We start from the raw sequence: 230,106 nt of genomic DNA, 5'->3' as shown, positions 1-230,106 counted from the left end.
ATATTAAAAGCTAATGTAAAACTACAATAATTAAAACAGTGTGGTACACTAAATGGAGTCCAGAGATAGAACTAAATATTTTTGAGTATTAAGATCTCCCGGAGAAGGGAATGGCAACCCACTCCGGTATTCTTGCCCCCCCAAAAAAAAGGGGGCTCAAAGAAATATTTTAGGGCTTCCCTGGTGGCTCAGAGGTTAAAGTATCTGCCTGCAATGCGGGAGACCTGGGTTTGATCCCTGGGTCGGGAAGATTCCCTGGAGAAGGAAATGGCAACCCACTCCAGTATTCTTCCCTGGAAAATCCCATGGATGGAGGAGCCTGGTGGGCTACAGTCCACAGGGTTGCAAAGAGTCGGACATGACTGAGCGACTTCACTTCACTTCGCTTCAAAAAAAGATGTGGGAAAAAAAGAAAGTAGATGATGAACCAGATCTGTCTCTCCCTGGGAGCACAGAGGAAAAGGCCATGTGAGGACATAGCCAGAAGTTAACCATCTGCAAGACAAGGAGAAAGGTCTCAGTAGAAATCTACCTTATTGGCACCTTGATCTTGGATTTCTTGCCTCCAGAAAATAAATTTCCATTGTTTAAGCCACCCAGTCTCTGCTATTTTGTTATGGCAGCCTGAGCTGACTAATCCACTAGTGTTCAATGCATTTCAATAAGTGGTATATACTGAGTACCCACTGTGTGCTCTATGCCTGAGGCACGATCCTTGCCTTTGGGCCTGTCCCTGTCCTTGAAGATCTCATGGTCAGGTTAGGGAAACACATTGACTAATAATTTGAATGTCATATGGTAAGAACCATGTTAGAGGTCAACCCAGGAGTAATGAGAGATTGAGGCAATATGTCAAGAGATGAAGGAAGGCTTCAGTCATGTCTGAACTGATTCTTGAAATGGTTAGCCCATTAAAGAGTGAAGGGGGTGTTTTCTCAGCTGAGGAAACAGAACGCTCAAAAGCATGGCGGTGAGACACATGATGGTGAGGGTGGATATCCGTGATGCCACAGCTCCTTCAGTGTGAAATGCAGAAAGCAGAAGACCTCCCTATCTCCCATTTTGGGACCAGTATAGTATTGGGGGAATTTCTTCTCTTAGTTTATGAAGCTGACAGGATAATGCAGCTTTCTAAAACAGGACCAGGACTGGTGCAGTCATAAGCAGAAAATGCATCCTAAGTCTGTCTGTTCCTTCCTGACTTTTGCCCTGGAGCATCAGTGTGGTGAGGCTGGGGGGTCTGTAGGTCGGCAGTTATGGATTAAAGCAGGACACTGCAAAAAATTTCTCTAAAGGCTCAGCTAATATTTCAGACTTTGAGAGCCATATGGTTTCTATTTGCAACTGTTTCCTTCTGCCAGTACAGCAGAATGCCAATCTACTGGCTGGGCTGTGGTGAAGGAAACTACAGCATTTACTGCAGAGCAACAAGCAAGGAGAATGGACAGCTCATGTCACAATACTCATATTCCCCAATGGCTTTCAGGGCAACATTATGGGTGAGGGTCCCAGAGTAATCGATCAGCTCCTGAAACTTCTTCTGATTGGTTCTTGGTGAGGTAACAGGGCAAAGTTACAGGAATCTCAATCATCAAAACTCTGGCTCTAGGCAGTCTATGGCCTAGTGTTTGTAGTCAGCGGTTTCCATCTGGTAAGATCCTGATTTTTGTAAAAACAATTTAAGAACGTGCATCAGAAGGTTACCTATATTCCTCAAGGAAAAAAAATCCCTGTAACTTTTTATAGCTGACCTATTATTTATTATTACTTTCTCTTTAACTCGGAAAGGCCTAGGTGGCGAAAGATTTTTTCACATGCAAGAAGTCAAGAATGCATTAGATCTGTCACTGAAACCGCTAACCCTGACCTGCTCCAGCTCGGTTTCCCTTGCCGCATACTACCTGTGTATCCCTGGGCCTCTACGGGCCTCAGGCTGTGTCACTTCCTAAGATTGCGACGCCTGTGGAAGTGTTTTGTAAATCGGACAAAAAGAGCACAGTCTTCGCCAAAGTTATGCTCACTACCCCCACACACTTCTGGTCCAGCATCCGATGCGCAGGCGCAAGCGGGACGGCGGCGAGAGCACGCTAAGAAGGGCGGGTCCCACGGCGCAGAGCGCGGGTCCGCTGCACGCAGGGTCAAAGGCGGCGCTGTCGCCCTGGAGACGGCTCACCAGCTGCCCGCGGCCACCGACTAAGCTTTGCGGAAAACGCGGCGCCAAGAAGCTGAGGCTATGTCGGTTGCCGCCTCCTTCCCTAAGCGCACGTCCTTCCCTAAGCGCACGTCCTTCGCTGCAGCTGACGGCTTGCCTGAGACTGAGAACAACGCTGGGGAGCCGGAGAATACCTATATTCTGCGGCCCATTTTCCAGCAAAGGCGGGTAGAAAACGGGCTATGGCGGAGGCGACCCGCGCGTCTACGGCCGGCCCCTGGCAGAGCTCGCCTAATAGCTGGGGTGTCAGGGAGGAGCGCAGTGGGGGGCGGGGCTATGGAAGAGGGGGCGGGGCTAGAGGCGGAGGGGCGGGCAGGGGAGGAGCCCGGGTGTAGGCGGAGGAACTTGAGAGGGAGGAAGGGGCGTGACCGGGGGCGGAAGGACTGGGCGGGAGAGGATGCGGTGCTGTTCTGCTTGGCTTTCCAGCTGCAGGGAACAGCAGAGGACCGGACCAGCGATTGCAGGGTTAGAGCGCTCGAAGGTAGTCCCTTAGAGTAGCACAGTGCGGGTAGTTGACTCTCGGAGTTTCAGAAAGTGGGCACAGAGGAGTTGAGATGGTTAGATGGCAAAAAACAAACGGCTTGCTTTGAATGCCATTCAGTTTTGAGGGTTCATGTGTGCATAAGTGTGCCCAGAATGCGCTTACTCCTCTGCACGAGACCTGTATGTGTTCATATTATAGTCTTACCCAAGTAGTATCCAGAGGCTTTTGGCCTGCCACCCTGATACCTTCCCAGAATTAAGGCACAAAGTCTTGTGTAGATTACGGTCAGGGTTGTAGGATCTATCAATAACTTCATTTTCCCAAGATTAAAAAAAAAAAAAAAGACTTTCCCAAGCCCCTCCTCTGTTACTTGAAATTAGATTCCCAAATCAAGTGCTTGGTGAATACTAGAAGCCAGGAACGTTAGTTATAGTGTGATAAAAAGATTTCATGTATCAATTTTCTGGTGGGTAGCGCCTGTGTGTAGTCACCTCAGTCGTGTCCGAGTCTATGCAACCCTATGGACTATAGTGTGCCAGGCTCCTCTATCCATGGGATTCTCCAGGCAAGAATATTTGAGTGGGTTGCCATGCCCTCCCCCAGGGGATCTTCCCAACCCAGGGATCCAACACAAGTCTCATGTATCCTGCGCTGGCAGGTGGATTCTTCACCACAAAAGCACCTGGGAAGCCCCTAGTGGCTTAGAAGGGACATTAAAAAAATATGCTGTTATCTTGGTTAAACATTCTAAATACATAGAATGCCCTTCACCTCTGTTTCTGTTGTGAAACAGAGCAAGATTAACAGCAAGTATATATTATGTAGAAATAACACTGTGAGATTATTTGTGACTTGCAGAATGCCTTTGACATTTCCTGAGAGTGGAAAGGACTTAAAGGAAAAGCCAGATATAGTATGCTCGTTGATAGGAAAACCACATTTTGAACAGACCAAATCCTGTAAATTTATCCATGATTCAAAATTTGCCTGTGAGAATAACCAGCCAAAAGACCAAAGAAAATACTATTAAAAAGTAGTATGGGGCTACTAGTACTACCAAATATTAAGCTGTATTATAAGCTCAAAACTTAAACATTCTGGTGACTTGGCACATGATAAATCAACTGAGAGACTATATAGCCCAGAAAAGGAACCTAGTGTTGTAATATGTAATAAATGCAACTAAAATGCTAATAGTATTGTTAGGGTGGCTAAATTAGGGAGACTTTTTTTCTCTGTCTTCATTTATTCAGTAATTCATTTCTAAAATATTTGTCTACTCTGTGCTGGATGTTGTTCTAGAAATGGGATATAACAATGAACAAAACATAAAAAATTCTGCCCTGTGGAGCTTGTGTTGTAGTTGGGTCAGACCATCGGACCACAAACAAGATAATTACATAAGTGAACCATATAGTGTATCAGATAGTAATAAGTACTTGGAAGGGAGATATATAAAGTGATATAGTAGGAGGGTGGTTTGAAGTTTTAGAAAGGGTGGCTAGGGAAAGAGACTTTTGAATAAAGACTTGAAAGAAGTGAGGGAGCTAGATATAAATATAAAGAGAGGAATTGAACCTCTTACAGAGGTTAACATCAAGTGCAGAAGCACTGAAGTCTGCATGTCTGGTGTGGTCCAAGAACATACGGAAGGCTGGTGTGGCCTGAGTGGAGAGAACTAGGGGCAAAGTAGTAGAAAATAAGGCCAGAAAGTTTGCTAGGGTAGATCAAATGGGACCTTGCAAGTCACAGAATGTTGCTTTTACTCTGAGTGAGGGGAAAAATATTTGGGTATTTTAAACAGAGGAGTGTCATGATCTGACACATATTTTAATAGCACCAATCTAGTTACTATGTTGCGGAGAAGGCAATGGCAAGCCACTCCAGTACTCTTGCCTGGAAAATCCCATGGATGGAGGAGCCTGGTAGGCTGCAGTCCGTGGGGTCGCTAAGGGTTGGACAGGACTGAGCTACTTCACTTTCACTTTTCACACATTGGAGAAGGAAATGGCAACCCACTCCATTGTTCTTGCCTGGAGAATCCCAGGGACAGGGGAGCTTTGGTGGGCTTCCGTCTATGGGGTCGCACAGAGTAGGACACGACTGAAGTGACTTAGCAGTAGCAGCAGCAATTACTATGTTGAGAACAGGGTTTGGGGGCAAAGGCAGACACGGAGACTTGTGAGGAGGTCATGGTAATCAGGAAAGAAGCAGTGGTAGCTTGAAGCAGGGTGGTGGTAGTTGACTGGTGAGTGATTGAATCTTAGGTTATTTTGAAGGTAGAATTGGTAAGATTTGCTCATGAATGGGATGAGGGCTCTGAGAAAGGCAACCACACTGATTCCAGGGTGTTTGACTTGAGCAACTGGAAGAATGGAGTTACCATTGACTGAGATAACCTAGTTTTGGTGAGAAATGATCAGAAGTTCAGTATCGGATGTACTAAATCTGAGTTGCCTCCTAGTCATCTGGAGTACTGATGGGAATATGTGGTCTGAAGTTTAGGGGAATGGTCCACCCTGGAGATACAACTTTGCAATATGACTTGTTTTCTTAATTTGTTTTTATTACTTTTATAATAAAAATATGAAAAAGAAGGATCAAATGATTGTAATGTAAAAAAACTAGAGGAAGGTGAGCTGTGAAGTTCAACTTTAAGTTTAGGATTTTGGAGTTACCAATTAGATGTTTTGAACTGATTCATTTAGGTTCAGACCCTCTGTGGTTAAAGACTGTATCCATGCTGTACTCAAGGAGGAACTGGCCAATGCTGAATACTCTCCAGAAGAAATGCCTCAGCTCACAAAACGTTTATCAGAAAATATTAAAGATAAATTAAAAGGTAATAGTGATGGTAATTGGAAACAACTTGTTCCCTTCAAAACCCAATTTTACCAATTTATCTCTTTTATTTTTAAACAAGGGACATAGCTTAGCTATGGATTCTGTTAAACACAAATTTTTCTTTGGGGTTGGTCTTCTCAATTATTTGGTAACTTTCACTCATGCAGGTTTTTGCATATGGTGGGAAAGAGCAAAGTTATGAAATAGCTAGTTGTACTGAACAACTATCCAAGATATCCCAGTATGCAGAAAGATCAGAAAGTACAGGGGCTCCTTTTCTCCATAACTTCTGATACCTGCTGAGATACCAAGTCCTCAGCTTCTTATCATATCCTCCCAGATGGACCTCAGTCCATCTCTCTGGCCAAATACTTAACCACTTGCCCTACTCAGCTCTCCACTCCTGCCTCACTCTACAGCTGCAGGGCTGATCTCATGCTTTTCCTCTTTGTTCTTTGTCTTTCTGTCTCTCTTACTCTCTTTTGTTAATAATGTCATGCCATCTGAAAAGTCCTTTCTGTCTACCCTTTAATAAAAAATATTTATTTTGGCTGCACCTCACGGTTGTGGAATCTTAGTTACCCAGCTGGGGATTGAACGCAGGCCATGTCAGTGAAAGCCTGGAATCATAACTAGGCCACCAGGAAACTCACTACCTACCCTTTTTAAAAAATTCTTTTGGAAGAAATGTCTTTGTAAGTGTAATACATTTTCATTGTAATAAACCTGGAAAATATATATAATTTGTTTTTAAAGTTATGTAAAATCCTGTTAACCATAGTTTCCATTTAATATTTTGATATATTTTCTTATTTTTAGTAACATCTTAATTTTTAGAAATATAAAAAAATACAAAGAATAAAATTGCAATTCTATTGCATCATTCAAATTAACTGTTAGTATATTAGCATTGTTTTCAGATTTTTAATGAAATTCTGTTAAAATTATTGTAAAAAATACATGTGTGCTATTAAAAAGTTAAAGTGTAGAAAGTTAATTAAAATTAGAATAATCACTTCAAATGCCTACACTCATGAAGAATTATTAGTATTACATGAGCATCATACCAGACCTCTTTTCTATGTATGCATGCGTATGCATGCTTAGTTGCTTCAGTCGTATCTGACTCTTTGAGACCCCATGAACTGTAGTCTGCCAGGCATCTCTATCCATGAGATTCTCCAGGCAAGAATACTGGAGTGGGTTGCTATTGTCTCCTCCAGGATATCTTCCTGACCCAGCTATTGAACCCTGGTCTCCTGCATTGTAGGCATATTCTTTACCCACTGAGCCACCTGGGAAGCCCCTTTTCTATGTATATATATGGATAAATACTTTTAAAACAATGATATACTATAGACTATTTCCCATAGCATTGTAGCATTTATTCTATATTTAAATAGTCACTTCACCATGCTATTTCCATTTCTGAGTTCTTTATTCTGGTTCATTTCTTACCTAATAAGATTTTGTTGTAAGGTTTTTCAGGAAAGGCTCAGAAATGCTTTATTCCCTAGATTATTTCATGTCTGAGAATGTCTTTAAACCAAAATACATTTTAGATGAATATAATATTTTGAGTTAATTTTTTTGAGAATCTTATAGATAATTGCTTCACTGTGTTCTTGCATTAAATGTTATCATGGAGAAATCCGAGGCCAGTCTGATGTTCTCCGCAGAAAGAATCCTATCCTTAACCTTGATGCCCAGTAGCTTTTCTAGAGTATGGTTTGATATTGAGCATTTTATGTCTGTTGATCTGTGGATTTTATTCTTTCCATATTGGAGAAATTTTCTTGTATTTTTTTTCTTGTACATTTCCAGCTCCATTTGTTATATTATCTTCTTCAGGACACCAGATATCAATGTGTTGAATCACCTTTGTCTACCACATTTATTATCTTTGCTGTAATCTCTTCCTTTTTCTTTGACATATACTTCTGATTATGTTAAGTCAGTAATTCAATTTTCATTTGTGTCTGTCCTGTCTCTTGCCATTTTTAAGTGATTAGTTCTGCACTGATAGATATGGGTATTCAGTTTATTTCCTAGGCCTATAGTCTCCCTTTTCATCTTTCTGTTGTTTTGTAATCTGATTGAGTTCTTATTTTATTGAATTTGTAATCTGATATTATGAATCAGCTGTGAGGAATTTCTCTTTGTTCCTTGATTTATGTTATCTCCTGGGTTGAGTTTTTTGGTCTTTACTGTACATGGAACAACAGACTGGTTCCAAATAGGAAAAGGAGTGCATCAAGGCTGTATATTGTCACCTTGCTTATTTAACTTATATGCAGAGTACATCATGAGGAACGCTGGGCTGGAAGAAGCACAAGCTGGAATCAAGATTGATGGGAGAAATATCAATAACCTCAGATATGCAGATGACACCACCCTTATGGCAGAAAGTGAAGAGGAACTCAAAAGCCTCTTGATGAAAGTGAAAGAGGAGAGTGAAAAGGTTGGCTTGAAGCTCAACATTCAGAAAACGAAGATCATGGCATCTGGTCCCATCACTTCATGGGAAATTGATGGAAAAACAGTGGAAACAGTGTCAGACTTTATTTTTTTGGGCTCCAAAATCATTGCAGATGCTGATTGCAGCCATGAAATTAAAAGACTCTTACTCCTTGGAAGGAAAGTTATGACCAACCTTGATAGTAAAAAGCAGAGACATTACTTTGCCAACAAAGGTCCATCTAGTCAAGGCTATGGTTTTTCCATTGGTCATGTATGGATGTGAGAGTTGGACTGTGAAGAAAGCTGATCGCCGAAGAACTGATGCTTTTGAAGTGTGGTGCTGGAGAAGACTCTTGAGAGTCCCTTGTACCGCAAGGAGATCCAACCAGTCCATTCTAAAGGAGATCAATCCTGGGTATTCATTGGGAGGACTGATGCTAAAGCTGAAACTGCAATACTTTGGCCACCTCATGCGACGAGTTGACTCACTGGAAAAGACTCTGATGCTGGGAAAGGTTGGGGGCGGGAGGAGAAGGGGACGACCGAGAATGAGATGGCTGGATGGCATCACCGACTCTGTGGACATGAATTTGAGTAAACTCCGGGAGTTGGTGATGGTCAGGGAGGCCTGGTGTGCTGTGATTCATGGGGTTGCGGAGAGTCGGACACGACTGAGCGACTGAACTGAACTGAACTGAAACAGTAAATTTCTTTTCTCGCTAGTTCTTTGGCTTGTTTTTGCTGTTTTCCTTCTCCTTATTACCATTCAGCTTCTTTTCATTTTTGCTCTGTTGTGGTATTGGTGATATTTTTTTTTACTTTTTACCTTTTTTTTTTTACCCTCCTCCTACTGTATCTAAGACTATATTATTTTTCCGTCAGAACTATGTTTTAAGCTCTGGGCATTTAATATTCTAGCCACATTTCTAAAGCATGGATATGAGAAAAGGAGGAAGAAGAATGGATAGAGAAGGAGGAAGCTCAGCTGAGCTGTGTGCAGTGTTTTTTAAAAAAACTTGGGCTCTGTTTCCTTCTGAGACTTTGTTAAGTATCCTGAATTCAAGTTCGTGTCCCTCAATGGAAGGGTACCTGTAAGTGTTCAGATTATTTGCCTAATTTACCATATGATCCTGGAGCTTTTACTTTCATAAAGAATTGGCTCTGTCTCAATTTTGCCTGTTTAACTTTTCCTTTTTTTAAAATTTTACTGTTTCCATTTTTCTTTGGTCAGAAAAGAGGGAAGATAAAGACGCCCGTTCAGTTTTCTGTCCCCAAAATTTGGTGTTGGAGAGAATTTTCAGGATTTTGCTGTTTTAGCAGTATAGTTTTGGGAGAGGTAGCCAAGTTGTCCTTGGCCATTCCATGTACTTCAGAATCTTTTGGTTTTTTTTTCTATCTTACTGAACAGCTTGTAGTTTTCTAAATATCCCATGCACTATGTCTTTGCATGTGCTATGCCCCTCCATAGAATGGAGAGACATTGTTTGTTTGATAAAATCTCACTCGTCTTTCAGGACCCAGCTCACTTAGCGCATCCTCCAAGAAGTCTTTTCTGGTCATTCCTTCCCCATTGCCTAGTCGAAGGGAGGAGCCCCCCAGCCCTGTGCTCCTAATGTACCTTGTACATGCCACTCTTTGAATTACTACTCTATGGCATTTTCATTTTATTTTCTGTGTTTGCCTTCCCAACTACTATGAGTTCTTTAAGGCAAGAAGGATGTCTTATTTACTTCTGTGTCTCCAGGGCCTAGCTCAATACCCAACTTAGAGCAAGAGAGAAAGGAAGGAAGCAAAGACCTATTGCGAGACTGCGGTGGAAAAGAAATGGGTAGAGACAGGAGGAAACTTGTCTCTTCTAACTTCACAACACTTCCAGGAGGAAGGTAGTGATACTCCCATTTAACAGTTGAGGGAGACTTAAACAGAAAAGTTAAATAACTTGTCTAAAGTTACACACTTGTTAAGCTTACTGTTAGAATTTGTCCTCAAATCTCTCTGACTCCCAGACTTGTAATCATACTCACTAAGTGTATAGACCAAATGCTTGTGTTCGTTATCAGGCAAATTTGTCTTCATTAAGTAATTTTGCCATATATTTGCTTATATATTACTTTCTTTTTTGTTTTTCTTTCCAGAAATGGGATTTGACCGATATAAAATGGTGGTACAAGTAGTGATTGGCGAACAAAGAGGAGAAGGTGTATTGTGAGTAGTTGGTTTTTCCTTTTGTTTTTATTTTTGTAAATTTCTTATTGGGTATTCATATTCTTGACAAATCAGTAAGATCCTGTCTTTGCAAGGGTGTGAGGAAAGGAGAGTGTAATAAAATGCATATGTGAACTGAAGAGATCCTGGTACTGAGCAGTGAGGTTGACAGTCTGTAGGCTAATAAACCTTTGAGAGTTTATGTATATATGCTCCTAAGATAGTGTAGGATTATATATATATGTTGCCTTGGTCTTACCATTCTCTTAAATTAATTTCTTTAAAATTGTCTGAGGGACAGTTCTCATAGCTATTGCTATTGGCCTGGGCTTCTGTTTCTTAAAGTTCACTTTTTTTTTTTTTTCCAGTCCTGATGTCAGTTACCTAACTTGTTTCTCTTATGTTTTTCTAACTGATTATTTTCTCCTTCACTGGTTCCTCTTTCCTGGCTACACCCCCAGCTCTGAACTTTCTTCCAAGGCTCAGGTTTTATTCCACTGCTCTTCTCTGTGCTTTTTCAATGAGGTCATTCATTTTCATGATATCAAGCTGTCATTCCCATACTGACAAGTTCAAAATCTGTACTTCTTGTTTTTTCCTGTGCCCAAGTATTAATCTCCTATTTTCCTTTATAAGCAGTGCCTGGTCTAGTATTTTGTAAGACAGTATGAAAATATTTGCTGGATGAATTTTAAAAAATACCCTATAGATACTATCCCTGAGAATTTTCACTGTAGATTGTTAGATTGGGAAAGGACTGCAGATTTTTTCCAGTGTCCAGTCCCCTTATTTTATGATGACACTTATGAGGTTCAGCATGATTTGCCCCAGATGCCTCATGAGACGAGTTGACTCACTGGAAAAGACTCTGATGCTGGGAAAGGTTGGGGGCGGGAGGAGAAGGGGACGACGGAGAATGAGATGGCTGGATGGCATCACCGACTCTGTGGACATGAGTTTGAGTGTACTCCGGGAGTTGGTGATGGACAGGGAGGCCTGGCGTGCTGTGATTCATGGGGTCGCGGAGAGTCGGACACGACTGAGCGACTGAACTGAACTGAACTGAACTGATGTATCTGGCTGGTGTCAGGGTCACTGTACTCTACAATGGTGTCCTCTTCCATTTGGTCAAAAGGCTTCAGGAGATTTCTTCACCACAGAGAAACTAGGAAATACTTTATTATTCTGTCACCTCAGGTTCAGTGTGTTCAAATAGAGTTCCATATTTCTCTTTCCTTCCTCTTCCTAAATCAGTCAGTCATTTTCATATCTCTGTCTCCCGCAGTATTACCCAGGTCCCTCTGCTTAAAGTGTGGAGTCCTCTTTTATGTAGCCCTGACTCTCTCATTGCACACATTGTAACCAGGATGCCAGGGTTGCTTAGCTTCCCCTTATCAACACTTCCAGACTCTGATCTCTATCCTCTGCAATTCACACACAAGACTAGTGTCCCTGAAGTATGCCCTTACTTTTCTTAAACTCTGTAGAGTTTATTTCAAACCTTGTAAAGCATAAATTCCTCAAACTTGTCCTGACTGACTGTTAAATGTGATCAGACCAAACTCTAGAGCATGGCATATAAGGCCTCCCTTCAGTTCAGTTCAGTCCAGTCGCTCAGTCGTGTCCGACTCTTTGTGACCCCAAGAATCACAGCACACCAGGCCTCCCTGTCCATCACCAACTCCCGGAGTTCACTCAAACTCATGTCCATCGAGTCGGTGATGCCATCCAGCCATCTCTTTCTCTGTCGTCCCCTTCTCCTCCTGCCCCCGATCCCTCCCACCTCCTGTTAAAACTTTCATCATCTAAAATTTCAGGCATATGCAAAACTGTAGACACTAAGGAACTTCCATGTGTCTGCTACTTAGCTTTAAGGTTATCAACCACACCCTCATGTTGTTTGATTTATACCTCCACCTATTCTCCCTGCCTCCACCAGATTATTTTGAAGGAAATTCTAGTCATCATATCATTTCATCTGTAAATACAACAATATTTATCTCTAAAATATAAGGGCCTTTTTTAACATAATAAAATAGCACACTTAAACATTGAAGGTCCTTAGTATTATAAAATATTCAGTTGGCTTTTTTTCTCTTCTTAAAACACACCGGGTAAGAGTCCGTGCCTGGTGAGATGGCTCACTGGTGTCGAGGCTCTCCTGTCTTGCACTGATATGTCCTCATCTGTATCATTGAAGGTGACTCAATACTACATTTATCCACATTCCTTAAGAGAAAGAGATAGAAGGAAAACATAAATGCCTTTCCATTTTCAACACTTTAAACTTATGATTACACTCTCTTCTGATTTCAGTTGTTTCTGTTGAGAAATCAGCTCATAGTCTTATTTTTGTTCCTTTAGAGGTGATGTGTCTTTTTTCCTAGCCACTTTAAAATGTTTTTCTCATTGCCTTTTTAGTATGATATATATGGTTTTCTTTGTATTTATTCTACTTGAGGTTCTTAGGACTTCTTGAATTTGCGGGCTCTTGAATCTTGTCGTATCAACTTGAGAAAAGTCTTAACCATTTTTTCTTTTTTTAAACAAGTCTTTTATCTTAGAATAGTTTGATTTGTAGAAAAGTTTCAGAGATAGTACAGAGAGTTCTTAAATATTTCACATCCAGTTTCTTCTGTTATTAACATCTTCTATTAGTTTGGTACATTTGCCACAATTAATGAACCAATATTGATGCATTATTATTAACTGAAGTGCATACATTATTCCAGTTTCTTTAGTTATTACCTAATGTCATTTTTCTGGTCTAGGATCCTATCTAGGGTACCATATTACATGTCTTTTCTTAGTCTTCTCTTGGCTATGACAGTTTCTCAGATATTCTTTGGTTTTGATGACCTTTGACAGTTTTGAGAGGTATGGGTTAAGTATTTTGTAGAATATCCCTCAAATAGGATTTGTCTACTCTTAATAAGCCTGGAATTATAAATTTTGGGGAGGAAAATCACAGAGGTAAAGTGCTGTTCTCATTATATTATTTCAGGGTACATGTTGTCAACATTTACATATTACTATTGATGTTAACTTTGATACCTATCTGAGTAGTATTTGTCAGATTGTCCACTGTAAAGTTACTCTTTCTTTCCTTTTCCATACTGTAGTCTTTACAAAGAAATCACTGTGCCACCCACACCTCAGGAGCAAGCAGTTATACTCCACCTCCTTGAAGGCAGAGTGTCTACACAATTATTTGGAATTTTTCAGCATAGAAGATTTGTTTCTTCTTTCCCATTTATTTGTTTATTATTTATTTATTTCAGTTTAGACTATGGAAATATATAATTTGGATTATAATCCAGTTCTACTTTATTTATTTCATTGCTCAAATTGTTCCAGCTTTGGCCATTGGGAATTCTTTCAGTTGACTCCTGGGTCCCTTTTACATACCCTGCCATTGTGAGGTTTTTGAGCACATCCTTATTTACTGGCACCATAAGATGTCTCACCTTATCCACTCCCTGCCCCAGCCCTAGAATCAGCCACTTCTCTAAGAAGCCTTGATTCATTTTATTGGATAATGGCGTTAGATATTAAGATCTGGGTGCTATATATGGCTATTATCCTTTAAAATATTGCCTCTGCTTCCTTGCTGTCTGCTGTCCTTTATGGACTTCAGTTACAAATATTTAGATCTTTTTACAGTAGTAGACATATCTCTTATGATGCTATTTTCTGATTTTTTTGTTCTCTGTACTTCAGTTTGGATATTTTTATATTGACTTGTCCCTCAGTTCACTAATCCTCTTTTCTATTCTGTCTAATCTGATATTAATAAACTCACCAGCTGAATTCCTAACTTGTTATTTTATTTTCCAAGTCTAGGATTTCCATTTAAAATCTTTTTTCATGGATTCTAATTGTCTAGTGAAATTATTTTTTAATCTGTGTTCTCCATCCTCCCTCTCTCCTCTCTTTTTACATTTTGGTCTTAGCAGTGCTTACCCTTCTCTGAATTGTGTGTTAGCCTATTTTCTTTGACTATTTTTTTGTCTTATTAATCTTTCATATGGTTCTGTCTCTTGGCATGCCTACTTTGAGTCCCAGATATTGTGTTAAAAAATTGTAAAACTTGCAGATAATATTATTTTCCTCCAGAAAAGGTTTATCTTCCCTTTGTTATTCAGGTAGAATATGGTCTACTTACCTTAATCCAGTCAGATACTGAGCTGAGTTGAGGTTGGGTTGTTGCTGTTTTGATAAGGCTTTCTCCATCTTTACCTCACCCTTCTTTCTTGAATGTAGCCCTCCAGATCTTTCAACCAAGAACTTGGAGTGTGCATTGGAACCCGATCTACTGACTTTTAGTCTTTCTGAGTGTTAAACTCCTCTTCATTCCAAAGGCTTCTTCAGTTTCCTAGAAAAGCAAAAATATGTTCTTTTATGGTTCTGGAGATCCTACATTCAGAATGAGTTTTGTTGAGCTAAAATCAAGATGTTGGCAGGGCTGTATTCCTCTTGCAGGCTCTGGGGGAGGGTTCACTCCCTTGCCTATTCCATCTTCTAGAGGCCACCTGCATTCCTCAGCTCAAAACCCTTCCTCCATCTTCAATGCCAGTAGCATTGTGTCTTCAAATGTCTCTGACCCTGATCCTCCTGCCTCCCTCTTTCTTTTATAAGGATTCATTATTTCATGGAACCCACCTGGATAATCTCCCCATCTTAATATCCTTAGTTATACATCTGTAAAACCATTTTTGCCATGTAATATCACATTCACAGGTTCTGGGGCTTAGGACATAGACATATTTGGCCATTATTTTGCCTACCACATTTAGCTTTTTAGGTTCCTTCATGCACAGTTTCAGAATTTAACACATGTCTTGAGGGGAAACCTACCACGTGACGGACTCAGTTCTATCTTTTCTTTTTCACAGGGATCTTGGTCCCTTCACGTCTCCAGTTTTATGCCACGCCCTACTCCCCAGCCCTGCAAGACTGCCAGCAGTCCTGCTGATTTTTTTTCCCCTCAGTAATTGGTCCTTTTCCTTGACAAAGCCCAGGCTTTCAACCTCTGGCTCTGTGCTTAGAGTTGGCAAGTGCCCCAGGGAGAACTTTGCTTCAGAGTTTCAGCTTACTCCATGTGGTTCACCTTTCTCTGGAGTTTTGGCTTTCCTAGTCTTTATTTCCTTCAGCAGCTCTCTGATTCATTTTATTTATTTTTTCCTAATTGACTTCGTGGGAGCATTTGGATACCTACAAACTGTTCCATCATATTTCTCCTAAGTCTTTTGACATAATTTTATAAATATATATAAATGTGTATATGTATATATATTTAAATGAATATGACATTCTTTTTTATATAGCCAAGGGATTTGAAATGACTCAAGTATCCCAGGTTTATCTTGTACATTTTCAGCCACAGTCTTAGAACTGGCCATTTTTCCAAGGAGCTCTGGTTCCTTTTTTTGGGAAATTGCGTAAAGAGAATGCAATTCAAATGTAAGAATTGAGTTTTGTGCATCTGTGTATCATTTACACCTAGCATTTTGCTTATATATAATACTCAACAAATACTGGTTAAATACATTTTTATATTCATGCTTTCACTTGTTTCTACTCAGCTTAAGTACTGCTTCCTTCACGAAATCTTCTATGGCTTTTTGTCCTCTAAATTCTCTAAAATTCTTTAGCACTTCTACAGATTTAATTCAACTATTGTGCAACTTGGACTTGGAGGCTTGGCCTAGATAGACAATATAATCCCTTTTAATCCTAAATAACCTATAAATCAGCAGCAAAAATACATTATCTTATTCTTTTGGTGAGTATTATTTTTTTTTCGCCGAATTAAGTTGAGAATTGTTTGAGGACAAAGCCAGGTTTTACTCATTCTGGACATATGATACTTGCTAAATAAATACTTGTTGAGTGATCTGTTAAGTATATTAATTTGATTTCATCCTGTTACAGTTTGGAAACAGGTAGAATGTTTTGGATTTAAGAATGTGTGAAATATTAGGCTGGGGGGAGCTATTTTATGTAAAACTCAGGGAAAAAAGGCTTTTAAAATTGAACGAATACAGTATGGTATGTGTATATCTTTCTCTATAGACTTGAAGCTGAACTGCCTAGGTTCAAAGCCAAGCTTTGTCACTTAATATATATTATAAATGACTTTAGACAAATTTATTAATTTCTCAGTTTCTCAGTTTCCCTATTTATTAAATGGGTATTTTAATAGTACCTATCTCACAGGATTAAGTTAATATAAAGCACTTAGACCAATGAGGCACAAAAGAAGTGAAAGTGAAGTCGCTCAGTTGTGTCCGAATCTTTGCGACCCCATGGACCGCAGCCTACCGTAGCCTACCAGGCTTCTCCGTCCATGGGATTCTCCAGGCAAGAATACTGGAGTGGGTTGCCATTAAGTTCTTTTTTTTTGTAAAAAATCTTTAATGGCTGCACAGAATTTCATTACTAAGAAATACCATAATTTCATTTAGTAATCTAAAACTTCTTCATATTTGTTTCCATTTTCAAATAGACTTTAGACTGACATTTGTTCTTATCCATTAACTGGGGAGAGGAAAATGGCTAATTTTAGAATTTAAAGGTAGCATAGCATCCTGTAGAGATAATACTGGATAGAATTAGTTAGAAGATTGAATTCTAGTTTAGAATTGTCCCTTTCTTCTCTAGGATCCTATACAGTGATCACTTCAGTCGCTCAGTCGTGTCTGACTCTTTGTGACCCCATGGACTGTAGCACGCTAGGCCTCCCTGTCCATCACCAACTCCCGGAGTTTACTCGAACTCATGCCCATTGAGTCGGTGATGTCATCCAACCATCTCACCCTCTATCGTCCCCTTCTTCTCCCGCCTTCAATCTTTGCCAGCATCAAGGTCTTTTCAAATGAGTCAGTTCTTCGCATCAGGGGGCTAAAAGTATTGGAGTTTCAGCTTCAGCATCAGTCCTTCCAATGAACACCCAGGATTGATCTCCTTTAGGATGGACTGGTTGGATCTCCTTGCAGTCCAAAGGACTCTCAAGAGTCCTCTCCAACACCACAGTTCAAAACCATCAATTCTTCAGCTCTCACTTTCTTTATAGTCCATCTCTCACATCCATACATGACTGCTGGAAAAACTATAGCCTTGACTAGATGAATCTTTGTTGGCAAAGTAATGTCTCTGCTTTTTAATATGCTGTCTAGGATGATCATAGCTTTTCTTCCAAGGAGCAAGCGTCTTTTAATTTCATGGCTGCAGTCACCATCTGCAGTGATTTTGGAGCCCAGAAAAATAAAGTCAGCCACTGTTTCCACTGTTTCCCCATCTATTTGCCATGAAGTGATGGGACCAGATGCCATGATCTTCGTTTTCTGAATGTTGAGCTTTAAGCCAACTTTTTCACTCTCCTCTTTTATTTTCATCAAGAGGCTCTTTAGTTCCTCTTCACTTTCTGCCATAAGGGTGGTGTCATCTGCATATCTGAGGTTATTGATATTTCTCCCAGCAATCTTGATTCCAGCTTGTGCTTCATCCAACCCAGCGTTCCTCATGATGTACTCTGCATATAAGTTAAATAAGCAGGGTGACAATATACAGCCTTGACGTACTCCTTTTCCTATTTGGAACCAATCTGTTGTTTCATGTCCAGTTCTAACTGTTGCTTCCTGACCTGCATACAGGTTTCTCAAGAGGCAGGTCAGGTGGTCTGATATTCCCATCTCTTTTAGAATTTTCCACCGTTTATTGTGATCCACACAGTCAAAGGCTTTGGCATAGTCAATAAAGCAGAAATGAATGTTTTTCTGGAGCTCTCTTGCTTTTTTGATCATCCAGTAGATGTTGGCAATTTGATCTCTGGTTCCTATAACAGGTTGGACTAAATAATTTGTTTGGTCCTTTTCAGACCTACTTTCTCATATTACTGTGCAGGAATTGAGCCCATTTTATTAGCCATAAGTCTGGGTATTATTTCCTCTAAAAGTCTGACCTGAAATAATCTTTAACAGAGCTTTCCACCCTGACTACCAAGACTTCAAGGTATCTACCTCTTCAGCCATCGGGCAGCTAGTCAGAGTCTGAGACTGCTAGACCCCAGTAACTGCTAGGCCTGTTACCTCCAGCTGCGAGCAGCCTCATCTGACTCCAGTCCCTTCTAGTGTACCCAGGATCTTGTGCTATACAAATATGATTTTCTATATGTCACCTCATTCTGTGAAAAGATTTGGAAGCACTGATATGTAAGAAGGTATCATGGAAAACTTTTGCTTATGGCAGATATATGTGGTTCAGATCCTTGTTATACTGTTGATAATTCTCTACTCTTTGACTTTTTAGCATGGCTGCTCGCTGTTTCTGGGATGCTGACACTGACAACTGTACTCATGATGTTTTCATGAATGTAAGTCTATTGGAAACCTTTTCTGCCTATCTTAAGGACACGTGGGCATTCCAGATCAAATCCCTTAATATTTGTTAAGATGTGGGGACACTTTATTTATTTATTTTGGCCTCACAGCATGTGGGATTTTAGTTCCCCAACCAGGGATTAAACCCATGCCTTCTGCATTGGCAGTGTGAAGTCTTAACCCCCGAACTGCCAGAGAAGTTCCTGAGGCCACTTTAGTTTTAGACATTTGTCTGAGACAACTTCTAGATAAGATGATTTTACTGTCCATTTGTGTTATTAAAGCAGAAGCCTAGTGTGCTGCTTATAGATAAGGACACTTTTATACCTACTGATGATGTAACTCTTCACAAATTTGAATGTCGAAATAGCATACTACTTATTTGGTGGTAACAGACAGCAGTTTGTTAAGCTGCAAAGAAATTTGGGTGGCAGGGATTCCATGAACAAAGGTGATTTTTCTTTCAGTAATAAAATTAATTACTTTATCTTAAAGCTATTTAGTAAAACTAAGCAAAAGTACAGAGGAATTTTTATAAAGAAGTTTCATTTAAACATTGGGACATTATTGGCATGAATGTTTCATATATTTTAAACATATGTTGTTATTTTATGGTTATTTCCAGAAAGGATCCTGTCTTCTATTCAAATGCTCTCACGTTGTGAGTTAGTAGAGTCAGACTTAAAGTAGAGTAGAGTAGTAGAGAAGAACTAGATTGAGTGAATTGGGAGAGAGGTTCCATTCTAGTGCTGTACCTTTCTAATTGAATGACTTTAGGTAAGTCATTGAGCTTTTCTCTGATTGTATCAGTAGTATTAGAAAGCTGTACTAGATATTCCTAAAGACTGGCTGTGGGTGACTAAGAATAATTTGAGGAACTTGTTTAAAATATAGGTGCCAGGGCTCTGCTCAATAAATTCTGATCAAATAAGCCAGGGGTTGGATCAGGGAATCTGAATCTTTAAAAAAGTTCTCCACATGATTATCTTACTGCCAGGTATAGAAGCTGCTGGTGCAGATGATCCTAAGGTACCTTTTAGCTCTAAAATTCTATGGTCCTACCAAAGTTTTACTTTATGCTCAACTAACCTGAAGATCATAGGATGGACAGTGGGAAAGGGTTAGTCGCTCAGTTGTGTCCGACTCATATGGACTGTAGCCCTCCAGGCTTCTCGTCCATGGAATTCTCCAGGCAAGAATACTGGAGTGGGTATCCATTCCCTTCTACAGGGGCTATTCCTGACCCAGGGATCAAACCCTGGAACCCAGGTCTCCGCATTGCAGGTAGATTCTTTACCCTCTGAGCCACCAGGGCAGTGGGAAATACTATGCAAATCTTCAAATATCAGCTGTCTGGGAGAAGGGTCAAACTCAGGTGGTGGTTTTCCCTGCTCTTTGAAAACTGCATATTTCCCTGAGTCCTTATATGATACAGTTCATTCATTCAACGAATAATCCTGAGCTCCTATTATGTGCCTTATATTTTAATGTTTTGATTTTGTTATAATCTGTTATTACATTTAGAAAGTAGAGAAGAAAGTAGGGGATAACCCATAACTCAATTCCATTATTGCTAGGAATAAAATGGTGAATAAGACAGTCATGATTTCAGCTGGTCAAGAGCTTATAAACCCATGGAGACCAGACACTACTCATATTAACCAATATGCAATTTAAAATTTTAGTTATTAATTATTACTTAGCAAAGGTGATCAGGATCTGCATTTAGAATATAGGATTAATCGGGCAAGTGTCTAAAAGTCATTTTTGAGAGCCTGGTCTAGGTTGCTGACAGTCTACTATATCTTTAGTTCAGTTTTTTGAGTGTTTATTTAGGCTTCATTTTTCAGTGCTTAAAGTATTTTGTTTATTTGGGAGAAAATCACAGGAAGGGCCAGTAGAAGTTGAGAAAATGAGAGAGGGGAGAGCAAAGCATGTTATTGAACTGATTACTGTGGATAGCCAGGGCTCAATTCCCGTGAAGAACTTTGGGTGGCACTGCAAGAACAGTGCCAATCAAAGGTGGGGTCTATAAGACCAATGCCAGTCTACAAATTGTTTGGTATAGGTCTTCAAAAAGATAAGTATGTAAATTATGTGTAAGGGTTTAGAAATTCTCATGGAATTTGACAGAGTAATTTTATGTTCATTGAATCCAATTAATAAGTTTAGGTTGTATTTGTATGTTTCTTTTTTAATTTCATTTTCTTAATTAATAATTTTTATTGTATTTTATGAAAATATCATTCATAAGGGATTAGAAATTAAAACAAACAAAAAATAGGTGCTCCTCACCACAGACAGTACTATTTTATTTCATTTTAGCAATACATATTTTATTGGAGTATGGTTGACTTACAGTGTTTCAGATGCATAGCAGGGTGATTCGGTTATCCATATACACATATATTATTTTTTAAATTATTTGACATTATAGGTTATTACAAGATATTGACTATAGTTCCCTGTGCTATGCAGTAAACCTTTGTTGCTTGTTGCATATCTATTTATTTAAATTAAGAATCTGACATTCTAAGTCAAACAAGTGGAATCAAAATGTCATAAATTTTTTAGTTAGGCAAAAATTCATGTTTTCTAATATATATATATTATACATATTATTTATATGTAAGTATACAAAAGCTTTTCTACTATGCTTGAGAAAGAACATCAAAAGAAAAAAGGAAACAGAGTAATTGGTAAACATAAACTAAATGAAACGGGAGCGCTGAATATGAAATAGAAGTGAAACAAACTAGATAGAAATAAAGATAATCATATAGTCCAGTTGTTTTTAAACATGACTGCTCATTAGAAACATATTTGGAGTTCTGGAGAAAGAAAAAGCAATACCTGGGCATTTGTATTTTTTAAAAAATTCCAAGATATTTCTAATATGCATCTGGATTTTAAAAAGTGATTACAGTATATAGAGTGCTATTATTTTCCTGTTGACCAGTCATGATACAATGGTATTAAGTGAATAATAGTTACATAAACTCGATAGTTAAAAGATGTTTATCAGTTTTTACAGTCAGTAGCCAGACAAAAAAATAAAAGCCAGCCATAATGGCAACATGATTAACCTAACAATATAAAATAATTACATACAATTTGGGGGGGTCAAGCAGAGTGATGTGGTAAGTAGAAGTACATCATCCATGCACATGTTTTCATCTGCCAAGCAAATCTATGTCTTTTGGTTAGTGCATTTAATCCTATTACCATTTTCTTAATTGTTTTAGGTTCATTTTCTGTAGGTCTTTGCCTTCTCTGTGTTTTCTGCCTAGAGAAGTTCCTTTAGCGTTTGTTGTAAAACTGGTTTGGTGGTGCTGAATTCTCTTAACTTTTACTGGAAAGCTTTTGGTTTCTCCATCAAATCTGGATGAGAGGCTTGCTGGGTAGAATCTTCTTGGTTGTAGGTTCTTCCCTTTCATCATTTTAAATATATCGTGCCATTCCCTTCTGACTTGTAGAGTTTTTGCTGAGAAATCAGCTGATAGCCTAATGGAGTTCCCTTGTATGTTATTTATCCTTTTTCCTTTGTTGCTTTTTAAATTTTATCTTTGTCTTTTTGTCAGTTTGATTACTGTGCGTCTTGGTGTGTTCCTCCTTGGGTTTATCCTGCCTGGGACTCTCTGTGCTTTGTGAATCTGGTTGACTATTTCCTTTCCCATGTTATGGACATTTTCAGCTATAATTTCTTCGAATGTTTTCTCAGGGCCTTTTTCTCTCTCTTCTCCTTCTGGGACCCCTTTAACGTGAATGTTGGTGAGTTTACTGTTGTCCCAGAGGCCTCTTAGACTGTCTTCATTTCTTTTCATTCTTTTTTCTATATTTTGTTCTATGGCAGTGATTTCCACCATTCTGTCCTCCCAGTCATTTATTTATTCTTCTGCCTCAGTTATTCTGCTGTTGGTTCCTTCTAGTATATTATTCACCTCTGTTTGTTTCTTCTGTAGTTCTTCTAGGTCTTTGGTAAACATTTCTTGCATTTTCTTCATTGTTTTCCTGAGATTCTGGGTCATCTTGCCTATCATTATTCTGAATTCTTTTTCTGGAATGTTGCCTATGTCCACTTCATTTAGTTGTTTTTCTGGGTTTTGATCTTGTCCCTTCATCTGCGACAAAACTTTCTGCTTTTTCATCCTGATTAACTTTATGTAATATGGTTTTTGTTTTAACTGCTGTGGGTCTGTGGTTCTTCTGTCTGCCCTCTGATGGAGGAGGCAAAGAGGTTTGTGTAAGCTTCCTGATGGGAGGGGCTGGCAGTGGGAAAAACTGGGTCTTGCACTGGTGAGACAGAGCCTTGCTGGTAAAGCTTTAATCCAATTATCTGCTGATGGGTGAGATTGCCCTCCCTCCCTAGTAGTTGTCTGGCCTGAGGCAACCCAGCCCTGGGGTCTGTGGGCTCTATGGCAGGGTTAATGGCGGACTCCAAGAGGGTTTATGCCAAGGGGGACCTTCCTGACCTGCTGCTTTCAGTGCCTCCATCCCTGTGGTGAGCTTCTTCCAACCCATGCCCCCACAGGAGACCCTCCAGCACTAGCAGTCTCCTGTGGGTTGTTTGTGCCTTCCAAAACTGGTGTCTCTGTTTCCCCCAGTCCTGTGGAAGTCCTATAATAAGATGCCACTGGCCTTCAGGTCAAATTCCCTGGGGATTGCTAGTTCCTTTTTCGGATCTGAAAGCTAGTAAGCCTGACAGGGGGTTCAGAACCTTGACAACAATGGGAGAACATTTTTGGTATTATTGTACTGCAGTTTGTGAGTCACCTACCTGGTGAGTATGGGATTTGATTTTATAATGATTGTGCCCTTCCTGCCATCTAGCTGAGGTAGCAATTGCTAGGCAGTGGGCGTAGGACTCTGAGAACTCAGTCTTGTTTTCATAAATATCTAGCTCTATTAGCCTAAAGTTATACCTTTTCTCCCAATTCCTGGGATGTGTGCTTGCTGTGCTGGGAAAGGTTGGGGGCGGGAGGAGAAGGGGACGACAGAGAATGAGATGGCTGGATGGCATCACCGACTCTGTGGACATGAGTTTGAGTGAACTCTGGGAGCTGGTGATGGACAGGGAGGCCTGGCGTGCTGTGATTCATGGGGTCGCGGAGAGTCGGACACGACTGAGCGACTGAACTGACTGACTGACTAACTCAGATCCGGGGAAGGGAAGTAACTAACTTCTGTTCCATATGCCTGAGGGAGAAACAACTGATGATCATTAGTCTTAAGCCCATACATCAAAGTCAGTTCAGTCGCTTAGTTGCTCAGTCCTGTCTGACCCTTTGCAACTCCATGGACTGCAGCACGCCAGGCCCCCTGTCCATTACCAACTCCCAGAGTTTACTCAAATTCATGTCCATTGAGTCAGTGATGCTGACCATCTCATCCTCTGTCATCCCCTTCTCCTCCTGCCTTCAATCTTTGCCAGCATCAAGGACTTTTCAAATGAGTCAGCTTTTTGCATCAGGTGGCCAAAGTATTGGAGTTTCAGCTTCAGCATCGGTCCTACCAGTGAATATTCAGGACTGATTTCCTTTAGGATGGACTTGTTGGATCTCCTTGCAGTCCAAGGGACTCTCAAGAGTTTTCTCCAACACCACAGTTCAAAAGCATCAATTCTTTGGCATTCAGCTTTCTTTATAGTCCAACTCTCACATCCATAAACATGACTACTGGAAAAACCATAATTTTGACTAGATGGACCTTTGTTGGCAAAGTAATGTCTCTGCTTTTTTTTTTTTTTTGTCTCTGCTTTTTTAATATGCTGTCTAGGATGGTCATAGCTTTTCTTCCAAGGAGCAAGCGTCTTTTAATTTCATGGCTGCAGTCACCATCTGCAGTGATTTTGGAGCCACTCAAAATAAAGTCTCACTGTTTCCATTGTTTCCCCATCTATGTGCCATGAAGTGATGGGACTGGATGCCATGATCTTAGTTTTCTGAATGTTGAGTTTTAAGCCGACTTTTTCACTTTCCTCTTTCACTTTCATCAAGAGGCTCTTTAGTTCTTCTTCACTTTCTGCCATACGCGTGGTGTCATCTGCATATCTGAGGTTACTGATATTTCTCCCAGCAATCTTGATTCCAGCTTGTGCTTCATTCAGCTCAGCGTTTCCCATGATATAACTTGCATATAAGTTAAATAATCGGGGTGACAATATACAGCCTTGATGTACTCCTTTTCCAGTTTGGAACCAGTTTGTTGTTCTATGTCCAGTTCTAACTGTTGCTTCTTGACCTGCATACAGATTTCTCAGCAGGAAGGTAAGGTGGTCTGGTATTCCCGTCTCTTTCAGAATTTTCCACAGTTTGTTGTGATCCACACAGTCAAAGGCTATGGCATAGTCAATAAAGCAGAAATAGATGTTTTTCTGGAATTCTCTTGCTTTTCCTATAATCCAGTTAATGTTAGCAATTTGATATCTGGTTCCTCTGCCTTTTCTAAACCCAGCTAGAACATCTGGAAGTTCACGGTTCATGAACTATTGAAGCCTGGCCTGGAAAATTTTGAGCATTACTTTGCTAGCGTGTGAGATGAGTGCCGTTGTGTGGTAGTTTGAACATTCCTTGGCATTGCCTTTCTTTCGGATTGGAATGAAAACTGACCTTTTCCAGTCCTGTGGCCACACTGAGTTTTCCAAATTTGCTGGCATATTGAGTGCAGCACTTTAACAGCATCATCTTTTAGGATTTGAAATAACTCAACTGGAATTCCATCACCTCCGCTAGCTTTGTTTGTTGTGAAACACAACTGATGATTATTAATCTTAAATTCATACATCTGTTCCATTGTAAAATGTCCAGGGGGCATGAAAAATGGTGGCAGATTAATCCAAGGATCAAGAGAAGCCATAAAGATGTTAAGTTAAGCATCTTGACCTTTAAACTTATTAGTTAAAAATGATGTATTTTAAGGACAGGAGCTAACCAAAAATGTACAGATTAAGGATATAAATACTGCGGTAAGTCCCACCTTTGGGTGACTCTCTACCCCCTCTCAGTGTCTGTGCTGAGAGCTTTGTACTTTCCTTCTCTTTAATATTGTTTGCTTGCTACCCTGAGTGTTTGCGTGTTTGTGAAGTTCATTCTTCAGCTCCAGAAACAAGAACTCGGATTCCCATTTCATCTCTACAGCTTCTTTGTTTTTGATGTGGGGTACCATTTTTGCGGTGGGTTCCAGTGTCTTCCTGTCTATGGTTATTCAGCAGTTAGGTGCCAGATAGCATTATTTTAGAACACAATAATCCCACCCAAGGAGTCAGGGAAGTGGGCTAACTGAAGAATTTGCTTTTGGTTAATAATCACGTACTTGAACTCATATTTTCTTGCATCATTGCCAGGCTGGAGGTGAGGTTGATGGGTTAGGAGGTACTGAGGCATTCAGAAAAGTAAGATCATGGCATCTGGTCCCATCACTTCATGGGAAATAGATGGGGAAACAGTGTCAGACTTTATTTTTGGGGGGCTCCAAAATCACTGCAGATGGTGATTGCAGCCAGGAAATTAAAAGACACTTACTCCTTGGAAGGAAAGTCATGACCAACCTAGATAACATATTAAAAAGCAGAGACATTACTTTGCCAACCAAGGTCCGTCTAGTCAAGGCTATGGTTTTTCCCGTGGTCATGTATGGATGTGAGAGTTGGACTATAAAGAAAGCTGATTGCTGAAGAATTGATGCTTTTGAATTGTGGTGTTGGAGAAGACTCTTGAGAGTCCCTTGGACTGCAAGGAGATCCAACCAGTCCATCCTAGAGGAGATCAGTCCTGGGTGTTCATTGGAAGGACTGATGCTGAAGCTGAAACTCCAATACTTTGGCCACCTCATGCGAAGAGTTGACTCATTTGAAAAGACCCTGATGCTGGGAGGGATTGGGGCTGGGAGGAGAAGGGGATGACAGAGGATGAGATCGCTGGATGGCATCACCGACTCGATGGACATGAGTTTGAGTGAACTCTGGGAGTTGGTGATGGTCAGGGAGGCCTGGCGTGCTACGATTCACGGGGTCGCAAAGAGTCGGACATGACTGAGCGACTGAACTGAACTGAACTGAAGCATGTTGAACACCTCTCAGTTCAGTTCAGTTCAGTCATTCAGTCGCTCAGTCGTGTCCGACTCTTTGCGACCCTGTGAATCACAGCACGCCAGGCCTCCCTGACCATCACCAACTCCTGGAGTTCACGCAAACTCATGTCTATCGAGTCGGTGATGCCATCCAGCCATCTCATTCTCTGTCGTCCCCTTCTCCTTCTGCCCCCAATCCCTCCCAGCATCAGAGACTTTTCCAGTGAGTCAACTCTTTGCATGAGGTGGCCAAAGTAAGTACCTAAAACATGTTTTAACAAATTTATTAGGATATGGAGCACATTTTTAGATTCTGAGTTAAAATGTGGACAAATATATTTTATCAATTAAGAACAAACAACCAGACATCATTTGTGCTTATCCAGAATTTATGACAAGGTGCTGTATTTTCATTATCTGTGATACTATAATATGCTTGGATTTGGTAATGCATATACTTTAAGAAACTCAAAGCATTTTAATTATATTATTTCTTTGATAAATCAGGAAAAATGGGAATACTTATTTTAAGAATAAACATTACCTAAAGTACATTAGCTTGCATTATGTTTCTTCATTCAGAAAGTCTGTTATTTAACCATCCTACCATTTTAGTTAGGAACTTTGTAGCTATCCTGAGGCAAGAAAATCTATAGCTATACTCTGGAAAACCTGTTTCTTGAAGAAAGGAAAGTCTTCATAATTGAAAACTGGTAAATATCTGAGATGATGTTAATTTCACATCTGTGCTGTCCTTTGGTACTAACTGAAATACTAACAATGGATTCGTGTTTGCTTTCTGTTTTTTTTTTTTTTAGGACAGTTTATTCTGTGTTGTAGCGGCATTTGGCTGTTTCTACTATTGAATCTTGAAAGCTGGAAAAAGATATGACTATGAAGAAATATGAACTTTTTTACATTGTTAAATATCTTGAAAAAATAAAGTGAACAGTTTGGCAACTGAGTCTGTTGAGTTTTAGGTCTTATTTTAATGTTTCAATTTCATTATAACATGTTACTACATTTAGAAGGTATAGAAAAAAGTAGGAACAATCCATAATGCAGTTGTTCAAACATAACCAGTGTTTTTTTTATTTACATGGTTAAAAACATCATATATACAGTTTTGTAACCTGATTTTTCACTTATAATGTCATGTACAATCTTTATATCATTTTATTTGATTATAATTTTCATCAGCCTACATTAATAGTTGCAATTCCATTAGGTTATACACCATTGGTTATTTTTGCCATGTCCTTATTGTGGGATTGATTATTTTTAATTTTTCACTATAACTAACTCCGAGATCAATTTCAGTTCAGTTCAGTTCAGTCGCTCAGTCGTGTCCGACTCTCCGCGACCCCATGAATCACAGCACACCAGGCCTCCCTGTCCATCACCAACTCCCAGAGTTCACTCAAACTCATGTCCACAGAGTCGGTGATGCCATCCAGCCATCTCATTCTCGGTCGTCCCCTTCTCCTCCCACCCCCAACCTTTCCCAGCATCAGAGTCTTTTCCAGGGAGTCAACTCGTCGCATGAGGTGGCCAAAGTATTGCAGTTTCAGCTTTAGCATCAGTCCTTCCAATGAACACCCAGGATCGATCTCCCTTAGAATGGACTGGTTGGATCTCCTTGCAGTCCAAGGGACTCTCAAGAGTCTTCTCCAACACCACAGTTCAAAAGCATCAATTCTTTGGCTATCAGCTTTCTTCACAGTCCAACTCTCACATCCATACATGACCACGGGAAAAACCATAGCCTTGACTAGGCGGACCTTTGTTGGCAAAGTAATGTCTCTGCTTTTTAATATATTGTCAAGGTTGGTCATAACTTTCCTTCCAAGGAGTAAGCGTCTTTTAATTTCATGGCTGCAATCAGTTTACTTGTGCATAAAGTTTTTTTTCTGCATTTTAAATGATTGCCTTTATCTTTCACCTAGTATTTTTACTCAGCTCTTGCGACTCTACATTATCCACAGCTTGTTAGTTTAAACCTGTATTTGTTTTATCCAGGGTTTGCCCAGTATCACAACTGGTGAGTTTCTAGGCTGTATATGAAATTAGCTTCCCTTAAGACTCTCAGAGGTTATGATGGTACTATCCCAACTTCCATTGTCTTTGAGGAATCTTCCCCTTAGATGTCTGCTCCAGCTAGCTGTCCTTATTTCAAGCACCTTAATCTATCTGCCTCAGACTGAAACTCCAATACTTTGGCTACCTCATGTGAAGAGTTGACTCATTGGAAAAGACCCTGATGCTGGGAGGGATTGGGAACAGGAGGAGAAGGGGATGACAGAGGATGAGATGGCTGGATGGCATCACTGACTCGATGGACATGAGTTTGGGTGAATTCCGGGAGTTGGTGATGGACAGGGAGGCCTGGTGTGCTGCGATTCATGGGGTAGCAAAGAGTTGGACACGACTGAGCGACTGAACTGAACTGAATCTATCTGCCCTGTTCAGATAACTGTTTGAAACTCAAAAGGGAAGGGTCACAATATAAATCCTTTATTTTCCCCTGGTAGCTCCTCAGCAGCTGCTTTCCCACCATATTTCTTCTCAGCCGCTTTCAAGATAAGCATGTAAACAAAAGTAAATACATGGAAGAGTCCTTTTACATACTTATTCTGTAACACTGGCTATTTACTTGACTTGTTGAAAGTGAAAGTGTTAGTCACTCAGACCTGTCCACTCTGCGATCCCATGGAGTGTAGCCAAGCAGGCTCCTCTGTCCATGGAATCGTCCAGGCAAGAGTACTGGAGTGGGTTGCCATTCCCTTCTCCAGGGGATCTTCCCCACCCATTGATGGAACCTGGGTCTCTTGCATTGCAGGCAGATTCTTTGTTGTCTCAGCCACCAGGGAAGCCCATCTACAAGGGACTCCTCCAAAGGGGTTTGCTAGTTTCTTTCTAGCAAAGGAAAGTATTTCTTTTCACCAGTCACGCTGCTGTGTGACTTCCTACCAGTGACCACCAATTCAAGAATTGTTCCTGCTCAGGCGGCCCCTAGTTAATACCTAGGGATCATCTCTTGGTGAGCCAACCTGGGTTAGAAACAACCGGAACACAGAGGGCTTTTCACAGGACTTGGTTGGCGGCCGTGCATCTCTTCACGTCACCCAGTAAGGAAAGGCTGGCGCTGTGTGAAGCAGTTGCGGACCATGGTGTGGAGGTAGGAGGTGTCAAGGTTGGAAGGTGTCGCGGCCATCTGCATTGTGAATGTGCTGGTATACCAGTGACTGGCACCGCGTCAGGCGCTGGGGTAGAGCAGGAAGCGCTAAAACGGACAGGTCCTCCCGGGAGGGACTGAACCCGGAGCTGGGCAAAAGGCGAGCCACCACGTTAACGCTTCTTGATGGTCTGCCAGAGAGCAAGAGTGAGAAGTCACAGCCGTGTCTTATTACAAGGTACATCCGTTTCTTCACCGCATAGTCCAGTTCCGCAAGGTAAGTGACCCTTTGCCATTTTATCTTCTCTCTTGGTGAGTTCTGCTCAGTCACTCCGCCCCCCGGGGCCTCTATGGAGGCGGAACTACTGTGTCAGAGGTGGTTTTCGAAGAGAAGTCGTGCTCGGAGTGATAAGAGGGCGGGCAATAGGCGGGATTTCCGGTCCGCGCTTCCGTCAGCTGCCTTTCCCGGGCGTCTCCCCGCAACCTCCTCGATTTCCCTTGTCTGTGACGCGGCGCTCTGGAGAAATTCGACGGGACAGTGGCCAGGGGCCAGGGAAACGTGAGCTGCACGTAAGGGCCGGGTGTGTGTATATCCTTGCGCTCTGTTTGAGAGGAGTAACTGTGGTCCTGGGACTGCCTGAAGGAGTGACTGAAAGAACAGTGGGTCAGTGACAGCGAGGGGAGTGTGAGGCTACGACTGCGAGGCTGCTGTGACCTAGGGGCGTTGACAACGAGGGGACTGTGGCTGAGACGTAGCTGCTTGCGAGGGGTCTGTGACCCAGCAGCAGTGAATACTAAGGGGCTCTGACCTCGGACAACACGAGGCAGAGGCTGCCTGGGGATTATGACCGAGGAAGTATGAAGCAGTGACAGCGGGGAACAGTGACCAAGGGCCAACGACTCGGAGGAGACTGGTCGATGGATAGTTACTATGAGGGGACTCTGACCTAAGGGAACATGAAGCGGCGGCTGCGAGGGGACTCTAACCAAGGAGCAGTAACTTTGAGGGGTCTGAGTTGGAGAAGACTGTGGGATCAGTGACTGGACAGGGTACTGTAGCGTTTTGTTTGAGTCGGGGTGTGGTGACTGGGTGGAGAAGGTTAGACAAGAAATAGACCTGAAATTTTCACATAATAATAGTATTATTTCATGAAACTTGTTTCAGTTATGTGTGTGTGAGGTTATGATGCAAAATGAATTTCGTGTATCTTAAAATGTAGTTAAAAAGTTGGAAAAACATTGTACCAGATTGTTTCTGAGTTTTCCTTCTGGTCTAAAATGCCATGATTCTACAGTGAGGTGACTATTTGGAAATATTAAGATGCAATTAGGATGATCTGGGGCTGGGGCACATCCTCTACCAGACTGACTTAACTGAAGAAGGCTTCCAAGTAAGATTGGAGTAGTTTTATCTGAAGACTGAAACTCAGGTCCTCGGTTGGGAGAACCAGTACTTATATATTGAAATAGGGACAGTGATATTTAGAAAGGCAGTGAGGATATCGGGGTTTGTGACGGGAAAAACTGTTAGGAATAGAAACTGAGTGAGGGGGAAGCTTTGAAGAGGGTAGAAACAAGGCTTAGAACGGGAACTGAAGGTAGAGACAGATTCTGCTGAGGGTAAAACGACCTTCAGGGTCCTTTTCAATCTTAATGTTTAATGTTTCTGTAAATACAGAGAATTGCTAGTGAAAAGGTACTGGTTGAGAATGAAATTTGGTGCAGTAATCTGTGGTGAACAGATGTTCATCATGGAGAAGGCGGGATGACCTGGAGAGGTCCACGTGACTAGAGTGCCACAAAGGATAAGCTTTAATGTAGTTAGCTGTCCAGCTCAATAGTTTTTGTACATTGGAGGCCAAGACTGGCCTACTGGGAATGATACCATACTGTGGATAATTCAACTGATGTTTTAGCTTGGGTTTATTTCCTACTGATTCCCTTTCATGAGGCCTGTTAGTGATGCAGATGAAATTGAAGTGAGTTTCACTACTTCCTCCTCTTTTACAGCCCTTTGTAGAAGGTGCTACTTGTTGATTGTGTCACTTAGTGTTTTTTAAAAAATATATCTAATAGAAGAAGCTTGAGACAGTTTTAACTTACCAGACACTGTATTTATCTGATAACCTGATAGTCACTCCCACCCTTTATACATATGTACACTGTGTCGTAGTGGAAGAGATTTCAGAAAGATACTTAAACGGAAATCAGTTGGGAATGGTGAGGGATAGCCTTTTTTTGGCGGCACCAGTCTTAGTTGTAGCACAAGGGATCTTCAGTCTTCCTTGTAGTATGTAGGATCTTTAGTTTTGGCTTTTGTGATCTAGTGCCCTGATCCAGCCCCCTGCATTGGGAGTGTGGAGTCTTAGCCACTGGACCACCAGGGAAGTCCCAGGGAGAGCCTTTGTTTAGCTAAAAAATGGCTGTTTCTAGAATATTATGTGTTTACTAGGCTTATGGATGGAGGAGCCTGGTAGGCTGCAGTCCGTGGGGTCGCTAAGGGTCGGACACGACTGAGCGACTTCACTTTCACTTTTCACTTTCACAGATTGGAGAAGGAAATGGCAACCCACTCCAGTGTTCTTGCCTGGAGAATCCCAGGGAAGGGGGAGCCTGGTGGGCTTCCATCTATGGGGTCACACAGAGTCGGACACGACTGAAGTGACTTAGCAGCAGGCTTACATTCTATGTAACTAAAAGGAACTACTCAAGAATTTGTTCCTAGAACAGAATATACTGCTGCTGCTGCTGCTGCTGCTAAGTCACTTCAGTCGTGTCCGACTCTGTGCGACCCCATGGACGGCAGCCCACTAGGCTCCACCATCCCTGGGATTCTCCAGGCAAGAACACTGGAGTGGGTTGCCATTTCCTTCTCCAACGTGTGAAAGTGAAAGTGAAGTTGCTCAGTCTTGTCCGACTAGTAGCGACCCCATGGACTGTAGCCCACCAGGCTCCTCTGTCCATGGGATTTTCTAGGCAAGAGTACTGGAGTGGCTTGCCATTGCCTTCTCCAACAGAATGTACTACTTAAAGCTTACTCATCACCAAAGGGAAGATTAGTCTTGGGGACTGCAGCACTGTCTCTGGGGTTATTTGTGTTTGCTGAATGAAATGATTCTTTTTGATTTGACCTGCTTTGTAAATTTCTTTTGGAAACCAATATAATGGCGTAATTGATTAAGAAAGAACATTATTCCTTCCTCAGCCTATGATGTCTTCTCTCATAAACAGGTGAGGTTTTATTTTTCTTGGGGATCTCCTCTTTGGATATGCAACTCCTTAAGGAGAATCTAGTCAGAGCCTTGGATTCCTGATGACTTTATCTGATGTTAACACTGACTTACTCTGTGACTATGGAAAGAATTATTGCTTTCTCTTGCTTTAGATTTCCTTACTGTGGCGGAGAAAGCTGTTCTTCAGGTTAAATAGCCCTTTAATAATCTGAAAAATATGCATACTAACCACATTTAGTATACAGTCTCATGGAGTTTGTTAACCATCTGCCCTCATTCATGATTTTCCTGTGGAGCTATCTAATCTGTAGGTTAGACATGATTCCCCTTGGGAGCTGAAAATCCTCTTCATGTTATAAACTCTAATTAATTTATGAAATATTCATAGAAAACCAAGCATAATAATGATTAAGGACAAAATATCTAATAATAATTGTAATTTTCTTATGTTTTTCTTTCACAGTATTTGCATAACTCTCATCTGAAGCCAGATCTTCTGACTTTGCTTATAGAGATAATTCCTCCTACTGAATCAAACAGAAGTTCTTACACTAACATTTATGTTCTCCTGAAATAGATTAGAAAGAATAAGTTTTTCTAAAATTCATAATTTAGGGGGAGTTTTTTCAGTTAGAGAAATCCTAAAGTCAGGCTACTTCCCAATCATCACTGGACTGTGAGAGCTCCTTTTTATTCAAGATTGTGGCTGATTCTGCATTTTTTACTTACATCTAAATAAGTCACATAAGAAAATAATAGGAAGAAGAGAGTGAGAACAGGGCTCAACTTTCTTGCTTATCTGCCTAGAGAGTAACTTCTAGCACTCTCTTTCCTAAGCTTAAACCTTTCTGTTTCTAGTCCTAAACTTCTCTTTTCACAATATTCCTGTCAAATGTGTATCTGAACACATGTATGACATATGATTTATTAATTATTTATGAATGGTTTGTGACAAAATTTAAATCCTAACTCCCTTCCTCTATAATTTAATCAGTAAATTCAGGGAATATACATTTTTACGTACTTTATTTTGCAGTATATGCGAGGGCATCATTCTAGAAGGGGGGAAAAAAACCAATAGTGAGTTTCTAGTATATATTTGGCACTGTTAGGTTTGTTTACATACTTTATTAATATAAATAAGTTAATTTCCTATATTTTCCTGTTTGCAGATCACTTAAGTAAATAGATATATAGCAGGATTGGAGGGAGATCTGTTTGTTTTTCTTTTTTTCCTCCCTTTCTGTTGGTAACTTTCTTGTTGAAAGTTTAGTTTGAAGCTTTCTGCATTTGGACTAGAATGTCTGTCAGGAGAATCCATGGATTTGCTAGGCTGTTATATCACATTCACAACTATTTGCAAACCAGTTTGAAGTGAAGGCTGCTAAAAATAGTGATTTATAATCTTTGCTCTATATTAGAGAACAGAATGAGCGTATGGCACTTAATAGAAACTGGGTGATTCTGATTTGTTTTTTTAATCTTTAAAAGATTAAAGTCTTAATCTTTTTTGTTCCATGGAACACTTTGGCATTATGGTGAAACCTTGTGGACTCCTTTTTTTGATTAATGTTTTTATATGCAAAAAAGTACATAAATTATGAATAAAACAAATTGTGTTGATATGTAGTTATCAAAATATTTTTTAAATGTGTGAAACAGAACATGTAGTTTTTATTAACCGTAAATAAAGCTTGCTGTCTATCAGTGGGTCTTATAACTATGATAATTTTTAAATGATCATGTGTTTAAGTAGTATTTTAAGATATTTGTAGCAAGTGTAATATTATATGAAAATATCTCTGGTTTCTATTGGTGACAAAGTCTATTTTACTAAGTCTACTGTTACTTTTGTGGCTTACATTCATAATTGAAGGATGGTGGATTTGCCAGAGGCTAGACTTTCACTTTTCCTTTCATGCATTGGAGAAGGAAATGGCAACCCACTCCAGTGTTCTTGCCTGGAGAATCCCAGGGACGGGGGAGCCTGGTGGGCTGCCGTCTACGGGGTCGCACAGAGTCGGACACGACTGAAGCGACTTAGCAGCAGCAGCAGCAGTGAAGATAAAGATATACTTTTTTAAGTCTAAATTCCGGATTCCCTGAATCTGTCATAGACCCTGCCTTAGAGATATAACCCAGTTTAGGGAGAACAAGATCAAAATACAAGGTTTACACACTGATTCTTCCAGTAGGATAGTGGCAGAGCACATTGTTCAACTGTAAGAACTGTTAGAAGTTTCTGGTTTTTAGGATAATCTCTATCCTGAAATCCAACCCTCTGTGGTCAGGCCCAAGCACTAACATTATTTTGGTCCATGACTAACCCAGAGTCTGACACAGAGTAAGTGCCCACTCAGTGTTTGTTGAATAAGTGTTTCTCTGGAAAAATTAGAGGGAAGAGATCAAGTTCTAGCTTAGATCTTAGATGTGACCATTTACTGATCCTAGATATTGAGGCGTAACATTGAGCCCTGACTTAAAACTAATCTGTCTGTGCAGATAATGTTGTGAAATCATCTTTACATTTAGAATTTCCCAAAGCAGGCATTCTTTTGACTTATTCTATATCGTGTAGTGATATGTACTGGTTAGTGACATCATTACTGTTGTAGTCGACGCTATCTAACCATCTCATCCACTCTTGCCCCCTTCTGCCCCTGCCTTCAGTCTTTCCCAGCATCAGGGTCTTTTTCAGTGAGTCAGCTCCTCACGTCAGGTGGCCAAAGTATTGGAGCTTCAGCTTCATCATCAGTCCTTCCAATGACTATTTAGGGTTGATTTCCTTTAGGATTGACTGGTTTGATCTCCCTTCAGTCTAAAGAGACTCTCAAGAGTCTTCTCCAGCACCACAATTCAGAAGCATGCGTTTTTCAGTGCTCAGCCTTCTTTATGATTCAATTCTCACATCCGTACAGGATTACTGGAAAAACCATAGCTTTGACTAAACAGACCTTTTTGACAAAGTGATGTCTCAGCCTTGTAATACTCTAAGTTAGCTTTTCTTCCAAGGAGCAAGCATCTTTTAATTTTTTGGTTAGTGATATAAATTGCAGTAATCCTGTATCAGAAAGTTATGGTACGCAAGGACTTCCTGGCTAAGACTCCAAGCTCCCTAATTCAGGGGTCCCAGGTTTGATCCCTTATCAGGGAACTAGATCCCACATGCTGCAACTAAGATCTGGTGTAGCAAAATAAATAGTTTGTTGGTTTTCTTTTTTTTAAAGAAAGTTATGGTACAGTTTCTTGAAATAATTCTATTTCTAGCACTGTCCTCCACATTAGAACTGTTTACATAATCTAGGTAGAGTTTGCTACCAAATTATTAATAAAACTGATCTTGTTTTCATTTAGAATAGAGTTGGCAAGCTTCTTAGGTAAAGGGCCTGATGTAAATATTCAGCTCTGCGGGTCATACAGTCTCTGTGCAACTACTCAACTCTGCAGTTGTAGCACAAAAATGGCCATAGGCAGTACATAAGTGAATGAGCATGGCTGTGTTTCAGTAAAACTTTAATTATAAAAACAGACTGTGGGCCATTTTTGACTTGTAAGCTGTAGTTTGCTGACCCTTGCTGTAGGAATTCTGCCAGTTCTTAAATCCAGCCCTTCCTCCCACTGTGGGCTAGATATATCCTCCCTCAGGCTTCAAAGATCTTTACATAAAAGGTGATGTGGCTGCACTGTTATCTGTGGGAATGCCTGAATGTGCAGCAAATGACATGATTAATGCCAGCAGTATTTGATTCACTTTAACCTAGAAGTTCATAGAGCTTGTCTCTTATAGCACTACTTTATTAAACTCCACAGTGGTAGAAGCAGATAAAGATAACAAGTATGAAGTATGCTTGCTCATTTAGCTTTGGAACTGGGCATTGCTATGCCAGTAGAAAATTCCTGTTATTGTTCAGTCACTCAGTTGTGTCTGACTCTTTGTGACCCCATGGGCTGCAGTGTGCCAGCCTTCCCTGTCCTTCACTATTTTCCAGAGTTTGCTCAAACTCATGTCCATTAAGTAGATGATGCCATCCAAACATCTCATCCTGAGTATAGGGTTGTATTGAGGGAAATTATTGTAGGCCCAGGGATGAGGGGAAGCAGGAATAGAAGGCAAAGGAAAAATTCTTGTCTCCTTTTTTTTTTTTTTTTTAACTCAGATAGTTCCTGTAGTACTCAGTCAAATTTGAGTTAGATTTTTGAAACTTGAAGAGTATATATGATTGCAGCTTCTACTATTCAGGTTGTTGCATAGCTTAAGAAGCAGTGTCCATCTCCTCTTTCACCCTGGGATGCTTAGTAAATCTACCAGCAATAAGGAAGTAGAATAGAAGGGGATTGAGTAGGAGTTTCTGAAACTGCACTTCTAGGACACTTTCATCTTTTAAACACTAGCACATGCATACTAGCACCTAGATATTGTCTCCTTCAAGACATTCATGTTGCAAAAACACTTGATTGGACTTATCCTCCATATCTCCGTCCTGCCACCCCTTCTTGCTGACACACATTTCCACTTCTTTTGTGTGCTTCCTTAATAGCAGAGTTGATCTGTCCAAGCAGGCATCTACTGGAACACTGAAGAACAAGGCTAGCAGTGTGTCCTGGGAGGTGAGTCAGCAGAAATGGAGCCAGATTTTGTGAATCTGGGTAAAAATCACAGGAGCAGATACTACATTCTGTACCTTGAAAGCAGTTTGGAGACACTAAGGCACTTACTAGCCAGGGTGGTGGTAGTGTGGGTATTTGTGTCCATATTTAGATTCTGTGTTTGGGGAATTTGAGTGACTAAGATGAAGTGACCTATCTAGGGACTGAATATGTAGCAGTGTTGGAAAAATTACAAATGCTGCGTTCTAAATGCCAGCTCTGTTTTCCTCTTTTTTGTTACAGCTTCTTTTGACATAGAAACTTTCAGGAAGGATAAACAGCTAAGGAAATAGGAGGTTTTGGCCTACCCTGATGGGCTCAAGAGGGAGGCTCACTGTATTTTATCTCCAGCTGTTTTCATTCTGACTTAGCTTAATTAATATGAGTGCTGTGGCTGGAAACCAGGATCTATCTGCAAATTATTAGGCGATCTGCTCCGCATCCTCATTTTGCTCTTGTACTGTATTGACTCTGAGGAGGTGCCATCTTTCCCCAGCCCTGCTACCCCATGTCAAGTAGATACTAAAGCAGCCACTCTGTGTGTGTGTATGTTTTCACTCTGGAATGTAGATATTTAAAGTCTCCTATTCCGGGGACATCACTCACTTTTACTTGAATAGCATTAGTTGATTACAAAGGGGCAGTTATCATAAACAGAGTTTGGGAAGTATTGTTCCTCATTGTTGGAGATATTCAGTGATTACTGGGCAGTTGTGAGTATAATAAAGGTGGTATAGTTTTAGGTAAAGCTAAGTTTCAGTATAATGAACTGAAAAGCCAGCATGTATTTGCTACCCTCAGTACACTGTCATCCTCTCACATACCTTTTCTCGATATGTTCTGGCAAATTCAATATGTTCTGGCAGCCATCTGTTGGAACTTTAGGGAAACTGGGGGTAATTTTTTTCATCAGTTTAGGCACTAGTTATTAAATTTTTCTCTATACTTTCAAGGTGTATAAGTTAGTAGATATGAGGAACATGGAGATGGTCTAAGAGAGCCAGTGAAAAATGAAAAACATGGCGACCTATAAAGTCAAAGTTTAAAAATAGTTTTAGTAATAGTTCTGGAGGAAAGGCATGAGAGTTAATCTCTTTATAATTTCTGAATTCTTTTAGGCTTATTGTTATGGAATGTCTGGGGTCTTGGTGTCCTCTACCTCCTAAAAAAGTAGAAAGATATAGAAGTATTTTATATTATAAAACAAAAAATATTAGTTGTATTTGTTCTAAATCCAAAGGATCTTTAGTCTTCAGTTTGTCTGATGCATAATCTTCAGGTTAAAGTATAGTGTAAAATACAGGATAGGACATACAAGTCATCTTTGGGAAATGAACTATATGTCAGCAGATAAGGAAAAATACTTTTGACAGGATGAGAGCTTTATTTTACCATCTTTGATACACTTCTAAATTGAAAAGTATTGACATATTTCCATCAAAACAAAATACTCAGATGTGTAGTGTTTTTCAAAATTTCAAAGGGGTTTTTTTTTAAATTTATTCAAATAGTTATTGAGCGTCTGCTGTGTGCTAGGGCTCATTGCCAGGTATTGGATGCATCAGTTATGATTTTGTGGTTCTAAGTGATAAGAAACCCAACTTACTTGAGTTTCAGCAAAAAGGGAAGTGCATTGGATGGCAGAATTAGGCAATTCAAGATCTGGCTTCTCTCCATCATCATCATTACTTTCTCTGTGTTGTCTACTTTGAGAAAGACTCTTCCTGGGTATAGGATAACTACTAGATTGTCATAGATGGTTCCTAGAGTCGTGTCTCCAGGTTTAAATTCATAAATCTTTGTCCAAGTGTTCCCATCTGACAAGTCCTGGGATTCACTCTGATTGGACTATCTTTGGTCACCTATCACTGCCTTTCCCAACCTCCTCTTCCCCAAGTCTGTGGCCTGAGAGGGTGATGTGCTAATTGGTTCAGGTTAGGCATATGGGCTTCCCTGGTGTCTGAGAGGTTAAAGCGTCTGCCACCAATGTGGGAGACCTGGGTTCGATCCCTGGGTCGGGAAGATCCCCTGGAGAAGGAAACGGTAACCCACTCCAGTATTCTTGCCTGGAGAATCCCATGGACAGAGAAGCTTGGTAGGCTACAGTCCACGGGGTCGCAAAGAGTTGGACACAACTGAGCGACGGAACGAAGCGGAGGCATGTGGTATCTGATGGCATGTGGTATGAAGGGTGAAGATCACACAGGCCAAATGATACTGACTCTCCAAATGAAAATAGTCCCTGTCCAGAGCAGGAGATTGCACAGTGGAAAGACAAACAACATTAGGGAGTTTGTTTTCTAATCTCTCATTTGATCCTTACCATAATTTAGAAATTAAGTATGTTTTGTTAGAAAGTTCCTTAATCTCATGAAGAATCTCTTAGGGTTAATGCATTCACCTTAACTTAGAGTTAAGGTACAAGGAGGAGCTAAAAATTTTTTTTTGGCTAAAGTTTGGTTTTTTATTTGGCCAGGCCACACAATTTGTGGGATATTAGTTCCCTGACCAGGGATTGAACTTGTGTCCCCTGCAGCAGAAGCATGAATCCTAACCACTGAACCGCCAGGAAGTCCCTGGGAGCAGCTAGAATTAACTCCCCTTCTTGCGTGGAGTTGACTCACTGGAAAAGAGTCTGATGCTGGAAAGGATTGGGGGTGGGAGGAGATGGGGACGACAGAGAATGAGATGGCTGGATGGCATCACCGACTCGATGGACATGAGTTTGAGTGAACTCCGGGAGTTGGTGATGGACAGGGAGGCCTGGCGTGCTGTGATTCATGGGGTCGCAAAGAGTTGGACGCGACTGAACTGAACTGAACTGATATGTGATATGATTCCTGGTCTAGTCACATCCTCTACTCTTCTACTCTAGCCTAAACCAAAACCCAAATAGTCGGTCAGTGATATGCCCAGTAAGAAGGAGTTCAGTCTTTATGAAAGATGAAATTAAATTCCTGCCTGGCACAGTGTAGTGCATGGCCAGGGTGGAAGAAGTGGTTTTGTTTAAATTCAGGTATGACCATTTCATACACTAGGTAACATAATGTTGTCATTAAATGCACACAGATCTAGAGCCAGAATGCTGCTGCTGCTAAGTCACTTCAGTCGTGTCCGACTCTGTGTGACCCCATAGACAGAAGCCCACCAGGCTCCCCCGTCACTGGGATTCTCCAGGCAAGAACACTGGAGTGGGTTGCCATTTCCTTCTCCAATGTGTGAAAGTGAAAAGTGAAAGTGAAGTCGCTCAGTCATGTCCGACCCTCAGCGACCCCACGGACTGCAGCCTACCAGGCTCCTCCATCCATGGGATTTTCTAGGCAATAGTACTGGAGTGGCTTGCCATTGCCTTCTCCGAGAGCCAGAATACTTTGGTTCAAATCCTGTTTATGCCCTGTCCCAGACGTGTCATCTCAGTCAAGTCATTTAACCCAGCTGTGCCTCAATTTATTCATCTGAAAAATAGAGTTAATAAATCTACCTCATAAGATTGTTGTTATTTAATATATACAAAATTATTTAATGTATACAAAAGGTTTAGGGACTTCCCTGGTGGTCCAGTGGCTTAGACTTCATGCTCCTAATGGAGGGGGCCCAGGTTTGATCCATGGTCAGGGAACTAGATCCCACATGCTACAACTAAGAGTTCATATGCCACGACTAAGAGATCCCACATGCTGCAGTAGAGATCAAAGATTCTATGTACTGCAACTAAATAAATAAAAAAATTTTAAAAATATATAATATATGCAAAAGGTTTATAACTTTCTGGCACATAGAAAGTACTCTGTGTTAGTTTTGAATGCATGCATGCTAAGTCGCTTCAGTCATATCCTACTCTTTGTGACCTATGGACCGTATCCCTCCAGGCTCCTCGGTCCATGGGATTCTCCAAGCAAGAATACTGGAGTGTGTTGCCATTCCCTTCTCCAGGAGACCTTCCCAAACCAGGGATCGAACCTGTGTGTCTTAGGTCTGCTGCATTGGCAGGCGAGTTCTTTACAACTAGCGCCACCTGGGAAGTCTGCATTAGCTATAATTTTTATCATCACTATCTTTGGGACAGTGATAGAGAAATGTGAATTGTGTGATAGTACAATGAAACAGGTTTACGTCTGATTGAATACTGTAATCATTAAGAATTCTAAATATATTTTTATTCTATTTTCTAAAGATAAATTCGTGTGTTTTATATTGTACTAATGTAGAGTATTACAAGTGGATCTCAATGAGGAGAAAGGGTTCTAGTGGTATGTTACATTGGTATATGGTGACATCTATTCTGATCAGTATTTTTGGATGGAGACATAAAAACCATGCTTTTCTATAGATTACATAAAATTGTGAATGCAAAGTGATAGATGGCAGTCACAATTTGAAATTATTTTAACAGATTAGAACAAACAGATCAATCAAGATGGACTTTTGTAAAGCAATTATCCTTCAATAAAAAAATTTTTTAAAAGACAGACTTTAACAGGATTATGACCAATAAAATGAATAAGTATATTTCTATACAATCTTTCCTTGAATGACCTGGTATGCTAAAATGAAATGCCTCCTAAGGTTACCTAGTCCCTTTTTGGATACTCTGATTCCTCAAAAGTATTTTATTATGTTTAGTTAAAATTTGTGTCTCTGCATCTTTCAACTTGTGATTCATTTTCTATTATCTAGAGTGTCACAGAGTAAGTGTCTGCCCTATCCAGCATGACAGGCATTCAGATATTTAGAGATAGGTATTAGGTACCTTCATGTATAGTAAGTACAGTGTCGTATTTTACCATATACTATAGTGGTTAAGAGTATGTAGTCTGCAGCCAGGCTGACTGGATTTGATTCCTAGCATCACTTACTAGTTGTGTGACTTTTATTTTCTGCACCTCAGTTTCAATAGTGATAAAAACAATACATGTATGTCAGAGGTTGTGAATGTTAAGAGAGTTTTAATATTTAAAAAAATTTTTGACATACAGGTGTTATATAAATGCTGACAGTAGTAGTAATAATATTTTTTTTCTTCATCATTGCTTTACATCAGACTCTAGAAGAGTTCTTGCTACAACAGTGATTCTTTAATGGGGTAGGGATAGGATGTGGAAGATGCATCAAGCATACCTCATGTTTTATCATAATTTTACATGAAAAGTACACTTTTCACAGTTGTAAAAATGGAGGAAAACTTGACAAAATCTTTTGGCTATAGAGGATACATAGGAAATAGACAGAGGCAGATGATGGCAACTACTACTACTACTATGAAATAATAATAGTAGCTGATGTTTACAAAGTAATGCTCAAAATTCTCCAAGCCAGGCTTCAGCAATATGTGAACCATGAAATTCCAAATGTTCAAGCTGGTTTTAGAAAAGGCAGAGGAACCAGAGATCAAATTGCCAACATCCACTGGATCATCGAAAAAGCAAGAGAGTTCCAGAAAAACATCTATTTCTGCTTTATTGACTATGCCAAAGCCTTTGACTGTGTGGATCACAATAAACTGAGGAAAACCCTGAAAGAAATGGGACTACCAGACCAGCTGACCTGCCTCTTGAGAAACCTGTATGCAGGTCAGGAAGCAACAGTTAGAACTGGACATGGAACAATAGACTGGTTCCAAATAGGAAAAGGAGTACGTCAAGGCTGTATGTTGTCACCCTGCTAATTTAACTTATATGCAGAGTACATCACTAGAAACGCTAGACTGGAGGAACCGCAAGCTGGAATCAAGATTGCCGAGAGAAATATCATTAACCTTAGATACGCAGATGACAGCCCCCTCACGGCAGAAAGTGAGGAAGAACTAAAGAGCCTCTTGATGAAAGTGAAAGAGGAGAGTGAAAAAATTGGCTTAAAAGCTCAACATTCAGAAAACTAAGATCATGGCATCCAGTCCTATCACTTCATGGCAAATGGATGGGGAAACAGTGGCTGACTTTATTTTTCTGGGCTCCAGAATCACTGCAGATGGTGATTGCAGCCATGAAATTAAAAGACGCTTACTCCTTGGAAGGAAAGTTATGACCAAGCTAGATAGCATATTAAAAAGCAGAGACATTACTTTGTCAACAAAGGGCCATCTAGTCAAGGCTATGGTTTTTCCAGTGGTCATGGATGGATGTGAGAGTTGGACTATAAAGAAAGCTGAGCGCTGAAGAATTGATGCTTTTGAACTGTGGTGTTGGAGAAGACTCTTGAGAGTCCCTTGGACTGCAAGGAGATCCAACCAGTCCATCCTAAAGGAGATCAGTCCTGGGTGTTTATTGGATGGACTGGTGCTAAAGCTGAAACTCCAATAATTTGGCCACCTGATGTGAAGAGCTGACTCATTTGAAAAGACACTGATAGATTGAAGGTAGGAGGAGAAGGGGACGCCAGAAGATGAGATGGTTGGATGTCATCACCGACTCAATGGACGTGAGTTTGAGTGAACTCCGGGAGTTGGTGATTTACAGGGAGGCCTGGCGTGCTGCGGTTCATAGGGTCACAAAGAGTCGGACACGACTGAGCGACTGAACTGAACTGATGTTTACAAGCACATACTGTGTACACAGACATTGTGCTAAAGCTTTACATAGATTATTCCTTTTAAACCTAATTTGTTGGATGATGAAACTAAGACTTGGAGAGATAAAGAATTTGCCCAAATTTTCATGGCTAGTAAGTGGTAGAAATGGACTTCATACTTACAGAATATGATTTTAGGGTCTCTTTTTAATCACTACAGTATGCAAACAGTGTAAGGTTAAAGATTTTTACTTTTCTCAAAATGGAACATGAATAAAAAAAGCTATTGAGAAACACTGCCTTAGACATTTGGTTAGAGATGTTTATATAAGGCAGATTTTATTGAAGAATGTATTTGCTCAACTGAAATACAGGTAAAATATGTTAGTATTACTATTATTTACCAATGGGCTTTGTAATGTGTCAATACTAATACTAATGGTTGCCTTGATTCTTACTTTGTTCATAAATTTTACATTAGCTTTAAATAGCTAGTCAGATATTCTTTCTCCTGCCTCAGGTTCTCTCTCTGATATTTTATGTGTGATTTTTTTAATATAGTGGAATAGATTCAGTGTCACAGTATGTAGTGACTGCAGATATCAGTTTGACTTTAAAATATCTTTAGAACTTCCCTTGTGGTCCATTGGTTATGAATCCATCTGCCAATGCAGGGGACATGGGTTCGATCCCTGGTCCGGGAAGATTCCACGTGCCGCTCTCAGGACAACTAAGCCTGTGTGCTACAACCACTGAGCCCACGCACTCTAGAGCCCTTGCTCTGCAACAAGAGAAGCCACCACAATGAGAAGCCTGTGTACCACAACTAGAGAAAGCCCTTTCACAGCAACAAAAACCCAGCACAATCAAAAGGAAACCAAAAAAAAGACTGGATGTCTTAAACAACAGAAATTTTTTAAAACTTTAAAATCACAATGGCAGTATTTACCTCCTTTGCTTCTTTCTAATATGATGATGTCTACCATGTGTTTGGCTGGTTGAGTCATACAAGATGGTTCAGGACTTCAAGAATTAAGCAGTTAAAAGCAAAGCAGAATTTATGTTATGTATATTTTACCACAATGAAAATAAACAAACAAAAAGCAAAGCAAAATCAGAGTGGGGAGGGAGAGATGGATGAGTGGTATGAGGGAACGAGTGAATGATATGTTTATCTTAATTTTGATGATTTCACAAGGGTATAATGTTCAGTTCAGTTCAGTTCAGTCGCTCAGTCGTGTCCGACTCTCCGCGACCCCATGAATCACAGCACGCCAGGCCTCCCTATCCATCACCAGCTCCCGGAGTTCACTCAAACTCATGTCCACAGAGTCGGTGATGCCATCCAGCCATCTCATTCTTGGTATAATGTTAAAACTCATTAAATTATACACTCTTAAAACTGAAGTATACATTTATTTTATGTCAATTATACATCATTCAGTAAAGCTGAAAAAATATAGCCCACATATCCCCTCCGCCCCCAACCCCTGCACACACAGAGCAAAGACTTCTGAGAAATTCCTATAAACTTGTCTTTGGATGTGTTAAGTATTATTCTGTTAAACTTTTAGAAATTTTAACTTGAAGTCATGGAAAGTAACTGGTGAGAATATGGCATGACATTTATCCCGTTGATTTATTATGGCATCCTTAAAACTCTATATCATGAAGGAAAAGTACAGGTGACTTAAATGCCACCTATTTGTAATGTCAGAAGAGAGAGGAACAGAGAAATAAAGAATTTTTTTTATTGCTTAAGTTGGAAGCTTGTCAGGAAATCCTAGTAAAACTTTTCCGACAGGAAAGATCTGTACAGCTGTCAAATCAGGCAACTTTGGAATCAGGCCACTAACCATATCAGTTGTATTTGATTGGTTCTTGGACCTTGCTACTTTCGGTATCTGACCTTTTTATTTCACTGTTCATTTAGGCTGGTCTGACTTAAGCTTGCAAAAACTTAAGGAACCTATGATATGGAAAGAATGTTCTTAATTAAAGGAAGAAGCAGCAGTAATGATGAGACAGCTTCTTTTACTAAAAATTTGTGGATTTCTGGGAGACAGCATTCTGGTTTTCCAACTTACTAGCTGTGTGACCTCTGAATAGGTTGCTTAACCTCCCTGATCCTTAGTTTTCTCACTTGTATATTGGAACTAAAAATACCTGCTTCTCAGGTTATGTGGGCTAAATGAGAATAATGTATATAAAGTACCCAGCACAGTGTCTGTCACTGGTAATACTGAAGAAAAATAGTCATCATTATGATTGTTGCTGTTACTGTCTTACCTCTTTGCAACACATTTAGATTGCTAACACACACTTCTTAGAATATATGTTTCATCTACACTGATTCAGAGTTAGGAAGGAGAGAGAATCTATTTTTAGGGATCCCAAAAGATCCCTTTGATGAGGGCCTGTCTGTGTAGAAAATGATTATTGGACATTTAAAAAAAATACATTTATTAGGCTTGTATTAGGTCTTAGTTGTGGCATGCAGGGTCTTCATTGCTGTCCGTGGGCTTCTCTTGTTCAGGCCCTTGGGCTTAGTAGTTGGCTGCTCCAGCTCAGTTGCCCCATGGCATGTGCGATCTTAGTTCCCCAACCAGGGATCAAACCCTCTTCCCCTCCATTGGAAGGTGGATTTTTAAGCACTGGACCACCAGGCAAGTCCCCAAACATGTTTAAAAGTAAACTTTTTACCTTGAAAAAAAAAAGTAAAACTTTCAAAAAAGGAATATTAAAATGAAGCCCTTTATGACCCACTCATTTTCATTTGGGCTTCCCTGGTGGCTCAGTGGTAAAAGAATCCACCTGCAGTGCAGGAGACGCGGGAGACATGGGGAAGATCACTGGGTGGGGAAGATCCCCTGCAGGAGGGCATGGTAACCCACTCCAGTATTCTTGCATGGAGAATCCCATGGACAGAGGAGGCAGGTGGGCTACAGTCCATAGGATTGCAAAGAGTCGGACACAACTGAAGCGACTGAGCACATGTTCACCCAGCTTCATACATTGATGAAATTATGCCATATTTGCTTTACCTTTTTGTATGTAATATAAATTTTTTTTCTTTTCTTTTTTTGTTAAGGATAAGTTGCAGTGATAAGAGATCATAACCCTTTGTCCCTAGATACTTCAGCATTAAAAAAAAAGGACATTCTTTTATGTAACAGTGTAATTATCAACTTCAGGAAGTTTATTTTAACATTGATACATATATTATCTGATACAACCCATATTTTAATTTTACTGGTTGTCCTAATAACTATCTTTTATAACGATTTTTCCCCCAATCTAGAATTATGCATTACATTTAGTTGTCATTTCTTTGGTCTTTTAACCTGGAACAGTCCTTCAGCCTTTCATTGTTTTTCATGATTGACATTTTTTTTGAAGAATACAGGCTTGTTTTGGAGAATGTCTTTTAGTTGAGGTTTGTCTAATTGTTCCTCATAAACACATAGGTTATGTGTTTTTGGCAGATAATATGACCCCAATGCCTTGTATCAGGAAGCATTATTGGTGATGTTAATTAGCTTTAATTATTTAGGTAAGAGTTTTTTTTTTTTTCACTCTAAAGGTAACTTGCTTTACTTTGTAATTAATAAGTCATTGATGGAGAGAGAGTTTGAAACTGTGTGAACTCCTGTTCCCAAACAAAATATCCCCCAGTGGTTTTAGAATCTTAAGGAGCATTTTTATATCATGAATGTGGTTTCCTCACATTGATTGAAGAAGTCTTCTTGAGAAAATAGCTTTTAATGTAAAAATTGTAATACTTTGTACACAATACATACTCAGTATTTTTGACTGTCTGATCTTTGAGCTACCTGACACCATTTGCTGATTATATTTCTCGTAATGGATTTTGTCTGCCTACTCTGAGAATTTAACAGATATTTGCAGCAAAATCTTGTTGTTTGCAAATTAGAAATGGTCATTAACTGGACTGATTAGGCGTTCTTAGCAGGCCACTCAGATCAGTGAGATGAGAGTAGTAAATTCTCGGTATTTCAAAAGAATAATAACAATCATGAAAATCACTCATCATCATCACTGGAAAAACTTACTAAATATATGATTCTCTCCTTCCTTTTTATTTTAATTTGTGATGAAAGGACATTTGAATTTGAATATGTGATGAAAGGAAGTTTCTGGGTGGTATTCATCTTTCACTTTAGACTCTGACATTTTTTTCAAATCAGGCTAATACTTAGCCATGACTCATGAGGTGTCTCCTTAAGAATTAGGTCAGGTTTCTTGTAGATCTTGTCACATTGTGCTTTGGAATTTAGCCATAGGAAAGAAAGTAAGGCACAATTGCAATTGTTTAAATAAATATCTTATTCAGGAGGGCTTATTAGAGGCAGAGAGAATAGAAAGTCCTCATTCTGTCTAGTATTTTGTTTTGTTTACCATTTGTGTTCTGAGGATCTTTTTTCCATCTGTCATTGTGTCTTGGACAGAGGTGGCAGTTGATCATTGAAGTTCCTCTCTCTCCAATTCCTAGCTGATAACCTAAAATTTTATCATTATCAAGAAATCAATTTATTTGTGAAAATTATGTCACCTAAACATAAAACATCAAATATTCAGAACTTTTCTGTAATAGTGGCTAAATGTTTTATTCTAAATGAGACAACAGTAAATGAATTTTCCTTGGGGGAAGAAGCCTGGGTGGAGTTTTAGTAGTTGGGGATTGTGAACAAGTTTAAGGTGCTAAGACTCTGAAAGAGGAAGGGGAAATGAGTATTGGAAAAGGAAAAGACATTTAAAAGATACAAGTATGTTTGTTGTTTAGTTTCTAAGTTGTGTCTGACTCTGGGCTGCAACAGCTTGCCAGTCTCCATTATCTGTGGGATTTCCCAGTCAGGAATACTGGGGTGGGTTGCCATTTCCTTCTCTAGGCATCTTCCCAAACCAAGGATCAAACCTGAGTCTCCTGCATTAGCAGGCAGATTATTTACTGCTGAGCTACCAGAGAAGCTCACAAGTATGCATATTCTACAATTTTCATAACTCTAACTCTGGATTCAGTTCAGTTCAGTCGCTCAGTCGTGTCCGACTCTCCGCGACCCCATGAATCACAGCACGCCAGGCCTCCCTGTCCATCACCAACTCCCGGAGTACACTCAAACTCATGTCCACAGAGTCGGTGATGCCATCCAGCCATCTCATTCTCCGTCGTCCCCTTCTCCTCCCGCCCCCAACCTTTCCCAGCATCAGAGTCTTTTCCAGTGAGTCAACTCGTCGCATGAGGTGGCCAAAGTATTGGAGTTTCAGCTTTAGCATCAGTCCCTCCAATGAACATCCAGGATTGATCTCCTTTAGAATGGACTGGTTGGATCTCCTTGCAGTATAAGGGACTCTCAAGAGTCTTCTCCAACACCACAGTTCAAAAGCATCGATTCTTCGGCGATCAGCTTTCTTCACAGTCCAACTCTCACATCCATACATGACCACGGGAAAAACCATTGCCTTGACTAGACGGACCTTGGTCGGCAAAGTAATGTCTCTGCTAGTAGACTTTGAAATATACAGAGCATTTAGAGTTAAGAAATCCAGACTTTGTTAACCAGTAACTGCTGATGGCCATCTTTTTTTCTTTTTTAAAAAAGAGTCTTCTCCATCTGTACCAAAGACATACATTTCACATTTCCTTGCACCTGTCAGACCTCTAGGTGTCCTAGGGATGTGATGTAAGGGTAGTGAAAGTCTGTATAACTAACTTTCTCAGCCAAGTTCTTCCAGTGTTTTGCATGCAGTTAGGGTATGGAATAAATAGTATTTTTTGTGCAGTAATTTCCAAGGTCCAGGTGATTAATTGTGGCCATTGTTCCACAGAGAGGCATTTCAGTGTTTCTACTAGAGCCTTGTTTTTGTGACGCTTTGCTCTTTTTTATCAGATGCATTTGGTTCATCTTTGTGAAGTGTGTGCTTTTCCCTGTCGTTGGGAAATTTTCTCCCCAGTGAGAAAAAAATTCTTTTCACTTTCTATGACCAGTTAAAAGAAGATGGATGCACAGAATTCAGCCAAAGTCAACACAAGGAAGAGGAGGAAAGAGACACCTGGACCCAATGGGGCAACGGAAGAAGATGGAATTCCTTCGAAAATGCCACGCTGTGCAATTGTAAGTAAGAAAGAGATTTCTTTGTTGTACTCTTATCCTTGCAGGGGAAAGGTAGAAAGTGATATAACACTGATGATATCAACATTACTTCTTATCAGTTCAGTTCACTTCAGTCGTTCAGTCGTGTCCGACTCTTTGCAACCCCATGAATCGCAGCATGCCAGGCCTCCCTGTCCATCACCAACTCCCGGAGTTCACTCAGACTCATGTCCATCGAGTCGGTGATGCCATCCAGCCATCTCATTCTCTGCCGTCCCCTTCTCCTCCTGACCCCAATCCCTCCCAGCATCAGAGTCTTTTTCCAGTGAGTCAACTCTTCGCATGAGGTGGCCAAAGTATTGGAGTTTCAGCTTTAGCATCAGTCCTTCCAATAAACACCCAGGCCTGATCTCCTCTAGGATGGACTGGTTGGATCTCCTTGCAGTCCAAGGGACTCTCAAGAGTTTTCTCCAACACCACAGTTCAAAAGCATCAATTCTTCGGCACTCAGCTTTCTTCACAGTCCAACTCTCACATCCATACATGACCACGGGAAAAACCATAGCCTTGACTAGACGGACCTTTGTTGGCAAAGTAATGTCTCTGCTTTTTAATATGCTATCTAGGTTGGTCATAACTTTCCTTCCAAGGAGTAAGTGTCTTTTAATTTCATGGCTGCAATCAGCATCTGCAGTGATTTCGGAGCCCCAAAAAATAAAGTCTGACACTGTTTCTACTCTTTCCCCATCTATTTCCCATGAAGTGATGGGACCAGCCATGACCTTAATTTTCTGAATTTTGAGCTTTAAGCCAACTTTTTCACTCTCCTCTTTCACTTTCATCAAGAGGCTTTTTAGTTCCTTTTCACTTTCTGCCATAGAGTGGTATCATCTGCATATCTGAGGTTATTGATATTTCTCCTGGCAATCTTCATTCCAGCTTGTGCTTCTTCCAGCCCAGCGTTCCTCATGATGTATTCTGCATATAAGTTAAATAAACAGTGTGACAATATACAGCCTTGACGTACTCCTTTTCCTATTTGGAACCAGTCTGTTGTTCTATGTCCAGTTCTAACTGTGGCTTCCTGACCTGCATAGATCAGTTCAGTTCAGTCGCTCAGTTGTGTCTGACTCTTAGCAAGTCTTCTTAAATAATGGAAAAAATGAATAGTAAGTGTGAATAGTGACTTTTCGACAGTTGTTGGAAATCTTATGCAGATTATAATTCACAGCTTCAGTTGTAAGAACTTTACACTGGAATTGAAAAAAGAATGTTAGGAAAACTTGGAGTTTGTATGTATATTAGGCAAAAAATGATAAAATTCAAACTAATGAAATAGAGAAATTGTAGCTCCAGGCAGTGATCTGATCTTGGTATCATCTCTTGTTTAGTTTTCTGTGTCTTACTGTCTTTTCTGTTCTATCACTGCTCCACTCCATTACAAATTATATCGTAGATGAGAACTTTTTTCTACTACTGCCTATTTTATGTTCCTTTATCTCTGAAGGGTTATCTTTGTATTTCCTAACCACTTACAAACATTTGATGAAAGACTGCTTTCTAAACTCTTCATCCTGTCTCAGGTTGGTACCCTTCCTGAAGCTTCCCCTGGAAAGCATATCAAAGAATATTTATAAATAATTGGAGTTATTATTGGTACACAGTGTTATTATGAAATCCATGTTTTAAAATCCCAGTAACAGAATTACATGTTTCTGTATTTTTTGTACCTATATTAACCACTAGCCATTGATCAAACTGCAGTTTCCACTGGTTACTTTTGGAGCTTCATAACCCAGAAGGAAAAACATTTCTACTCTGACATAAGTAACAGTTGTTCCTAGCCAATATACTATCTTGAGCAGTAAAAGCAACTGGACTTCACAAATGGGAGGTTTATGCTCCAGGACTGATGTTAATGATAATGCTGAGGGCAAGTGTATTCATTTCCTGTTTCTCTGTAACAAATTACCACAAATTTAGTGAATGGTCTAAAACAATACAGATATATTATCTTATTTCTAGTTTTGGGGATTAGAAGTCTGTAATGGGTCTCAGAAAGCCAAAGTCAAGTGTTGGTAGGGCTGGAGGTTCTAGGGGAAAACTGTTTCCTTATATTTTCCAGCTTCTAGAGGTTGCCCATCCTACTCCAGTGTTCTTGCCTGGAGAATCCCAGGGACGGGAGAGCCCGGTGGGCTGCAGTCTGTGGGGTCGCACAGAGTCAGTCATGACTGGAGTAACTTAGCAGCAGCAGCAGCAGAGGTTGCCCATATTACTTTGCTCAGGGGACCAGCTGGCAGTCACAATACTCTGACCACTGCTTCTGTCATCACATCTCCTTCTGAATCTCCTGCCTCTTTCTTTCACTTGTAAAGACTTGTGATTGCATTGGATGGATGTACTTAGCTATTCCAGGACAATCTATCTCAAAATCCTTTAATCACATTTGCAAAGCCCATGTTGCCATGTAAGATAGCGTAGTCACAGGTTCAAGAACATAAGATGTACACATCCTTAGGAGAACGTTATTCTTTATACCACAGCACGTAAACTCAGAAAATGACTCAGCAGTCAACAAAACAGGGCATTGTTAATTTCTGAATGTTTCTTAGAGAATTCAGGTTAAGGAGATGGTGGTAGGCACAAATTCAGCTTTCTCACTTGTAGTAGGGACAAGCTGTAACCAAGAAGGTAATACTCTGAGCTGATCACTGTAGCCAGGAATAGACCTAAGAAGATGAATCTTAGTGGAATGGGCTCTGAGAAGAGTTAAATCTCTTGGTTTTTAGAAACTGAGGAATCTATGTTTTTAGTTACTCTGCTTCATATCGTCATGTCACAAATCAGTAATGGCTTGCTGCCTATTTCACGTTCCTCTCTGGTATACACTGGCTATTTATCAAAGGCTAATGAGCAAAGATTCACTCACCGAACAGGCTGGACTGACTCTAATGAGTGTCTGCTAAATAAACTTGTGTGTAATCTCTGCTGTACACATATGCTTTCTATCTCTGAATCTCTTTCAACTCTGTATAAAAAACAAGATTTTTTTCTTTTTTCTTTACTGAGATTATAAATCTACCCTATCTACAGTTTAATGTACATTAAACTGTGCAACTCAATGGTTTTTACTATATTCATAGAGTTGTGCTACCATCACCACAACCAATTTTAGAATATTCTTATCCTTAAAATGACTGAGCGACTGAACTGAACTGATCCTTAAAATAAGCCCCATACCCGTTAACAGTCACTCCCCATTTCCTCCCAAGCTCTCACCTCTAGAAACCACTAATCTACATTATTCCTATAGATTTGCCTATTCTGGACATTGCAGGCAAATGGCAATACACAATAGCTGGTCTTTTGTGGCTGGCTTCTTTTACTGAATGTGTTTTCACGATTCATTAATGTGGCATATTCAGTATTTAATTTGTTTTTATTGACAAGTAACATTCCATTGTATCTCACACACCACATTTTATTTATCCTCGCATTAGTTGATATTTGGGTTGAACAAATAAGATTTTATGATACTTATATTGTGCCTGCATGGCAGTAGTTACTGGGAGTGTTAAATAAGACCTTCCCTTTAAGAGATATGAACATAATATAGAGCTCTGTAACTCAGATCTCAACTAGCTTTAAAAAATAGTGCTTTCCTTGAGAGCAGAGAAAGGAATAGGATGTGTCACCAAGTATTTGGTAGCTGGGTTTGTAGGTCATGATAGAATGGGTATAAAGGAGAGAAAAGATTAAGGAGGAAAAAATAAAGGATAACTTTATGGCTAGTCTGTCTTTAAGTATAAAGAATTTGTGCTTCCTGGGTGGCTCAGTGATAAAGAATCCGCCTGCCAAGCAGGAGACGTGGGTTTGATCCCTGGGTCAAAAGATTCCCTGAAGAAGGAAATGGCAACCCGCTTCAGTATTCTTGCCTGGGAAATCCATGGACAAAGGAGCCTGGTGGGCTATAGTCCGTGAGGTTGCAAAAGAGTTGGACATGACTTAGCCACTAAACAACTACAACAGTCAGGAGAAAGTTTTAATGAAAGCAATGTTGCATTTAGAAGTTCTTTCATAATTTGGAGGATAATGATGATCACTGTAAGTTTTAATTTTTAGTTATAATACTATTAGTTACAGTATTATACTATAGTAGTATATACTGTTGGGCTTCTCAGGTGGCACTCATGGCAAAGAATCCGCTTGATAATGCAGGAGACATGAGACACGGGTTTGATCCCTGAGTTGGGAAGATAACTTGGAGGAGAAAATGGGAACCCACTCCAGTATTCTTGTTTGGAGAATCCTGTAGACAGAGGAGCCTGGTGAGCTATGGTCCATAGGGTTGAAAAGAGTCGGACACAACTGAAGCGACTCAGCATGCATGCACGCAGTATATACTATTAGTTATGGACTTCCCAGGTGGGGCTAGTGGTTAAGAACCCATCTGCCAGTGCAGAAGACAAAAGAGACACGGGTTTGATTCCTGGGTCAGGAAGATCCCCTGGAAGAGGGCATGCAACTCAGTCCAGTATTCTTGCCTGGAGAATCCAATGGACAGAGGAGCCTGGTGGGCTACAGTCCATAGGGTCACAAAGAGTTGGACACGACTGAAGAGACTTAGCACGCACTGTTAGTTATAATTTGGATAGATTTAGAAATTTTATATAACATTTAGAAGCTAACCTCTTAGATTAATACAAATCAGTTAATTTTGTTGGCATAAAGAAACCTGTGTTCCATAACAGGGAAGAGAGAATGAGCTAATGTTGTAGACTTGGTGAATGACTACTTGTATGTGAAACACTGCACTAGTTACTTTGCATATGCTATTTTATTTAATCCTCATAACAAACTTATGGAGCAGGTATAACTGTCTTCCATTTTATAGAAGATGAAAGCTTTTGAAGCTTGCCATGATTTCACTGCTATTAAGTGATAGGGCTGGAATTTAGATCTAATGATTTTCAGGTCCTAAAGGCTTGCCCTTTCATTTGTACTTTGCTACCAGAGAATCAGAAGACTTGAAAGCAGTAATATTCCATAGGATTCATTTGAGGTTAAAATAAAGGAGATTTGTTTTAGGAGAACATAGGTAGAAAGAAATACTAGGTCCTACTTTTATAAACTTCAGCTTTTAGTGACAGTTTTCTCTGAGAAGAGAATAATAGAGTGGTTTTGTTTTGTTTTGTTTTTTTAAATATTACTCATTCTAACTGGAGGCAGCTCTTGACAGTTAAAGGTTTTGCTGATCTGCCATAGCTGAAGAACCTTAGGTTTCATTCTCTATACTTAGGAGGAATCAATTCAGCACAAACTCTAGCCAGAAGGGACAGCTGCATTTGCCTTCTACAAGGAAGATCGAAGAAACAGAGTTATGAAAGATAGAATACTTAATGTATCTTTTAAAATTAAGGTAAAATTCACATAGCATAAAGTTCACCATTTTGTGCTGTGCTTAGTCTCTCAGTTGTGTCCAACTCTTTGCCATCCTTCGGGTTGTAGCCCTCCAGGCTCCTCTATCCTTGGGATTTTTCAGGCAAGAATACTGGAGTGGGTTGCTATTTTCTCCTTCGGGGATCTTCCCAATCCAGGGATCAAACCAATGTCTCCTGATTGTAGGCAGATTCTTTACCCTCTGAGACATCAGGGAAGCCCAAAGTTCACCGTTTCAATCATTTTAAAGTGTACAATTCAGTGGTTTTTAACACTAAAAATTCACAGTGGTTTTTGACACTAAATCACCACTGTCTTAATTCCAGAATATTTTTATTACCACGGAAAGAAATCCCATACCCATTAGCAATCATTCCCTCATTCTCCCTTCCCTCTATACCCTGGCAACTGCTGATCTACTTTCTCTCTCTGGGGATTTGCCTATTAGAGACATTTGGTATAATCACAAAATATGTGGCCTTTTTTATGTCTGGCTTCTTTTATTTAGCACAATGTTTTCAAGGTCCATCCAGGTGATAGTGCTTATCAGTACTTCATTGCTTTTTTTTTTTTTGCATTTTATTTATTTATTTTTTAAATTTTTATTGGAGGTTAATTATTTTACAATATTATATTGGTTGGTTTTGCCATACATTGACATGAATCCCCGGGTGTACATGAGTTCCCCCTCCCGAACCCCCCTCCCACCTCCTTCCTCCCCTTATCCTCCCTCTGGGTCATCCCCTCATATCAGCCCCGAGCATCCTGTAACATGCATTGACCCTGAACTGGCGATTCGTTTCACATATGATAATATACATGTTTCAATGCCATTCTCCCAAACCATCCCACCCTCACCCTCTCACACAAAGTCCCAAAGACTGTTTTATACATCTGTGTCTCTTTTGCTGTCTCGTATACAGGGTTATCATTTGCATCTTTCTAAATTCCATATATATGCGTTAGTATATTATATTGGTGTTTTTCTTTCTGGCTTACTTCACTCTGTATAATAGGCTCCAGTTTCATCCACCTCATTAGAACTGATTCAAATGCATTCTTTTTAATGGCTGAGTAATACTCTGTTGTGTATATGTACCACAGCTTTCCTATCCATTTGTCTGCCGATGGACATCTAGGTTGCTTCCATGTCCTGGCTATTATAAACAGTGCTGCAATGAACATTGGAGTACATGTGTCTCTTTCAATTCTGGTTTCCTCGGTGTGTATGCCCAGGAGTGCGATTGCTGGATCATATGGCAGTTCTCTTTCCAATTTTTTGAGGAATCTCCACACTGTTCTCCATAGTGGCTGTACTCGTTTGCATTCCCACCAACAGTGTAAGAGGGTTCCCTTCTCTCCACACCCTCTCGAGCAGCATTTATTGCATGTAGACTTTTGGATAGCAGCCATTCTGACTGGTGTGAAATGGTATCTCATTGTGGTTTTGATTTGCATTTCTCTGATTATGAGGGATGTTGAGCATTTTTTCATGTGTTTGTTAGACATCTTTATGTCTTCTTTGGAGAAATGTCTGTTTAGTTCTTTGGCCCATTTTTTGACTGGGTCATTTATTTTTCTGGAATTGAGCTGCAGGAGCTGCTTGTATATTTTGGAGATTAATCCTTTATCAGTTGCTTCATTTGCTATTATTTTCTCCCATTCTGAAGGCTGTCTTTTCACCTTGCTTATAGTTTCCTTTGCTGTGCAGAAGCTTTTGATTTTAGTTAGGTCCCATTTGTTTATTTTTGCTTTTATTTACAATATTCTGGGAGGTGGGTCTTGGATTCATTCCTTTTTAAAAGTGAATCCATATAGACATACTACTTTGTTTATCTGTTCATCCATTGTTGGACATTTGAATTATTTCAGAGAACACAGTAAGGCTATCTTTCATCTACATGTACTAATGTTAATAAGCATAATTTTTTCTATTTCTGTATATATTTTATATATAAGCATTTATTTACATAAATAACTTCATTGTGATAATTCTTATAACATTATAATTCACACACACATTTAGAGTGTGCAATTCAAAGTTTTTTAAAATGTTCACAGAGCTGTGTAGCCGTCATCATAATACATTTTAGTACATTTTCATTACTTCAGAGAGAAACCCTGTACCCATTGGCAGTCACTCTCCATTTCTCCCCAACCCTTCCAGCCCATTGTAACCAGTAACCTGTTTTCTATCTATGAATTTTCCAGTTCTGAACATTGCAGATAAATGGAGTCATATAAGTGGTCTTTTGTGACTGGTTCTTTCACTTAGCATAATTTTTTCAAGGTTCATCCATGTTGTAGCAGGTATCAGTATCGTGTTCCTTTTTATGTCTGAATGGCATTTATTTTTTGAGGTATAACTTACATACAGTAGAATGCATAAACCTTAGGTGTACAGCTCAATAAATGTTTATATGTGTACATATCCATGTAATAACTAGTACATCCAGAAGACCCCCTCACACCCCTGCTAGTCATTATCCACTTTTCCCAGATTTTTTTTTTGTTCTGTGGTTTCTATTCACCATAGATTAGTTTTGCCTGTTTTTGACCTTTGTATAGGTGGAATCATAGAATATGTCTTATTTTGTGACTAGCATATACTTTTAGAAACACAAATTACTGTCAAGTATCTCTTTGAGTACTAACTTTTAGAGGATAAATTGTTTTTTTTTTCAATTTAATCTGTAAGTAAATCTCTGATTACTTCAGAAAATTGCACATTTTGGGTCCTTGGTCTGTTCTTTTTTTTTTCTTATGATTTTTGTCTTTTTACTCTTTTAAAAAATTTTTATTTTATTTTTGGCTGTGCTGGGTCTTTGTTGCTGTGTGTGAGCCTTGTTGTGTTGAGTTGAGGGCTCACTCTCTAGTTGTGGTGCTTGGGCTTTTCATTGTGGTGGCTACTCTTGTTGTGGAGCACAGGCTTGAGGTGCGTGGGCTTCAGTAGTTGTGACACATGGGCTTAGTTGCCCCACAGCATGTGGGATCTTCTATGACCAGGGATTGAACTGGTGTCCCCTGCATTGCAAGGCGGATTCTTAACCATTGACCACCAGGGAAGGCCTCCCTGGTCTTTTCTTAACCGCTTTTTAAAAACATCTAAAAAAAGAAAACACACACAAATTTCCTAAATATTGCTGTTTTTCTTATAGCTTTAGCATATTTTAAACTAAGCTTATATAAGTGATCTTTAAAAGAAATATATTTTCATTTTAAAACCTTATTTTAAAAATACATCCTTATCTGAATTTAAAAGTGTCTTCCCAGTTTCTTAATTTAGCCCAGTCATGATGTGATCTGTGTAGAATTTAAAATTCTAAGTGAGCACTACTATGGCCCAAAAAAAATTTAAAAAATTGCAAGGGAATGTTATGAACAACTCCATGCCAACAAATGTGACAATTCAGGTACAACAGACTTATTCCTACAAAGAGCTGAATTTTTAAAAATGACCCAAGAAAAAAGTAAAATGTGAATAGACCTGTCCCAATTAAAAATATTGCATTGTCTTTAAGAAAATCTTCCCACAAAAACAAAGCTGGACACAGATGACTTCACTGGTGAATTCTATCAAACATTTGAGGAAGAAGTAATATCAACCCTATACATTTTCAGATGGAGAAGGGAATGGCAAACCACTTCAGTATACTTGCCTTGAGAACCCCATGAACAGTATCAAAAGGCAAAATGATAGGATACTGAATGAGGAATTCCCTAGGTCGGTAGTTGCCCAATATGCTACTGGAGATCAGTGGAGAAATAACTCCAGAAAGAATGAAGGGATGGAGCCAAAGCGAAACAAATATAGAAGAAAGGTCCGATGCTGTAAAGAGCAATATTGCATAGGAACCTGAAATGTTAGGTCCATGAATCAAGGCAAATTGGAAGTGGTCAAACAGGAGATGGCAAGAGTGAATGTCGACATTCTAGGAATCAGTGAACTAAAATGGACTGGAATGGGTGAATTTAACTCAGATGACCATTATATCTACTACTGTGGGCAGGAATCCCTTAGAAGAAATGGAGTAGCCATCATGGTCAACAAAAGAGTCCGAAATGCAGTACTTGGATGCAATCTTAAAAACGACAGAATGATCTCTGTTCGTTTCCAAGGCAAACCATTCAATATTACAGTAATGCAAGTCTATGCCCCAACCAGTAATGCTGTAGAAGCCGAAGTTGAACAGTTCTATGAAGACCTACAAGACCTTTTAGAACTAACACCCAAAAAAGATGTCCTTTTCATTATAGGGGACTGGAATGCAAAAGTAGGAAGTCAAGAAACACCTGGAGTAACAGGCAAATTTGGCCTTGGAGCACAAAATGAAGCAGGGCAAAGGCTAATAGAGTTTTGCCAAGAGAACGCACTGGTCATAGCAAACACCCTCTTCCAACAACACAAGAGAAGACTCTACACATGGACATCACCAGATGGTCAACACCAAAATCAGATTGATTATATTCTTTGCAGCCAAAGATGGAGAAGCTCTATACAGTTAGCAAAAACAAGACCAGGAGCTGACTGTGGCGCAAATCATGAACTCCTTATTGCCAAATTCAGACTTAAATTGAAGAAAGTAGGGAAAACCATTAGACCATTCAGACATGACCTAAATCAAATCCCTTATGATTATACAGTGGAAGTAAGAAATAGATTTAAGGGTCTAGATATGATAGATAGAGTGCCTGATGAACTCTGGACGGAGATTCGTGACATTGTACAGGAGACAGGGACCAAGACCATCCCCATGGAAAAGAAATGCAAAAAAGCAAAATGGCTGTCTGAGGAGGCCTTACAAATAGCTGTGAAAAGAAGAGAAGCGAAAAGCAAAGGAGAAAAGGAAAGATATAAGCATCTGAATGCAGAGTTCCAAAGAACAGCAAGGAGAGATAAGAAAGCCTTCCTCAGCGATCAATGCAAAGAAATAGAGGAAAACAACAGAATAGGAAAAACAAGAGATCTTTTCAAGAAAATTAGAGATATCAAGGGAACATTTCATGCAAAGATGGGCTCAATAAAGGACAGAAATGGTATGGACCTAACAGAAGCAGAAGATATTAAGAAGAGGTCGCAAGAATACACAGAAGAACTGTACAAAAAAGATCTTCACGACAAAGATAATCACGATGGCGTGATCACTCACCTGGAACTAGACATCTTGGAATGTGAAGTCAAGTGGGCCATAGAGAGCATCACGACGAACAAAGCTAGTGGAGGTGATGGAATTCCAATTGAGCTATTTCAAATCCTGAAAGATGATGCTGTGAAAGTGCTGCACTCAATACGCCAGCAAATTTGGAAAACTCAGCAGTGGCCACAGGACTGGAAAAGTTCAGTCTTCATTCCAATCCCAAAGAAAGGGAATGCCAAAGAATGCTCAGACTACCGCACAATTGCACTCATCTCACACGCTAGTAAAGTCATGCTCAAAATTCTCCAAGCTAGGCTTCAGCAATATGTGAATTGTGAACTTCTAGATGTTCAAGCAGGTTTTAGAAAAGGCAGAGGCACCAGAGATCAAATTGCTAACATCCGCTGGATCATGGAGAAAGCAAGAGAGTTCCAGAAAAACATCTCTTTCTGCTTCATTGACTATGCCAAAGCCTTTGACTGTGTGGATCACAATAAACTGTGGAACATTCTGAAAGAGATGGGAATACCAGACCACCTGACCGGCCTCTTGAGAAACCTGTATGTAGGTCAGGAAGCAACAGTTAGAACTGGACATGGAACAACAGACTGGTTCCAGATAGGAAAAGGAGTACATCAGGGTTGTATATTGTCACCCTGCTTATTTAACTTATATGCAGAGTACATCATGAGGAATGCTGGGCTGGAAGAATCACAAGCTGGAATCAAGATTGCTAGGAGAAATATCAATAACCTCAGATATGCAGATGACACCACCCTTCTGGCAGAAAGTGAAGAGGAACTCAAAGGCCTCTTGATGAAAGTGAAAGAGGAGAGTGAAAAGGTTGGCTTGAAGCTCAACATTCAGAAAACGAAGATCATGGCATCTGGTCCCATCACTTCATGGGAAATAGATGGGAAAACAGTGGAAACAGTGTCAGACTTTATTTTTTGGGCTCTAAAATCACTGCGGATGCTGATTGCAGCCATGAAATTAAAAGACTCTTACTCCTTGGAAGGAAAGTTATGACCAGCCTAGATAGCATATTAAAAAGCAGAGACATTACTTTGCCAACCAAGGTCTTTCTAGTCAAGCCTGTGGTTTTTCCTGTGGTCATGTATGGATGTGAGAGTTGGACTGTGAAGAAAGCTGATCACCGAATAATTGATGCTTTTGAACTGTGGTGTTGGAGAAGACTCTTGAGAGTCCCTTGGACTGAAAGGAGATCCAACCAGTCCATTCTGAAGGAGATCAATCCTGGGTGTTCATTGGAAGGACTGATGCTAAAGCTGAAACTCCAATACTTTGGCCACCTCATGTGACGAGTTGACTCAGTGAAAAAGAGTCTGATGCTAGGAGGGATTGGGGGTAGGAGGAGACGGGGACGACAGAGAATGAGATGGCTGGATGGCATCACCGATTCGATGGACATGAGTTTGAGTGAACTCCGGGAGTTGGTGATGGACAGGGAGGCCTGGTGTGCTGTGTTTCATGGGGTTGCAAAGAGTCAGACACGACTAAGCGACTGAACTGAACTGAACTGAACTGAATACACTTTCAGAAAATAGAGGACATAACATTTCCTAATCCATTTTATGAGACCGGATATCAAAGCCAGGCAAAAACAGAACAAGAAAATAAAATTATAGTTCAAAATCCCTCATAAACTTAGATGCAAAGATTCCTAATGATATATTAAATTCAATCCCAGAACATGTGAAAAGATTTATACAGTGTGATCAAGAAGAATCTCACTCAAGAATGAAAGATTGGCTTAGCATTCTAAAATCAATGCATCTAATACACCATAATTAATTAAAAAACCAAAATATGATTGTCCCAATATTGTATAAAGGCATATGACAAAATCCAACATTTGTTCATTAAAAAACTTTCAACAAGGAATTAATTCACTGGTGGTCCAGTGATTAGGATTCAGTACTTTGATTGCTGTGTCCCTGGTTCTATCCCTTTTTGGCAAACTAAAATCCTGCAAACTGCTTGACATGGCCAAAAAAACAAAACCCAAAACACCTCTCAACAAACTACAAAAGGAAGAGAGATTTCTCAATCTGATAAAGGACATCTAAGAAAAACCTACAGCTAACTTAATACTTGATGTTGAAAGATTGCATGCTTCTCCCTTAAGACTGGGAGTAAAGGCAAGAATGTTTGTCCTTGCAATCTCTATTCACCATTGTACTAGAGGTTTCAACTAGTGCAATAAGGGATAATGAAAGGAAATTAAAGACATTCAGATTGGAACGGAATAAGTAAAACTGTCTTTATTCACAAATAACATGGTCTCATATGTAGACAGTCCTAAGGAATCTATCAAACAAACTGCTTGAACTGATAATTGAGTTTAACAAAGCCACAGGAGATGAGAAACAACTGAAATTATTCATACAGGTACACATACACACTTATAAATCAATTGCATTTCTCTATACTGGCAAGGAACAACCCAAAAATAAAATTAAGAAAACAGTTACAGAAGCATCAAATAGAATAAAATACTTAGAAATAAGTTTAATAAAAACTCCTAACCAAGACTTTCCTCCAAAGAGGAAAAGAGCATACCTGTATTCATATTTCAGCTTTGCCTCTGAGTAATTACATGCAATTCATATAACTTCGCTGAACCTCATTTTCCTCGTCTTTAAATTGAGGATATTAACTATCATACTACTTGCCTCACAGGGCTGTAAATGAGAATTAGAACATATTTACAGTGTAAAGCATTACACAGTGATGATTCTACTTAAGGAATATGGCAGCTGTTTGCCTTCCCAGTTCTGTACCACTTCAAGTAAGTGGTAAGAAAATGCACTTGTGAACTTTGGAAATTTCATCACATAGTTCAGGGTTGGCTCTTCTACCATCTGGTAGAGGAGCTGTCATTCTGGACCCACTTAGTTGGGACTATGTGTAGCTTCCCAGCCACTGTCCACCATGTTGGCTGAAATCACCATCAAGACATTTATCTTTCCTGCCATGATTTGCCCATCTGGTAAAAGGTTGTACTTTCACTTGTCATTTTGGAATGCTTAGATCTTTTTCCTTTTTAAAGTTATAAAGATTTAGGAAAAATTTTAATCATAGCATGTTTAATAACTTATTGTTCTGTCAGGCTACCATTTTTTTGAGCATTTTATTGAATTTATCTTTTCCTTCATTTTCCTCTTCTTAAGGGTTTACGGCAGCCAGCACCATTTTCTGATGAAATTGAAGTAGACTTTAGTAAGCCCTATGTCAGGGTAACTATGGAAGAAGCCAGCAGAGGAACTCCTTGTAAGTAAATGATGAATTATGTTTTTGTTTGACTATTGTTTTTAACATTCAGTTGTATTTATGAAATATACACCTATTTTATATTCTTCCCTCAGTTTACCTGGAAAAGCTAGCTGAGAGAGGTGTTCCTCCCATCTCCCTTGCTGTTCTATTTGAGAGGATAATGTACCCCATAAAATTGCATTTTTTTTCTTCTTATTGTATACTTATTTCCCAGTATTTTTGTCACAGCTAGGAGATACAGTGATACACATTTTGGGTTGTTATCATCATAGCTGGATATACAGAGGAACAAAGAGGATAAAATATTAACTTGAGCTGGTTTATAATCTTGTCTGTTTTTTCAGAGGCCCAGATAATGTCAGACTGTCACATTTTTAATAGTCTTCAGAATTTCTCCTAAGTTTTCCTTTCTATCAGTCTGTACACTAGTTATGATACTACTGATTGACACAGAACAAAAATATCCCAAGTTGGGAGATACTCTTCACTTAATTTTATCTTTATTGATATTATAGTTTTCTAAGATTTTCAAAGAAGACTTTTATTATTTTCAAAGCCTATACTCTTTATTTGTATATTTAGTTTACATCATTAATTAGCAGTTTTTGGCCTCATAAATTATTAATATGTATCCTAGATACTTTCCCTGTTTTGGGCAGTTGGTTTTGGAGATCATCAAATCCTAGTGTTCATTGCAGCACTGTTTACAATAGTAGGACTTGGAAGCAATCTAAATGTCCATCAGCAGAGGAATGGATAAAGAAGATGTGGTACATCTGTACAATGGAGTATTACTCAGCCATCAAAAGGAATGAAATAGTATCATTTGCAGAGACATGGCTATAGACGTAGAGATTGTCATACAGCATGAAGTAAATCAGAAAGAAAAAAACAAACATCATATAGTATTGCTTATATATGGAACCGAGGAAAATGTTACAGATGAACTTATTTGAAAAGCAGAAATAGAGACACAGATGTAGAGAACAAACTTTATGAATACCTGGTGGGGAGGAGAGAGTGGAATGAATTGGGAGATTGGGATTGATTTATATACACTACTATGTATAAAATAGATAACTCATGAGAGCGTGTTGTATAGCACAGAAAACCCTACTCAGTGCTCTCTGGTGAGCTAAATGGAAAGGAAATCTTAAAGAGGGGATGTATGTATAACTGATTCACTTTGCTATAGAGCAGAAACTAACAACATTGTAAAGCAACTGTCCTTCAATAAAAATTAAAAAGAATAAAACAAAAACTGCATGAGCATTTGTTATGAATACAAAGTCCTGTTGGCATCTGTTCTTCTCTTTAAGTTCACCAATTCTCCTTTTTTCCCCAATTCCTTTTCATTTCTTTCTTGATTACTGTGGTTTTTATTATGTAAGTGTAAGGCTGGACTCAACCTAGGCAGGCTCTCAGGACTAAGAGGTAGTTATAGCCACAAATCTATATACATTTTTAGTATATAGAAGATATTTATAGTTACTGCTTAATTGTGTTAGTATGTTTACTCTCTGCTGTTACTTACAAGTAGTGAAATGAATGCTGGACAGTGTCAGGCTGGGATCCTAATACCCCTTGGCTGTATCGTATCCATATATAGTATGGTTTTGAGGACCTCAAAATTCCAGAGAATGTGGTCCTTTTGGAAGAATGTTTAGATACAGCTCATTTTGATCACAACCCTTCTGATTTATGACATGATTTTTTTGGGTTTAGCTCCTCTTACTTCAGTAATAACTAGGCTAGTGAGGCAGAGTAAAATGGCACCAAGAAAAGACAGGCTGTATGTGACAGAGTAGTGGTGGCAGGTTAGACTTAAGAATGCTACTGGACAGTTCAGGGATCACATTTAGATGTGATAGTAAAGCCTGTTGAAGGCAAGGACTTTTCATATGCTAATGACACACATTGAGAATGCAGTACCTCACCAGATCTGATCATATTAGTTAATTACCCACCTTGTTGCTAATCTAGCCACATACCATTTGTGGAAGATAAAAATGTATGTATATATATGTATACTGTTTCCAAGTTTTGACACTTGTAATTAACAAGTGCTAAATAGTAAATCTAATTTCTAAAAATTTGATAATAGAATTTTACAGGTAAGTCATTTTTGAGATTATATACTTTATAGGCTCTTCATTATATGCATGAATAAAGGTCCATAGAAATTAAGAAGTGAAGTTTGCCCTACAGTAAAACAAATAATTAGTGATAGAATTGGAGCTAAAACCTAAGTTTTTCCATCTTTGTGTTCTTTCACCCTGGAGTGTTATTCTTTGTAGACATCAGTTATATATAATAGAAGACCATCAGCAACTGATTATATCTTGGGTGGAACAAATAGTCCCAAATTGGCCTATAAAGTTTGCCAGTTTGACCTCTGGTTTTTCCTTTATCTTATTCTCTCTGTTCATTGTTATGTTAAATAACCAAGTAATTGATTGTCTTCATGCAGGTGCCAGATAAGGAATAAACCAATAAAGAATCTACACATGCCATCATTAGTGAATTTTAAACCAATAACTGGTTCAAGAGGCATCCCTCCCCTGCCCCCAGGTTTTCATTTAGGGAGGTTAAGGGAGAGTACAAGAGGGAAATTTGTGTAATCTTGGAGTAAATGCATTACTTAGAAATAAAAGGAGTGTGGCTTGAGAGATGAGAAGATTGTCTCTTTTCAGTTCAGTTCTGTTGCTCAGTCTGTCTGACTCTTTGAGATCCCATGGACTGCAGCACACCAGGCTTCCCCATCCATCACCAACTCCTGATGCTTGCTCAGACCTCATGTCCATCGAGTCAGTGATGCCATCCAACCATCTTATCTTCTGTGATCCTCTTCTTCTGCCTTCAATCTTTCCCAGCATCAGAGTCTTTTCTAATGAGTCAGTTCTTCACATTGGGTGGCCAAAGTATTGGAGCTTCAGCTTCAACATTAGTCCTTCCAGTGAATATTCAGAACTAATTTCCTTTAGGATTTGACTGATTGGATCTCCTTGCAGTCCAAGGGACTCTCAAGAGTCTTTTCCAACACCATGGTTCAAAAGCATTAATTCTTCAGTGCTCAACTTTCTTTATGGTCCAACTCTCACATCCATACATGACCACTGGAAAAACCATAGCTTTGACTAGATGGACCTTGGTTGGCAACGTAATGTCTCTGCTTTTTAATATGCTGTCTAGGTTGGTCATAACTTTTCTTCCAAGGAGCAAGCGTCTTTTAATTTCATGGCTGCAGTCACCATCTGCAGTGATTTTGGAGCCGAAGAAAATAAAGTCTCTCACTGTTTCCATTGTTTCCGATCTATTTGCCATGAAGTGATAGGACCAGATGCCTCGATCTTAGTTTTCTGAATGTTGAGTTTTAAGCCAGCTTTTTCACTCTCTTTCACTTTGATCAAGAGGCTCTTTAGTTCCTCTTTGCTTTCTGCCATAAGGGAGATGTCATCTGCATTCTTAGGTTATTGATATTTCTCCCAGCAATCTTGATTCCAGCTTGTGCTTCATCCAGCCTGGTGTTTCTCATGATGTACTCTGCATATAAGTTAGATAAGCAGGGTGACAGTATACAGCCTTGACATACTCCTTTCCTAATTTGGAACCAGTCCATTCCATGTCAAGTGCTAACTGTTGCTTCTTGACCTGCATACAGATTTCTCAGGAGACAGGTCACATGGTCTGGTATTCCCATCTCTTTCAGAATTTTCCACAGTTTGTTGTGATCCATACAGTCAAAGGCTTTGGCATAGTCAATAAGGCAGAAATAGATGTTTTTCTGGAATTCTCTTGCTTTTTCGATGATCCAATAGATATTGGCAATTTTATCTCTGGTTCCTCTGCCTTTTGTAAATCGAGCTTGAACATCTGGAAGTTCATGTACTGTTGAAGCCTGGCTTGGGGAATTTTGAGCATTACTAGCGTGTGAGATGAGAGCAATTGTGTGGTTGTTTGAACATTCTTTGTCATTGCCTTTCTTTGGGATCAGCATGAAAACTGACCTTTTCCAGTCCTGTGGTCACTGCTGAGTGTTCCAAATTCGCTGGCATATTGAGTGGAGCACTTTCACAGAATCATCTGTTAGGATTTGAGATAGCTCAGTTGGAATTCCATCACCTCCACTAGTTTTGTTCGTAGTGATTCTTCCTAAGGCCCACTTGACTTTGCATTCCAGGATGTCTGGCTGTAGGTGAGTGATCACACCATTGTATAGTTATCTAGGTTAACTGTATCTAGGTATGGTTATCTGTCATTAAGATCTTTTTTTGTATAGTGCCTCTGTGTATTCTTGCCACTTCTTCTTAATATCGTCTGCTTCTGTTAGGTCCATACCATTTCTGTCCTTTATTGTGCCCATCTTTGCATGACATGTTCCCTTGGTATCTAATTTTCTTGAAGAGATCTCTAGTCTTTCCTATTCTGTTGTTTTATTTCTTTGCATTGATCACTTAGGAAGGCTTTCTTATCTCTCCTTGCTATTCTCTGGAACTCTGCATTCAGATGGGTATCTCTTTCCTTTTCTCCTTTACCTTTCACTTCTCTTCTTTTCTCAGCTATTTGTAAGGCCTCCTCAGGCAACCATTTTGCCTTTTTGCGTTTCTTTTTCTTGGGGATGGTTTTGACCGTCTCCTGTATGGTGTCACAAACCTTCATCCACAGTTCTTCAGGCACTGTCTGTCAGATCTAATCCCTTGAATCTATTTGTCACTTGTACTGTATAATCGTAAAGGATTTGATTTAGGTCTACCTACACGGTCTGGGATTTTTCCTACTTTCTTCAGTTTAAGTCTGAATTTTCAGTAAGGAGCCACACTCAACTTCTGGTCTTGTTTTTGCTGATGGTATAGAACTTTTCCATCTTTGACTACAAAGAATATAATCATTCTGATTGCGGTATTGATCATTTGGTGATGTCCATATGTAGAGTCATCTCTTGTGTTGTTGGAAGAGGGTGTTTACTATGACCAGTGCATTCTCTTGGCAAAACTGTTAGCCTTTGTCCTGCTTCATTTTGTATTCCAAGGCCAAATTTGCCTGTTACTCTAGCTATCTCTTGACTTCCTATTCTTGTCTATTTTAGAAGACGAAAGGACTTTTTCTCTTTTAGAAAAGCAGAAATAGGCAAGAGTCTGAAGGGCAATGGAAATCTGTTAACGATGGAGTGTTTTAGTGGTAGCTATTTGAGAGAATATATCAAAAGAAATAATAAATTGAAGCCCAGGTCTTTTCTGTTTAAAGGAGAACATCTAGTTACTTAGTCTAGAAGTAGTGCAAAGACTATAATTTATAATCCAAATCAAGACCTTTTTTTTTTTAATTTTACAATATTATATTGGTTGGTTTTGCCATACATTGACATGAATTCGCCCCAGGTGTACATGAGTTCCCCCTCCTGAACCCCCCTCTCACCTCCCTTTATCCTCCCTCTTGGTCATCCCCGCACACCAGCCCCGAGTATCCTGTAACAGGCATTGACCCTGAACTGCTGATTCGTTTCACATATGACAACATACATGTTTCAATGTCATTCTCTCAAATCATCCCACCCTCACCCTCTCCCACAAAGTCCCAAAGACTGTTCGATACAACTGTGTCTCTTTTGCTGTCTCGTATACAGGGTTATATTTCCATCTTTCTAAATTCCATATATATGTGTTAGTATACTATATTGGTGCGTTTCTTTCTGTCTTACTTCACTCTGTATAATAGGCTCCAGTTTCATCCACCTCATTAGAACTGATTCAAATGCATTCTTTTTAATGGCTGAGTAATACTCCATTGTGTATATGTACCAAAGCTTTCTTATCCATTCGTCTGCAGATGGACATCTAGGTTTCTTCCATGTCCTGGCTATTATAAACAGTGCTGCGATGAACATTGGAGTACATGTGTCTCTTTCAATTCTGGTTTCCTCGGTGTGTATGCCCAGAAGTGCGATTGCTGGATCATGTGGCAGTTCTATTTCCAGTTTTTTGAAAAATCTCCACACTGTTCTCCATAGTGGCTGTACTCGTTTGCATTCCCACCAACAGTGTAAGAGGGTTCCCTTCTCTCCACACCCTCTCCAGCATTTATTGCATGTAGACTTTTGGATAGCAGCCATTCTGACTGGTGTGAAATGGTATCTCATTGTGGTTTTGATTTGCATTTCTCTGATTATGAGGGATGTTGAGCATTTTTTCATGTGTTTGTTAGACATCTTTATGTCTTCTTTGGAGAAATGTCTGTTTAGTTCTTTGGCCCATTTTTTGATTGGGTCATTTATTTTTCTGGAATTGAGCTGCAGGAGCTGCTTATATATTTTGGAGATTAATCCTTTATCAGTTGCTTCATTTGCTATTATTTTCTCCCATTCTGAAGGCTGTCTTTTCACCTTGCTTATAGTTTCCTTTGCTGTGCAGAAGCTTTTGATTTTAATTAGGTCCCATTCGTTTATTTTTGCTTTTATTTCCAATATTCTGGCAGGTGGGTCTTGGAGGATCCTGCTGTGATTTATGTCGGAGAGTATTTTGCCTACGTTCTCCTCTAGGAGTTTTATAGTTTCTGGTTTAAGACCATTTTTGAAAGTGAAAGTAGTTGCTGTTGATAATGTGCCGAACAGCAGATGTAGGTCAAAGGGTATAGTCATCCTGGCCAATAGCCACTTGGTAAAAGAATGCAAAACGCATTCTTTCTCCCTAGATTTTTAGTTCAACAGTGGCCCCTTCTGGTCAGTTGATTAATACAGCAGCCTGGATTTTCCAAAGACTTGGGGTTAAGACATAGAGAATTGAGAGGTTGGGGTGCTGGGGAAATGCTGAAGAGAGCAAGAGGCACATCTGGGGCTTATCCAAGAAAGTTCAGAGTGATTTGGCCTAATATGGATGTTTCCATCCGTTCCGTTCAGTCGCTTAGTCGTGTCCGACTCTTTGCGACCTCATGGACTGTAGCCTACCAGGCTTCTCCGTCCATGGGATTCTCCAGGCAAGAATACTGGAGTGGGTTACCATTTCCTTCTCCAGGGGATCTTCCCGACCCAGGGATCGAACCCGGGTCTCCAATATGGATGTTTAACTGCTGGCAAATAGCCACTCAGTTAACAGCATTCTGTCCTACTGCCACTATCCAGGAAATGTGTTTACTGAGCTAAATCTGCCTCATCTCACTTTGCCCTTGTTACATACTAATGGCAAAGAAACACCGGTACAATATTCTCAAGTTTTATATTCTATCTGTTGTCTTTTAGAATCAAATAAAGTGAGATCATAACTACTCTGAACTTGTTTAGGAAAGATAGAAGTGTGTTAGTTAATTCATGGTCATGATTTCTAGGATGTTGAAGAGAGATTATACTACTCAGATTGGGTGGGGGTTGCTTTGTTTTGTAGGTAAGGAAACTGATACTTAAAGAAATTAAGATTATATAAGAATGTAGCTTGTTGGCAAGCTTCAGTTCAGTTCAGTTCAGTCGCTCAGTCATGTCCGACTCTTTGTGACCCCATGAATCACAGCACGCCAGGCCTCTCTGTCCATCACCAACTCCCGGAGTTCACTTAAACTCATGTCCATCGAGTCGGTGATGCCATCCAGCCATCTCATTCTCTGTCGTCCCCTTCTCCTCCCGCCCCCAATCCTTCCCAGCATCAGAGTCTTTTCCAGTGAGTCGCATGAGGTGGCCAAAGTATTGGAGTTCAGCTTTAGCTCATCAGTCCTTCCAATGAACACCCAGGATTGATTTCCCCCAGAATGGACTGGTTGGATCTCCTTGCAGTCCAAGGGACTCTTAAGAGTCTTCTCCAGCACCACAGTTCAAAAGCATCAATTCTTCGGCGATCAGCCTTCTTCACAGTCCAACTCTCACATCCATCCATGACCACTGGAAAAACCATAAGCTATGACTTTTTCTGACTCTAAATCCATCATATTATTTCTCCGTTTTTTTGTTGCATTGTTGTATTTATTTTATTTAAAAATTTTACTTCCTATAAAATCAGTGCGTTCCCATGACCTAACATTGAAAAAGGACACAGAGTGAAATGTCTTCCTCTCACTACTATCTCACATCCACGAGTATCCCTTTTGCATGCAACCAGTATTACCAATTTCCTATGGATATCTAAGCTAATAATATAAGCAAAGTCTTCCCACAGTTTTAGTGGGTGGATCATGTCATAGTCAGTCTTCCAGTGAAGTTTAGGTTGATTCCAAATTTTTGCTATTACAGACAGTGCTGCATACATATTTACAAACATATCCGTGAGATAAATTCCTAGAATTGGAATTGCTGGGCTAAAGGGTATAAACATTTGTCCTTTGTCTTTTGACAGATATTGCCTAATTTCCTTTCTTAAAAGTTATACCAGTTTATATTTCTATAAGCAGTGTATGATTTCTCAGTTTAAAAACTATTCATTTATGGATAAAGCTATCTATAAAGAAAAGTCCATAAGCCTCCTGAGAACCAGTTTCCTCTTGATTCATTGTCCTCAAGGCAGGAAGGAGTTGTGTCTTATCCCTACCTTCAGTATGGTGTATTTGATAAGGCTGTGACCCTTCTTTCCAAAAATAATGCAGATGCTCCTACTGTTCTTTTTTGCTGCTATAGTGAAACAGCTCTTCTTTTATTCATTTAGTGGAAATAGGTTGCCTTGGACTCATTAGATTTATCATTTGAAGCATGATGAACCACTGTATCAATTTCTTTCTCAATGTGTTTATTTGACTTTAGAATTAGTCTTGTACCCCAGGATATCATTTTCTGCCTTTTCTTTCACAGTCCACTACCACTAAAAATAAGTTGACAGTCATTTTTTATTTTCACTAATGGACAAGAGGAAAAGCTCTAATATAAAGTCCTAAAGTATTTATATATGATTTTCAAGTATTTTCTATATCACTCTATACTGAGAAGGTGTAACATATTCACTATCAAGGAGAAATGCTTGAAGAAATTCCATCTGTTACCACAGAGCAGATAGTGAGGGTGAATCTGGGACTGAGAATCAGCAATAGATTGATAACTGGTGCTTACCTTCCCTCTTTTTCAGTCTCACTCCTCTGGATCACTCTTTACTTTCAAAGCAAAGTATTTTATTTTCAAAGCAAAGTGTTAGTCATTAGTAATCGCAGTAGCTTGAAAATGAGAGATCAGGCAGCCAGAGTATAGCTTAATTATAGTCTGTTTAAACATAACTGAAGTTTAAATATAAACCAAAAATGATGATTTTAAAGTTTCAGATATATCTCTTGTACAGCTCTTGCCTTCACTTCTTAAATAACTTCAGGAAAAAATAATCAAGAAACCCAATTACCTGATCAGTTTGATAAACTGATTTGGTAATTCATCAAGCTGACAAAGAGTGTTAGTGACGCCAAGAGGTTCTGTGGAATTCTGTGATGTTATTCCTTACAATCCCAAAACACCCCAAATTAAGGTGAATAGCCAGAGAACACCTTAAAAGGGAGTTGTTCAAGAATGGAACAGTCACACAGTGCCATTTCCATTTTTTAAATATGAGGTATTGAGTCAGTGTGTTTGTCTGATAAATTCTTTCCTTTGGATTTAGGTGAACGGCCTGTGAGAGTTTATGCAGATGGAATATTTGACTTATTTCATTCTGGTCATGCCCGGGCTCTGATGCAAGCAAAGAACCTTTTCCCTAATACATACCTCATTGTGGGAGGTAAGAAAACACCTGCTGACTTAAGTGCGGTCCAGAAATAAATTATAGTAGCCTTTTTTCTCCTGTCTTTATAACCTGAGTACATTGACTCTTATTTTGGTTTTTAAATGAGGGATGTAGTGTAGCCTCTTTAAAATGTGAAGCACATGAAGAACATGAAGTATCTAAAACCTGAACTGTATAAACCTGGAGAGAGACGCTCTAAGCTCACTGACTTGAGAGGTCCAGGACTTATCTCACTGGTTTTGGCTGGTTTCTGCAGTCTGATCCCCTATTGCCTACTTAAAAATTGCATTTACTTTTGATTTCAGTTTATCATCCTAACATGACTCTGTATGTTTGTATGTGTACTGTGCATGCTCAGTTGTGTGACTTTGTGGACTCTAGCCCACCAGGCTCCTCTGTCCATGGTATTTTCCAGGCAAGAGTACTGGAGTGGGTTGCCATGCCCTACTCCAGGGAATCTTCCCAACCCAGGGATCGAACCCACATCTCTGCATCTCCTGGCATTGGCAGACAGATTCTTTACCACTGTACCACCTGGGAAGCCCCTCAGTTTATCATTCTGAATTAGCTGAAGTACAAAAGTCTGCTGAGCAAATGTTATGTGGTCCAGTCCAGGCTAATAGGGCTTTACTGGCGGCTCAGATAGTAAAGAAGCTGCCCGCAATGTGGGAGACCCAGCTTTGATCCCTGAATCGGGACGATCCCTTGGAGAAGAGAATGACAACTCATGCCAGTATTCTTGCTTAGAGAATCCCATGGACAGAGGAGCAGCCTGGTGGGCTACAGTCCATGGGGTTACAATGAGTCGGACATGACTGAGCAACTGAAACTTTACAGTCTAATAGGAAAACATTTTTTTTTGAACTGTTCATTGATGCAGAAATGTACAGTAGGTTCATTTCAAAGCCAAAGGTCTTATTCTTCTGTTGTATCCTCTCCTTTCCAAAGTGTGAACATAGTGAGTGTTGCTCCCGAAGGTGTATCTTGGATTAGGGAAAGCATTGTTATCCAGACTGAGCTACATTTAGAATATTGTTATCCAAGTGGGGTGATTGGTTACAATCCTAGAAAATGGTAGAGATTGGTGACCAAGGTGGGTTAAGCAGAGGGGACTTTGACTTATAACCTCATGATGTGGTGAACTCAGTTTGCAGTGATGAGCTGACACACAACTTCAAAGGCTTCACTGTGATGAATGAAAATGAGCGCTATGATGCAGTGCAGCACTGCCGCTATGTGGACGAGGTGGTGAGGAATGCCCCCTGGACCCTGACGCCAGAGTTCCTGGCAGAACACCGGGTAAGAAACTGTTTTATAATTCCCTCAACTTTGAAGGCTTCTGGTACTTGGGCTACTTTTCCACTAGCTTTATTTTACTTCTACCTTCTCTGTAAATTTAGTATAGAAGAGATAATGATGTTATTATTTATAATAATAGTCATCCCTGACATTTTTATTGGATTTTATGGTTTAGAGGTGTTTTTACATCCGTTATATTTCATTTATTCCCCACAAAAGTCCTGTTGGGTAGTTATTAGTTATTTCCACTTTACATATGAGAACAGGGCCAGAGAGGCCAAATAACCAGGTTACACTCTAGCAGGGCTAGAAATTGAACCTCTTCAGTTATGGAGTCTACACATCCCCACACTTTCTCCCATAGGTGTGTCCATTCTCATAGCATACCAGCCTCTTTAGAGTGTACCTAGCCGCAGCCATGCTCTCAGTTCAGTTCAGCTGCTCAGTTGTGTCTGACTCTTCGCGACCCCATGGACTGCAACACGCCAGGCTTCCCTGTCCATCACCAACTCCCAGAGTTTACTCAGACTCATGTCCACTGAGTTGGTGATGCCATCCAACCATCTCATCCTCTGTCATACCTTTCTCCTCCCACCTTCAATCTTTCCCAGCATCAGGGTCTTTTCAAATGAGTCAGTTATTCGCATCTGGTGCCAAAGTATTGGAGTTTCAGCTTCAGCATCAGTCCTTCCAATGAATATTCAGGACCGATTTCCTTTAGGATGGACTGGTTTGATCTCCTTGTAGTCCAAGGGACTTTCAAGAGTCTTCTCCAACACTATGGTTCAAAAGTATCAATTCTTCGGCGCTCAGCTTTCTTTATGGTCCAACTCTCACATCCATACATGACTACTAGAAAAGCCATAGCTTTGAGTAGACGGAGCTTTGTTGGCAAAGTAATGTCTCTGCTTTTTAATATGCTGTCTAGGTTGGTCATAACTTTTCTTCCATGCTCTCAAGGAGCTCATATTCCAGGAAATAAGATATAGAAACATGGACTTATCTTATATTGGCTTAAATTTAGTTTCAAGACTTAATTTCAGGCTAGAAGTTATGTGGGGTCAGAAACCAGGGAGGTTTCTCACTTTGTCTCAGTGAGTTGATATTATAAAAATCCTTATCTCCTTTTTATCTTCCCACATTAAAAAAGCAGATTTCCTACAAAAGATGGGTTTATAGCTGAGAAGAACTTACCAGATCAGGTTGGAGGCCCTCACGCTTGAGGAACCAGCAAGCATATTGTCAGTTCTCTACAGTGGTGTGTAGAATGTTGAAAGTAAATTTTCCAGTGAGACAGGAAAGAACAAAAGTAGCCAAAGTGCTTCAAAAGCAGTATTCGGGTAGGCCTGAAGCTAAGGGATATTTGTTACAACTCTTTAGGATTAGGACAGACCTTTTATAGTTCTGTAGCTTTTCTGCATCAACACTTAGCAGCCAGTGGTACCAAAGGTGAAGAGCAAGATTATTCTTAGCAATATAACCAGGCAGGTCCAGGCAGAAGGTTAGAGGGACTCCCAGATTCCCCTTTCTCTCCTTGTTAGTAGTATATCGTCAGTCACGAGTCTGGCTTGCTCACCGTTCTTATTTTCACTTTGCTGCTTTTGTGTCCCTGACAAATTGTTCATATGCTGTGATTCATGGGGTCGCAAGGAGTCGGACACGATTGAGCGACTGAACTGAACTGAACTGAATTGATATGTTAGCTGAGAGTTCCTGACACAGTCCTGATGAGCGTAACATTACAATGGCTTCTAGGAGCTGGGTATGGTGGTATTAGCAATTATATTAATAAAGGAGATATGGCCTATTCAGGAAGGAGTAAATACATGAGGTTTAGAAAGATTGTTGATCCCAGTGCAAGAGATATTGACAGTAGTAAAGTGATAGATCTGAGACCTTAAAGTCTTGTATGGGGCTCTTGGTTGCTATTTTTATATTCCCACTTACCTCATAGACTTAGAGAGAAACCAGTTAACAAAGAAGTGACTTCTTTCTCATATATTTAGAAACCATGTTTGACCAGTTCTTGTAGAGCCAGGAGGATAGGGAGGTTTCTTTTCTTCTTTTCTTGACTCCATCCACTAGCTAGCATACCAGAAAATCCTCCGGGCCTATTTCCCACACCATGGTGACTGGTATTCAGTGTGAGGGTAGCACTTCCAGGAACCAGGAGGAGCAACTAGAAGAGAAACTGGCTAGCTTCATGTTTATGATCCATAAACAGGTTGGATCACTTGTAAAATAATCGTGAAATTTATGAGCCGAGCAAGGGGAGACAAAGAGAAAAGTTCATTTGAGGCCTGGCTTCACATTGTGGCCCTTTTCCTGGGCCACAGAGTGTTGCCTGGTTCTTTCTAAGTAGCAGTTATCCTGAGTTTTAATGATGTTTCCTTATTTTCAGATTGATTTTGTGGCTCATGATGACATCCCTTATTCTTCTGCTGGGAGTGATGATGTTTATAAGCACATCAAGGAAGCAGGTGAGTAAGCTGATGTGCATCCTCATTTTATGGAGTCTCGGGTACAGTGACATATTCAATCACATCACTACAGAGGAAAATTTATACAGTGAGAAATTCAGCATCCACTTTTAGGTCACACTTTGGATAAGAGGTTAAAATGAGCATAGCATCATATCTATCAGTTCTCAGTCTAAACATCTACTTTTGTTATCTCTTTTAATTTCAAGAAACCCTTCTCCAGCCTCATTCTTTTCTTAATATTAGGACCTTCCCTTACTTCTAACCCTTGATTCAGTCTTCCTTCTGTATGTCAGTATCTCAGACTGTACTTAGTAATAGCAGACTCTGCTTTTTGAGGATAGGAAAGGACTGCGGCTCCCAGTTTCCATCTAGTCCTACTGCCTGAGCTCTTCAGAGTATCACAGTATTTGTGTTTTTGGGTTAGGCATGTTTGCGCCAACACAGAGGACAGAAGGTATCTCCACATCAGACATCATCACTCGAATTGTCCGTGACTATGATGTGTATGCCAGGCGGAACCTCCAGAGGGGCTACACAGCAAAGGAACTCAACGTCAGCTTTATCAATGTAAGTTCTAACGTCATCCCAGAGTTCCCTGGCCCTATAGGACATGTTTCCTCTCACTTTGTCTAAGTTAAACTTGCTCTTCAATCTCCTTTTATTATCACCTCCAAAAGCTCAGTGGATACCTCTTTGCACATAGTACTATTGCCAGGCTTTTTACAAACAGCATTTGGATGTATCTGTTCTATAAAAAGAAGTATTATCTGCCTTTATGGTCTAGTATCACAACATTGATATAAGGACATACAGTCAATTAAATAAATAAGAATGTGTAACTTACAAAGTACAGTGTTTATATCAAATACATTTAAAACAGTGGTTCTTAACTTTTTTTTTTTTATTGTATGGTCTTTATAAATCTGATGAAAACTATGGATCTTTTCCCTGTGTGGATAGTAACACATAACATTTTGTATGCAACTCCTTAAGGCACTTGGAACTAACTTTTAAAATTTGATTTATGAAAGCAAGTTTATCTTAGCTTAATATTGCCCTTAGAAACAAACTGCTATACATTTTGTATATAAATTATACCTCAGTAAAGTTGATTTAAAAAGAAGAAAGTTGCTGTGTCTTCTATATGTGAGTAATTTACCATGCTCCCTCATTTGTTCCCAGCTCTGTGAATTATAAATGGGTAAAATGGTTTCATCTAAATTGATTTATCTGTGCAGATAAATGCTGGCTGCTATTAACAACCTAGCTGTTGTTACACTGCAGAATTTATTTTCAGGTGTTTAAGAATCCTAAACATACTCCCCTTCCCCTTTATGATCTGAAAATGAGAACACTTTTCATTTGGCAAAAGACTTCTTCCCTCCCTTTGGGAGGGTTCATACCATTTTCCCTTATTTTTAGGGAAGCTGACAGGACGAATGAGTATCATCCTTACTTTGTGAATGAGCAAACAGACCTCCAGATGTTTAAAAAAAAAAACAACAACTTTTCTGTAGTCATAGAGAGCCAGTGATGGAGGGAAAATTTTAGCACAATAAATGAATTAAGTAAAAGGTCTACTACTTTCTTTTTCAACCTGTTAGAGTTGACTTGTTGGCAGTAATGTACAGTGATCTTGTTGCTCCCTCCTTATACGTATACATCTCCATCTAGAATGGGGTTTTGGGTTTTGTTGGGCATGTTTATCTTCCAACTTAATGTTTTGTCTTAAAAATCTGAGTTTATTTGGTATATCCCAGTCTGTTACTGGGCTTACCGTGTGCATTTAGTTTAGTCCTGGGCTCTACAATCTTAGAATTATTACACTTTTACATATGATGATCATCCAGAGCATATCTTTTCTGTTACCATGCTAGGGAAGTATGGGATATATTAAAGTAAAGTGAAGTTCTCAAGACCGAAAGGAGTGTCTAAATAGAGTACCAAACCAAGTCTTTTTCTTCCCTTTGGTATGGAAGGTCAGAGTGAGTATTTCTCAAAACAGTTATTTCTTTATCCAGGAGAAGAAATATCATTTGCAGGAGCGAGTTGACAAAGTAAAGAAGAAAGTGAAAGATGTGGAGGAAAAATCAAAAGAATTTGTTCAGAAGGTGGAAGAAAAAAGCATTGACCTCATTCAGAAATGGGAAGAAAAATCCCGAGAATTCATTGGAAGTTTCCTGGAAATGTTTGGTCCAGAAGGAGCGCTGGTATGTTCCTTCCTGCTGGGCAGTTTAGGGAAATTCAGGAAAATCAAGGGAATTCTTATGCTGTGAAAGGAAGTATAGAATCCTTGAGCAGAAAGGGACATTGACAATAAGAAGTTATCTAATATGCTCCCTTTATTGGGCAGAATTATATTTCAACTATCCCCAGAAAGGTTTTAAAAATCTTTACAGAAAGTGGTTATACATTCTCCTAATTTTGCCAGCTCTCTATAAACCTCCAAATATGGTCACAAGTGAGTAACCTTGCCTAGCTTGCTTCTACATTACAATTTTGGATAGAAGGAAAGGAAAGAGCAAAGAACAGTTTTAAAAAAAAAAAAACTGCCTCCACTACAAGCAGCCACTGCAGGATTGCTGGGTAAGGTGGGAATTCTATCCTTGAGCAAGGTCTTTTTGAGCCAGATAAAAGGTGCATGTGTAGCTATTAGCAGATGAGCCCTAGGATATCAGAAATGATCTGGCTGTGGGGGTAGCTTGGATGCCAGAATAGATTATTCATGGAGAATATAGAATTTTCAGAGAACCCCCAAAACTCGGGTAGGTACCCTTTTGTCTGAGTTAAAATTCCTTTGTTTTTGCCTAGAACCTAGACTACAGACCAAGTAGTCTTTTAAGAATTCCTTTGACATAGAAGTCAAAGATTGGGTGACAGTGGATAGCAGGTGGGAACCCTTAGACATGTAGTATAGCATAACCACTTTGAGAAATTGCTTCGAATTGTATCTGTGGCTTACTTGGTCACTTTTGACATTACAGAGGGCACTCATGATAATTTGAAGTCTCAGATCTCCTCCATTGGTTAGTAGGATCCATAGGTTTCTTCTAATTCTTCCTTTTGGTCTCCCCAGAAACATATGCTGAAAGAGGGGAAAGGCCGGATGCTGCAGGCCATCAGTCCAAGGCAGAGTCCCAGCAACAGCCCCACTCGTGAACGTTCCCCCTCTCCCTCTTTCCGGTGGCCCTTCTCTGGCAAGACTTCCCCGCCTTCCTCCCCAACAAACCTCTCCAGACACAAGTCTGCAGCCTATGATATCAGTGAGGATGAAGAAGACTAAATTTTCATCTGTCCTTTCTCCTCCCCTCCTTCTGTCCCAACCTTCAGAAACTCTCTGTTGAATTCCAGATTGTGATCCCAACACTAATCCTAAGGACAGCTACAAAGGAAAGACAGTTGGGGCAAGAGGCCTTAGGATGGGGGGACCAGACAGCCTATCCTCGAAGAGACATCACCCATCCCCACCAAGAAGGAGGCTAACCACATCTTAGAAGCCTGTTCTGCATTCATATACCCTCCCCATGGACTTTGCTTTACTGTTTATGTTCATGTGCTCTTGACAGGGAAATTGTCATTTTTATTAATTTTTTAAAAATTAGTCTTTCAAATGTAGTAAGTAGAACTAATTTTTTGCCCCCGAGGAGTGGGCAGAAGGAAGTGGTGTAATACCCAGAGGCCTTTTCTTCCTGATACACCATAGTGTTTGCCTTCTATTCTCAGGCAAACTGTTTTGCCAACTCCTTCAGGCAGTGAGTCATGCTGATGGGTGATTTGGAGGGGAAATATCATAATCTTGGTTTCCTTTTTTTAAAAAAGCTGAGTAACGGTCACATATCCCCAATGTATACTGCTGGCACATGTGTCCGTTTGACTGTGGGAAGAAGATCTGAGTCTGACTTTTCTTACTCCCTGAGGAGTTTCTTGTTGGACCCATTGGGGTCCATGAAGACACTGATGGGGATGGAACCAGACCACATGGCGGCAGCTGCGGTTTCTATGCTGTGTTCATCTCTCAGAAAATTCTGTTGCCCAGTTATTTGGGAGCTCTTGTCAATCTCTTTTTTGTAATCTTTAGATTCTTCCTACCTTTAAAGGGAGGAACACTTTCAGGTTTACTCTGATTGAGGAGGGGAGTTGGACAATACTCAAACCTATACAAAGTCAATTTAATTTTCCTCTGGGAGTAAGTCCCAAGCCCTACTACTCCTATCTTAATACTCATTTCCTAGCTTTTTACAAAGGATACTTTGTAAATGTCTGAAGTTAGAACATGATCTGTTAATCCATGTTGCTCATAACCATATTGAATATTGAGAGAGGTTTGCAGAGAACATAGGTGCAAAAGCATAAGGAAATGCACCCCTTTTTAAAGCCTTATCTTGACCTTTCCCCTTGTAATAGTATCCTTGACTGGAACCAGTGCTCCATGAAGTGTTTCTTTTCCCCAGGGAGTTGGCATCTGGCAGGGACTCCCATCACTGCCCCTCTAGCAAGTCACCAGTGGTTCACATTACAGGAGTGTGGTAGATTCCCTCCCTCTCCCTCTGCCTGCCCCCATCTCCCCTGTTACGTTGCCCAGAGGATTTACCACTTGAATTTCACATCAGAGAATGCTGAAGCTTAAGCACTTGCTGTTGAGCATGAGCTCCTTTTCAACTTGTGGCATCCTATAGCACATGACCTAGCAGATCATTATCTATCATAATCCTAATCCTTATCATATCATAAGGTTCAGGGGAAATTTGCTTCTGTCCAGGGCCCATCTCATCACTCATAAATACCCCTTGTGGGGGTGGAGTTTTAGTGTTTTCAGCTAAGAAAACCATGTTTTATCTTTCCTTGCCCCTCTGCTAAGGTTGTGAGCATCTCATAGTCCCCTTCCTGAACACTTTCTGGTAAAACTTGCTCTTATGCCTGAGGGCCAGTGGCTAGAGTTAACTGCTTGCCTGCACAGCAGGACTACCTAGGTTCTTAGAACTCAGATCATCCAGAGAAGCAGAGTGCAGCAGAGTAGAGGAATAAACAGGGTGAACCTCTTGCTGTCCTGATGGCCCATGAAAATTACATTTCTAACTCTTCTCATGAAGTGCTATTTTTACTATCAAATCTAGTTTACACAGGCTTTGGCTTGAAATCCTTTTTTTGGAAATGTTGAAGTTAATGTTTTCCTACAATACCCAGCTTCATAGGATCACATATTTTAACTTTTCTGCTTCATTCTTCCCTTTTTGGGAATTCTGCCCATTTCTGTTGATAGAAAAACAGTGAAATCACCACTGAAACCCACCTACATTTTCTCTCAAAATACATGTTGTCCAAGTATATTTGGAAAGGGAGGCAATCAGAATGTGATTTTCCTCCCTGCAGTCACTCCTCACAGGTATTGTCTGGGTCCCAAATGTTTGGCCTTTCTCCTCAGCTCTGTAGATGGGCTGCTTTTGGCATATCCTGTCCTTGGAGTATGACCTCTAGGCTAACAAGCTCCATGAGACTGCTAGCACCAGCATGTGCACATGTTGTCAGAAAACTCTCACCCCTTCTGGTGAGCCTCTATGGCCTCAGTCTCCTAACACAGTATATCTCCGTGAAATTTTGACTGAAAGCAAAAAACTGTATGGCATGGCATGCTAGGTACTTTGGAATAAATGTGATCCTACATGCTGGACAACGGTGGGTAAGGTGGTGGAGGAAGTTGTTGGGATGATGCATTATTTCATCATTTGTGCCTAATTAAATGAGGTTAGAGGTTTGCATTCCACAACCATGTGTGTGATCTGTAAATCTTTAAATATTTGTTGTTAATATTAACTTTTAACATTAGTTTTAATATTACTTAAACCCTGAATCACACATGCAAAGCTGTCAGCCTGAATAGGCCAAATATGGCAGAAATGGGAGAGCCTTAAAAGTTGGTTGGCCTTACAGCCTCTCTCTGTAATAGAAGGAGAAGGGAGACAGAAGCATTGTAGCCAGTGCTGAGGAGGTGCCACTTCATCAGTTACCTTGAGATGAGCTGGGCAGAAAGTTTGCTTTTTTCATACACTAGACTCCACAGCACTGAAGGATAGAGATTGAAATTTTAGAGGAATAGAAATTGGTCATTTGTAGTGTTCCAGCTGCTTCTGATCGCTAGAGCCAAAGACCATTATTTTGCTGAGGCTTGGGTAAGAAGCTTGGAGATGTGAGGAGGTTGAAAGTCCTGAATAAGAGAAAAAATTTGAGGGAGGTCAAGAGAGCTTTTGACCTTTTCTGATCACTGATAACATCGCAGGCTGCACCTGAGTTACATTTTTCTTATTTGTGACCACACAGCTGTCCAGGAAGTCTTTGAATATTCCATCCACAATGATTCTTCACAGTGCTTTTTATTCTTTCTTGATTTATGGGCAGTTTTTGTTTTTCTGGAGCTCATTGCCTTATTAATCCTGTTTCAGGCCCTATAGCTAGAATCTTTCCAAATCAAGTCTATTTTGCTGCTTTTGTTCAATTTCCTAAAAGCCATAGCTTTTACATGTTCTGTCAGCAAACTATCACCAGAAGTTGAACCAGTGCAGGTAGGAGAAAAGCTCCCTTAACAATGTTTTTAACTAATGGTATTTTTTTCAAGCTTATCAATATAAGTATTTTTAAAGTTATATTTTTCAAGGTCATACAATGATTGTTCTTGTTTTCTCTCATGGAATAGATTGTCATGGGATAAAGACTATTATTTTTGCAAATAAGTAGAACATGTTTTGGGGATTATACTATTAAATGTTAATTTTCTTTAAAAGAAAGAAGAAAGATATTCTGTCTGCCAAAGTTTAATGTTAGTACTTAGATTGGGGTAGAAAACAAAAGTAGTTGGTTTAACATTAAAATGACTCCAGTTCGGTTTTCTTAGCTTTCAAGCGGGCTTTCCCACCATTCTTAGGGAGACACTGACTGTTTTGAACACAGAGATTTGATTGGTTGAGTTGTTTTGTACTGTGGATCCTGAGAAGAAAGAGTGTTGGAAAGAAATACTGGCCTTGGCTTGAATGTTGGCCCCATCACCAGTGCTGGTGTCCACAAAGACGTTTTCCTCAATCGGTGTTCAGTATATCTTTTTCCTGTCTGAGTGTTATTAATTGCTATTGTTCAGTTATTTTGGCTTTTATCATTAGCCAAATAAAGGCAAAGTGATTTTACCTAATGTTTCATTTTATATGTTTTGACCTGGTATACATGTGTATGATATATTTTAAGTATTTGAGACTTCTACCTGTATGATCAATTCCTTTACTTTTGCATCCTAATTTGTCTCCTCAGAATCACTGCATGACCATATTATTGCAGTTCCCTTTGCAGCTTGGTACAGAAGACTCAAAAAGCCATTGGCCCACAAAGGGAGGCTGATCTAGATCTCCCAGGTCTAATGTCATCAGTGCCCTACTGACACATTTGTAAGGGCAGAAAACAACTTCCATCTATTCTTCAGAAGCCTGGTTTCTTTGAGACTTTTGGTTCATACTGTTTTGCCTGGCTGAGTTCTATTCCTGTTATTATACCAAGAAAACTATCATACACTCTTCCCCCTTTCATTTGCTTTGGGAAAGCTCAGAGTAGCCTTTTAATATACAATCTTGATGGGCTAGTAGTGGCATCCACGGAGGCAATATGCCCAGTTGTAGAAAATCAAACTCCATCCTGTTTATTAAGTTTAAAATACCTTCCTCAGGCAAGATCCAAAACAATTCATCCTATTGCATGGTTCTCATTCATCTCTACAGTCAAGCATACATCATTTGCCAGCTTGTGCAGACAGTAGAATCGATCCCCACTTGGTCAAGGTTGAAGAACAGTAAAGAAATCTTGTGCCCATCTAATGAATACAGTGTCTCTTTCATTGTCCAAGCCATTCACCTCAGGCTTTGAGGTTTAAATCCCGGTCTGGAGAAGAGAAAGGTTCATATCCAACCTTGTCATCTTTCCTTCGGTAGTATATTCGTGTCAGCACAGTGATCAGAAAACTCTCGAGGATGAGGAGGTGGCAGTTCATCACTGCAGCATGGGACAAAATATAGGTTATTCTAACTTACAGAGGTGGTATTTAGCAGCCCTCGGTGTATGAGTTGGACAGCAGTTTCTCTTAATCTGTCCTCAAACCAGGACCTAGAGATACTAAGTTGTCACCAGTAACATAACAGCAGAGCCAGAACCAGAACTTGGCTCTCTACCTCCTGAACTTTGAGGCTAGCATTAAACATTTCTTTTGCATGTTTTTATCATCATGACCCTCTGCTTCCTAACCACACCTAATTCCTCTTTCAGGAGCTGAGGATTGAACCCATGGCTTCCTGGGTTGATCATCAGGGCTGGGCCTCAAGCTGCGGGATTGCAGCTGTCTGTGTGATCAGAGAGATCATAGACTCAGAGCCTCTGCTAGATTTCTTGGAGGTCTCTTTCTCAGTACTCTAAGCAGAACATTCTAAATATTCTGAGAGTGGCTAGCCCTACTTCCAATCTAAGATCCTCTCTTCTCAGACCTCCCCCTCCTGCCCATCCTGGAATAGACTAGGAAACCCCATGTGCTTACCTTGAGACCTGATTTTAGAAGAAAAGGGAGGTGAACAAGCAATCTGCCCGCCATTGGCCAAGACTGAGAAGATGGATGGCTGCAGGGCAGACAGAATAAGGAGTGCCTGCAGAAGAGAAAAGAGGAGTGAGGGCGGGGGCTCAGCGTCCCTGGCACTGAGGCTGGTCGGCCCACTGCTGTGTTTGAAATGTGTCTTAGTGCTTGCCCTCTCTGAGTACACTTTTCTGACACACAGCCTCTTCAGGGTAGACTTGGCTTGTCCAGGGTTCCCTCCAGTAATCATGGACAGGTTCATTAATCACAAGGCTTTTATTCTGTGGCCTGACCCTAAGTGCTTCTGAAGCCCAGATCCTTTCTGTGCCCTGTCAGTCCCTTACTCCATGGTAGGCTCTTCTGTCGTCTGTCTTCCTATAGACCCTCCACTTCTGCCTATCATGTTGCCTGTAAGCGGCAGCTGCTTAGGTCAAATGAGAATTTATGTGAAATCAATCTGTTAACTATAAAGGAATCATTATGCCTTGGGAGTAGGAGAAGGGCCCAGCAAGAAGACAGAAAGAATGGAGAGAGATGAGAAACAATATGGGGCTAGAAGACATTGCATTTGGTGGAAAGGTTATCTCTGGGCTTAGAGAATGGAAAGTGTAAAAAGTGAACAAATGTGCCTTTGAGAGAATTCTCAGGAAAGAGGTGATAATGCAGAGGCAGTGAGTGAGAAGGGATGTGTAGGAGTAGATAGGCAGTTCTACATTTACATTCTAGTCCCATCCCTTATGTACCTTTGAGCAAACCCCAGAACACCTCAGTTTGTCATTTGTAAAATAGAAAAGACAATGATTCTGAAGATTATAGTGAACTTAAATGTAATTAATGTATGAAAAGCACCTAATATATAGTACTGGTCATTCATAGTTGTAACTGCTGTTTCTAGTGGTGATGAACTGCAAGATTTTTAGAAATAATGGGTAGTGAAGAAAAGGAAACAGCAAAGATATAAGAATTTAAGGTTTAAAAATACATGTGTTATGGGCTTCATTGTGTCTCCCTAAAAGATGCATTGAAGTCCAAACCCCCATGACCTCAGAATGTGACCATCATTGTCTTGGTAACTGATTAGGTGTAATTAGTTAAGACGAGGTCATACTGAAGTAGGGTGGGTCCTTATTCCAATATGACCGACGTCCTTATCAGAAAAAGAGACACAGACATATGAGGGGAGAAAGCCCTGTGATGAGCCAAGGATGCCAAGGATTGCTGCAAATAATCAGAAGCCAGGAATAGTCAAGGAAGGGTTCGCCCCAACAGTGTTCAGTGGGCATGTGGGCCGCTGACAGCTTGGTTTTAGACTTCCAACCTCCAGAACTGTGAGGCAATGCATTTCTGTTGTTTCAAGCCACCCGGTTTGTGCTATTTTGCTCCAGCAACCTTAGGAAACTGTTACAGCACAGAAAAGCAACAACTGGGGAAGGACAGGGATTCTTTTCCAAATCTCACAGGAAACCTAAGGCTTAAGATTCCCAGACCCACTTCTAGCCTTTATTAGTCTCAGCTTCTAAACCCTATGATTTGTGGCTCATTATTAACCATCTTTTCTCTCCCAGGGTATAGTTACCTGGAACAGAGCAAATTTGGCTCCTATGTTCTGCTCGCCCAGGTGCAGCCTGGCTTGACGAAAAATGATGCCTATGGTCCACAGAGCCGACAGGGTGGACACACCGAGGAAAGTGTTGATCCATAGAGCTGTACTCCCCTCAGAAATCTGGTGGCAGGCCAGAAAGCAGTCAGTGAGGAAGCAAGCCCCTTTTTCCTTTTTTTTCCTTTCTCCCATGGTGGGAAAAATAAAAAAGCTTCTTCTCTCCCCATTAGAGTCGCTGAGCCTCTGCTTTCCACAGTTGCCCTGTATCTGGGGCTATCCCAACCCTGGGGCCCTGAATCAGGGGATATTGGCTCCAGCTATTCTTTCTAGAGCTCAAAGGAATTAAACTCATCTTGGCCTCTGCTGCCCCTTATTCTGGACTTACATCTGATGGGTCAAAGATGCCATCAGGGATGAGAAACAGGCCCACCAGGCTCAGTGATATCTTGAAGAAGGCGTACTGGATGGGGCCCAACAGCAGCAGCTGAAGTCTCTTCCTGAAGTGGGAAGAGGGTTATTAGGAACACAGACCTACAAATCACCCACCCCAACCAGAACTTCCAGCTCTCTCATTGGGTTCCTGGCAAGGCTTGTCCACCGTCATTGACACCAACCATCATAGACACCAACATAGTCAAGTGGGTGGGGACTTAGGAAGAGCATTGGGAACCATCTTTATTGCCTCCCACTCACCCTCAGACCAGAATGATGCCCTTTGAGCAAGAACTATCTGAGGATTGACCCCAACCTCATTAACTGAAATGGATGGAAGAGGAAAGTAAATAGCCCAAAGTGCAGTTTGTTCTCTGAGATAAAGTTTGTAGGGGACAGTGAGCATAAGTGATGGGAACTCTGGAGTTCTCCTTCCTCTGTTCCTCCTACCCCTGTGTGGTGCCCAGTGTGTGGGTCTTGGCTGTAGGATGCTCACCCTTTTATCACTGGCTTTGTTCCATACAAGCCAAATTCCATGAGGCTTGAAGCAGGACTGAGAGAGCCAGAAGAGGCTCTTGAGAGAGTGCAGAAGAGGCCAATCTGCTCTTCCAGGCAGCCTCTCCCTCCCACCTCACCTGGTGATCTTGATTCGGGGGCAGCAGGGGCAGCAGCAGCAGCAGGGGCCTGTATGGATCATCACCGGGGTGTCCTTCAGTGTCCTCAATACTGCCTCCTTCCCACCAAAGCCTTCCACCATGGCCTGCATCAGCAGGTAAAAGCACATTGCGTAAAACCTGGAGTTGGGGGAGAGGTGGGAGGTAGGCCTGAGAGCACACAGAAGGGGAGGTGGCAGCAGCTGGTGGGATACCACCTGCTGCCGAAGAAAAACAGATTGCAAAAGGACAGGGAGAAGGGGGCTTCCTGAAGGGATCAGGTAGGGTCTAGGCATTTTGAGAAGTGAGAGAGAGGACAGGTGGAAGAGGACAGGCTGTGAGAACAAAATGGTGCTTGAGATGCACTAGAAGTTCAAGAGACAAGTTGGAAAGGGTTCGATTTGTGATCAGTTTGTTTGCATGGATTTATGGAAGGAACGGGATAAAAAAAAAATAAAGACACAAACTCTGGATTCCCGGGGTTGAGAGGAGCAGAAGGGGGACCCCAGAGGGATATCAAGCTCCTCTGGGGGCAGGGCAGGACACTCACGCAGTTATGGCCATTTCCACGAGTGTGAGGGCACGAGGAATCCAGAGACCAAAGCAGCAGAATGCGGACACTATCTGCTTGGAGAAGAACCAGGAGCTGGTTAGGATAAGGAAAGAGACTGCATGCTCACCTTTTGTGGCAAGAGCTCAAGGAAGCAAAAGTTAAACATCTGAGGCACCATTACTTAAAAGTGACCAACTGGGGACTTTCCTTGTGGTCCAGTGGCTAAGACTCTGACCTCCTAATGCAAGTGGCCTGGGTCCCTGGTCAGGGAACTAGATCCCACATGCCACAACTAACACCTGGCACAGCCAAATAAATATTTAAAAAGTGACCAGTTGGAAAGAGCTAGTTAAATCAACTAATTAAAAAAAATTATTTTTTAAATTCAGCTGTCAGTTTATTCCTTGTCTAGGGTTAGGGACGGAGAAGGCAATGGCAGCCCACTCCAATACTCTTGCCTGGACACTCCCATGGATGGAGGAGCTTGGTAGGCTGCAGTCCATGGGGTCGCTGAGGGTCGGACACGACTGAGCGACTTCACTTTCACTTTTCACTTTCATGCATTGGAGAAGGAAATGGCAACCCACGCCAGTGTTCTTGCCTGGAGAGTCCCGGGGACGGGGGAGCCTGGTGGGCTGCTGTCTGTGGGGTCGCACAGAGTCGGACATGACTGAAGTGACTTAGCAGCAGCAGCAGCAGCAGCAGGGTTAGAGACAGCAAGTCACCTTGAGTCAGAGGCTCTTTTGAAGACTATCTCAACATACGTCACTGGAGTAGGAATAGGTCAGTTCATCTTTAAGAGTACATAGATCAAGATCCAACCCTTCCTTTTCAACATCCCATGTTATTAGAGCACCTCTGATGTCTTGAGCTGGCCCAGGCAGGTGTCATCTGGCAGAAAAGGACCTCAAGGGCTTTGTTCTTCACCCGAAACAGACACAGAGCTCACCACACGGAAAGAGAAACCCCATCTTGTGGCCTGTGAGCATGCCAAAGAGCTATCAAATGGCTGTGAGAGTGAGTTAGAAGGACTTACAATGTAAGGGTAGAGTGAACATGACCCCATGGGAAAAAATTACTCTCCTCCTACCCTTTGAGGAACCACGGCTGGTCTGTGCCGGAAACAGGCTTATTTTTAACAGCAACAGAGGAGCAGGGGAGTAGTGAGTGGGATAGCTGGTGGGCTCAGACGGCTCTTCAGCTGTTCTTAGAGCTGTTTCTGTGGCTCTAAGATTTCACACTCCATCCCACTGCCTGTGACCTTCCAAGCATGGGATCCTGACTGCAGATAGCAGACTAAAACCCCAACCTTAAGTAGTAGAGGAAGGCAACTTGAATTATTGAGTTGAAAGGAATCCTCCTCTTCAGCCCCTCCCCAAAGGCAGCTGCAGGACCCTCACCGTGGGTGAAGAGCTGCACCAGATCAGGGTCTTCCTCTTGATAGGGCAGCGGGTGTTCTTGTGCAGGTAGACAGCAACCTCCAGGAAGATGGCTATTGAGCCCAGGACAAACAAGGTCATGATGACCATGAGGGAAATATCCACAGGGCCCAATGCTAGAGTGGAAAGAGAGGACAGACTCCAGTGAGCTGAAGACCAGGGCTGGGGAGCAGAAGATGTGGGCTTCCTCACATGCTTCTAAATGGCTTTACCGCATCTAGAAGTACCTGGTCTAGGCTTCCCTTCATGCAGAAGATGGGCTTTTTCTTAGACCTAGAGTTTCCAACATGTTACTAAGAAATAGTCATTCTTCTGCATGCATGGGAGACTAGACCAGAATCAATCTAAGTATGGTAGGGCTTACTTGAATCAGAATATAGACACCAAACAAGTTTGCACATAATGAACAAAAATTCTAAGTTCGGAAGTCAACAGGGCCTATTCACTTTTCTCAGTGTCAGGGGTTATGCTAGCAGACAGGGACCAGTTAACATTATAATTAACGCAGAATATATACTTATGATATATATCAGACTATATACTGATATACTTAAGTCACTCAGTCGTGTCCGACTCTTTGTGACCCCATGGACTGCAGCATGCCAGACTTCCCTGTCCATCACCAATTCTCGAAGCTTGCTCAGATTCATGTCCATTGAGTTGGTGATGCCATCCAATCATCTCATCCTCTGTCATCCCCTTCTCCTCTTGCCTTCAATCTTTCCCAGCATCAGGGTCTTTTCAAATGAGTCAGATCTTCACATCAGGTAGCCAAAGTATTGGAGTTTCAGCTTCGGCACCAGTACTTCCAATGGAGAAAGCAATGGCAAACCAGTATTCTTGCCTTGAGAACTCCATGAACAGTATGAACTTGATATACTTAGAGATGTTTAAATTTGATTTCAAAAATTTTGTCACTTTACTGTGACACATGAAGGGACTTTAACAAAAGAAGTGAACCCAAGTAAAGACTCCAAGGATATTTGACCTATGCTGGCCCCAAGTACACTTATTCTCATATTAAATGTAATCCAGTAGCTGTCTTTAGTGTTTATTGAAATCATTTGAGGAGTTGTTAAAAAGTAGCTGTCCAGACCCCCACTCCCTATACCCCCTGCCACCATAGATGCTGTTCCCATAGATCTGGGATGTAATCTACATTTTAAACAAGCTCACCTGATAATAGAAGATAACAAACATTTTAACAAACACCAATGAAGCTCCTCTGGCCTCACCCTTGCTAACAGGAAAACAATATAGAGTCACAATATTTGTTTGTGAGCATGTTCTAAACAGTGCAACAATGTTTTAAACAAAGAGTTCCATGTCCTCGGTGACTAAACCTGGACCCTTGTTTATCTAAGTCTCTTCCCTCATTGGCAGACTTTACCTTTAGTCTCCCAACTGGCTAGATGACAGAAGAAGAAGAGGAAGACTAGCAGAGTCCAGGCACTGTCCTATTGCATTGGGAGTAAAGGAAATCAACCCTGAATACTTATTGGAAGGATTGATGCTGAAGCTCAAATACTTTGGTCACCTGATGCAATCAGCTGACTCATTGAAAGAGACCCTGAAGCTGGGAAAGATTGAAGGCAGAAGAAAAGGGTGACAGAGGATGAGATGGCTGGATCATATCACTGATGCAGTGGACATGAACTTGGACAAACTCCAGGAGATGGTGAGGGACAGGGAGGCCTGTCGTGCTGCAGTCCATGGGATCGCAAAGAGTCTGATATGACTGGGTAACTGAACAACGAGAGGATATTGGCTGGTCTGCCCTATGTTTTGGTGACTGAGGGCAGCTCAGAGTTGCTGACACCAAAACAAGGTCTCCTTAGACCACATCCCAGTGAAGACTTGAGTTGTCATTTGGGTCAGTCATACTTGGTGACATCACAAGGAGCAACCAGGACACAGGTGAATTTGTCAAAAACTAGATGCTTTTGAACTGTGGTGTTGGAGAAGACTCTTGAGAGTCCCTTGGACTGCAAGGAGATCCAACCAGTCCATCCTAAAGGAAATCAGTCCTGAATATTCATTGGAAGGACTGATGCTGAAGCTGAAACTCCAATACTTTGGCTACCTGATGCAAATAACTGATTCATTTGAAAAGACTCTGATGCTGGGAAAGATTGAAGGCAGGAGGAGAAGGGGACAACAGAGGATGAGATGGTTGGATGGCATCACCAACTCGATGGACATGAGTTTGAGTAAGCTCCGGGAGCTGGTGATAGACAGGGAAGCCTGGCATACTGCAGTCCATGGGGTTGCAGTCCATGGAGTCAGACACGACTGAACAACTGAACTGAACTGGACTTTGATCCTGGTTGTTCTTATTTCAGGGCACATGTTTTTCTTTTTGTTTGCTTTCTCCAAGAGGCCCTTTACCTCTGACCACAGTTAGGTCTGTGATCAATCCAGAGGACCTGCTGCAGGGAAGGCGGTCCTTGGACAATCTCCCAGCCTACACTTCTGAAGTCAGTGGTAAGCTTTTCCTTTCTGTTACAGGCCTCTACAGATAGGACTGTGTTGTTCTTCCCTCCTCCCCATTCCTATCTCCACCTGCTTCCACTTAATTAGGATGCAGCCCACTGTGTGACCAAATAACTGGCTTAGTGTTGCTCTTTAGTTCTATTGCCTCATTCTCAATTACCTCTACAGATATTGCTCTAGTAGGCCCTGCAGGTTTTAAACATTAGCAAAATAGGCAAAAAACCACCTGGCTGCAATCCTTAATTAATTTACCTCCCTTCCTTGAAATTTTAAAGATATAAACATAACAGAGGATCTTTTTTTCTGACACAATTTTATCCTTATACAATAAAAATGTGTATTTAAAACAATTGCCATTGTTTTATCATGATATAGACATAAAACCTTCCATGTGTCAAATAATTCCAGATAGATTAAAAAGATAAATCTTTAATAAGCAACAAGGATCTACTGTATAGCCAGTGGAACTCTGTTCAATATTATGTGCCAGCCTGGATGGGAGCGAGTGGGGGCTTGGGGGAGAATGGATACATGTATATGTATGGCTGAGTCCCCTCTCTGTTCACCTGAAATTATCACAACATTGTTAATCGGCTATACCTCAATACAAAAAAAAAAGTGTTTTAAAAAAGATTAAAAAAATAGGTATTTATTTTAAAATAAAACAGGGAAAATTGAGAGAAGGAAAAAAAAGAATTGTATTCTCATCAAAACTTGAGGGAAGACCTTCCTAAATTTAGGTATAATCCAAGAAATCACAAAGAGAAGGATGGTCAAATTTGATATAAAGAGTTTAAACTTCTGAATGTTAAAAAAAAGTATAGGCAGTAAAGTGGTGATTTCACAGATGCACACTTGGGTAAAAATTCATCAAGTTATATACATAAGATCATTGCCCTTTAATGAATGTAATTTATAACTGAAACAGACAAACCTTAATATGAACAAAGCAGAAAGCAAAATTACCACAGGAAATTCCCTGGCTCTCTGGTGGTTAGGACCTGGTATGTTCACTCCTGGCAGGCAGGGTTTGATCCCTGTTTGGGGAACTAAGATCCCAAAAGCCACGTGGTGTGACCAGAAATAAATAAAAATAAATAGCAGGGTAAAACTATAGTCATGTAAAGGATTTGGCTGAAGAGAAGGATAGAAAAGAGTTGAAGGAAAGAGTGGGGCCCTAATATCTTTATCATACAAAATGGAAAGTGAAGAAGTACTATCCATAGTTGGCAGAATAAGAAATAAACTATAGGTGTAGTATATACAGCTATAAAGATAACCAACTAAAAATAATGATGAAACCATGTGGAATGAGTAGAAGTTTGGTACTAAGTGAATTAAATCTTTATGTATTACAGAGGCAGCCACAGATAATATACAAAACTGATACCACATGAAATAATGGTAATTTGAAGGTAACTATAAAAAAATCATCAGCTGAAAAAGTAGGATGAAGATGAAAAATGAGAATAAATAGGGCAGGGGAGTGTTAATTTTCATGAGTAGCCCTTTTGTACTATTTAAAACTTTACACCATGTTCATGTGGGTTAAGATAAAAACATTAAAAACGATTGCCTAGGAATAAATTAGCAATGCCATCTTTGGGTGATGAGACTATGGGTGGTCTTTGTATTCTTTCTTCCAATTATTCTATAACAAATATGCATTTTACAACAAATAAGTTTCTTTAAAGACATACTTTGTCAAATATGTAGTAATGTGAAAAAATTCATATGATGTCATGCTTATAAAAACAGTATATAAAATTGGAGTATAGTATGATTTCCACTACTGTTAAATAAAAGCACAGAAAACAGAGCTTATACTATAATATTTGCAGTGCTGGTCTTGAGTGGTGGGACCATACATGACTTTTCTTCTTCTTACTTTTTTCTGTTTTCGTATTGACTTTACTGGATTATTTTTTACAATGGAAATGTTTAGTTTAAAAAAAAACAGACAAAATATAAAGTCCAGGTAGGCAGAAAGCAAAATTAATTTAGTTGATTTCTAAAAATCAATGTCCTTTGTTGGGAAGGGAAATACCGCTGGAGGCCCCTCCTTGAGGGACTCCCCCAGCCCCTGCTTGACTCTTGTCCTCGTCAGCTCACTGAGAGCTGAGAGTGGAAACAGCCCCTCCAGAAGCCATCACGTCAAAGTCTTTCTCAATCTTCACTGTCTTTGACTATTCCCTCCTCCTTGAAAATCTCTCCCATCCCGCTTGACCCCAGTAACCACAGTTCTGGCTCCTCTCCTGGAGACTGTTGGTCTCCGATACTGATTCCTCATCCTCTCCCACACCCTGTGTCCTCCAGACTCAACCACTGCATCTCATCTCTTCTGTTTATTGAGGTTTAGGATTTCCCTACCACCCCTCAGGCGCCTAACAACCACCTGAGCCATTTCTACCTCCAGGACTTTATAGTGCTTGGCTGCTGCCTGTTCAGTTTTTCTCCCTGAGCTCCTTGTGTCTGGCTTATCCTCATCACTGAGCTCTCTGCTCAAATGCCCCTCCTCAGTCAGCAACCCTTGAGTGTCCAGTGTGGTTTTATCTCTCCCTCCCAAGTTGCCCTCACAGTGAGGTTATTTACATACTTACTGCTTGTCCCCATAAAGTAATGGTAGTGCAGGGACTTTGTCAGGCTTGTTTTCTGTTCTGTCTCCAAGTGCATGCAACAGTAACTGTGACTATTTGTTCAATGAAAGAAATGACCACATGAGGATTCTTACTGTCATCTCCATTTACATGCTTTTCCAGGAAACTAGGCTTAGAGTTGAGCACCTCACCCATGATCACACAGCCTGAAAGTGACAGAGCTAGGATTTAAACCCAAGGGTTCCTGATCTTAACTAAGCCCATTCTCCTCACCATTACACATGCTGACTCTTGGTGTGTGTTCACATAACTATGGGAAGAAATGTGGAGTAATATTAACCATCAAAAGTTTCTTAAGTTGATGAAGGTGGAGGTGAGGCATATTCCAGCTATTCAGTATGGAAGTGCTTTTGCAGTTTCTTGTATCTGTTGCCTTTGTGCTCTATTCTTTCTCATGCTTGCAGTATCTATAGGCTGTCACATTCACTTCCACAGGGCAAAAGCCAGGAGAGAGAACTTCCTTAGCATCCATAGCCAACACCGCTACCTTACCTCAAACTCAATTATCTCCTTAGAAGATCGTCCTCTATCTTATTTTTCTGTATCTTAACAGATACTATGAAACAAAAGTTTCTGATAGCTCAAGGATTTTTGGAAACAATTTAAACAAGGTTAAACATGTTTCTTTCTTGCAAAGTATAAGTTTTATATCTGATTTATATTGTTAATTTCCAAAAGGAAGTTACAGAATATAGCTTTTACAGAATTGATTTTTCTACAGGCTCTGTTTTCATGGAGCACTCCTTGGGATTAGTATTCCAAGGAACACACTTTGGGAAATACTTGTCTAACTGACCTGTTGAATACAACTATACTTGAGCAACTAGCAAATTCCCATTGTATCTGTAACAATGAAGATTACTCTTTTAAATAATAAAAACAATATAAGAACATTAAAACTTTGAAAAAAAAAGTTTTACCTGTAATCCTAGCTAGTTCCTAACCAAAAATTATTCTTCTTTTTGCACATATTTCCATGGAAGTGAAGAGCATAGGCTCTAAGCTCAAAGTAAAATTCCATTTACTTCTTGCTCTATAATTGTGGATAGATTATTATCCTCCAATTAAACCTCTTAGCATGACTCAATGGTAGTATTTGCTCAGCTTTAAAAAACATCCTGGTTAGAGTATATACATATTGTATTACTGCAATCATACTGTAAAATTTTGCATTCTCTTTTTTACACCTAACATTTCATCACAGCCTGTCAAAAATTATTTTTATAATTATTTTACAATTATAAAGGTTTTAAAATAAAGATAATAATAGAGCTGCATTAATATATCCATAATCCATTTCGAAGAGTTATGATATTGCCAGTTTTGCTTCAAAAGTTATTCTTAGAAAAATAAAACATTACAGGTGTACTTGAAGACCCTGTATATATCTCCAGGGTCCTTTTCCTTTTTTACTTCACCTCCCAGGGCTAACTACTATTCTGAAGGTGTGTATCTTTTCCTGTATGTTTTAATTTTTCTTACAACATATGTACATGCTCAACATAATTATATTGCTTTGCATTAAAAAAAATATATAAATATTTTCCACTCAACATTGTCTTCATGGTTGTTATTATTTTCATTGTGACAAACAAATGCTACTGTAAGCATTCTTAGACGTGTCTCCTCGCCACGTATAGGGGAGTTTCTCTATTCCTCCCAGTCTAAGATCCTGCAAGTCACGTGGTATGGCCAAAAAGAAAAAAAAACACCACAAACAGTGGCTTTAAGTCCCAGTCTGGGTTGTGTGGTTGCAGTTATTGTATTATTGCTTCAATTACTCTAGTCTCATAATGCTGCTGCTGCTAAGTCACGTCAGTCGTGTACGACTCTGTGCGACCCCATAGACGGCAGACCACCAGGCTCCCCCGTCCCTGGGATTCTCCAGGCAAGAACACTGGAGTAGGTTGCCATTTCCTTCTCCAATGCATGAAAGTGAAAAGTGAAAGTGAAGTCGCTCAGTCGTGTCTGACTCTTACCACCCCTTGGACTGCAGCCCACCAGGCTCCTCCTTCCATGGGAGTTTCCAGGCAAGAGTACTGGAGTGGGTTGCCAGTGCCTTCTCCAATCTTATAATATATAACCTTTAATATCTGGTAGGGCACATATCCTTCTTACTCTTTTTCAAAATTGTCTTGGCTTTTCTTGGCCCCTCACTCCCCCCAAATAAAAGTTTGGATCAGTCCACTAATAAGAAAATCCTCTAATTCCAGTCATATCACAGGCATTTCAAAAACAAATTATTGAAAGTTTCAATAGTTCTTCCAGAATAGTTCTTTTTTAAATAGCATTTAAGAAACAAAGAGTTTATAAATGAAGGAGGAAAGGGTTTCACCATGTTGTCCAATGGGCACCTCTTCCTGACTCTCCTATTTCTGTCAGTGTCATCACCACTGTTCAGATTCTCGGAATCATCATTAGAGTTTCTTTTTCTTTCACTTATCTTGTCTAAATATTTACCAGATTGCCTGTTCTTTCTTTGGATTGCCTGTATTTTCCAATCTGCCCTTCCTTTCCCTGACACTGCTCTGGTGCAGGCTCTTGCCCTTCCTGTTAGGCTGGGGCACTGACCTCCAATTTATACCCCTGCTTCTTAAGGCCCTTACTCCCCAAAGTCTATCTTGATTACTAATTAATGGTCCTGAAATACTATCTAGCTCCTCCCAGCCTCAGAGCCCTCATCTACTCCTGCCTGCTGGATAAAGTACAACTCCTCTGCCTGACACTCAGCAGGCCCCACCTTACCTGCCCAGCCCTCTCAACTGTCCCCTGCTTCCTCACCAGTAACCTTGAATCTCCCCAGTGCCTGGAGAACCTGCCTACTCATTCTTTCTCCACTCCGGCTCCCTACTTTCCAACTGTTACTCACTCCAACAGTTCAATGGGGGAACAGGTAGCTCCCCAGACTACCAGACCCAGAATAGTCTACCTACTTTGAATATCCTCGGTGCTTCTATTTGCACATTTTGCAGCAAAGCAATGTGCGATCCATTTTCACTGTGTAAGATAGGGTTTCTCAATCTCAGCACTATTGACCCCTTGCCCCAGCTAATTCCTTGGTTGTAGGAACTTTCCTTTGTTTCCAGGGCAAACTCTCTGACCTCTACCCCACTAAATGCCAATAACACCCTCTACTTGTGGTGACTGGAATTGCCTCCAGACCTTGCCAAAAGTATCCTGTGAGACAAAGTTGCCTCTGGTTGACAGCACTGGTGTGTGAGACTTGTGTCATCATCTGCGCTCTCTGAACAAGACATCCCTGGAGTCGGATGTAGCATCTGCCTACTTTCATGAACCACAGAGCAGCTACGAGGCACCCCTGGACCTCCTCTGGCAGTTGGTATTCACTCCAGTTCAGAGCATCTGAAATGAAGACATGCCCCTATCTGCCTCCTGATACACACTGACCACACCCTACTGTTTAGGAAGAGTCTCCTCCTTGAGGTAACAACATCAGGAAGGAGAATGGAAAAAGTATTAAGGACAGAGACACAGATTCCTACTCATCAACGTCTAAGAGGTGGTTGATCATGCAGTAAGAAAACAAAATACAGTGTGGATGGGAGCCACATTTGCTATCAAGATGCTAGGGTCATTTGATTGTCATGTTTTAGGTGTCTAGGGAATAAACAGAGTCCCATCCTATGCCTTTCACTTTCAAAACCAATTCGGTAAAGGAGCTAGTTGGCCAACACTGTCAGAATATTTTTACAGGTTCACCTAAGTTTTAAGAATATTATAATAACCACTCTCCAGAGTGGTATAGATTCCTTTTAAGGAGGATGTTGTGCAGGCCTCAAAGGGATTCAGTGGGGCTTCGGGCACCCGTGTGAGTCCCTGGGTGGCCCTGGGGTCTGAAAAATGCTTCGGGTCAGTGTTCCCCTAATGAATTGGGGAGTCCCAGAAACTCCAATACTTTGGCCACCTCATGCGATGAGTTGACTCACTGGAAAAGACTCTGATGCTGGGAAGGATTGGGGGCGGGAGGAGAAGGGGACGACAGAGAATGAGATGGCTGGATGGCATCACCGACTCGATGGACATGAGTTTGAGTGAACTCCGGGAGTTGGTGATGGACAGGGAGGCCTGGCGTGCTGTGATTCACGGGCTCGCAAAGAGTCGGACACGACTGAGCAACTGAACTGAACTGAACATGCAGGTTTTTCTCCAGGCCATATAGCCGGGCCCCTCTTTTGACTTTTTGGCTCCTCCAGAGTTGTACTTTCCCCAGCTTTTAAAATATTTAAAATTTTTTTGACTGTACTACCCAGCATGTAGGATCTTACTTCCCTAACCAGAGATCAAACCTGCATCCCCTGAATAACCTCTGTACCACTAGGGAAGTTCCCTAAAAGGTTTTTACCAAGATTGACACTGGGTCAGCCATCCTCCCAGGCACTCCCTCTGTGCTGGCCAGTTCAGGACCACCTCCCCTCAGCTCCTCTCAGCTGTTTTGACTTCCTCTTTGGGATGCTCATTTTCCCTTCTTTCATTTCCCTCTGGGGAGGGTCCCTGACTCTCACCTCTCAAAAGCTGGGCTGCAGTGGGAGGGTAAGAGAAGCAGGCAGAGGGAACGCTGTAGTTGGTTTTCAGTATCTCCAGAAGATCTGCCGTGTACCTGGAAAGACACCAGCCTGTGTTCAGGATATGGGGACTTGGGGTGGCCGGGTAGGTAGCAGAAGGGACACCAGCAACCTGACAATCCCTCGAACACTCCTCGGTTCATGGAGCGTCTCCGTTTCCCCTCAAGGCCCAGGTGACAGTCTGCAGGTCTCGCTGCAGTGCTCAAAAAGCCCACAGTCCATTCCCTCCACTTCACAGGGGCAGCAGCCCAGGGGTTGACTAGAGAGAAAAAGTAGGGTCCCAGAGAAAGAATGGACCCTTAGCACCAGGAATGGGTCCCCAGCTGATCGGAGCTCTATGCATGTCCCTCATGCCCCCTCCACCTCTGGGATCTTCCTCTACCTGGTTGGGGGCCAAAGCTAAGGCTCTACACTCACCCTTCCCCACAGTGTCCCTGAGGACCTTCTGGAATGACCAGACCATTGTCAGTCCCGTCTCATTCTTGTGCTCAGAGGGAGGTAGGGACAGGCCAGAGTGAGAGGGGCCCCTGCTGCTTAGCAACTGGCTCCTGGCTTGGGGCCTGCCTCCCTCACTTACCTGGGATCGAGCCTTATCTGAGTCCTGCCTGGCTCCATCGTCTTCTTGGTCTATCCGGCTCTCCTTCCTGGCAGGAGAGACGGGCAAGTCGGGGCCCTGAGGGGAGGCAGCTTCAGCTGACTGCGGCTTCCAAGACTGGCCGTGGGTTGGCGGAGTGGCTGGGTCTTCCCCTCTGGCTCTCTCCCTCCTCAGGCCTCCTGTGCCCACAAGTTTCTTTCTCAGAGTTCACCTCAGAGGAATTTGAACCCCTCAGCTGGCTGAGTTCCCTGGTTCCTGACTCCTCCCTGCCCGTAGGTGTGGTCCCTCCTTCTTCCCTCCCACGAATGCCTCTGGCCACCCCTTGACCCCAGTCCACCTTCACTCTCCATCCCTCCTGAGGAGACTCCCAGGGCCCTCTAGAGACAAAATCCTTGATCCTCCCCACAGTCCCTGCTGCTGAGCGACCCCCTCCCCCTCAGAACCCGGCAGGAACTCAGGCTCTGTCCCTCTGAAGATGGAAGTCAGGGACGAGGCTTTGACTGTATTGGTACTATTGGCTGGGTGTGCAGAAGGGAGGGCAGCTGGGAAATCCAGATGAGGCCCAGCCTAGAGCATCCTGATGACAGGATCATCCAGCCAAACAGCCCTGAAGGTGCAGCAAATGGGCGGAGGGGAGTATTTAAGAGGCAGTTACCGAGTGGGATCTCTGGGCATTTTGACAGATTTTGAAAAACTGCCAAATGGTATGCTTATGAACTGTTTTCTTGATTGGTGATGTCTCTTCTTGCTCTCTCCTTAAACTTATTTAAGGCTAAACTTAGTACCGCTAAGTTCCCAGCACAGGGCCTCACACATGCTTAAGTGCTCCTTAGAATCAGCTGCATGACAGATAAAATAATGAAATCACAGCAACAGTAGCTAACGCCTGTGGAGTGTTTATGCAACAGGTGGTACAGGAATTGCTGCATATTCCTTATCTCATTTAAATGCTTTTTTAAAATTGGTTTTTTAATTGGAGGATAACTGCTTTGCAATGTTGTGTTGGTTTCTGCTGTACAACAGAGAGAATCTGATTGGCTGGCCAACCTTGTTGTATACACATATATGCATGTATCCACTCCCTCTTGAGCCTCCCTCCCCTCTCCCGTCCCACCCCTCCAGGCCCTCAGAGCACCAGGCTGGGCTCCCACTGTTATACAGATGCTTCCCAGTAGCTATCTATTTTACACATGATAGTGTGTATATGTCAATGCTACTCTCTCAGTTCATTAAAGGTAAACGTTATCTTTATTCTCATGTTACAGATAAGGAAATGGGATCAGAGGGGTTATGACACGACACTAAGCTGGATACATGGTGATATGGAGAGAGGCAGAAGGGACCCGGGTTAGGGGCTCTGCTGAGGCTTAGATGAAGTTCTTGATAGTAAAACAACAACAGCAATGAAAGCCCTGTAGAGGGTCAAGAGAGTCAGCTTTGGGAAGGCAGAAACTCCCCCTGCTCTGGGATGGTGGGTGGATGTGGTCAGAGGAAGCAGTTACTGATGTAGTACCAAGAACACTCCCTACTCCTGTCCCCAAGTAGCGCCTCAAAATACCTCCTGAGGATCAAGAAGAGTCCTCTCTCTTCGTTACCCTTTTCCTAAAGTACAATTCTCTGGGCAGGACAATGCAGTGATCAGGAAGTCTCAGGGGCCAATGACCTCCTGAAGTGGACATAAGGGCACAACCCGTAAGACAAGGGCGCTGACCTCCAGAGGGTCAGTTGCCTGGGCCCTGCCCTAGCAAAGACTCAGACTGACTCAGCTTCCTCAAACCATTTCCACAGGAATGCTCCCCGCTCCCTGGGTCATTCATCCCTACCCTGGCGAAAAGCCTTGAGCTTAATCATCCAAAGCCCTGAACTTTAGACTTCCTTAGAGCAGAACACAGGGCTTCCCCGGTGGCTCGGTAGTAAAGAATCCACCTGCCAATGCAGAAGACATAAGTTTGATCCCTGGGTTGAGGAGACCCCCTGGAGAAGGAAGTGGCTACCCACTCCAATATTCTTGCCTAGAAAATCCCATGGACAGAGGAGCCTGGTGTGCTGTAATCCATGGGGTGGCCAAGAGTCAAACACGACTAAAGCAACTGAACAACAAAAACAACAGAGCAGAACACAGGATGCTGAGGATGTTCTCTGAAACTTCTTAGGGACAGAATTGTGGGGCAGAGGTGGGGGAGGCAGGAGAGGAGGTCTGAAGAGCAGGAGGGAAGGCCACTGAGCAGGGGCTGGCAGGCCCAGGAGAGACTGGCTAATCCTCAGGATGGATGGTGATGCAAGGAAGAAGGGCAGGTGGTTGGGGAGAGGGAAGGCTTTAGCTCTCAAGTGGTGCTTCTGCCTCACCCAGAGTCTGTAAGGGACTATCTTTGTACAGTGGGACCCATGGATTAGTTAAGGCCAGTCTGTCTATAGCTAAGGTGTGGCTGGACAATGAGGTTGGCCAGCCAATCAGATTCTTCTCTTGCTAATTTAGGACTGCTACCTGTGGAACCTTGATTTTTAGAATCAAGAAGAATGAAGTCTTTATTTATTTATTTTTGTTCAATTAATCACATGGTAACATAAGATATTTATTACTTCAGTTCTGGCTTTCTCAGTGTAAGGGTCATTTTTGAAAAATACAAACTAATCATAAATTTCATCAGTTTTTCCCTAGGGCTCTTAAATCATTTGATATTCAAAGGCCAGTCTTTCTCTTTTAAAATACTTCTTATTGAGATAAAATTCACATTGTTCACTACCTCAGTCATTTTAAAGTAATTCAGTGCATTGTAGTATATTCATAATGTTGTGCACTCATCACCATTAATCTAATTGAAGAATATTTTTATCCCCCAAAGAAACCTCTTGCTTCTCAATTATTCTTTCCTCTCACCCCTTGGCAACCATTAGTCTACTTTCTCTCTATGAACTTGCCAGTTCTGGACATTTCATCTAAATAAAATCGTATAATATGTGTCTTTTTGTATTTGAATTCTTTCATCTAACACAATGTTTTCAAGGTTTATCCATATTGTAGCATGTATCAGTGCTCATCCTTTTAATGGCTGAATAATATTCCATTGTTGGAGAAGGAAATGGCAACACACTCTAGTATACTCTTGCCTGGAAAATCCCTTGGACGGAGGAGCCTGGTAGGCTGCAGTCCATGGAGTCGCTAAGAGTAGGACACGACTGAGTGACTTCACTTTCACTTTTCACTTTCATGCATTGGAGAAGGAAATGGCAACCCACTCCAAGTGTTCTTGCCTGGAGAATCCCAGGGACGGGGGAGCCTGGTGGGCTGTCGTCTATGGGGTCGCACAGAGTTGGACACGACTGAAGTGACTTAGCAGCAGCAGCAATATTCCATTGTATGGATATATACCACATTCAAAAAATCAGGTAATGGCATTTATCCATAAGCTAATGGACATTTGGTTTGTTTCCATATTTGGCTATTATGAAAATTGCTGCTACTTTGCTGAACTCATTCATTAGCTCTAATTGAATGTGTGTGTGTGTGTGTGTGTTCTTCAGGTGTTTCCATATACAATATTGTGTCATCTGCAAATGGAGACAGTTTTACTTCTTTCTTTCCAACGTAGATGCTTTTATTTCTTTTTCTTGCCTAATAGCTCTATAGAACTTCCAATACAGTGTTAAACAGAAGTGGCAAAAGCAGGTGTGCTTGTCTTCTTCCTAATCTGACAGAGAAAGTTTTCAATCTTTCACTATTATGATGCTGTGCTTAGTTGCTCAGTCGTGTCCAACTCTTTGCGACCCCATGGAATGTAGCCCACCAGACTCCTCTGTCCATGGGGATTCTTCAGGCAAGAATACTGGAGTGGGATTATGACACTAGCTGTGGGTTTTTCAGAAATGTCCTTCCTCAGATTGACGAAGTTCTCTTCTATTCCTGATCTGTCAAGGAATCATGGAAGGATTTTGCCAATTGCTTTTTCTTTTTAAAATTAGTATATTTTTATTGAAGTATACTTACAATATTGTGCTAGTTTTAAGTGCCATTGTTTAGTTGCTAAATGGTGTCCAATTCTTTTGCAACCCCATTGGACTATATAGCCTGCCAAGCTCCTCTATCCATGGGATTTCCCAGGCAAAAATACTGGAGTGGGTTGCCATTTCCTTCTCCGGGGGATCTTCCCGACCCAGGGATTGAACCCATGTCTCCTGTATTGGTAGGTGGATTCTTTACCGCTGGGCCTGGTAATTCTCACCTGGGAAGGCTGTTATAGTGTATACAGAAGTGGGAATACAATATCCTACCCATGAAACCTATATAATGTTAAAACCGATGTTACCACAATAAAATGATTTTTTTTTAAATTTAAAATTCAAAAATTGTATAACTTCAATCAACATCATAAAATGCTACTTCTTTTGCAAGATTTTAAATGTCACTTTGCAATAAGTTGTCATTGTACTTGAACTTGGCATTGTTTTGCATTACAGTTGAGATGGAAAAGGAAGACGCTAGTATTAAATGAAAGGTGATGTTTGAGTGGGGCCTCATTTCTCATTCATTAGTGAATATTTTTGTGTTCTGATGTTTTCATTTACTACACAACATAATAAGTTTAGAGAGTCAAATGATGACAACTAAGAATGCAAAAAGTCTCCCGGATCCTAAAACTGCAAACATCAAAATACATGGTGCTGAATTCAGTAAATCAATGAAACAAAAAGTCCACAAACAAACTCTAGAGATTAGACATAGAGTGTTTATTAGGGAATGATTTGGGGACCAACACCTGTGAAAGGAGAGAGAAAGAAGGAAGGGAAGGAAGCAAGGCTGAGCAGAGGGAGATGTTGATCTGTGGTAAGGGCCTCAGCCTCCTCCAAGGTCACATGGGGGCTAGGATGGCTCCTCAGAATTGTCTTCCATTGGAAAAGCATCTGGACCTTTATATCCTTATGTTGGACCACTCCTTGGATGCAAGCTGTCCCTGAAAAGAGGTGGGACCCTGGGTGAGGCAATTTTCTTTAGGGGAGGCCATCTCCAAAGCTGAGGCAGTTTTCTAGCTGCTGGGGGAGTAAGCTCTTCATTCCTGAGAGGGTTCTGGAGGCACCTCACAGAGTTACCTGCACATCTTAGTATGTATGAAGAACTTAGTATCTGTCATAAGAGGGAAAGGAACATTTATTCCATAAATGATGCTGGAACAATTGATTATAATGATGTGGGGAAAAAACATGATTAGACCTTCACCTAGTATCTTACCCTGACATTAATTTCAGGTGGGCTTAAGAGTTAAACGAAAAAGAAAACAAGAAATACAAATATCAGACAGAAGGGAAAATAAGGTAAAATGACGCTAAGGAAATGACCCATAGATTTGATTACATAAAAACAACAAACACTTTACACTAAACATTGCATGCAAAATTAAAAGACAATAAACTGCAAACATATTTGTAATAAACACAGCTAGAATTTTTACGATAAAAGAGCTCCTGCAAATCTGAAAAAAAAAAAACCAACACTTCCATCAAAATCGCAGTGAGATATCATTTTATACCCATCCCGTTCCGTTCTGTCGCTCAGTCGTGTCCGACTCTATGCGACCCCGTGGACTGTAGCCTACCAGGCTTCTCTGTCCATGGGATTCTCCAGGCAAGAATACTGGAGTGGGTTACCGGGTTTCCTTCGCCAGGGGATCTTCCCGACCCAGGGATCGAACCCAGGTCTCCCTCATTGGAGGCAGACGCTTTAACCTCTGAGTCACCAGGGAAGCCCAATACCCATTAGGATAGATATTATAAAAGACAAACAAAAATAGAAGAAAACAAAAAGTGTTAGCATGGATGTGAAGAAACTGGAGTCCTTGTCCATTGTTAGCAGGACTGTAAAATAATGCAGCTATAATAGAAAATACTACAGCAGTTCCTCAAAACACAAAACATAGAATTACCATAGACCTGGAAATTCCACTTCTGGATATATACCCAAAAGATTGAAAAGCAGGAACTTGAATAAACATTTGTGCACCTATGTTCATAGCAACATTATTCACAAAGGCCAGAAGGTGGAAACAGTCTAAATGTCTATCAACAGGTGAATGAGTAAACAAAATGTGGCATATGCATACAATTAAATATTGTTCAGTCTTAAAAAGCAAAATTCCAATACATGTTACAACATACCAATTTCCAGGACTGCTAAAGCTCAAGGATGAATCTTGAGGACCTTATGCTAAGTAGAATAAGGAAGATTCAAAAGGACAGATGTATGATTCCACTTTTGTGAGAAATAGTCAAATTCATAGAGACAGAAAGTAAAACAGTGGTTACCATGAACTGTGGGGAGGTGGTGAGGAGTTATTGTTTAATGGTATAAAGTTTCCTCTTGGGATGATGAAAAAGTTCTGGAGTGGATAGTACTGATGGTTTATACATAACATAAACGTTATGTTATGTATATTTACCACAATAAAAAACAAAGAAAAATACTTCCACATTTGAAATGTGAACAAGAAAAAGATGTACAAAGGCAATTCACAAAACTACAATAAAATTATCTATGGATGTATAAAATATTTAATTTCACAAGTAATTTAAGGAGATATAAAAGATCAAGTTATCATTTGTCATCTATAAAACTGGAGAAACAATTTTACTTTAATATCTAACTATAGTGTAGGTATTATGATATCGGTATGCTCATAATAGCAGTATAAAGGGGTACAAACTCTCTAGAAAGCACTTGTAAATTATGCAAAATATGTTTTAAATATTCACATTCATTGGCCCCAAGTCCAATGTTTCTGCAGAAACAGCTGGAGACGCAGGCGTCTGGATAACCGCAGAGGGCGCCAGTGGAGCAGAGAACACAGTGAAGCGGGGGAGCAAGCCCTGAGAATATATGTGGCAGAGAATTCCAGGGCGAGAGAAGAGCTAGTGTGAAGAACCCAGGACTGGAATATACCAGGTGTGTTTGAGGAACCTGTGTGCCTGGCTGGTGTGGAGTGAGTAAGGGGCTGAGTGTTGGAAAACGAGGTCAGAGGCAATGGGGAAAGATCAGGAAGGGCCTTGGAAGCCATGGCAAGAACTTTGGACTTCACTCTGAGGGGGCTGGGAACAATTGGAGGGTTCTAAGCAGAGGCCACAGTCTAAGTTTTAAGAAGACAGTTACTTCATCTCAGTGGCCTCCTCAGTTGGTTGGTGGTGACCTCAGTTCTGAGGCTAATCTGAGGCACCCAAGCCGCGGGCCTGTGTGCTAGCTGCCAGAGAGGTTTCCAATGTGGGTGTCTGGCATTTTCAGGTCCAGCTGGGCTGGAGAAACAGTCTTTGCCTTCATCAAGACTTACAGCTCAGGGAATCCTCCAAACACAGGGAGGTTCTGATGCTCAGTGGCTAAAACAAATGCAAGGATCCGTTGTATGTAACAGAAAACCCAGTCATTTCCTCACATAATAAGCAGCTCAGAGGGAGGTGGTTCAAGGCTTGGGGCAGTGACTCAGTGTCATTACTGTCGCTCTGTGTGTGCCCCATGTTGACTTACTGCCTAGTGGGTTGAGGTGGACCCAGCCAGCACATCTAGGTTCAAAACAGGAAGAAAGGGGCAAAACTGCACCAACTGTGTCTTTTTCCCCTTTAATCAGGAAAGCAAAAGCCTTTCCAGAAACCCTGCAACATCTCCTCTGTCTCACTGACCAGAATTGTGTCATGAAGCCAACTCTGGAAACAAGGGAAGATTTAGCTGCCTCCCCTTCCAAAGTGCGATTTTGTAACAAAAAAGGAACAGATGGAGACAGAACGATGAACACTGTTTCCTCTGATGAGCACGGATCCTGAAAGGGCGAGCAGTATCACCCATCTCCTCCCCACGCTTCTCTAATCTCACGTGGGCTTGAAGCCAACCTTGCAGGGACAGGACCCCTCAGTCCCCAGCACAAGCAGGGATGTGGTTTGTTGTCAGGAGTGATGGTCACTAGCTGCAGACAGTTGTGCTGGACAGCCGCTGGCCCCATTCTCCTCAGCCTCTGTGATGTCACACTGGGATTCCTTTCCTTCCACACTGGGCTGTGGCTTCCAAGGCTGCTGTGGCCATGGGGCTCCCGGAGCCAGCAGTGGGAAGGGAGTCTGGTGACTCTCATCCCCCCTGCTGGCACAGGAGGTCCAGCCATGCCGCTCTTGAAGGATGCCATGCCGCTCATGAAGGAGCCTCACCCCCCACCTCAGGCCCCGCTCCCCTGGGTCCTCCCAAGCTTATTTGCTGCCTTCAACGTGGTGCTGCTGGTCATTTTCAGTGGCCTCTTCTTCGCATTTCCGTAAGTTTCCCACACAAGCTATCAGGTTTCTTACAGAGCGACAGAAAGGAAAGCAGATAATGATAGTACAGAGGCAGGGGGAGTGCAGAGGAGGGGTCGGGAAGGCAGGATGTTCTAGCAAAGGGAACTGAATGGTATTAGAGGTATAGAGGGCTTGGTGCATTTGGGAGCTTCAGGTGGTTGGTAATACAGGGTGACTGGTGGAGTCTCTATGGGTCTGTCACAAGCCTGGATATTTAGAGCAGGTTTTATGGTCTGTGGGTGCTGACTAGGTGAAATGGAGCTTCAGGGCTGAGTCCTGCTCTTGTCTCAGTTGCAGGTGGCTGGCCCAGAATGGGGAATGGGTCTTTCCCGTCATTACAGGCCTCCTCTTTATCCTCACCTTCTTCAGTCTCATTTCACTCAACTTCTCAGACCCGGGCATCTTGCATCAAGGTGAGACATTGGCCCCCTGGGGCGCCTGCCTGCAGGGGTGATCCCTAAAGTGCTCTTCCCATCTTCCCCCACCACCACTGGGGCCTCAGGGCGCCCTCGCCCCGCGTCCTCTTTTGCTCAGGCCCCGCATCTGCCACTTCATTTCTTGAGTCATGGAAGTGTGAAAAAAACAGAATCTTGGAGGTTTTCCAGTTTCCTTGGAGGGTAGGGCCAGGGCAGAAGTTTATTGGGAGAGAAGCCAGCTCTTCACAACCACTCAGTCTTCTCTTCCTCCTCCCTACCACACAAATTCCGTAAAGCATCGGTCACAGTACCGAAGGCCTGAGTTCACAAAGAACTCCTCAGGTTGGAAACCCACTCTCCCTGTGACTGCCAGCCTCTCTAAGCTTGGCCAGCTTGCTCAGTGGGGACTAAAGATTCCCCTGCCACCTGGTTCCCACGCTTCCTGAGCCCAGGGATGCTGTGGGGCTGCCCGCCTCTACCCTTCTGCTGCAGCAGACTGATGGAAGGGCCTCCGGCTGCTGCTCAATCCTTTTCCCATGCCAGGATCCAATGAACAGGGCCCCCTGATGGTACATGTGGTGTGGGTGAACCACAGGGCCTTCCGTCTGCAGTGGTGCCAAAAGTGCTGCTTCCACCGCCCGCCCCGGACCTACCACTGTCCCTGGTGCGACATCTGTGTGGAGGTAAGCGCCCCCCTCCTGCCCACCTGCTCTCCAGCACCTGTCTGGGAGCAGAAGGCCTACTCACACGGGGGCCAGTGGTGGGCGTGAAACTACTTCTGGGACTGCTGAAGACCAAAGGTGGCAGTAATTCCCAGCCACTCTTGACCACTCAGGCAGATCACTGACTCTGTGCCTGCACCTTTTCCGGGAGGCTGGCCCCTTCCTGCATTGGTGCTGACATTGTAGAGGGGCATCCACATCTATTCTGGGCCTGGTCAGACACCGCTGTTCTTCCCAGGGCTCAATGACACTGGATGTCCAAATGCCCTCGGCAGGCTGCAGGACCAGCCAGGGGAACATCCTGCCTCTTAATGTCTAGGCCAGGGGGTGTCCTGGTCTCCTGGGTTCTGAGTGCACAGTCTACAACAGTTGAGCAATGTGCTGTCTTAACTGGTCCTTACAACTCTGGGAGACTGGTTGGGCAAGGGTGTTATTATTAGGCTCATCCAATGGATGAGAAAACAGATGCCCAGAGATATTCTATGTCTTGTCTGAAGTTACACCAGGATTTGCCCCAGAGAAGACCAGGCAGGTCCTGTCTCCAAAGCCTCTTGACATGATGTGCAGCTCTGTGAGCCCTGCGGTGCTCTAACTGGGGGAATGCCAGCAGGGTTAAGGATTTTGAGGCTCAGATTCTCCCTAGGAATGGGAGCCACTTCGTGAGGTCAAGGGCAGGTGGTTTAGAGGGAGCACATAAGATTTGGGGGCGATGGAGCCTGGATCAGAGATTGGGTCGAGGCCTGAGCCTTCTCCCTCTTGCCTAGGACTTTGACCACCACTGCAAGTGGGTCAATAACTGCATCGGTCACCGCAACTTCCGCTTCTTCATGCTGCTTGTCCTGTCTTTATGCCTCTACTCCGGTGCCATGCTGGTCACTTGCCTGATCTTCCTGGTGCGCACGACCCACCTATCCTTCTCCATGGACAAGGCCATCGCGTATCCGCTGGGCTGTGGGGACCCACGACCCAGTGAGGGTGGTGAGGACCTGTCGACAGAGGGGCGGGGACACAGGGCGGGCAGAGCTAATGGTGAGCAGGGTTAGACGGTGAAGCCGCTTGAGAGGACCGGTCTGGGACGAGGTGCGTGTAGGTAGGGTCAGAGAGATGGGTGGGGGTAGGAGGAACTGCGAAGGGGTCAAGGATGGAGAATGCTAGAGGTGGCACGGGCCCTTGGCAGCAGGGTGAGCAGGGAGCGGGTGGGCGGGGGTTGGTGGGGCGGGGCCAAGGAGGTCTGTCCTGGGGCGCTGCTCCTTAGCTGCTGTGCAGCATCTTGGTTGCTGTACCCGCCGCCGGCTTCCTGGTGCCCCTCTTCCTGTTGCTGCTGATCCAGGCCATGTCGGTGAGCGCGGCGAAGCGCTCCTACGAGGGCAAGGTACGTGGGGACGAGCGGGGCGCCGTGATGGTATCGGGCTGTGGGTGGTCACCTTACCCCTCCCGGGCTTCCGCACCTTCCGCTTTCTCCATCACCCTGGTCTTTGATGGTCGGAGCAGTCTCGAAGGTGCCTCTTGAGCCCTTCCAGATGCAGATTCAGCTCACATCGCACCTCCTTCCGGAGCTCGGTAGTCACTCTTCTTGCGTCGAAGGTGCACAAGTGAGTGCTAGGCCGCGCGCGCATTATTTTGAGCCATGGGCGTAGAGGCGAGTAAGGCTGCATCCTTCGCGTGTGTTGACTAGGAACCGGAAATCAGAGTAACTCACCGGACACCAGCGAACGCGCCGAGAGAGGGGCCTGCCGACACTGTGTAGCACAAACTCAGAGCACTGATTGTTCATTGAGGACCGCGGTGTTCAGTAGGACGTGCCACTTGGCGGTTTTGGACGGCAGAAGGCGAGGCATTGCTGTGAGGAGCAAAGATTGCAAAAAAGCACGGAAGCCTAAAAGTCTGTGGAATGTTGGTAGGAGGATGAGGAACACTTCTAATTGCAGCAGGTGTGGCATGCGCAATCAAGTGATCTGCCTGGGATTGACCAGATTTAAAAGGCAAAGAAGTCAGGTGCATAATTTAATCTTGGTGCAGTGGAAACATGGAAACCTTGATAGGACTTTTTTCTTTACACACAGTAAGAGTCACCCTTTTTAGTGCACAGTTGTATGAGTTTTTTAAAACATACAGTTCTGTAATCATTGCCATAACCAAGATTTAGAATAGCTCCATCCACCCTCCCCTCACTCCCCAAATTCCCTCATGGACTTTTGTAGTCCACTTCTCTCCCAACTTGCAGCTCCTGGCAATTACAGAATTGTTTTCTAGCCCAATAGTTTCTCCTTTTTCAGAATTTCATATGAATATAATCATAGCCTTCTGAGTCTGGTTTCATTCACTCAGCGTAATCCATTTGAGATTCATCCAGGTTGTTTCCCATGTCAGGAGTTTCCTTCTTTTTATTTGTGTAGTATTTCATCATACAGGTGTGTCACGGCTTGTTTACTCATTTTCGCCAATTGAAGGATATTTGTATTGTTTTTGGGTTTTGGTGATTATAAATGAGGCAGGACAGGAGAATGTTGGATCCCACCAAAAAAAGATACCCCATGTCCAAGGGCAAAGGAGAAGCCCCAGCAAGACGGTAGGAGGGGCAAAATCACGTTTAGAATCAAACCCCATACTCGCCAGAGACACTTGGAGGGCTCAAACAAACCTTGTGTGCACCAGGACCCAGGAGAAAGGAGCAGTGACCCCACAAGAACCTGACCCAGACTTGCCTGTGAGTGTCCAGGAGTCTGCGGCAGAGGCGTGGGTCAGTGGTAGCCTACTGCAGGGTCGGAGCACTCAGTGCTGCAGTGCATGCGTGGGACCTTTTAAAGGAGGTCTCCATTATCCTCATTCAGTTCAATTCAGTTCAGTTGCCCAGTCGTGTCGACTCTTTGCGACATGGACTGCAGCACACCAGGCATCTCTGTCCATCACCAACTCCTGGAGTTTACTCAGACTCATGTCCATTGAGTCAGTGATGCCATCCAACCATCTCATCCTCTGTGGTCCCCTTCTCCTCTTGCCTTCAATCTTTCCCAGCATCAGGGTCATTTCCAAAGAGTCAGTTCTTTGCATCAGGTGCCCAAAGTATTGAAGTTTCAGCTTCAGCATCAGTCTTTCCAATGAATATTCAGGACTGGTTTCTTTTAGGATTGACTGGTTGGATCTCCCTGCAGTCCAAGGGACTCTCAAGAGTCTTCTCCAGCACCACAGTTCAAAAGCATCAATTCTTTGGCGATTAGCTTTCTTTATAGTCCAACTCTCACATGCATACATGACTACTGGAAAAACCATAGCTTTGACGAAATGGACCTTTGTTGGCAAAGTCTCTGCTTTTTAATATGCTGTCTAGGATGGTCATAGCTTTTCTTCCAAGGAGCAAGCATCTTTTAATTTCATGGCTGCAGTCATCGTCTGCAGTGATTTTGGAGCCCCCCAAAATAAAGTCTCTCACTGTTTCCACTGTTTCCCCATCTATTTGCCATGAAGTGATGGGACCAGATGCCATGATCTTAGTTTTCTGAATGTTGAGTTTTAAGCCAACTTTTTCACTCTCCTCTTTCACTTTCATCAAGGGGCTCTTTAATTCTTCTTCACTTTCTCCCATAAGGGTGGTGTCATCTGCATATCTGAGGTTATTGATATTTCTCCTGGCAATCTTAATTCCAGCTTGTGCTTCCTCCAGCCCTGCGTTTCTCATGATGTACTCTGCATATAAGTTAAATAAGCAGGGTGACAATATACAGCTCTATACAGTCAGCAAAAACAAGACCGGGAGCTGACTGTGGCTCAGATCAGGTACTCCTTATTGCCAAATTCAGACTTAAATTGAAGAAACCACTAGACCATTCAGGTGTGACCTAAATCAAACCCCTTACAATTATACAGTGAAAGTGACAGATTCAAGGGATTAGATCTGATAGACAGAGTGCCTGAAGAACTATGGATGGAGGTTCGTAACATTGTACCAGAGGCAGGGATCAAGACCATCCTCAAGAAAAAGAAATGCAAAAAGGCAAAATGATTGTCTGAGAAGGCCTTACAAATAGCTGAGAAAAGAAGAGAAGCAAAAGGCAAAGGAGAAAAGAAAAGATATACTCATTTGAATGCAGAGTTCCAAAGAAGAGCAAGGAGATATAACAAAGCCTTCCTCAGCGATCAATGCAAAGAAACAGAGGAAAACAATAGAACAGGAGAGACTAGGATCTCTTCCAGAAAATTAGAGATCTCTTCAAAAAAATCAGAGATATCAAGGGAACGTTTCATGCAAAGATGGGTACAATAAAGGACAGAAATGGTATGGACTTAACAGAAGCAGAAGATATTAAGAAGAGGTGGCAAGAATACACAGAACTGTACAAAAAAGATCTTCATTACTCAGATAACCATGATGGTGTGATCACTCACCTAGAGCCAGACACCCTGGAATGCAAAGTCAAGTGGGCCTTAGGAAGCATCACTACAAACAAAGCTAGTGGAGGTGATGGAATTCCAGTTGAGCTATTTCAAATCCTGAAAGATGATGCTGTGAAAGTGCTGCACTCAATATGCCAGCAAATTTGGAAAACTCAGCAGTGGCCACAGACTGGAAAAGGCCAGTTTTCATTCCAATCCCAAAGAAACGCAATGCCAAAGAATGTTCAAACTACCACACAATTGCACTCATCTCACATGCTAGCGAAGTAATACTCAAAATTCTCCAAACCAGGCTTCAACAGTACATGAACCATGAACTTCCAGATGTTCAAGCTGGATTTAGAAAAGGCAGAGGAACCAGAGATCAAATTGTCAACATCTGTTGGATCATTGAAAAAAGCACAAGAGTTCCAAAAAAACATCTACTTCTGCTTTATTGACTATGCCAAAGCCTTTGACGGTGTGGATCACAACAAACTATGGAAAATTCTTAAAGAGATGGGAATACCAGACCACCTTACCTCCCTCCTGAGAAATCTGTATACAGGTCAAGAAGCAACAGTTATAACTGGATGTGGAATAGCAAACTGGCTCCAAATAGGAAAAGGAGTATGTCAAGGCGGTATACTGTCACCCTGCTTATTTAACTTATATGCAGAGTACATCACGAGAAACTCTGGGCTGGATGAAGCACAAGCTGGAATTAAGATTGCCGGGAGAAATATCAATAACCTCAGATAAGCAGATGACACCACCTTTACAGCAGACAGTGAAGAAGAACCAAGGAGCCTCTTGATGGAAGTGAAAGAGGAGAGTGAAAAAGTTGGCTTAAAACTCAGCATTCAGAAAACTAATCATGGCATCTGGTCCCATCACTTCATGGCAAATAGATGGGGAAACAGTGGAAACAGTGACAGACTTTATCTTTTGGGGGGCTCCAAAATCACTGCAGGTGGTGATTGCAGCCATGAAATTAAGACACTTGCTCCTTGGAAGAAAAGTTATGACCAACCTAGACAGCATATTAAAAAGCAGAGACATTACTTTGCCAACAAAATTCTGTCTAGTCAAAGCTGTGGTTTTTCCAGCAGTCATGTATGGATGTGAGAGTTGGACTATAAAGAAAGCTGAGTGCCGAAGAAGTGATGATTTTGAACTGTGGGGTTGGAGAAGACTCTTGAGAGTCCCTTGGACTGCAAGGAGATCCAACCAGTCCATCCTAAAGGAAATCAGTCCTGAATATTCATTGGAAAGACTGATGCTGAAGCTGAAACTCCAATACTTTGGGCAGCTGATGCAAAGAACTGACTCTTTGGAAAAGACCTGATGCTGGGAAAGATTGAAGGCAGGAGGAGAAGGGGACAACAGAGGATGAGATGGTTGGATGGCATCACTGACTCAATGGACATGAGTTTGAGTAAACTCTGGGATTTGGTAATGGACAGGGAGGCCTCGTGTGTTGCAATCCATGGGGTCGCAAAGAGTCAGACAAAACCAAGCGACTAAAGTGAAATGAAATGAGGCCATTATAAATGTTGGTGTATAGGCATGTGAATACAAGTTTTCATTTTTGGGGGGGAGGGATATGTACTTAAAGAGTGGTGTTGCTGTGTCATATAGTAACTGTATGTTTAATTTTATAAGAAACTGCCAAATTGTCTTCCAAAATGGCTGTACTACTTCAATTTCCATAAGCAACGTATAGGAATCCCAGTTGCTCTGCATCATTAATATTTGGCATTGTCATTTTTAAAAAAATTAAGCCTATCTAAGAAATGTATAGTGATATCTCATTGTGGTTTTAATTTGCATTTTCCTGATGACTAATGATTTTGAACATCTTTTCATGTTCTTGTCATCAGTTTATCTTTTTGAAGTATTTGTTTACGTAACTGCCCCGGGTCTTAGTTGCGGTTTGTGAGCCGTTAGATCTCCTTTTGGCTTGTGGGATCTTTTAGTTGCACAGCATTCGAACTCTTGGTTGTGGCATGTGGGATCCAGTTCCCTGACCAGGGATGAGTCTGGAATGTTGGTAGGGCCCTCTGCATTGGGAGCACAGAGTCTTAGCCACTGGACCACCAAGGAAGTCCTGCCGTCATTATATCTTTGATTAAAAGTCTTTTCCAGTCTTTTGACCATTAATTGGTTTGCCTTCTTAATATTGAGTATTAAGATTTCTATGGCTCAGGTGGTATAGAATCTGCCTGCAATGTGGGAAACCTGGGTTCAATCCCTGGGTTGGGAAGATTCCCTGGAGAAGGGAATGGTTATCTACTCCAGTATTCTGGCCTGCCGAAGTCCATGGATTGTATTATAGTCCATGGGGTCGCAAAGAATTGGACTTGACTGAGCGACTTTCACTTCACAATTTCTATATTCAAGATTCAGATATGTGTTTTGCAATATTTTCTCCACATCTGTGGCTTGTCATCTCATTTTCTCGACAGTATTTTCCAAAGATCAGAAGTTTTAAGTTTTGATGAATTATGTTACCAGTTTTTTCTTTTATGGATTGTGCTTTTGGTATGTAACTAAGAAATCTTTGCCTAACCCAAAGTCACAAAGATTTTCTCATATATTTTCTTCTAGATATTTTATAGTTTTAGGTTTTATATTTAGGACCATGATTCATTTGGGGTTAAATTGTGTATATGATACAACGTATGGGTCAAGATTTATTTTTTTTGCTTATGGGTTATTTCGGCACCATTTTTGGAAAGGATTATCCTTCCATTGAGTTGCCTTTGAATATCTGTCAAAAAACAATGGACTATCCAGGCGAAGATGTATTTCTGGACTCTTGATTTTTTTTTTTTACTCAATACCACCCTGTCTTTCTTAGCAGCTTTATATTGTCTTGAAATCATGCAATGTGAGTTCTCCTACTTTGTTATTTTACAAAGTTTTGTTGGTTATTCTAGTTACCTTGACTAATCTTGCCTAAATTTATATAAATTTTAGAATCAACTTGTCGATTTCTATAAGAGCATTTGCTGAGATTTTCATTTGGATTTTGTTTGAACCTAAAGATCGATTTAGAAAATTGACATTTTAATAATACTGTTTTTGAATCCATGAACATTGTATATCTCCCCATTTATTTAGAGCTTCTTTGATTTATTTCATTAGTGTCAATTTTCAGCATATAGATCTTGAATCCATTGTGTTAGACCTTTTTCTAAACATTTCATTTTTTGTGTTATAATTTTTAAATTTTCATTTGTATTTTAAAATAATTAATTAAGCTGCACTGGGTTTTAGTTGCAGCATATGGGATCTTTAGTATCAACATGCAAATTCTTAGTTTGGGCATGTGGGATCTAGTTCCCTGACAAGGAATTGAACCTGGGCCCCCTGCATTGGGAATGCAGAGTCTTAGCCACTGGAACAAGGGAAATCCCTCCATTTGTTTATTACTGTAAGAAAATACAATGGATTTTTGTGTATTAGTCTTGAGCCTTACAATTTTTCTAGACTCATTTATTAGTTCTAATAGCTTTTTTGTTGATTTTACACAGAAAACTATGTCATGATTCATTTTTTCCTTTCCACATGTATGGCTTTATTTCTTTTTCTTTTCCTGCATTACCTTGGACTTTCAGTACTGTGTTTACTCGGAGTGGTAAAGTAAACATCCCTTACCATGGGATTCCTTCCACGTGGCACTAGTTTTTTATCAAAGCCTGCTTTAGGAAGCCTGTAGTTGGCTGCATCACTGAGGGGGAGTAGCTGGAGACACTGAGACAGCTGAAAACACGGAGGAGACCTGTTTACCCACCATTTCCCATCCTTCCAGTCAACACTTAATCATGCCACTCCACCCATTTTTGGTTCTCAGCTCATGTGTGACTCCTCTGCACAGCCCTTACTCATCAGCCCCCTGTGGTCTTCATGCCTTCTCTCTCTAGCCTCAGTCCCTCATTTCAGCCTCTCCAGGGCAGCATTCTCCCTTCCCACATCCTGTGGTTCTTACAGCCCAAGTCAGGCCGTAGGCCTGCCCTCCCTCCACTGCTCAGATGGGGCTGTCTCAATCCATGATATCCAACCTTAAGAAACCTAGATGTGGTCTGCACCCTGATTCACCAGCCAGGGCTCTTCTATTGTGCATGCGTGCTAAGTCACTTCAGGCAGGTGCGACTCTGTGTGACACTGTGGGCCGCAGCCCGCCAGGCTCTTCTGTTCATGGGGTTCTCAAGGCAAGAATACTGGAGTGGATTGCCATTTTCTCCTCCATGGGATCTTCCTGATCCAGGGATCGAACCTGAGTCTCTTACATCTCCTATATTGGCAGGCAGGTTCTTTACCACTAGTGACACCTGGGAAGCCCTCTTTCCCAATACCAGAACCCATTTCAGGCACTCTTCACACACCTCAACTTCATTCCATTCCTACCTCCAACTTCTGCTGGGCCACTTGCTTAGATCACAAAGGCTCTGCAGCCAGACTGCATAAATTCAAATAACAGTTCCACAACATACCAGCAAGGAGATCTTGGCTGTGTTACTTAGCCATCTGGTGCCTCAGTATCCCCATCTGTAAAAGGGAGCAGTCTGGATTAATAAACCACCCTTCCAGATAGTGAAATTCAGTGAAGGCACGATTTTAGAAAAAAAAAAAAAAAAAGACGTGGGAAAGTAGAGAAGTTGAAGGAGCAAGGATGGAACTGTCTTCGGAGCAGTTTAACAGCAAAAGGAAGATCCAAAGTGTATCTGGAAGGAGACAGCAGGAGGAAGTGTGTAGCCAGGGGAGACAGAAGGGGAGGAGACTGCAAAATCGGTTACAGGTGATGGGGGAGGACCCCTGGGCAGGCAGGAGATGTGGGTGTGGTGCCAGAGCCACTCACCAGTGGGTTGTGGGACGCTTTACTCGACCCTCCAGCTCCTTGTCTTTGGAGTCTGGCCACAGCCCCAGGCCGGGCTGAGCTGACCATCACTGGAGGGCCTGGTATGGGTGGCCTGCCCCATCCTGCTGGATCTGAGCTCTTCTTCCTGTCCTCACCCCCACCAGTGCCGATACCTGCAGGGATACAACCCCTTCGACCACGGCTGTGCCAGCAACTGGTATTTAACAATTTGTGCACCACTGGGACCCAAGTGAGTTGGCAAGGCAGAGGCCTGGTGATGGCCCCTGGGGCTGGTGGGGTGGGGTGAAGCTGGATGGTTTCCCCTGGCCCCTTAGCATAGCTCCTGGCCCCTGACGCTCACTGTTCCTCTTCTTTCGGAGTTTTCTCCAGGGCCTAGTGGGAGCCCCTGAAGCCTCCCCCTCCTTACCTCTGTGGGTTCTGGCCCCAAGAAGAGTGGTTAGAAGGGGCACTACAGCCTGGAGGAGACAGGTGCCAGCTCCCTGCAGGGCCAGGCCCAGGCTGTGTGCCCCCCAGACTGAGAGGGACCAGGCCAGGAGGCCATGACCACCTGCATGTGGCTTGTCGCTCCCCAGGTATATGGCCGAAGCTGTCTTTCTGCAGAGAGTGGTGGGGTCTGACTGGGTGCCCATACAGACCCCGCGCTTCCCAACGTGCCCCTCCGTGCTCAGTCCCCCCGCCTCCCTTGAGCCTGGGTCTGCCCCCCAGCCTCAACCTCTGGGTCTCTACAAACCAGGGAAGGGTCCCCCAGGGAGCGGTGAGGCTGCAGTCCTCCAGGAGGTGAGTGTGTGTATGTGCACGTGTGTGTGTTGGGAGAGGGCGTCTGCAGACTGTGGGTGTTGGGCTGGCCCTGAAGCTGGAACACTCAGCTGGAGGGAGGGGGATTTTAGGCCTGAAGAGTGTTGGCAGTGGAGTCACAAACCTCCAGAATACCCCAGGGGTCCCTGGACTCCACAAGGATAAGGCCACACCGCTCACTTGCTGCGTGGCCTTGGGCCAGTCACTTATACTTTCTGGGCCTCAGTTTCCTCTGCTCTTCATGAGAATTACTAGTCCAGTGGTTTACCATTGGCGGGGCGGGGGCGGGGGGCGGCGGGGATGGTGGTGTGGGACTCCATTATTTAAAGACACCTTTTACTGTGAAACCGGGTCTATGAATCATGTGGAAGTGGAGCATTAGGGATGAAGTTGGGGTGGGTAACCCACAGCCCCCCAGGAACCCTGCCGCCCCCTCCTTGTGCCCTGCCTGTGGGCGGGCGGTGGCCTGGGCAGTCTTGCTCCGCAGTGGATGGGCTGTGGGGCGGGGCTCGAGGACAGCCCCATCGCCCCCGCTCTGTGTTCAGCTCCACGCCAGCCCAGCGCTGCCCCGGCTGCGGGAGGCCCCCAGACGAGGCTCCGTCTACTTCTTGCCCTTTAGCCCCTAGAGATGCCAGGAGTCCCTGCACCCGAACTTCACCTCTTGAGCCTCTCGTGAAGACCCTGTGCCCTACCGCCTGCCCTCGCCCACTCCCCTGGAGGGAGTACTGAGACCCCAAGCGCATTAAATACCCTTTGCCTACCTTTTACAACTGCCTGCTGCACTGTCTGTCCTAGGTGCGAGGGAGTGTGAAGGGGGCGGGCTCTGAAGGGCTGGGACAAAGCCCCCCGGAGGGAAGAGCCGAGGTCCAGTACTCACTGGCTCTGCGACCTTGGGCAAGACACTCAACATTGCTGTCATTCTTCAAATGGGGCAACCATAGCAACCACAGAAAGGGCTGAAGATGATGGAAGAGAAAACGCAGCGATGCAGGAAGTGTCCGCCCAAGTCCCAGCCTCTGCCCTGTTGCACCCCTGTCTGACTGCAGGGGGCGCCCGTCGTCTGAGAATTCGCCGAGCTGGACCTGACTCAGCCGGCTCGCTGGTGCCTACCGTGAAGGCTGGGCTGGCCCTCCGACTGGGAGTGGGTCCTCCCCCTGCCTCATCCCGGGAGGTAAAGGGGTGAGAGGGTTCTGTTACCCTCAGGATGGGCACTAACCACACTGCTTCCTACCACCCGTGTATCCAGGTGAAGGGGGTGTGGGGATGATGATGCGAGGGAAGGGTTGGATGCGCGTCCCAGGGCCCCGTGAAGGTACGCACTTGTGTGTGCATGCCTGTTTGTGTGTTGGGGGCCCAGCATGGGGAGGTGGGCGACCTGCGATTCAGGACTTGGCTCCAGTTCTCTCTAAGCTGGGTCCCCTTTGAGGCTGCCCTTCCCTCTTCCTCCGCCCCAGGCCCAGCCTCACCCACCCCTCTGGCTTTGGCTCTTGGGTTCCTGGCCAGCCTCGTTCAACCCAGAGACTCCAGTTCTATCTCACCCCATTTGCCTTGGTCCCAGGGTCTCCCCTGTCCTAAGCCCCCTTGTTTTCTCAGCTCTCAGAATTAACCTTGGGTTCTGGGGAGGGATGCAAGGTGCTCACCATCTTACAAAAAGGCAGCCCAGTTTTAACCTTGTTGTAAAAGGCCTCAGCGGCCACATTAAAAGTCCTCAGGGGCCATGTTTACAAGTAAAGCTGAAACAGCCGTCCTTTTCTGGGAAGCCCACGGTGCATGGTCACATGTGTGGGGACGAGGACTTGAGACTCTTTGAGCCCCAGACCCCAGGTGTGTATGTGACGCACAGATCTGTGTGAGGGGCCTGTTTGTGTGTGTTCTGAGAGCACAGCTCTGCCCAGGCTGCCCAGCAGTGAGGAGAGGCTGTCAGTCCTCCTCCCAAATGGGAGTCCTCAGGGTGGTCCAAGCCTCCACCAGAGAGGGAGAGGATTCGGGAACCTGAGTCAAGGCCTGGATGGAGGGGTGTTCATGGAGCTGGCTCACGCCTTCTTCTGACTCCCCTACACTCTCTGCCCAAGCCTTGGGCACCCTCAAAAATTCTTTTCTGCCAGGCTGGGGGCTTCCCTTCCTGCCTTCTCCACATTTCTGCTGAGCCTGCCTTTGACTCCCAGACACACCCCTCACAGTCTTTGGCCCACTGACATGGGGAGGGGTGTTACCAGGTCTGAAAACAGGGTCAGCTCTCCACACGCAGCCCAGAAGCCCTGCAGTCCCTCCTGGCCCTTGGACAGGAACTAGGGAGTGACCCCCACCCCTGCAGGGCTGTCAGGTGCCCACATGTCTGGAGCCACTCTGTGGGGTCTCCAGGCCACTCCTGGAACAAAAGGAAGGAGGGGGAGCCTGGAAGCAGACACCCCCTTTTCATCTTTACACCTTTTTTCCATGACCTTCTAGAAGGTCAGGGCTTGTGGGGTGGGAAGAGCCCTGGACCAGCAGTTGGGAGACCTGGGTGTCACTCAGCTCTTCTACCAACTAGTGTGCTATGGGAGTGAGCCTCTTTCCTCTGCTTGGCCTCAGGGCCCTCGTCTGTAAACAGGGAGGACCATCATGGCTAGCTCACAGTGGTCAGAGTCCTAACTTGTTAGAGCTGGAAGGGCCTTAGGGTTTACTTCATCCAGCTGCCCCTGCACCCTCAATTTCACACATTTTCACTAGAGAGAGAAGGGATGGGATGTCTCTGTCCAAACGTGTTCTCCGTTTCCTGGGCTGCCCCTCCTGTTCCTGCTCTGGTCACAACCTTGGAGGAGGAGGTACTTGGGCAGCCCCGCAGAGACAGCAGGACATGTCAGCGCAGGGCCTGGGGACCGGATAAGAAGGCAGGCTTAACTCTTGACTACAGCTCTGTTGGGAGCGATAATGACACCCTGATGCCTTGCCTTCGCCCGGCCCTGCCCGCCCCACCCAAGGGGGCCCTGCCAGTGGCTGAGGGTGGGACAGGGCAGGGAGAGATAGGGCAGAGGAGGTGGCCGAAGCCTGGAATTGGGGAGCCAGAGTCATACCTCCCAGAGGGCGTGCCCCTTGCTGGCTGAGCCTCCTGGGCTCCTGGGCACCCAGGCGACGCTCCAGCCATTACCACATCCTCCTCCAGTTCCTGCACACGGAACGCAGTGGAGGGAGGGGGCTGGGCTGACGGTTTGCCAGACCTGTCCTGGGAAACAAGCCTTTACTGAGCCTCCCTGGGCCAGGAGCTGGGCAAGCTGGTTCGCATGATCTCCTTTAATCCTCCAACAACCCTCTGGAGTTGTTGTTCTCACCGTGGAGTTGAAGAAACCAGAACTGACTGAGCAAACAAATCTCTTCCCCGAGGGCACACAGCTGCTAAGTGGCAGGGCCAACGCTCCTTATTTAATCTTTGTCATGACGCTGTGCTTCCTAGGCTGCTGCTGCTAAGTCACTTCAGTCGTGTCCGACTCTGTGTGACCCCATAGACGGAAGCCCACCAGGCTCCCCCGTCCCTGGGGTTCTCCAGGCAAGAACACTGGAGTGGGTTGCCAGTTATACTTTATTTCAGTTCAGAGTAGTGGCTGAGGCGTGGGCTCTGAAGCTGGCCAGCCCACCGTATAATGGGATGATTCGTTGCCTCTATTGTGCCTCTGTGAGGATTCATCATGCAGTGCACATGGAGAGCTTGACCCTGGCGCTGGCACGTGGCAGGTGCTTAATCAGTGTAGTGATCATCCCCACAATAGGATCCAGGTGATGCCCGAATTAGGACTTTATGACCTGCTGGGGCCTTGGGGATACCAACACTGGGGCTGCCGTTGGATGTGGGTTTCCTAGTGGCCAGGCAGCAAAAGAGAAGTGTGTCGGGAGAGGAGGTTTGTGGTCTTGTGTTACAGAAAGTCAAGGCATGTTTGCATCCCCCAGCCAAAGGGAAATGGAGGTGTGGGCTGAGCATGTTCAAGGGAACAGCAAGATCACCCCACCCCCACCCCCCAACGGCTGTACTCTCGCACAGGCTGAGGGGTTTCCTGTTAAGAAAGCACCTTGTTGCATCTATTTCGAGGCTGCGCGGTGTCTTGGGTTGAAGGAAGTCAAGGCTGTAGTCATCTGAACCCTATTCCCCCAGCCTCGCTCAGGGCCGCCGCCCGCCGCTCCCGCTGGCTCTGCCTGTCGCCTCCCGGCCTGTCCGTCCCTGTCTGTCTGTGCCTCTCCTCTTCTCGCCTTTCCACTCCGTGTCCCCTCTCCCCGCCCTCTTCCTCCCTTCACTGTCTGACACGCGCTCCCTACGATGACTCTGCCTGTCTCTCTCCACCCCTCACCACCTTTCTTGGACGACCGCTTCTGGGAACAGAAAGTAAACTGTCTGACAGCTTTCAAGTAATAATTTTCAAATGCGATTCTTGGAAGCCCTTGGGCCTGGGTATGGAAGCCTCTAGAACTCTGGGCCAGGCCAGAGACAGGGCCTGCACAGGGAACTTTGTTTCTGACCGGGGCTTCCTCTTCCAAGCCAGGCACATGCTCCCCCAGCTACTTCTGCTGCTGCTGGGACTGTTTTGCTGCTGAAATTGGAGATTCCCACACTAGGAGGGATATCCCCACACTGAATGTCTAGCTTATTTCTCGGTGAAAAGAAAACCAAGACACTGGCACTTGGAGAGAGGCTCAGCAGGGCTTGTCCTGGGATGATAGAGCTAAGTAGAGGCCAGGCGAGACTGGGTCCCTGTCTCCTGCTTCCCACCACTCCCGTGGGTCAGAGGCCTGGACTGTAAACAGGAAGGGCACTTATCTTCTGGAGATCTGGTATAATAACTTTGCTCCCACAGACAAAAATCACGAAAGTGATGACAGTGATAACTATCAGTTTGATGTTAACATAGGCTTAGTGCTTGGCTTGTATTAACTCATTTAATCCTCAAAATGATTTGTGGGGAAGATGCTGCAATTACATCTGTCGGCGTGACCGTGGACAGTCCTCGGGCCTCCCTCTTCCTATCTATAAGGATAGAGCTTTCTGGAGGATCCCTGGGGCTATTCCTGCCCTGCCTTCCTGGAAGTCTATGACTTAGTGGCCAGGCACAAGTGTCCTGGGTCTGGGTACAAGCCCCAAGGCAGACTGGGCCCTAGGCAGGGCTTATTCAATGACCCATTAGGGTCCTTTGCCTGAGCCTCCTCTGTCCCCTAGTCGGGGGAAGTGGGGAGCATTAGGTCACCTAACAGGAGTACTGATCCCTGGGCAGGACCCTTGGCTATCTAGGCTGGAAAGTCTTCTACACAGTTGTCCCTAGGTATCTGTTCTGCAGCCCCTGCAGACACAGCATGGAAAGAACACTCTCCTGCCTGCTCTTTTCCTGGCCAGGCAGTGGGATGCCAGGATGGGACGGCAGGAGAGCGGGGTTGGAAGGCAGGCCCTGTGCTTCCTGGTGACAGGAAAGCTGCTGGCCTCTCGTCGTCACCGCTGTTACAGCACCTGCAGAAGCCCGGCTGCCTCCAGTGCTTGGAAGACGCTCTGAACTTTCACTTCTTCACACCCGCCACAACCCCGCGGGTGTGGGGCTACTGTAAAGGGAGCCTTGTGAGGGCTAGGCCTGGGCTTGGGGAGCCTGGCAGGAGTAACCCCCACCTCGGCCTCTGTCTCTACTTCCTCTGCTGGTTCTTCAGGCTCTGGGTTTGGATCATTTGGAAGTGGCCAGGACTGAGGATGGGCCACCTCTCTTTCAATCCCAGACAGACCCAGCCTGGATCACGTTCCCTGGGTGACTTCTCAGCTCGCTGTCTTCCTCACCAAGTTTCTTCCCTAGGGAAGAACTGGCCGGACTTGGGTTTGGGGCAGGGATGTGGCCCTTTCTGCTCCTAGCTGGCACCCCCAACTGCCAGCCTCGCTGAGCCCCTGGCAAGGAAGCCTCTCGAAGGCCGAAAAGTCTGGTTGTGAACCCTCGGCAGGGGCATGGGCTGCCCCCACCTTGGTCCAGGGGCTCCAGCTGCCTTGGAGACAATCCAGACCAACAAGTAAAGGCGGTTTGTTCCTGAAGCAGAGACCAGAAGTAGGCACACGGAGGGCTCTGAGCTTTGGAGTTGAAGCTTTTAAAGATTTGTTTTGTTTAAATATCCTGCTGCAGGAAAGAGAAGCCCCAAATCAAACATTCCTGAAACATGAATTTCAGGTGGCTTTAAAGGAGCAGTTTGTTTGGTTTCCGTCCCACCCTGTTTCTGCTCAGTGGGGTCTCGGGCACTGGGCCCTGGGGTTTGGTGGAAGGTCCACGCCCTTCCAGACTTACCGTCCAGTCTCACCGGGAGGCTCCTCAGTACCAGCTCCAGCCAGAGGGCCTCTGGTCACAGCCAGGCCCCCAGGGTGCTCCCCGGGGGCGGCGCACACCCATCTCAGGGAGGGAAGGCGCCGCCCGTCTGTCTTCAGCTGCCTTTCCTCTGCTGGCCACACGCTCATTCTTGAGCTCTCTCTACCCTCGATCTGGGGTGTCAGACACATTCCAGACTCCTCCTGAATCAGGGATACTCTGCCCATGGCACTCTCTCACCTCCTGTCAGGGTATCTCCCAGCTCCTGTGCCTGGGGTGTGCCCCACTGTGGAGAACTCTCTCATTCCCTGGCCTCAGCAGTGCTGGGCCTGGCTGAGCCTCTGTCTCCTCAGGTCCTGCCAGTTTCTCAAGCTCTGGCCTTAATATTATTTTAATGTTTTATTGGGGCATAATTGACAAGTAAAATTATAAGACTTTTAAAGTATACAACATGATGATTTGTTATCTGTATACATTATGAAAGGGTTCCCCCATCAAACTAGCCTTAATTTGCTTTTCTTTTTAAAAAATTTATTTGGCTGTACCAGGTCTTAGTTGCAGCATGTGGGAGCTTTAGTTGTGGCACGTGGGATCTAGTTCCCTGACAAGGAATCAAACCTGGGATTGATCTGCTTCCCTGCACTGGGAGCACAGATTTGTAGCCACTGGGCCACCAGGGAAGCCCTAATTGTCTATGATTGAATTATTCCCTTGAAGTCCCACCAGAGGCTCAAGGTCTTTCTGAGTCCCAGTACCAGGGGGAAAGGAGAGTAAAAGCAAAGGCAGACCCAGCTGTTGAGTGAAAGGAGCACCAGTAGTGTGAAGGAGCAGCTGGGGGCGCTGAGGGGTGGATTCAGGGGAGAGGGTGTCTGGAGGTTGCAGACCTGTCCCAAGACTATTCCAAAGGGTGTCCCAAGGTCAGCCTTGACGGCGAGAGGAGCAGGATTAGGGGACTTCTCCGAGCAGCCTTGTTTGCCCTCTTTGCCCCTGGGGGTCCTTCTGTGGAGGCCATGGTAGGACTGGGTGGGTACGGGGAGGAAGGGCTCTGGGTGAAGGGGTATCCAGAGGAGGGGACCAATTGAAGTCCTATTCCTGTCATTCACGAAGAAGCTGATCAAAAGGCTGAGGCTTGGACTGGGATAGTGGAGATAAAAATCCATCCATTCATTCAATAAACACTGAATAATCACAGCATACCCAGGAGGCAATGAAATTAATTTTTTAATGTGTTCATGTATAATTTAATATTATACTATTGTATATCATGCTATATTTAAATATAATCTTAAATTATATATTTTTAAAAGGAGCTTTCCTGGTGGCTCAGTGGTAAAGAACCTGCCTGCCAGTGCCGGAGATGCAAGTTTAGTCCCTGCATCGGGAAGATCCCCAGAGAAGAAAATGGCAACCCACTCCCATATTCTTGCCTGGGAAATCCCATGGACAGAGGAACCTGGCCAGCTATAGTCCATGGTGTTGCAGAGTTGGACATGACTTAGCAACTGAGCACAGATGTATTTTTAAAAGACTGGAAGCAAATTCATCAGATACTTGTGTAAAATGAGCAAATGTTTCGTAACAAAGGGGATTCTGGCTGCCAGTCTGGGTTTTGGCACATCTAATTCCTAAGCCCAGCACTTCCTCTACTGGGCTGTGTGACTGGGAAAAGCCCTTCTCGTCTCTGGGCCTGTTCCCTCATCTGTGCAATGAGAATGTGGAACCACATATGTGGCTCTTCCCAGCTCTGAGATTACCTGAGAACACTGGGGACTAGGGGGCTATAGACACTTTCACTGGCTTGACTGGCTGCTCTGCTTTGACCCGGGAGCTGGGTGCATGCCCACTGCAAACCCCTTTGCTGCAGGGCTCCACGAATGGGAGGTGGTGGCCTTCACAGCCTGATCAGCTGTCAGGCTCTGACCTCAGATTAGAATCATGCCTCTTATCTCTTTATATCCGCTTTGAATCATGAAAGACCTCTTCTACCCTTCAGTTGCTGGGGAAGATTGAAGGCAGAAGGAGAAGGGGGCAACCAGAGGATGAGATGGTTGGATGGCATCATCGACTCAATGGACATGAGTTTGAGCAAACTCTCGGAGATAGTGAAGGACAGGGGAGCCCAGCAAGCTGTAGTCCATGGGGTCGCAAAGAGTGGCACATGACTGAGCAACTGAACGACAACAGCCCTTGAGTTGCAGCCTCATGACCTGGCTCGAAGTGGGCTTGGAAGGAAGTGAGGGAGCCAGCCAGGATGGGAGGTGACAAGTGTTGATTACATGTTGTGTGCGCCTGACTCTGTGTGAGTTGTTCTGTGGGTGTTATTCTCTGGAGTGGCCCTGGGTGGGAAGTTTATTGCCTGTTCATGAAGAGGTGAGGCTCAGAGAAGTGACACGCCGGCTGGGTTGCACAGCTGCTAAGTGTGGCTCCAGGACTGGAACCTGCTCTCTCAGCCTCAGAGCTGAAAGCAGTCAGAGCCTTGGGCTATACCTCCCAGGACAGAAGGGGTCATCCAGCTGCTGCTAGACCCCGCACCTGCCCCTACTTCCAGACTTTTGTATGTGGCGGCAGGGGTTTAAATCCACTTCTGGTTCTACCCATTGGAAACACATTCCTCTTCCCTAGAAAACAGAACTGCTCTCGTGGTTTGTTCTCAGGCCTCTGAATCCCTGGCTCCCCAGCAGTCGGCAGATCCTCTGTCATATTTCTGTGGAGGCCGGACGTCTGGTTCCCGTGGGAAGCAGCCTCTTGAGCAGGAGAGAATTCAGAGTCTCTGGCCATCCTGCCGGCCCCTTCCTGTGGAGCTCGCTCCTGGGCACCTGCTTCTTCCTTTCATAACATCCCTACTGGGTCAGCTGACTCTGTTCTTTTTTCTCCAGCCTGCTCCCCATGGACTGCTGTGTGCCCCCTGCCCCACTCCCACATGTTGTAGTCGTTTAGTCGCTCAGTCGTGTCCAGCTCTTTGTGACCCCATGGACCGCGGCAAGCCAGGCCTCCCTGTCCTTCGCAATCTCACGGAGTTTGCTCAGATTCATGTCCATTAAGTCCTGTTTTTTTCTTCTTTTTGTTTAAATTCTAAAACAGGAGGGCAGGGAAATTATGTACATTCTTCTATCTGGCCTTAGATTTTCAGGCAAACATTCAAGATAAAGAATAATTTTTTTTTTAAATCAAATGCTATTTCTTTTCTGTTTCAATTATTGGTGTTACAGCAATGTTTTTCTAGTGTTCACTATACATGTTCAAGAATTCTGGAGTATTGTGGGTTAACTGGCCCTCCTTGGACTAGCCTGAGTACCTAAATACCATAAAAGCCCTATTTCACTGGGAGAATATCTCTTGACCACACTTAGACAAAGTTGGGGGCTGCCTATAATTAACAGATTCGAACCTGCCACATCTTGGGTAGGATTCTTTTTTTTACTTATTTATTTTAATTGGAGGCTAATTACTTTATAATATTGTGGTGGTTTTTCCCATACATTGACATGAATCAACCATGGGTGTACAAGTGTCCCCCTGTCCCGAACCCCCCTCCCTCCTCCCTCCCCATCCCATCCCTCTGGGTTGACACAGTGCACCGGCTTTGAGTGCCCTGTTTCATGCATCAAACTTGGACTGGTCATCTATTTCACATATGGTAATATACATGTTTCAATGCTGTCCTCTCAAATCATCCCACCCTCGCCTTCTCCTACAGAATTCAAAAGTCTGTTCTGTGTATCTGTGTCTCTTTTGATGTCTTGCATATAGAGTCATCGTTACCATCTTTCTATTGGGTAGGATTCTTAACTTTGCTTATTTGGCTTATAGCTCATACCTCCAGCACCGTCCTGGAGGTTAAATGAGGTCAGATATGGGAACGTACAGAGAAGGCAATGGCAAACCACTGCAGTACTCTTGCCTAGAAAATCCCATTGATGGAGGAGCCTGGTAGGCTACCGTCTATGGAGTCACACAGAGTCGGACACGACTGAAGTGACTTAGCAGCAGCAGCAGCATGGGAACGTAAGAGGTGCCAGTAAATATCCCACATTGCCTTCCCCTATACTGTCTTGAGAGTTCACATCTCAGCCTCTCTGAACGCTAGTTTCTGCATCTGTGGAGTAACAGTCCTGGAGTTGTCCTGACTACCTCAGAGGGTGACGTACCAAGAAAAGCATGTGAAAGTGCTTTGTAAACTGATGGCGCAGAGCATAGTCACAGGGTTGTTATATGCAGGCCCTGCGCACCACTTAATTGACTTGTTTTTGAAGTCCCCACACTCTTAACCCCTCACTGGGACAGGTCACTGTGAGCTCATGGAGTCAGGCCCTGCCTGCCCACACAGCTCAAGAGACCTGAGCTTAATAAGGCAAAATCTGCCCTTGCCCCCTTGCCTGGTCTCTGCCATTCTGGCACTTGGTCCTCAGGCACCGACTGGCAGGAGACATGCACTCTGACAGTGGCCTGAAGGTGGGACTCCCAGGATGGCTCCTTGTCCCCTCTGCCCCTCTGACTGCCCGCCTGGGGCATGGAGGGCCCTGGTTCTGGTTCTCCAGGTGGCTGGCAACTCCCCCAGGCAGAAGTTTCCCCATGGCCCACAGTCCCTGCACCCTGCCTTGGGTATGGACTCGGGGCTGCCATGTGTTACCTTGGGGTCTCTTAAAGTATGCTGGAACAGCCTACATGTGCCTTCCCCAGGGGACTTTGTATATTAATAAACGTGCTCACTTCAGCAGCATTAAAAATTGGAACAATACAGGACTTGGTGGTTTGGTGGTTAAGAATTCGCCTTGCAATGCAGGGGACACGGGTGGGATCTTTGGTTCAGGAAGATCCTATATGCCAAGGGGCAACTAAGCCCATGAGCCCCAGCTACTGAAGACCACATGCCTAGAGCCTGTGCTCTGCAGCAAGAGAAGCCACTGAGATGAGAAGCCCGCACACCGCAACTAGAGAATGTCCTCTGTCAGAAAGCCACCAACTGGCAGGGAGGCAGAGCAACCAAAACCCAGCCCGGTCAAAAATAATAAATAAATAAAAACTTTAAAGGGTAGGGAAGCTTTTATGGCAGTGACTATTAGAAAAGAATATAGCTAGCTCGAAAGCTGACCAATAACTGAAGAATTGGAGATATAGGAGTTTTGAAAATGGATCGAAGGAACAAGAGAGGCTGCATTTATTAATATATTGCATGGGCTCTGTGTTCTTTAGCAAAGTGTAATTTTTACAAAGTGAGATGATTTAAAGTTGATTTAGTGACAAGCACCAAGTAAAGAATAGAGCAGGTGATGGGCAGGTATGGTAAAAGTCGTGACTGGAAGTTGAATGACTGAAGTTTGGGAAACACTGTTTTCCCCTTCAGTGCTCCCGGCAATCCTGTGAGTAGGTGTTATCGTCTTGTTTTCCAGAGGGCGGAAACAGCCACAGAGCTGAGGCGAGTTGCCCAAGGTCACTCAGTGAGGGAGTGGAGGAGCTAAACAATGGCCGCGGCCGGTCCTCAGTGGGGAGGTGGGGCCTGAGCACTGAAGCAGGGGGCGGTGGAGCCCTGGGAAGGGGTGCAGAGCTCACCTCCCCTCTCCAGTGGTGAACTGGGCCAGGAAGGGGCCTGTCCTCACACCAAAGACGGCTGCTGACTGGCTGACCGGAGACAGTTCAGACTGGCTGGCCTCATGCCTGTGGCGGGGCAGATAGTGAGACTGATTGGGGGTGGGGGGAGGGCATGGTGAGAAGGAGAACCCGGCAGAGCAAAAGGCAGGCAGAGGCATGCCAGGCTGGGCCCCAGAGGGACCCAGCCATGGAGGAGGAACTAAGTAACTCACCTCCTGAAGTTCTCTTAACCACTGGTCAGGCTAGAATTGCCCTCCAACAGGCCTGTAACGCACAACCTGGTGGTAGGGTTTAAGTCAGAGGAAAGGTGTAAACTTTGCAAATGCATCTGCACCCACGCAGACACACAGAAACGGTCCATGCAACAGCCATCGCCCTTCTCCACCACACACCCACACACCATAAGTGAGACACAGACATGCAGACCCTGTCCCTGCCACAGTCACCCCCATTCTCCAACACACACACACACACATACACACCATGAGTGAGGTCAGGGGCCCTTCCTATTGGAACATGATAGCAGGCCTTTTGTCCTGGTCACTTCTGTAAAACTCTTAAGGTGTATTTTCCCCTTTGGAATGATGATTACTGATCTCTCTCTCTCTGCCTTTGTTCCGTTGTCCCCACAGAGTTTAATGGCTTAAAAGTCTCTGGCTGCGACTCTGAGAGATGCAAACAGTGGTTCAAATAGAACTAGCAGACAAGGAGCTCACAAGGTGAGCTCTGTGCAAGGGGTGGATTTCTTGGGTGAAAAGCAAAGGTGGGGAGGTGAAAGATGAGTGAGGTGGCCTTGGCCTGAAGGGACTTTGAGACCCCAAGGGGGAAGAGAAGGGAGATTGCCTGAAGCTTTAATGACCAGCCAGCAGAAGATTCCAGTAAGACTTGTCAACTGAAGAACACACAACCTAAAAGTTATGAGTTGTGTTTTATGCAGGGACCTTGCTGAAGACTATAGCCCAGGACACAGCCTCTCAGATCACTCTGAGGAACTGCTCCAAAGAGGTAAGGAAAGTGCTAGGATATATAAGCGTCTGCCTACAATGCAGGAGACCCAGGTTCGATCCCTGGGTTGGGAAGATCCTCTGGAGAAGGAAATGGCAACCCACTCCATTATTATTGCCTGGAAAATCCCATGGACAGAGGAGCCTGGTAGGCTACAGTCGATGGGGTCGCAAAGAGTCAGACATGACTGAGCAACTTCACTTTCTTTTCACTTTTTGCTGAGAAAAAAATAAAAATGTAGTCAAACATCAAATAATTGCTGCTAATCATAAAAAGCAGACACCTTGAGTTAATGATTTTAGTGCATTTCTGTGTATAGGAAGATGTAAGAATCTGGGCTCATTGAAATTATTCCTTTGATATGTATCTTATCTATCTAGGCCCTGTATTGTTTTGTCTCCGTGCTAAATTTTCCTCGGAGCACACTGGTGGAGAGGCTGCTGTGACTGATGGCTTCATGGTGGGCAGCACTGGTTGTTAACTGAAATGGCAGGCATCCCTTTTTGTCAGCCACTTGAAGATGACTGACCATAGAAGGGTGGTCACAGTGAAGTACATGACGTCCTCAGGGGCTAGAGCCCACCTTTGGGAGGAAGGTGGGGTGTCAGAGGGTGTTTTCTCTCCCCTGGGACTGGTGGAGACTGCAGAAAATTTGGTCTCATGTGTGTTGTGTGAGGCTTCACGCACAAGTCACAAAATACGTTCCCTCGCAAGCCAGCTGAGGAAAGAATAGTCAGTGGCAGTAGACAGATGAGGAAACTGAGGTTCAGGGAAGCCGAGCCAGCTGTCCAGGGAACCAGACTAAGGCAGTTAAGGACACATCCAGACCACTGAAGGGAAGGCCAAGTCAAAAACTGGGCTGGGCATGGGGGACGGGGTGGGGGCACAGGTGGCTACTCCCAGGTCTGCAGAAAAAGGACACATGAGAGGAGAGAAGGGTAAAGTATGGTCTCTGTCCACCACAAGCAGCTGCTGGAGAAGCAGGCTCAGATGCTTCGCTGCAGAGCATCAGGGAAGGAGAGGGAGGCGGGAGGGGCCTGTGCAGCCGAATCGGGAGGGCGCACACTGGTTGGCCGTGATGGGCGGTGGGCGCAAGTGGTGGTTACCGCTGGTGGAGAGAGAAATATTTCTGGTACCGGGTAAGAGAAACCTCAGAAAACTTTCAATTCCGGAACTGAATATCTGTTTCAGAGCTTACTCAATTCTCTTTTAGTTTTTTAAAAATAAACCTTTTCTTAAGTCAATTCTGTTTAATACCTTGAGCTAAGACAGGGAGGGAACAGCAGCTACTTGTTGCCTAGTCTCTACCATCCTGTAGGAATACGGCTATGACCTCACTGAACCTCTCAACCACCTTCAGAGGCTTCTGCAATCACCCCCATGTTGTAATTGGGGAAACTGAGGCACCAAACGGTGAGGTACCCAGCTCAAGGCCACTCAGCCAACACGTGGCAGAGCTGAGATATGACCCAAGGTTGGCTTGTTCTGTCTGAAGCTAGTTCCCTCAGGTACTGCAAGCTTCAATGCTTGGAGTACCTGATACCCTGGCTCCACTGCTGCCTGTCTTCGCAAGATCCCAGTGACTTCGAGATTGCTGGTTGTTTTTTTTTTAAAATATATTTATTTCTTTACTTGGCTGTGCTGGGTCTTAGTTGCCGCATGTGGGATCTTTCAGTTGTGGCATAAGAACTCAATTGCAGCATGTGGGATCTAGTTCCCTGACCAGGGATCGAACCTGGGCCCCCTTCATCAGGAGCTCAGAGTCTTAGCTACTGGACCACTAGGGAAGTCCCAAAGATTGTCCTTATTTTGAAACAAACACTTTTTTTCCCCTGACTACAAAAGTAAGACATATCTAGTTTGGATATTTTTTTAACATATAGAAAAATATAAAGAAGAAAATTGAAATTATCTCTCATCCTGCAGCCCTGTTAACATATGGGGGAAACATCACTCCAGTCTTTCTTCTATCAACATGCACATGTAATAAAAATTACTCTAGTCTTTCTTCTATCAACATACCAATATAATAAAAATCTCCAACATACTCTTTGTTAATTTTTAACAGCTTTATGGAGATATAAATGACTAAACTGGACATAGCTTCCCCTGTGGTTCAGCAGGTAAAGGATCTGCCTGAAATGCAGGAGACACCTGAGACCCAGGTTCGATCCCTGGGTTGGGAAGATCCTCTGGAGAAGGAAATGGCAACCCACTCCAGTATTCTTTCCTGGGAAAGCTGATGGACAGAGGAACGTGGCGGGCTACAGTCCAAAAGGTTACAAAGAGCTAGGCAAGACTGAGGGACTCAGCACACACAAACTGGACATATTTAGAGTGTACAGTCTGATGAGTTTTGACGTGTACATCTGTGAAATGCCACCACAATCAAGATACTGAACACACTTGTCACCCCAAACAATTCCCCGAGGCCTTTTTATATCTCTCCTTCCTCCAGTCCCCTCCCAGTGAGGCTGTTACTTTGTCAAAGCTGTACTGCTCAGCTGCACAACAAGCCAGTAAATAGATGAGTTGCTGGGGCAAGGAATAGCAACTTTATTCGAAAAGCCAGCAGACAGAGGAGACGGTGGACTATTGTCTAAAAGTACCATCCTCCATGAGTTAGAATTCAGGCCTCCTGTTTTTACTAAAAAGCAGAGGGGGTGTGACTTGTTGTTGCAAACTTCTAGGTGAAGGAATCCTTTGTTCTTGCAGCTGTCCAAGCAGGTCTGGTCACAGTGTTTTTATAAACCTTGGACAAGACAGAAGTTATCCTCTGTTCTCCCTCTTTTGATCTCTGTAAGAATGGAAAAGTGTTATACTTTTAATTAAAGATCGGAGCCTTGAGAATGGGCTTTTCTGTGTCAGGCTGTAGGCAACATTCTCTTAACTTGTAGCGAAAGCAATAGAATACAAAGATTAAAGGATCCACTGTGGAGTCAGATTTTTTTCTTCCCTGTTACAAGGCCAGTGTCACAGGCCTGGGTAGCAGGCACTTGGCCCAGGTGTGCCTAAACCCTGGCTCTCAGTCGTGCTTCAAGGAGCACAAACAATGCCACCTTCTGAGGTTAAAGGGTGCTTTTGTTTCTGTCAGCTTCCTCCAGCAGCGTGGCCTCCTGCTGGGTCTGCTCTCTTCCTCCCTGGGCTCTTAGCCCTCCACCTCTAACCAGCCCTGCAGACCTGCCTCCTTGGATCTGAATCTCCCAGTTCCCTGAAGTTGGCCCACCTCCTCCTGGAGCTCAGTTATCTCCTGTCCGGGAAAGTTGCTGGGGTCCCTGTTCTCAGATGTCACAGGTGCTTTCTTAGCAATTTTTGCCATTCAAAGTGGAGCAGGAGCTCTGATGGAGTCATCTTTGAGGGGGTACAGCAAGCACTCTGGAAAGCACCCACACTTTTTTCGCTGCTTTAGATAGACATCTTTCTGAATCTCATTACTCATGCACTTTGTTGAGCAGATTTCTGGTATAATTTAATCTTCTCTCTATGACTCAGGGCTGCCTTGGCAATCACATTTGTTAATGTCAGGTAACTGAGGGAGTGTGCAGTGTAGGTGGGGGGCCGGGGGGAGACCAACCTCAGCGGTTTTACTGGAACTTACTTTCTTGGAAAGCCCACACATGGCCTTTAGCCTCAGAAGAGGAGAGGAGGTTTTGCTTCTGCCTGGTCTATTGGCAGCCTAACATGAAACCAAATTTATTAGCAAATCAAGAGCCGAAGCAAGCTTCTCTTAAGTGGCTTTCTCATCCTGTATCAAATTAAGCATCCAAGGCACCCAGATCAGTACCTTGTTGGACGGTTCTTCGTGCCCTTTCACACATATTTTCTCCTCTGATCTTCACAATAACCCTGTGAGAATAGCTGAGCAGGTGCTGCTGCCCACTTTAGATTCCTGCTGCACAGCAGCCTCAAAAATCAATTCCAGATCCATTCACGACATGACAGGCAGAATATACACCTTTAAGAAGGATGTATCAGAGTCTGTCTCTGTGACCTTGGAAGTACAAAGAATTTCTTGAAAGCACTAACTGTTAAGAAAAAGATCAATAAATTCCATTACATTAACATGAAAAGCTGATGTGTCAGCATAGGTACATCAATTGTAACAAATGTACCGTTCTGGCAGGAGATGTTGGCAGTAGGTAGCTGTGCCTGTGGAGAAGGCAGTGGCACCCCACTCCAGTACTCTTGCCTGGAAAATCCCATGGATGGAGGAGCCTGGTGGACTGCAGTCCATGGGGTCGCGGAGAGTCGGACACGACTGAGTGACTTCACTTTCACTTTCCTGCATTGGAGAAGGAAATGGCAACCCACTCCAGTGTTCTTTCTTGCCTGGAGAGTCCCACGGACGGGGGAGCCTGGTGGGCTGCCCGTCTATGGGGTCGCACAGAGTTGGACACGACTGATGTGACTTAATAGCAGCAGCAGCAGCAGCTGTGCCTGTGTGGCATCCGGCAGTGAACGGGAAATTCTCTGTATTTTCTGTTCTGTAATTTTGCTGTGAGCCTAAAACTGCCCTAAAAAATTAAGTCCACTTAAGAAGGAAAAAAAGGAAAATTTCTCTTCCTTAAAAGATGCTATAAATAAAGTGAAAAAGTGCAAAACAGAAGATGCTGGGAACACACAGCCAGTACAGTATACGGTTAGAGTCTAGAGTACATCAAAAGCTCCTAGAAATAAATAAGAAAAAGACAACGTACTACCAGGTGTTTTGCAAGAGACATTATCAGTAAACACAGAAAGATGCCCAACTTTGTTAGGAATCAGGAAAATGCAAATTGAAGACACCAGGAAGTACCATTTTACATCTATCATATTGACACAGGGGATAGCAGTTAGGGTTATCTTGATGAGTGTATTGTTGCTCTGATTGTTGCTACCCAATCAAGACTTGCATCTGCCCTCTGGACCCAAACAGCACTTCCCTGAAGCGTCCAACTTGCAGCAGCTTCAGGGCAGCAGCATTTGCCGAATCAAAAAACCTGTAAGTGAACCACGTTGTGTGTGCACTAAATCACTTCAGTCAGTCGTGTCTGACTCTGTGAGACCCTATGGACTGTAGCCTGCCAGCTGTCCGTGGGATTCTCCAGCAAGAATACTGGAGTGGGTTGCCAGTACTTTAGCTTTTCAAAGGAAAATGGATAAATGGTGTTATGTCATGTAACAGAACATGGCAGAGAAATGACTAAACCTCAGCTTCATTCATTAACAAGTAAATTTCAAGAATATATTGTTGAATGACGTATTCATTTCCTGGGGCTGCCATAACAAAGTACCACAGACAGGGTGGCTTAAACAACAGATAAATTCTTTCACAGTTTGGAGGCTAGAAGTTCAAGATCAAGGTGTTGGCAGGGCCATGCTCCCTGTGAAGCTGCTGGGGGATGGATCTGTTCCAGGCCTTTCTCTGAGCATCTGGTGTTCTCTGACTGACCTGACTGATGGCAACAGAACTCCAGTCTTCCTGCAGTCTCCATGTGTGTGTGGCTTTGTGTCCAAATTTCCCCCTTTTTATAATTACACCAGTCATTATATGCTTCCCTTGTGGCTCTTTGGTAAAGAATCCGCCTGCAGTATGGGAGACTTGGGTTCGATCCCTGGGTTGAGAAGATCCTCTGGAGAAGGGGAAAGGCTACCCACTCCAGTATTCTGGCCTAGAGAATTCCATGGACTGTATAGCCCATGGGGTCGCAAAGAGTCGGACACGACTGAGCGACTTTCACTTCACTTCACTTCACTTCACTCCCACTCTAATAAGACTTTTTGATTTGCCATGCCTTGCAGTTTGCAGGATCTTAGTTCCTCAACCAGGGATTGAGGTAGATATTATCACTATTTGACAATGGAGGAAACTCAGGGATAGAGAGGTTTAAATGATGATCACATAAGTGGCAGAACTGAAATTTGGTTTCATGTCTGTCTGACTCCAAGCAACCAGGCTCTGCTCTCAAAACCACCGTATTTGGGACTCGCCTGGTAGTCCAGTGGCTAAGACTCTGTGCTCCCAATGCAGGGGACCTGTGTTCCATTCTTGGTTAGGGAACTAGATTCCACATGCCACAAGTAAGAGTCCGCATGCTGCAACTAAAGATCCTGCATATTTCAGCGCAGTAAAAAAAAAAAACAAACCAACACTATATTTTGCTTCTTTCCCAGCAAAGATACAGTAGCTTTTAGTTCAGAGGGTATTGATAAGAGCCAGGGTTAGAGTAGACATTGCATTGAAAAAGAGATTACAATTTAAAAAATTTTAATTTTATTGGAATATAGTTGATTTACAATGTTGTATTAGTTTCAGATGTATCTCAGGGTGATTCAAATATATATATATATATATACACATGTATTCATTCTTTTTAATTTTTATTTTATTTTATTGTTTGTTTGTTTGCTTTGGTTATGTCTTGTGGGCTCTTTGCTGCTGTGCAAGGGATTTTCTCTAGTTGCAGCATGCAGGCTTAGTTGCCCCAAAGCGTGCGAAATCTTAGTTCCCTGACCAGGGTTTGAATCCGTGTCCCCTGCATCGGGAGGTGAATTCTTAACCACTGGACCACCAGGGAAATCCCTGTTCCTTCTTTTTTTAGATTCTTTTCTCGTATAGGTTATCACAGAATAGCGAGTAGAGTTCCCTGTTCTATGTCGTAGGTCCTTGTTGGTTATCAATTTTATACATAGTAGTGTGTGTATGTTCATCCCAAGCTCCTCTCCTGGTTTATCCCTCCCCACTACGTTTCCTTTTTGGTAACAATACATTTGTTTTCAACATTTGTGTCTGTTTCTGTTTTGTAAATTTTGTTTGTGTCTATTAAAAAATAGATTCAAATCTATTAAAAATAGATTCCACATATAAGTGACATTATATGATATTTGTCTTTCTCTGCCTGACTTACTTCATCCAGTATGACAGTCTTTAGGTCTATCCATGTTTCTGCAAATGGCATTATTTCATTCTTTTTTATGTCTGAGTCCCATTCTAATGACCTTATTACCTCTATCCAAAAGAAGTCACATTCTGTAATGCTAAAGGTTAAGGCTTACGAGATTGTCTTCTCTGAGGGGGACACAATTCAATCCTAAACAAATTTAAAAAGTGGCAGAATACATTTAATGAGATACCGTTTACATAAAGCTTAGGGAAACATAAATATTTGAAAGTTTAATGAGAGGAGTGATCAAGATGACTGATTAGGAGGATGCAGAACTTACCTCCTCCTACAGGCACCCCCAGACTACAGCTCCTTATAGAGAAACTGTCTATCAGAACAACCTGAAGACTGGCAGAAGAGATTTTTCCGCAACTAAAAACAGAAAGAAGGAACCTATGAGATGGGTAGGAGAGGGGGAGATGCGATATAGTAAAGACCCACACAACTGGGTGGGTGATCTGCAAACAGTGGATGATTATAACTGCAGAGGGTTTCCCCAAAGAGTGAGGGGCCTGAGCCCAATATCAGGCTCCCCAGCCTGGGGGTCTTGCACCTGGAAGATGAACCCCCAGAATGTCTGCCTTTGAAAGCCAGCCGGGCTTGCATTCAGGAGAGCTGAAGGAAACAGAGACTCTGCTCTTAAAGGGCTCATGCAAAATTTCACACACTCCAAAGACAATGTGCAGAGGCAGTAATTTGTTAGGAGACTGCGTGAGACCCACTTGCTGATCTTGGAGAGCCTCTTGGATAGGCAGGAGGCAATTGGGACCCCTTATGGGACATAGATGTGGGCAGCAGCCATTCTGGGGAGTTTTGCTCTACCTCAAGGACACTGGAGCTGGTGGCATTCTCGCCTTAGCCTATTGACACCAGGGGCTTACCCACCAACCAATGAGCCAGCACCAGCCCCAGGCCCTCGGGTCCTATAGCCAGACCCATGGAGATCTGGCCTTGCCAACCAATGGGCTGGCATCAGCCCTGGGACACCGCAGGCTGCATGGCCAACCACGCTGGGATGCAGCCCTGCCTGCCCACAGCTGGCAGCCTCTGCATGGGGCAGGGCCTGGGGCCAGCCCTGCCTACCAATGCACCCACAGTGGTCAGCCCTGCCACAACAAAAGGGTTCACACAGCTCACAGAGGGAGGGCCCCCCCAAGAGCATATAGCTCTGGTGACCAGAGGGGAATGTGCTGCTTGACCCCATAGGGTGTCTCCTACCTAAGGCCACTTCTCCAAGAGAAACATAACCAACCTCCACAGTACAGAGAAATAAAAACAGAATTGGTGAGAATGAGGCGACAGAGGAATATGTTCCAAATGAACGAACAAGATAAAATCCCAAAAGAAGAGCTAAGCAAAGTAGAGATAATCTACCTTAAAAAGAATTCAAAGTAATTCTTTGATCACGTAGCTACTCAGGAGAAGAATGGATAAACACAGTGAGAAGTTTAATGACAAATTAGAAAATATAGAGAAGAGCCAAACAGAGCTGAAGAATACATAACTGAAATAAAAAAAAATACACTAGTAGGAATCAAAATTAGATGATACAGAGGAGCATGTCAATCAACTTGAAGACAGAGTAGTGGTAACTACCCAAACTCAACAGAAAAAAGAATTTTCAAAGTGATGATAAAGAGACCTCTGGGGCAACATCAAGGATACTAACATTCACGTTATAGGGGCCCCAGAAGGAGAAGAGAGAAAGACAGGGGCAGAGAACTTACTTAAACAGACAATAACTGAAAAGTTCTCTAACCTGTAAGACCTGAAGAGATACTTTCCCAAGAAGACACACAGATGATCAACAGACACAAGGAAAGATGCCCATCATCACCAGTCACCAAGAAAATGCAGATCGAAACCACGGTGAGATATCACCTCATACCTGTCAGAGTGGCTGTTATCAACAAAAATATAATAAGTGTTGTCAAGGCTGTGGTGAAAAGGGAACCCTTGTACACTGTTGCTCGGAGTGTAAATTTGTGCAGTCTGCATGGAAAACAGTTTGGAGGTTCCTCAAAGATTAAAAATTCCATTTGATTCAGCAATTTCACTTCTGGGTATTTTTCCAAAGAAAACAAAACACTAGTTTGGAAAGATATGTACCCTTATGTTCATTCCAGTCTTATTTTCAGTAGCCAAGATATGGAAGCAACCTAAGTGTCCGTTAGTAGATGCATGAATAAAGAAGATATGATATATAAGCAATGAATACCACTCAGCCATCAAAAAGGAAATCTTGTCATTTGTGAACATGATGGGCCTTGAAAATATTTTTTAACTGTATAATACTAATGATTATTTTTATTTGATTTTTAATTTTTAAAATTTATTTGTTATTGAAGTAGAGTTGACTTACAATGTTCTTTTAATTTCTTTTGTACAGCAAAATGATTCAGTTATACATATATATATCCTTTTTCGTATTCTTTTCCTTTATTGTTTATCTCAGGATATTGAATATGGTTCTCTGTACTATACAGTAGGACCCTGCTGTTTATCCATTCTATGTGTAATATTAATAGTTTGCATCTGCTGACCCCAAACTCCCAGACCGTCCCCCCTCCCCTTCCCCTTGACAACCACAAGTCTGTTCTCTGAGTCTGTGAGTCTGTTTCACAGATAGATTCATTTGGGTCATATTTTAGATTCCACATATAAGTGATATCATACAGTATTTGTCCTTTTCTTTCTTTTTTTTAATACTCATTTTTATTATTTATATAGGCTGTAGTTGCAGCATATAGGATCTAGTTCCCCGACTAGGGATCAAACCCAGGACCCCTGCACTGGGAGTGCAGAGTCTTAGCCACTGGACCACCAGAGAAGTCCCTGTCCTTTTCTTTCTGACTTACTTCACATAGCATGTTAATCTTTAATTCCACCCATGTTGCTGCAGATGGCATTATTTCATTCTTTTTTCTGGCTGAGTAGTGTTCCATTGTGTATATGTACCTCATCTTCTTTATCCATCCATCTGTCAATGGACATTTAGGTTGTTTCATGTCTTGGCTATTGTGAATAGTGCTGCTACGAACATAGGGTGCATGCATTTTTTTGAATTATAGTTTTGTTAGGAGTGGGACTGCTGGATCATATGGTAGTTCTATTTTCAGTTTTTTGTGGAGTTTCCATACTGTTTTTCATAGGGGCTGTGCCAACCTGTGTTTCCGTCAGCAGTGTAGGCGGGTCCCCTTTGTGCCACACCCTCTCCAGCAAAGTCTCCAGAAAGTTTGTGTACTTTCTGATAATGGCCATTATGACTGGTGTGCAGTGATACCTCACTGTAGTTTTCATTTGCATTTCTCTAATAGTTAGTGATGTTGAGCATATTTTCACATGCCTCTTGTCCATCTGTATGTCTTCTTTGGAGAAATGTCTATTTAAGTCTCCTGCTCATTTTTCTACTGGGTTGTTTGGTTTTTTGTTGTTGAGTTGTATGAAATATTTGTATATTTTGGAAATTAAGCCCCTGTTGTGGACCTTGAAAGTATTACACTAAATGAAATAAGTTAGATAAAGACAAATATATGATTTCACTTATATGTGGAATCTAAAAACCGAAACAAATGAACAAACATTACAAAATAGAAACAGACTCATTGATACAGAGAACAAACAGGTGATTGCCAGAGGGGAGGGGAGGGGAATGGGGGAAGAGGGAAGTAGTTGAGGGAAATTAAGAGGTACAAACTTCCAGTTACAAAATAAAAGAGTCACAGGGGTGAAATGTACAGCATGGGGAATATAGTCAATAATGTTGTAATAACTTTGTATGATTACAGATGGTAACTAAGCTCAATTGTGATGATTGTTTTGTAATATATAGAAATATCAAATCACTATGTTGTATACCTGGACCTAACATAGTGTTTAGGTAAATTATACTTCAATTAAAAAAAAAAACAAGTTTAGTGAAAAGGAAGGGAATGATAGATGACAAATCTGGAATAGTGGGTATTCCTGGGCAGAGGAGAGAAGGACGTGATTAGGGGCTTCAGATGCCTTTTGTTGTCGTCGTTCAGTTGATTAGTCATGTCCGACTCTTTGTGATGCCTTGGAATTTCAGATGCCTTGGGATTTCCTGTTGCTTAAACTGACTGGCAGATGCATAGGTTTGTTTTCATGTCCTTTATAATATATGTGTTACTTTTATGTAAGAAGCAATTCATAAAAAGTACAAACTTTTAAAAAAAGAATCAGAAAAAAAGACTTGGAGGGAAGTATCCACAACACTTTGGGGAAGTTTTGCTATTGAGCGGAGGAGTGAAACGGGGTGATGGCTGGAGGTGGGAGGATAAGGGAAATTTTCTTGTTTTATATGCAAAGAGCTAAGTTCAGAGAGATGAAGTGTCTCACAGAGGCTCACACAGCTGGCTTGGGTCAGCGGGAATGGCTCCCAGGTCTCTGGCCCCCAACACAGTGCCGCTTCCTCCCCTACAGCTGCTGCCTCTTTCTTGTGGTCATTATGAAGGTCCTTGGATACTGGCCTTCAGGGTGGTCCCCCTACTCCTATGGGAATTCCAGGACCCAGAGCCTTGGGGCTGGAGGGACCAGCGCTGCCTCTTGACTTGACTGATCTTCTCTCTCACTTGTCTCTTACTGTGACACGAAACCAGCTCCAGACATGTGCCTGGCTCTTCTCTCTGGTCAAGGGCAGACCACCCACCCACATGCCTGCCTCTGGAGGGGCTGCCTGTGCTGTGAACCTAAGACCAGCTTTGCTGAGTTTACAGTAGAAGGAGGGTCTGAGATACCATCCTGGAGGATTTTCCTGGTTCTTCTTGAGAGCCAGAATGTAGTCATGAGGCCATTAGCACTGAAGCTGTCAATAGAGAGCCCCAAATGACCCTGCAGCTGTTCTGGAAGCTGGTGCTTGGTCCAGTGAACTGGAGCATTTGCGCTCCGCTGTGACCCCAGCTGTCCCTGGCATGATGGGGCAAGCTCAGCTTTAGCTCAGTCCATCCATCAAGAAAAGGGAATGGTGTTCCTCTTTGTGTGCCTCGTTTTCTCCTGTGAAAGGACGGAGTTGGATGGGGCCATCTCTAAGTCCCTTCCAGCCAAGAGATTCTAGATGTTTTTGTTTTTTATTTATTTTGCTGAAGTGCCAGAGCATTCAGTTCCCCAGCACCTGCAGCAGTCAAATCCAGCCGAAGTCAAAGGAGGGAAGGTCTGGGGTCTTCTGAGCACAAGCAGGGACAGAGTGTGGGCCAGCTGTGCCCTGTGACCGGAAACAAGGGTCAGGAGCACCCAGTCAGTGGGTGCCAGCGGCCCCAAGATACCCTGACTCAGCGTCTTCACTCCTAGAGAGTTATTCTAAAGAAATGGTCAGATATGTAGATAACAGTAGATACATAAGTGTGTTATCACAGTACTGCTTAAAAATACTGAAAAACTTTATAAACAACTGAAATGTTCAGAAATTGGTGGCTAGTTGAATACATTTTGTGTCCGTATGATCACGTACCAGGAAGCTATTAAAAATCATGTTTGATCCCTGCTTCGGGAAGATTCCTCATGCCTCTGAGTAACTAACCCTGTGCACCACAGCTACTGTAGTTGTGTGCTCTAGAGCCCCTGAGCTGCAATGAGAGTAGCCCCTGCTCCCTGCAACAGGAGAGAACCCACACACTGCAACGAAGACCCAGCATAGCCATAAATAAATAAATGAATTAAAATCATATTAGGGGAGATTTTGGAGATACTTCTAATATGTTAAGTGAAAAAGTAATATGTATAATTGTATCTGTTGAATGATATAAATTGCAAATGGATAGATAGATGCACATACATGTATATTTTCAAAATACAGAAGGATGTATATCACACTGTCAGCAGCAATTGTCTCTGGATAGTAGGGCTATGGGTAATTTTTATTTCTTTATGAGTTTTTATATGTAATATCTGAGATATGTTACAGCTTTTCTTCTTTAGACTTCTTTGTGAGTATAAGATTTTTAGTAAATGTTTCTTTCATATGCAGAAAAACCACAAAATATTATTAGGATTTTAATTTTTAATAGAGGTAAATATTTTTAACAGTGGCAAAAGACACATAATATAAAATTTACCATTCTGAAGTGTACAGTTAGTAGTGTTAAATACATTCACATTGCTGTGTAACCAAACTCCAGGACTCTCTTCATCCCACAAAGCTGGAACCCTACCCATTGAATAACAGCTCTCCACACCTGCAGCACTTTTCTACTGTCCGTCTCCATGTATTTGACCACCCCAGGTACCTCGTGTCTTTGTTTTTTTGTGATTGGCTTATTTCGCTTAACATGATGTCATTAAGTTTCATCCATGTAGTAACATGTGGCAGAACTTCCTTCCTTTCTAAGGCTAAATAGTATTCTGTTGTATGTTTATAGCACTTTTTAAAAAAATATATTTGTCTGTCAGTGTATAGTTGGGTTGCTTCCACCTTTTGGCTACTGTGAATATTGCTGCTACACATGGATGTACAAATTCTGTCCAAGACCCTACTCAGTTCTTTTGGGTATATATTCAGAAGTGGAGTTACTGACTCATATGATAATTCATTTTTGTTTTTACTGTGCACAAGGGTTCCTGACCAATATTGTTACTTTCTCTTTTGATAGTTCAGTTCAGTCGCTCAGTCGTGTCCCACTCTCCGCGACCCCATGAATCACAGCACGCCAGGCCTCCCTGTCCATCACCAACTCCCGGAGTTCACTCAAACTCATGTCCACAGAGTCGGTGATGCCATCCAGCCATCTCATTCTCTGTCGTCCCCTTCTCCTCCCGTCCCCAACCTTTCCTAGCATCAGAGTCTTTTCCAGTGAGTCAACTTGTTGCATGAGGTGGCCAAAGTATAGTAGCTGCCCCCAAAAAGTCATTTTAAAAAGAGGAGAGTCTAAGCTTGAATTTTGCCTGTACCCTCTGAGTGCCAGGTAATGACTCCTGGGCTGAGTGCAAAGAGTATATGTACACAGAGGTTTATTACAAAGTCCCAGCTTTCCTGGAGCTTGTGGGCCAGCCAGAAGCTTGTTCTGGCTGTGACTCATCACTCAGGACCTCGCTGGAGGGATCTGGCCACATGCCCTAAACTCATTTCAAAGCAGAGTCATTCAGATGGACCTTGTGCCAGAGCTGCAGAGGAGGTTTGTAACCCACTCTGTGACTATGGCTGTACAGGGGTGCCTCCAGGCCTGGCCTGGCAAGTGCAGCAGGCTGAGCCATGGCACACTTATGGCTTCCTTGCTTCTGGCATCACTGCCAGCCTGTCCTTAGGTCTTCCTGGTCTCTGGGGATGAAGCAGGGTGTGGCTGGATTACCCCCAGTCAGAGCTGCTCCCAAAGGCAGTGCAGAGAAATGGAGGTCCCTGGGAAAAACTGGTCATTGATGGGGACCTGTTCTTGGGCTCTGGGGAGGGTCAGAATAAGTCATTAGTGGACAGCTGAGCAGTAGGCGGGAAGCAGCCATGTCAGCCCTTGTATCTCCAGACAGGTCTGAGAGATGGCCTCCAAGATGGTGGGTGCCTGGATGCTGCATATCACAGAACTTTTGCCTTGAAATTGCTAGAGGCAGGAGGATGGCCTTGCTGACCTCTGGAGGGCCCAACCAGCCCAAGGATGTCACTTGATATCTCACTCCCATACTGATGCCTATCATAAATATTTATGTGCACTTTTTTAAAATCTTTTTTGGGGGCTGCACCCAGTTTTCATTGTGGCACTCAGAATCTTTTAGTTGCAGCATGCAAACTCTTAGTTGTGGCAGGCAGGATCTAGTTCTCCAACCAGGGATCGAACCCCAAGCCCCTGCATTGGGAGCTCGATGTCTCAGCCACTGGACTACCAGGGAAGTCCCCACAGTACAGTTTATTATGTGTCCTATTTCGGTTTCTGTCTCTGAGGCCCGGAGGCTCCCTGGAACTTCTTTTATTTGGGATTGTTAGCATCAGTGGCTCCCATCCCTTCTCTTGGCCCCTGGACCTTCTGCTGGTGGTCTGAGGTGCAGCAAAACTCACAGTGAGGGACAGGCCATTGTCACAGGCCCCACTGTGGGGCAGCTCTGTTCCATGCTGGGGAAATTCGCATCCATTGTGGTCTGTGGAAACCCACAGTTGCCCTGGTGACTCTCATCAGACAGAAATGACCTTCTTCAGGCAGAAGTGGGGAGTATGACACATGGTCACTGGCTTGGGAAAGCCTGCTGACCCATCTCCCATGGGTCTGTCCTGTCCTGACTCACCCAGAGGCAGCAGCTGCTCTTCATGTAGGACCTGAGGGGCTGCTGAGGGGGTCATGGGGTGGCGGCACCCAGGCCCAGCTGCACAAGCATGAGACCTCTGCCGTCACACAGGACTCTGTGCTCAGAAGGGCCCCACCCTCAGTTTAAGGCTCTGCTGTCACTGAAATTAATTTTTAATAAATTAAGCAGGTCCTGGTGGCACCTCTTCCATGGCAGCTCTGGAGGACTGCTCTCAAGGGCAGGAAGGACAAGACCACGACACATCCACACAGCCTGTGCTACCTCTGAAGTCCTAGCATTTTGAATTAGCACAACACATAATTGTCACTATGCCCTGCCCCATTTTATATTTATTTGCCTGCATGTTACATTCTGCAACTAGACTGTACCCTCCTGGGGTGAGGGCCAGGCCTCCAAGCACTTGATACTCAATAAATGCCAGTTGAAGTAACTTCTGATGACTTCAAGCCAAGTCAGCTTTTTAGTGGCAAAGAACAAAACAGATGATCCCTGATTATGAAAAGTTAGATTTTGTAAGGAAAGTATATGGGAAATAATGTGATCTTGGTTTATGCAAAACCACAGCTGGGCCATGGCTGCATTTCCACAATGCTGCATCTCTGGAAAAGCACTGATACTATCAAATACTTGCTGTTTCTGGGCACTGTGCTGGGTGCTCTAGTGCATTATCTCCGATTTAATTCCTGCAACCTCTCAAGGTCTACTAGGCCCAGAGAGCTGAGCAGCTTGCCCAAGGCCACACATTGACCAGAAGAAGAATGGGGATGTGAATGTAGGTCTGCCTGACTTCAGAGGCCTCCTTACTGGTGTTTGGAGCCTGGGGAAGGGCAAGAGGCAGTAACTGAGTGAAGGAGGGGGCAGCTTCCCATAAGGAGCAGTCACCTTAGGACCAAATGGCAGAGCAATATCTGGAGTACTGCCTGTAACATCTTAAGGACATACTCCTGCTAAACGTGATGTGTGGCATGTGAAACACCCCTTTCCTGCCTATAGGAGCTGAGATACAATAACATTTATCTCTGAAGATCAATTGAGACAGTGATGACTGAGATGATTGTATCAAGGAAGCAGACTTTAGTGTCTTGGATTATTGCCTTTTCAAAGTGAGGCCTCACAGTTTTTCTGGAGACTGATTCAGTTCCACTTTGGTATATTAATTTAGTCTTTGCCGAAAATGTTCACCACTGAGGGTGTCACCTCTGGACTTGGTTGCCTTCCCAATATCCATTTCCCCTTTCTTCCTTACTACAGAGCCCTCATTTTGTTTGGTGCAACAGAATGGCCAACAAGCCTAGGCCATGGTCATGGCAACCTTGTGCTCTGCTTTCCCAGCCTGCCTTGCAGCTGAGAGAGACCATGTGACCAGCTTTGGCCAATGGGATTGAAGTGGGACAGGCTGCTTGGCACAGTTCTTTCTAAGTTGAAAAGGTTCTTTCTAGTTTTTCTTCCTACGTTGAAAAGATTTCTGATATTGGAAATGGCAGTAACTATATTTCCATAGAAAAAGGCCAAGAGAATCACAAAGATGCCAGCCCTGATACCCTTAAGCACCAGCTCCCACCCACTTTCAGATATTTTATTTTGTGAGACAAAGAAGCCATTATTTGTTCAAGTGCCTGCAAGGCGGGTTTCTGTTGCTTATAGCCATATTTATACTTGACTGACAGTGTGGCACTTCCTTCTGCTTTTACTCCTGTGTGCCATGGTAGAGATGGCCTGAGGCTCTCGAAGAACTCCCAATCCTCCAGGGTTTCTCTCCTCTCTTTATTCAGACTTTTGTCAGACCTTTTTGTGCTCTTGGAGCCTTGAGGGCATCCTGGTCTTTCTCTGACCACGCAGTTTGCCCATCTCCCTCATCTATTCTGACCTCAACTTTCCATTTCCTTTGGCTAATCCCTTCTCCCCTAAATCATCTTCCTGTCACACATACTAAGTGAGTGTCTACTCCCTACATCATGTGGTACACAAAACACACACATACATACACACACAGACTCCACATACACCTCTCTCCGGGACTTTTTGTCTTCTTGATAAATGGAAAGCCACAGATCTGAAATGCAGTGCCCTGGTATGCTTCAGCCCAATTCCATCTGCTCTTGCCAGATGGAGTGCTCTTAATCCACATATAATTTTTTTTTGAATTTGTTTTTTTTTTATTGGAGGCTAATTATTTTACAATATTATATTGGTTGGTTTTGCCATACATTCATATGAATCCGCCCCAGGTGTATATGAGTTCCCCTTTCTGAACCCCCCTCCCACCTCCCTCCTCTCCTTATCCTCCCTCTGGGTCATCCCAGTACACCAGCACCGAGCATCCTGTATCATGCATTGACCCTGAACTGGCGATTTGTTTCACATATGATAATATTCATGTTTCAATGCCATTCTCCCAAATCATCCCACCCTCACCCTCTCCCACAGAGTCCCAAAGACTGTTCTATACATCTGTGTCTCTTTTGCTGTCTCGTATACAGGGTTATCATTTCCATCTTTCTAAATTCCATATATATGCGTTAGCATACTGTATTGGTGTTTTTCTTTCTGGCTTACTTCACTATGTATAATAGGCTCCAGTTTCATCCACCTCATTAGAACTGATTCAAATGCATTCTTTTTAATGGCTGAGTAATACTCCATTGTGTATATGTACTAAAGCTTTCTTATCCATTCGTCTGCAGATGGACATCTAGGTTGCTTCCATGTCCTGGCTATTATAAACAGTGCTGTGATGAACATTGGAGTACATGTGTCTCTTTCAATTCTGGTTTCCTCGGTGTGTATGCCCAGGAGTTGATTGCTGGATCATATGGCAGTTCTCTTTCCAGTTTTTTAAGGAATCTCCACACTGTTCTCCATAGTGGCTGTACTCGTTTGCATTCCCACCAACAGTGTAAGAGGGTTCCTTTCTCTCCACACCCTCTCCAGCATTTATTGCATGTAGACTTTTGGATAGCAGCCATTCTGACTGGTGTGTAATGTTATCTCATTGTGGTTTTGATTTGCATTTCTCTGATTATGAGGGATGTTGAGCATTTTTTCATGTGTTTGTTAGCCATCTTTATGTCTTCTTTGGAGAAATGTCTGTTTAGTTCTTTGGCCCATTTTTTGATTGGGTCATTTATTTTTCTGGAATTGAGCTGCAGGAGTGCTTGTATATTTTGGAAATTAATCCTTTATCAGTTGCTTCATTTGCTATTATTTTCTCCCATTCTGAAGACTGTCTTTTCACCTTCTTTATAGTTTCCTTTGCTGTGCAGAAGCTTTTAATTTTAATTAGGTCCCATTTGTTTAATTTTGCTTTTATTTCCAATATTCTGGGAGGTGGGTCATGGAGGATCCTGCTGTGATTTATGCCTGAGAGTGTTTTGCCTATGTTCTCCTCTAGGAGTTTTATAGTTTCTGGTCTTACATTTAGATCTTTAATCCATTTTGATTTTATTTTTGTGTATGGTGTTAGGAAGTGTTCTAGTTTCATTCTTTTACAAGTGGCTGACCAGTTTTCCCAGCACCACTTGTTAAAGAGACTGTCTTTTCCCCATTTTATATTCTTGCCTCCTTTGTCAAAGATAAGGTGTCCATAGGTGCATGGATTTATCTTTGGGCTTTCTATTTTGTTCCATTGATCTATATTTCTGTATTTATGCCAGTACCATACTGTCTTGATGACTGTGGCTTTGTAGTAGAGCCTGAAGTCCGGCAGGTTGATTCCCCCAGTTCCATTCTTCTTCCTCAAGATTGCTTTGGCTTTTCGAGGTTTTTTGTATTTCCATACAAATTGTGAGATTATTTGTTCTAGCTCTGTGAAAAATATCGTTGGTAGCTTGATAGGGATTGCATTGAATGTATAAATTACTTTGGGTAGTATACTTATTTTCACAATATTTATTCTTCCAATCCACGAACACGGTATATTTCTCCATCTATTAGTGTCCTCTTTGATTACTTTCACCAGTGTTTTATAGTTTTCTATGTACAGGTCTTTTGTTTCTTTAGGTAGATATATTCCTAAGTATTTTATTCTTTTCGTTGGAACAGTGAATGGAATAGTTTCCTTAATTTCTCTTTCTATTTTCTCATTATTAGTGTATAGGAATGCAAGGGATTTATGTGTGTTGATTTTATATCCTGCAACTTTACTGTATTCATTGATTAGCTCTAGTAGTTTTCTGGTAGAGTCTTTAGGGTTTTCTGTGTAGAGGATCATGTCATCAGCGAACAGTGAAAGCTTTACTTCTTCTTTTCCAATTTGTATTCCTTTTATGTCTTTTTCTGCTCTGATTGCTGTGGCCAAAACTTCCAGAATTATGTTGAATAGTAGTGGTGAGAGTGGGCACCCTTGTCTTGTTCCTGACTTTAAGGGAAATGCTTTCAGTTTTTCACCATTGAGGATAATGTTTGCTGTGGGTTTGTCATATATAGCTTTTATTATGTTGAGGTATGTTCCTTCTATTCCCACCTTCTGGAGGGTTTTTTTAATCATAAATGGATGTTGAATTTTGTCAAAGGCTTTCTCTGCACCTATTGAGATAATCATATGATTTTTATTTTTCAGTTTGTTAATGTGGTGTATTACATTGATTGATTTGCGGATATTGAAGAATCCTTGCATTTCTGGGATAAAGCCCACTTGGTCATGATGTATGATCTTCTTAATGTGTTGTTGGATTCTGATTGCTAGAATTTTATTAAGGATTTTTGCATCTATGTTCATCAGTGATATTGGCCTGTAGTTTTCTTTTTTTTGTGGGATCTTTACCAGGTTTTGGGATTAGGGTGATGGTGGCCTCATAGAATGAGTTTGGAAGTTTCCCTTCCTCAGCAATTTTCTGGAAGAGTTTGAGTAGAATAGATGTTAGCTCTTCTCTAAATTTTTGGTAGAATTCAGCTGTGAAGCTGTCTGGACTTGGGCTTTTGTTTGCTGGAAGATTTTTGATTATAGCTTCTATTTCCATGCTTGTGATGGGTCTATTAAGATTTTCTATTTCTTCCTGGTTCAGTTTTGGAAAGTTGTACTTTTCTAGGAATTTGTCCATTTCTTCCAAGTTGTCCATTTTATTGCCATATAATTGCTGGTAGTATTCTCTAATGATCCTTTGTATTTCTGTGTTGTCAGTTGTGATCTCTCCATTTTCATTTCTAATTTTATTGGTTTGGTTCTTCTCCCTTTGTTTCTTGATGAGTCTGGCTAGTGGTTTGTCAATTTTATTTACCCTCTCAAAGAACCAGCTTTTGGCTTTGTTGATTTTTGCTATGGTCTCTTTTGTTTCTTTTGCATTTATTTCTGCCCTAATTTTTAAGATTTCTTTCCTTCTACTAACTCTGGGGTTCTTCATTTCTTCCTTTTCTAGTTTCTTTAGGTGTAGAGTTAGGTTATTTAGTTGACTTTTTTCTTGTTTCTTGAGGTGTGCCTGTATTGCTATGAACCTTCCCCTTAGCACTGCTTTTACAGTGTCCCAGAGGTTTTGGGTTGTCGTGTTTTCATTTTCATTCATTTCTATGCATATTTTGACTTTTCTTTTGATTTCTTCTATGATTTGTTCATTATTCAGCAGCGTGTTGTTCAGCCTCCATATGTTGGCATTTTTAATAGTTTTTCTCTTGTAATTGAGATCTAATCTTACTGCATTGTGGTCAGAAAAGATGCTTGGAATGATTTCAGTTTTTTTGAATTTACCAAGGCTAGATTTATGGCCCAGGATGTGATCTATCCTGGAAAAGTTTCCGTGTGCACTTGAGAAAAAGGTGAAATTCATTGTTTTGGGGTGAAATGTCCTATAGAGATCTATTAGGTCTAACTGGTCTATTGTATCATTTAAAGTTTGTGTTTCCTTGTTAATTTTCTGTTTAGTTGATCTATCCATAGGTGTGAGTGGGGTATTAAAATCTCCCACTATTATTGCGTTGTTGTTAATTTCCCCTTTCTTACTTGTTAGTAATTGTCTTACATATTGTGGTGCTTCTATGTTGGGTGCATAAATATTTATAATTGTTATATCTTCATCTTGGATTGATCCTTTGGTCATTATGTAGTTTCCTTCTTTGTCTCTTTTCACAGCCTTTGTTTTAAAGTCTATTTTATCTGATATGAGTATTGCTGCTCCTGCTTTCTTTTGGTCTCTATTTGCGTGGAATATCTTTATCCAGCCCTTCACTTTCAGTCTGTATGTGTCCCTTGTTTTGAGGTGGGTCTCTTGTAGACAACATAGATGGGGGTCTTGTTTTTATATCCATTCAGCCAGCCTTTGTCTTTTGGTTGGGGCGTTCAACCCATTTACGTTTAAGGTAATTATTAATAAATATGATCTCGTTGCCATTTTCTTTATTGTTTTGGGTTCAAGTTTATACATCCTTTCTGTGTTTCCTGTCTAGAGAAGATCCTTTAGCATTTGTTGGAGAGCTGGTTTGGTGATGCTGAATTCTCTCAGCTTTTGCTTGTCTGTAAAGCTTTTGATTTCTCCTTCATATTTGAATGAGATCCTTGCTGGGTACAGTAATCTGGGCCGTAGGTTACTTTCTTTCATCACTTTAAGTATGTCTTGCCATTCCCTCCTGGCCTGAAGAGTTTCTGTTGAAAGATCAGCTGTTATCCTTATGGGAATCCCCTTGTGTGTTATTTGCTGCTTTTCCCTTGCTGCTTTTAATATCTGTTCTTTGTGTTTGATCTTTGTTAATTTGATTAATATGTGCCTTGGAGTATTTTGCCTTGGGTTTATCCTATTAGGGACTCTCTGGGTTACTTGGACTTGGGTGATTATTTCTTTCCCCATTTTAGGGAAGTTTTCAACTATTATCTCCTCAAGTATTCTCTCATGGTCTTTCTTTTTGTCTTCTTCTTCTGGGACTCCTATGATTCGAATGTTGGGGTGTTTAACATTGTCCCAAAGGTCTCTAATATTGTCCTCGTTTCTTTTAATTCGTTTTTCTTTTTTCCTCTCTGTTTCATTTATTTCTACAATTCTATCTTCTAGCTCACTTATCCTGTCCTCTGCCTCCATTATTCTACTGTTTGTTCCCTCCAGAGTGTTTCTGATCTCATCTATTGTATTATTCATTGTATATTGACTCTTTTCTATTTCCTCTAAATCCTTATTAAACCTCTCTTGCATCTTCTCAATCCTTTTCTCCACGTTATTTATCTGTACCTCCATTTTTCTTTCAATATTTTGAATCATTTTCACCATCAAAATTCAAAATTCTTTATCAGGTAGATTCCCTATATCTTCCTCTTTTGTTTGTGTTGGTGGGCATTTATGTACTTCCTTTACTTGCTGGGTATTTCTCTGCCTCTTCATCTTGCTTATATTGCTTTGCTTGGGGTGGCCTTTCTGTCTTCTGGCAGTTTGTGGAGTTCTCTTAATTATGTAGTTTCCTCGCTGTGTGTGGGGTTGGACAGGTGACTTGTCAAGGTTCCCTGGTTATGGAAGCTTGTGTCAGTGTTCTGGTGGGAGGACCTGGATTTTCTTCTCTCTGGAGTGCAATGAAGTGTCCAGTAATGAGTTATGAGATGTCAGTGGGTTTGGAGTGACTTTGGGCAGCCTGTATATTGAAGCTCAGGGCTATTTTCCTGTGTTGCTAGAGAATTTGTGTTGTATGTCTTGCTCTGGAACTTGTTGACCCTTGGGTGGTGCTTGGTTTCAGTGTAGGTATGGAGGCGTTTGATGAGCTCCTATTGATTAATGTTCCCTGGAGTCAGGAGTTCTCTGGTGTTCTCAGGATTCGGGCTTAAGCCTCTTGCCTCTGGTTTTTGGTGTTATTCTTGGAGTAGCCTCTAGACTTCTCTGTCAATTCCAAGGTGGTTCCCTCTGTTTTAGCTTCTGTTTGCTGGTCTCTTCAGTGTCTCATTTCTTCCCTGACACTAGGGGGCAGTGGTGGACACTTTTTAAGGCTCAGTTGTTCAGTCCTGTTCTGGGAAGGGAGGAACGCTGCAGACAAATATCTCTGGCTTCTGTGGGGAGTCCTCGCAGTGTCTTGGCCACTCTGGGTTTGCCCCCGCTCACAGTGTGTGTGCTGTCCCAGTCTACACTGCACAGACTCTAGGTTGCTCTGCCGGGCACTATCCGAGGCCTGCGCTGGGTTGTATGCACTTCCCAGGTCTGAGCGGCTCAAGTTCAGGTTCTCGGGGACTCCATAAAGGCGTAGACTTGGTTGGGCCTGCGTTTTGTGCCTTCCCCAGTCCGACCAGCTCAGGTGACCAGGTGTTTGGCGAGTGCCGTCGCTGCGACTTCTTGCCTCCCTGGTCCCTGCCGCTCGGTTTTCTGGGTGTACAACCAGCGCACCTTCTCAGGTGGATATCAACTGGCCGGAGCCCAAGAAGTCTTGATTAGCAACGAAGCCTGCCTGCAGTTTCGTATCGGATGACTTTCTGGGGCCGCGGTTGCCCCCTTCCAGTTCTGGCTGCGCTCCCCTGCCTGTCTCGGCGGGGGATGGGGGATGGGCCTACTGCAGCCAGTTCACTCTGCTCAGTCCTTTGTTTTGTGAGCGGGGCTGGTGGAGTCTTAAGTTAGGGCTTTCTGCCTTTTCACGGGGAAGCTATCCCACAGTCTGCTTTGCTATCCCCAGTTCTCTCAGATTGCCCTCACGGCATTCAGCCCAGTCCTTTCTCTAAGCAGTTCAGCCGGCTCCTCCCTGCCCAGCCCCCGCTTGCTAATGGTGAATGTGGGCGTCTGTGCTGCTTCTCTGCTGGGAGTTACCGTTTGGCGGGTAATCTGTGGGTTTTAATTATTTCTTTCTTTTTCCTCCCGGTTATGTGGCCCTCTGAGGTTCCAAGGCTCGCCACAGACTCGCCAGTGAGAGTGTTTCCTGGTGTTCGGAAACTTCTCTCTTTTTAAAGCCTCCCTTCCCCGGATGGAGCTCCGTCCCTCCCTCTTTTGTCTCTTTTTATCTTTTATGTTTTTTCCTACCTCCTTTCGAAGACAATGGGTTGCTTTTCTGGGTGCCTGATGTCCTCTGCCAGCATTCAGAAGTTGTTTTGTGGACTTTACTCCGCGTTCAAATGTTCTCTTGATGAATTTGTAGGGGAGAGAGTGGTCTCGCTGTCCTATTCCTCCGCCATCTTGTTCCCTCTCCCCACATATAATTTTAGATACAGGAGAGGCTGCCACGGAGACCAGACACCCTCATTGACACACAGAGAGCCTGTCCTTTCTCCTCTGCCCCTAGCTGTGCCCTGCTGGCGTAGCCTGGGGGACGTACTGAGGAGGGTCTGAGAGCAGAGCCTCTCCAGGATTCTCAGTGGACTGCTGACCTTGGAGGGCAGGACTCCAGGACCACCCTGAGGGCTGTTTGGGGACTACCTACCGACTCGAGCAGGCTCAGAGCTGGCCAGAGTGGTTGGTGCTCGAGGGAATCAACTGTTTTCTTCTGCCTAGATTTGCTGCACTTCTGGCTGAGAAGGTCCTGACTCATTCCAGTCCTCGGCCCTCTCCCGTGTGGGAAAGAGGGGACTGTAGCTTTTCCACTGACAGTATGAGCTATAAGGAGCCCCTGGGCCGGGGGGCTCACCACACTGGATGAGGGAATGGCCCCTTGACTTGTAGGAATGCTTTCTCAATGGGAACTGCCACCCTGCCTGGCTGATCTCCTGAGTTATGTAACCCAGACTGCAGGGAGCAGCTCCTGCTGTGTGGGCCTGCCCTGGGGACCACAAGCTCTAGCTCCTTATCCACACCTTGGTGCCTCCTAATGTTGCAAGAAGGGGGACCCCTTCCAGGGCCCGAAAGCGGGCTCTTGTCCAACACTCATAAATGAATTGTCTGAGGAGACACAAGTGCTGACAAGGCAAGAGACTTTATTGGGAAGGGGCTCCTGGGTGGAGAACAGGAGGGTCAGGGAAACCAGGAGGACTGCTTGCCATGTGGCTCACAGTCTTGGATTTTACGGTGATGTAATTAGTTTCTGGGGTCTTTGGGCAGTAGTTGTAAGGGTCCTTCCTGGTGTTGCTCACCCAGATGGATGCCAGTGACAGGGATTCTGAGAGGTGGTGAAGAAGGAATTCATAGGACCTGGACCCCATCTTAGGCCTGTTCATGCTGATCTTGCTCGGCCACCTCTCCAATGGACTCTGAACTCTGTGCTTAGTGCCTATGGAAAGTACAACAGAAGGATAAGACCCCCCTCTGTACAGGGGAATCTTGAAGATCATATCCAGGTTACTCATCGCCTAAGAGAAAACATACACTGATCACCCCTGCCTCCGGACAGGTCATAAATATTTCTGTATCTATCGGAAAGTAACCTCGGGCTTATTGATTATTAACTGTTTGGAATGTAACCTCGGGCTTATTGATTATTAACTGTTTGAACATATAACACATGAATGATGGGGTTATTGTGATTGTATTTACCCTTCCTTTGTTTATGTTAAGTTTCAAGGAATTTGGGGTGGTGGGTTCGGACATACACATGGGGTATAAAAGATTTTCACAATTGCTGGTCGGGGTCCTTGGCTAACAGGAGACTCTGTCTTGGGCCCGCCGGTGTAATAAACTGGACTTCACTATCTGCATCCTCCTTCTGAGTGAGTTTGTTTCTTGGAACGCGTGGCTACAACATTTGGTGCATGGGCCGGGAAACTCCTCACTTTGAGGAGACAGGTCTCATTTGAGGCCACCCGGAGGCTTTGTAGCTTGAATCTCCTAGAGAGGGGAAGGTGCCTCGCCCCTCTGGAAGAGTTCAGCCTTTCAATGCTCAGTTTCTTCGCTTTGGCAGGTAGTGAATGGCAGCAAGGGAAATGAGTGCTCAGGTGGGGAGGAGCCCACCCGGCAGGGTGGAGGAGGGGGCCTGATCACCCCCTGGGAGGGACCAGAAGGGAGACACATAGGAAACTGGTTTAGGCTGGCGACAATAGCTGCTCAGCACTCAGGTCGACGGCCACGCCAGGGATAGAGAAAGGGAACTTAGGGTTTAAGAAAGCCAGTTAGGAGGTGTGTCCATGCTGTCTTAGGGAATGTGCCGAGCGGTCGCCACAGGGTTTTAGAAAGAGGATATCAAATTCCGCGTGCTCCTATTCTGCCCTCCCCCAGGAGGTACCCATCTACTGTGTGACCCATCATCTCCCCTGCCAGTGGAAACAGGTAGATTGGCTTCTCGGGAAGGCCCTGGGATGTGGGAATCCAGAGGTAAGAAAATGGGAGGAAGCGGATCTATGGAGAATATGAATTAATAATTTTAAGAAACGATTCGATGGAGACTATGGGAGGAAAATGACACCTGGCCGGCTCCGTACCCTTTGTGAAGTTGAATGGCCTTCACTGGGGGTTGGCTGGCCACCAGAAGGAACTATGGACTTAAATCTCATAAAGGCAGTCTATACTATAGTTATGGGAAAGCCTGGACACCCCAATCAGTTCCCATACATGGACTCTTGGCTGGGAATAGCCCAAGACCCCCCCAAAATGGGCCCATGGTGGGGAAGGAAAAATCTTGATGGCCCAAAAGGTAACCAAGGATGAGGAGGAAATTTTACAGGACCCTGAAGGAGATGAGCTTCCTCCACTGCCGTATTGGATGATGGTCCCGCCAGCTAGTATCACCACGGCCACCAGAGGCCCAACCGGAGGAACCAGCCCGAGACCGGTAAGCCTCCCGGACTCCCCATGGTCCCGACAGCTCCATGGATTGTAGAGCCACCCACCCCCGGTAGGCTCTAGCCTCAGCTGGAAGGACAATGAGCCCACCCTGGATACTGCTACTACGTTCCCTAAACTCTACCCTCCACTCCCGGTAAGTACTCCCGGACGAGGGGGAGGAACCACTGGAATTAAACAGGCTGTGCTCTGCCAAAGAGCCAGAGGAAAGAATACCCTTGCAGATGCCCTTCAGAAAAGTTCAGCAACCCCCAATGATAGGGGAGGACGGTAATTATCACCAAGCTCCTGTAACCTATTACTATCAGCCCTTTTCATCAACCGATATACTGAACTGGCAAACACATACCCTCTCTTACTCGGTGGAACCCCAGCGCATGACTAGACTAATGGAGACTATTTTCCACACTCATCGACCAACCTGGGACGATATAATGCAATTACTAGCATCTTTCTTCAGTATAGAAGAGAGATAAAAGATCAACACTGAGGCAAGGAAATGGTTACAAAAGATGGTTCCTGAGGGCACTGCTAACCCAGAGAGGTGGATAGAGCAAGCCTTCCCCACTGACAGACCGAATTGGGACTACAGTACAGAGGAAGGAAAAATCCAATTAGATACCGGACAGCGATTATACAAGGACTTAAAAGGGGAGCCCGGAGGCTGATGGACATGAGTAAACCAGCCAGAATAGTTTAGAAGGGAAACGAGTCACCTTCTGAATTTTACGAGAGACTTTGTGAGGCCTACAGATTCTATACACCCATAGATCCAGAAGCTACCGGCTCCCAGATTGTTATCAATTTGCATTTATCTCGCAAGCATGTCCTGACATAAAACGAAAGCTTCAAAAGACTGTGGGAGTTCTATCCATGTCTAGTTCTCAGCTGATTGAAACAGCAGATAAGCTGTTCTGGAATAGGGACATGGAAATAGAAAAGAAATATGAGAAAAGTTATAAAGACAAGCAAAGGAGAACAGACAAGAGGTTTGCAATGTTGGCTGCTGTGCTTGGAAAGTCTTCCGAAGACTTTTATACCGCCAAAGCAAAGAAACCCCCCCTAGCTTCGAAGTCAGGACAGCCCTCCAACCGGTCCCAACAGAGGCCACGGACTCCGTTACAGCCAAATCAATGTGCCCCATGCCATGGGTTCAGTCATTGGAAGAATGAGTGCCCAGAAGAAAGAAGGGAGAATAAACCCCTCCCGGTTGCAGAACTCACTAACATAGAGACTGAATAGGGATGCTGGGGCTCAAAGACATCAGGTCCCCGAGAGCCCATGGTAACTTTAAAAATTGGGGACCAAGACATTGACTTTATGGTGGACACCGGGGCAGAATTGTCCGTGGTACCTAAACCCGTGGCACCACTGTCTAAAAGGACCGCAGCTGTAGCTGGGATTTCAGGAGAAGAAATAGTTAAGTTGTTTTGCCAGCCCAGGAAATGTCAGATGGGGGGTCACCAAGTGACTCATGAGTTCCTCTATATCCCTGAGTGCCCTGTACCCCTGCTGGGGAGAGACTCTCCAAGCTGGGAGCACAAGTGACTTTCTCTCCTGAAGACAGGCCCACGTTTCGGGTGGCCACAACAACCTGCTTACTCTCCCTCTCTGTGAACCCTCAAGACGAACAGAGGCTACATGAGCCCCCTGGAGATAAACAAGACCAGGCAACAGAGTTGGAGAGAAGGCTAACTCAGCTGTTCTCTGAGGTCTGGGCCGAAGGTAACCCTCTTGGGCTAGCTAGACACCAAGCCCGTGTAATAATAGAACTCAAACCTGGAGCCACCCTGGTGAGAAAGCCTCAATACCTAATACCCATAGAAGACGGAATCAGGATTCTGCCTCACATCAATAGGCTAAAGCAGGCAGGCATCCTGGTGGAATGTCAATCGGCCTGGAACACACCAATCTTCCTGGTAAAGAAGGAAGGAGGACAAGACTGTAGGCCAGAACAGGATCTCAGATTGGTCAGTCAGGCCACTGTAACTCTGCACCCAACTGTCCCAAACCCCTAGACCTCACTTAGCCTCCTCCCTCCTAAGACAAGGATCTATACTTGCTTGGACCTCAAAGATGCCTTTTTCTGGATACGCCTAGCACCTGCATCACAACCCATCTTTGCTTTTGAATGGGAGGACCCAGTTGGAGGCAATAAGCAGCAGCTCACTTGGACCCGCCTCCTGCAAGGATTCAAAAACGTACCAACCATCTTTGGAGAAGCCTTGGCCTCAGACCTGGAACCTGTCCAGCCTGAAAGGTATGGATGTTGGCTCCTGCAATATGTGGACGACCTGTTGCTGGCCGCTGAGATCTGGGAAGAATGCTGGGAAGGGACCCAAGCGTTCCTCCAATTGCTGGCAGAGGCGGGATACCTAGTGTCGAGGAAAAAGGCACAAATCTGCAAGGAGGAGGTAAGGTATTTGGGGTTTGTCTTAAGGGAAGGCACAAGGTTGCTAGACCAATCTAGAAAAGAAGTAATTCTGAGGCTCCCCACACCTAAGACTCGGCGGCAAGTCAGGGAGTTCCTAGCGGCCACTGGATTCTGCAGGATTTGGATTCCAAGGTATTCTCAAATAGCCCAGCCCCTATTTGAGCTCCTGACAGGGCCTGAAGAAAATCCAGTAAGTTGGACTGAGAAACAGCAGGAAGCATTTGAGGAGCTAAGACTAGCAATCACCTCCGCCCCTGCCTTGGGATTGCCAGACCTCACCAAACCATGCACCTTATATGTGACCGAGAAAGATAAAACAGCCATGGGGGTTTTGACTCAAACCTTGGGAATGTGGGACAGGCCAATAGCTTACCTTTCAAAGCGACTTGATAACGTTGCCACCGGGTGGCCTAGCTGTCTGCTGGCAGTGACTGCGGTTGCCTTACTGGTATGTGAAGCCACAAAGCTGACTTTTGGCCAGGACCTGATCATAAAGGTTCCAACGTGAAGTCAACACCCTTCTCCGAGGAGAGCCCCCACAGATGGCTGTCAAATTCCCGGATTATTCAATGCCAGGGACTGCTATGTAAAAACCCCAACCTCCGTATCGAGCCTTGCCAGGGTTTAAACCCAGCAATGCTTCTCCCAATGGGAGAAGGCGAATCTACCCACGATTGCAAGGAAGTCTTAGAGGAGGTCTATGCTAGCCGTCCAGATCTCCAAGACAGGCCAATTTCAAATCCTGACTGGACTCTGAATACTGATGGCACCAGCCTGGTAAAGCTAGGGCAGCAACTGTCAGGCTATGCCGTAGTCACAGAGAGGACTGTTATCGAGGTCGGCTGCTTACCACAGCACTGGTCAGCCCAACGAGCTGAGTTATGGGCCTTAGTCCGGCACTGCAATTGTCAAAGGGTAAGAGAGTGAATGTCTACACCGACTCCTGGTATGCTTTCACTACACTCCACGTACATGGGGTGCTATACCGGGAGAGAGGTCTTCTAACAGCCAATAGAAAGGACATTAAGAATAAGGAGGAGATCCTAACTCTGCTAGACGCTGTCTGGAGCCCCACTGAGGTAGCAGTCATGCACTGCCGTCGGCACCAGAAGGAAGACACCCCACAGGCTCGAGGAAATAGGCTGGCTGACGAGACCGCCAGACGAGCAGCCGAGGACAGAAAGGAATCCAGGGAAATCCCCATGAGAACATTTGTCCTAGCTGAGCTACCTGAGCTGGCCCTAAACTCCCCGACATACATGAGGCTCAAAACCAACTTGCCGAAGCGGAGGGAGCCACCAAAACAAAGGATGGTGGGTATTACCAGGCGGTAAGCTACTAGTGCCCAAAGAGATGGCCCCCTCTCTGGTGAGCCAAGCTCATTGTACGACTCAACTAGGACATGACAACTTGGAGGAATTGATCTGAAGGTATTTTCTGGTTCCTCTCCTCTCCTCTCTATATAGAATGGAATCCCAAAATTGCAACACCTGCTCTTAGATTAACGCTGCTCCAGGGTGCCGACCAAAACCCCCAGGTATCCAATTTAAAGGTACCCTTCCTTTTGAACATCTGGAAGTGGACTTCACTAAGATGAAACCATATCGCCATTTTTGTTACCTGTTGGTCTTGGTATGTACATTCTCAGGATGGGTAGAGGCCTTCCCCACCCGAACTAAAAGAGCATCAGAAGTGATTCGGAGCCTGCTTAGGGAAATAGTTCCTCGATTTGGATTCCCCACCAGCATAGGATCGGATAACGGCCCAGCCTTCATATCAGATCTGATACAACAAGTAAATAAAGCCATGAATATAAATGGAAGTTACACACTGCCTACTGGCCTCAGAGCTCCGGAATGGTAGAACGAACTAACCGGACACCAAAGGAGACATTTGCTAAATGGATTATAGAAACTGACTGTTCCTGGGTAGATTTACTTCCCATGGCCTTGCTCAAACTCAGGATGACCCCACGGTCCCACGGCTACTCTCCCTACGAAATTGTATATGGGAGGCCTCCTCCCATAATAAGACAGATAACAACTGATATACTTCAGGTAAGAGGAGACTCTGCCTTGGGCTTGCCGGTGTAATAAACTGCACTTCACTATCTGCATCGTCCTTCTGAGTGAGTTTGTTTCCTGGAACGCGTGGCTACAACAGTGGTCGGACACATGGTGTCTCCTTTTAGCCTCTCCTGACCTCTTCCTGTTGGTGATTGCTTGTTAGTTTCATGTTTCTTACCAAGAACACCTGTCTTAAAATAACTCATGCAAATGGTTACTATGGTGCCTGACCAAGGTGGATGGTTTCAGTCAATGTGCTTCCCCTAACACTGACACTCAGCAGAAGGTCTGAAAGCTTCATGCAGGCATCTCTCCCATCTTGGGGAGCCTTGCTGAGGTGGTTGTGGGTGGGCAATCAAGGCTTTCTCCTGGGTGTCAGGAGACTGTAGGCTTCCAGGCTCTCCTTTTGGGCACTACTGGCTTAGGCAGGTTCAGCCTGTGGTCTGCAGGACATGGCTGAAGGTCAGGAAAGAGAAGGGAAGAGCACCCCACCATTAAAGGTCACAGACCTAAGCAGGGTCTCAGACTCCACCAGGGAGGCTCCAGTATATTTTGGAAAGAGGCCTGGTTCTAGTATCAGAATTGAGTCAAGAAATGACTGTGTGACCTTATTGCTTTTCCTCTTGGAATCTCAGCTTCCTTCTGAGTGGAAGCTCTCCATGAACCACAGGGCTGGCAGAGAAGGACTTCTGTAGTCAGCGGGGGCCTCTCTTGTCCACCTCTTCCCTCCCTCTTCTAGAAGAGGGGACTCCCTCCTCTTCTATTCCCTTGGTATGTCCTGGACTTACTTCCTTGTGAAAGCTTCACACGGGTCACATCAAACAGTAAAACAAGCTCCCATGCATGCATGCATGCTAAGTTGCTCGGTCATGTCCAACTCTTGGGGACCCCATGGACTGTAACCCACAGTAACTTCTGTGCATGGGGTTGCCATGCCCTCCTCCAGGGGATCTTCCCGACTCAGGGGTCAAACCCATGTTTCTCAGTCTCCTGCATTGGCAGGCAGGTTCTTTACTACTAGCGCCACCTGGAAAGCCCCCAAAACAAGCCCCCTGCTGCTGCTGCTGCTGTGTCACTTCAGTCGTGTCCGACTCTGTGTGACCCCATAGACAGAAGCCCACCAGGGTCCCCCGTCCCTGGGATTCTCCAGGCAAGAACACTGGAGTGGGTTGCCATTTCCTTCTCCAATGTGTGAAAGTGAAAAGTGAAAGTGAAGTCGCTCAGTCGTGTCTGACCCTTAGCGACCCCACGGACTGCAGCCTACCAGGCTCCTCCATCCATGGGATTTTCTAGGCAAGAGTACTGGAGTGGCTTGCCATTGCCTTCTCCGAAACAAGCCCCCAGCCCACATTAAATATTTTTTGCTGTCAACTTTTGGAAAGAGTTTTTTAAAAGTTGCTTTATACATTATTTGGCTATAAATGACTCGCTGAATTTTGACTGGCTGGTTTTTCAGTGATCATGGTGTATACTGGAAATTCTTAGAAAGTGAGAAAAGCTACAGAGTTCTAAAGGCAGTGCCATTGTCTTGAACTCTGAGTGAGTTAATTTGCAAGCCAGTTAGTAAACCATTAGCACTTGCTGGGAGCATTTATACCATGGAAACTGCCAAACACTAGAAATCAGCGTAGTGTGAATTTATAGCTGATCTACCCCCAACCACTGGGAAATTGTTCTAAATCTTCCTGAGTGATTCGAATGTGGAGCCCCTGCTCTGGAAGAAGTTCAAGTGTGGGAGGCCACTGAGATGGGGACTGGCTCAAGGGGACTCACTTCAGTTCCATAGGAAGAATGAATCCCTGCAGGGAAGAGAGAGTGCTCCCTTAGGGAAATGCTCCCCCCACCTCCATCCTCAGGCTTTGTTCTTGGTGAGTCCTAATTTAGATCAAAGTCTAGTCAAAAAAGATTTAATCACTGTTTTTGTTTTGCCCTGTAGTCCGTTGCTTTGTTTTTATTGTTTGCTGCTGCCATTTTCTTCACGATCTTTCAGCCTATTTGTTGTGTTTATTTTACTTCTCTTTTTATCTTTTCGCTGTTAGCAGTGAGTAGAGGTGAGGAGACCTGGCCCAGCAGAGAGGAACTGAGGGCCTCAGGAAGCTTCTAAGAGCTTTGCTGGGCCTTCCTGCTCCTGTGGCGGGTGGCCTGGGGGAAGTCCTTGATCTTGAACCCAGATACCTAGGGTCTGCCAGTGGCTCTGCTTTCAAAGTAGACTACTCGTGATTCTGTCCCTCCAGGCCAAGGAAGTCTGAGCCCAGGAGGCTTCCTCATAGCTGCTTAGGACCTGCCCCACAGAGCCCCCAGACCTCAGAAACAGTGGGAACCTGGGGTAGGAGCTTGGGGTTGTCACTTGAGGCGGGGTCAACATTCGGAGGTGAAGTAGAGCTGACCAAAGGGACAAACCAGATTCATGTGTGCTGTGGAGCAAAAACTGCAAGTTGCCAAACCACAGGTGGCATGCTATCTACGTGAAAACACAGCCACACACACAGGATATTTTGTACGTGCGTGTACTCAGTTGTGCCCAACTCTTTGCAACCCGATGGACTGTAGCCTGCCAGCCTCCTCTGCCCATGAGATTCTCCAGGCAAGAATACTGGAGCAGGTTGCCGTTTCCTTCTTCAGAGGATCTTCACAACCCAGGGATCAAACTTGGGTCTCCTCTGACCTGCATTGAGGCGGATTCTTTACCACTGAACCATCAGTCAGTTCAGTCACTCAGTCAGTTCAGTTCAGTTCAGTTCAGTTCAGCCACTTAGTCGTGTCCGACTCTTCGCGACCCCATGAATCACAGCACGCCAGGCCTCCCTGTCCATCACCAACTCCCGGAGTTCACTCAAACTCATGTCCATCGAGTCGGTGATGCCATCCAGCCATCTCATTCTCTGTCGTTCCCTTCTCCTCCTGCCCCCAATCCCTCCCAGCATCAGAGTCTTTTCCAGTGAGTCAACTTGTCGCATGAGATGGCCAAAGTATTGGAGTTTCAGCTTTAGCATCAGTCCTTCCAATGAACACCCAGGATTGATCTTTAGAATGGACTGGTTGGATCTCCTTGCAGTCCAAAAAGGGACTCTCAAGAGTCTTCTCCAGCACCACAGTTCAAAAGCATCAATTCTTTGGCACTCAGCTTTCTTCACAGTCCAACTGTCACATCCATACATGACCACGGGAAAAACCATAGCCTTGACTAGACGGACCTTTATTGGGAAAGTAATGTCTCTGCTTTTTAATATACTATCTAGGTTGGTCATAACTTTCCTTCCAAGGAGTAAGTGTCTTTTAATTTCATGGCTGCAGTCAGCATCCACAGTGATTTTGGAGCCCCCCAAAAATAAAGTCTGACACTTTTTCTACTGTTTCCGTATCTATTTGCCATGACATGATGGGACCAGATGCCATGATCTTTGTTTTCTGAATGTTGAGCTTCAAGCCAACCTTTTCACTCTCCTCTTTCACTTTCATCAAGAGGTCTTTGAGTTCCTCTTCACTTTCTGCCATAAGGGTGGTGTCATCTGCATATCTGAGGTTATTGATATTTCTCCCGGCAATCTTGATTCCAGCTTGTGTTTCTTCCAGCCCATCATTCCTCATGATGTACTCTGCATATAACTCAGTTGTGTCCAACTCTTTATGACCAACTTCTGGAGCTTGCTTAAACTGAGCCATCAGGGAAGTCCGTACTTTGTATAGGTTTGTATGTAAAGGAATGGAAATGTCTATGTTTTTTAAGGTTCTGGAGCATATTTATTAAACCCATAAACAGTAGTTCCCCTGGGGAGGTGAATAGGAGAACAGAGATTGAAAGGGATGGACAAAGACACTTTATATTTATCAGTAAGCTTCTACTTACTAAAAAGAAAAGCTTCTACTTTTTAAAAGAAAACTCATTTATGTACGTTATTAAACCTTATTTTTAAAAAATCTAGATTTCTTTGTGTGGAGACAAAGTGTTGCTTGGAAAGACTGAAGACAGAAGGAGAAGAGGGCAACAGAGGACGAGATGGTTGGATGGCATCACTGACTCAATGGACGTGAACTTGGGCAAACTCTGGGAGCTGGTGAGGGACAGGGAGGCCGGCATGCTGCAGTCCATGGGGCTGGAAAGAGTTGCACGTGACTGAGCAACTGAACAAAAACAACAAAAAGACCAAGTGTAGGGCCTCGAATTGGAGGCTGTGGGTGACACCCTGCTCCACCCCTTGTTACTCTGTGCCTGTGCTCTTACTGAACCACCTGCCTCAGCTGCTGCAAAGGTGAAGTGGGCAGAATAAAAAAAGTGACTCTAGAAGGCTGTCTAAAGAACTCAGTGGACCGGTGGACAAAAAGATATACATGTGCTAGTTATAATTAGCTTTAAAAGAAAAAACAGTTTAGAGTCTCTGTAATGACAGGCTCAAAGTGCATCCAAGTTCTGTCCCCAAGGACAGGGAAAAGAGAGTGGTCAGGAAGGAGTCACTTGATTTTCCTAAGAGTAGGTCTTGTGAGACTAACATCACTTTTTTCCCTTCCCGTCTCTTCTCCTTTACTCCCAGGAGAAGCAAAGGGAAAGAAGCAAACATTTCTGTTGGCTTTTCTATGTTCCAGGCTCTGTGCTGGGTGTAGTTAGAGCTCATTTTACAGATGTGGACCCTGAAACACGTTTGGTGATGTTGAGAATCTCGCCTTAGGGAGATGTCAAAGATTTGGATTCAGATCTAGATTCCCCCAGATCCTGAACAGCTAGCAGCAGGAGCAACAGCAGCAAAAGTGGCAACAGCCACTGCTACACTGTGATGTCATTTAATTATCATAAAGAAAAGTTATAAGTGAAGAAAATGAGGTGTAAGAAAGGTGGAGTAAGCCAGCCCAGAATCATAGGTCTGTCTCACGCCAAAGCCCAAGCTCTTAACCAGGCAACTTTATGGCCTCCCTTCTGTACCTACCCTCTCCCTACCCACAGGAGATTCTGGCCTTTCCTCCAGAGAGATGCTATCAAAATCTCTAAAAAGTGGAAATGGAGATGGCAGCCACATAGACATTATGGTGGCAGCCACTGCTTTAGACTGGGTTAGTGGATCAGGGCAGGTGCATGGAGTCCCCTGGCCACCTGGATTGCAGCAAGAACTTCTGATTGAGAAGATATTCAGACATGAGAGGGCATGCAAGAAACATGGGAGGTGAAAACTGATACTGCTTGGATAATGGGTTGAATTGTGTCTCCTAAAAAGATATGTTGAAATCTTTACCCTGGTACCTGTGAACATGACTTTGTTTGGAGCTAGGGTCTTTTCAGATGTCATCTAGTTAGATGAATTCATAGTGGACTGGGGTGAGCATTAAATCTAATGATTGGGTGTCCTTTGAGAAGAGGGAAATTTGGACATAGGGATACCAAGAAGACACACGTAGAGGAGAGAAGGCCATGTGGAGATGGAGGCAGATGTGGAGTGATACAGCCACAGTTAAGGAATGTCAAGGATTGCTAGCAGCCAACAGAAGTCAGGAAGAGGCAAGGAAGGGTTTTTCTGTGGGGTCTTTGGAGGGGATATGGCCCTACTGATACCTTGGCATTCTAGCCTCTAGAACTGCAAGAGAATGGATTTCTGGTGTCCGAGCCATTCAGCCTGTGGTCATTTGTTCTGGCAGCTTTGGGAAATTCAAACAACCTTGCTCCATAGCAGGTTGGGCAATCACAACATGCCATGTGGACTTGGGTAATGGGACAAAGGGCTTTTTCCTTTACTCTATTTTCTTTTATTGTCCTCTTGGATGAAAATAAATATCTGCCAATAAAATAGGTGGATTCGATTGGAGAGGTGGAGAAACCTGGAGAGGTGGTTAGTATTGAAGAGAGGATATCAATTCATAAACACCTCAGTGAGCTGCAGTAATTTATTTATGTGGCTGCACAGAGTCTTAGTTGTGGCATACGGTACCTAATTCCCTGATTAGGGATTGAACCAGGCCCCCTGCATTGGGAACCTGGAGTCTTAGCCACTGGACCACCAGAGAAGTCCCTGGACCAAATTTTATAAGTTGAAATTTAACAAGGAAAAAGTCCTTTATTTAGGTTCAAAGAACTAACTGTGTGAATGTAAACTGAGGAGCTTCTGGCTTAATGACAGCTCATGTAATAAAGGGTGTTGGTTACAACTGAGTGTGAGCCAACCATGTGTAGCGTAGCGGTCATTAAAAAAGTTAATGCATCTTTAAGGTGCCAAGGAAAAATGAGATGAGCACCGTGTGGGCCTCTGGATGGGTTAGACTACACCGAGAACTTCATTCAGCTCTCGGTACCATGTTTCAGCATTTTGACACTTCTCAGCACCCAGAGAAAGAGAGCCAGGAAACGGAGGGGACCAGAGACTGTCAGGCAAGGATAACAAGGGGATCTTGACTTGTTTTCTCTGGAGACGAGAAGATGTAGGGACGTGGGGCTTCTCTTTAAATGCTCATTGCTCTTGTGAAACAGAGGAAATGGGTCAATTGGGTAGTGTTCTAGGAGAAAGTTCCTAAGCAGTGGCTAATGCAATGAAAAGAAGCCATCCCAGCTTTCAGGCACAGGGCACAACTTTTGGTTTTGCAGCATTTTTCCTCTCTTTTTCCAGTAACAGCACCCAGATTTCCTTTGTGAGACCATTCCACCCTTATTTGTCCATGGTTCCCCGGTGGGCATATGACTCAGGCTTAGCCAATCAGAGCGCTCAATCCCTTAGCCATACCAACCTGCTTAGGGATCGTCATGTGACCCAAGCCACATCACTGAGTGCCTGTCCCAGGCCTACTGGTGCAACTACCGGGGGTAGAGCCTCTCTTTTCACTAGGCTAATGAAGCTGGCAGGATAGAAACCTGGAGGTGCCGGAGCCCAGCTTGCCAAGGCGAGATCATGAGGTCAATACAGGAAACAAAGCCAAGAAATGGAGACAGGAAGTTTTCTGCTGGAACCGTGTGAATGCCTGGATCCACGTTTGTGAGGCCTGAAGCTTGTCTGTGACATGACACAGTACAATCCCCTTTATGCTTTCATCAGTTTGAGTTGAGGTTTGGTAATTTGCAACCAAGTGTCCTAACATATCACAAGTGAGCTGCAAGAATAGCAAGCTGTCTGATATCGTACAGAAGGAATTATAATGGTTGACATTTATTGAGGATCTTCCACGTGTAGAAATTGTGGTAGATTTTTATTTGAAGTTTAACTTTTAATAGAGTTATATTAATACTTGCACATAGTTTAGCAGTTTTAAATAGTTCTGTAAGACTTTTGAAAAGCTATTGTCTCTTGTAGCTCAGACCCAATTTCCGACTCTTCAGAGGCAATCACTTGCAATTTTTCAGCTGATTCTTTGTCTATTGACTTTTCATGATGAAAGGTGAGATTTAGCTTATTTTTGTTCTCTCTACCCCCACCACACAGCACACTTCCCACATCTCCTTCCTTCCTTTCCATTTAGGTCTGTTGTCTTGTTTTGATCAGTATTCACTGTTTATATTTTGACTTTGTAAACTCTCTTCACAGCTTGTTAGTATACTATGATTACTTTTTCTTGCACACCGTTTTGTTTTTGCTAGAGTTAACAGTTGTCTTACATTTTTCATTTGCTTAGTTGTCTGTATACTTGTTACTGATTCAACCCCAGACACCCATATGTGCAAATCTCTAGTCAATATGTTCAGAACACTAGGTAGTCATTCAGAAGCATCTTCCTTGGTCGCCTTTCTGATGGGCTCCAGTCTGGACCAGTTGCCCTCTTTGGCCACAGCCTTAGTTTACTCTCTCGTTTTGGCAGAGCACATCCTCAAGTAGTTTCCTGAGAAATGGGGTTCATGGGAGTTAAAGGTATGGGATCTTCTTGGAAAATGTTTCACAATCACATTTAATTGGTGTAGCTTAAATATCATTTTCCCTCAGAATTTTTTTAAGTCTAACTGATCGCCGAAGAATTGATGCTTTTGAACTGTGGTGTTGGAGAAGACTCTTGAGAGTCCCTTGGACTGCAAGGAGATCCAACCAGTCCACCCTAAAGGAGATGAGTCCTGGGTGTTCATTGGAAGGACTGATGCTGAAGCTGAAACTCCAATACTTTGGGCCACCTCATGGGAAGAGTTGACTCACTGGAAAAGACTCTGATGCTGGGAGGGATTGGGGGCAGGAGGAGAAGGGGACGACAGAGAATGAGATGGCTGAATGGCATCACCGACTCAATGGACATGAGTTTGAGTGAACTCCAGGAGTTGGTGATGGACAGGGAGGCCTGGTGTGCTGTGATTCATGGGGTCGCAAAGAGTCGGACACGACTGAGCGACTGAACTGAACTGAACTGAATTTGTTTTCTAATCTTACTATAATTACTCCAGCTCTCTATTAGTTATTATTTATATGGTATATCTTGTCCACGCTTTTACTGTCAATAAAAAGTATTTGGTTGTGCTGGATTTTGGCTGCAGCACGAGGATCTTTAGTTGTGGCATTCCAATTCTTAGATGCGGCTTCCCTGGTGACTCAGATGATAAAAGCATTTGCCTGCAATGCGGGAGACCTGGGTTCAATCCCTGGGTTGGGAAGATCCCCTGGAGAAGGAAATGGCAGCCCACTCCAGTATTCTTGCCTGGAAAATCCCATGGACCGAGGAGCCTGGTAGCCTACAGTCCATGGGGTTGCAAAGAGTCAGACACGACTAGCAATTTCCCTTTCACTTTCGACTCTTAGATGCAGAGTGTGGGATCCAGTTCCCTGACCAGAAATCAAACTTGGGCCCCTGCATTGGGAGCATGTGTGTGTGCTATGTTGCTTCAGTTCTGTTCAACTCTTTGTGACCCTATGGACTATAGCCTGCCAGGCTTCTCTGTCCATGGGATTCTCCAGGCAAGAATACTGGACTGAGCTGCTGTGCCATCCAGGGGATCTTCCCAACCCAGGGATCAAACCCACATCTCTTATGTCTTCTGCACTGGCAGGCAGATTCTTTACCACTAGCACCACCTGGGAAGCCCCTGCATTGGGAGCATAGAATCTTAGCCACTGGACCACCAGGGAAGTCCCCTTCCCAGAATTTTGAGATCTTGTTCTCTTGTGTTCTGGCTTTCCAGAGTTAACTATTAAGAAGGTAATGCCATTCTGATTCTGGATCCTTTGTATGAAACCCGTTGGTTTGGTTTGGTTTTGCTTCCTTAAAGCTTGTAGGATCTTCTCATTGTCTCCAGTGAGCTGCCCCAGCAGATCTGAAGATAAATGAGTTCCCAAGGAGCTCTAAGGCCAATGGAAAACACAGGTGCATTGATTATCTATTACTGTGTAACAAATTGCCCCCAAAGTTAGAGGCTTAAAACCATAAATATTTGTTATTTCCTGGTTTCAGTGGATCAGGAATCTGAGCCCAGCTTAGCCCAGTGTCTCTAACTCAATCTCCATTCCAGAACCAACCAAGCGGGGATTCCCTGGCAGTCCAGTAGTTAAGACTCTGCACTTTCACTGCAGTGGGCTTGGGTTCGATTTCTGGTCGAGAACCTAGGATCCTGAATGCCATGTGGTGCAGCCAGATTAAAAATGAAAACAATCAAGTGAAAACTAGGGTGGCTGTCATCTCAGAGGCCTGACTAAGGGGGGAATCTGCTTCCAGCCCATTCATGAGGCAGTAGCCCCACCTCAAGTCATTATTGACAATTTTCCAGAGACACCCATTCCATGTCACATATGCCTGTCCATAGGACCACTCCATGCTGGGAAAGACTGAGGGCAGGAGGAGAAGGGGATGACAGAGGATGAGATGCTTGGATGGCATCACAGACTCAGTGGACATAAGTTTGAGCCAACTCCGGGAGCTGATGAAGGACAGGGAAGCCTGGCATGCTGCAGTCCACGGGGTTGCAAAGAGTCAGACACGACTGAGTGACTGAACAACAGGACCGCTCCAGAATGGCAGAGTGCTTCCTCCAGCGTGAGGGCTTTGACAGAAAGAGAGAGAGAGAGAGCCAAAGGTAATCTGTGGCCCAAATCAAACATTCTTTTCATACCCAATTTCCGAAGTTACTCTTCTGAGACTGACTTTTGCCACTTTCTTGTCATTAGAAGGGAGCCCCTGAGCCCAGTCCACACTCAAGGGGAGCGTGTTGCATAAGGAGAAACACCAAGAGGCAGAGGTCATTGAGAGCCATCCTGTGAGCAGCCACCCTCCACCCAGGCAAATGGGTGGTTAGAGCACGTGTGACAAGTGCCTAGAGAGGTGAGTGCTGGAGGAGATCAAGGAGGGCTTCCCAGAGAAAGAAGCTGTTGGTTGAAAGGTGGCAGATGACTAGGAGATATCCTTGGGGAACCTGGGGACAGAAGAGCATCACAGGCAAAGAAAAGAACATGTGCAAAAACCAGAGGTGTGAAAAGGCTTGATGGGTTCTGGGAGCAACACGGCAAAGCTTGGAGCAGAGGGCTAAGATGCAAGGCTTTCCCAAGGAGTCCGTGCTTTATCTTAGAGGTCAGGGGAAACCATGACTAGCTTTCCAGGGTGTGAGAGGAGCAGGCTTGTGTTTTAGAACACTCTCTAGGTGCTGACTGAGTGGGAGGGCTGGAGGAACAGAGGTGGGAGGCAGGGCACCAGTGAGGAGGCTGTGGCAGGTGTCCAGGTGAATGTGGGGATGATGATTTGGGGTGAGGTAAACGTGACCAGTGGGACTTCTTCAGTGTCATTGAAAAGGGATTCAGCCTGTCTGTGAGCCAGATGAATGGAGGGGGTGGAAAGAGGAGGAAGCAGGTGAACGAAGTGAGGTGTTGCCCAGTCTGAAGCCAGCTGACTGGTGGGCAGACAGTGAGCAGTCAGGGTCTTTGCTCCTGCATTGTAGGAAAGTTGGCAGGGTGGGGTGATAGCCTTGGGAGGCTGGGAAGAAAGGTCAGGATGGAGATGTCAGTGCCACTTGGGGCCCCTGGTTTGGCTCCAGGAGGTCCACCTTAAGTCCAGCTGATGCCTCTTTGTCCACACCTCTTGGAAGGCTGCCCATCCATGGCTTGGAACTCCAGCCTGCCCAGCAGCCTTCAGAGCTAGGGCTACCTTTGCCCTTCTGAAGTTCATGGAAGACCTTGAGGCTTTGAACTAACAGCCTTATCGCCTCCGCTTTCCCTACGTGACTGTGGGCAAGTGAGTCATGTTTCAGTCTTCTGTCTATAAAATGAGGGGGTTGGACCAAGCTGCTCCCCATCATTTCTGCCCGCACTGACTTGCTAGGCGCTCTCTCTCACCCACCTCCCTGGGTTCCATGGGCTCCAGGTTGTCTCTGTAACATGCATTCCAGCCACCCTCATGGCTGTCTCCTTCCCTGCTTCCTTCTGCTCAGGCCTGCCCTGAGGAGCCCAGAGAGGCTGCAGTGAACTCAGTTTCTCTTCCGTCTGCAAACTTTTTCTGAGGTTTGGTGTTGGAGCATTTGCATGCTAAGACCAGGATGTTCTGCCTAGAATCTGCCCAGTACACCATGTACCATCAGCCTGGCAGAGTCTTCCCGAAGTCATATAGTCCATCCCCTGCTCCAGACTAAAGTACTTTATTTACTAAAGATAACTTTCAAATAGGTACAAAAGAAAAATTCATACCTTCGGGGTAACACATTCATATTTTACAGATCTTCAGTGATGAGGTTCTTGATGGAGACAGCTGAAATTCTTCAGGGAGCCATCGTAGTAGTAGTGTGGTCACTCAGTCGTTTCCAACCCTTTGTGACTCCATGAACTGTAGCTCACCAGGCTCCTCTGTCCATGGAATTCTCCAGGCAAGAATACTAGAGTGGGTAGCCGTTCCCTTCTCCAGGGGATCTTCCCAACCCAGGGACTGAACCTGAGTCTCCTGGATTTCAGGCAAATTCTTTACCCTCTGAGCCACCAGGGAAGCCCTAGAAGAGAATAGAACTGCCCTCTAAGGGCTTCTGGAGAGAAGACTCAGATTGGGTCCTGCCCCACTCACCTTCCCCCCTCCAGAGGGAGGCCTTCCTACCAGGCCTCCTGGTAGGCAGGGGACCCTCTTTTCCCTCCTCTACTCTCTGATTAGACCCAGCCCACACCTGCCTTGGCCCAGAGCTGCTGTTGCCTTTGGCACCCAGAGGGCCTGAGGATCTTATGTAACTGCTCTTGGCCAGACATTCTGGTTCGGCAGGTACAGCCTGCAAGTTAAAAATTGTTCTAAAAATGCAATACAGCTGCCTAAACACACAGCCCTGGAGGAGGAGGCTGGCGGGCAGAGGCCCCAGTATGCAGAAGGATGTATTTTCCGTGGGGATGTTGGGCCCAGTGCTCTGACACCAAGAGAAGCATCAAACTTGGGAACCAGTGGTACACGCCTGCTCCCCAGAGATAGATTTTGTGGCTTGACACCCTCTGATCTGTTCTCTTTTTCTTGGCCATGCCACGCAGCATCTGGGATCCTAGTAACCTACTGAGATGGAACCCGTGCCCCCTGCAGTGGAAGTGCAGAGTGTTAACCACTGGGCTGCCAAGGAAGTTCCTGAGTTTTCTTTAGAGCCTACAGTGTCACCCTCTGCCTCTTCCTGTGAGAAGCTGCCCTGGTCCCACCTCCTCAAAATCCCTTCCAGTCTCTGCCCGTGTCTGCTTGGGGGTCTTGCTTTTTGTTTTTCTGATGTCTTGTTCCCTTTTCATGCTTTTCAGCACCTCCAGCCTCCCTATGTTTCTTTTCTGGTCCCTTTTCTTCTTCCTTTTTCTTTTTCTCACTCCTCCACTCCCCTAAACCCACTATGTAATGAGGATGGGAATTCCTTTCCCCCCTGCTTAAACTCTGTGCCCTTCCTAAGTCCCTGGAAATTGTCCTGGTAGAGGGAGGCAGCCTCTGGTCCCTCCAGCTGTGACACTGGGGAACTCCCTTCTCCTCTCTGGGCCTCTGTGAAGTGGGGACAATAATATACACCTTATTCACTGCTTCTCAAAATGGTTGTGAAAATCAAAAGAGGTGACCTTGACTTCTGTACCCATATACAAGGGCTTACATTTCCTTCCCTTCAGTTCATTTGTCACAAATTTATTTAGCACCTTTGAATTGCCAGGCACTGTGGTAAGTTCTGGAATATGTAAGGAAAGACACTGATGGAGTGGGCCCTGAACCTGCTCATTAGAATCACATGCAGAGCTGCAGAAAAGATGAACTCCCTACTTCTACCCAGACCTACATGTCAGGGTCTGCCAAGATGGGGCCCAAGGAGGCAGGGGTAGAGTCTTTGTTTTTACAGCTTCTTACGTGAGCCCAATCTTTAGGCCTGGAAACCAGCTCACTGGTGAAGGGAGAAGCTGAGGGTGGGGTGGGCTGGGAGGAGGAGGGACAAAGCCAGAACGCAGGTTGGGAAGACAGATGGGCCAGAGTGAGGATGGTGAAGGAAGAATGTAGAAGAAACAGGTGACAGAACCAAGAGGGCGTCTTCTCCTGCCTTGTGACTAGGTTTACGCATGTACATCTGTTGCCAGACTGGCCAGCAATTAAATGCCTATGATGGATTATTTTAAAAAGTAATGAAAAGAGTGTCAGTTGCTTTGCTGTGTTTGACTCTTTGTGGCCCCATGGACTGTAGCCCACCAGGCTCCTCTGTCCATGGGATCTTCCAGGCAGGAATACTGGAGTGGGTTGCCATTCCCTTCTCCAGTGGATCTTCATGACCCAGGGATTGAACCCGGGTCTCCTGCATTGCAGGCAGATTCTTTACTGCCTGAGCCACAAAGGAAACATCAACAAAGGAAATACAGTAGTTCAAATAATTTCTTCATGATGGGTGGCTTTCTCTCCTCTGGATATTTTATAGGATATTTTGCTCACAGATCTGCCTTCCCCTCTTTGTTTTGTCTAGAGGATCATTCTAAAAGTAGGGGTATATTTTCTACATTTTTCTTCTTGTGTGCTTATAAATAAAAAATAAGATTTGTTTCTTTAAATATCGGCAATATTTATTTTGATGTTCATGAAGATGTTAATAGATTTTGTTGCCTGGGAATTTAAATTTCTGCCCATTAAGAAATGAACAGTAAAAAAAAAAAAAAAGCATAAAAATCTAATGGCTCCAACCTCGATGATTTCATATACTTAAAAACAAACTTTAGAAGGATCTTCTAGGAACCATAATCTTATGTTCAGAAATTTCTTCATTCTACTACAGTTTCTTTTTTTTTCCTGTTAAATTTAAAGTTAAAATGAAAATCTATAATTTTTAAATGTTAACAATGACTTTGTTTTCAGTTGATGATTATCTGAGTAGCCAGGCATTGTTGATGGTAGGAGTAGTGAACAAAACAGATGAAAATTCTGGGAGAGTTGTGTTCCAGTTGGGGAGGGATAATAAGCCAAATTAGCCAGATGAAATAAGAGCAAGGTTAGTATGGTAGATAATAATGGAAAGGAGAAAAAAAACAAAAATCAGGGATGAGAAATACAAAATGAGAATCAAGGAGATGAGTTTGAGTTTTAGTTAAGACACCCTGGAAGACCTCCTGAGAAGATAGCGTTTGAAACTTTTCATTGCAAAGCATTTCAAATGTATGCAAAATTAGAATGATAAAATGAATACCTACAACCTAGACAGCTTATTGAAAAGCAGAGACATTACTTTGCCAACAAAGGTCCATCTAGTCAAAGCTATGGTTTTTCCAGTGGTCATGTATGGATGTGACAGCTGGACTGTAAAGAAAGCTGAGCACTGAAGAATTGATGCTTTTGAACTATGGTGTTGGAGAAGACTCTTGAGAGTCCCTTGGACTGCAAGGAGATCTAACCAGTCCATTCTAAAGAAAATCACACCTGAATATTCATTGGAAAGACTGATGCTGAAGCTGAAACTCCAATACTTTGGCTACCTGATGCAAATAACTGACTCATTTGAAAAGACCCTGATGCTGGGAAAGATTGAAGGTGGGAGGAGAAGGGGACAACAGAGGATAAATGGTTGGATGGCATCACCGACTCAATGGATGTGAGTTTGAGTAAACTCTGGGAGTTGGCGATGGACAGGGAAGCCTGGCGTGCTGCAGTCCATGGGGTCGCAAAGAGTCGGACACAACTAAGCGACTGAACTGAACTGAACTGATACATCTATTACTCAATTTCAGCAAATATTTAATTTTGCTAATTTTATCTAATTTTCCCCAATTTTATTTTTTGCCTCCCCCCCTTTTTGTTTGGGCCAGGGGGTTTTTAAAAGCAACTCTGAGATTTCGCATTCGTTTTCTTGTTAGTGCTCCAGCATCTGGTCCCATCACTTCATGGGAAATAGATGGGGAAACAATGGAAACAGTGTCAGACTTTATTTTTTTGGGTTCCAAAATCACTGCAGATGGTGATTGCAGCCATGAAATTAAAAGACGCTTACTCCTTGGAAGGAAAGTTATGACCAACCTAGATAGCATATTAAAAAGCAGAGACATTACTTTGCCAACAAAGGTCCGTCTAGTCAAGGCTATGGTTTTCCAGTGGTCATGTATGGATGTGAGAGTTGGACTGTGAAGAAAGCTGAGTGCCAAAGAATTGATGCTTTTGAACTGTGGTGCTGGAGAAGACTCTTGAGAGTCCCTTGGACTGCAAGGAAATCCAACCAGTCCATCTTAAAGATCAGTCCTGGGTGTTCATTGGAAGGACTGATGATGAAGCTGAAACTCCAATACTTTGGCCACCTCATGCGATGAGTTGACTCACTGGAAAAGACTCTGATGCTGGGAGGGATTAGGGGCGGGAGGAGAAGGGGACAACAGAGAATGAGATGGCTGGATGGCATCACCGACTCGATGGACATGAGTTTGAGTGAACTCTGGGAGTCGGTGATGGACAGGGAGGCCTGGCGTGCTGTGATTCATGGGGTCGCAAAGAATCAGACACGACTGAGTGACTGAACTGAACTGAACTGAGCCCAGAGTAAATCCTTCATGCATGTTCACTGTTTACTGAATTATCTGAATGAATGCAAGTGTGGCCAGCACTGTGGCTGACATTTGTAGAGGTGAGAAGAGCTGGGAGCTGGGGGAATGATTTCAGGAGGAGGACAAGGTGGTGGAGAAATTGCATCGTGGGACAGTTTGGAAAAGGAAGGAACTGTACTTTGGCAAGAGGATACCAACACACTCAAGACCTTTCAGGCCAGAAGAAAGGTGATTGAGGCTATGCAATGACAATCAGAGGGTCTGAGCCAGAGGTGCCCTAGAGCTCATCTGAGTCAATACTTAACATCTCCAGTTTTTGCACTTTGCAGGTGAAAAAAAACTCAGGGCTTTAGAGTTCACCTGTTTTAAAGAGATGTTTTAAAAGATTTCATTTCCTTCAAACTAGCAGTGTATTTCCTATAATTTGGCTTAATCAAATAATGACAAGATGAAGGCAAAAATGAGTACAAGAATACTCATCACCACATTGTTTATAATGGCAGAAAGTTGGAAAAGCATTGTCCACCTGTAGGGGAATGGTTAATTAATGATTGGGTTATGTGATGGAATAGTACATACTCATTAAAACATATGTGTAGACCTGTATAAATACAGTGCTGCAAAAGTATTCAAAATGTATATGTCATAAAGAACCATGTTCCCAAATGGTATGTTTGATATTTTATTTTAACTGGTCGCTCAGATGTTAAAGAATCTGCCTGCAGAAGATCTGGGTTCGATCCGTGGGTCAGATCGATCCCCTGGAGAAGGAAATGGCTACCCACTCCAGTATTCTTGCCTGGAGAATTCTATGGACAGAGAGCCTGGTGGGTTTTCCATGGGGTTGCAAAGAGTTGACACAACTGAGCGACTAACACTTTCACTTCTTTTCATGAGACAAACATAGGGTGGTTATTTCTGGTTGGTGGGTCTGCAAGTGATTTTTGTACGTTTTTGCTTATTTTTTTCTTAGAATTTCTGCAATAAATATAAATCAGTTCATTTCAGTTCAGTCACTTAGTTGTGTCGACTCTTTGCCTCCCCATGAACTGCAGCACGCTAGGCCTTCCTGTCCATCACAAACTTCCAGAGTCCACCCAAACCCATGTCCATTGAGTCAGTGATGCCATCCAACCATCTCATCCTCTGTTGCCCCCTTCTCCTCCTGCCTTCAGTCTTTCCCAGCATCAGGGTCTTTTTAAATGAGTCAGCTCTTCACATCAGTTGGCCAAAGTATTGGAGTTTCAGCTTCAACATCAGTTCTTCCAATGAACACCCAGGACTGATCTCCTTTAAGATGGACTGGTTGGATCTCCTTGCAGTCCAAGGGACTCTCAAGAGTCTTCTCCAACACCACAGTTCAAAACCATCAGTTCTTTGGTGCTCAGCTTTCTTTATAGCCCAACTCTCACATCCATACATGACCACTGGAGAAACCATAGCCTTGACTAGATGGACCTTTGTTGACAAAATAATGTCTCTGCTTTTTAATATGCTCTGCTTTTTAATATACTTTCCTTCCAAATATAAATACTCGGATAATAAAAATAAAAAGAAAATAAAGCAAAATCCCCTCTAGGCTATACTCTGGAGGTAGGAATCAGGAAATATGACCTGACAGGTATGAGTTGAATGAAGGGAAAAGCACATGTAATCCTAGGGTACAGTATCCCCAGGGGAGGAACTTCAGTCCTCATCCAGCTTCAGAGGAAAGAAAATCCTCCTTGAACATGGAAGGTATTGAAACCTAATCAGCTTAGTGTTAGTTCACTACAGACAAGGCTTACGCTGCCAGGTGCAGGGACCATGTGGCTAGGATGCAAAATTGATTTCAGGACCACAGGGTCCAGGGCTAGTATGGTGTAGAGGTCACTGGCTCCATCTCAGGGCCCCAAGCAATTACCAGTCCATCTAGGCACTGGGTTTCTGACCCTCACACCAACAGAGAGGTGGCAGAGACTCCTCAGTGGGGACCCCTTTTCTGTCAATCCCACTCAGGGAATTCTTCCATGCACCAAATTGAGTTTTCTGCCATTATTATTACAAATATAATATTTTCATTGTTTTATTCTCATTGTAGAATCCTTAAAAGATATCAAAATTCTCTTACTTGGAATACATGTGAATTATAAGGAAAAAAGATGTCACTGATAAACCCTTGCCTTGATCACCGACTCTGTGGACATGAGTTTGAGTGAACTCTGGGAGTTGGTGATGGACAGGGAGGCCTGGCGTGCTGTGATTCATGGGGTCGCGGAGAGTCGGACACGACTGAGCGACTGAACTGAACTGAACTGAACTGAAATATAACCACTTGTTTTGTTTTGTTTTTTAGTAGATTTCTTTTTCCACTTCAGTCCGTAGACGCAGGCATAATTGGCATCACTCCGTGTACCCCTTTGGGGTCCTAATCTCTTCATTTATGATCAAGCATGCAATCTCCCCAGGTTCCTGGGAAAGGGCCTCAAAGCCTCACCATTGGGCTCAGCTCCCTGGGCAGGGCTTGGCCGGAGCTGGTGAAACGCTGACTGGAGCACCTGCCCTGGAGAGATACAGGTGCCTCTTCTGCTCCGTGTGTGCTATCCCAAAACCCTGCAAGGAAGGAGACTTCCTTGGCTGTGAGCTAAACTCTCATGGGGAAGGACACTTGGAAGGGAAGGACAACCAGTTGGAATTAAGACTATGAAAGGCCCTATTACAGTGTGTTTTTGTTTATTAACAAAATAAAGACAGCACCCTGCACAAAGGAACACCAATAACACTACCATGTCCTTTGTTTCACAGGACAGGCATCATGTCCTTTCCATTGTCTGGTTCTGGCTCTACACAGATTTCCCAAGGTCTCCCTCACAGGCCCAACAAGACCACTTGATTTTGCTTGCTTTTGCTGCTGGTAACTCACACAGAGAAAACTCAAGGTTCCGACTGGCTTCCAGAACTTAACTGTCGCTGAGTCTCTGACTTGGGAGCAGGCTGTTCTCACCTCCTGGCTTGGATGTTGGCCATTTGTGTGACTCAGTCAGCTTGTGGGGCCCTGAAGAGTCCCCATGTCTGTACTCCCCATCCAGTCTTCTTGAGATAACCGAGTGCTTCCAGGGGCCCCACCAGCCTAGTCCTCACAGGCCCAAGAACCCACCTCTTATCCCACTGAGCTGGCTTGAGGCCAGGGCCCACCTTCCTCAGTTTCCCACATTTCTCCCAAGGTTCTGCTATGCAAAGATGAACCTCTACTCCAACCTCTGGTTTGCCAGAAAGAAATGGGATGAATTAAATGATGCCCTGGAAGTTCCTGAGTCAGCTGAGACATGAAAGTGAAAGTGTTAGTCACTCAGTCGTGTCTGACTCTGTGCGACCCTATGGACTATAGCCTGCCAGGCTTCTCTGTCCCTGGGATTCTCCAGGTAAGAATACTGGAGTGGGTACCATTCCCTTCTCCAGGGGATCTTCCTGACCCAGGGATTGAACCTGGGTCTTCTGCATTGCAGGCAGATTCTTTACCATCTGAGCCACCAGGGAAGCCCATCTGAGGTGTGGAAAGAGTGTATATTGTGCATATACTGGTGGATAAGGATTCACGTTCTATCTCTGCCACTTCCCAGCAGAGTGACAGGTTTTGACACCTCTCTGTGGTAGGCAGAATAATGGTCCCTGAGGCCACCTGCCCCATGGAGTGCAGAGCTGTGAAGGTATTATATAACATGGCCATGGCAAAGGTGAATTGGCAGACAGGATTAAGTTTAAAGATCTGGGGTTGGGGGGGTTGTCCCGGATTGTCCTCACAAGCCCGGTCTAACCCATGGGTCCTCAACAGCAGAGAGCTTTCTCTGGCTGGAGACGAAAGAGAGATGAGGCACGAGGGGAGGTCTCAGAGACTCAAAGCTTGGAAAGGACTCAACTACCATTGCTGGCTTTGAAGATGGAAGAAGGGAGCTACACGCAGGCGGTCTCTAGAAGCTGAGAATGGCTCTCAGATGACAGCCAGCTGGTACCTCTTCCTACACTACCTGAGAGTCATTTCTGTCAACAACCTGCATGAACTTGGACACAGGTTCATCTTCAAAATCTCCAGAAAGGAACACTGCCCTGCCGACACCTTGATTCTGATACAGTGAAACAAAGCAGAGAACCAGCTGAGCCACGCTATGCCTGTGCCCAGACTTCTGACCTACAGAATGGTGAGATGATGCATTTGTGTGTTTTTAAGCTGCTAAATTCGTGTTGATTTGTCATAGCAAGAACAGAAAATGGGTGTTCTCTTTGAGCCTTCATTTTCTGAGCTGTAAAATGGAGACAATGCTTAAGGGTATCCATCTTGCCAACTTGCTGTAGTGAAGAAAGTAGATAGGTGCCGTGTGAACTGGAAAGGACTCTGCAGCAGAAGGCTGGAGTTATTCTATAATTGAGTTCTCCACCCTGTAGGAGTCACAAGCTCATCTCTCAGCTCAGAGAGATGAGAGGAAAACGCAGCCTGCTACTTGCTATAGATCAGAATTGTAGGTAAGTTCGAGACCAATGGTGAGATGACGTGATGAGATGATGTTAGTTGTTCAGTCATGTCTGACTCTTCGTGACCCCATGGACTGTAGCCCACCAGGCTTCTCTGTCCATGGGATTCTCCAGGCGAGAATACCGAAGTGTGTCACCATTTCCTTCTCCAGAGGATCTTCCCAACCCAGGGATCAAACCCAGGTCTCCCACATTGCAGGCAGATTCTTTACCATCTGAGCCACCAGGGACGCCCAAGACCAGTGGTGAAGGGCTCTGATTCCTGGAGGTCAGTCCAAGGTGTGGTTCCTCCTCTGTGGCTGCAGTTAGAGCTGCAGGGAAGGAAAGTGCCCTGGGTCAAAGGCCATGAGGAGCCACTCCCAGCTGCCCTGCCACCTGTCTTGAAAAGCTGTGCTGCTGAGAGGCACACGCGAGTTGAAGTGAGGCACGGCGCGTTAGGTGAGGAGATGGAACTGTTATGATGGCTACTTCTCTCAGTCCTTCCCTTCTCTTCCTACTTCAGCTCAGCTGTTCCTGAGGCAGACGGAAAGACAGTGATTCAGGGAAATGTTGAGTCCTTCCCTGCCTCCCAGGGCTCCAGTCCTGCTCTCTCTGAAGGCAGGAGTCCCCTCTCACCCCTCAAGCAGCTGAGAGATGTCCACCACCCCTGGAACCCCCCTTTTGCTCCCTTTCCTTCTCTCTCTGCCTGCCCTGTCCCGGTTGAAGATAGAGGTGGCGGTAGGGGTAGGGGTGACCCCTGAGCTGCTTGGAGCCTGGAGGGGGCAGTCCCCAAGCTGAGTATAGAGAGGAGTGTCGTAAACTCTGTTGCCAGGCAGAGAGTAGCTCAAGAGTGGGAACCCTGGGACTTCCCTGATGGTCCAGTGGCTAGGACTCTGAGCTCCCAATGCTGGGGGCCTGGGTTTAATCCCTGGTCAGCGAACTATATCCTACATGCTGCCACTAAGACCTGATGAAGCCAAGTAAATAATTAAAAAAAAAAAAAGAGTGGGAACCCTATCCTTCCAAGGAAGGTAGGAGGCAGTGAACCCTCTTCCCAGCTCTTGTGGTAAGTTAAAGCTACAGTGGTTGAGAGACAAAGTGGTCAGGGACCCCACTGCCTGTTCCCACTACTCCCCAATGGACAATTCTACCCCCTGGGAGGCACTTCATAACCGACCCCCCCCCCCCGCCTCCGCAGTACATATATAGCCGCCAAGCTAGAGAAGCCCTTTGAGGCCATCTATCCCCAGCTCCTTATTCTATGCTTAGGAATCTGAGACCCAGAGACAGGGATCCTTCCATTACACAGGCTGTTGCTATGAAGTCAGTGATGAGGCCTCAGACCTTATCCCTCAGGGTTCACACACTGTGCATCCAATAGGCTGTACGAAAAAGCCAGGTCAAATCTCAAACGCCCCCACCTCTACCCACTGCTGGCCTTCTTACCTTATATTAGCTTGCAGCTTGTCTTGTCTTTTATTCAAGACAGAGGTCAGGCCATCCTGTTTACTATTAGCCAGAGGGGCTTATCACAGTGGTAACGACATTTTCCCAAGATTAAATAAAAACAGCCACACTTCCAGATATTCACTCATTTATTTATTATTTATACCACACCCACTTCTGAAACATATTTGAGATGGCTCAGAATAAAAGTCACATGTACTCCAGAACTATTCAAAAGTGAATAAATTTTCAGTCAAAGCTTTCAAGATTTTCAGACTGAGACTGATTTTTTTTTAAGAACAAAAGAATTATTTGACCTCAGGTACTTGAGAGTCAGGTCTTGAGTGTGAACATTTAAAGATGTTTGGTCAATTTGAGTAGTTAAAATTGGAGCATCTAATAGAGTGTGGGGACCAGGGATAGGAAAGGATGGGTATCAGCAGGCCGAGAGGGAGTGTAGGAGTAAAAAGCCCATTTTTTTCCTACCCTCTTTCTTCCTTCTTGGATGCTGAGGTGTGATGAAGTGATATTTAGAGCTACAGCCACTATCTTGTGGCCATGAGGCAAAATACACCCAACAGGCTGAGGATGACTGAAGGGAAGGGGCCTGGGTCCTTGATGACAGAGTTGAGCTGCTGAATTAACCTTGAAGAGTCCACCCTCAGCCGTCTGAGAGATGATGAAATGTTCCTATTGTTTATGTTGCTATTAGTCAGGTATTCTGTTACTTGCAGCTGAATGTATTCAAACTGATAAAGTGAAAGCTCATTGTGATCAGCATGGGATACAGTAGAATATGGGTTCCCTGTGGAACCATCTAATGCCTGAGGATCTGGGGTGAAGCTGATGTAATAATAATAGAAATAAAGTGCACAATAAATATAATGGGCTTGAATCATCTTGAAACCACCTCCCCCACCCCCTTGTCCGTGGAAAAATTTGTCTTCCACAAAACTAGTCCCTGGTGCCAAAAAGGTTGGGGACCACTTCAGTAGAAGCACAAACAGTAGTATGACTGGCTTGTTTTATCCAGATGGATCTTAAAAAGCTTCTCAGAAAATGCCCCTGAGGAAAGTCTTGAAGGATAAATAGGAGTTTGCCAGGCAAGTAGGGGAAAGACTGGTGAACCAGGCAGTGGGATGGCACATGGCAAGGCATGGAGGGAAGAAGGAGGATGCAGGTTAGCGAAGGCCTCTGGAGGAACCTAAGCAGAACATGAGGGGCCTGGAGCCAGAATAAATAGTTTGTTGTTGGTTGAGTGGGGAGTAGGGAGCCAGTGAGGGGTTTTAAGCAAGAGGCTATAAGTAGGAGCTGGAGGAAGTCAAGCAGGTTACAAAATATCCAAGTGACTGGGCTCCATGAGGAAGGGTGAGTGTCGGGAACAGTCAGACCACTGAAAGGGAGCCAGAATCACTGCCAAGGCTTTTTTGCCAAAGAAATTCTCACCTTTGTCTCAGACCTTCTCTAGGGACTCTGATTTGCACGAACCTATCACCCTGAGGTTGGGGACAGACAGTCAATCACAGAGAAAATCAGCAACTGCTAGCAAAAGTCTGACAAAGATCAGGAACCTTCAAAGAGAATCTGCCATGTACTAGTACTTCAGAGCATCTGGCCAGAACCTTCATGGTTCAAATGAGGAACCTGAGCCCTGAGCAGGGTTGGCAGCTGAGCAGGCCACACAGCTACCTGGAGGCAGAGCAGGCCTGGTCCTTGGACTGGCACTCAGCCCCTGCACCCCTCAGCTCCTCTCCTAACTGCCCACGGCCATGGATCAAAAGAGAACAAAGGAGAAAACCCTGGGCCCAACAGGATGACACAACAAACAGAAGACGGATCAACAACGTTTGAAGCATATTAATAGGGCCTGTCCCCCAGAGTGAGGAAGTTGAAGATACAGTTCCTTCAGCCCACGCTAATTACTTTTAATACCTTTTCAAAATTCCTAAGAAACTAAACTTTTATTCAAAACATTACAAACAAGCTTTGAACTTGTTTGAAGATTAAAAAAAAAACAACAAAAAACTATGTTATGGCCCAAACCTGCTGAGGGGAAGGCTTGCAGGTTTTTGAAACAAACTTTGGAGAGTTCACAACAGTTTGAAAGGTGTCTTGTTAGCAGACAGCAAATGTGTCTGTCACCACACAGCTGGGACCACACACAATAGCCTGGGTCTTTGAGACTGTGCGTGACTAGTCCCAGTGTGTAGAGCTACCCAGAGAACCTCTCTTATTTTGGTTTCCTCATCTGTAACTAGTCACCAGCTGATAGTGCTGTTGTGAAGTTTTGTTGAGTTAGTGTTAAGGGTGAAGAGTGGTGGTGTTAGTTATCATTATGAGTTCCAAAATCTGGGTTAAGAGAAAGAGCCCAGTTGCAGCCAGCCTGCCTGGGCCTCCTTAGTCACAGACTTTCCTGCAGGTAGAGGGGATAGGCTCCTGCTGGTAAGTGTGGTCCTTGGACCAGTGGTAACCTTCATCTGGGAGATGGTTAGGAAGGCTGAATCTGTGGCCCTACCCCAAACCTACTGAGGCAGAATCATCATTCTAACAAGATCCCCAGGAGAGTCAGGTCAGCACTGGGGTCAGTGAAATGAGAACTAAAGACACCTCCAAGTGGAGGGGCCTCGGGCCCTTTGTTGCCTGACACCCACTGGCCCTCCTGACTATTCATCCTGACTATTCCTTTCTGTAAGACTTAATGTTACTTCCCTTTCCCTTTCTCTGGTTTCGGTCTAATAGGTGGGGGTGTGGGAGACCTTGACCCTGCCTTGAGTTACCTGGAGCAGGGAGCAGGCTGTGCATCCTCTGTGAAACCTCTAGCTTTGCCCGAGGAGGATCGTATACAAATCCCTGTGGCATGTAGAGCTTGACGCAGCTTTCCCAATAGTCATCCAAATGTCAGTGCACCCTGCTGTTGAGACAGTCATGGGGCTGGCTGTGGGGATGACTAATGGTGAGAACTTGGGGTCAACTGAAAACTTTCAGCAGAGCAGAGAGGACACCATCATCCGTTAATTCTCTCCAGTAGCATTCTTTCTTTGGTTCTTTTCTTCATGGCCTCCGTGCTAAGGTTGCAATACGTGCCGCCAAGATCTGCTTTAGGCCCGGAAACTGTGAAACTATGTCTATGAACTATTCAAATATCCAAGTCAGTGGGGGAGATAATGAATATGTAAATGCATAAATAAAAGAAAACTAAACCAAGTCTGAGAGTCTTGCTCTGAGCCCTGTGGGCAGGGGTGACAGTGTGGGGGTGGTAGGAGGCCCAGGATGCCAGAGAGTTTGTGGCTTCTAGGGAAGAAGAGTGGGCAGGGACTTCTGTGGAGTGATGCGGTGGTTCTCACTACCCGATCCTGTCTCGTTCTCTTGTCTGGGATGCTTTGATTCCATTGTTTGGAGCCAGTGAATGTGTTATTGACTCTGTTACCAGAAATGGAGAAGGGGAAAGAAAGTGATGGGGTCAGATGTCTTGCTTCCTGTCTTCTGTTCCCCAAGATTCTTGAAATGCATTACCATCTTCATCATTGCCACTTAACATTTGTTTCTGCACTGTTACACTGATCTCACCAGAACCTTCTCAAGGACAAGGCGAATCCAACTGACCTCTAAAGAGGACTGGCTTTTGTCAACTATAAACTACTTCCATATTTAATAATAGCTATTATTCTTAGCTTCCCTGGTGGCTCAGTGGTAAAGAATCCTAGACTTCGACACCTAGGTTGTGAAGATCCCTGAAGAAGGAAATGGCAACCTAGTCCAGTATTCTTGCCTGGAGAATCCAATGGACAAAGGAGCCTGGTGGGCTACAGTCCATGGGGTTACAAAGAGTTGGACACGACTGAGCAACTCTCACAATATTTTTTGTAGGTTGTATTTTTTTCTTAAAAATTTTTTTCATTATAGTTAATTTACAATGTTGTATTAGTTCCAGGTGTATAGTAAAGTGAATCACTCTTTTCTAGATTATTTTCCTATATAAATCATTACAGAGTATTGTGTAGAGCTCCCTCTGTTATACAGTAGGTCCTTATTAGTTATTCATTTTATATATAGCAGTGTGTATATGTCAGTCCCAATCTCCTAATTTATCCCTCCCCTACCCATTTCTCCTTTAGTAACCATGTTTGTTTTTGTAAATAAGTTCATCTGTACCATTTTTTTTAGATTCAAATATAAGCAATATCATATATTTGCCTTTCTTTGTCTGACTGACTTCACTCAGTATGACAATCTCTAGATCCATCCATGTTGCTCCAAATGGCATTATTTTACTCTTTTTTGTGGCTAGGTAATATTCCATCATATATATATACCACATCTTCTTTATCCACTTCTCTGTTGGACATTTTGGTTGCTTCCGGGTCTTGCTGCTATAAACAGTGTTGCAGTAAGCTTTGGGTGCATGCATATTTTCGAATTCTGATTTTCTCTGGCTGTATGCCGAGGTTAAGGATTGCTAGGTCATATGGTAGTTCTGTGTTTGGTTTTTTAAGGAACCTCCATGATGTTCTTAATAATGATTGTACCAACTTACATTCCCACCAACAGTGTAGGAGGGTTCCCTTTTCTTCACACCCTCACCAGCATTTATTGTTTGTATATTTTTTGATGATGTCCATTCTGACTGGTATGAGGTGATATACCTCATTATAGTTTTTATTTTTATTCCTCTAATAATTAGTGATCATCTGCATTTTGGCCATCTGTGTGTCTTCTTTGGGGAAAGGTCTATTTAGATCTTCTGGCCATTTTTTGATTGGGTTGTTTGTTTTTTGCTGTTGAGCTACACGAGTTATTTGTATATTTTGGAGGTTAATCTCTTGTTGGTTGCTTCTTTTGCAAATGTTTTCTCCCATCCTGTGGGTTTTCTTTCCTTTTTGCTTATGGTTTCCTTTGCTATGCAAAAACTTTTAAGTTTTAATAGGTCCCATTTATTTTTGTTTTTATTTTCATCACTCTAAGAGATGGATCCAAAAACATACTGCTATGATTTATGTCAGAGAGTGTTTTGCCTCATTTCCTCTAAGAGTTTTATAGTATCCAGCCTTATATTTAGGTCTCTGTTATAAGCTGTATTTTCCTTAACTAACACAAATGGTTCCATTGCTTTAGAAGTCAGAAAAGCTTTGGTGTTGCCACTAAATATTTGAATCACCTCAAGGAGGTCACGCTCCATCTCTGGACTCAAATGGGATTAGATGTAAAATGAGAGAAGTTCTCTAAGATCCCTTCTTTCTCTGTTCAGAAGTAAGGATGGATATGCCTGAATCAGTAAATGTAGGTCCAGTTAAGAAGCACTTGGAAGATCAAACTGCCACATTCAGACCTTATGCTTTAAACTGCCCTGTCTAGTAAGGTTAACTACTGAGAAAGTCAATTCCTAGGTAGGTTGATAAGAAGTCCAGGGTCCTGGAGGAGGAGAAAAGGAAAAACTTTTTTTCTACATTGTTTTGTCTTAGTCAATATAACAGTGTATCTTGCTCGAGGACATGCTTCTCCTTAACAAGAACCTTCTGACTAATCTTGTCATCTTAAAATGTTTATTATGGAAGTGGGTCTGGTAAGATCTTTCTATTGTTAGTTCTGATAGTTACCTTAAAATGTATATTGTAGGAATGTATCTGGTAAGACCTATACAACCTTGAAACATTCTTTTGATTTATTCTAATAACTGATAGAAAAAGTATATAGCTCCCTTGCTAAGATGAGCAGCTGGTGGTGAGGGCACCCTCTGTCCCGCTTCTGATGTCTATGTCAGAAGCTTTCTCTGTCCCTTTTTATACTTTAATAAAACTCTGCTATACAAAAGCTCTTGAGTGATCAAGCCTGGCCCCTGGTCCCAAAGCTAAATCTTCTTTGGAGATCACGAATCTGACATTGTTCAGCGTTCACTGTAAGCTATCACTATTAGCCACATGTGGCTCTAAACACATGAAATGTGGCTGGCTACTCTGTTTTGAGATGGGCTGCAAGTATAAAATACATATCAGATTTTGAGATTTCATTTAAAAAAAAGTAAAATAGCATATTGGTATGTTGATTACCTGTTGAAATTATAATATTTTGGATATATTAGGTGAAATAACATTCTTTATTAAAATTTATTTCACCCGTTTCTTTTTTCATTTTAAATGTGGCTACTAGAAGATCTTAAATTACACATGTGAGTTGCATTATACTTCTACTGGACAACAAACATGTGTCAAAGTGAGGAAGGATAAAACTACAGATTACTTTATCTGAATAGCGCCTGTGGGAATCTTCCAAACTTAACCATCAAGAAAATAATCTATTGGGAACAATTGTTGTTTAGTTGCTAAATCATGTCCGACTCTTTTGCGACCCCATGGAGCCTGCCAGGCTCCTCTGTCCCTTGGATTTACTAGGCAAGAATACTGGAGTGGGTTACTATTTCTTTCTCTAGGGGATCTTCCTGACCCAGGGATTGAACCTGACTCTCCTGCATTGCAGCTGGATTCTTTACTGTTGAGCCACCAGGGGAAACCCCGCTGGGAACAATATGAGGAGTAATTCTACAGGTATTCTAATGGAAGTTCCAGATTTTGCCTGTACTTTCGTGAAACGTCAGAGTTTGAATCTGTCCGTTGTGGTTCTGTTTTTAAGGCACCACTTGGTGCTTGTGTTAAAGCCAGTTGGTGAAGGGACTTTCCTGGAGGTCCAGCAGTTAAGACTCTGCACTTCCAATGCAGAGGGCGTAGGGTCCATCCCCGGTCTGGGAACCAAGATCTCATATGCCACGTGGTGCAGCAAGAAGCCAATTGGTTGAGAACCAGGGATAGGTCTCTGGAGCAGAGTATGAGGATAATTCTTAAGGTCTTATTTTAATGACCTGACTGAAAGGTATATATAGATCAAGAAAAAACAGATGTGTTAATGCTGGGAATGGCATTGCAATATATTTTCCTGATATAGCGAATTTCTTCTCATGGCATTGAAGGAAATGCTTTGTGTTTTAGATAAAAACTGGAAGAGTGGCAAAATGAAAGCAGAGGCTCATAGGAAAGAAGCTATCGACCTATGTCTCTGTGGGTCATCTTCCTGTGATGCAATTCCTTTCAAAAGCCCTGCCATTGTTTACTTTCTTTTGCTGTGTGAATTCTGAGAAACTGGAATTTTCTCTTCTTAACATCTCGGCTGTCACCTTGGGAGACCTCCCCGGCACTGGCACATGTCTGACCCTTGGTCTGTCTGGGGGGCCAACATAGCAACTTTAGAGCAAGGGTTGCAAGAGTATGAGAGGGAAAGCATTTGCTTGAGCTTCAGCTCTGGGCCTCCCTTGCCCCAGCTGAAGCCTAGGCCAAGCTATAGCCCAGCAGATCCAGAGTGGCCCCATCCAAGGTTCTGCTGATCCTCCTCAATTCTCTTGGCCCTTAACTGTGAGAATGGGATGATATGGAGAATGCTGTTGTACCCACTAGGGGTCATGGGGCATGAGGACTGCATGCCCTGTGCCCTTCGGGCCAGAGTTGCTTGGGCCATTTACAGAAAGCCCATTTTCCCCCTCAGTGTTTTGGAGAGGAAACAAATTTCCTTGATCTAAGCTCTCATTACCCAAACAAACAGCTCCTCAAAAGCCCTCAAATGAAAGGGACCTGGTAAGTTTGGCCACAGGATTAGGTAAGAATAGGCTTATTTATGGTGTGAATGGGACTGTCTCTCCTCATCCCATGGAGTTCACTTATTTCAGCCTTCACAGGGCACCACTCTCCATCCACCCCCAGCCACTGAGCTCTGAGCTTTCTATTCAAGGCTCCAGAGCCGGGGCTTCTAGGTCCCAGCAGGGAAGGGGCACTTTGAATTTTGGTCTTTCCTTGTAGACATGCCCCCTGGAGTCCTGGGCCTTCTCAACTGACCTGGCCCTGATGATCTCTGCCATCAGGATTGAAGCCAGCCTTAGTTACACCTTTTTTTTTTTTTTTCTTACTTGATATTTCTAAGTGTGATGATAAGCAAGATAGACAATTTAAAAATGCACCAAAAATTTGGAGAAATTTCTCTCGGAAGCTAAACCTGTTCAGAGTAAGAATTCTTAATTTCAGTGGTGCCATTGTTGTTGCTTAGTTGCTAAGTCATGTCTGACTCTTGTAGCCCACCAGGCTCCTCTGTCCATGGAATTTCCCAGACAAGAATATTGGAGTGGGTTGCCATTTCCTCCTGCAGGGGATCTTCCCGACCCAGGGACTGAACCTGTATCTCCTGCATTGGCAGGCGGATTCTTTACCACTGAGCCACCAGGGAATCCCGGGAAATGGCTTTTAAAATAAGGAAGCCCTTCAGTGCTGCAGAATCTGGGCTATATTGAGTTTCAGAAGTTGGTTTCTTCTGTTTAAAAATATAAGATGATTATTTGCCTCTAATGAACTGAATGTGTGTTTTTGGTGAGCCTCTTCCCTGGTGGCTCAGACAGTAAAGTGTCTGCTTGCAATGCGGGCGACCAGGGTTTGATCCCTGGGTCAGGAAGATCCCCTGGAGAAGGAAATGGCAATTCCATTCCAGTACTCTTGCCTGGAAAATTCCATGGACTGAGGAGCCTGGCAGGCTACAGTCCATGGGGTCACAAAGAGTCGGACACGACAGAGCGACTTTCACTTCACTTTTACTTGGGATGGAAATTCTTTCCTGGATTGGGTCTTAATCAGGATGGTTTCTCCTCCCAGGTGTCCTGCCCAAGAATCCAGCCTACACCCTGCTCCTCCACCCTGACCCTCAGGCACGCTGGCTGCTGGCTCTATGTAGTGACTCCTTGTGGAAGGTGACGTTTGTTGTAAATTGGTCTTGCCTCAGAGCCAGTGAATGGGAAGAAAGGAACTTAACGCCATTGGCTTCCTAAGTGGACAGGTTCTATCCATCAATATCGGCTTCCCCTTCCCTCCACAGCCAAGGCCATTTAACTCCAACCACGTGTTCTGGAAATAGTCCTAATTTTAGATTAGGAGGAGTTAAGGAGTTGAATTTTATTCGGACCTTGCTCTGACATTATTATTTATTTATGGTTATAATCATTAACCGTTTGTTACAATCTTGCCGTGTATCAGGTGTTTGCTTACACACACTTGGTTCTGAGAGCCCTATGGGGAGGTAACTATTATTACAGTCACTTAGAACAAAACTGAGGTTGGAGAGATTCAGTCAATTATTAATAGTTACAGAGCCAAGTTCACTCCAGCTTCAGATCAGCAGTTTGTCATTCTTTTTCTTTACTATAAAATATATTCTCAAAATAGTATAGATGTCATATCTAAGTGGTTTAACAAATTGTAATATATTTTATATACTGATAATTTATTGGTTATGTATGTTAGAAATGTTTGTAGTTTATTGCTTTATATAACCTTTTAAATTTTTTTCAACTTTTTATTTGATAAGTTTTCGTATTACAAATTTCTCTCAAATATAGATATAATATTCTAATAAAACCAAATTCTTAATTTTAATGGACTAGAATTTATCAGTGTTTTCTTTTATGGTTTATACTTTTATGTATGTGTGTGTGCTCAGTCATGTCTGACTTTTTGCAACCACATGGACTGTAGCTCACCAGGCTCCTCTGTCATGGAATTTTCCAGGCAAGAATACTGGAGTGGGTTGCCATTTCCTACTCCAGGGGATCTTCCTGACCCAGGAATGGAACCTGTGTCTCTTGCCTCTTCTGCATTGGCAGGGAGATTCTTTAACACTATGCCACCTGGAAAGCCCATTTATACTTTTATAGCTTATTTTTAAAGCCATTTCCTATTGCAAACCATCTATAAAGATTTTTTTGTATTCTTTTTTGAAGTGTAGTTGATGTACAATATTATATAAGTTACAGATATATAGTGATTCACAATTTAAAGGTTATTCTCTAAGATACTCAACATCAACAATCATGCGGGACCTGCAAATCCCCTGGGTATATATCCAGTTATATGATATCATATAGCACTGGTCTTTCTCTGACTTATTTAACTTAACATAATGTCCTCCAAGTACATCCATATTGCTGAAAATGCAAAATTTCATTCTTTTTAATGACCGAGTAGCATTCCATTGTGTGTGTGTATCACGTCTTCTTTATCCATTTATCTGTTGATACGCACTTAGATTGCTTCCATGTCTTGACAACTGTAAATGATGCTGCTATGAATATTGGGGTACATGCATCTTTTCGAAAGTGTTTATGTTTTTTTGAATATATACCCAGGAGTGGAATTCCTGGGGCATATGGTATTTCTATTTTCAGGGATTTTTTGAGAAAACTTCATTTTGTTTTCTACAGTGGCTGCACCAGTTTACATTCCCACCAACAGTGAGTACAGGTTCCTTTTTCTCCACATCCTTGCCAATATTTGCTATTTGTGTTCTTTTTTATGATGGACATTCTGACAGGTGTGAGGTGGTTTCTCATTTGGTTTTGATTTGCAGTTCCTGCATGATTGTTGATGTTAAGTATCTTAGGTGTGTAAGGTAGAGATCTTGTTCTTTATATTAATTGTAGACAATGCATGTGCTTTCTAAACTCACACAGGAGCTATACATTTTGATTTTATAGGATTTTATCTAGTGTCTACTGTGGGCCTTTCTAGAGGTAGGTTTTGTACAGAAACAAAAAGGGAAACTATAGATTGCTAAAATTTTGAATCATTAATTAGGAATTTACTGGTAGGGAGAACATCACGTATGTTCTAGCTTCCTGATTCATTGTTTTCACATATAGAGGTTTATAGAGGTTCCATGGGCTGTTGGGGATTCCCAGACTCATGTTCTTTGGGATGTATCTGGGAAACTCTGCCATATCATGGTGAACCTGTGGTTTTGTTCACATTCTGTTTTACTTATCTTCCTCCACAGAGATGTGCTGTAGTCCAGAAGTTTTTCCTAAGATCGTAAAATCACCCTCTACTTTTTCACAAGTAGGATAGATATTTACAAACAGGTATGGTACCTATATGGCTATAATCATGGTTAAAACCAGTGGGGCCACATTTGATTCATCAGGCTCTCCATGAGCCTACTGCTGCTACCGTAGAAAAACCACTCAAAGCAGATGGTCTGTCTTGTTTGCATTTTTAGAACAGAGGTTTTAGGGGAGTTCTTTCTCATTCAATATAAAAAAACTCCTGGGAATTCCCTGGCAGTCCAGTGGTTAAGACTTGGTGCCCTCATTGCCAGGGCCCAGGTTTGATCCCTGGTCAGAGAACTAAGATCCTATAAGCTGCATGGCACAGCCAAAACAAAATACACACACACACACACACACACATCTTATTCCTTTTATTTTTCAGTCACTAATTTGTGTGTTTAAGCAGAGGCTTCTGGAAGGCCTTTATAGCCAGATTACTAATGAAGCAAAAATGGCACACATACACACACAAATATATATGATATATTATGTGTATAATATATGAACAAAGGGAAGAAAACATCTTAAATACTACAGAAGGCTATAAAATAAAAAACCAATTTTTCCCCGGCCCACTCTCTAGGGTTAATCATAATCAATAATATCTTATGTGTCCTTTCAGAAATTATTTTAAAATATATATAAGCAAAAAAAAAATCTCCTCTTTTATAACACAAATGGAATCACACTGTTAATCTTACCAACAAATACAATATCTCTGATATCATTTACCAGAAAGTTTTCCTCTTTAAGGGAGCTCACTGGGCTTCAGTTTGCACATCTGTATACTGTGGGGAGGTCCGAGAAGGCCACTGAAGATCTTTTTTTCCAGGCTCCGATGCTCAAGGGACCTAAGTGGGTGAATAAATATCATTATGGGCATACATTTAAAATATTTTTTAAAATAACCAACAAAAAGGAACTGAGGTAGGAACTTCCCTGGCAGTGCAGTGGTTAAGACTCCATGCTTCTACTGCAGGATTTGTGGGTTCAATCCCTGGTCAAAGGAATCCTGCATCCCGTGCAATGAGGACCAAAAAAAGGAACAAAGGCACTATAGATCAGTAAATACTTGAAAAAGAAAGATTACTCTGATATTTAATAGAGTGTATAGTGCAGAGAAGAAATGACTAATATGATACCCTAGTTAAGTAGTAAGCAAGTTCTAGAGCATACTTTAACAAAGTGAACAAATACGTGATTCTGGTGTGAACCAAGGAAATAATAAAATCAAGTTATATCAAAATAAAGTCACTGTGATCTTTTTTATGTATTAAATATTTATTTTTGGTTGCACTGGGTCTTTGCTGCCGTGCAGGCTTTCTCTATTTGCAGGAACAGGGGCTGCACCTTGTTGTGTTGCTTGGCCTTCTCTTGTCGCAGAGCATGGGCTCTAGAGCTCTCAGACTTCAGTGACTGCAGCTCTCGGGCTCTAGAACGCTGGCTCAGTAGTCGAGGCACATGGGCTTAGTTGCTCTGCAGCATGTGGAATCCTCTCGGACCAGAGATCAAATATGTGTCCCCTGCACTGGCAGGCAGATTCTCATCTACTGTACTACCAGGGAAGTCTACAATGTGATCTTGACAATTAAAATTTTATGTGTGAAACTCAGTGTCTGTTAAGCATTGTGTCAGTCGGAAATCCAGAATGTATCTTATCTGATGATAGGTTATCATGAGGAGCTTGGTCAACTGACCCAAGACCAGATTCCTCTAAAAAGAAACAAAGCTAAACCTAGCTGTGTGGACCAAGGGACCCTGAGCCATTTTTTCAGCAGCTCATCCACTTGCCAGCACCCACTCTGGCAGTTGCACCCCAATAATATACTGGAGAAATTTTTTCCCAGATAATTAGGACGATGACCAAAAAAAAAAAAAAGTGGTAAAATACACATGTAAAAACATATTCACACACAAAATAAACATGTTGACACTTCATGGGTATGCAATTGTAAACTGTCAATGTCAGACACGGCTGAGCGACTTCATTTTGACTTTCACCCCTCTCAGAGCTTCCCAGGTGGCACTAGTGGTAAAGAACCCGCCTGCCAATGCAAGAGACGTAAGAGAGGTGGGTTTGATTCCTGGGTGGGGAAGATCCCCTGGAGGAGGGCGTGGCAACCCACTCCAGTATTCTTGCCTGGAGAATCCCATGGACAGAGGAGCCTGGCAGACTATGGCCCATAGCCATGCAAAGAGTCAGACATGACCGAAGCAACTTAGCACGCACACACACCCTTCTCAACCAAACCACTACAGATGCATTTTAAAAAATTTTTATTTTATATTAGAGTATCATTGACTAACAGTGTTGTGTTATTTCATGTGTACAGCAAAGTGGTTCAGTTATACATATACAAGTATCTATTCTTTTTCAAATTCATTCCCCATTTAGGTTATTATAGAGTATTGAGCAGAGTTCCCTGTGCTGTACAGTAGGCCTGTGTTGGTTATCTATTTTAAATATAGTAGTGTGTGTACAGCTACATTATTTTTAGTATCTGTAGTTGAATCAGTGACCTACAAGATACCCAGGAGAATAGGCGTTAGTTAATACAGTGTTTTCAGGGATTAAGCTTCATCTTGCAAACTGGAATTTGACACCTCTGTGTATGTTCCCTCTCTGCTCAAACCTAGGAAATCAGAGTTCCATCAAGGAGCTCATTATTTTATTAAAATTTAAACTCTTGAAGAGTCTTTAAGATTCTTGCACAGTTTCTTTCTGGAGCAAACAATGGATTTTCCCGTCTTGCTTAATTTGAGCTGTGGTGGTGGGGGCGGCAGGGGCAAAAAACTCAGTTGTTTCTAAAGAGCCTTTCAAAGTGAAGCAACTTCAATGCCAAGTACTTCTGAGAAGTATAATTTGAATTGTTCCTCTTTAGTGGTTTTGGGATTATTAAAAATTTTTCTTTTTCATGTGTGTAGGAAGCATTAGGATTCCAGCATTTTCTCCCAGTCTCCAGTTTTGATCACCTTCTATAGATTACCAAGTCTAGAGGCATCCCTGAGGGGACAGTGCCTCATCAGGGGAACTAGGAGGGTCCATGCCCTTTGTGGAGAGAAACACAGTAGACTGTCAGAGATGGGATGGTTTAATTCTCAAACCTTACAACTGTCACAGGTAGGATGTCAGGGAAACAGACCAAGAGGGAGCTTAACCCACAGGAAGTTTACTAAAGACGCCCTCAGGATTAACATCCACAGAAGGGAGGATGGAGCAGGATTGGGAGAGGTTGGCATGGGTTGTGGGTATGACCAAGGCCTCAGCTGATCCTACAACAGGAAGGTCTGGAGCTGAGATAGGCAGGTCTCTTCAGCCTTGCTACTCTCCAGAGAGATACTTCCCTTGTCCTAATTCCTTTCTACCAACCACCCTTCTGATTGCATTATGGTTTCTTCTGTGTTTGTCTAATGACCCCTGGTCTCCTGCACTGCAGGCAGATTCTTTACCATCTGAGCCACCAGGGAAGCCCATTGTTACTCGTCTATCATTCCAAAAGAAAATTTGAGAACTTCCCTGGTGGTGCAGTGGATAGGAAATCTGCCTGCCAATGCAGGGGAAATGGGTTTGATCCCTGGTCTGGGAAGATTCCACATGCTGTGGAGCAACTAAGCTCTTGAGCCACAGCTACCAAGCCTGAGTGCTGCAGCTACTGAAGTTCACCCACCTAGAGTCTGTGCTCTGCAACAGGAGAAGCCCACGCAACAAAGACTAGCCCCCCGATCACTGCAATTAGAGAAAGCCCTCACAAAGCAGCAAAGATCCAGCACAGTCAAAAATAAAATAAATTTTTAAAAAAAGATTTGAGGTGGCAATGGAGAATAAGTAAAACTTTAAAATTATTGTATTAGGTATTTTCAACTACAAATTGGCACTTACCAAGAGCATTGCCAGTGACTGAACAACAAAGGTATTTGCCATCTGCCTCTAAGGAGACTGAACCCTGTGCGGCTAAAGCTGTTGACCTTCAACAACCCCTGGGGGAGTTCAGGGTGGAGTGAGGTACACTGCGCTCCAGGGAGTCTGATGGGACAGGTCTTTAGATAGTTGGGAGTTTTTAGGAACAGATTTTATGATCTCAGTCCTTGTATCTTCTCATATCTAGTTAAGTTGGACATGACTGAGTAACTGAACAACAACATACAACATATGTACACATAGTTATAGAAAAGGAATAGAGGAAAAAATGCCAAAAAGTGAAAAACAAAAATTTTCTCATAACAACCCAGTGAGGTGGGTACTGATGTGATCATCATATCCATTTTCCAGTTGGGAAAACTTTGAGTGGTTAGGAACTTGCCCAACTAGTACGGAGTACAGTCAGAATTTGAATCTAGGTCAACTGACTCCAGAGCCCATGTTGGCCTGTGCTACCGTGAAACCTGCAGCCTGAGAGCTGGCTGGGGTTGGTTAATATCCAGGGTAAAGAGAGATGGCAGAAGAGTAGGTAGGCATCTCCGCTTGGCAGACACCCAGATCATGATCCCCTTGGGGCTTCTTGGTTCTCTCCAGAGCCCAACTATTGTGGAGCCATGGGGATGAGGTAGAGTCTGTCCTTCCTTCCTCAACAAGAAGCCCACTTCTTCCCGGGAGACAGTGAGGGGTCATAAGGCCATCGTCAACAGGGTCACTGTATTGCACAACATCCACGTTTGTCAGTGGTGCTCCCCACTGACACTAAAGCTCCCTGGAGCTTCAATGCAGATGGTTGGTAGCTAGTGGTATAGTCTGTGAGATCAGAGAGGTCCCAAGGGAGGGAGCAGAAAGGGCTACAATCTTGCACAACCTGGGCTCGGGCAGGACAAGTGAAGCCAGGTTTCTCAGCGGATTGCCCTGTGCCTCAACTGCATACGCACCAGTAGCTTCCCTGTGACAACAGGTCTGGGCCGGAGACACAGAGCCACCTCTGAGAGTCCCAGGAACTGCCATCAGTACCGTGAACACGGAGCTCTGACCTGGGACCATGCTGTTGACATGTCAAGCCTTCACTAAATTCTTCTTTCAGTTCAGTTCAGTTCAGTCGCTCAGTCGTGTCTGACTCTTTGCGACCCCATGAATCGCAGCACGCCAGGCCTCCCTGTCCATCACCAACTCCCAGAGTTCACTCAAACTCATGTCCATCGAGTCGGTGATGCCATCCAACCACCTCATTCTCTGTCGTCCCCGTCTCCTCCCACCCCCAATCCCTCCCAGCATCAGAGTCTTTTCCAGTGAGTCAACTCGTCGCATGAGGTGGCCAAAGTATTGCAGTTTCAGCTTTAGCATCAGTCCTTCCAATAAACACCCAGGATTGATCTCCTTTAGAATGGACTGGTTGGATCTCCTTACAGTCCAAGGGATTCTCAAGAGTCTTCTCCAGCACCACAGTTCAAAAGCATCAATTCTTCGGCGATCAGCTTTCTTCACAGTCCAACTCTCACATCCATACATGACCACTGGAAAAACCATAGCCTTGACTAGACAGACCTTTGTTGGCAAAGTAATGTCTCTGCTTTTTAATATGCTATCTAGGTTGGTCATAACTTTCCTTCCAAGGAGTAAGCGTCTTTTAATTTCATGGCTGCAATCAGCATCTGCAGTGATTCTGGAGCCCCAAAAAATAAAGTCTGACACTGTTTCCACTGTTTTCCCACTAACTGCTTTCATTAAGGGACTTTGTCATGAAAAGTCATAGGAAACTCACTACTGAGCTTATCGTAGGGGCCATTAAGGAAGGTGGCCAATACCACATCACACCCAGGGTCTCTCTTATGAGGTTCTAGGAATTTTTCTAGGGTTTTAGTACAGAAAAGGCTGAGCTTCTCCTTCTCCTTATTCTCTGATAAAAACAGAAATGCTGCTGTGAATCTTGTTCCTAAGGTGTTTATTTCTCTGCTATAGACTTAGGAAGTCAGAATCCATTCTGGGGCCCTATTCCAACAACTGTGCAAGACTTCAGAATGTGTATTTTTTAGACAGAGGCTCAGCCTGCCTGGTTTCATCTTTTCTCCTGTCATTCTCAGTAGGACCCAATGGATGAAACCACAGACTTGGAGTCAGTACCACCTTGGGCATCAACTGTGTGATCTTAGGCAAAGTACTTAACCTCTTTGAGCCTGTCCTTATCTACAAGATAATATTACTTACCTGACAGGGTTGTTCAGAGAATTAATAAAATTACTTGTATAAAATAATTAGCCCAGTACACAGCCTATGTTCAGTTCAATTCAGTTCAGTTCAGTCGCTCAGTTGTGTCCGACTCTCCGTGACCCCATGAATCACAGCATGCCAGGCCTCCCTGTCCATCACCAACAGATGGAAAAACAGTGGAAACAGTGTCAGACTTTATTTTTTTGGGCTCCAAAATCACTGCAGATGCTGATTGCAGCCATGAAATTAAAAGACGCTTACTCCTTGGAAGGAAAGTTATGACCAACCTTGATAGTATATTAAAAAGCAGCCTATATTAGTGCTCAACAAATGATAGTGTCGGCTAAAAAAGATGCACAACTTGAGTTGTGAGTTAAGTTTTATTTGGGGCAAAATGAGGACTGTAGCCCAGAAGGCAGCATCTCATATAACCCTGAGAGACTGCTCCAAAGTGGCAGTGGGGGAAGGTCAATATATAAGGTTTTGATGAAGGGGGAATTCAAAACCACTAAGCAGTCATTTTACAAAAGATTTTTGTTAGTCATGAGGATCTGATGTCACCATGAACTCTGGGGAGTTCATCTTTCAGTGTCCTATCCTTAGTGCTTCTCTAGATACGAGGAATGGAGAAGGGAATGGCAAACCACTTCAGTATTCTTGCCTTGAGAACCCCCTATGAAAAGGCAAAAGGATAGGACACTGAAAGATGAACTCCCCAGGTTGGTAGGTGCCCGATATGCTACTGGAGAACAGTGGAGAAATAACCAGAAAGAATGAAGAGATGGCACCAAAGTGAAACCAATGCTTTTGCAATAAGAAGTTCCTGATCTGAGCCACAGTTAGCTCTGGTCTTGTTTTGGCTGACTGTTTAGAGCTTCCCCATCTTCGGCTACAAAGAATATAGTCAACCTAATTTTAGTATAGACCATCTGGTGATATCCATGTGTAGAGTCGTTTCTTGTGTTGTTGGAAGAGGGCATTTGCTGTGACCAGTGCATCCTCTTGGCAAAACTCTGTTAGCCTTTGTCTTGCTTCATTTTGTACTCCAAGGCCAAATTTGCCTGTTACTCCAGATATCTCTTGACTTCCTACTTTTGCATTCCAGTCCCCTATGAAGAAAAGGATGTCTTTTTTTTGGTGTTAGTTCTAGAAGGTCTTGTAGGTCTTCATAGAACCATTCAACTTCAGCTTCTTTGGCATTAGTGGTTTGGGGCATAGACTTGAATTACTGTAATACTGAATGGTTTGCCTTGGAAGTGAACTGAGACCATTCTGTTGTTTTTGAGATTGCAACCAAGTACTTCATTTTAGACTCTCTTGTTGACTATGAGGCCTACTCCATTTCTTCTAAAGGATTCTTGCCCACAGTAGTATATATAATGGTCATCTGAATTAAACTCACCCATTCCGGTCCATTTTAGTTCACTGATTCCTAAAATGTTGCTGTTTACTATTGCCATCTCCTGTTTGACCACTTCCAATTTACCTTGATTCATGGATCTAGCATTCCAGGTTCCTGTGCAATATTATTCTTTACTTTCACCACCAGACACAACCACAGCTGGGTGTTGTTTCTGCTTTGGCTCAGCCTCTTCATTCCTTCTGGAGCTATTTCTCCACTCTTCTCCAGTAAAATATTGGACACTTACTGACCTGGGCGGTTCATTTTTCAGTGTCACATTTTTTTGCCTTTTTATACTGTTCATTAGGTTCTTAAGGCAAGAGTGCTGAAGTCGTTTGCTATGCCATTTTCCCATGGACCACATTTTGTCAGAACTCTTCACCATGACCCATCATTCTTGCATGGCCCTACATAGTATGGCTCACAGTTTCATTGAATTAGGCAATGAAATGTGTGGTCCATGTGATCAGTTTGGTTAGTTTTCTGTGATTGTGGTTTCCATTCTATCTGCCCTCTGATGGATGGGGATAAGAGGCTTGTGCAAACTTCCTGGTGGGAGGGACTGACTGTCAGGAAACTGGATCTTCTGGAAAAGCCCTGATCAGTTCAGTTCAGTCCCTCAGTCATGTCCAACTCTTTGCGACCCCATGGACTGCAGCACACCAGGCTTCCCTGTCCTTCACCAACTCCTGCAACTTGCTCAAACTCATGTCCATTGAGTCAGTGATGCCATCCAACTCTCTCGTCCTCTGTCATCCCCTTCTCCTCCTGCTTTCAATGCTTCCCAGCATCAGGATCTTTTCCAATGAGTCAGTTCTTTGTATCAGATAGCCAACGTATTGGAGTTTCAGCATCAGCATCAGTCCTTCCGATGAATATTCAGGACTAATTTCCTTTAGGATGGACTGGTTGGAGCTCCTTGCAGTCCAAGAGACTCTCAAGAGTCTTCTCCAACACCACAGTTCAAAAGCATCAATTCTTCGGCACTCAGCTTTCTTTATAGTCCAACTCTCACTTCCATACGTGACTACTGGAAAAACCGTAGCTTTCACTAGATGGAGTTTTGTTGGCAAAAGAATGTCTCTGCTTTTTACTATGCTGTCTAGGTTGGTCATAGCTTTTCTTCCAAGGAGCAAGCGTCTTTTAATTTCATGGCTGCAGTCACCATCTGCAGTGATTTTGGAGCCCCCATAATAAAGTCTGTCACTGTTTCGATTGTTTCCCCATCTATTTGCCATGAAGTGATGGGACTGGATGCCATGATCTTAGTTTTCTGAATGTTGAGCTTTAAGCCAACTTTCCCTCTCCTTTTTTCACTTTCATCAAGAGGCTCTTTAGTTTGTCTTTGCTTTCTGCCATAGGGTGGTTTCATCTGCATATCTGAGGTTATTGATATTTCTCCCAGCAATCTTGATTCCAGCTTGTGCTTCCTCCAGCCCAGTGTTTCTCATGATGTACTCTGCCTATAAGTTAAATAATTGGAGTGACAGTATACAGCCTTGACGTACTCCTTTCCCTATTTGGAACCTGTTGTTCCCTATTTGGTTGTTGTTGAACAACAACCAGTCTGTTGTTCCATGTCCAGTTCCAACTGTTGTTTCTTGACCACCTGCAAAAGTAGGAAGTCAAGATATACCTGGACTAACAGGCAGATTTGGCCTTGGAGTACAAAAGGAAGCAAGGCCCTGCTCAGTAAGTCTTTAATCCAAATTTCTGCTGATGGGTGGGGCTGTGTCCCCTTCCTGTAGTTTGGCCTGAGGTCAAACGATGGTAGGGGTGGTTGTGACCTCCTTCAAAAGGAAGGAAGTCCTCCCAGGATGCTGTAGGCAGTGCTCCTGATCCCGCAGCAGGCCACCGTCGACCCGTGCCTCTGCCAGAGACTCCCAAACACACGCAGGAAGTCTGGCTTGGTCTCTTGTGGGATCGCTGCTCCTTTCACCTGGCTTCTGGTGCGCACAAGTTTTTGTTTGTGCCCTCCATGAGCCTCTGTTTCTCCAGTCCTGTGGCAGTTCTGTAATCAAATCCCACTGACCTTAGAAGTCAGATTCCCTGGGGATACTCAGTTCCTTTGCCAGATCCCCAGGTTAGGAAGTCTGTTTTGGTGCCTAGAACTTTTGCGGCAGTGTGAGAATTTCTTTGATATAATTGTTCTCCAGTTTGTGAGTCGCCTGCCCGGTGACTCTACAGTGGGGCTAATGACGAATTTCTTCGAGAGGATTTATGCCTTGAATGGGCACTCAAAGCCTGTGCCCTGGGACAACCAGAGGGGTGGGCTAGGGAGGGAGGTGGAAGGGTCTTCAGGATGGGGAGACACATGAACACCCGTGGGTGATTCATGTCAATGTTTGGCAGAAACCACCACAATAGTGTGAAGAAATTATCCTCCAATTAAAGTAAATTAATTAATTTAAGAGAAAGAGGACTTAGGCCACACGCTGCACCTCCCAGGACTGCTGTTGCCCGAGCCTCTGTCCCCATGGCAGACCACGGCTGACTCATACCTCCGCAGGAGACCCTCAAACACTCAAAGGCAGGTCTGGCTCAGTCTCTTGTGGGGGTCCCTGCTCCTTTCCCCCAGTCCTGGTGTGCGCAGGTTTTGTTTGTGCCCTCCAAGCGCCTCTGGTGGGTATAAGGTTTGATTTTAAATGCAGTCGCGCCCCTCCTACCGCCGTGTTGCTGTTTCTCCTTTGTCCTAGGTCGTGTGGTATCTTTTCTTTCTTTGTTGGGTTCCAGTGTTCTCTGGTTGATGGTTGTTCAGCAGCTAGTTGCAATTTTGGTCTTCTCGCAGGTGAAGATGAGCTCACGTCCTTCTACTCCACCATCTTGAGGTTATATGTGTTGTATAATGTATGTCTAATTTTTAAGCAACTTTCAAATATGCAATGCAATATTATATAGTCACTAGGTTGTACACTACATCCCCATTGCTAATTTATGACTTTATAAGAGGAAGTTTGTAGCTTTTGACCTCTTTCACTCATATATATATATTTTTTAAGTAAACTATTTTTTTTCCATAATAAGATTTCATCCAGGATACCTTATTACCTGTAGTTGTGTTTCCTTAGTCGTCTCCAGAAAGTAAAAGTTTCTTAGACTTTTCTTTTTTGGTGAACTTCACAATTTTAAGGTGTGCTGGTCAAATATTTTGTAGGATGTCCTTCAATTGGGGTTTGTCTAATGCGTCTTTCTGATTACATTGGAGTTACCATTTGTGGGAGCAAAACCATGGAAATGGTATTTTCATCACGTTGTATCAAAGGTCTTATCAACATTACTCGTCTCTGTGATGCTGACTTTGATTACCTAGTTGAGGTACTACTGCTTGTAAAGTTTTCTTTTATCTCCCATTTTTGTACTGTACTCTTTGGAAAGAAGTCACTATTCACAGTCCACACTTGAAGAGTAAGGGGTTTGGCTCCATCTTCATAATGGAACCATATCTCTCTATATTGTTTGTGTAGGAATTCTTCTGTACAGAAGATTTGTCTATCTTTCCCACTTAGTCAATCATTTATTTATATTAGTAGGATCTCATCAATATTTATTTTATACTTTGGATAATAATCTAGTATTCAGTTCAGTTCAGTTCAGTTCGGTCGCTCAGTCGTGTCCGACTCTTAGCGACCCCATGAACCACAGCACGCCAGGCCTCCCTGTCTATCACCAACTCCCGGAGTTCACTCAAACTCATGTCCATCGAGTCGGTGATGCCATCCAGCCATCTCATTCTCTGTCGTCCCCGTCTCCTCCCACCCCCAATCCCTTCCAGCATCAGAGTCTTTTCCAGTGAGTCAACTCGTCGCATGAGGTGGCCAAAGTATTGGAGTTTCAGCTTTAGCATCAGTCCTTTCAATGAACACCCAGGATTGATCTCCTTTAGAATGGACTGGTTGGATCTCCTTGCAGTCCAAGGGACTCTCAAGAGTCTTCTCCAGCACCACAGTTCAAAAGCATCAATTCTTTGGCGATCAGCTTTCTTCACAGTCCAACTCTCACATCCATACATGACCACGGGAAAAACCATAGCCTTGACTAGACGGAACTTGGTTGGCAAAGTAATGTCTCTGCTTTTTAATATGCTATCTAGGCTGGTTAGGCTATGTATTTTGTTTCTCTGATTGTTCTAACTTTGGCCACGGGACACTCCTTCAGTTGGCTCCTGTGCTATGAGAGACATCTCCATCATTTTGTTCCTTGAGCACATCCTTACTTTTGGCACCAGAGGATGCTCCAGATTCATCTTGTATATTCCCTGCCCCAGCCATTTCTCCAAGGAATCTGGTTTATTTTTATTGAAGAATGGTGTAAGAAACCAAGATCTGGGTACCAGATGTGCTCATTTTACCTGAGTGTTGCTGCTTCTGTGCCCTCTCTGTAGCAGAGCCAGGAAATATACATGTGTAAACCAACAGTTTTTTTAGTAGATTTATTAAGACTTTCTATAAGCAAAATCATATTATTTACAAAATAGAGTTTTGCCTCTTCCTTTCTATCTTTATCTTTTTTTCCCTTTACTGCTTCGGCTGGAACCTCCAGCAAAATGCTGAATTGAGGCGGTGAGAGTAGGCAGTGTTGTTCTCCTCATCTTGGGATGATCAGTCAGTGTGTCACCGTTAAGTATGATATCAGCTATGGGTATTTTGCAAACGCTCTTTATCAGGCTAAGGTAATTCCTTTCCATTTGTTGAGTGTTTTTATATGAAAGATGTTGCTGCTGCTGCTAAGTCACTTCAGTCGTGTCCGACTCTGTGTGACCCCATAGACGGAAGCTCACCAGGCTCCCCCATCCCTGGGATTCTCCAGGCAAGAACACTGGAGTGGGTTGCCATTTCCTTCCCCAATGTGTGAAAGTGAAAAGCGAAAGTAAAGTCGCTCAGTCGTGTCTGACCCTTAGCGACCCCACGGACTGCAGCCTACCAGGCTCCTCCATCCATGGGATTTTCTAGGCAAGAGTACTGGAGTGGCTTGCCATTTCCTTCTCCAATGAAAGATGTTGGAGTTTGTCAAATGCTTATTCTGCTGTCTGTCGAGATGATCAAGTGGTTTTGATCCTTTATCCTATTGGTATGGTATATTATATTAAGTGACTTTCAGATGTTAAGCCAACCTTGCATTTCTGGGATAAATCCTGCTTGATCATAGTGTATAATCCTTTTTCTGTGTTATTGATTTCAGTTGGTTAGTATCTTGTTGAGAATTTTCCCTTCTGTATTCAGAAGAGATATTGCTCTTTTTTTTTTTTTTTTGTAAAGTCTTTGGTATCAGGGAGATACTCAGGATGATTTGGAAAGTTTTCCCTTCACTTTAGTTTTTTGGAAGAGGTGTTGAAGATTTTTATTCATTCCTCTTTAAACATTTGTTAAAATTCACCTGTAAAGCAATCTGGGCCTGGACTTTAAATTGTGGGAAATTTTAAATACTAATTCAATCTCTTTACTAGATTTATGTAGATTTTCTGTTTCTTTTTGAGTCCATTTTAGCAGTTTGTGTCTTTCTAGGAATTTGACAGTTTCATCTTATGTTTTCTAAATTATTGGCATACAATTGTTCATAGTTTTACTTTATAGTCTTTTAAAGTTTCTGTAGGTTTGGTAATGATTTCCTCTCTTTCATTCCTAATTTTCATATTTTGAGTGAATTTTTTCTCTTTTTAAATTCAGTCAGTTTAACTAAAGGTTAGTCAGTTTTCTTAATCTTTTCAAAGGACCAACTTTGGCTTTGTTGACTTTCTTTTTTTATACATGTATACTAATCTGTGTATATACACACATCATGACTATTACTATTATATCTATATACATTAGGCTAAACACACACACACATATATATATATGTGTATGTGTGTGCAGACATACATACTGATGTCTGTGACTATGTAGTATTGCTTGATTCTAGACTTCCCTCTTGCTTATCTGTAATTTCACACTCCAAGAAGGAGAAGTCTGGCCCGGCTCCCGGCGGCGCAGACGCGAGAGACGCCCGGCTCCCGGCGGCGCAGACGCGAGAGACGCCCGGCTCCCGGCGGCGCAGACGCGAGAGACGCCCGGCTCCCGGCGGCGCAGACGCGAGAGACGCCCGGCTCCCGGCGGCGCAGACGCGAGAGACGCCCGGCTCCCGGCGGCGCAGACGCGAGAGACGCCCGGCTCCCGGCGGCGCAGACGCGAGAGACGCCCGGCTCCCGGCGGCGCAGACGCGAGAGACGCCCGGCTCCCGGTGCAACCGACCACGTGCAGAATCGTGGCTGAGAGGAGCTGCCCCGCACCCAGGGTTAGGGCGGTGGCCGAGAGGAGCTGTACCACGTCCAGGAGGCGGTGGCTGCTTGGGCACCGGAGGGCCGAGAGGAGCTGATCCACATTCAAAGCAGGAGGGGCGGCCTTGAGGAGATACCCCTCGTCCAAGGTAAGGTACAGCGGCTGCGCCTTGCTGGAGCAGCTGGGAAGAGGTACTCCACGATCAAGTGGAATATAAGAATCCAGTGTTCTGGGGAGGAAGGAACAAGATGGCGGAGGGATAAGACGGCGAGACCACTTTCTTCCCCACAAATTCATCAAAAGAACATTTGAATGCGGAGTAAAGTCCACAAAACAACTTCTGAATACTGGCAGAGGACATCAGGCTCCCAGAAAAGCAGCCATTGTCTTCTAAAGGAAAGAGAAGAAATCCAGCTCCACCCACCAGAACACTGACACATGCCTCCCTAACCAGGGAACCCGGACAAGTCACCCGTCCAACCCCACACACAGCGAAGAAACTACATAATAAAGAGAACTCCACAAACTGCAAGAAGAGGGAAAGGCCACCCCAAGCAAAGCAATATAAGCAAGATGAAGAGGCAGAGAAATACCCAGCAAGTAAAGGAACAAGATAATTGCCCACCAACACAAACAAAAGAAGAAGATATAGGGAATCTACCTGATAAAGAATTTCAAATTTTGATGGTGAAAATGATTCAAAATCTTGAAAGCAAAATGGAGTTACAGATAAATAACCTGGAGAAAAGGATTGAGAAGTTGCAAGAAAGATTTAATAAGGACTTAGAAGAAATAAAAAAGAGTCAATATACAATGAATAATGCAATAGATGAGATCAGAAACACTCTGGAGGGAACAAACAATAGAATAACAGAGGCAGAAGACAGGATTAGCGAACTAGAAGATAAAATTGTAGAAATAAATGAAACAGGAAAAAAGAAAAACGAATTAAAAGAAATGAGGACAATATTAGAGCCCTCTGGGACAATGTTAAACGCTCCAACATTTGAATCATAGGAGTCCCAGAAGAAGAAGACAAAAAGAAAGACCATGAGAGAATACTTGAGGAGATAATAGTTGAAAACTTCCCTAAAATAGGGAAAGAAATAATCACCCAAGTCCAAGAAACCCAGAGAGTCCCCAACAGGATAAACCCAAGGCGAAATACTCCAAGACACATATTAATCAAATTAACAAAGATCAAACACAAAGAACAAATATTAAAAGCAGCAAGGGAAAAGCAGCAAATAACGCATAAGGGGATTCCCATAAGGATAACAGCTGATCTTTCAACAGAAACTCTTCAGGCCAGAAGGGAGTGGCAAGACATACTTAAAGTGATGAAAGAAAATACCCTACAGCCCAGATTACTATACCCAGCAAGGATCTCATTCAAATATGAAGGAGAAATCAAAAGCTTTACAGACAAGCAAAAGCTGAGGGAATTCAGCATCACCAAACCAGCTCTCCAACAAATGCTAAAGGATCTTCTCTAGACAGGAAACACAGAAAGAGTGTATAAACTTGAACCCAAAGTAATAAAGAAAATGGCTATGGGATCGTACTTATCAATAATTACCTTAAACGTAAATGGGTTGAAATTTTCAAAAAGGCTAGGAAACAATTCTCATAGCCATCAATAGTTCAGTGTTGAGTTCATGAATAGTTTTTAAAGTTTGGGACAAACTGTAGTATTTGCTATTTGAAGTGCTATTTGTAATTGGCATATTACGATGTAACATTGGTCTTCATTTCCAACTTAAAACGCCTAAAAATGCCTAACAGGTTTTTAGATTTGTGAATTTTAGTTGAAATGTATTTTACGATGTTACTAAACCTGCAGAAATATTGAAATATTTCAGAGAACTTATTCACTGTACATTTAATTTATTTTATTTATAAAAGTTATGAACTGTAGAAAGTTTTACTTGTTGGGTCAAATGCTTGTTGCTTCAAATGCTTGTTGCATTTGAAGTGCTAGTTACAAGAAAATCAAATACCTTCAATGTATAAATGCTATTAAGTTTTTAAAGGACTCTGGAGTATAAGTAAGTTTGTTTAAAGAAATTTAGTCTATTCAACCTGAATCAGCTCTGTCAAACATTAATTAAAAGCCTCATTTTAAAAAAATAAATAAATAAATAATGGTGGTGGGAGGGAGGGTTGGGAAGCTGGCTGGAGGTGGAGGTGGTGAAGTTTATAAATCTAATTAAAAATGAAGTTGCATTTCCATTTTCCAAATCCACCCATCCACCAGCGTACTGTGTCACTAGACATTATGTACGATTTTACTTTGCGACAGAAACCATTACATTTAAAAATTCATTACAGCAAGGTGAGTTAGACTCATGATGGATGCAGCTTTAATTCTGCCATATATTATTACAGTTAAAATGTAAATGATGAAAAATATTTTGTGCTTATCAGCATTTATGTGGAAATGTGTTTTACAGTGATATATGATGTTATATTTCTATTATTGTGATGAAAAAAAAAGCAATACAAAAAGACGAAGTGATTATTAAAACATGAAAAAAAAAAAAGAAATAAATGGTTTTGCAGCACTGAAGAGATTATAGAAAGTAAATAAGCTAGATCAGACCTGTTTTATGTAGTAATTTTATAGTTTATTTTAATTATTTCAGTTGTAAAATATTGTTATACTGTTAATTAGTTCTGATTGTTCATATTAAACTATTGTAATGCAAATAAATAAATAAATAAAATTAAAACAAGAAAAAAAAAAAAAAAGAAGGAGAAGTCTACCTCCCACTATCTGCCATCCATTTATTTATTTGTTCAATCACAGTATACATGTTTAGTGTTCTCAGAATTGTTAACCCATACACCTGTGGGCATCAGCTTCATCAATTAGAGCACAGTGCTTATGTACATTTCCTTTAGTCTTACAGCCTCTACTCATTTCCAAAGTCACTTAAGTCAATGCTTACCCTCCACTGTCTTAAGTGAGGTTATATAGTACATTTTAATAATACTTTTAAAAATCACAGTCTGTATTCCACTCTGAGATTTCCCTGCCTTACTAATTAATTTTTTAAATTTGTATACATTAAGGTTGACTCTTTTTGTTGTACAGTTCTATGGATTTTGACAAATGCAGTGTCATGTATCACACAGAATAGTTTTACTGCTCTAAAATATAGTTCATTTATTAAGTCCTCCCCACTCCCCAAGCCCCTGGCAACCACTGATATATTTTCAGTCTCTATAATTTTGCCTTTTCCAAAATGTCACATAAATGGAATCATATAGTATGTACTCTTTTAAGATCAACTTCTTTCACTTAACAATGTGCATTTCACTTAGCAATATTTTCCATGTTTTTACGTGAATTGACAGCTCATTCTTTTTTATTGCTGAATAGTATTTCATTGTATGAATGTACCAAAGTTTATTTATCCATTCACCTATTGAAGACTGTCTTGGTTACTTCCAATTTTGGGGGGCAGATTATGAATAAACTGCTCTAAACATTCGTGTGAGGACTTTTGTGTGGACCTAAGCTTTGAAATTCACTGAGTGAGTGCACAGGAGTGTAATCGTTGGACTGTTCTGTAAAACTGTGTTTAACTTTATGATGAACTGCCAACCTCTCTTCCAGAGTGGCTCTACCATTTTACATACGCACTAGCAATGAATGAGGGTTCTTATATACTATGATAGAGGACTTTTCAGCTAAAATGACCCAGGATCTAAATTTATGGCCCTCCGCTAATCATGCTGTTACTGCTTGGATGGATCTAAGGCCGTGGGAAACTGCAGGAAAGTAAGGGAGTGCCTAGAAGGGAGATATGGACACTTTGATTAATTTTATCAGTCTCCTGGTCAATGGCTAACCTTATTAACACTGGATATCCAAGGAGGTCTCATTCTGCTAACAGTTACAGAGAGAAAGGATTCTTTCTTCACTAAACTGATAATGTCAGCCTCAGGCCATATATTAGTACATTTTGCACCCCTTCTAGTAAACCAGATGCTACCATGCCACTGGGTACTGCAGATGTTTTATTTCTCAGAAAATGCTTTACCTCTCCCTTTGATTTTGTCTTTTATGGTAAGAAATATTTGTATTTGGGTTGAAGTGTTATAGGATAAGATGGTCCTTTTCTTTTTAAAAAATATTTATTTGTTTGTTTTTGGCTGCATCGGGTCTTAGTTGTGGCATGCGAGACCTCTGCTGCAACATGTGGGATCTTTCATTGCAGCCCTCAGGCTTCTCTCTAGTTGAGAGGCCCAGGTTCTAGAGAGTTGTTGTGCATGGGCTTAGTTGTCCCATGGCGTGTGGAATCTTAGTTCCCCAGCCCGGGATTGAACCCATGTCCCCTGCATTGGAAAGAGGATTCTTAGTCACTGGACCACCATGGAAGTCTCCAAGATGGTCTTTTTCTTATTAAATTTGAATTCCAATTAAAGACGGACCTTGAGATAGAGCTATGATGGGACAAATAAATATGGCATTGGGAGTGCTGGCTACAAGAAGACCCAGAAGAACCAACAGGTATTAGGACAAGTGTGGGGAAATGGAGTGAGGGAGCCACATCAGTGATGGGGAGAGTCAAAAAAGAGCAAGAATCCATCTGTGGAAGAGGAAAGGGGTCCATGGCACAAGTGGGCAATCCCCATGGCAGAGAACCCCATGGGCCTGAATGGAGGAGGCAGAGAGAAAGAAAGATGCAAGAAATCAGCCTATAAGGCCAGGATGGGGGGCAAATACAATCTAATCTGAATGGGAGCTGAGAGCGAGAGGCTTACGGAGAAGAAACTGGGAGGTAATGAAATCAGTTTAGGAGTCATTCTGACCTGAAGTTTTGGTATGTTTGTTTGGTTTTTGTTTTTTCAAAACTGAAGTATGTTTAAATGTGGATTCCAATATGGCAAATTTTCACATTTTTTTTTAAATTGAAGTGTTCATGCAACGAGTTGACTCACTGGAAAAGACTCTGATGCTGGGAAGGATTGGGGGCGGGAAGAGAAGGGGACGACAGAGAATGAGATGGCTGGATGGCATCACTGACTCGATGGACATGAGTTTGAGTGTACTCCGGGAGTTGGGGATGGACAGGGAGGCCTGGCGTGCTGTGATTCATGGGGTCGCGGAGAGTCGGACATGACTGAGCAACTGAACTGAACTGAACTGATAGCTGCTGTGCAATATTATAGAAATTATAGGTGTCCATGGCAAATAGATGGGAAACAGTGGAAACAGTGACAGACTTTATTTTGGGGGCCTCCAAAATCACTGCAGATGGTGACTGCAGCCATGAAATTAAAAGCCGCTTGCTCCTTGGAAGAAAAGCTATGACCAACCTAGACAGTATTTTATAAAGCAGAGACGTTCCTTTGCCAACAAAGGTCCATCTAGTGAAAGCTACGGTTTTTCCAGTAGTTATGTATGGAGGTGAGAGTTGGACTATAAAGAAAGCTGAGCGCCAAAGAATTGATGTTTTTGAACTGTGGTGTTGGAGAAGACTCTTGAGAGTCTCTTGGACTGCAAGGAGATCCAACCAGTCCATCCTAAAGGAAATCAGTCCTGAATATTCATTGGAAGGACTGATGCTAAGCTGAAACTCCAATACTTTGGCTATCTGATGTGAAGAACTGACTCATTGGAAAAGACCCTGATGCTGAGAAAGATTGAAGGCGGGAGGAGAGGGGGACAACAGAGGACGAGATATTTGGATGGCATCATCGACATGAGTTTGAGCAAGCTCCGAGAGTTGGTGATGGACAGGGAAGCCTGGTGTGCTGCAGTCCATGGCGTTGCAAAGAGTTGGACAGGACTTAGCGACAGCTGGACTGATAGGTGTATTGACTATATTCCCTGTATTGTATAAATATCCTTGTGGGCTTACTTGATATCTAATAGCTTGTACTTCTTACTCCTCTACCACTGTATTACCCTTACTCCCCACTGGTAACCACTAGTTTGTTCTCTATATTTGTGAATGTGCTTCTTTTATTATTATATTTGCTAATTTGTCATGTTTTGTAGATTCCACATGTAACCAATACCATACAGTATTGACTTGGATACAGCATATGCAACAGCTAACATGTTTTGAGCCTTTCTGAGGGGCCCACACTATGCTAAGCTCTTTAAATGCATTTTCTCACTTAAACCTTTGAGGTGAGCATTATTATTCTCATTTTGAAGATTAGAGATCATAGAGATTTAGAGAGTTTAAGGTACTTAGAGATGAGTATCTGTAAGATACTTAGAGAGCTTAAGTTGAGATTTCCACTTCAGCTTGTCTGGTTCAGAGCTGCCTTCTTTGTGTCGATGAGCAAAGTTTTAAACACCTTCCATGCTCCAGCGTTGGGGTATCAAAGTGTCACAACCTGCCCAAGACTCCCCAGGTCTGTTTCTTCCAGAAGCCTCCCTAAGAGCCTTGGTCACAGTCTTCCCTCCCCTGAACTCCCAGACGCTCGTTTAGTGACTCCACAGCCACATCTTCGACTCGATGGACATGAGTTTAAGTAAACTCTGGGAGTTGGTGATGGACAGGGAGGCCTGGCATGCTGCAGTCCATGGGGTCACAAAGAGTCGGACATGAGTGAGCGACTGAACTGAACTGAACTGAGCCACATCTTGCCTTGAGTTTCAGCTTTTGCATTTATATTGCAATTCCTGAACTTTTAACAACTTACTTTTTCATTTTTTTCCTACTCTTTCTTCCCTTTATTTTAAAAATTTAAAAATATTTATTTATTTATTTGCCTGTGCTGGGTCTCAGCCACAGCATGCGGGATCCTTGATCTTTGCTGTGGCATGCGGGATATAGCTCCTTGACCAGGGATCAAACCCAGGCCTTCTGCACTGGGAGCACGGAGTCCTAGCCCCTGGACCACCAGGGAAGTCCATCTTTTTTCCCTTTAAATAGACTTTAATTCTTAGAACACCTTTAGGTTTACAGAAAATTGTGAAGATAGTACAGAGTTCCCATGTATCTCCCACTCATTTTCCCTTATTATTATCTGTTAGTGTGGTGTGTCTCCCTTTCAGTTATTTTCTGTGCACTCACGTACCCATTGATGTACTTTGACAAATGCAGTTCATTTTGGCATGTCTCTGCCTCCTGGAGCTAAGCCCAGTACTCTGCAGAGAAGCCATCACTCACCTCTAACTCAGGGCAGTCAGTTGGGGGAAGTTATCCAATAAATGAGTGGTTTCATGTGAGCCCAGGAGAAAACTGATGACTGAGGAGCTCTGTTCAGTAAACATTTGTTGAGCGGCTGTGGGGAGAGTCCCCCAGACTATCAGGACTGTCCTCAGAATCTGTAAAGCACAGTGTCAGGGATCAGGGCATACAGGAGGGAGGAGCACTAGACATGGGGAGAAGGTGTCAGCTTCTCTTCGGGACAGATTGAATTTGAGCCGGTCATCCAGGTGGGGGTGTCCAGCAAGAACCTGGGAATAAAGATCTGGCACTTAGAAAGAGAGAACACAAATTGGTGTTTGTATAGTGAGCAGAAGGTATCCCACTGGAGAGGCGCAGATGGGAGCCTGTGGGTACCTAACCTTCAACTCATCACTTACCTTCTTTCTGATAACTCATGGCATTTGCACGTCTGTTGCTTAGCTTGTCTTTACAGAAATTCGTGTAAGTAGAGAACAGTGAAGTGCTTCTGTGAGCACTGTGTGCTGGTCATTTGTCTGTTTTAAGTGGTATCTCAGTATGAAACAAGGAAGCTTCTCTCAATGTTTCAAAGGCTTCTGATACTATAGAAGTAGAATGGTGGGCTTCTGGAAGTAAGTCATCAGAGAGAACCCAAGGGAAGCATTCTGAGCAGCTCTTCATCACCAGGTTCAGCACAGTGCCTGACACACAATAGAGCCTTGGTAGATCCATCCACTACACCGTGAATAAGGTGACAAGAACGGGAACAGAGTTTCTCTGTTCTCTGAACACGTGCAATATCAGAGGTATCCCTCAGACAGGGAGAAGGGACTTGAACTATGGCCCCAGAGCAAGCTCAGGCTTAGAAACACAATGAGATAATGCAGTGTGTCTGGCAGAGGCAGCTGGTGCCATGCAGACAAGTACAGGGCAGGTGCCCCATGCCATTCAGCCTGGAGGCTTGTGTAGGGCCATTCATGACCCAGCCCAGTGAGTGAAAGAAATATGTCAGGGCAAGGGCTTGCCTTCCAGGAGCTAAGCACATAGAGCTACCCAAACAGGCTGGAGTGGTGTCTGCAGGTGCTGTGAAGAGGGGCAGGGCCTCAGGGGAGAGGCCAGAGGGCCACCTGAAGCTCAGCTTCTAGGGGAGGTCCTGGGTAGCCAGGGATACTTCAGGACAGGGCAAATCCCCATGGTATGGGAGAGGGCAGGGGAGGGGTAGAATAACCTTGAGAGTACATTCCCGGGCAAGAGTCGACCATGCCACCCATGCTGTGCCAGCACCAACTCTCCCCAGCTCAATGCATGAGTGTCCTTGCCCAGAAGCCACTCTCTCTCCAACTCAGAGAGAAGAGAAGGGAACAGGTTAAGGCTGGTGGCCCACTCAAACCCACCTTTAACTTGGCTCCAAAACTAGCCTTCCAGATGCAGGCTCTGTGATCTGTCTCATATACTATGAATGTGTGAGTGGGTTGAGGGATAGTGATTCAGTATTGTATTGGCCGAAAAGTTCATTCGGGTTTTTCTGTAGCTCTTTAGGTACTCAGTAAGAATTTTTGTATGTTTGTTTGTTTGGGGTGGGGGTGGGGGTGGGGGTAGAGAAAATTGGTCATGGTGTTTGTTTTTGAAAATTTCTACACTTGTTCTAGGCTTCCCTGGTGGCTCAGTGGTAAAGAATCCATCTGCCAATGCAGGAGACATGGGTTCAGTCCCTGGGTCAGGAAGATCCCTTGGAGAAGGAAATGGCAACCCACTCCAGTATTCTTGCCTGGAGAATCCCATGGCAGAGGAGCCTCGTGGGCCACAGTCCATGGGGTCAAAAAAGAGTTGGACACGACTCAGCGAGTAAACAACAGTGCCTGTTCCAGCCCTAGCCCGGTCTCAGGAGAAGTTGCAGAGCAGAGTCTGCTGACACCGGTCCTCCCTGACCAGAGGCCTGGGTGAAGTTCACAGCAGTTCTGGGTTGTTTCTCCTTTTAGTTTCAGAGATACTTTTTTTCAGTTCACCCAGGGTCATCAGGTGATCTGCTACCCGGGGACACAACGCTGATTCATAAGGCCTGATTCATTTGTGTGGAGCAAGAGAACTGCCATCTGGGACAGATCTTCACATCAGGGTCCAGGGGCTGCTCAGGGGGTGAAATCCTCTCAGAACTTGGGATGAGTGGGTGGTTTGGAAGTTGTGGATTGCCAGCAAAGAAGTGGAGTGGTCTCCAGGGTTGTTTACTTAAGCTGCGATGGCCCTGGTAATTGCCCTTGTCCATCGAAAAGCCACAGAAAGGCAGCTGCCCTGCAGAAACCACTCCCATGCCAGCTGGCACAGCGTGTCCTCTCTGTGGGAGTACTGCTAATAGAAACCCTCCTCCCTCTAAAACCTACTCAAGTGTGCTCGGAAGACCAGCTGCCTGGCATCACCAGTGAGCTTGTTAGAAATGCAGAGTCATGGGGCTTCCCTGGTGGCTCAGTGGTAAAGAGTCTGCCTGACAATGCAGGAGACATGGGTTTGATCCTTGGGTAGGAAAGATCCCACATGCCTTGGAGCAACTAAGCCTGGACAGCAGGAGTGTTGAGCCTCTAGAGCCCTGGAGCCACAACTACTGAAGCCTGAGTGCCCTAGAGCCTGTGCTCCGCAGCAAGAGAAGCCACCACCGCAACAGGAGCTGCGCTCTACTCGCAACTCGAGAGTAGCCCCTGTCCCACACAGCTAGAGAAAAGCCTGTGCAGCAACGAAGACCCAGCATGGCCAAAAATAAAGGAATAAATAAAAATTAAAAAAACAAAAGAAATGCAGAGTCATGGGCCCCTGCTTAGAGTTAGAATCTGCATTTTAACAGACCCCAGAACACTCATGCTCTTTATAGTTTAAGAAGCCGTGGGCTGTAAAAAAGGAACAAATTTAAGTCAGTTGAAGTGAGGTGGATGAACCTAGAGCCTGTTATACAGAGTGAAGTAAGTCAGAAAGAGAAAAATATCATACATTAATGCATTTATGTGAAATCTAGAAAAATGGTACTGATAAACCTATTTGCAGGGCAGGAATAAAGATGCAGACGTAGAGAATGGACTTGTGGACACAGTGAGGGAAGGAAATGGTGAGACGAACTGAGAGAGCAGCATTGACATATATACATTCAGTTAAGTTCAGTTCAGTCGCTCAGTCGTGTCTGACTCTCCGTGACCCCATGAATCACAGAATGCCAGGCCTCCCTGTCCACCACCAACTACCATGTGTTAAATGGATGGCTAGCGGGAACCTGCTGTATACCACAGGGAGTTCACCTAGGTATCTAGGCTCCATGTGGATCTCAAAATCCACTTTAGCTTGATTCATCTCAACACCCACAGGTAATCTTTCCTGTCCATAGTGTCCCTCAAGGCTGGACCCAAGGTCTCCCGCCTGAAATGGGGAGGGCACTGGGCTCAGCAGGCCTGCCTTCTATTCCGGATTCTTTTTCTCTCTGCAGCTCTTGGCTCCTATTGCCTACTTTTGAGTCCTGGCATGGATTTTATTATAGGAGTGGGTCTCTTCAAATGCTTCTCTGTTTGAATCCAGTCTCAGAAGCAGTCATCTTACAATGTTTAGAGATGGTTTATGATGATTAGCTGCTTTCTGATTACCTCGTTGGGGGCTGTGAGCTTTCATGTCATCAGTTAAGCAAATTTCAAATCTCACTTTGGCACAGGTTACTTCTAGGACACATTTTGAGAGATTGTTATCCCAGGCACATTGCATGTAGTGACCTTGTCACTATAAACTGGACTCAAACCCTCCTAAGATGGCTGTGGTTACAAGGTCCAGGCTGGAACTTGGAAGTAAGCATTCTGTTCTGGGCCCAGGGCTTCAACCATCTGCCTGCTGGTTAGTATTTCAGTGTTTCAGTACCTAAGATGCAGTGAAGGGTGGTTGTGAGATCAAAGATCTCAAAGATCTGGAGCTAAACTGTGCCATTTAAAAACTGTGTCCCTTGAAAGTAATTACTCTGTATTCTTTGCACTCTCACATATTTGTCTATAAAATGAATATGGTACCTACTTGACAGAATTGTTAGGAGGCTAAAATTGATACAGTGTAAGCGAACAGGGTTCTCAGACTGATACCTGGGAAACTTAGCTCTAGGACACAGCTTCTCTACCATTCAGGAGACTGCATGAGATGAAGCAGGGAAGCCAGGCCAACCCTCAGTCTCCTCCTTGACCACATTTCCATGTACGAGAAATAAAACTTTTGGCAGGATCATCTTCCAAAGCGGGGGAACATTTGTCTACTTGCATGTATTAAGCTGAAGAAACCAAAAAGTTTCTGGTGATACAATATTTTTCCAAACACTGGATTCGCTGGTTTAGGATTTGGATTTAATCATCTTTTTGCAACTGTTTTCTTTACACATTTGTTCATGTTTCCCATTTATATCAGCAACTACCCAGAACTGCACAGCCTCTTTTTTTATCCCCTTTTTTAAAAACCTCAACTTAAGATAAATTTAGCCATATTGCACTGAGTTTATCAGAATTGTGTGTTGCTGTTTAAAGATGCCAGATTTACACCATAGAGGAAGGGGAACTAAGACACAAATTAAAGAGTTTTAAACTACAGATGTCAAAAGGAGGAAGATGAAACTGATTTATTGGTATTTTGAAACAAAGTTAATATATTTATTTTAATTCAGTTGCTCTCCATGGGACTTCCCTGGTGGTCCAAAAGTTAAGACTTCATTTTCAGTGCAGGGGACACGGGTTTGATCCCTGGTTGGGAAACGAAGGGGGATTCCCAGGTGGCTCAGTGGTAAAGAATCCTGCCAATGGAGGAGACACAGGAGATGTGGGTTTGATCCCTGGGTCAGGAAGATCCTTTGGAGAAGGTAATGGCAACTCACTCCAGTATTCTTGGGCTTCCCTGATGGCTCAGATGGTAAAGAATCTGCCGGCAATGTGGGAGACCTGGATTCAATCCCTGGGTCGGGAAGATCCTCAGGAGCAGGGAATGGCAACACACTTCAGTATTCTTACCTGGAAAAATACCCTGGACAGAGGAGTCTGGTGAGCTACAGCCCATGGGGGTGAAAGAGTCAGACATGACTGAGTACATACACCTGCACGCATGGGTATCTAATTCCCGACATGTGCAAGGCATGGCAAAAAAATAAAGGAACCTCCTTATCATAGATAAGTACACATACTGAGAATTTGATAAATCAGCTTGTCTTGTAGAGATAATATGAATGCATTGCAATTCTATTAAACCTGTCCTTAGATTTCTTTGATGGGTTGGTAGTGAGATAAGCAGGAGTCAGCATCATCAACCTTCAGGTTCTGCCTGGTCTGGAGTCTACATGCTTGTGGGAATCATTAATTTCTCCCACCTCGAGTGGACTTCAGTATCTACAAAACAGCTCAAACCTATTTTTCCTTGTGGAGATAGTGAAGGACAGGGAAACCTGGCATGCTACAGTCCATGGGGTTGTAAAGAGTCAGACATGACTGAGCAACTGAACAACAATCCATTGATGGGAACCAGGAATCTGCCCCAAAGCTAGACTATTATTTCTCTTGACCGTTTCTCCTTTGTCTCACATTCCCTCTCTTTCCAGGCTCCTCTATTCATAGGATTTTCCAGGCAAGAATACTGGAGTGGGTTGCCATTTCCTTCTCCAGGGGATCTTCCTGACCCGGGAATCAAACCCTGGTTTCCTGCACTGCAGGCAGATTCTTTACTGACTGAGCTACAAGGGAAGCCCCTTCCCTAATTAACAACTGCTTAAATCTGTCCTTTGGAACTCAGGGAAGGTCATGGAGGCTGTGGTGGTGGTGGTTTAGTCACTACATCAGGTCCGACTCTTGCGACCCTATGGACTGTAACCTGCCAGGCTCCTTTGTCCATGGGATTCTCCAGGCAGGAATACTAGAGTGGGTTGCCATTTCCTTCTCCAGGGATATTCTCGACCCAGGAATCGAACCCGGGTCTCCTGCATCGCAGGCAGTTTCTTTACCGACTGAGCTATGAGGGGAGACCCTTTGGAGGCTAATGAAGGCTATTTCCTATAATCAAAGAAACGGGGGACACAGAAAAGCTTTGTGCCCGGGAGTCACACAGGGCCCTGCTGGATCTCAGGGCCCTGTGTGAGACAAACGACTAGATAAACAACTAGAATTGTTTTTAGCACAGTAGGTTTAGGTTTTTCTAGGTTTACCTTCTCTTCACATGTACTCTTGGCTTGGCTTTGACGTGAAGTAAAGTGAAGTCGCTCAGTCATGTCTGACTCTTTGCGACCCCATGGACTGTAGCCTACCAGGCTCCTCCGTCCATGGGATTTTCCAGATAAGAGTACTGGAGTGGGTTGCCATTTCCTTCTCCAGAGGATATTCCCCACCCAGGGATTGAACTGGGGTCTTCTGCATTGTAGGCAGATGCTTTACCATCTGAGCCACCAGGGAAGTCTTCTGGCACACAGTAGATGTTTAATAAATCTTAGCTGTTATCTGTCATTCAGCTCTAATATTAAGGATGTTCCCAGCCAAATAGATTAGATTCTGCTGCATGATTTGCTAACGAGAATAGCAGTAAACTGGGGAAGAGAGTCTGTGCATAGTGTATCAGACTGCAGCAGCATGTGGATATTACATTCTCCACAGAAAAGAGAGAAACATGGAATAGTAGCACAATTAGCTAGTACCTGCAAAACTAGATTTTGAACCCAGGTTTCTCGCTCCAAAGGCCCGCTTGTCCCCTTTGAACTCTTACTGAGAGCTCAGCATGAAGTTACAACGTGCAGTGGCTGTTAAGGTAGGGACTGAGGTGGCTGGCAGATGGCATCTGTAAAGGCCTGGAACAGAGGAATGGTAGTCCCGCTCCATTCTTCTGTTTGGGCATCTGGATTGGTCAAACCACGCTTCTAATGCTAACTAGTGAGTGGGGAAACGTAGAATCGTGTCCTCTGGTGGCCCTTAGAAGGGATCAGGATATTTCACCCAAAGGAAAGATGATAGCTATGGACATAAGAGCATCTTCAAACAATAACCAATTTATCAAAAGTAGAAGGGAAAGAGAATTCAGTATAATATGACTGAAAACTTTTTTTTTTTTTTTTTGGCAACACTGCATGGCTTGCAGGGTCTTCCCTGACCAGGGATTAAACCCAGTTGGCAGTGAAAGCTGAGTCCTAACCATTGGACCACTAGGGAATTAACTACATAAAAACTTTCTAACAGTCTGAACTTCCCAAGGCTCTCCCAAACCTATCAAGGTTTTGGAAGCGATAAATTTGCTCTCATTGGAATGGTTGAGTAGAAGCTACACAACCAGTTGATGGGGTGAAGTAGAGAAATTTTGTTAGATGAAATCGCCATATGTTTAGTGGACATCTGTTATAGGCTATGTATGATACATGAGTTAAAGTTCCTTCCAGATTTGAAATTCTGTTATGAAACTAGAAGGGCTCAATAGAACCTTATATCCTGCTCAAAACTCCGATTTTGAGCACTGTATTCATTGGCATAAATATTCTTTTAATTAATTTAAAAATTAATTATGTATTCTGCTTTCCTGCCTGAGTAACTTTTACCACTTGCTATAAAGTAGGGGCAAATTCCACCATATTAACCTGGATGTTCCTGTTCCATGTTCTCCCATATGAGCTTCCTCTTAGCACAGAATAATTTAGTCAGGAGTATTAGGACAGGAAACGGAAGGTTTTCAAGTACATTTTAAAGGGAAAAAAATGAAAAATAAAGTGGAAAATAGTAGCAACCTCAAGTATCAACCCTCAAATATATTAGTCGACAGCCCTCCTTCATTCTCTGGAACAATCCTGTTCCAGTGTGCAGAGCTCCACATTTTTATTTTATGATTCTAGTCTAAGGTGATTGCCCTGAGCTTAGAATTCCAAAGTAAAGAAAGTGGATACGGGTTGTCAAATAGGAGCTGTGGTCAGAGCCCAATGTAGGTTGGAGTGGCATCTATAGTAGTTACTGGGAGGACCTTTACTGTGTGTCCAGCAGAGTTCTGCCATCATTGACCAAAGTGTGTTTGAAAGCATCTGAAAAGACTTGATCTGTGTTCTCTAACAGTGCCTTCCCACTCAAAAAACCTCAATCAATATTTACTCAAGTGCAGAATGGTAGAAAGTTGAAATAGTGGGCAAAGTAACAGAGAGAATCCTTTCAAGTTGATGTTTAACTTTGAGCAAGTTGTCCTGTTCACTAGAAAGATTTATGCTTCGAGAAAGGAGATGGATTAGGAGTGTGGTTTTCAAACACAGGTCATAGCCCACTGATAATAGGTTGAAATCAGCATTTTAAAAAATTAAATAGAAAATTCCAGACTGTTGTGCACACGGCAAGTTATTTAATGAGCCTGGGGCCCTTTTCACCTCATCAGTGACTTCTCTGCTTTACTTTTTCCTGTTATTCCTCTCTCACTGAAAATAGGAAGATTCCTGCTTTCATCTCAAGGTGAAGAAAAGGGAGGGAAGGAGAATTTTGCAGCTAATGATTCCTGTAACTCTCTTCCACCACTGGTTTCCCTGAGGTATTTACATAGAGTAGGATTTTTAATACACACCACAGGAAGCCGGTCTCCTCATCAAAGTCTGGCCTGAAGACATCTTCCATGTTACTTTCCTGCCTGATCCCGCTCTATTCCACCCAGACAGACTCAACCAAGAATCTTCTCTGTGCCAGAGTAGACTGTGGTTTTAGGAGACTGCACCTGCCTTATCTCATTTAAACACACAGAAAATCTGTGAAGCAAGTATTTTTTATTCTCATTTAAGAGCTGATATGGACCTAACAGAAGCAGAAGATATTAAAAAGAGGTGGCAGGAATACACAGAAGAACTGTACAAAAAAGATCTTCACGACCAAGATAGTCACGATAACGTGATCACTGACCTAGAGCCAGACATCTTGGAATGTGAAGTCAAGTGGGCCTTAGAAAGCATCACTACGAACAAAGCTAGTGGAGGTGATGGAATTCCAGTTGAGCTATTTCAAGTCTTGAAAGATGATGCTGTGAAAGTGCTGCACTCAATATGCCAGCAGATTTGGAAAACTCAGCAGTGGCCACAGGACTGGAAGAGGTCAGTCTTCATTCCAATCCCAAAGAAAGGCAATGCCAAAGAATGCTCAAACTACCGCACAATTGCACTCATCTCACACGCTAGTAAAGTCATGCTCAAAATTCTCCAAGCCAGGCTTCAGCAGTATATAAACGGTGAACTCCCAGATGTTCAAGCAGGTTTTAGAAAAGGCAGAGGCACCAGAGATCAAATTGCCAACATCCGCTGGATTATGGAGAAAGCAAGAGAGTTTCAGAAAAATATCTATTTCTGCTTTATTGACTATGCCAAAGCCTTTGACTGTGTCGATCACAATAAACTGTGGAACATTCTGAAAGAGATGGGAATCCCAGACCACCTGACCTGCCTCTTGAGAAACCTGTATGCAGGTCAGGAAGCAACTGTTAGAACTGGACATGGAACAACAGACTGGTTCCAAATAGGAAAAGGTGTACGTCAAGGTTGTATATTGTCACCTTGCTTATTTAACTTATATGCAGAGTACGTCATGAGGAACGCTGGGCTGGAAGAAGCACAAGCTGGAACCAAGATTGCCGGGAGAAATATCAATAACCTCAGATATGCAGATGACACCACCCTTATGGCAGAAAGTGAAGAGGAACTCAAAAGCCTCTTGATGAAAGTGAAAGAGGAGAGTGAAAAGGTTGGCTTGAAGCTCAACATTCAGAAAACTAAGATCATGGCATCTGGTCCCATCACTTCATGGGAAATAAATGGAAAAACAGTGGAAACAGTGTCAGACTTTGTTTTTTTGGGCTCCAAAATCACTGCAGATGCTGATTGCAGCCATGAAATTAAAAGACGCTTGCTCCTTGGAAGGAAAGTTATGACCAACCTTGATAGTATATTAAAAAGCAGAGACATTACTTTGCCAACCAAGGTCCGTCTAGTCAAGGCAATGGTTTTTCCCGTGGTCATGTATGGATGTGAGAGCTGGACTGTGAAGAAGGCTGACCGCCGAAGAATCGATGCTTTTGAACTGTGGTGCTGGAGAAGACTCTTGAGAGTCCCTTCTACTGCAAGGAGATCCAACCAGTCCATTCTAGAGGAGATCAATCCTGGATGTTCATTGGAGGGACTGATGCTAAAGCTGAAACTGCAATACTTTGGCCACCTCATGCGACGAGTTGACTCACTGGAAAAGACTCTGATGCTGGGAAAGGTTGGGGGCGGGAGGAGAAGGGGACGACGGAGAATGAGATGGCTGGATGGCATCACCGACTCTGTGGACATGAGTTTGAGTGAACTCCGGGAGTTGGTGATGGACAGGGAGGCCTGGCGTGCTGTGATTCATTGGGTCGCGGAGAGTCGGACACGACTGAGCGACTGAACTAACTAACTAACTAAGAGCTGATACAACCCAGGCTCAAGAAAGTTGAGAACTCTAGTTGCTTAACTTCAGTTTTTGTGCTCTTTCCCCAGATCTCCAGGGCTTTTATTTATTTACTTGCTTGTTTATTATTTATGCACATTGTACACCCCTCTCCAGTCTCCAATTTCCTTTATGCAAACTTCTAGTATACATGATTTTAAAACAATTTTTGTGTGCCTTTAAAATAAATTTTGTGCCTAAAACTGCCTGGATTTTAGGTAAGTCTTATGTAAGTCCTTGGAAGGTTGGAAAGTGAATAATATCCATTTCAGTTATGATGAATAGTTCAAATAAAGTTACCAAAAATTTATTTCATTGCAAGCGTCCAAGTTATTGGTCTCCAGAAGTGGAAGCTAATGCTGTGCAATAATGGCAACAACAACAATGAAACTCTGATTTAAAAAAGTAAAATCTTTGAACATATGTATGGAATATCAGACAAAGCAGAATTGCCTCTCAGTATAGGTTCCACAACAAAGCATGACAAATTTATTTTGATCTACTTGAAATTACAGAGGAGGGAGATCCTGCAGAGCTTCTAGGGAGAAAGGGATAGTGAAGGGAATGTAATTGCATTGTATCCCTTGTTACTAATAAAAGGATGAAGCAAACATATAATTGATATGCTCTTCAGTGTCTTCTTTATGGTTTCATTCTAGTGAATGTAAACGCTTTAATGTGGATTTTCATAGATTACATCCTGACCTGCAGTCTCCTAAGTCCATTTTCTCCACGTGGTTATAAGATTTTCACCTGGATATCAGCATTGTTTATTCTTTTCTTTCTTTTAACGTCCCACCAACCTGGGAAGGAGAAGGGACCCAGTCGACCTGCTGTCAGAATTTCAAGTTGGCCCCATCAAAACGACTCTGTTCCATTCCCTGCTTTTTTTCTGTGTAGATCCACTAAGGTGCAGCGATATTCCTACATATGAGATTTTAAAATACTTCTCCTTAGCGAGAGACTTTAGGGAACGGGAGTATAGAGAAGGGCGGTGGACAGACATCCCTGCGGGTAATAAGGGGAAGAGCAGAATCTCAAGGCCGGGAAAGGGATTTGCATTTCAGAGGACTGTTGTCTCCCTCTAGGCTCTGACCTGGAGAGCACTTTATCTGTAACCCTTTTTATGGCCCAAGACTATTCTCGCTTAGGGGCTATTTGTAAAC

General features: G+C 43.3%; 4 protein-coding genes and 1 long non-coding RNA gene across 10 annotated transcripts; 3 read left to right on the top strand and 2 right to left on the bottom strand.

Annotated features, from left to right (window-relative positions):
• Nucleotides 1-1,004: 1,004 nt before the first annotated feature.
• Nucleotides 1,005-27,617, top strand: DYNLT2B (dynein light chain Tctex-type 2B). Its single transcript, XM_055402604.2, is given in 8 exon segments — nucleotides 1,005-1,071; nucleotides 1,877-2,088; nucleotides 2,091-2,133; nucleotides 2,136-2,376; nucleotides 5,405-5,538; nucleotides 10,136-10,205; nucleotides 18,516-18,579; nucleotides 27,472-27,617. Coding segments are annotated over 8 exon segments (879 nt in total). The 3' UTR covers nucleotides 27,520-27,617.
• Nucleotides 27,618-29,539: 1,922 nt separating this feature from the next.
• On the top strand, nucleotides 29,540-84,830 carry PCYT1A (phosphate cytidylyltransferase 1A, choline). 5 transcript variants are annotated; one of them, XM_055402104.2, is made up of 10 exons: nucleotides 30,264-30,398; nucleotides 41,578-41,698; nucleotides 50,223-50,349; nucleotides 64,100-64,199; nucleotides 73,754-73,870; nucleotides 75,024-75,175; nucleotides 77,577-77,655; nucleotides 78,083-78,225; nucleotides 79,680-79,868; nucleotides 80,735-84,830. In XM_055402104.2, the coding sequence occupies exons 3-10, from the start codon at nucleotides 50,233-50,235 to the stop codon at nucleotides 80,939-80,941; spliced, it is 1,104 nt and encodes a 367-aa protein (XP_055258079.1). In that variant the 5' UTR covers nucleotides 30,264-30,398; nucleotides 41,578-41,698; nucleotides 50,223-50,232; the 3' UTR covers nucleotides 80,942-84,830. The 5 variants fall into 5 exon arrangements, with proteins under 5 accessions (XP_055258161.1, XP_055257908.1, XP_055257995.1 ...); XM_055402186.2 differs by lacking the exons at nucleotides 30,264-30,398; nucleotides 41,578-41,698 and adding an exon at nucleotides 29,540-30,105; XM_055401933.2 differs by lacking the exon at nucleotides 41,578-41,698 and having other exon boundaries at nucleotides 30,242-30,398.
• Nucleotides 84,831-85,546: 716 nt separating this feature from the next.
• On the bottom strand, nucleotides 85,547-102,072 carry SLC51A (solute carrier family 51 member A). The gene is made up of 10 exons (XM_088832204.1): nucleotides 102,042-102,072; nucleotides 101,239-101,435; nucleotides 100,602-100,794; nucleotides 90,890-91,044; nucleotides 89,487-89,563; nucleotides 88,919-89,077; nucleotides 88,237-88,348; nucleotides 87,828-87,974; nucleotides 86,219-86,324; nucleotides 85,547-85,683 (listed from the first exon to the last, which is right to left on the bottom strand). The coding sequence occupies exons 1-10, from the start codon at nucleotides 102,070-102,072 to the stop codon at nucleotides 85,547-85,549; spliced, it is 1,314 nt and encodes a 437-aa protein (XP_088688330.1).
• Nucleotides 102,073-105,996: 3,924 nt separating this feature from the next.
• Nucleotides 105,997-127,104, bottom strand: LOC148778768 (uncharacterized). Its single transcript, XR_016037794.1, has 3 exons — nucleotides 127,013-127,104; nucleotides 119,560-119,614; nucleotides 105,997-106,205 (listed from the first exon to the last, which is right to left on the bottom strand). It is a non-coding gene; the product is annotated as an uncharacterized LOC148778768 (long non-coding RNA).
• ZDHHC19 (zDHHC palmitoyltransferase 19) lies at nucleotides 109,322-121,516 on the top strand. 2 transcript variants are annotated; one of them, XM_055401816.2, is made up of 8 exons: nucleotides 109,322-109,529; nucleotides 109,843-109,964; nucleotides 110,511-110,650; nucleotides 111,454-111,626; nucleotides 111,956-112,061; nucleotides 120,089-120,174; nucleotides 120,518-120,722; nucleotides 121,360-121,516. In XM_055401816.2, the coding sequence occupies exons 1-8, from the start codon at nucleotides 109,384-109,386 to the stop codon at nucleotides 121,414-121,416; spliced, it is 1,035 nt and encodes a 344-aa protein (XP_055257791.1). In that variant the 5' UTR covers nucleotides 109,322-109,383; the 3' UTR covers nucleotides 121,417-121,516. The 2 variants fall into 2 exon arrangements, with proteins under 2 accessions (XP_055257791.1, XP_088693942.1); XM_088837816.1 differs by having other exon boundaries at nucleotides 121,286-121,441.
• Nucleotides 127,105-230,106: the final 103,002 nt, after the last annotated feature.

Source organism: Moschus berezovskii, chromosome 1 (genome assembly GCF_049115385.1).
Source record: "Moschus berezovskii isolate FMDL1 chromosome 1, NW_MosBer_1.0, whole genome shotgun sequence".
Lineage (NCBI taxonomy): Eukaryota > Metazoa > Chordata > Mammalia > Artiodactyla > Moschidae > Moschus > Moschus berezovskii.
The sequence above is the reverse complement of the archived record's forward strand: the minus strand, read 5'-3'. Positions and strand labels throughout refer to the sequence as shown.

Coding starts and splice junctions, on each gene's coding strand:
- SLC51A (XM_088832204.1), bottom strand. CDS start 102,072: ATGTGTGAGGCCCTGTGCTGGGAACTTAGCG. Junction 88,349..88,918: donor CCCCGAATCAAGATCACCAG/GTGAGGTGGGAG, acceptor TTCCCACTTCAG/GAAGAGACTTCAGCTGCTGC. Junction 87,975..88,236: donor GCATCTTTGACCCATCAGAT/GTAAGTCCAGAA, acceptor GCCTGCCACCAG/ATTTCTGAGGGGAGTACAGC.
- ZDHHC19 (XM_088837816.1), top strand. CDS start 109,384: ATGCCGCTCTTGAAGGATGCCATGCCGCTCATGAAGGAGCCTCACCCC. Junction 109,530..109,842: donor GGCCTCTTCTTCGCATTTCC/GTAAGTTTCCCA, acceptor CTCTTGTCTCAG/TTGCAGGTGGCTGGCCCAGA. Junction 120,723..121,285: donor AGGCTGCAGTCCTCCAGGAG/GTGAGTGTGTGT, acceptor CTCTGTGTTCAG/CTCCACGCCAGCCCAGCGCT.
- PCYT1A (XM_055402186.2), top strand. CDS start 50,233: ATGGATGCACAGAATTCAGCCAAAGTCAACACAAGGAAGAGGAGGAAA. Junction 50,350..64,099: donor AAATGCCACGCTGTGCAATT/GTAAGTAAGAAA, acceptor CCTCTTCTTAAG/GGTTTACGGCAGCCAGCACC. Junction 77,656..78,082: donor TAAGCACATCAAGGAAGCAG/GTGAGTAAGCTG, acceptor TTTTTGGGTTAG/GCATGTTTGCGCCAACACAG.